Source organism: Phoxinus phoxinus (genome assembly GCF_949152265.1).
Source record: "Phoxinus phoxinus genome assembly, chromosome: 21".
Lineage (NCBI taxonomy): Eukaryota > Metazoa > Chordata > Actinopteri > Cypriniformes > Leuciscidae > Phoxinus > Phoxinus phoxinus.
Window position 1 is genome coordinate 5506960 of NC_136896.1, and position 288358 is coordinate 5795317.

The following is a 288358-nucleotide window of genomic DNA, read 5'->3' on the forward strand; positions in this document are numbered from 1 at the left end:
ACATCCACTTCTGACTCTGAGTGAAGAGCTAATGAATTGTATGTATTTGAAATATTGCCATTTCTGTTATTAAATCCCACCAAATTCTGTCTTTCCATCTATTTTGAGAAAAAAACATGTGAATTCAGAAATTTTATTAAAGCCATTCTATGTGATCTCATTGTCGTATTGAGTTTAAGCAGTGTATACACACACACACACACACACACACACACACACACACACACACACACACACACACACACACACACACACACACACACACACACACACACACACTAACATTTAAGAGCAAAACATCATGGTTGTTACACGCAATGAGAAATGAGCTGATGTTACTGTGCAACCTGGCTTTATGAGATGCATATTTTGTTCTGAGTATTTTGTCACATGCAGATGTCTTGAATACGATTTCTATTATTGGTTCTGCATGAAATCACACCATTTAAAGAAATGATTCACTAAAATGAATCAGACTTACCAAAGGTACTTGAGAAAGAGAGATGACATTGGGTCAGCCTCAATCCGGTTCTGCATGCACAACTCAAAACACTAATCAGTGCCTTTCATCAGTGCTGTACGTTTGAGATGGGACTGTTTTTTGGGTGGGATATACATGCCTGAAAACAGTCATTATTTTGCACGTATCACTGGTGACACTAGGTGGCGCTAATAAATAACACTTTGGGATCTACCATACACCCGACACAATGCGGCACCAGGCACGACGCAAGTGTTTTTTGCTAGTTTCATCCCGACGCAGTTGTCATTTTCACGTCCTGCACTGCGTTATTTAAATAGGAAATGCATTTGTGCTCCCACGGGCATGCTGGTCTGAAAACGATGTGTGTTCAGGCACATTATTGGCGCATTGCTATTTTGAGCCAATTGAAATAGACTGTTAGACTGTGCCATTGACCAACAAATACCTGGTCTAAAGTTAATGGCGCAGTATTTTCTTTGTTATTTAAAGGGCACATTAGTAATATACGCCTATAGGCGGGTGCACAACGCTCGTACACTGTGCTTATTACACACACGCAGCAGCACAAACATGCCAAATATTAAAAATAAAAGGATCACAATGTGAAATATTAATATTATGTACATAAAGATATGGTGGAATCCGGCTTGTCCCATAGATGGTCTGCTTGCGCGTGAACCTCGCGCAAGATAAGATCCGTTTCCTCTCTCCTATAAGTGCACGTGCGGTGTGCGCTTTAGACCATGCGCTTAGATCGTTAAATTAAGGCTCTTTAGCTTTAAGTTAGTAGCGTTCTCAACTTTTAGTCAACACTATACACTAAGAGTTTCCAGAGAATGTAGGGCAGAGTATTTAGGATTCATATTTACAGACTTTTGTGGTTTCTGTGTTTGTGTGACTCTTGTAAAGCAAGGCTGTTTTAATTAGGGCTACAAAGAAAACAGTCCATTTTTTTAATGATGCATCTCTCATAAATACGTATCAAGGCTGTTTACTATTGTGTCCACGCTCTGGAATGAATTCAACACTCTTATAGGAACAGTTTGCCCTCAAAATGAAAATTCTGTCTTGATTTACTCTCCGTAATATTCCAAGTCCACATGACTTTCTTTCTTCCGCAAAACACAAACGATGATATTAGACAGAATGACTCTGCTCTTTACTATACAATGAAAGTACCACAATGTGCCATTAAAACACAATAAAAGCTGTCCATGACTAAACCTGTTATATTCCTAAATGTCCGAATGGCATGAACTTGAGCAATATATACTGGGTAAGTCTGGAGGAACGTATACAACACTAGAAACAAATACATTTGTATTTTAGTTGTCATGGTAGCTTTAGACTATTGGAGAGACTATGTAAACAGTTGTTCTATAGCCTAGTCTCAGTGGATGTGCTACATCTACTATTTATCTATAAATAATTCAATAACCTCTGTAAATATAAACAGGGCCTGTGGTGTTAAGACATTATTTATAAACATGCTATGAACTGTAATATGGAAGAAACCTGTGTATTTAAATGCCAGATCTGAATTGTGAGAAACGTGAAATCATCAGGGCCAAAGATGAACAGACATTGTGGTGCATGGCTATGAATGAATTACATGAAACAAATATTGCAAGACTAATATTGCAACTCTTCTTCTATTGGATCCTCTCTGTTTTGGGTGTGATATGGCTCTGCTGAAGGATCTGAGAGAATTAGAGAGATTCAGACCATCCACTTCAAACGCTGGAGAGGAATGAGTGTTAGAGAGAGAAAGGGAGAGAGAACTGTATCAGCACCTGGTCGAAAGGTCAGACAGCCTGAAAGACGGAAAGTCTGCTGCTCTTTTAGACGAGTCTCTCCTCTCTTCAGGAGCATTCTTCCTAGCTGACTCTATTTTCACAAAACTTTCATACACAAGTGATTAACAAACCTTATATGATGCCCAACAGATCAGTAGCTAGTTCATTTTTTGTCAAAAGCAAAAATTTTGATAACGCCTTTTACATTAACAATAGGATGGATGGAGTTTCTAATATAGATAACAATCACATAGATGTATATAGACTATTGTAAATGTATTTATTATGCCTGTATTCCATTCAAGGTATACATTTATCAGCTCGCATAGCATATCCCCTTCATGGGAAAACGGAAAATGGAGAGCACAAGACAAATGGATGTGTTATTTGAAAACTATTCAGTAACTACACCAAATGTACCTGAACACATAAGAGTAAAGAGCTGCACACTCAAATAGCCTGCTGTCGTCAAACTGGCAGGTGTGTTGATGGGGGGATGTTTGTCTTCCTTCCTCTGAGCTCAAGGGCTACTGATTAAGCTCTCTACCTCTGTTTCGGTTCTGCCTAGTTTAATCCGTCTCTCCCCCCCCCCCCCCCCTCCCCCCCTCGCTCTCCCCCTCGCTCTCCCCCTCGCTCTCTCTCTCTCTCTCTCTCTCTCCCTCGCTCTTTTCTGCAAATGAGAAAAGGGAATATTCAAGTATGTCAAAGAACAAATCATTCTGATCAGTTTTCACTCTCACGGATTAAATTGAGCAGTTTCCAATTCAGAATTGCCAATTGACCTTTATTGAAACATTTTTGTTCTCTCTTTTGACTTAGAATCCATGTATTTATTTTATTTTATTGAGTGGTACACTTTAGTCCACTGACCGAATGCCTCACATCTTCTCAACATTCAAACTTCAGTTTTATGTCTTCAAGAAATGTATTTGTAAACGGCATCGTTCAGTATTCACAACCAACATATTCAGAAAAAAAAAAAAAAAAATTCAAGTTCTATTAACTGGTTGGGAAAATACAGCAATGCTAAATGCAAATATGCAATCATAGCAAAATAGATATCGAAATAAATTTTAACATTCTTTTGTTGTTCAAATGCATCAGACTCTGCAGAAATTATAACTAATAAGGGCATGTTGCATGCTGTTGTCTTCCAATAAATAAAATAATTAACAAAACACTGCAAAGTGAAAGAAAATATGCCACAGACTATACATTAAATACTGGTTCACTTACAAACAAAATATAAACTAGTTTTGAGAGCAGGCCAAGGACCCCTAGATAGAATATATCAGTGACCCATTTTAAATCTGACCCAACAACATGCATATATTCAATATTAATGTGTACATTAATACAAGTTATTTTTGTATATACAAGTTTAATTTTACATAATACATTTTTATATAACAGTTATGTTTAAGTCATTTTATTCAATTGTATTTCATATTTTATCATTTTTTTCACATAATGAACATACTTTTACAAAGAATGAACTTTAGCTTTGGTTGACGTACATTTTATTTTATTGTATATATATATATATATATATATATATATATTTTTTTTTTTTACCACAAACATTTTATTTTTCCCCAAAATAGTTTGAGATCAAATTATACTGCCAAACCCTATAAAGTACCACCAAGAACACATCATGCCCCTTTTTGATGTCCAATAAAAAAAACTGGGTCCTGAAGCAATCACTCCGTTTTGATCCACTGATACTCAAGGAACAAACATATTGCCATTGGACTCATTTCTGTAACAAAATGATGTCATTACATGAAGAGGAACACAGTAGACATTGAGTATGGCTGATCGTCAAGTCTCAAATGATGAGACCAGACCACCATCAAAAGCCTCTTTATATAGAGAGTGATTCTGTGAACCCATCAAAATCACTGTCTTGACTGTCTGTTCTCTGAGATTACAGGCCTTGGCTTTTGATTATATACCACCAAGCCACAAGCCGCCAACACACAGCCCCACAAAAATACTCTCAACAAAATTACAGGTGCAAATTGTGATAAATCCCCGAGGTTTCCTTATAAAAAACAGTAATAATTGAGATGTTCACACCTTTTAGATCAAGTCTAGCAGAAAGGCGAACTTGGGAGGGAGCTTTGTGTTGTATTAGCACATGTCTACACAGTAGATCAAAATCTTTCATTTCAAACGAGAACGGAAAATCCTGTTTTCCCATGATAGGTCTCCTTTCATTTATTAAAAGGCAGCTGACATTTTATGTCCATGCAGTGGTGCAAAAGAAACCTGCTGTTAAAACTGCACTCGTAATGTCAAAACTCTTTCATCCCCTTTCTTTTTTTATGTTTTTGCTATGGCCGATTTTGTTCCCAGCACTTTTTTGAAAGCTCGCAGGATGACTGTATTTAATACAGAGCTAGCATAATTATTCATAATTTTGTTCGTGTGTGTTTTAATGAGTGGCGATACAGGGCTGAAATTTGTTATTTTTAGCGCTGACTGCTTTTTGTTGTTGTTATTATTCGCAGAAAGCAATGGCGACAATATTCTCTCTATCACATTTCCACCGCTGTTCTTAAATCACAAATCAAAATGCAAACAAACGTGTCTCCTATCCTGATATACCAAATACAGTACATTACTGTACAAAAGTTTGAAGTCAGTGAGATATTTTAATCAGCAATGATGAATTATATTGTGAGTTTAAATACATTTATCATGTATAAAAATAAAAATTTCAAATGCATGTTGTTCTTTTGGACTTCCAATTCATCAAAGAATCCCGAAAAGAACAATGTATCACCGTTTCCACAAAAATAATAAGCAGCATAACTGTTTTTAACATTGATGATAACAAGAAATGTAGCCGGGGCAACTTTTCTATATTTATGAATATGATGAGACTAGTGACATATGTAAGCAATTTCCCGAAGAAAAAAAAAACATCCAGCCCAGTCTACAATATGAACTTACCATTGTGAATCAGGGTAAGATAAAAACACGTTTTGGAAGAAGGACTGATGATGTATTGACTTAAAATCCATGTAATTTACCCCTGGCCTACAATATCCTGATATTATTCCTCAATAAGAAAGAGAATGGTAAATCCTCCAATTTTTCAGTAAAACAGTTGTAATTGGTTCATTGAAAGGCTCTATCCAAACAAACCGTTTCACTAAAACGAATCACTCAAGACAGGAGAGTATGCACTCCTGCATATTTTGTGACTTAAAGGTGGGGTATGTAATTCTCTTTTTTGGCCATTTTTTCAAAATCACTTAAAATCCTATTCCTAACCCACTTACAGCCACTGAGTTAGAAGCACTGAAATAAAAATTAAGCAATTTAATCATCTGTGGAATGGGCAGGTTTTGAAAAACTCCAGCCAATCATTTCCAAGACCACCTAGAATCATTGGACAGTAAGTGCGTCAATCAATCGGTCGTAAAATCCCCCCCTCCCCCCATCCATGTCCATGTTCTTTGAATGGATGGAGTCAAAGGAAAGAAGGTAGGACCATTTGAGTTGTGTATTTTCAAAATCTGCCAGCCGTTTTGCAAATCACATACCCCCACCTTTAACAAAATGAATGTGACTGCAAAACAAGTACTGTTCCGAGAACAGCATTAAGAATACTACATAAAGTTAGATATAGAAAAAAGTAGAAAGATCTATGGAAAATCCTAAACTCTAAAGGATCTGTTCACACCTCCATTATTAGCAATCTGGTATTTAGTCTCATCAGTGTACCTGTTGAGATGACTGGCACGTCTTCTGCACTGCTCTGTAAAGAGGCTTTGCTTAATGAATCGCCCTGATTGTGCTGAGTGTTGGCAAGTCTCGTTAGCAAAATGACGGTGGGCCATTTATGGCTCTGTTTCCACGTCTGTTCCCCACAGTGACTCCTGGATAAAGGTCAGCATCTGTTCCTCATTGAGTAGGTGCTGAAAGACATCCCACCTCTTTACCTGCTTTGTGCTCTGCTGTCTGACGCTGGGACTTCACGCTTGTCTGGTTATGATGCTTTGAAAAGGCTTCAGATTTATTTTTTGTTTTCCTTCTGGAAATATAGAAGCTTCCACATTCAATGTTACTGAAACTAAAAACAGTGTCAGGGACAGCAGGGAAAAGCAATGCTAAATGCAAATGATCAAATGCAACTAACCATATAATTGTGCATAATTAGGTTAACAAAATAAATAAGCTTACTGTTTAAAAGACGATGTTTGTCGTATATTTTGTTGGTGACGGTAAAGGTTAGACCCAGGGGCGGATTGAGTGATTTGACAGCCCTAGGCAAAAACAGGCCATTACAATTATTTCAATGTAAGACAAATATCATCTCCATGATAACATTACACTGGCTCATCATTTTCTGGCTCGTTATTGGCCAGCTCCTGCGTCAGCATCACACGCATGCGTCATGGTGGTCACGTGAACGGCGTCGGCCGTGAGGCGGCGTTCTGACGTACAAACTGGAAGCACTTTGATTACTAAGTGAACAGTGTAAGAGAATGTCGTTGAATAAAACATTGTTGTATAAAGTTTTTTTTTTTTTTTTGCATGCAAAAGTATTCTCATCGCTTTATGACATTAAGGTTGAACCACTGTTGCCTTTACTACCTTTCTGGGTCTTGAAAGTTGCAATGACGTTGCTTCCTATGGCTGGTTCAGAAATCTCTCGGATTCCATCAAAAATATATTAATGTTCTGCAGATGAACAAAGGTTTTAAGGGTTTGGAACGACGTGAGGGTGGGTAATTGATGACAGAATTTTTATTTTTGGCTAAACTAACCCTTTAATCCCAAAATATGAATTTGTCCTGACAAATATGTTGCCCCCTTTGAAAATGTTGTTCACTTGTTTTAACGTTAAACCAAATAAATTTGATTCAGCCAAAATTACCTTTTTTTTTGTGTCCAGAATTTGATTTTGTTGTGATTTTTGTTGGTAACATGGTATTTGGAAACGATGAGTGTTTCTATCTGTCTTTCTGTGTATGAGTTTGTGAAACCAATTAACACTTGTACATTTTGAAACCGATGCTCACAGATGGCTGATACCCAAGATAAAGTCCCTTGCTTTTAACCACTGAACCTCCATGACTTCCAAGTCATCTGTGATTACTGGACAAATACTTTATTTTCCTTTTTATAAAGACTGCACTCCCAAAAAAAAAGGCACTGAGCTTTATTTATCCACCTTGTTTTTTAAAAATAACTGTAATCGGATGAGACCGAAAGCCTCAATGCAATCAAGTTACAAAGGCCGCTCTTACGCGGAAAATAAAGTGGGTATTCACAATATAAATCAAATTTCCTTGACTTTTATACTTTTTTTAGACTATCCAAATGACTAATGTGCATGTTTTCCATGTAAAACCGATCATTTCATAACACCAATAAAATTAGGGCCAATTCTGCAGTCAAGCATTCTTCTCACATAATAAAATAACTGTCAGGGAACTTTTCTTGTTAATGACCGACTGACAGCACATTGTGCTTCACTTAGGCTCATTGTTCAAATATGTCACCTATACTGCTGATGTCTAACTGTTACAATGTCTAACACCAGGGGATATCAATGCTTGAAAACACTGCCGCTCCACCACTGCTGGTTTACAGCTGCTGTGCTGAAAATAGCTTCATGCAGTTCAATGCGAATATTCTTTAAACAGAAGTCATGTTCAGATCCTTTTAGATCTTCGATGTTTCATTTGTGATCCCATCAGAACCTTCATGCAACAGTGTCAAAATGTTCAAAGCAACTCAGGTGCATTTTTTACTATCTCTGAGACTAAGAGATTACAGGAAGACACTTCCTAGAAAAGGACACAAACAAACACACACACACACCAAATGTGTTTTCATGTTTTATGGGGACTTTCCACATGCAGACAATGGTTTTTATATTGTACAAACTGTATATTCTATCCCGTTACACTTAAACTGGTTCTACCAGACTCTCGTACATTTCATTTGTACAGAGAGTCTGGCCTCTCTCCATTGACAAGCGTTAACTTCCTTGTAGGCGGGTACTCTGTTGAAATTTTAAACTATTGGATCTACCCAGAGCCTCTCTGGATCTGCCATAACCAATCGCTAACGATTGGTCGTGACGTATGTCATGCGCCTGAACCGGCGGTAAACACGTATCCGAATGATCAGAGGATTGTGTTTAGAATAAGATGTCTGTCAACGAGAGCTGCAGGTTTTGTTCTTCGAATTTAAGAATTCACGGAACAATTACAAATTCTAAATGTATATTTGACACTAAGGACAGTGATAATGTGTTCAGTCATCTGTCGAAGCTGGGTCTAATCATTAACGATACGCCGCTGCGCTCGGTTCGGATCTGCCGCAAATGCTGTGTAGTGATCAGTGATCGCTCGCATCTTTCTCCGCTGCCATTACTGAACTACAACTCAAACTAACGCACGACATCAACGTCATCGTTCTCAGCCACTCCCTCTGTTCGCTGATTGGACCGGTGAAATTTTGATTTCAGAAAACCAAAGAATACACCACAATCCCAAACCTAGTTCTGAAGGAAAATGAAAATTGAGCGGAAGTACGTAGGAGGGCGGAGCCAGGCTACGTTACGCTAACCCTACCCCTAAACCCATCACAGAAAACATATGCATTTTTACATTTTCAAAACATAACTTAGTATGATTTATAAGCTGTTTTCCTCATGGGGACCAAAAAACGTCCCCACGAGGACAAGGATTTTGGATATTGCCACCTTTGTGAGGACATTGTCCCCCTAATGTAGGGTTTACCTGAAACACACACAGCATCATGCCAGCATTACTACAAACTAATTTCAGCACAATCATTTTCATCAATTCATCATTCATTTATCATCATCATCATCATCACCATTATCACTTTACAGTAGCTTCTTCATCATCTTCATCATCTTGTTTCACAGATCCGTTTGCATGGACCCACAGCGCTGACTGTCTCAAGAAGAAAAACGAGCACAAGAAAAAGAGCAAGGTTCAAAAAGTCTTTGTAGGCTTTTCTTTGAAGAAATCAAAGCTCATTAAGGGTGAGCGGCCCAAGGCTAGGCAATTTTCAGCCTGCGCTCAGTGTGTCCATACGAGCATCCATTACAATACCTGTGGGATAGCACGGCCCATTACCAAAATCTCATTAGCTACACTGAGGCATGTTAGCAACACAATAAAAAGATTTTGGCTCCTGGAATATGATTTTAATTATTCACTGTTTACAATAATAAGCCTTATTTCCCAGAGAGAAATGGCTCAGTGAAGTGAGCGGCTGCCTTTCTTGAGAGCGCGCCAAGCAAACAGTGGCACGCTACAAGTTTCCGTCAAGAGCAGGTGAAATAACGACAAGGTTCCCGTCGCCCCTTCGGGATATAAACAAGGGTTAACTCAGATCTCCTCCGCGTCTGTCCCTTGGTATTTGCACACTCAACTAATGATACACGCGCATTATGGTTGAAGCCCTTGGGCGTATTTAAATATCCTTGGTATTCATAAGTTGCAGCTCCCAGAAGCTAGTAACAACAAGAGATACTGAGCGCACTGTCATGGGTTTCAGTTGCATAATTCAGTCTGTTTGATTGGATATCTTCATAACGCCAAAACACTTTTCAGTCAAAGGTGGGTGCGGAGTAAGTGCTCATTTATCAGCATACATTTTTCATTCTTGAACTATAATACTCTTTATAAAAGGGTGAATAGTGCATGATGAAATCCACTGCTTATTTACAAAATACCTGATGTATTTTCTGGAGCATCATAAAAAGTTGGATTGAAATCGAAAATAAAGCGAAGGCTATCAGGGAAAACAATTCGCCCAGCAGGCATGTGCAAGACTATCCAATATATCACACAAGTAAAACATGGATTTGCAGCATTATTATTTCAGAAGACAAAGTGACATTACCACAAACAGCAGTCCACAATTTGTTCAGTTCTAAAACCCACCTCCTTTCCGAGCACATCCACTGTATTTATCAGCGTGCAATAGATGTTAGAGGAACAAACAAAGAGTCCTTAGAGGCAGATTCACTTTGAAAAGCCAAATCGCCGCTTGCTGCTATTCTGAAATGCATTGCTTCTGAGGTAAAAACTCAATTTCCTGTAGATCCACAAACAAGGTCTTTTTTTTTTTTTTACAACGGGAAACTATTTTGTGATTCCTTTTGTGTAAAGCCTATTTCCATATACAGTAAAAGAGATACATGCATAATCACCAACATAAACAAGTAATGGATACATACTGTATATACTATGGAGTGTCCTCCTGCGGCGCGGTGTTTAGCGCGGCGCGGTAGACGCGAGCCTCATTCTACTCCAGTTTGCGCGAATGAGGCGATTTGCTATCACAGATAATGTCTTTTCTATCATTTCACTATAGCTCAGCATCGTGATGTAAAGTTAACGTTATTGCATGATCACAGTTCATATGTGTGGGGAAAGATAAGCTATTAGAGTAAAAATACTGCGTTAGGCAACTTCAGTTGATAAGAAAAAAGATTTTACAATTCCTGCACATGCAGTGATGAAGTTCATGTTCTCATGATTTATTTTTATGAATAACAATGTTTCAAAACACCCCCCTCGACGAAGTGCTATTAGAAGACATCCTGTCAAAGCTTTTTGGTACATATCGCCTACCGTAGATGCAATGCGCATTTGAAAAAGCGAGGCGCTGGAGAGCAAAATTAGTTTGGATGCAAAATACGAATTCACCACTATGGGAGTAATTCCTACTTAGTGTCCCTTTAAGTACAATCAACTTGGATGTTTAAGTAATTTCAACTTAAATTTAATTAAACTGACTTAATTTTTTTTGTAAATTGCTCAACTTATTTTGATGAGTTAAAGCAATGTAAAAACATATATTGTTATAACTTTTTTACAGTGTACAAAATCCCAAAAAATATGTTTGTGTTTGTTTGTTTTGTTAAAGTTAGTCTTAAGTGTTAAAGTATATGTTTTTTTCAGCGACAAAGTGAATATGTCGCTTTTGCTCGTAAGTGATCAAATTAATTTAGTGTCTTACAATAGAGAGCAACAGTGATATCAGGTTTATGTTCTGTTTTCATGGACTTTTAGGGGCCGTTTACTGTTATCACCCCAGTGTAAACTACAAAAACACGAATTTGTGCAAACGGTGACGTTATTCGCATGCGTATTACGTGTTCAGTCTATAGGCGCGCAGTGTTTCTTTACAAAGTGGCATCGCCACCTACTGGCCTGGTGTGAATAATACAGTGTTTTTAACAACGCTTAAAACGCTTTCACATTTTATAGCTTGCACTGAGAATTATGATCATCATTTAAAAAATTGCACATTGAAACCGGTATTCAAAAGTTTGTGTTTTCAGGCCCTCAAAACGCTGTTGTCGTGTAAATAAACAGCCATTTTTATAACGGTGTAAATGGCCCGTTTATTTATGTGTGGTTTCCTTATCTCATGTGTACTTCAAACAGTCTCCAGCCTTCTTGAGTTTATTATTAAAGACTATTTAAAGAGTATTCCCTCTTCATGTGTGTTGCTACCACAACTGTGACAATTGTATACACACATTTTCTCTTTATGGTTTTTAAATAATTCTCTATATTAAAATAATTTATACATAATCAGATGGGGGTTTTTTTTCAACTGAAGTTGAAATCACATACAATCTCTTAAAAAACCCTCAGAGTTCACGTTAGATCTGTCTTGAAGACTTATCATTAAAAGTCATATTCTCTATGGAGAAAAAGAATAGGATTTTTTCTTCTTGAACCCTACTGTTATGCTCCGTTGACCCCTGTCTCCCTTACCTATCACGGATTTCGCAGGCTAGTCTTCATAAGCCTTGGATCTCATGAAGAACCACAATCAGCCTGGTTAATTCTGACAGCTGAGTGCTGATGACTCGGGCTGGGCTTTGTGTTGAAAAGTGGAGGCCCGTTAATGCAAAACACTCATCTGTGCACAATCCTGCCCCAATCAATCTGGGGAAAATCAGCAGTAATGATTAATGCAGGCCTCCTCATGTAGAAAACAGGAATGTCGAAAGCCATCTTTTCCCATCAAGCATCAGTGATTGCCGATGAAACATTACTGCAAGAAAAGAAAAAAAGAATTCAAGGATGGACCCAAGCAATATCTAGATTGCTCAACCACACAAAACACAAACTGCATAGCAACAACCGGATAACCATCCTCATGACACACACCACTCACATTTCCTTCAGAAAATATAGTTTTATTCTACTTGTATTGATAAACTACTAATATTGCTACTGATAGTCAAGGCCACCTAAACCAGAGTGTGAGACCAAGACAAGACAGAGACCAAGGGAGGGCGAAACCGAGTCAAGACCAAGTCCAGACCAGCACACCTCAAATGAATCTGAAAGATCCACAAATACTGCTTGAGTCTTATTATGTAATCAATAAAAACAATTGGAATATTAAGAAAGTATAGAGCTGTTACCACAGAAGTTGCATCTGAATCGGTACAATTACAACTGCATACATATTTTTGAGATTAATGTTTTAAAAATAACATTTTGAATATAGAAATATGGAAAAATACAACCCAGAGTCCTTTTAGTCTGAGACCGAGACAAGACCGAGTACAAATGCTGTCAAGACTGACAAGACCAAGAACTTCAAAAAATAGTCTCAAGACCGTTCTTGAGTTTTACAACACTAGCTACTGAGTTAATAATTATTGTTTGACTGATCTAACACATATGTAGCACACGCATAATAAAAGCAAATAAAATATTAAATAAAAAAATTACTGCATATTCATTTTCAGATGCATTTCTGTACACATAGTGTTATAAATTACACTTCTGATGGTGAAGAATATTATTGTCTTTTCATTTATCCACCACTATTCCCCATGTGTTACATTTGTCTTTTTTAAAACACAATATTTTTTACTTCAGCTGCTTATTTTTCAGCCCTTAATTCATTTTTGCTTTCAGGTTTACTGCAGTGTTGATTATGCATTTATTTTTCAGCTGACAGTTAAATTGCTTTTTTTTTTTTTACATACTGTGATGAAAAAGAAGAGATGAATTATGATTCTCTCCAAATCAAGAATTGGAAATGAGCTATTTTCTCTTACACAGAAGATTCTGTTAAGTATAGCTATGCTTCACTTAACTGTAATGTATCTCAAGTTAATGTGGCATTGCAAGGATTGGCTAAGTACAATGTAGTGCATCTTGAATTGTGTTTTGCTGAATATTTTTTTGTATGCTTGTTTCTCTCACATATATCTGTGGGAGTATGATATTGATGGTTTCATGTCTTCAAAACAACATACAACAATATATATCCCTGCTTGGAAAATGAACTTATTGCTCTTGTCAATTGGCTAACCTGTAATTAATAATGACCTTATTTTCTTTTTTAAATGCATTTTCAGGAGTCACTACTTCAGTCTGTTGAGTCAAGCAGTCTTTCAGAAATCATTCCGGTATGCTGATTTTGTGCTCAATTATTAATTATCAGTGTTGGAAACCCCAGGGTTCTTTGATGAATAGAAAGCTCAATGTGCAACACTTATTTGAAGGATACATCTTTTGTGACATTATACATGTTTTTACTGTCACTTTTGATCAATTTGATTGGTCCTTGCTTAAGAAAATAATTAATTTTAATTCTTATTTACCCCACTAACTTTTGTTTTTAACACTGACAATAATGAGAAATGTTTCTTCAGCATCAAAACAGCATATTAGAATGATTTCTGAAGGATCATGTGACACTGAATCCTGGAGTAATGATCATGAAAATGTAGAAATCATCAAGAAATTTTAAAATGTAATAATATTTCACATTATTATTATAAATGCAGCCTTGGTAAGCAAAAGAGATTATTCCAGACGTTTGACCGATAGTGAATGTGACAATCTGCAGTTGCAAAGCGTTGCAGTGATTCTGAATGCGGAACGAAAGCCTGAAACAAAAACTTATCTTAAACTTAAAACACTATTATTTTGCATGCACTGATATTTCCTCCAGGAAATGAAATATGTTGTAAAACTTTTCTCACAGTAAAACTTCAAACTGATTGTGGAAATCTGCCCCATGCTGCTCCACGCAGTGTGGCGAAATTAAAAAGTCCTCACGCTCTGGTCTGTAATTATTCCTCCAGGGGTTTGTGCCAAACGCGAGCTTTCATGACACATAAGGAGCATGCATTAGACGTAGTTCAGCCCCCGCAGAACCAGCTGAAAAGAGAGCAAGCAAGCATGTGACGGAGGCGAGGGCACAGCAGTGGTGTGGTGGTTGTGGTTGGGAGGGGAGGGGAGGGGAGGGGGGGGGGGGGGGGGGTTTGGGGGTTTATCATTTTATGAGTAATCAAATTCAAAAAAGCTACTGGCTGCCTGCAGTCTCAGATAAATGATCTTAAAAGCAAAAATGCTTGCTCTCAAGACGCAGGAGCTCCTTAGGCTAGAATACCTGGTCAAGTGTTCGTGGTACTGTCGTCCCCCAAATAATTGTAAGCATGGAGAAGATGCAGGAGACCTAATGAGGCAAATGAGATCTAATTCATGCTCACGCACCCGCAAAAACCTTTTACTCTTCCAGTGCAGTCCGTTCATGTAATCTGTGCAGATGGTGAGACGGACATAAATAATGGACTAACCTCAGAGGTTACAGACCGGTGTCCCGCAGGGAGGGTCATGTGACTGCTTTGTGATTCCAGTTTTCCCTGCAGGTATAAGCGAGTTGTTCTGCAGGTATCAGCAAGTTGTTCTGTTTAACCACCGTGAACACCTAGTAGCAACCATATAGTAACACTTTAACTGCCACTTAACTGCCATCTTACAAAACACATAGCAACACACTGGAAACTACCCACAACACGTATGTATGTATGTATACGTAGGGTGGTAAGTGTTTAGATAGATAGATAGATAGATAGATAGATAGATAGATAGATAGATAGATAGATAGATAATTTCTCATTATGAATATATTATGTGTTTACTATAAGATTTTAATAATTGTAATAACTAATACATACAATTTGAATCTTAATGCATCTCTGTCCAAACAGTGTGGCTTTTTAATCAATCTTGCGAACTATTGCACAGTATTCCAGTAAGTATATACAATAAATGAAACATTAATCATAGGAGTAGATTAATTTGGCTAAGCAGGCAGCACATTTGTGATGATATAGCACAGTGGGGAGGGAAGCAGATAATTATGAGTGAATTAGGCTAATTTTTTAATTATGGTGCATTTTCACCAACTTCTGCTCTCTAGAAGCATTAAAACCAGGGCTTCATTGTGCAATCGTTTTTTGCATATGCTATTAAAACTTACAATATTGGGAGACTCATTATAACCCATTGGCACATTTGCAATAGTTTTTATTCCTGCTAAGCACCTTCTAGCATTGCTTAAAAAGCAATGTCTACTCCGGTGGCTTTAGTGCACTCAAACTTAAGCCGAACAAAGAAGACCATAAAAATAGTTTTCAAAACCACATCATCTGAAGCAAACAGAAAAAAATAAATAAATACATGACTCACACAATCTTAAGGTCAGATAAGGTGCACATTTTCACTTTTTACAGTGTGTCTACATCACTGTACTGCGTTCAGTCACAGCTGGGGCAACAAGACACTAAACACAAAGACAGTCCATCAAAGGAAATGACCTTTTAATGGCAGCTAAAGTGTTGGGATTATTCGTCCAGAAGGAGATCAAGCTGAACTTTGATCCTCTGTCTGTTCACTCTGATCTTTGATCAATAAGGAAACCCTGCTGATCTCGTGCAATGCTGTGAACTGTGCTACCCTTCCACATCTCCATAGAAAGGATCAGCTAATTTAATGTGTTAAATACCCTACAGCAAACACATGCGTTTTGATGTTAACCAAGGTGGTCTATAATACCTGTAGAAAGCTACTCATTACCATTCATCTCACTGAAAGCTGCTCAAAAGGAACAAGATGCCACATGAAGGAAATGACACAGTAGTAGCCTACCACATAACAAGCTGACTTAAAAAAAGCAGCAGACATTTTTTAAATTGACATTTTTAAGTGCCCTCCAACGAAAATCTGTCATTGGAGAAACATTCATTTAAAGAAATATTTGCAATGTTAATAAAACAATAAATACTGATTTCTAATGTCCATCAATAAACATATGGTGTAGATGCAACATATACCAGCAGTGGCTAACTAGAGCACGCTAACCAGCAGAACCTTGACCTTTTATGTTTACACAGTATTGACTGGAAATGCAGCAGATTCACAATATATACCATAAATTCATGCTTAAGGTTCCCAGCCAGCCATGCATTTTTATTACGTTCAGCCAACGGTCCGTGTGCGTGACGTCTGAGACTGAGACTAAAGTCTACTTACGTAGTTCATAATGGAGTTGGTATTCACTATTGGTATTCATGCAGCAACACATGCAAATTTTACTCATCAGGACGAGACCTCTGAATAAAGTAAGGAGGAAAGAAGTCCACTGTGGAAAAGAAAGTGCAGATATTTGCATAACGGGCAGCTCGCCATTTAAAAAGCAAACAATATTGGTTTGAATGTTTCAGGTTCAACCCACCGACTGAGGAAAAGGGCAGTTTGCAGAGTGCTAATGAGCCTGCGGTTCCCTGACGCAAACGTCCTTCTCACACCTTTAGACTTAGTCATATAAAACAGTCATTTGAATGTGCATGCAATCCTGTTTTACACATCCTAGTTAAATACACCAACTCACATGTATACTTCATTGGGGTTCTGACTAAAAGCATAATTTCACAAGCCCCCTGGCAACCTGACATTTTACCTGTGAACTAATGGCTTTCTTCACACAGGCAGGAGTCTGTTGTCTCTCCTGATTTAATGGACCAGTGCATGTTCTGGACTCCTGAAGAGCTATTGATTGAATATTTTACTTATACTGCACATCTACCAGAGGTAAATGCAGCAAATGGTTGCCTTGGAGAACTACTTCAGTTTCCATCAATAAAAAAAAAAGTTTTTCTATATTACATTCACAATACATTGAGTCACTGGCACTTTTTATGGGTTTCTATGTGGACTCAATTCTAACAAATTTTTATGTAACATTGGATGACTTGTTTTAGTGTCAGTATTCATTTTCTATTCAGGATAGCTAAAATATGGGGTCAGTAATATTTTTTAAGGGGGTCACGACATAAGAAATCAAATTTGCCTTGATCTATTTTACATATAAAAGGTCTTTGTATCATAAAAACATCCTGCAAGTATCATAACTTAAAACTTCCTCCTCATTATGAACAAAGCATTTATTTAAACAAGCTCCAAAAACGGCTTGTTTTTATATAATGGGATTTGTGACGTCACACGGGTTAATACGGTTAATAAAGGCCTTCTGAAGCAAACCGATGTGTTTGTGTAATATAAACAATATTCATATTTAAAACTTTATAAAGTAAAAATAACTATCTCCCGGCCAAAAAAACCCATTCGGATTCGATTTAAGTCTAAAGCGCAACTTATGCGAGTAATTCCACGTAGTGCTGATATTTGCGCTACGCCATGACGCACTACGCTTCTTCTGATGTCACAAGTTGTGTAAGTTGCGCTATAGCCGCTAGGAGACTGCAAGAATTTGTTTGGCGAGAAGCTAGAATTTTACTTATTAACATGTTAAATATGAATATTTTTCTTAAACAAACATATCGCTTTGCTTCAGAAGGCCTTTATTAACCCCCCGGGGCCGCCTGGAGCACTTTTATGATGGATAGATGCACTTTTATGGACTTCAAAACATAAACAGCCATTCACTGCCATTATAAAGCTTGGACGAGCCAGGACATTTTTTAATATAACTCCGATTGTATTCGTCTGAAAGAAGAATGATGACTTGAGGGTGAGTAAACCTTGGGCTAATTTTATTTTTTGAGTGGACTATCCCTTTAACGGCTGACACTGGATATGATCATCGCGTAAAAAAAGCAAATAGAACCCATTATTATAATCACTGACACTGTCTGGATACAGTATACAGATGCACGTGCACTTTCTGAAGTTCTTCACACACTTGAGTCAATAAGAGGACAAATGGAAGAGCAAATGGAAGCGTAAAGAAACGTTCACATTGACACATCCTTGTAACAGCTCAATTGCTCATTTCTGTAGAGATTTCAGAAGGATACCAGCATCAGGGACAAGTATGGTTTATTTTGAATGGCGTCATGGATCGCATCAGAGGATTATAAGTTTGTTCTGAGAATGTGGCTGCAGATTATTTTGTAAATGAGGCACAGTGTAACGGAGAGTTTGCAAAGAAACTTTTGTTGATGGATAAGGCAGTCAGCTGTATCGGATCACACACACACACACACACACACACACACACACACACACACACACACACACACACACACACACACACACACACACACACACACACACACACACACACACACTTATTAGCATTACAATTGAACCTCAAGGAACCTATACAAATAATATAAAATCCATGTCATCATGACCATAATGTTTTTTAAAGAAGTATATTATTCTTGCAAGGATGCTTCTATTTGATCAAAAACTTATTCTGCTATATATTTCTATGGGAATCTTAATACATTTTGTTCTCTGTGATGCTTAACACCAGGTCAGAATGATGTAAAGGGGAGTAAATGCTGATAAAAGTTACATTTTTGTGTGAATGTTACTGCAAATGTTACTGGAAAAAATCAATTTAGGCTCAATATTTCTTCTATGAATCCATTACAAAGTCTGGAGCAGATTCAAATATACATAAACCACCATAAATTTAGTTAATGACACATTTGGAAGCCAAATGAGAAATGAATGTCATTTATTTGAATCGCCGTTGTCGACTACACATTCTCATGCCAGCACTGGCTTGCGTCACATATGTAATACCAACTCCAGTTTTTTAGTTTTGATTTTAAACAAGCACTCGACTGTGAAGGTGACGGGAAGTTCTTCCCCACGTACAGTAAAAGACTGAGCTAATGTGCTGAGCTAAGGATAAGGAATTAGATTTTTTTTCTCTTAAGCATGTCAAACATTTTATTGTTCAAAGTGACATTCATGGCCATAAGGAAAGTATAATGAGAAAATAAACTAGGTCACTTTTAAGGGTTGTTGTTCAGTTTCATTCAAACTATATCCCTAGAGAGTAACGTTAGTTATAAAAAGCCTTTTTATCCCTCTGTGGACACACACTCATGTGTGTTGATTTAGTTTTTGATGTTGTCAGAAAAAAAGTAAATCAATCAATCAATAAATACATAAACTACATGCCCAACAACTAATATACTTATTTTTAAAAAGTAATTAAAATTAAAAGCTAGTCCATTCCTTAACATATGTAACATATCGAGGATAACTTCTACATGCTTAATCATGAAACAATTCCAGCACTAAATGCTGGCATTCACAGACACACAACAGCCCAACCAAAGCCCATCTGTCTCTCTTAACAAATTCACAAAGTTCCTGGAATTGAGCTGAGGACAAACGTGTCTGATTTTAATAGATCTTTGGTTCACATACCCCACTAGTTACATCAGAAGTATTCGGTCTCTCTAAAGAGAAAAGGTCTCCGAGCAAAAGAAGAACAGTGGGAGAAAACAAAAAAATAAAAAACAACTGGCACATCATTTGGCCATCTTTCTTTATCAGGAGTCAATGTGCATTAGAGCTGTTATCTTTGTGTGAAGCTATTGTCACGGGTTATTATCTCCACACTAATCAGACATTACAGTAGCATCTCATTGCATCTTTATTGAGGAACAACACAATTGCAAAACCAGCAGCTCAAAAAATTAATGCAATTTGCATGAATCAAATGCATTATGTAAACATGTTTGTAATCGTTGGAGTTTGAGACTATGAAGAATTCCAGCACTTTAAAGACAGATAAACAGATGTGAAAAATGTCAATACAAGACTCAACATTTCCATTTATTCATTTAGCAGAAGCTTTTATCCAAAGTGACAAATGAGGAACATCATAAGCAACATGAAATAAACATTCAATACAATATATTCACTACAGTTCAAACAGTTAAGGGTCAGTAAGATTTACATAGAGCATACATGCATAAACTGTGCTCACCAAGGCTGCATTTATTTGATAAAAAATACACAAAAAGCAGTATTATTGTGAAATATTAAAATATAAAATAAATAATTGCTTTCCATTTTAAAATGTATTCCTGTGATGACAGAGCTGAATTTCCAGCATCATTACTCCAGTCTTCAGTCACATGATCATTCAGAAATCATTCTAATATGCTGATTTGTTGATGAAGAAACATTTCTTATTTGTTGTGTTGATTCATATTTTTGTCTTTAGTGAAGAGAAAGTTCAAAAGAACAGCATTTATCTCAAATTGACATTATGAATGTATGTACTGTCGCATTTGATCAGTTTAATGCATCCTTGCAAAATAAACGTGCTCCTTTCTTTCTTTCAGAAAAAAAAGTACTGACGTCAAACTTTTGAAAATGCATGTATGGTTTCTCTGATTGAAAAAAATATATAATTCAAGAAATTTTAGAGTAAATGCAAGAATGTTGAGATATATTGCATTTATGGGCATGCAATCATCAGATGAAAGAAATAAAAAACAAATGAAAAACTACAGCTCAAACAAGTAGTGTAATATCTACTGACTTGAGGAAGAGTGTAGAGAAGGTTCACCTGGGGGACAACACATAATGATATGACTTTGGCTTTCATTATTTAACAGTTCAGAGATAGAACACATCCCACACAGATACTAGATCCTCAACGCTGTTAAAAAACAGCATCATGTTCAACTAATGACAGAAAATCACACAGCGTTCAAACAACATGAAGGTGAGTAAATAATGACAGTTTTCATTTTAACCCCAAAAAGTTCAGGCTTGGGTAAACCATTCAAAATGAGCTATAAAATCACACCACAGTGACATTTTGATGGATACAATCCAGCAGTGTAGCGTTTTTTTTTTTTTTTTTTTCAAATAACCTTTTTTTCCTTTTCTTTGTGTGAACATTTAAAAAAAATCTAAAGAACCATTTTCAACTATAAAGAACCTTTTGTGGACTGAAAATGTTCTATGGATGTTAAAGGTTCTTCGTGGAACCGTCAATGTCAATAAAGAACCTTCATTTTTTAATAGTGTAGGCTGTAAACTCAATAGCTGCCCAAAACAAATGGACAAAACCTGCCACTGTGAGGGCTAAAATAATTCAAACATAGAGTTATAGAGAAGTATGAGGTCGGTATAACCTTCCCAATCTTGAGCCAGGCTATTTACCATCAGAATTAATGAGGAGCAGGGGCGTGGTAGTGGGGGGAAAAGTGGACCTGACTACCCAGGGCCCCGTCTAGGGAGAGGGCCCTTTGAAATCCCATCAAAAAAAAAAAAAAAAAAAAAATCCATTTTTTTTTTTTTTGTAACCTAATTCGAATTAATTGGGCCCTCCAATGGATGTCATTATTCATTTCAAAATATATTGATAACACCAACTGAGAGAATAAACTCAGTGCCAGACCTTTTCCCTGTTTGTATCACTCCGCTTGTTCGTGTTTGCGCAACTTGCATCATTAAGCCAGAAGGCGGCGACAAGTGACTGTCTTTATGAGTGAGCAATTGAACCATTGATTAAATGAACAGATTAGTCCACAAATATTGATTCATTTAGGAAAGAAAAAGTAGATGAAATTGATATTTGATGCGCATACTAATTGCTCATATGCCTCTGGACACAGAATTATTGCATTGGCGTTTGTTTGAAATGTAACATCTATGCAAAATAATCCTTGAATCATTTCTTATTTAAGGCCATTCCCGTTTCGAATATGTGATTGTGTATAGTCAACAATAAGCATAAACATTCTGCATTTCCATTTTATAGTGTGGATAATTCATTGCGACATTTAAACTGATTCTCATGTTTTAGAATTTCTTATCTGATAAAATACTACATACTGCCCACTGACATGCTTTTAAAGCTATTGTCCATTTTTTTTGGCCTTCAAAACACCTTAAAATTCACATGTTGAGCTCAGGTAAATCTAAATTTTCTCGGGGGGGCATGCCCCCCAACCCCCCTAGTAGGAGCAGTTTATTCCGGTTTTTAGCTATAAAAACCTGCGCAAAAAAATAATCATGAAGTTAATTGGAAAGTATTTCTCTTTGTTTGAATAACTACTCAACTCTACCTTACACATTAATACTCGAAAAGTAAAAACACAACACACAAGTCATTTTACAGCGAAAGAACCAGTTATTACTATAATCTGATTTGATTATGGATTTAAACACTATTTATACTTGTTTATATTCAAATAATTAAAAAAAAAATGTATTCAAAATTGAATTTTCATTTTTGCTAACCCGCATCGTACAATGGCATGTGTAGGGGGCCCACTGACATTGTGAGTATACAGGGCCCAGAATTTGGTGCTACGCCCCTGATGAGGAGGATAATGGCCAGACTCACAAACAAGTGTCCAGACAAACAAACAGCCGCTACCTGTCCGTTCTGACCTCCACAGCTCTTGTCCTTACAGGCCACCTTTCAGCACACCTGAAAACAAGGATTAGCATTTCACTAAACTTGTCCCTAAACAAATCATCTACGTGCAGCTGCAATACAAATGTGGGGAAATGCTAAAAGTTCAATCTGGGTGGAAATGTGAACTTCTCAATTTTTGAAAACCTACAGTAATAATGAGACCTTAAAGTGAGCTGTTCTTAAGGCCCCACGGCATCAGATCTGAAATGTGGGAAATAGAAATAGGAAATATGTCAGTACAGGAAAGAAAACTGCCCATGACGGCACTGCATGAGGTCTTAAAGACTTCAGCTGATGTTGCCGCACTTTCGCTCTAGGCGTCCAATGAGATCATGGCGAGCGCTGGGACAGACTCTGAGATGGAATGACATGGCAGATTCTTCAAAGTGTGTATGTTTCCTGCCCTTGAGTGCAGACCAAAATGGAAGTAAAGGAGTCACGCTGTCTCTCCAGAGAGGATGGAAAAGCAGGCTGCATCTGTGGCCCATAGAGTGATGGGAAATGGGGCGGTGAGGCAAGGTCAGCGTGAAGGACTCAAAGGGTGATAGAGGAAAAGAAAGGAAAATGGCAAAACGTAAAGAGAACGAGTTCACAGGGAAACATCCTGTGATGGAGTTCCTGTAGCTCAACCGATAAAGCATGCCGGAAGCAATTCCAGGATCATGAGTTTAGTTCCCAAAGGAACACACCTACAGATAAAATGTACATTAACATTAAAAGTTTGGGGTTGGTAAGATTTTTTTTTTTCAAATAAGGCTGCAGTTATTTGATTAAAAATAAAAATAAATAATATTATTGTAAAATATTATTAAAATTTTATAATACTGGTTTTCTATTTAAAAAAAACTTTAAAATGTAATTTATTTCTGTGATCAAAGCTGAATTTTCAGCATCATTACTCCAGTCTTCAGTGTCACATGATCCTTCAGCAATCCTTTGGATATGCTGATTTGCTGCTCAAGAAACATTTACTATCAATTTTGAAATTAGGATATTAATTCCCCCCCCCCCTCCCCTCCCTCCCTCCCTCCCCTCCCCTCCCCTGACCTTGGACGTATTGAGAATTAACTTTATATACAACCGTTTACAACCCAACCCTGCGGCCACGCTCTGCCATTTAACAGAATTAAGCTGTAGGCTACTCATTTCATCAGCAACTTGACCAATCTTAAGAGTGTAACGGTGGCGACCTTAACTTTAGGAATTTAATTGGAAATTAATTCCTTAAAGTAACTTTTCCAAATTCAGGTGCCAGGCAGAAATAAATCCACCAAAAATAATTTAATAAGTTAATTTAACCCAGAATAACTCAAACCACTAATTACACAAAATTAGATAAAGTAATGAAACCAAATTGTAATTGGTCCCCCCCCCCCCCCAAATAATTGTTTTTATTATTTACAGTAAAGAGCCCGTTAGTAATGTGCGCCTATATTCCGGTCCACAACGCACGTACACTCTTCTTATTAAACACACAGGGACACACAGCAGCACAAACATGCCAAATATTAAAAATAAAAGGATTACAATGTAAAAGATTATGATTGTGTAAATGATAAAGATATGGTGGAATCTGGCTTGTTCCGTAGATGGTCTGGTTGCGGACTTTAACCTTTAACCGAGCAGATCCGTTTGTGCTCTGGAGACACGTTCATCTTTCCACTATCAAATTCCGCCATGTAAATAGCGAATCCGCCAACTGGCATTCAAAGGGAATGGAAGATGAGACTCTGATTGGTTTATTGGACGTTACGCCCAAAACACACCCATTACCATTTTTCCCGTCGTTAAACTAGCAAAAGTGGATTCGGATACTCCTTAAGTGCACTTGCGCCCTGCGCTTTAGACCATGCGCTTAGATCTTTAAAATAGGATCCATGTTTCAATAATCAAAACACAAAAACCCCCCCACAAAAAATCACCAGTTCCAAACCAAAATCAATCCGTTTTTCTCCCCCCAAAAAAGAAAATGAAACAAATAAGCAAAGAAACTTTTAAGGTTAAGTATGTGTGAATATAGTTGTGTGTGTGTGTGTGTGTGTGTGTGTGTGTGTCTGTGTTGTGAAAATGGCTTAATAAAGCTACTAAAGCATCCAGGCAAAAAAAAAAAAAAAAAAAAAGATATATAGTCCCATGCTATACTTTTTTTTTCTTTTTGAAAGTTTACTTCTAAAAAAGTTTACTAAAAAAGTCACAAGGTTTCATGTTGACTTTTATGCGTGCAGCCAAAATAACTGCACATACTGTATAGCACAAAGAGCAAAAACCTTTAAAACTCACAGTTCAAGTTCAGTGGGAATTCATATTGGCAATTGTCACACTTTGCCTTGGATTCAGTGCATGCATGATTTAAGCTAAAACGACCTGGAGTGCAGTGTTAAAAAGCCACACTTATTTTAGCCGTGTGGTACAGTGAGGAGAATCTGCTAAAATCTAATTTTCAACTTTTGATGTAATATTCCATTAATGACATATTGAACTCTCATTTAAGTAAGTCGTACAAGCGTGTCCCCAATTATTACTTCATTGATTACACCTTTTAGACATCAAATCAGATGCAAAGATATCCTAATTTGTCAAGGGGACGTTCACAGATATGCAAATAAATAAAACTCCAAACCTGTGAATACAAAATCCTGCAAATGAGATTATTTAGCTTTTAGCACTGCGTTAAATTCATTTCGATAAAAATTGAAGGTTTGTTTGGTATATTCCATGCAGTGGCACTTCCACTTCATAAGGCAAAATGAAAATGTCCTTGGGCTTGCCCATGGCTGATTGGCTGAACATGTCTCGCCTTCTGTTTGGAGAGGCGTGAAATGAACAACACATGAGCTGGCACGTGTAAATAAATGCCAGGATCTTGTAACTATGTGCTGTCATGCTCTGTCATCCATTAGATGTACCTTTCAGGACAGCTGCGCTTGCACTAGTGATAGGGGTGTGGGGGGACAATGGGGTAAAAGCTACTCCAAAACAAAAGGTGATTTTCAGCATAAAACGATAAAACTAAATTCCATTAGCATTGCAACAAGAAAAAAAATAAAAACATTCTCTGACAGAACTTTGGAACTGCAAACACCCTGTCAAAAAATTGCAAATACTGAAAGATCAAACCTGAAGAAAGTACAGTAATCAGTTCATCTAATCAATGAAGTAATGACTTATTATAAAACTACTGATGAAAAGTAAAAATAATAATATTCTGTGTATAAAAGTCTTTTATAATCACCTCATTCTTATTTTCGTCCTTGCGTCCTCATTTCCTCAGCAGTGCCCTTTAAGATCAGAGCATAATCATTTTGTTTGTTTCAGTCTTGCCCCAAGGATTGTTCCAAGTCTATGAGTTTACAAGGTCTACTGTGCCATTTCAATCTCATGAGCAACTCTACTATTCAAGCACGTTTTACTGTTCGTCAGAAGATTAGTGCATGGGCTGACTATATTGCTATACCGTACAAATCAATAAGGCAAAAACTTTTAAAAGTTTCACACAGCCGTCTTAAAGGAATAGCTGACCCAAAAAAGAAGAAGAATATTTTATCATTATTCGCTCACCTTCATGTCATTTCAACTCCCTAATGGCTTTTCCCTTCCTTGCAATACATAATGAGATGTCCGGCTCAACGTCCAAGTGAAAATGCAATGAAAGTGGGTGTTGATTTATGCTGCTAAGCTCCAAAAATGCCATAAAAGTACCACTGTAGTGTCATAAAAGTAGTTCAACTCTTGGTCCACATTCCAAGTGTGAGAAACTAAAATTTAGGCTGTTATTGTAATGATAATAATAATATATCTTATATATATATATATATATATATATATATATATATATATATATATATATATATATATTAATATATTATATAATATATATACAATCTGCAGCCCTGAGCTGGAGATATCAAATCTATTAAAAATACAATAAATAAATGAGCCTCACCAGGTTTGAACCCAATCACTATTAATTCTTGTGACAGTTCCCCCAGCAGGGGGGGGAACAATACTTTTTGACTGTGAATACAAATTTTAGAAATTTCACACAAAGCTATTGCATGACTTACATTTACATTTATTCATTTTGCAGATGCTTTTATCCAAAGTGACTTACAAATGAGGAATACAGCAAGTGATCCATCGTGAAGAGGCAAACAAACACAAGAAGTGCTCAAAATACAAAGTTTCAGACATTGCTTAGAGTAGCATAATATAGAATAGGGAGGGATTAAAGGAAAGTGAAAGCATAGAATTTGTTTTTTATGACGATGAGGTTAAGTGCTCATGGAAGAGATGCGTTTTAAGCTGTCATTTGAATATTGTCATGGATTCTGCATTCTGGATGAGGCGGCGGGGAGATCATTCCACAGCAAGGAACAGTGAACAAAAATGTTCTGGAGAGTGATTTTGTGGCTCTCTGTGCACGAGCTCTCGCTCATTTACCGATCGCAGGCGCCTGGTCGGGATGTAGACTCGTAAGAGCGAGTGGAAGTAGGATGATTCTGAGCCTGTGATAGATCTGAAAGCAAGCATCAATGCCTTGATCTTGTTGCGAGCAGCAAGTGGTAGCCTGTGCAGAGATATAAAGAGAGATGTGACGTGGGCCCTTTTGAGCTTGTTGAAGACGAGACCTGCTGATGTTGTGTAGTGCAAACCTTCATGACCGAGCGGTCTTTGCAATGTGGCCTTTGAAGGTCAGCTGGTCCTCTAAGTTTACTCCAAGATGTCTAGCTGACCTTGATGGGGTAATTGATGATGAATCTAACTGGATGCTGAAATCGTCCTGTAGAGTCAGATTGGCAGGGAAGACGAGAAGCTCAGATGTCCGCCAGACAGCTTTAGATTTGTGCAGCTAGTTGGGGATCATTGGGTTGAAATGAAAGGTAGAGCTGTGTACTTGGAGAGGTCCAAGTACTGAACTCTGAGGAACCCCAGTGATCAGTTGACGGACTGGAATACGTTTCTTTTACATTTTTGACATTGTTGCAGCACCTCTCTTTCCAGTCTGCCAGTAACGCTATGGGGTGCGTTTCCCAAAAGCTTTGTTAGTTCACTAGTTCTGTTGAACTTGCAACAATATTTCCTTTTGGGAAAAGCACCCCTGTTTTGTTCCTATTTCTATGAAGCCCCTCAGTCCGAAAAATGCTATAAGCTCTGATTGGTCTGCTGGACCAGGGTGTTGTGATTGGTCAACCACTTCTAGCGTGTTTCAGAAATGTTAGTCCACTTACCATAACCGCAAGTTTCAGCTTCTCAGGTGTAAACACTTGGATATGGTCACAAAACACTATACTAACAAAGGCATGTGCATATATTTTATAAATGCATAGCATGCCTTTTTGTTATGTCCTTCAGAAATCTACTACATAGACAACAATGTTGAACTGAGAACAGGTGTGATGCTTCAGTTAGCAACAGACCGTCCCTAGCATACTCCATAATCTACCTCACAGCAAAACTGTTCACTCATTAACTGCTGTTTGGCAAACCCATGATAACCCCTTTGCAGGGCCAAATAAAGTTAATCTTCCAGTCAAAGCAAAGACCATCTGTTTTGTAGAGTGGTAAACATTAATAATTAGGCCTATATATCTAGGATGAACTGATATATTTAGTGCTAATTTCATAAAAGAGAATTGATTAGGATATGAATGTTTACAGATAAACTTTTGTTTATGCTACAATCCAAGAGGTCAAGGTCTGAATGGTCAGCCAAATCCAGTTAGCCCCAGATGGTGGATGCCGTAACTACATCATTATGCGGACAAAAAGCATGTTTCTCCAGTGATGGACACTATTTGTATTTCTGGATCCTTTTTGTATTTCTTTTTTATATCTATAACCACAAATATTTCATTTATTTATGAATTAATTCATTTTTTTTCATTTCTCTTAAATAAAGTATAATTTAATAGTATGGAATACTAAATATTGTATGGATACACTTTTTAAAATAAAGTTTCTAAAGTTTTTGCAGCAATGCCATACACTCCCCCCCCCCCAGTTTGAAGAACATTTTAAAAATCTAAAGAATCCTTTGTCCTTTTGTGGAATGGAAATGTTGGTAACACTATTCTCAATAGTCCACTTTAGACATTCTACTAACTATAAGTAACTTTGCAGCAACATGTCAACTTACTGTTAAGTAACTTGGCAACTATACAACTTATTTTCCTAACCCGAACCCTAACCTAACAGTCTACTGACAGTCTACTAATACTCTAATGAGAGTTAGTTGACATGTAGTTGAAAAGTTACTTATAGTTAGTAGAATGTCTAAAGTGGACTATCTAAAGTGTAACCGAAATGTTCTGTGGATGTTAACAGTTCTTCATGGAACCATCAATGTCAATAAATAACCTTGGTTTGTAAGAGTAATACATAGTATGCAATGGTAAATTTCAGTGCATACAAAGCTCATGTCATTATCAGACTGGGTCTATCCACCATCTGCGACCTCATATGCAGTTCCCATGGCGATTGAGTGCAAACTAATCAAGCGGAAATAGCATGGACTGATGGTTGAAGACTAATCTGAGAGAAAATACATTGGTCTCACTCTTGATGGGGCTCTAATGGATATGTGATTGTTGTATGGCGGAATTGCTGATAATATGCAGTATATGCCAGCATTATTTCTCTCAGATTGTTAAACATTTTAAACATTTAAAGGTGGAGTGTGTCATTTTCATGTTGTGTGTCAATACGAGTGTTCGGGAAACTTGTTGTTCCTCAACTAAAATCATTATTTTGACTTGAATCAGTGTTTTTGAACGAATCGCTCATTTATAAAGACTGCTACTTATCACCTACTGACAGAACAGTTACTGAAATAATAATTACCCCACAACTTTTTACAATTACACTGGTTTTGCACCATTCGTATGTACTGTGTGGAGGATAATATCTCATTGGATTGCTCTTTAGCCCTGTTAGCAACCTTCTTATGTCACAGTAACACACATTATGTGCACTTCCTGTAAGCTAAATACAAACGGAAAGCCATAACAAGACTCAGGCACTTCTAAGCAGCTTGTCCCTCAAAGTATCTGCCAAGAAAATAAATGAATTATGATGAATAACTAGACATCAGTGTTTGTTGGAAAGTGAGCATATTTCTCAATGGTGTGCATTTCCATGAACAATATTATCGGCAGCAGCTGGCTCACGCTGAGCAAATCTGTCAGACTGTATGTGTTAAAGGCAGAAAACATTTATCTAGCTTCAATTATACCCAGACATAATAAATTCAGTTAGATTCATGCAAAAACTGAATTTGCATTGGCAGAGGCCTCATGACGGCATTATTTTAGACGGTCTTTGGTTTCTCTGGGTAGCAGTTGCTGTGGGAGCCACAGGAGAATAGCCTTTTCTGTTCTGTTGCATTCATGCAGTATTTACAATTGTCCCTGCCAGAAATCCCATGCACACCTCTTTAAACAGCGTGTGTGTGAGAGGGAGATTGGGGTCAGGAGGTCATGCCTATAATAATGTTTACCTGTGAGCTGAGAGGGAGATGGGTTAGGTGATTCTGACTACACCCTTGAGAACGGCTAAATGTGATATATTCTGCTGATATAAGGGCATCAGTTCACAAATAACTGCTTATCTGTCTCACACAAAACAATGAATTCAATGACTGCTTTTGCGGCAGAACACAAAAAAAGTATGACCTCTTTAATGTGTGATCAACAGGTGGGGAAATGAAAGCCAGTAAAAAAAAAAAAAAAAAAAAAACACTGAATACATATATTCACAGGAAAGCTGATTCCAAATCAAATTCCAAAACAATATATTGTATGTTGGATATATATATATATATATATATATATATATATATATATATATATATATATATATATATATATATATATATATATATACCACCCACATACATACAGCACTCATGTAAAGCGATATATAATAAATATAATCTCGGCTCTGTGATTGTTTATATTGTCACAAAATTTACAATTTTATGGCATAGCTCTTTATATAATGTTGGATATATAGGTCTATGTATATTATTTAGCAAATCTCAACTGATTGATCATTTGTATTGTCACAAAATGAAACTTATTATTGCACAGCTTTATATATCAAGTTGGATAAATAAGCATATACTTAACTTTATTAATATGCATACAGTATGTTCACAAAGTGATGCTCTACATAGCAAATCTCAACTGATTGATAATTTGTATTGTTGCAAAATGAAAACTATTATCACACAGCTCTATAAAGTTGGATATATAAGCATATCCAACTTTATTTGAATTCATAGAGTATATTCACACACACACACACATATATATATATTTATAACCCCTCCACCCGGGTCCTTTTCACCCCGCTCTGTGCAGGTTTCGAACCCGGGTCTACGGCATGAGTCAGGCGTTCTGACAAGGAGGCTAAAGACTGCAGCCTCTAGTAGTGTATGCCGCTAGAGCGTCTATTGAGATCAGAGGAGTGAGATTTACTCGCACAGCAACTACTAGCTGCCCTCCGTTACACTCACCCTCCTAAACTTCACTCCCATCCGGGTCACGGCACCAATGTAACCCCTCCACCCGGGTCCTTCTCACCCCGCTCTGTGCGGGTCTTGAACCTGAGTCTCCGGCATGAGAGTCAGGCGTTCTAACAAGGAGGCTAAAGACTGCTAAAGATCAGAGGAGTGTGGTTTACTCACACAGCGACTACTAGCTGGCCTCCGTTACATATACTATATAGCAAATCTCAATTGCTTGATTGTTTATATCACCACAATATTTTAATTATATTACAGCACATGCCCCATGTATTGTGTAAAATGTGACTACAAGGCATGAAGATATTATAAAAATTAACCTCATGATTTTAATAATGCTGTATTGAAACAAAGCGCTATACAAATACAATTGTATTATAATTGACCATATTTAACCCGAGCTTAAAACCATATGCAGAGATTTGTTTTTGGATGGACGGATGCATAAACATTTAACAATTAATAAAACACCTGGGTCTCATAAGCAGACACCGCTTCTCTTGTTATTTGATATGCACCAGTGCTCTGCCTCAAAAGCCAAACAAATGACACGATTATATTTTAATATCTGGTGTTGAATGATTCTGTTTGGCACACAGGCCGTTGATTCAAGGGATACTGTGGGGGCGAATGTGTGTGTGTGTGTCAGCATTTGACGCATTTCCATCGATTCCCAAGCTTAATATCAGGCAAAATGATGCATGTTGGGAGCAGACCGGTGACGTTTGACAGGGCGGGTGATACCGCTAACCTCCATTCATTCCACTAGCGTTCCACCCACAACATGCTCAAACACTCAAGGCAGAAACTGTAATGAGCTTTTACAAGACATTACTTACATCAATCCAAACTCTGCACTCGGTATACTTTAGAGGTCTGTCTGCCTATACATTCTCATATTCATATCATATCTTTCCCATGGACGTGTGCGTGTGAGCTAATCTGTGGCTTATTTGTGATTAATTATTTCTACAATAGTTTCTAGTGTTGTTTAAAAGTGATCCTGTATACATTTTTGATGGTCTTACATTAATAATTTGTATGTTTGGGAACTATGGTTATGGTTAATAAAAATCATTAGCAAAACTATAGCATCATTAGCATGGACCAAAGCGCCATTATCACACACTATAGTATCATTAGCATACACTGTGTACATTAATCACCAAGTCCTTTCCTTTAATGATTGTCATAAGTTGATTAAGTGCTAAATCAGGCCATTTATTTAAAAATGCCGTTTAGCAAATGGATGCAAAACAGCATCTGTTGTTTAGTGTGTTGAATCTGGGCCATGGAAATCCTCAGTTGAACCACTGGTGCTGCCAAGACTCTGAAAAAAAAATGCTTTAACCAGTCTAAGGTGGTTTGCAGGTTTTAGCAGGATTAAGTTTGTCTAGCTTTTATCCCAGACCGACCAAGATGGCTTTTAACTGGTTTTAAACGACTTTAAAATTAGCAAAACCAGCCAGCCTAACCAGCTTGGCCCCTACACTGATTTACACTACCATTCACCAAAAATACATTTATAATGTTACAAAAAAAACCTCTCTATTCATCAAAAAAAAAGAAAAAAAAGAAAAATAATCTTTTCCACAAAAATATGAAGCATCCATAAACGTATAAAAGGTGCACAAACCTTTTTTCTTTTTTTTTCTTTTGCAAGGTTTGAAAATCAAATATGGTAAGAGGAAGAAATTTTGCATTTAAACTTGTCCAATATCTCATACATAAGCATAGACAGGAGTTATGTATTGATATTGTTCATGCTCTGAAGTTTGGTCAAAGAGGAACGTTCATGACATTATCAAAGGTGACACCAGACAAAATATTGTTAAGCCTGCTGAGAGAGAAAACTTTTGACTTAGACCAGCATGCCCATTTAAAACCAGTTAAAGGGATAGTTCACCCAAAAAATAAAATTCTGTTATTTACTCTCAAATTGTCCCACACCTGTATGAGTTTCTTTCTTCTGCTGAACACAAAAGAGGATATTTTGAAGAATGTCGGTAACCAACCAGTGGATGGGCCCCATTGACTTCCATAGTATGTTTGGTTTGTTTGGTTACCCCTTGTCTTACAAATTTATTATTTTGTGTTCAGCAGAAGAAATAAATTCATACAGGTTTGCAACTTGGAACAGGTTTTTTTTTAAAAAAATTTATGAGTCAATCCAAGTAGGTTTACCTAATGAGCTAGATTCAAAACTTGAACTCGTACACCTTACTCACTCCTTGTTGTTATTTCACAAGCACAACGTATTCCTCCAACCCATTTCCATCCAACAAGGTCAGGCTCATTGATTCTGGATATGTTGTCATGGCAATGCACTAAGGTCTGTTTTTAGGTCTGCTTGGTAAATTGAAAGTCTGTCATTTTCTAAATGAGCTTGATAATGCATGGATGAGTAGAACCTTAAGCTATTTCCATAAACATACACAACATGCACACACCCCTACCTCCCTTCCTCCATCACAGAATGGATCTGTAATGGTGTGGATGATGAGAGAAAATTACTCTTTTACTTTGCTTTATTTATTTAAAAAAATTTCAGTCAAGTTAGGAATACAAGAATAGGGCCAATGTGGGCCTAAGCCAGTCGAGTAATCACATCACCGTCCGGAGTAGTTTACCAGAGTAAGCGTCAGACCCACGGCCGTCGCTATGGGCGGGCCACCCCCCAAAAATACTTGTGCCCGCCCACTTGAGGCACAGATCTCTTAAAAAAATTACTTTAATTATCATAGTTGCTAATTTTGTGTTGCATTCTTTATCATTAAAACATTAAAAATATATTAAATAGTAGGCTACATTGTATTTAATTTGTCGTTTAATGAGATCGAATGTTGTTAGTGGCAAGAATGTACGTGCTGCGTGAATATAGCACGATTACTGTAGGCTAATAATAAATGTGCTCTACCATGCATTTCACATGCCCCCCTTAAGACTGAGGTCTGGCGACGGGTCTGGTCAGACCTCTCCTCTTCTGCTAGTTTACACAGCAGTGTATATGTTTGTGTGTGTGTTCGGAAAAATGTGAACCAATAAATCTAGGCACAGATAATGAGACCTGTGGGATGAGGTAGTGTCTAAATGTCCTGTGTGCTCATTGACAATCCAAGTTAGCAACCCACATTCAGTACAAACTTCAGTAAGTCTCTGTGTCAAAAATACATAATTAATCCTGGCTTGACTAATACACCAAATAAAAAAGATAATACACCTTTAAACCCCTAATCAAGCGCCCCCCTTTTTACATGAAAATGCACATTCCGAACTTAAATGGTTGTAATTCAAGAATGCTTTGGAATGTAGATGTACACTTGGAGACATTTGGCAGAATTTTGCAAAATTCTCTAAAACTGCAAAAAAACTAAAAACAAAGGTACAAATCTGAACAAGTTGTGTTTCAAATGTTAGGTTGATATCTCAAAAAATAAGCTTTCAGTGATATTTTGTTTGGACGCAGTACCAAACTTTTTCACTAGTTGACATTTACTGCCCATATAAGGGCACCGCCATTTCCATATGTTGTTTTTAATGGTCTGAACCATTATTTTTTTAAATTTTCATACAATTTATGAAGTAGACACCCTACTCATAAGTAGTATTGGAAGTTTGGCAGATTTTGAAATGGATTCAACCTCTAAGAAACATAAAAATAACACGTATGTGCATTATATCTCGCTGCCACGAATGGTGAATCACAAATGGTGAACCTATTATTTTTTTCTTGATATTTAAAACCTTTTCAGACCTTTTTTTTCTAAAACAATTAAATGGATGCTATCTTGTGAACTCATGGCATGAAAACAAACTGAGGTTTCTACCATTCTTTCGTGATTTTTCATGTTCATCACTATTTCAAAATAAAGGTCTGAACATGACTTAGGAGTATTAAAATATTCTTGTTGCAAATTGATACATTACGGCTCCTCTGTAATGTATTTTAAAGAGATTGTAAGCTTTCAAATTATATATAGTTTGTCAAGATTGGTTTAGGTTTAGTATAGGATATTACGGTTTTAAATATATAATGGCTGCGGTGCCAATATAAAGGGTTAAACGTATTTGGACTTCGTAGTCTACCTATGAGAGTAGTTGCAAATTAATAAATTGAAATATAGTTGTTACTTATAGTAAGTAAAATGTCTAAAGTGAATTATCAAAATAAAGTGTAACCAAAGTAAACAAAAAAGTACATATTTTTTATGAAAATAACTTGATATATCCACTATAATTACTTATTAGTTACATGTATATATTAAAAATCAATGTATATATTAATTTACATTTAAACTGTATCCATTAAACATTACCAATCATATAATTACTTCTTAATAGTTGGTAGTTGTTAAGTTCTTAAGGGATAAAAAATATGGTCATGCAGAATATGTGCTTTATATGTACTAAACAGCCAATGTCCTATAATATGCAAGTTAAAAGTGAGAATTGGACCCTAACTAACATAATAAATGTCATAAACCTTATCAGTGGTTATTATGTTGGGAACTTGAGGGAACTGATTCCTGTAAAAATCACCTTGGGACTAGTTAAACCTCACTGCACAAATGTCTCAGAAAAATGAAATTAGTATGAGCAAAGCTTGCACTGAATTTGTTTGCAGACGCCATGGTTTAATATTGTCTTACACAGGTCTGGCCACTTTCCACACGTCTACAGTAATTCAGGTCTGGTCATAATAAGCGGAAACTGTCCGTATGCACCTGCGTTTTTGTATATTGAGTAAGAACTATTCAGTGTGAAATAGACCATCAGCCAATGAGGGGTGACAGAAACCCAGTTTCCCGTTCTCATTTTTTACAGTGTGATACATCAAATCTGTCCTGCTATAAAGAGAAGGCACAATGAAATTACTCCGTGCACTAGTCTCTTCAGTATCCTCATTCAAAAGGACAACTTAATCATCTTTTGTAGCGATGTCACTGCCACAAATGAAGACAAATGATTAAACTTGAAACAATACTGAAGCTGCGGGAAAAAGAGAAGAAGCTCAGCAGAGGATATTGGTGTTTTGACTAAATATACAATGATGTGATGTCAGTTAGCCTTGCATGTTTCTTTACTACTTAATACTGTAGACACATTCATATTTTACTTAATATTATTCTTGGATGTAGATAAAGTTCACCCAAGAATATAAATCTGTAATAATGTAGGGACTATAATGCCTTTCCGAACCCATATATTTGTTTTTCTGCAGAACATGCACAATTTATACACACACACACACACACACACACACAAATATAATGTGAATAATTTTTGACAATGCATTGACACAAAATAAGCACATTAACATTTCATATACTGTAAAATTAAAAGCTTTACTAACAATAATGTATTGTCTTTGAATAATCTTCTTAAAAATCGATTTACAGCCCTATACATATCTCTTTGTCAGGTGTTAGCTAGGGTTGTCACAGTACCAAAATTTCAGTAGTCAGTAACAATACCAGTAAAATTGTGCAGTTCTCTGGAACCAGAGCAAAAACCTTTGAATTAAGAACTTTATAAAATGTGGTCTTGTTTTGTCTCGTCCGTTGTTTATCACCGTCAATCATCGCAGTTTCCAATTCAATCGCACATTTACATCCAGTTGTCAATACAGACACTTTGCAGTGTACTTAGCAGCAGCATGAAAAACTACACGTGCATTCAGATAGTGAATGGGTAATAAACAGAAAGCAAGAAAAGAGCCTCACTTTATAATCAATAGGCAGTCAATCTCTAAAGCACAACCTCACTGAGTTGTCCACTCTCGTGAAAACGCACATTATATAAAAAAAAAATCTTAATCATACAATGAATTTCTTATTTACATTGTGTTTACACTTTGTTGGTTATAATTAAATGATTCCCAAGTGTGCAGCTTGAATTGAACAAAACGAAACCTTGTGCGTTTTCAATGACGTTGAGCAGATTCTGACTAACTTACAAACTAGCACCTCTGATAGGAAAGTGTTCTCGTGATCAATAGATATGATTGTGATTTGCTACAATGGTCAACACTTGACCTTGATCATACACACTGTAAATAGAAACCTTTGACGCTCACAGAGTGCTCGAACCAACACAAACAAGAGTGTTTGAAAGCATTATCTATCAGCAGTAGGGTTGGGTTCCGAAACGCGGTGTCAATAGGGAACCGGTTCCGACGTAAACGGTAGTAAAGAGACCGAATAAGAATGGTGCCTGATTTCGGTCCCTGACTTTTTTACCGCCCCCTGTAAAACTGTAAAAATGTTTTAAAGTTCTAACACTTCTTTATACGAGGCTATACTGTATGTGTTAAATATTTCTGCTCAGTGTCAGATATTTCTCTGCTTAAAGTAAAATTCATAATATAAGAAAACAAAATGTTGATCTTAACTTAAGTGTTTTACATCAGTAGCCTATTTTATATAGCACTTTTTTATTTAATCAGAAAATCTTTAAATATTTAAGTTAATATTGTGTCCAATTTGTCCCTGTAGATAAAAGGGTATTATTTTTTGACAAAGTGTGTGCGGTTTCGTTTTCTTAAGTACTGGTTCAAGAACCGTTTAAGCACCAGAACTGTTTAAAAAAAAATACAGAGTAGGTACTGGTATCGGATAAAACCCAACCCAATGAATTTTACGAGGTGGCTAATTCGTACCAATTCCTACGACCTCACTTGTACAAATTTCTAAGATTTTTGCTAAATCGTACATATTTTACGAGTTGCCAATCGTATGAATTCGTACGAATGACCTACCCCTGACCCCGCCCCTAAACCTACCCATCACGTGGGTTTAGACAAATCGTACGAATTCGTACGAGTGAGGCCGTACAAATTCGTACGAATTAGCCACCTTTCATTCAATCGTACAAATCGAATTGGTCGTGAGATAGCGTTGGAATATACCCTGTGCTCGGTTCTACCGGTACTACAGGAACCATCAACATATTTTTGACAAACCTTGGGTGTAGCAATTGCACACAGACAATGGAAGCCCTTTTAGTTTGTTCAAGAAAGCTAACGACAAAGCATTTTAAACGTTCTCTTAAAACTAACAAACATAAGTTTACCCACTACAATCGACCTCCTGGGTTCAAGTCCGTCTCATCCCAATCTCTCCGTCATGTCCCTGTAGCCAGACCCCACACTGTGGAGCGATTACCTCTCTTCGTGTTATGAATACTCTCCACGCTTTCCCTGGCAAGCAGATAGGAAGGGTGACCGAGAGCTTGAACTGCAAAGCGACCTTCTGTTAAAGCTTTCAAACATCACTGCCATCTGTTTGCTGACCCTTTAATGGATGTTCTCCATGTTTCTAACCTATGACCAAAGGCAAGATCCCCAATACAGCCCGAGGTGGTCTCCTCACTCAATGGGTTAAAAGTGATTGGTCTACTTGACTAAACATTGTGAACAATAATACTAATTAAAAAATAAAATCATTAAAACAGATAGCTTCAGTAAAATATCCATAGAGGCTTCTTGACTTTTTAAAACACAAGGTTTGCCTGTTAATCCACAAAAAAAGATTATTCAGGGGTATATTTAAAACAAATCTTGCTTGAACATTCAATATTACATTCTTGAAGCGTTCAACTTTAATTAAACTATTCAAAGAAGGTGAAATGAAAAGTGGAGATAAAATTCATTATAGCTGGGGAAACCATGTTATTTAATAAAGCAATACGCCTCCTGAGTTTGTGAGTTAAAGTGAATGGACCACATTAGACACAATGTGAAGAAGCATGGTGCCATCACATAATAAAATACATCAGGGATACATTGATTAATACTTATGCACTATGCTTTCACCAAGTAATAATCTGAAGTTATTGGGCTAATTGTCGGCTGTTTACAGTTGCTGAACGACTTGCCACATTAGTATAAAATGTGCAACCACGTGTGTGTTTATCAGCCTTTTACAACAATGTTAAAAGGCTCAGAATTTAAAGTCAGAACTGCCCATTTTAGGATCATTATAAACTCTACAAATGCATCATCTCAGAAGCATGTCCAGCTGAAGGGGTGTTTAAGATGCAATGACCGTGTGCGCCGCTCTTCAGTCGTTAAAGAACTTTGGCAAACAACAGTCTGATTTTCATCTTAAAAACAAAGTGTTTCCAAGGGCAAAGCGTAGAGATTAAGATTCCAATTTTTTAGCACAGCAGTAAAGTGGCTGGTTAGAGACACACCTTTTATTCTTTATTCCGCTCAGAGAGTGATTGTTATTCTGCTCGGCTCGGTACAGTCCGCGGGTTAGTTGCCAACGTGTTTCCCATTTTCATTTCGGCATACTCTAAATATTGAGAAGTTTCCTTTGCGACCTCTGAGAAATGTTGTGTTTCCACCATCTAATGGCTGAGAATAACAGAGCATGATCCAACTGTTTGCCATGCAAATCAATCAGTACAGCAGAAGCTAGAGGAGGGAAAGCACTCGCAAAGTTCCTCATGAGAATCGAAAGCTTTAAAAAAAAATCTATCTTTATGTCTGTTTAGCAACCACACAGAACATATTTTCAACCACTTAGAGACAAGCTAACATGGCTAAGTCATTAACGAACGAACAAAATGAATGAATAAATGATAGATGATATAATGAGATGGATTGAAAGAACGACACAGATATAATGATATAATGACAGATTGAAAGAACGACACAGAAAGAAGAAATGAACAAACAAACTAATGATAGAACAACAGAACATCAGACAGAAATAACGGCCATTAGATAGAAAGAACAACATAAATAGAACGAATGACAGATATATAGAAAGAAAGAAAGAAAACAAATAGAGAGAACGACCGACCGACCGACCGACCGACCGACCGATAGATAGATAGATAGATAGATAGATAGAATGACAGACAGACAGACAGACAGACAGACAGAATGAAGGATAAAACGACAGACCTCGGTGACGTCAGACGTGTCTGTCTAACGGACATCATGTACCTGAAAAATGAACGCCTGTCATTCTTTGGTTTCCTTGGAAATGAAAGCCTTTATATTTCCTCTTTATAATTCAGAAGGAATATGAATTCAATTCGTCAAGCTCTTAAGTCAGACGACAAAGTTTCAGTGTTTGTCCACGGGGTTCAGTATTGCAGACAAATCATATGACAAAATGTAATTTGCGAGCTTGGCCGCTCTAAAGCTTTGCTCTAGGCAACAATAATCCTGGAAATAATATGCTCGCAGGGAACCTACAAGGGAGCCAAATTTGCCTCTTCATTATCATCATCACCATCAAAAACAGCACTGCAAAATACAGTTTTCAAGTTAAATGGCAATAAACAGCTTAATTTGGAAAGGAAAATTAGGGGCTTTTTTAAACTGAAGGGCTGTAGGCACACTATTATTAGTTTCATAAATCTGCTTATGATTAGTCATGAAGAAATAATACATATCCAGCTCTGCAACAGTTGTAATGCACAATGTTAGCAGCAGGAGAGTGTTGTTCTGGAAATGCAAATGCGAGCGAGTCACATTTCATAATTTACTGTAAACTAGAAGTTAAAGTAATAATTGATTGCATATTGATACTTTCCCTGTTCTGGTTCAGATGTGGCATTCCTGAGAGGGGAAATGCTCAAAGAAAAGATACAAATCTCTGTGATTACAGCCGTCCTTCCAATACTATGTATCTTTGAGGTTTAGGTGTGTCATAACCGTAGAGATAGGAAAGAGAAAAAACAACAGAATAAACCCCACTGGGCATAGCAAGAAGTCTAAAATGCTTCTGAAGAGAAAAATAACTTGAGGTGTCAAGACCCAGCAGGTAAAGCTGTGAGCCAGAGCGCTAAACAATTCACTCACAAGCACAAGTATAGGACAAAATGAACAATACTGCAACACAATTGCATGCCTTTGATAAAAGCTCAGACAGAAACACACAGAACATGAAACAACTTGTATTCTGAGCAAACAAACGCTGAAATAAAAAGAACTGTACCATACAAATATTACACAAAGTCGATGAAGACAGCAAAGTGAAACATTAAAGTTAAAGTACCAAAAAATAAAAAAAGCTGTCATTATTTACTCAACTTCCAAGCTTCCAAATAATTACTGTTATGCTATAGGCAACCAAAAAAACTCAATAAAATAAAAAGATAACTGGTGCTCTACAGAAGTAGAAAGTTTCATTAAACAAAATAGGGAGACCACAGTTATTGTGAATGGCACATGTGAATGACTCATATGTTTAACTCTTTCCCTGCCAGCGTTTTTGAATATTTTTTTATCAACACTACTAAAGCTTACACAATTCCTGTATCTCTTCCTGTAGGCTGACATTTCCTTTGGTAACGTTTGGCAGTTTTAATTTATATGCTTTTAAATGTCTCGTAAACAATACTTCCATCTCTTGTTTCTGCTTCTTCTTCGCTTGTGTTTTAAACCGGCAATTCTGTACTCTTTCAGAAGATGTGTAATAGCGCCCACTATCGTATTACAGTGAAAACATGGATTGCCAGAAATTTCGATCAATGGCAGATAATCATTATAAATGATGGGAAATTCCACCAATGTCAAGAAAATAATAAAAAAACACGGACATTTTGACATTGTAATATATATTCCAGTCACATTAATCATTTATTCCACTTAAATCCCATTCCTTTCTTACAATTGATTGCAAGCTTATCAAACATAAAAAAATAGTTATAGAAAATAAACATGAGGAAAATTAAACAGGACAATTAATCACATCTAAAAATTGTTTTGTAGAAACCAAAAATCATGCTTTCAGCGAACCTTAAGTTATGAGATTTTTGATTATGTTTCTAAGATTTTATGGACTGAGCGGTCACGAAACAAGTTTTCGCGTCCTTTTAAGTGCTGAGAAAGAAACTTTACCTCAACTCTCTCATCCGTTATCTGTCTCGTTCTATTTCAAAATGCTTCTTTGTCATTCCTTTTCTCTTGTATGTTGCCATTGGCGTCAGGTTTTCTCAGGGTTATGGTTTGTGTAAGTATGAATAAAATATAGTTTTTTTCAAGAAGCTTCTTGAAAGAGGAAGAACAGAGATGCGCGACTCTTAAAACAAAAAGCCACCAACTAAAACAAGCTTTTTAGCCCCTAAAAAAATTGTCTTTCTTTTATTTGCATTTTAAATGTCTCTCGAGCTCTGAGTGAGCTTTCAATAGAGCGAGACACAGCAAAATGGAAATGAAGATCCAGCAATTACATACTGTGGTTGTAGAACAGACCGGACAGGCATACGTGAAGCCCTTAATCCTGACCGTCAGATACTGTCTGGGCGGCTCGAGAAGGAAAACACATTTATGTCAAAAGCGAGTGGTCTTCTTGCCTTTCACAGAGCTGATCTAGACTGTGAATACAATGCCTCAAGACGTCAGTCAACTCTTCCCTTCAACCGAGGGTCAAACAATCACATCGGCCACATGCCTCCATTCAGCCCCGTGCGCTCCGGTTGGCCGCGGCTCTATAAATACATATTACCGCCTTGTTTTCCTGCCAGACACTCTGGGACTGGCTGACAGGCAGAGACATTTTAAATGTCATATGGCCATGACTGCATAATGACATAACTATTATGTAGTCATACCCTGCCGGAGCCTCAACAAGCTCGAAAGGGATGTAACAGACTTCATAAAATAAAAAAATAAAAAAATAGATCAGCGAGGCTTTTTAGGTCTTTAACCAAGGGACGGCTAAATATTCAAATACACAAGTGCGGTTTCACACCGTCTCATGGGCCTGTCGAATTGATGACTTGTGGTTGCAGCATGTGTTTTTGAGCTGACAGCATCCAAAGGCTCCCATGCCGGTCATTTTGTGGGCAGGTCTGTGGAAAGAAGGTGTCGAATTAATGCGTTAAGTGTTTGAATGTGTTAGTAACTAATAATCACATCCAACATTAATGACGATTTAGATCTAAACTGAGTTTGAGTCCCGGCTCGGGAACCTTTCCCAATCACCCCCTTCTCTCTCCCACTTTCCTTTCTTTCTCCAATGTCCAATCATAATAAAGGCAAAAAAACAGCAAAAATAAATATTGTGACTAAACAAAACAGACTGAAATGTAGCAGGGGCACCGTTTGTTTAATGAGCAACATGTCACCTTTCTAAATGCCCCCTTCAGACGGTTCCACAGAAACTGTGTTTGTACACAGGGTAATGTGTGACTGGAACACCGGACACTTCTACTAATTACACATCTAACAAGCTTGTTAGACCACACTCAAGAGCACCAATCCATTTAGTTCTCGTTAGAGAGATCACAAGCTCAGCCACAAAAGCAGTGATGTAATACCATGTAATTAGCGATTTAAAGGTGCATGTTTCTTGTGACAGATAATATATGTTTTCATGGATACTAAGGCACTAATTATTCTAATCCTCGGAGTGTTTAAGCCCATATGAATGTCTTTCTTCTGTGGAATGCAAAAGGAAATGATAGGCTCTTTTCCGTACATTAAATGTGAGCAGGGGTCAAGCTCCGGAAAAGACAAATACAAAATCAGTGCCATTCTCCATTCATTTCTGTTCTTTGGAAAATTGGTATTTCAGCACAAATTACTTATGAAATTAGCCACTGTCTAACCTTTCAGTGAAATGACGGCTAATACACTTTTACTGCTGCGGTATTTGATTTTCTTTTATTATATTTTCCCTCATGTCTCAACCTTTCAACAGAATTAAATCATGTATCTTATTGCTGCTATCTGCAAGGGCAAATTACACAAAAGGGTTTAAATTAACTTGAGAGTATTTTAGAATAACAGGTACGGACACATTTAACATGAGATACTGTAAGTGTATGTGTGTGTGTATATATATGTATGTATATGTGTGAATGTGTATATCTTCCTGCCTGTGTTCCCTTCTCCATTGTTTTTTCATTGAGTTTGCATGCATTTCTTAGTTATTATCCTCCATGTATTTAAGCCCTGAGTTTCCTTAGTTCATTGTCCAGTACATCAATGTAAAACGGGGTTGTTTCTGTTATATTATCCTGTGTATTTATTATTAAAGACCATTTTGGTTCCTCTACTCCTGCCTCGCACGCTTTATACAGCCACACGGTGACATCGATAGCATAAATAAATAAAGTACTTGCATCATGTGTTTTTCTGTACATGTGTACTGTAGGTGATGTAACTTTAACTAGCGGTTAAAAAACAAAACTCTTCTGTTGTGCTTCAGAACTGCGTGTGAGTGTGCGGATGAATATGACCCTTCACAATAGATAATGCTTTACAGTGAACTGTTAGAGAGCTACAGTACATATGGCAATTTATCTGTTCAATAAAATACCTTAATCAACTATTGAGTAATAAAAACACCATCTCCGTGTCACTTTTACAATATTTCAAATCCCTCAGTTCTTGCCATCTCCAAAAAGCATATTGATTCTGGTTTTATTACAAGCTCTGTCGCATTCTCTTTTTGCCAGCAGACGGTCCTCTGATCTGCGTTTTTTTAAAATGGGTGATTCCCTGGAGATTGAAGATTTAGCGTCTCCATGTCAACCTTTCTCGCTACTTGTGACAACTAACCTATGCCACTCCAACAACATACACACGTCAAAGTAGCTGGAGCAACTCTATTTACAGATATGATGAGACACGCACAGGCGAGTGACGCGGCAATTTCCAGTGAAAACCATCCCGCCAGGTCTAAAATATAAACACTTGTAACGGGCATAAAATGGGGAATCAGAGCAAGACAAAAACACGTTTTGGAGGAAGGATTGATTGTGTATTGACTCTTGTGTTAATTTTGAACACAAAAAAATTACATAGTGTACCTTTATTTGGCATATAGTTTAGACTTCCTAGATACTTTGTGCATTATATATGAATGCATGAAAAGAAACTTCAATAATAATTATATAGACAACCATGCTTCCAAGTGTTTGTTCTGTGCTGCTGGGAAATAAGTGTTTACTTATACAGGAGAACTGGTTACTGTGAGAAATAGTCAGGTTTGTTTTCCTCTTTTCTTGATTGCTTGAATTGGCCACAGTGTGAGTAAAAGATGGAATGATTGAGGACTACACCTAATGAAAGTGAAAGAGAGTCTGCCTCCTCAATTTTCACCCTTTCAGTTTAAGACTGAGTTTCAGTTTAACATTCACACACACGCACACAAGTGTTTTCATGTTTTATGGGGACTTTCCATAGACATAATGATTGTTATACTGTGCAGACTGTATATTATATACCCTTTCACTAACCCTACCCACCACAAAAAACTTTCTGCATTTTCAAAAAAACATTACTCAGTATAATTTATAAGCTGTTTTCCTGATGGGGACCAACACATGTCTTTGATTCTTAGACATATAACCACATATCTACCTTAGAGTATAACAGGTGTCTAAATAAAAACTTAATTTGCTTACATCTACACCTTTACTTTTTTTTTTAAACTGCATGTTCAACTGCATGTTGAAAAAATTGTTCAACCTGATAAAATGACTTTTTTGGAACACACCATCTGAAATCTGAGCCCTAACCTGAACTCAATGTATTCCTCAATTGTGGCTTATCTAAAAATATTTATTTAGTGATTTTTAAAAAATGTAGACGCTTTTAACATGTACAGTTAACTTAATGAACCAAGCAAAAGGAATGATTTTACGTTCTACCGAAAAATACTTAAATTTACAGTTTGATGGCTATTTTTCATCACATTTATTTAACTGGGAAAAACACAATCATTAGCAGGACTAAATTGCCCTGCAGGCAATTTGTTCTCCTAAAAGTAAAAAAAAAGCTCAATATTCCAGTCAAATACACTACTGTTTGTTATTTGAGAGTAAATAACAAACTTACATAATATTAAGATGGGTACTATATGTGCTACTTTTTATTTATTTATTTAGAAACCTCTAGGATTTATGAACCTTTAATGATCAGATCACATAGAATATCACCTGCATATTGAGCTAGAGAGCCTAAGATCAGAGTAATATTACATCTAACTGACTGTGATGGAATGCAAACATCAGTGAAGTCCAAGCTCATTTTTGAGGTGAGTTCCAACAGTCGCTTTCATCTTCTCTCTCTCATACTCGCATCTGATTCATATCTTGTTACATTGATACTTCAGAATCTTCACAGTATGTTCCTGCTCTCTAAGCTGGTATCTGGGCCCAATACCATTCAATAGATTGGAGTAAGTTTTTTTTTTTTTTTTTTTTTTAAGATGAAAAAAAACTTTCATTCAGCAAGGATGCATTAAATTGACAGTACAGACTCTTACATTGTTACAAAAAAAAATGCATTTAAAATAAATAGTTTCTATTTATTAATTTTCTTGAAGAATCCTGAAAAAAATAAGTATTAGTTTCCACAAAAATATGAAGCAGCACAACTGTTTTCAAGTCTGGAGTAGTGATGCTGAAACTTCATCTTTGCCATCACAGAAATAAATTGTAATAATATTCCAATATTTTAATGTGTTTTTAATAATAAATGCAGCCTTGATAGGACTTATTTCCAAAACATTAAAAACTCTCACCAACCACAAACTTTTGAATGACTGTATGCACATACAAAGATATTAAAATCGAGTCAAAATATCACTGAAAAGTTAAAGTAATATATACTCCAATCTTGTTGCAGTTCTGTATATTCAATTTCAAATATTCAGCATCAAGACGTGTCGTAAGACTAATCCTCATGTCTATTAAACCATAACACAGCATAACAGTATAAGTTGAATGACCTGCTATCCTTTAACCTTCAGAAAATGTGTGTGGAGTACAAATTTGGGTTACAGGTTCAATGCCAGAAAAAGTGGAGTAAGGGAAGGAGGCATAACATCGAGGGCAGCAGGGAGTGTGTGTGTGTGTGTGCGTGTATTTGGGTTTTGGTCACGGCTCAGCAGCGTGATCTTCATATCTGCTCTGTCCAGCCTGAGTCTCTGGAGTCACCTTTTTCTCTTCTGTTTCTCCTCTGTTGCTTTCAGCACTTCATTCATAATCATCTATTCATTCCGGTACGAATACCAGAAACGCGAACCGACTGACAATACCGTCGGCCTCACGTTTGCGTGATGTGTGCTGGTACTAATCCTTAATTTCATTCTTCCTTCTGACAAATCAAGTACAAGAACAAAATCAAACACATGAAGGTCATGGAAATCTTCCTAGAAACAGTCAGCTCCCCTCTGCCAGGCGAAGAGCTTTTTTATTTGGTAGTTTGGTATTAAGTTAGGGATAATATCAGAAAATGGTGTTTAGTTGTTGTATGATTGTTGTTTTTGAAATAATCTTTTTTAACTAAACAAATCATTTTCATAAATTTTTAATTCACTGCTGGCCAACGCATTACGTCCAAATCCAATAGTTCACTTCACTGTGTCCTAAGATACCTTCATCTGATCGATTTTTGAAAGGCACCATAGATGTATCCTTCACTGCCTTTGATATCCCACGATTCCATTCCATGACATGGAAAAAATAAAGATGCCATCTGAAAGTTGCAGTTGGTGGTCAGTTTGTATGTGTATTAGGGGTGCACGATATTGACAAAATGTGATATTGCGATATCGATAATTAATATTGCGATATCGATATTCATTTCGATATTTCAATTCCGATCGCTCAAACCACTTCTGGAGGTCTCGGCCGCATTCCAGACGAAACTGTACAAGTGCATCAAAACCACATGTAAATTTTACTCCAAACAAAAATGCTAAAAATGTAATGTGTGAGAGCGTGTTATAGGCTATATGTCATGTTATAGCCAGATATGACAACGCTACTGCAACATGCATTACCGAAGCTGAGCATATATTCATCAAAACAACAAGCAAACTATCGCAAATCAAAGTGAAAGTAAGTTGTAGACGCTTAACACACGATCATCTTCATTAAAAGTAAAGAAATTAAATGATCTTACCAGAGCTGTTGCCGCTCTCTCTTATTGCGGTCTTTGATTTTGAAATTTTAGCTGACGATCAATAAAATGCAGCTCATAACTGTTGCTTTCGGTGACGTGGACTCCATTAAATCTGCTTATAGGAGGGGAATTGAAGATCGGATTTATATCCGTTTTGCAAAAACACTTTTATGTGACCAGGTGTAAATGGAATCGTTTTGATAAATCAGATAGCTGTCCGATCTGAGAAAACACATGAACCGGCCATGTGGCCTGATGTTTATACTTGTGCGCTGGTATGTTCGTCGAGCCGGCAAGTGTGTGTGTGGGGGGGACTGTGTGGTAGAGCGAGGGAGAAGTGAGAAAGTGGCGGCGATTAGCTTTGGAGCGAGTAGCGACTAGAGTCATATTGAGAGAAACAAAGTGTCTTCTTTCTGACCACTGTGGGAAATCTGTAGCATGAAAAGTTAACCCTCTCCTTGTTTGCATGTTGTTTATGGAGAAGGAGAACCAGGACATGATTCGGGGAAATGCAACGCTACCAAGCGACGTGTATTTTTCGAGAGGTGCATGTCGGACGCATAATAAACAAAATATCGCAAAATTATCGCGAGACTTTCGATATAATATCGGGCAACGTATCGCATTAACGATATTGATTCGATATATCTTGCACCCCTGTGTATGTTTCCAGTTTCCACTTTTGAGGTCATTTCTAGAGAGAAATTACTATTGTAGTAATTAAATATTCGCTTAGTTATCACCAAAGCTCTCTCGATATTGCTGTGGATCATAAAACCGTTACGTTGCCTCAGAAGCCTCTCTGAAATCAGTTTTGTGAGGCATCTTCATGAGCAGACACTGCCTGCAAAGTCACTGCCTATTAAGACAGCAAGGCAACAAGTCAGTAGCCTAAGCTTTTGGACGTAGCCAACATGGCTGGTCATGTTAACTACCCAATTCTCGAGCCTACTGTGGCCAGAGAAGAACACTCACTACAAGGCATATTCTTAGGTCAACAGAAGCCTGAGAAGATTTGTAAAACAAAAGCGCCTTAAAACTCCTTTTTTTCCACCTCAAATTTGGAGGGAGTGCATAATTCATGAGATATTGGCTTAGTTAAAGGGGAAACAGCACAGCCAAGCCTTGTTTGGAATAGATACACCATAGGAGCTGAACCTTTATTGAAGTTCAGATAAAAAGTGCCACAAGACCCTTAAGCCAATTTGAAAGCATTGGCAGAATGAACCCCACTAGAAGAGTCTTCCTTGCATGAGTTAGCAACGTTTGACAGCAGAGCACTTCGGATTACCTCTCGGAGAGCTCTGGCCCATGTCTGCAGTCTGAAAGCCCATGCCGTGATCAAAGCACGTGTGCTCAGATCACTATCAAGCAGCGTAAAGGCGTTAAAGCGGCAGAAGATAAAGAAGCGATGCTTTGGTGTGGGAACGGAACATATTCACACCAGTGACATGATGGGAAAAGCGCACTAGTCTGATTAACTGCAACGCAGCGGGTGTCGACAGATTCCTGTAGTAAAACTGAAAAGTGTTGCACTCTTTGAGGTTCACCCTCATTTTCCCTTCAACTCCGCAAGCTGTGACTCAATAGACGACATTTTAACATGCCCCTGTCCGCAATGTCAAGCCGTCATCACCACAAATGAATGCTGCCACTTTCTATAGAATCAAACTATTTCTTCACCCCAAGCACTGCATCTTAATACCAGCTCATACACGCACACTCTTGGCACTGTCAATATGAATATTGGGCTGCCATATCTACAAGACTGGAGGAAGGAAGAAAGGAAGGAAGGAAAAAAGCAAGATAAGCTGAATAACGTGGCACACAAGCAATTACGGAAAAAATAAATGGCAAGATTGTACATTACTGTGCTTAGAATAAATCAAATGAAAGTTTATTATGTAAAGGGTTTTTAAACGGGGCCATAAGGGGTGACAGAGGGTCTACAGAAAATGTGAAAAAACTAAAAAACTAAATGTATCTTAAGAAATAGAATCAAATAAAATGTGTTTCTGAATTTTAAAATGCATAAAAAAAGAGTATACAATAAAGTATGAAAAAATAAAGATTAGTGTCATAACAACATATTAAATAATTAATAGGGGTGTGACGAGACCCTTATCTCACGAGACAAGACGAGACACGAGATTGGGTTCACAAGAACGAGACGAGACGAGATTTTTGCACAATATTTGATAGAAATCCTCAATGACAAAATTCATGACTGGAAAAAGTCTGCAGGTGGATTTTGAAATGTTTTAACTAAATAATGAATGTCATTTCAGTTCTACTTTATGAGTATGAATTATCAAATACATTAAAATCTACACACACAAAGCTACTTCACAAATTGAAAATATAAATAAAAAAGTATAAAACAACAGTTTTTCTTATTAGTGCAAACGATAATTCAGTGCAAGTGCAACCATAATCAAAGTAGGCCAACTCTCTCTGTATTCAAAGTGCAAACAGAGACCAAAACAGAGACCAGAGCCACAACTACAACGTCCAGAGATAGGTTTGATATTAGGAGACGGGCTATTGTATGCAGTCTAATTTGCGCACGTCGTGTTTTACTTTCATTTTCACTCTGTAGTGGCGGTGCTAAACGCGCGTTCTAAGATAAGGGGCCATTCACACAGAATGCGTTTTTGCTTTGTAAAATGCGATACGCTGGCAGTAGAATGGGGGAACTGATTTTAACTTGAGCGCCGCACTTTTAGAATGCTGTGTCATGCACGAGACGCTGCAAAAGATGCAAGACGCGAGTGCAAGGTTACACATCCGTCTAGCGCGTTTACATAGAAAAACAATGGAAAAGTACCGCACTGGAATGGAAAAACACGTTCTGTGTGAACCGCCCTAAGACATCTCAGATCGACTCTATGTTGCGCAACAAATCCTCCGCCATCGTAAAGCGATCAGTGAACTGATTCCTGCTGCACTGTCACACTCTGTGTGCGACTGCAACTCGCGCTGGATGAGCAGAGTAGACGTTTACAATAGCAAAACGACAGTTGAGCCGTCCGGTGCCGCGGTGTACAACATAATGTAATGTGAATGTAGCGGTGGCATATTCTATACTAATCATGGCGATATCGCGAGACAGCTTTTCACTCGACGAGAAATATCGTCACATTTTAGTCTCGCGAGATCTCGTGGCACGAGATCTCGTCACACCCCTAATAATTAATACTTCAATTATTCCTCAATGATGCAATAAATTGATCAAAAGTGACAGTAAAGACTTTAAGATCAGCACAAAAAAAATCTATTTCAAATAAATCCTGTTTTATTTTTTTTATATTTGTATAGTGCTCTTGCGAAAAATGGTTTCAATGTTGATCAAATTATTTTTGAACACAATCAACACGTCGCTTTTTTCTCTTGCTACATTTTAAAGTACATTACACAGAAAACAGTTGCTTTAAATTGTAATTATAGTTTACAATATACTGTTTTTTTTTTACTGTATTTTAATCAAATAAATGCAGCTTTGGTGAGAATAAGTGATTACTTAAAAAAACAAAACATTTAACTATCAATGCACACCTTATCTTACACATCTACTTACCTGTGCATTAAAAAAGTGTGCAAAGGGACATAGTAAATGTAAATGTGTTTCATAGTAAATGTGTGATTTTTACTTCAAAATACGGAGGACATCACACATCTTACAAGTATTTTAGGGAAACACACCTACACTACTTTTACTTAACAAAATACATGCTACTAATATTTATTAAAAAATAAAACATTAGGAGGACCCTAAAGTGAACATCTTGTTTTTGCATGCACATTCACCTCTGTCCTGCTACGCTAAGGACAAAAGACAGAATTGACTTTCTGTGGTGGTGAAGGACAATCAAAGACTCCCTGGCATCTGCACTCCAGAGTTCCTGTTTTCCTTTCAGTGCCAAATGTCAAAGCGAGAAGGAGACCGCAACGATGGAGCAGCATACACTAGAGTGCTAACAACAGGAAGCCAACCACTAAATGTCTTATCCCACCTACTGCTTTCAACCTCCCACGGCATTCTGGGAAACTCAATAAGATAATCTTTGGTGAGGGAAAAAGAAAGAGATAGGGCATGACAGGATGAAGGGTCTGAGAAAAAAAAAAAACATTGAGAGAGAAGGGGTGATAGGGGGCAAAAATAGATTTGAATGATAATGGCAAACACACCTTCAAGCAATCATAGGACCCGAAAGGTCAGCAAAATCCTTCGCCACACAGTCCGAATCATGGGGACAATGCACAGGTATCATGTGGCTAGGAATTAAGGATTCTGGATCCTCTTATCAACTCAAAAATGCAAAATACTTCAAATTTACTGTTAAAACGCTAATGTACTTCCCATCTAGTCGTAATGAAAGTATTCCGTATTCATTGTGGATTGATGGATTTGCATTTACAGTATGTTCATAAAAGACACTTTCTTGCCAAATCAGCCAACAGTGAAGATCATGCATTACCGTAAACTGTGTAGTTCAAACTGAATATATGTTCTGCAGTCTTTATTCTTATTTATCCAGGAGCTTTGATTTTGCTCCTGCAATTTAGACATTTCTAGGCTTCTCCCTGAAACCATCTCCTCTGAATTATTTCCATCTCAATCACTTAAGCTGCTCACCTGCACCCACATCTCTAGCTGGGTTTCCATCCAAATGTGAAGTGAAGCTTTTCAAAGTTGGCAAAAAAAGAAGAAGAAGCTAATTAGAGTGTATTTCCATCAAGTTGTTCGAGCGGATGACGGTGGTATTGCTAACCTAACAGTAAATAAAACACCATCAGAGGAAACAGACGATTAGTCATATAGCTTTTTTTTAATCAATATTATGTGCCGACACTATGTTGCTGTCTGGGAAGTGCCTCATAGGTATTTAACAGGCCTATAACTGAAATTGGATGGTGTTCTTGCATTGATCACATACTGATTTGCTCATGTTTTTTCGTGATTGCATATTTTTTTATGTAACACTAAGGTGCAAATAGTATCTTCAAATAAGTCAAATAGCATTACATGCTAACTGTGCTTACTGTAAATATAATATATCGGTATATTTACTACTATACAAATGTATAGTGTTATATAGTGACAAACAGCATATAAATAAATGTAACACAGGAACATCTGAGCAGGTACTTGGCAAGTCATTTTCCACTGAGTTAATTTACATGAACCATCCAAATAAACAGATTTACTATTAAAGGATGTGTCCTTGCAAGTGCCACATAGAAAGAGCATTTCGGGAGAGCATGCTGGATTATTACCTCAGCGAGCTCGGCTGTAAAGCTGTACACAATACAATGCAAAAGCACAGTGGAAAAAGCAGTTTGTAACAGAAAAAAAAAATGAAATCAGAAAAGCTGTCACACTTCTACATAAAGTTACTCCTTTAATAATGATGTAGATCATGCATGCGTCATTGGCCTGTTTTGTTCTAGTTTCAAGGCATGAGTGTACTTTTATAGAAATTCTATTTTTAACTACTTGTCATTAATAAGTGTTTAACTTGCAGAATGCTTGTCAAGAATGTGTTATAAATGTGTCATTTAGATTCTCCACCCATTTTTTTTTATGAAATAACACATTCAAAAAATAGCACGCTGGAATTTCACACTTATACAGTAGCTTTGATCTTACATTAATAGCACTCACCATATTTTAGCTCCATATGGAACGGCGGTGAGTTAATATGGGTGAACTTTAAACAAATGATGCCGACTAGCTTTGTATGAATGGAAACTCTGGTTAGAAATCCTGAAACAGCTGTCTTTAACATTAAACAGCTTAATACCAATTATCTAATTAAATCAACTCGAAATTAAAAACTGTGCATTTTCACTTGTATGATATTTCTGTTGCTATTTTGCTTATTGTTACACTCTCAGAAAAAAAGGTACAAAAGGTTTAATATTTAAAATCTATGCAATCTGTTTTAAAACAAAAAGAGAAGAAAAGACTAAAAATGACATTCATAAAAACACATTTTACTCTTTAGTCAATTTTACCCCTATTGACTCAGAAACAAGAACAACACATCATTCTCAACTCAATCTTCCAAAGCTGTTAGCTGCAAGTGTGTAACTCAATTCTGCTGTTTTGCTCTTGAAGAGTAGCAAACTGTACCAGCAGTTTTGAGGTGCTTACTTCTATTGATGTTTCACCTGAAAAGGTTTCTCAATTCTTTATTTAATGCATCACTTTGCTCAGAAATATAAACTGTAATACTCTGCAAGTGTCTGCCATTCCCATTTTTAAAATGTTTAATTGAGAAACTGGAACTCCAGTACACTTGTTAAAGTGATAAAGTGAGCTTTTTTGACTAGCAATGAGACTTACTCAAAACACTCCATACATGACTAACATCCTGTCGGTCAAGCCATGCTCTGTTAATAAACACTTGTTTTGCAAATCATGCACTATGGTAAAAAGTGTTTTGAGGTCATAAGCGTGCAAGGAGCCGTGTGAAAACAAGTCTTTATTAATCCATAAACTGCCCCTGTAATCATAATTGTGTGTGAAACCGATTAAAAGTTATTGCTGTTTTACTGCCTCTAGGGTTCATTTCTTTTAGAAACTGCAGTGATATGTACATATTGGTACGTATTTTGCGCTTTACAAAAATGTTGCCACAGGTAACCTACGTTTTTTCGATTTGTTGATCAAACATGATGTTAAAGACATTTCAAATGTTATAAAATATTTATATGTCAAAAAAATATATTATTTATTTTCCTGAAAAAAATAAAAATAATAATATACAGCTTTCGCGATTACAATGATTACGTCTCTAAAGTTGCCCATCTGTATAAAGGTTTACGTTCTAGATTTCGTCAATATGTTAATATTGTACATTTCAGTGTACTTTGTATCCAAGCATTCAGTAATGTATAGAATACTCCTTGCCACCAAATAAGCCTACCTGTCCATATAAATATGAATGAGATGACCCTGCAGTGTCAGAAAAAGTAAGAAACTGCTCACATCTAAGGTTCTGACAATATGGCAACCTTCCCGCAACCTTCCTGACTGTATCAATCAAAATTTACTCTCCTACTATTGATTTACAATAACAAGCTATGGCCACTAAGTCAGTGGGAATTCTCCAATGTCATTTTAAGGGAGAACACTTACATTTATTGATATTATGAAGGTTAAAGAATAGAGTAGGCTCAACATTCAACTAAAAAACTCAAAATCAATATGGCTAGTAACATTGCATGTATGATTTATTATTGTTAGCAGGCAACAAAAACCTCTTTTTTAAAGGTGAAGTGTGTTATTTGTACGGTCACCGTGATTTTGCCAAGTAAGGCATGTTTCTCAACATATTTTGTTGATACTGGAACAATTCAATCTGAAAGTGTAGTCCCTATCACTACTGCTAACCCTAACCCTACCCATGAGTTATCCCTAGGACACTGGTGTAGAAGAACCTAAACCTGGTTGTACGCCTAAACTTGACATAAACTGTAAACTTGTCCCTAAAATCTGATTGGTTGGTTGGAATGATGTTCTAGGATCAACAAAGATCAGATTCACCTATGTGTACAACACCAGCAAACGAAATTCAGAAGGTGAAAAATGTACATCTACAAAATTAATTCATATTAATATCAACTTAAGAATAGTCTATGCCATTCGATCTCTAGTTTAGTCACATAATATTTTACTGTTCAAAGGACGTTGTGCCTGGAAATTAAATGTGGTTGAGTCCCCAATGGTTGCTACAGAGATCAACACATCCAAGTCGTTTCCCTGAGAGATGGCATATTATTAGCCATATTTATACAACAGAGAAAAGTAATGGTGACATGTTGAAGGATAAAAAGAGGTTTATAAAAACAGCTTCAGGGATCTAATCTATTGGAATTATCAGCCGTCTAAACGGTTTAGACAGCTAGCTGCAAACAAGTAAACACCTGTACACACACACACACGCACGCACACACACACACACACACACACACACACACACACACACACACCACACACACACACACACACACACACACACACACACGCACACACACACACACTTCTGTTGTGATTTCTAAAAGTTGAACTATTGCACTTCCACAAAGATTCATTTAAGAAAATTAAACATTTCCCAATGGTCACACAATTATACACAACAACATGGAGGTCAAAGTGTCCTCCAAACACATGCTGACACCTGTGTATTGCATTCACATTTTGCTTACAGACAAGTTATCAAAGGGTTGTAACAGAATAGTCCACACTATGTCAATCTGACAAGCCTTTAAAACACAAATGACCGATTGCCATGGGAACAGCTGCAGAAATCAAGTAGAGGTTACCTAGTGTTGGGTCACCCGACCAAAAAAAAAAAAAGAAAGACTTGGCTTGAAGGTCTGACAAAAAGATGAGACGCTACAGCGCCCTCCATTGGCCATTAGTGGTAACCAAACTACGATGGGATTCGTACTGGCAATGTTCCCTCTAATTTTTGTTCCTGCTGAGCAAAACCCAAATCAATTGGGCGGACCGTTCAGCCACCTGAGCACCTGGGACACTACATTTACCATGGGGTCCAAGTGTTGGAGACACACAGAAAACACTGGATTCAAAATCCAATTTAAACCAGAAAATAGAGAACTGTGCACTGTTTTCAAGACTTTGTCAATGTAATTTCCTGTAGAAAGCGACACAAATAATAGTATTTTACATAAATATAAATATTTATATATTATAAATAGTATTTACAAGTAGTAATAGTATTTTTTTTATCATTATGTTATTATAAATATTTATACTGTATGCTTAAAATGAATTATAATATAAATAATAATGAACTGCCCGTGGGCTGTTATACACACTAATCTAAAAAATAATGTTGGCTCAAAGAAAAAAATCATAATATTTTTACCAGCAAGCTACTTTGAGTTAGTGGTACTTAATAATTTTTAATTTTTAAGTTGATAAAAAAACAACTGAGTTGTAGCCCTGAAAACAATTAATATTATCTAGTTTAAATCAACAGCTAACATTACACATGCTAATATAACTTATTTAGCATGTTTTTTTAATGAACAAGTAAGATATACTTGTAGTGTTTACCTTCATGTTGTCTCTTCAGCACAATAGTAACCAAAATAACTTGTACAGCATTACATAAACTTGTTTAAATGTCAAACAAAACAGCATTAAACACTATCAGGCATTTTCCTTCACTAAAAACAAATAAAATAAAACAATATCAACAGGTATTCTGCTTATCCAGTCCAGAGCCTGCTGGGAACTAGAAATCCACTGCCTAATTTCTAAAGTTATCAAGACAATTTTGTTAAGGTACTACAACTTAATAAAAAAAAAGTCAATTAAAGCAGAAATTTGAGTTTTAGTTGGAGACAATATTAAGTTGATGTAATGATAAACATTATTACATCAACAGAACTCAACTTAAAAGGTTTAATTACAACAATTAGAACTCGCAACCATGCATTTATTTAAGTTGTGGAGGTCCCCTGAATTACTTTTTAGATGTGAAATATCCTGAATCAGTGGACATCTTGGTGGACTCTGTCCATCCATATAACCCTAAATTTTTTTTTTGCATTTTTGCATCTCAAAAAAATATGAATTAATTTAATTTTTGTCTGTCTGCACATGGGCAACATCAGTAGAGCGCAGCAGTGCACACATGCAGCTAACAGGGAGAATTGCTCAGTGAGTATTTAAAAGCTTGACAGATTAGTAAAATTAGTTTGAGAAGACGTCAATTAATTCACTGCTTCCTGTCTTCCGACCCCTGGGTGTCTCAGGGATGAAACAATCCCGTACATTATTAAAACACACAATCAGCAGCAGAGCAGATAGCCTGTAGGTTTATTTTGCCTTAAGTGTTCACTCGTATTCAGAGGGAGTGTTCAGTGTGTGTGCGTGTGTGTGTGTGTGTGTGTTTTTCTCCCTGGCTACCAAATTAGCTGCAGCAATTCGCACAGTCCATCCCACCAGCCCCGGCGCATCCGTTGATCGTTTTGAAAATGTTACAGCCAGTGCTGAGAAGATAATTACTATCATCAAACTGTCAGACCATCATCCTTTTCAATTTACTGCAAGGGCTTCATCAGCTGACAGCCAGTGCGTAAAAAGAGTGAAGGACTGAGGCGTGCGATGGGATCACATGTTGGGACGCGAGGGAATGTTTGTGTGGAGCTGATACAGAGCTGACCTGTAAATCTTCCGACCGTCTGGAGGCTCATAATTAGTGATGCATTCACATGACGCAGCTGTTTGGCAGAAGCAGTGACGCTGAACTATTGCAACCCTGGACAATAGACCTGATTATAAGTGTTCATACAGATCATTTTTTAGTTTTACAGTCATTAGTGAGGTAATTACAGGTGGAAGTGTGGGGAGGACTAAAGGCGACTACACACTAGAGCACAGGTCACCAATTACCGGACCTGCGATACCACCCAGACCGTGAATCATTTATTAGAAATGTATATAATTATACTGTTAGGGGGCAGTCGTGGCCTAGTTGTTAGAGAGGCAGACTGGTAACTTGAAGGTCGGGGGTTTGATTCTCAATACCAGCAGGAAATGACTGAGGTGTCCTTGAGCAATGTACCTAACCCCCAATCGCTCCCCGGGCGCCACAGCAAAAATGGCTGCCCACTGCTCCGGGTGTGTTTGTCCACGGTTTGCAGTGTGTGTTGGATGAATAAGGGGATATGACCTTTGTGTTTCCACATATTTATTCTCCTGTGAAACAAGAAGTCATAGCTAGACAATTTCATGTTCCTAGTCACCCTGGTGTGCTATAAATTGTAACTATTAATGGGAATATACTTCAGAGATTTACTTCACGTTTATTTAATAATGTGCAACACGATCTCATGAAAGTGCGTATCTATACGACGAATGTTATTTCTCGTTCCATTTATACGCCAAAAATGTTTTTTGCGTGCTCTATGCACTGAAAACCTTTGGGTAGAATTAGGGGCGTATTACACGCCATAAAGTGTGTACCATATGCACGCGAAAACTATTATTGGATCAAAAGGGTAAACAATGTACTGTAGATTTATTTTTACAACCATCTTTGATCATATTTACAAGGGGTGCCAATAAGTCTGACCACAACTGTATGTAAAACAAACACTATTTGGGTAATATGTATAAATAACTGGAAGTAGTAAATGATTTTCATCATTCTGAATTCAGAGTTATTTGGGGTTATTTATTCCCAAAAATGTCTTGGGGTTTGTTTACGCTGCTTCCATGTAATGTTTTAGACTTTAATGCATGAAATTGTAATTAATTGTAATAGTAATGCCCCGGTGTGAGTGCATTTGATGGCAGCATAACTTTTAAAAGGTATTAAGGCCTTTCTTAATATTAATTAATTTTCCAAAAGTGAAAATGTACAATAATGCTCATGCAATTGCCAGTACTTTAATTTCACATCCAAATAACACCGAACCCCAAAAAGTGAAAGAGTGAAGACTCTTGGAACATGTTATTGAATTACTCTGCCTGAAGCTTAGAAACATTTAAACATTTAGCATTGCCTAAGAATCCAAATTTTTTTTTATCAATAGTTGAACATAAAAAAACGACATTTCTAAAAAATAACAACAATCTCGACATCAATGACTTTTTTTCACGACATCTGATGTCAAACTTGCACCATCAAGTGTTATATTTATTTTGAACTATATATTGAAATTCTCATAATAATTTGAATAACAAAATTAATATTCAGTTTTGTTTACCACACAGATCCATCATTTAATGGATTTAATGTTTTTTTTCTTCTTTGGGACAGACATGTTGTCATTATTCCACACCCCAGGGGTGAGGGGACTGGAAATTAATTATTTGACGTTGAATAGTTTCAGGAATGTGTCAAGCTTTCAAAATAATCAAAAAGTCTCCTCATGTGGTACCATGTTTTAGCTTGGCTCATGTCTTCAGAGAGGAAGTGATCTAAGCGCTCTCTGTTCTGTCTACTCGAAGTCTAGAAACAGCAGGAACGCAATTATGATCCAAGGAGAGGATGAGATCTTACCTAAAATCACCTGCTACATTAAGTGCCATGTACAAGTATGTTACCTGTCTTTCTGACACATGCTGAGCTTCTCCTTTCCTCTCTACAACATGCTGTGCTGCTGCTTTATTGATCTGCCTGACTAACAATGTAATGATGTTAACTTATAATACTGTTAATGATGTTTTTATTATTTAGATATCATGAACTTTCATGCAAATGCCCTTTTTGCAGGTGAAATGAGAAATAGATGTTCTCCAAAGCGTGGGTTTGCAGTCTCGTCTAATATAGCTTTTAACTTCCCCATACTAACAGCCTCTTAGCAAATCGGCTTGACAGGTTGACTAAACAATCCGAGGCTGAATATGGCGCACAGCCTGTTAAGGACTAAAATAAGGAGGTACCTTGTTAAAAAAAATATGCAAAGTGACAGGAGATATAAACAATAAGAACAGCACATGGTTTGATAGACTTTACAACATTTTACACTCATTTCTCAACGCTAAATAGGTGTCACTGACATGCAAGTGTTTTATTGTATTACAGTAGATGTTTTATCAGTGACTTGTGGGCTCTTAAAAGTGCGACATAGCTCTGATACGTTACATTGTGGCATTTAAACTTATGGCATTAACATCTGTGACCTCTAAGACTCTCACTGTCAATAAAATGGCAAAAATCACAGGAAGGATAAAGAGCCACAACTCTCCCTGTTGTCCAGATCTAATTTTTAACCTGTCCTCTTCAACATCCAAGAAACACATCTCACATGGAAACTCCTACGGCATTCGAGATACTGTTTTAAAATTGATGTGCTGCACCACTGAAACAGCCTGAGAAGTATGGCATAAAAGGAATGATAACGTTTGCCTAATAATAAAGAAACTGTCAGAAAATGCACCTCTTTTCCTTAAGCATGTTAAATCGTGCCATGCTTACTCTGAAGTCTTGAGTGCAAAACGATCAACAGGGAACCATTTATTCATATGCAAGTGCACTTTAGACTGTAAAGCCTCTCCTTGATAAATAGAAAAACGTAGATTCATTTTGTTCCCTTTCGTTTTAACCTGCAGGGTTTTTATTTTTACTTTCAGGATTATGGAATAGTATTGTATTTATTTATATATTTACTTATTTACTGAGAGCATCAGGATTTCTAAGTGTATTCTTGCAGTGTTATGGACAATTGCGGCGGCTGGAAACTATTGTGTTGTTTATTATTTTATAAAGTTATAATGTTAGGTAACACTTTAAATAAGGTTTCACAAACATTAGTTAACTACATTAGTTAACATGACCTTGTAATGAACCACTTCTACAGTTATTAATGTTCATTTTAATTTAAACATTTAATACATTTTTAAAATCAAAAGTTGTATTTGTTAACATTAATGCACTGTGAAGTAACATGAACAAACAATGAACAGCTGTAAATGTATTAACTGTCACAAAGGTATTGCTCACCATGATTAGTTAATGTTAACAAATGAAACCGTAAAGTCTTACCTAATGTTTCTACAGTCACCCGTGCATATGTGTATCAAGTTAATAAACTCGTTTTTTTTTTTTAGATGTAAGTTACACACTTTAAATAAAAACGCCATCATAATGGAGATCAGAGTGTCTATCAACATAAATTAATCTACTATACGCATAAAACAGAATCAGCGTCCTGATCCTAAGCAAGAACATACTAGCAACAAACAGACTAAATAAACAAAATAGTAGCTCAATACGATCATATAATCAAACAGAATCTTTAGGAAGGCATGTTTTGTCCACAAATGAAACATTGCTGCTGATGTTCTAAACACATTTATCAGAAACCACTGGGCCTAAACAAGAATCAAATCACTTTCTTCCGATATATTTTTGCAATGAAAAAAAAAAAACCACTTTCCTATGGTCAAAACTGAACTAATCAATCAACATTATGTCAGTTTCTTGTACCAGGTACTTGACATACCTACATCTCTTAAAAATACATGCCATACGTTAGGCTACATTGTACGTTAATAATATCAAGTGTTTTTTGTATTTGTTTGATGTTTTGGTCGGAAACTGTGTTTACCTTCTGAGTCGTTCACAAGCTATGCAGGTGTTGAACTTCATGAACTCCATCATCATTGCTACGGTACCAAATGATGCAAATTGTGACGTTTGTTTTCAAAGGATTGTAGGTAAATATTCACTATAGGCTACAACAACAGCCCTCTTTTTATAAATCGCTTTTAAATAATTTAGTGTAGGCTATGAGAGAGCTCGAGCTGTCTGAATTGATAGTGTATTCGGTGTATGACATCAATGTACAGCGAGAGCGATTGGTCCATATGCTTTCGAATCGCTCTCACGGATCGGTCAAACACACCTAAATGTGAGTGAACTGCTCGAGTGATTCATGGTAATGAGAGAGCTGCTCGAATGAGTCAGTGAGTGAATGGGCTGTTCGATTCAGTGTGCGAGCTGCGAACACATCAGCGAGTGAGCTGTTCAAATGATTCAGTGTGTGAGTGAGGCGTTCAAATGAATCAGACTGAATCGCGAACCAATTCATTCCGTTTTGCTAAGCCATTTGATAAATTCATGCAAAAGAACCAATTCAACAGAATGGTTCAAGATTTGGTATTAATTTGATTAAAATGTAGACAGAAAATACAGAAACACACACGCCATTATTGATAAAATATTCTAAGATACGTTTCTCAGACCTGTTTACGGTAATCCCCTTCGCCAGACAAAGGATTTGTTATAAATTGTTTAGTGACACTGGTTAGTTAAAAGTTATTGTAAAAATGTCTCAAAAGTGAGTCATTGACTTGGATATTTCCCTTGTGTCACGTAACTTACTCACTCACAAAGCTACACAACGTCAGAGGGACATTTTCAGGCTGGAAGTGTAACTGACGTGTGTTGAATTTACAGTATTAAAAGGGAAATAGGAAAGTCGTGAATAAAATCCTTTGGACAGCTGCTCGGATCATTGTCTATTCTGCAAATATGTGTGATCCTGTAATAAAACTAATATATTTTCCTTGACTGGTCACAGGGCGTCTGTGTTCCCTGAGCAAGAAGCGTGTTATCGAGCTGGGAAGTGACAAGGTTCTGACCTTTTCTGCAGGGTAACACTCTCTGCCACGTATATTAATGGTAATAGATGTGTTACCTGACACTCCAAGATAAAAATTTATGTTTAGACATTGACCTGCTTCTGTCGCAGCCACGCAGTATGAAACACTCTGACATATGACGGTGTTTCACCTTCCATGATCATGACTAAGTATGAGTTGAGAGAGGTAGGATGGGAAGCATGACCAAAATCTATATCATAGTAAAGGTGTATATCACAATTATTTTACAATAGGCTTTCGGAAGGCCCCCGTGATTTCATCCGAGGGGTCCAACCACCCGCACCAGGGCCCCTGATACCTTATCTACAGCCATTTATTATTTTCTCTTTTTATTTGGAGCTGGATGGCCGCACAAAAAGATAAGATTGTTTATAATGATAAAGTTGTTGTGAAGTTCACAGCATATATAAAAAAAGAATCCATGCAAAAGGTAATAGTTGCACTGCTTTTTATGTTCAATTAATTTACTTATTTTAAATAAATGCCTTGATTGAACTTAAATTTGCCATTATTGCAGCACTTCAGCAATTACTTGATTTCATAATCAGCTGAAGAGTTCTGTGCAAAGTGTTTATTTTATTCACATGGTTTTAAATTGTTTATAAAGTATCTCATCTTATGTTTTATTTAAGGGGAGGTTGATTATGATTTCACTTCTCTAACTTTAGTTAGTGTGTAATGTTGCTGTTTGAGCATTTCAACATCTGCAAAGTTACAATGCTCAAAGTTCAAAACAAAGGGAAATATTTGCTTTTAGAGAAATTCCTTTTTAAAGGAGAACTCCGGTCAATTTTAACATTGAGCTCAATTTTTTGTAAATTTGGAGTGCTGTCAATACAGAGAACAACGACAAAAATCGGTGTTGCCTACACCGTGTTATCCTCTTTTTTAAATTTGCACCCTATTGACTTGAATGGGGCAAATTTTAAACCTGCTTTTATTTATCTTATCATCCTTGATGTGTCATTACAAGTGTTGAGTGATTCCTTCAGAGTGAACACGGTGAATCTGACTGCAGTAGATGTGAAAGATTTGAATAAAAATTATGTTAATTCAACAAGCGCACATACCTGTATTTACATCCTGTTTTCGGTCGAAGTCCACAGTAGTCGATTGTCGAGTTCACGCGCATAGGTTTAGTTACCTATGATCACGCGCGTGAACTCGACAATCGACTACTGTGGACTTCGACCGAAAACAGTAACTAAATACAGGTATGTGCGCTTGTTGAATTAACATCATTTTTATTCATATCTTTCACATCTACTGCAGTCAGATCCACTCGTGTTCACTCTGAAGGAATCACTCAACATGGCTGGGCACTTGTGTGACACATCAAGGATGATAAGATAAATAAAAGCAGGTTTAAAATTTGCCCCATTCAAGTCAATAGGGTGCAAATTTAAAAAATAGGATAACACGGTGTAGGCAACACCGATTTTTGTCGTTGTTCTCTGTATTGACAGCACTCCAAATTTACTAAAAATTGAGCTCAATGTTAAAATTGACCGGAGTTCTCCTTTAACCCTTTCACACGTACGTTTAAAATATTCTAACTGACCCCCCAGCGTGAGTTTTTCAAGGCGACCGTTATTTAGAACCTGTCACTTTATCGTTTCCATGGTGACGCGTCATTGCTTGTCACGTGACACAGCGAAAGCACATTTGAATTTAGCAGTTGATCACGTGATGCGCTGACCGTTCTAATCACACCGGTGTGATCGTACGCTCCAGGGACCATCCAAGACTGATCACACCGGTGTGATCGTACGTGCGAAAGGGTTAAGGACTACAACAAACGGCTGGTAGGGACTACATGACATTCCTCCCAGGTTAGTGACATCACCAACCCTATAATTGACATAAACCCCACCCCCGGAACAAGATTTATAGATTATCAAGACAGAATATGCTAATCAATGACTAGAAGATAACTATACATAAGCTACATAAATTTATCAACTTACCATTCAGAAATGTCCTGTTGCTTCTACATGTTGTCACTTCTTGAGTCTCTCAATCTTTCTGACTCTGGTTTGAACATAGAAGACTAAGCGTTTTTAAAAATTTCCAGTGCATGTCGGTGTGAGGGAAAAGGATACAAGCTGTTGTAGCTCCACCCCCTGTGCCGGGAGCAGCAGCTCATTTGCATTTAAAGAAACAGACACAAAACGGTACGTTTTTGCTCACCTTCAAAAAGTGACACTTTTAACATGCTATATACAAATATCTTTGGAGTATTTTGAGCTAAAAACTTCACATACACACTCATCAAAGACTTATCTTACATCTTGTGAAACGGGCATTATACCACTCCTTTAAGAAATGTACATTTCATGGAGAGCTAAGCACAACTAAATAATTTTAAGAAGAACAAATGAACTCATTATGGCGCCAGAAGACAATTTACTAAATGGGACAGAATCAACAATGAATATAATACCAGCTAACAAGAAAATAAAACAATCATACCGCAATGCATGATGGGAAGAAGGCAAATTGGAGTGAATCTCAAAACCATGTTACATTACATTCATCACGTGTTCCTTTGTTAAATTTTCCCGCCACTCATGCGTAACCATGGACATTCATTCATCACATCTTCATTCATTCATCATTTATTCATCACCACCATGTTGAGTTCCTATCTGCACTTTTATGATAAGAGCGTTTTTTGGGGCTTCAGAAATCACCATTCAATGCCATTATAACGCTTGGAAGAACCAGGAAGTTTTTTTTTATATAACTCCGATTGCATTCGTCTGAAAGAACAAAGTTATGTGGCTTGAGGGTGAGCAAATCATGGAGGGATTTTCATTTTTGGGTGAACTATCTCTTTAAAATAAAATTTTATAAAAGCTGCATCATGATGAAATCGTTCATACAAATAGTTTAGAAACTTCATTATTTGTAGATTGTGGCATGTGAATTGAGGCTAAGTAGATTCTGGATATGAAGCATGAAGAACAAGGAAAAGAAAAAGGAGAGAGAGAGAGAGAGAGAGAGAGTGAACGATTGGATAACATGATTAAGTATTTTCAGAGCGTGACTTTAACATCACAAGGACAAGAGATTTGAATGTAATTTACCTCAGATGGGATGAAATTTAAATTTACCTTAACACTCATGCACACATTCACACACTATAACCCCCGTCCCCTGTACAACCCAGATACCAGAGGACTTAAATACCCTCTAGAAAGGGAGTCAGATTGAGTCTGAGTGTCACGCAACAAGACAGGGTGGCATGAAGTGTCTGGCAAAGAGTGCAAACAATAACAAAACAGGACAGAGTTCAGGGGAAGGTCTGTGTGCTGACCTTCACACCACAGCTGTAGAGAATGTCATTCTTCTTCCCTGAAAGAGAGACAATAAATATGCAGACAGCTATAAAGAGAAATTCCTTCTTATAATGTCAGTGTCTGTGCAGCAATCTACGATACTGATGCATTGTATATTGGAGGCCCTGGTTTTACTTTGATATACAGACACATGTGCGCATTCAGCATCTGCTGTTTGCATATGATTAATGAACTTGATTTTGTTAGTTACAATTACTTTGTCATATTCCTGATTGCTAATCCTGGAGGCCAGGGCAACATCTCGAACTCTTCATTGTGTTCCTCAAACCATTCCTGAACAATGTGTGGGCCACTTTCACCTGGGAACGCTATTGTCATGAGGGGGTGTTCCTGGTCTGCAACAATGTTTATGGCCGAACATGGGTTCCCCAGCAGAACATTGCCCAGGCCAGAGCATCAAACTCGGGTCCATTGGTCCTTGTCAAAGTCGCTGAGATCTTTAATCCTCCCCTTTGCATTCTGCATCCAAAATGTTGACAAGAACTGATTGTTTGCTTATCATCTAATCAGACCTTAATATGTGGCCTTGTTTTGTCAGTTCAACTTAGAAAATCTACTTCATGTGGTAACAATAACTGTTTGTTGAAATGAAATCAATGATTTAAGATATCATTGACTGAATTCAACCAACCAACCTGAAAAAACAAGGTTTTACTGAAGCATAACTGTCAGTTGGTGTAACCTCCAGCGAGGTAAAATAGACCAATGGTCTCTACGATGTACTTAGGATTGGGATGCTTTTGGGAAATGCAGGCCTGGGCAGTGGATCTGTAGTTCCCAGCATGCTCTTGTTTGGAAATGGCCTTGTAACCCTTCCCAGATTGATGGGCAGAAACAATTGCTTCTCTGAGATCATTGCTTCCTCCTTGGCATTGTGTTACAGTAACACACACCTGAATGCTCTAGACCAGAAAACAGCCAAAACGTCTGCTTTTATAGAGTTGGTCTCACTAGCTGATGATCAATTAATCAAGGACATTTGATTAGCAGTCCATGACTGCAACTTACCCTCTTAATTCCTATGGAAGAAGTATAGGGCGTACTTAGTTTGTCACACATGGCTTCTCCATTTTGTCCACTGTGTCATGTATTATTATATAACCTGAGGTTGTATTTACCTAATTTTAAGACCTGCCAAGGACCAGATGACCAGATTTTATTATGTCCTGATATGTACAACCATATTCAAAAGGGTGTACTTTCCTTTTCACATGACTGCATATATATATAAATATGTTATCTTCTGTATGATACATGCATCCCTGGTGTTTTTCCTCATTTATAAATCATTTTGAATAAAAAGTGTCTGCTCAATTATTAAATTGTAAATTTGAAAAATCCTGTCTTTCTGTGTGCATACACTTACTGTACGTTATCTGCCCACAACGTCCTAAGTGTTTCCGGCAATTGTGGATTCCTGCTGTTTAATGAGCTCCAGAGCTCTCTGCAAAGATCAGCAGATTTTATCACTGTCCGACTTTCCCGCGGAGAGAGTCATTACGCAAATTAGTAACGACAGGTGCATTTGCATATTCATAGAGTGCCCTAGCCTAGATCATGCCCCAAGACAAACAAAGGAATACAAATGCAACAGGTACAGAGGTTCTCCATTGACATGCCTGCAGGATGATGTTTGGTTTCGGTTTCACAGCAGTCTGAGTTCAAGTCACATGAATAACTGATATAGAACGGTACATTATGAGCAAATTCTAAGCTCTATAGCAAATAAATGAATTTCCCAGTGGACGAATAACCAAAATATCTGTATATCTGTTTACCATGGCATCCATCTCTTGTCTACTATTTCTGTGAAAGACAATTTTTTGTATAGTGATTGATTGCTTGATCATCTGATAAAGTTTCTCTATTATAATGCTTGAAAACTATCTATGGACTCATCATGGTTGTATTGCACGAAGACCGATGTGCTAACATTGATATGGTGTGTGTGTGTGTGTGTGTGTGTGTTTGTGCAGCCTTCTTTCATTGATTGGCAGTGTGTGATTCGAGAAATCTCCTTCCGACTCAGTGGACACCATGATAAGATCAAAGAGTATATTTGATAACCCATCTCATTTTCAGCAGTCTCTCTCGGCTCTGTCTGTGTTGTATCACCATATTTCAAGCACAATCAGACCTATAGTTTGGGATTCAGAAATTCAGGCATTGGGGACAAGATGTTGTCTTTTGGATCTTTGGATTCTACACAAACCCAGAACGTGTTTAAGCAGTTGAATTTTTTTTTTTTTTCAAGTGGTGTTTATTTAATAAAACTGTGTTTATTACAGGACTCAACTGTAATAGCTCATGTTTAGCCCTAAAGTAGTTTTTTTTTTACAACAAGTACAAGTCTATACAAGTTCCTCTTGGGACTACAACGTCCATGTCCTCGTGAGGAGAAAATAATTATGAAAATCCTCGTGTCTTCAAAAAAATAAGAAATTCATATTCGATTTGAAATCATGATAAATAGATAAATACATAACAAAACGTTACAACCCGTCTCAACAGCCTCACAAATAAATAAATAGAATCATAAATAACATTCAACAAACATCTTTGGCCAAACGAGGCCCGTGTAGACAATTCCTCCTCAAAACTCCCTCCAACGAAGCTTGGAATTAGGGTCAGCTTCGGTTAGGGACGCCACTCATCCTTAAGAAGGGTGACAAAACAAAGCTAAACCGTAAAAAGAAGAATAACAAACCAACTCCATTGAGGCACTTTTTAAGGATGTCAGAAAAAATTTGCATCTTCTATGTGTTTTTTTTCTTTCTTTTTTTTCTTCTTTTTTTTTGTGAAAAGCAAAGCTGAATAAATACGACCAAAAAACCTCCAACATTCATTTACAGATAACCCGACGGCTGCATTTTATTCTGGCTTTCTTTATCCTCTCTTGTTTTGAGTGGGAAATCAAGGCAAACTAAAAAGTAAAAAAAAAAAGAAAAGAAAGAAAAAGGTCAAAAAGAACCACTACAAAATAACACAATGAAATCTTGTCAAAAAAATAAAAGTCAGAGTTAAACACACATCTACGTTTGTTTCAAAGCAAAGATAAAAGAAAAGAAAAGCATCAGTGTTTGTTTTCAGTGACGGTGCTGGATGTTACATCTGATTGGCTCTCGGATCGTTCGGATCGTTCTCCGAATATCCCTGCGAGGGTTTTGAAACGAGGCCCCCACTCGTTGAGGTAATCGTAGTCCTCCTCTGTTTCACCCTTTACAGACTCTATAGAGCTTAAACTCTCGGCCACCGAGCCCTCGCCCTCGTAGGCGTATGTGGCCAGCGAGTCGTATGGCGGGGCGGAAGTGTCACCGTCGTGCTCTTGCAGCCGCTGACTGATGAAGTTGCTGATGTCAGCGTTGTTCTGAGAGGCTATTGGCCGCTGTGGACACAAACCCAACTCTGGCTTAACGTCTCGGCGAAACAGATTTTCCTTGATGACTTTGGGGTTGCGGAGGGTGCCCATGTCAAAGGCGTGCGTGTCCTCCTCGCCTCCTCCTTCATCGTCGTAATGGATGACGTTGTCACGGATGTCCTCTTTGGATGTCATGAGAGTCTCTTTCTTCTTCTGCCGCCGAACCCCGACGTAGAGTACCACGATCACTGCAGGAAACACACAAGCAGAATACAAATTAAAATATATCACCAGGATGCTTTCAGAACAAGGTCTCTAAAGCTTCCCTGAAAACAAAACCACGTGGCTTTTAGTCTCTGACTGTCAGGTTTGAGGTAACTGGTAATAGTGCATTAAGTAATCTTTTTTTTTTATCTTATACAGATTTTTTTTACTTAAATAAATATACAAAAATATATATACAGATACAATTTGACTGTCAGGTTTGAGGTCAACTCTCAATCTATAGCCTACCGCATAACATCATCTTTTTTTATCGTAATCTTATACTGGTTTTTATACTTGAATGAATATTAAAAAAATATACAGATACAATTTTATACTTGCATATATATTATTTTATAAATACAAATAAACATAGTTTATAATTACATACAGTTGTATACATTTTAAAAAGTTTTTCCTTCCTGGAATCAAAATAGGAAAGATGTCATCAGGATTTCAGCATCTCCTTCTGGGAGCTATTTTGTATATTTTTTGGGCCTATATTCAACAAGGTGCAGGTCCTATACTGATATGATAGCATCATGCAGTTTCTCCAGATTTGTCTGTCATTCTACTCTGACCTCTGGCATCAACAAGGCATTTTAGCCCTCAGAACTGCATTTTGCTGGATTTTCTCTTCTAACGGCCATTCTCTGTAAACCCAGGAGATGGTTGTGTGTGAAAATCCCAGTAGATCAGCAGTTTCTGAAATACTCAAGACCAGCTACTTGAGACCAGCCAGTCTGGCACAAACAACCATGACACATTCAAATCACCTTTATTCCCCATTCTGATGCTCAGTTTGAACTTCAGCAGATCATCTTGACCATGTCTACATGCCTAAATATAATCTGCCATGTGATTGGCTGATTAAATAGTTGCATTAAGCAGTTAAACAGTGTACCTTATAAAGTGGCCAGTGAGTGTGTATATACTGTATTTATATATATATATATATATATATATATATATATATATATATATATATATATATATATATATATATATATATATATATATATATATATATACATTCACTGTGTAACCCCTGTATTAACCACAGTCCTACTCGCCCTGAAGCGGGACTCTCTATAGTGTCTCCAGCATGGGAGGCAGGCGTGCTAACAAGGACACTAAAGACCGCAGTCTCTAACATCAATCGCTAGTGCGCCTCTTGAGATCAGGGGAGTGAGGTTTACCTGAACTGGCCTCCATTACACTCACCCCCCCCCCCCCCCCCCCCCCTAACCCTCACTCCCACCCAGGCCACGGCACCAATGTAACCCCTCTGATCCTACTCGCCCCGCTCCAATGCGGGATGCAAACCGGCGTTTCCGGCATTGGGAGGAGAGCACGCTAAAAAAGACAGCAGTGTAGCGTCTGTCTAAAATACCTCCCAGAAGGAGTTGCTGTGCTGATTTTATTTAATTTTTTTCTGGATTTGAATGATGAGAATAAAACATATTATTATTTATTGAATAAGCATCTCACAATATATATCACATGACTTAAGGTGCAGTCATATATTAGCAACATTTCTGCAAAATGTTTTGTGGGCAAAAAAGGTACATTGACTATTGTCCATAGTGTATAGTGATCTACAAAGCGCACTCTGCTTTCACTCTGACCTCGCTTTCAAATCAAGCGGCTTTCTGTACTTCAGTGCAGTGAATCCACTTGACCAACATGACCAAGGACCATATCACACACCCGGTGCAATGCGGCGCCAGGCACGACGCAAGTGTTTTATGCTAGTTTCAACCTGATGCAGTTATCATTTTCACCTCCTGCGTCACGTTGTTTAAATGGCAAACGCATTTGTGCCCATTTGTGCGCCCATGGGTGTGCTGGTCTGAAAACAAGGTGCGTTCAGGCGCATTGTTGGCGCGTTGCAATATATTGAGGCAACTGAAATAGAAGTGCAGTATTTTTTTATTTATTTAAAGCTGCAGTCCGTAGTTTTTCCTCTTTGTCGCCATCTCTGTTTGAAATATGCAATTGCAGTTATTCACGGAATTATCAACTTTACGTGGGTTTTGCCTCGGCACGGGACAGCGCGGATGAAGGTGTGGATACTGTAATTCAGAATCACAGATTCTACTTTTTGGAAGTATGACCAACATAAGAATTTTCACTGGAAAATGTAATCTGAACAAGTAACATTCACTTTTGTTCTGACCACCTGAGGGAAAAATTACTGAAGCATTTCAGTAAATCGCGCTGATTAAATCTAACGATCGCTTATCATATCACATCAAACCGTGCAAATTAAACTTTGTACACTCTGCTAATTACACACACACCGCTTCCAAATTCCGCCATGTAAATAGCAATCTGCCATGGCGCGAGCGCAACTGGCTTTAAAAGGGAATGGGGAATTACACTCTGATTGGTTTATTGAACGTTACGCCCAAAACACACCCATTACTCATTAAGAGAACAGGGAGAACCCTTTTAGACCATGCGCCGTGCGCACCGATTTTTCCCGTCGTTAAACTAGCAAAAGTGGACTCAGACACGCCCTAAGTGCACTTGCGCCGTGTGCTTTAGAGACCAAGCGCTAAGATCGTTAAAATAGGGCCTCAAATCTGCAAGTGGGAATCTTTCGACCTAAGGTAAAATTCCCAATCACATTGATTCCTACTTGATTTTGTGTTAAATTGACGAACAGCTGTAAATGTGTCTGCATCTTTAGAAAAATAGGCACAAATCAGTAAATAAAATCTGAAAACAATGATATCATACATTTGAGTTATTTAGCTCATGCATATCTGTTTTCAGGCTAGGTCAAGCCTAAACGTATGTGACAGGGGAAAAAACTAACAGGCGATTAGCTCTTAATAATTAGAAGGCGAGTCTTCTGTTCCTATAGCCACCGTATTGAGTGTTGTGATTTCTCCCATTCATTCAAATCGTTCTCGTTATGCTGTCTGTACAATCAGGGAGTGAGGCAGGCAGAGGCCAGTGGAAACACTTCCTCATTTAATCAAGGCGACAACCCCCTCATTTGTCAGAGTTTTCCATGATTGGCAAACAGCTCCTGACTGCAGTCATCATTTAAAGACGGAATGAAAGCTGCAGCAGTAATGTGTGCCCTCCATCTGATGGACTCTCTCACCTATCATGTGTGACTATTTCAGAACCCAGTCCTCGCACTTTATTATTCATTTTATATTGACTGGCCCCAGACGATCCTCAACTATAGATAGACAGAACACGATAGATAGATAGATAGATAGATAGATAGATAGATAGATAGATAGATAGATAGATAGATAGATAGATAGATAGATAGATAGATAGATAGATAGATAGATAGATAGATAGATAGATAGATAGAACAGAGCCATGATCACGACATACATACTGTGAGTGTCTCACACTGTGCTGTAATGGAGATCTGTATTTCTAATACGTTCAGGAGGTTTCTAAGTACATAAGTTAGCACCTGTACTCTGTTTATTAGTATGCAGCAAATTAGAGGAAATTGCTATAAAACAAATAACAAGGTTGTTTATATATGGTCTAACAGTCTAGATCAGTGTCTGTGAGATGACAGCGCCCCCAAGTGACAGATATTTGCATTGTTATTCTCAACCATTGTCAGTCTTGTAGCCTATTTTCTGAGTCAATGTTTGTGATTTGACTGGCATAGGCAGGAGATAGGTTAGAGATTGATAAGCCCTCGTCCTCGGTACGCTGATCTCTTGCTCTGTCTGCCATGACTGCATCCGTGGAGTGGGAAATGGGTCAGTCTGACAAATGAAGCACCGATAATGGCTTATCTCCAGCTCGACAATGTGTTCTCTTTCTGCGCTGTCTGTGATCCTGGCTGGCACCTTTAGCAAGGACGCAGTGATGCTGAGAGGTGCTTGCCGGTATCTGTGAGACAGGTCAGTCTTTAGAGCCGCAGCAGTCTCTTAAATACAAGCTGTCACGTAATGGCAAAAGATGGATTGACTGTTTCTCTAAGTGGTGTGAAGATTAGCTTAATGAAATAGACAACAGCATTTTAGGACTGAAGGTCATTCTACAACTGAAAGTGGTGTGTGCAGTGGGAACAATTAAAGGGATAGTCGACACAAAAATAAAAATTCTGCCATTAAGTTCTAAACTTGTATGCATTTCTTGTTTCCCTGTGGAACACAAAAGAAGATATTTTGAAAAATGTTGGTAAGCAAATGGATCGGTTCCAATCTGACAATGCATCAATGGGAACCAAAAGTGGATAGGCCTACCAACATTCTTCAAGTACATTTTTTTTTTTTTTTTTTTTTTTTTTTTTTACTATCCCTTTAAATAAATATTTGTGATGTCAGCTGAAAATCAAAGCCATTTGTGGAGCAATTTATTACAAAAACAACCATTTTCTTCTTATTTGGAATACAAGCAGTACGATTTGCATTAAGAAGATTTTGATTTCATGTTGACTTTAATATGGTAAATGTCAAAAATAACTCATCAACTCTACAAAAGGTAAATCATTTTCTTCTAAAATGTCTCCTTCTGTTAATACAATGCATTCCAGTTTCCTTTCAACCATAATGGCTAATGCAGGAAGGCCTAAATTGTATTTGAGGTCTCGTCGGACCCTCTTTGTGATTCAACTTAATTTGCTCTACTGTGAAAAAAAAAAAGTAAGTAAAGCCTTGTGTCCTTTGTAGGTGTATTGTGGAGCGGTAAAGAGAGGAAATGAGTTGAAATTTGATGGAGACAGAGGAGATAAAAGCATGAATGCTAAAATAGCAGAGAGGAGAATGGGAATGAAAATAGCGACATCTAAACAAATCAAAACGTTGGAGCTCATCAACAGGAAGAGCGTGCGCTCGCTGGACCACTGCTTCTCGTGAATACTACCGTGTATTGTGCACATTATTTTTTTGACAGACATCGATGTCTTGATATTTAAATGATGGATCATGTGGTAATGATTATTTTATTTCTTAGCCGGCAAGTATTCAGTGAAGTGATTGATGCCCATAAGTGTGTAATGTCGATGCTTTTGGTTTTAATATTCCAACCAATAGCCAGATTACGTTTTTGACAGACGTGATAACATGCGTAAGTGCACTATGTTTGCTTTCTGGGTAATTATAAAACGCGCTGGAGGCGTTTCAAAATGCTTTTTGTGTTATTCATTACACTTATTTTACGGAATCAAGTTTATTGCGTGGCATAAATAAATTATGTTACTCAGAGACAGAGACATGTTTGACTTACATTTACATTTAGTCATTTAGCAGACGCCTTTATCCAAAGCGACTTACAACTGAGGACTACAGCAAGCGAGTCATCGTGAAGAGGCGAAAAAAGAATTTGACTTGTCAAAAAAATGTTACATTCAGCTTTCGCAAATTCATTACCTTTTGAAAATCAAGTACATTTTTACCAGGAAACAAGTTGCTTTGATGCACAGTTGTTTCTGTTTATCGTGTCTTATAACATTTTTTTTGTTTGTTTTTTTACCCATGGAAATGCAGATACTGTTGTAAATAATGTGAAAAATCACTTTCCAAAACCATTATTAGCAGATTTTGATAGTACTGTTCAAAAGTTTCGGGTAGTACGTTTTTTTTTTAAGCAATTGATACTTTTATTGAACAAAGGGATGCATTTGACTGATCAAATTACAGTAAAGACGGTTATAATTTCACAACATATTTCTATTTCAAATCAATTCTGATCTTTTGGACTATCTATCTACCTATCTATCTATCTATCTATCTATCTATCTATCTATCTATCTATCTATCTATCTATCTATCTATCTATCTATCTATCTATCTATCTATCTATACTTATTTTTTTTTAAGCTCCACTGCATTTTGCACACAGCTGGAAGTCCAATCCTTTCAAAACATACTTCTTTGACCTTGCAGTCTGTGCTGATGACAAAACTTATAGCTTGCAGACTGTCCACGTTCCGGTCCAGCTCGCAGATTGTCTGTGTGTTGTAATTTTCCTGAAGTATAGGCTTAACTGTCAGTCCGGTGGACATACACATCATTTCCGACTGAAAGGCTGCAGTGAGATCTGTGTCTGAGGTTCGTTCGAGGACAGCCGAGTGCTAACCTCATTTTGTTGAGCACGCTCTTACTTAATGACCAGCCAGCCCACACAAATTACCATGGAAACGAGGCCATAAAAGTCTCCACTTCATTCCTCACCCCTCCACCCCAACACCCCGCACATCCCGTATGCAAATGAACTGCGTTTATAACTCCTGAGATTTCCCCGTCTAGACCTCAGGGGTTAAGTTAACATGGAGAGTAATTCAGCCCGCATGCGATCTGATGTTAATGACACTCAGAGATTTAGGGCTTTCACTATGACATTGATGGGCGAAGACGAGGCTCATTTAAAGCCGTGCTTGTTCACTTTATCAAACTATCCTCCTCCTTACCTGTCTAGAATGGCCAATATACAGGCACTTAATTAACACGTGTGTTTTAATTAAACCTCCCCAGAGAGTTTCAGAGCGGCCTATGCATCTTCCATCTAAAAATAGGGAGTCCAAGAAGCGCCTAAAGCCAGCTGAAAGAAGTCTTCATGAAATCAAAATGAATATATACTTTTTAAAGTGCATAAACAACAACAACGTCACATCATAATCACTTTCCTTTTTTCAACTGATGTAACAATTTCTCAAATCTCCCCTCCAACTTCCTCATTCTTGCACTTTTCATGATCCAATCAGTATTTTTCTTTATTAAATGCTTTCACTTTGAGATATTTCATATTACAGAAATAAAATCATTTGTGAATGTGCTTAAAGGGTTAGTTCACTCAAAAATGAAAATAATGTCATTAATGACTCACCCTCATGTCGTTCTAAGCCCGTAAGACCTCCGTTCATCTTCGGAACACAGTTTAAGATATTTTAGATTTAGTCCGAGAGCATTCTGTCCCTCCATTGAAACTGTATATACAGTATACTGGCCATGTCCATAAAGGTAATAAAAAGATCATCAAAGTAGTCCATGTGACATCAGTGGGTTAGTTAGAAGTTTTTGAAGCATCGAAAATACTTTTTGGTCCAAAAATAACACAAAATAAGACTTTATTCAGCATTGTATTCTCTCCCGGGTCTGTTGTCAATCCTTCACAGTTACGCTGATGGCGTAAGACGCTGATGACGTGTTATCTGGTGCGCCCGAGCTTCGTTTACAGTCTGAGGGAAACGCACGCTGTAAAAGTGTCTCATCCGCGACATGCACATTTACGCACCATTAAAAAAATGATATCCACGCAAACAATGTAGAATAGCTTGAATATAGCGTGCGTCTCCCTCAGACTGTAAACGAAGCTCGGGCGCACCAGATAACACGTCATCAGCGTCTTCCGTCAGCAGCGTCACTGCGGAGTCGTGAACGCAGATTCACAACAGACCCGGGAGAGAATACAATGCGGAATAAAGTCTTATTTAGTTTTATTTTTGGACCAAAAAGTATTTTCGATGCTTCAAAAACTTCTAACTAACCCACTGATGTCACATGGACTACTTTGATGATGTTTTTATTACCTTTATGGACATGGCCAGTATACTGTATATACAGTTTCAATGGACGGACAGAAAGCTCTCGGACTAAATCTAAAATATCTTAAACTGTGTTCCGAAGATGAACGGAGGTCTTACGGGCTTAGACAGACATGAGGGTGAGTCATTAATGACATTATTTTCATTTTTGGGTGAACTAACCCTTTAATGTGCTAAGTTCAAGGTAAGTGTGTAATTTTAAATCCACTAGCATCACAAAATGATATTGTAAAAATAATGATGTTTGGAATTCTACATTTCTCAGTATATGTGCACAGTATGCAGATTTTCTGTATGACCTAGAGTACAAAATGATCTTCCATGGGTGACTGATAAACTGGAAGAATATATTTCTGGGCTCATTTTTTTTTATCCTACAGTCAAATATTCTTTGCACCAAATTGGATTTAAATTGCAAAATGATTTACAAAATGATAACTGAATGCCAAGGTCATGTGCCAAACACAGTAAAGTCATGTGAAAGCAATGTGGCATATTACATTAATTATCAATTAATGCATTCTATTCCACCTATTTCTCTCTCTCTCTCTCTCTCTCTCTCTCTCTCTCTCTCTCTCTCTCTCTCTCTCTCTCTCTCTCTCTCTCTCTCTCTCTCTCTCTCTCTCTCTCTCTCTCTCTCTCTCTCTTTCTCTCTTCTCTCTCTCTCTGTCAGACGCTCTGATGGATGGATGTTTGCTTACCCAGCAGTATGACGATGCACACCAGAATAGCGATCAAGGCTCCGGTACTGAGGCCCACAGGAAGGAAATGGCTTCAGCGCTGCATGTTAATAAAGATCCCTCGGTGTCACAGCCACACACGCGGATGGTGAGAGTACTGGTACTGCTCAAAGTCTGGAGGCCACCGTCCTCAATCACCACTGGAAGGTGGTAGATCTCCTGAGACCACCTTTTAAAACCACTACGCAGGGCAACGACTCCAGCAGTGTTATCTAGGAAGAAAAAAAACAAAACTTTTTTTTAAAATATTTATTTAGCATTTGTATCAAAGAAAAATAAAGATTTTTTTTTTGTCATATTAATATGATTATTTTATTATTTATATTTATTTTTAATATATTTAATATATATTTTAATATAATATATTTATTATATATTAATATAATTATATATAATCAAAATATATAAAATTGTTTTAGATATAATTATTTAATAATACATTAATATATATATAATACTTTAAAAATATATATTATTTCTAGTCAGTGTTATTAGGCTCAGGAAGCGACAAGGGGAGCAAAAATTACCAAGATTACTTCACTTACATATTTAACTTTTTATTCAGCTTAATAATAACCCCCCGCAGAAAACCACAAATTGAATTTGCTTATGAACTAGCACACAGCTATTGATTGTTTGGTGATTTTGTTGACAACCCCAGAGCGCCGCAGGAAGTATGCTTGTGTCATTATAAAGGATTGTTATTGATTTACCATAACCACTGCATCCTTCATCTAGATGATTTTGTGCATCACAACGAGCTCTCTTGCATAATTTTTCACAGTGAACAAACAGTGTTTAGTGCACTATGCAGTCTAGTTCAACAGGGATATCACACTACAGCTGGGTGCCGAATCCCCCTCAGGCGTCTAAATAAAATGCTTTATCTCTTTGAGGAGACTGTTTGAGCCTGCACATTCATCTGCAATGATTTCAGGAGGTAGAGAAGCTCTTTCACATTCTGGTGACCTACTGTAACATTGCTGGTCAACTGAGATTTATAACTTCCTGAAGGCAACTCCATCTCTCTGACTCAGTTCCAAACCCTTACAGCAGAATCGGACATGTTCATGCTTCTAATCTGATGTAACAAAAGCACAAATAGTTTGAAATGGTGCTTTTTAAAAGAGATAAGGCTACTTCTAATGCTGAATAAAATATTTATAATCAATATTTCCCTTGACAGCTACCATTTTAAAAGGCATTACATATTTTTACAATTAGTGTTATCATTGACATCATTAAACTTGAATAGGTAAACTTACACTCAATATAGACACAACTAAATCTATATTCGAATTTAACAAAATATTTAATTACATTAAGATATTACGTGAATCTGTGAATATTTTTTTGACATGAACAGTCTGTACAAATTGATTCATTAGGTGAATCAGACTTCTCTGCACTAGTAGATTCATATGGCATCAGATTCAGAAGACAGAGACACATTGATTATACTGTATAGGACAGCATTATTTTGCTGCACACTGTTTTGAACAGACATCCTTGTGATGATAGCGCAGCTTTGAACTCTAAAAATGTGATTATATGTCCCAAAACTACACAGAATTGTGTTTTTCACAAGAGATTTGTCCTTGTAGCAACACCCATGCTCCAGTCATAACGGTTAAATGGCACTAAACAATGCAATGTCTCTGTTTGTGTTTTGTAAAAATCAGTGTGGTTGTTTTAATGTTCAGAGAAATTACATGTTGTCTTCGCCAGCATCATGGCGGCTGTAAGTTGCTGGTTATGAACTCTGGTCAGACCACCTGACCTTGTCTCTGTGACTTTATGCTGACCGCATTTTCTTGACGGGTGGGCATTTTCAAGAAAATCTCGCATGTTACAGACCCTTTTCATCACTTTTTTTTTTCCTAAACTGCCCACAGCGGAAACTGTCACCTTGTCCCAGTAAATCACATCTTAAGTGTGCATTCATGCCTAAAGTGAGCACAGCCATTCCATAAAGCCTAAAATAGTGAACGTAGTGGAAGAATAGCACGTCAGCTGCGTTATAAATAAACAATTACATAAAAACACAGTGTCACGATTTTTCTTGAATTCAATATTTTTTTACCTAAAGATTGCATGCACAAAAAAATTGAATGTCACAAGCTTGTGCTTAAAAGAAAAATCCAAAAATAATGGATAATAACAGATGCTAAAATTAAATAAAAGTACACTTATTCATTTGTTTGGTGATTTAATAATTAATTGATTTTTTTATATTGTATTTACAATTTAATTATGTACTTAATAATTTATTTAAATAATGCAACACTTATTTATTGATATAATATTGAGTAATTTTGCCCTCCATACACTTGTGTATGAAATTATATATACATCTATAATTATTTATATGATTTTTTCTCTCTTTTTTTCTTCTTCTTCCAAACAGATCACTTGACTAGGAAATAACAGACAGACTCACTCCCAAAGTCTCTGATGGTGAAGTTTTTGGTCTTCACTCCCTCTTGAGGGGATTTGAAGGAAAATCTTTGTCCGGCTTGAGGGAGATCCTGGTCGGTTGCACTGATGACCTGAACCACCTGTGACACAACGTTAATCGAAAGATTATTGATCAGGGTTTAAGAATTGATCATAAACAGTCTCTGATTTCACATTTTATCACTGATGGACACAGATTGTGCGAAAATGTAAAAAATAAAGTAACCATTGCATAACTTATCTCTTGTTTAAAGTCACCATGACATCAAAATGTAAAATTATTGTTTTCATTAAATATGTGCACATCATTTATTTTTATTCATGTGCCTTCATAATCTTTAATCAAATTAACCCCTTCCTCTTCCTCTGATGGGGTGAGGGCGGGACAATGTGTCACTCACATGAGATCCACCAATAGCAGCACACCACAATCATCCAACAACCAATCAATTCCCCATGGACACAATCAAGCCCTGCCCTACATTCTTCTGATTCGAGAAACAGTTTCACTCAAATATGTCACAATAGGGAATAAAAGACGAATACAACTTCTGTTTAAATGTTTTATGGTGAATATTACATTTTTCTAATGATTTATGAAGGTTATTAGTGAACAGGCAAATCAACTCTTAGGCAATTATAATAAACTTTATTAAATATACATTATTAAAATTGAAATTAATATCATCAGGTATTTATGGACAAACTATAGTCATAAATAAACATTATCTGAAACCATGGGGGTGTTTTAAAAGACAGAGAGTGTAGAAAACTAATTTTCCATAATTAATGGAGATATATATGCAGCCACATAACATAAGAAAAACAACCCAATTTACAGTGCTTTATGTATATGAAGCAATTAAACTCACAACATTAAATGACGCATAATTAAAAAAACGAGTCGCAAGTGGATGAATGCACGCATCAGCCGGAAACATGTGCTCAATAATAATGTTGAAAACACTGCTCCTGTGGTTTTTCTTCTCCATTCTGCATCTAAAACCAATTAGTCTGCTTTCACATCCAGTGATCATGATACACTGTGCACTAACATCGCAAGCAGATCGATCTTCCGTGGCTAGCAGACATCCGTACCGCCCACCCTCCCGCTGGCATCACCTGTTGTAGAGCTGTCACAGGCACCACAGGTGCATGCTGGGTAGGACGATTAGCACAGCACTAATGCATCACTTACCCACCAGGCTCTTCCTGTCCAATGTATCAATCAACACACTTCTGGCCAGAAGCGTCATACTTATTCAAAATAAGAAAAGGAGATTTTTTTTAATGGAAAAAGTGTTTTTCTTTTTCTTTTCGTTTTTTATACCCCTCCTGGCATCAAGTGAGGCAGGAATGAGAAAATAAAATAAAATATATTGTATAATACAATTACTCATAACTAGGTTTTTAGAAAGATTTTCCCGTTTACTCCGAGGTTCAGTGCATAGAGGGTAAAATACAGTAGATTAGGAAATCACACACACACACACACACACACACACACACACACACACACACACACACACACACACACACACACACACACACACACACACACACACACACACACACACACACACACACACACGCTGTGTCTGGCTAGAACAGGGAATATACTGCACTTTCTGGAATTAATGAGAGTGTCAGAGTCTGGAGTCTGTCATACATCATCTTAAATGGCTCATTAGACCAGAATTGGTTTTCGACATGCAAACATACACACATGCACACACAACCATTTATATGCACTCACCTGCCCGGCTTTGGCGCTCTCACACACGAAGGTCTCGTAAGGCATGGCCAGCTCTGGTGGAAACTCATTAATGTCCAGCACATGAACTGTGACGGCCACTCTACTGGTCAGCACTGGGTTATCTACACAAACAACACACACGTAAGATATGATGACAGACAGCACCCTGTGAACTTTTCTTTACACATACATTACAATGCACACGTTTACAGTCGTTCTTCAGTTTAGGGGAACTTTTCTGTTCCTTGATGATTTTAAAGATGTTTGAAATGCCCAACATAAACATTCCAATATCTACAACATGATACATTTATATTAGCTTTATTTGATAAAATACGCTTTGAATTATGAAAATGTGGGTACGATTCTTTTAAAGCAAAGTAATACTTTAATTCAGCAATGATATGTTAAAATCATCAAAAGTGACAGTAAAGAGATTTATAACATCACAAAAAAATTGTATTTAAAAAAAAAATGCTGTTCTTTTGCACATTTGATTCATCCAATAATCCTATTTCTTAACATTGATAATAATAAGAAATGTTTTTTTGAGCAGCAAATCATAATTTCTGAAGGATCATGTGACACTGAAGACTGATCACAGAAAAAAAAATACATTTTAAAATATATTCAAGAGTTAATTTAAATTGTAGTAATTTTTAACAACATTATTGTTTTGTGTTTTTGATCAAATTAATACAGAAGACTTCTTAGAAAAAAAAAAAAAAAAAAAAAATCAAACCAACCCCTAACTTTTGAATGGTAGTACAGTTTGAAGAAGTTACTTTAAAAAAAAGATTTCAAGTACCCAGACAGAGTGTTTAAAACAGAATCAGCATATACACTTTATAACTGCCGGTATGATGGCTTCAGAACCGCTTTGCATTTGGATTGGATCACATTAATAACTCCACACTTCCTTTAAATCATACATAGACGGCATATCACATGAGCTTTCTATTGAGGAACCAAAAATATTTCAAATATAATTTAAAGGCATAAAAAGAGTGGTACTGTACTAATGATATAAACATGTTTAAACCATACTACTATACTGCCACCATGTGGTTTTACAGCAATCATTTATAGGGTTATCCCCAAACTGTCTATTCTATTCTATTCTATTCTATTCATAAAACTACACAAAAAGTAGTTTCATCATTTTTTAACTGAATAACATGGTTGATAAAATAACACAGAAGAACTTTCTAGCTGACACACAAGGTCATTGGTGTCCTCTCTGGCACAGCTGTTGATGTTCGAACACGTCTTGCTGATATTGTTTGAGCGGGCAGTGTGTGTGGAGGTGAACATCAGTGCGGAATAAACTTTTATAGATCAGATCCGTGAGATGGGCTCAGCATGTCTGAGGAGAAGGTGAGAAGGCTTAGAACGAGGGATCTGAACTCATCCCTCCCCGGGGTCCCGTATAAAGCCAAGACCTGTGGGCGACCTTGATGAAGATGAGCAATCTTCCTGGAGAGAAAGAGAGTGTGTGTGTGTGTTTGTGTGTGTGCGTGTGCGAGCGCAGCTGCTTGTTACTTCAGCTTCAGGGACTCCAGGGCGTCTGATGTCCAGTAACAAAATAAAATAAATAAAAATAATACTGTTGCTACAATTTATCTGAGATCTGACACATCATAATTCAGGCCCTGTGCTTCTGCCCCAAATGTCCTGCAGAAAATGACTTGTTACTTGGCCAATACTGGAGTTTTGAAAGATATAAAACAATAATACAAAAAAAGTTTTGGCTAACTAAATGTTAAATGCAAAATTTTAACCCACGTAGTATTTACTGTAATATGTTCATACATGGCAACACGTTATAATTTCCTAACTTAACTTTTAGACATTTCCATTTGTCATTACGTAAAGCTGAACATATGACTAATCTATGGACAATATCAATAGTATCTTGAAAATAATTTAACAATTCAGGGTGTGAACTTTGACCCATAATTATATGTGTGTGTGTGTGTGTGTGTGTGTGTGTGTGTGTGTGTGTGTGTGTGTTTCACTGATGAAAATGGTGAGAAAATGTACAACTGTATTCTACAGACTTTACTCTGAACGCCACATGAACAAACATGTCATCATCCGCTTGTCGGAAAAAAATATGTTTTGAAGTAGGCTATGAACTAACAAAAAACATTTCGATATCAATCTCAATATGCGATGGACATCGGTTATGCTTATCTTAGGCAGCACTATATTTAATGAAGAACATCCAAAAAAACATAAACCGGAAGCGATATATAGAATAAGGATGTTTGTTTGCTTATAACCCGTATTGAAGTGGACAAATGTAATTGACAAATGCCCTCAAAATTCATAAACTAGCCTATATTATATTCACTAATGATGTTGTTAATGTTACATTTTGCAACAAATTTTCATAGAAAATATAATTTAAGCCTATAAGCTTTAGTGTAGTGGTTAACCATGGCTTCAACAAGGACGGATTTAACCACTAGATGGCGATGTTGTATAAGAGTGAAATCCGAGACTTTTAGAGACCGAATAACACAGTAAATGTGCCTTTATGAGAGTCTTTGTGATGTTTTTGTCTTTTGATTTACAGGTTTGACAGAACATTTGTGTACATTAGCTTGTATATGAGAAAAACACTTTCCTTTTCATTAACTTGATTGTTGCCCTGTTTTCAACTGATGTAAACAGGGCAAGAAACACATTTTTTTTTTCTAACTGTAGAGTAAAAAAGCTGTTTTCTTCAGCTAGCTGACTATTCATAGAAGGGATTATGTAAATCAAGGGTATCTGTGTGTTCTAATGGAAACTAAGGGCAGAAGTTTTCATGTGCAACAAGCGTGAAATGTTTGAAAACTGCGTGCTGACTCGTGCTTTCCTCAGCATTTTCATATTTAGTACAATATGATTCAGAGACTCCAGAACATCTGGAATTCCACCTGGCGTGGCATTAACACTGCTAAAAAGCTCAGGAGAGAGGCAGAAAAACAAGAATCTGCGATGTATGCCAGACTAGCTTGTGATGGTGTTAAACAGGTGTTCTGCGCATCTCGTAATCACTGGTTCTGAGAGATATAAAAGCAGTCACGCATGTTTTACAAGACTCTGTATAATGCTAGTGAGGGTTTTGCACACCACACGCTGGTGAAATTAGCATTTATAAGACGTAAGACTGCAAAAAATGTCTGGTTAAATACTTTTTGTGTTCATTTTACAGCTCCAAATTACCGCTCCAAGGCTACCCCAAAGTGGGTGAAAAAGTTTTAGGGACATGCTAAATGGTAAGTTTGGTAAGAGATGGCTTAGTTGATCAATAATTGAATATATATATATATTTTTCTAATATTTAGAAAGGCATGAGTTATGAATGAAAGACAATGTGCTCTGTGATTTCTCTTAATCTGAATGATTCCATCCAAAGGAACAGGATGTAAAATTGTCTTCAATACACTGATAGTGAAGACAGAAAATGGATAAAAACGGAGCTTCTAACACATGGTGGACAATTCCCACTGCAGTAGAGGAGTGAAGTAACTGCTCTGACTTCTGCTAAGTCTCCCAAATTAGCTTTAGAAATCACAATTAGCATATCAGCAGTGCAACCTTGAGAGACAGTGAGTAATAACCGTTACCATGGTGATACAGGCTCAACTTTTAATGACCTCTCATCCCCATTCCGTCTTAATGAATGTGAGTCGCCGCGTTTGTAATTTTGATTGAGCACCACATAGCCTCCAAGATAATGGCTTTGGTGACTTCTCGGCGGATTTGACGACTTGATGACGATGGATTTGCTTATTTACGCGGTGATTCAATCCACAGATCTTTTCCGACACAAACACAATTACAGCAATGACAAGTTTGACGTTGGTGCGTGATCGCCTTTCAAATGGCTTCCTAAAATAGTCAATGTGAAATGTAGTTTGCAACCCCTTTTACTTCCATAATCTGAAGGCCTTTCCAAATGAAATAGCATATTCAACCAGAAAGATACAAATTGTCGGCCGGGACTTTGAGAATTGATCGGCTTATGAAAAGTGGGTGTTATTTAGCACAACTGAGGTGGCTGGAGGAGAGGGCTGACATTGTAAAATGTGTACTTAGTTACCCAAGAAAGTACTGGTATTATAAGGTTACTACATGGGTTAAGATTATGTTTAGGGGTAGGTTCAGGGTTAGTACCTTTACCCAGTTATTGCAATTGTTATAATAAGTACATTGTATGTACACTGTAAAATAAAGTGCTACAGTAAAAGGAGTTTGTGATGTCATCCAAAAAGGGGTGTAGAATGTTAAATAAAATAAATAAATAAACAAACAAACAAACAAACAAATAAATAAATAAATAAATAAATAAATAAATTAATTAATTAATTAATTAATTAACTAATTAATTAATTAATTAATAAAAAAAAATAAAAAAATACTGTTAAAGATCAGGGTCAGTAAGTTATTTTTATTTTTTTTCAAAAATATATTTTTGTTCATCAAGCACTGATTAAATTGATCAAAAGTGTTCTTGAGTTGTTATACAATAATTTTGTTATAAAATATTTCAAATAAATGCTGTTCTTATGAAGTTTCTATTCATTGAGAATCCTGAAAAAGTATCACTCTTTTCACACAAATTTATTTTAAATAAAATGGGTTGCAGTATTTTAAACATTGATAATAATCAGATTTTTTCTCTTGAACCGCAAATCATCATATTATAATGATTTTTGAAGGATCATGTGACACTGACTGGAGTAATGATGCTGAAAATTCAGCTTTGCATCACAGGAATAAATTACATTTTAAAATATATTTAAATAGAAACCTGTTATTTTAAATTGTAAAAAAATATTTAACAATATTGCAGTTTTTACTATATTTTTGATCAAATAAATGCACCCTTGGTGAGCATAAAATAAATCATTTATTTTTTTGTTGCAGATGCTGCAGGTACAACATGCACCAATGCATTGTGAACAGTAAGACCAGTAACATGAAAATATAAACTGTCAATTTTGGTTTCAAACTGACTTTTGAAACACCTTATCATTAATGTTTAATCATTGTTGTTCATGAAGACATAACGTGAGACCAAGTCTTCTATAAATGACCACACTGATGGCAGGGAACAATTAATTCACCAGCAGTTTAAGAACTTTGGGAATACATCAATTGTTAAATCCAGGAGGTCAAGGAGAAAAGAAAGACACTGTAGTAATGATACATATTCCAGGAGAGTCGTCATATTTTATGAATGCTCGTAAAAAGCAGACTTAATGGAATTCGCTGCTGACTGCGCAGTGATGGGCCACCGTAAATCCGTAAGATAAAAATCCCTGCATTTAAGACAATTAGACTTTTATGAATCACTTCTGAGGTTCACAGCCATACTTACTAACTTTAGTGGCCACGGCTGAAATGTTGTGCTGCGCTATACTCTCCCTGTCCAGAAGCTCATTGGTCGAGATGGTTCCCCTGATGGGATCGATGTCGAAGAAACTGTCCAAGTCGCTCTTCCAGTCAATTGAATACCTGAAGAACAAAGAACAGATTTAGTTCAGTACATTTGAGGGGCATATCCACCCTAACTAGGCTAGGCACTACTGTAGGCGATGTTCAAGAGTATACATTACCATTTTTGTCCTTCTTTTCTCATCCTCACAGTTTTGCACAGTGCTCATTACGTTTGATTTAGTCATGCGGCAAGCAGGCATGGAGATATTGTGCACTCTAGCGAACTGCTATGTGTGGGTCCAGTTTTGAACAGCTGTGATGTCGGTGTAATAGCCTAGCAACCTTGTTAACACACCCCGTGAGCATTCACAGGGGTGTGTTTTACACGTGTCTCGGTGAGGCTTTGCACCCCAGTATATGCATGAGAAAGTTCGGTTTGCGATGACCTCGCTCACATACTTGACGGTTTGGATTCTCTCACAAACACTTTTTTCAAACCTGAACTCCTGGTCGTATTAATGTAGGCTGGTGTTTTCAACACTGCTTGTTTATTTATTTGTGGCTTGACCTAGAATTGAGCAAAGGGAAATTAAGTTGGAGAGCTGGGTGAGGTGGGATGCTACGGGGTTTATAGTTTCCACATTTCAGCTGCTGCCTTGTTAAATTTACTCAAAAGGTGGTCAACAAAAAGAAAACAGAAAAACATCTGAGGATTTGTGTGCATTTGCATTGGGTTCTCAACAGAAGCCTTTGATGTTCTGATTCACAACTGTTAGGAGGCCTGATTCTCCATAATAATCATCACACATACCATACAGAGACTGCAGCGGTGGGAATGTAATGCATATAAATGACTCATTCTGAATCTGTGTGTAACGATCACCGGTGAGAGTGCGTGGGATTACTATCAGAGTGCCAACCCGGACAATCACCACACACCCACAGACTCCGTTCCCCACAATCCTTTGCCCAGACTAATCAGCCATGATCACATCCACCTGTATGTAATTAGCTTGTTTAGCTCACCCCATATAGTCCTGGTTTTCACATTCATTCCCTGCGAAGTCTTGTTTAGTGTTTTTCTGAGCATTCTCGCTGTTGATCCCGTGTTTGATCTTTGCCTGTTTCTTGGGCCACATTTACACATAGCCGGGTATTTAGAGAAACGAATATTTCTTCCCCTCCGTTTTCAATAATAACATCGTGCACACAACCCGCATAAATACGCCGTTGAGCGCCTTTATAACTATGCTAAACCTATGGGCGGCAGTGTAGGGAGAAGGATAAAGCCATGCAAGCCAATCAGAATCCTCAGAATCGACAAGAGAGAACCTAAAACCCCGTTTCTCCCAGTTGACACGACAACATATAACCGGCGTTTTCAGAAATCTCCACTTTGCCCGGAGTTTTTAGAAATGATCGTTTTCTGGGATAAAAACAGCGTTTTCGTGTAAATGACAGGCCAAAACGCAGAGAAATATCTGCGTTTTCCCATCGTGTAAACGGGGCCTTGGATTCACCTTTTTGCCTGTGTCCCATGTCTTTTTGTTGTGTTTGTTTGTATGGACTGCCTTTCTGTGTTAGACCTTACCTGTGCTTTGCATTACATCTTTGGATTACCCTTTCAAAATAAACTGCATTTGGATCCTCAACCTTCGTGTCTCGGAGCAGTATGTGACACTGTGTTAATACAGCACATTTCAAAACAGGAAATATTTGGGGAAAGAAAAGATTGCTCGAAACCCTCAGGCCATGTTTACACCTGGTTTTAAGATGCGTTTTGGTCGATCGGATTACAAAGGAGACATTCCCGTTTACATCTGGTGATTTAATCCGTCTCATTTGTCCACCTCTTTCCTGATTTCTTCGAGGGGAGGGTCGATGGGTAATTTTTTTTTTTTTTTCAGATCTTTAGATCTAATGGACAAAATAAGCTTGAGTAGTTTACGTATGAACACAAGGGGAGCATCGGCTTTCGTTTCTGCGTTTACAGACGCAAGACCACGCTGAACGCAGTGAACATGTTAGAAATGGTGAGAGAACATTGTGCTTGGTACGTTTTTCATCTTCAAACCAAACTTGGGTCTTCAGCCGACGGTTTAAATCCCGTCTGGATAGCGCGCGTCTCATAATGTTTACACCTTAGGTCATTGGGTGGAGAGTTGGCGGTCTTTTGTGGCTTTCTGAACACATTTGACCACATGAGCGTTTACACTACGAAAGCAATTCAGTCGAATGCTTTTTTGGAATATCTCTGGAAGTGGTCGAAAGTGGACAAGCTCAAAACGTTTCAGACCCCGTTTACACCTGTATTTAGCCTAGGCCAAAGCACATATTAATGCCAGGTGTAAACAGGACCTCAGATTAATGGCATCATGTGTGAGAGAAAAGAAAGACTGATATGTTCTGGTATTGGTCCTCATAAGCTGTGTTTGAAAGACATATTTAATATGAAGATCAAACAAGATTAAGAGGCAGCGCATGCAACGTTTTTTAATAAAAAAAAAAAAAAAAATCATTATGGAAACGGTTTTATTTAATGTTCTATCAGGCCATTATGGTTTCATTTATGTGTACATTTTTTTTTTCCTGAGCGCTACACAAGTTTTGGTTCATTTCTAATTAGCTGATCATTAACCTAATGAATCTGAGAAAAGCCTTTTTTAATTGAAAATTTTAAACAGCAAATGCTGCTGCAACACAAAAAAAGAAAAAAAAAAGCTTCAAACAGAATTTCAATATGCTGCTTCATTAATCTTTACACGACTACGAGATTACAAAACAAACAGACTGATGAACAAATTATTCATTGTAGAAAGTAGTTAAGAGACCGGCTCGACAGACCCTTGGCTGTGCGGAGAGATGAAGCTGAACATCAAATTTGTCCTATTTTAACAACTTGCAGAAGTCTTGTTCTATTCCTGTTGCATGATGTGAGAGTCAGTTAAACAAAAGTCTATCTCCTGAAATTTATCAGAGGTCATGCAGTCAGGATAGTTTGAGCATATTCCTATGTTGACTAAAAGCTAAAACATTCATAAGTGTTTGGAAAAAGAAAGCAAGCAATGTGGGTCGATTCAGCCGAAATAGCAGCTTTGCTGGGCCTGAGATCCAAATGTGTAATGAGATAAATATCCCAGAGGAAATATGTTGAGTATGTTAAAAAACAAACATTCATAAATACAGATGCATCTGAGGACAAATTGATCTAAAATCAACATGAAAGGCTGTTCAAAACCCATTTTACTTCCATATTAAGATTAAGTTACAAGCACAACGGGATATTATTAAAGCAACACCAAGGAACTTTTCCTCTGCGGTCGCCCTACAGGTTGGAAGCGGAATTGTCCATTACCGCTGTCGTAAATAATTTAGCCTACTGTCGCACGCACGCTCGCTGTTTATCCAGGACAGCTTTGGAATGAACGATGTCCACAGACAAGATAGAGTATGTTGCATGATTTCATGAAAGTATGATGTATTGTGACATCAGAAAGGAAGAAAAACAAAATAATGACTATTGTAACGCTTGACGTAAAGCAAGTCAAATTTGTAGTTTTCTTATGTCTCATTAGAACTACAGAAACGCGACCTGATCTGGCAATCTCACATAGTGTGGTTATAGATAAAGGAACGCAAAGCAGAGGCAGAAGTGCCTTTCACCCTGTTACGACTTGATGAACTGAAACGATTTTGGAAACATTATTTTAAGGTAAAAAATCTTCCTTAGTGTTGCTTTAAAGAAAAAAACATTTTGATAAAAGATTGCAAATATATATAACTTTTTTTTTTCTTTTTTTTTTACAAAAACCTGTTGGTGTGTGGCAAGATAATGAAAGAATAGCTAAAGAAAATAGTGATAATAGTATTATTATAGAAGAGAATAGTGAGAATAGTATATGCATGCACATTTATCACTATTCTCTTTCATTATTTCTCACTATTACCTTGGTTCTAGTCTGATCAATCCTGAAACTGCAGCGTTTCCAATGTCATTGGGATGACTTTCTTATGTTTTATTTCCTCAATTGTCAGTCACTTTGGGTAAATGCATCTTCTAAATGTAGAAATGTAAATCTGTATAAAACTTTATTCCTCCAATATTTTGCCCACTGTGGGCCTGGGAACTGTTCTTTGAGTGGTTTACCTCAAGAAATGTTTCAGTTTGTGAACTGAAGCTGAAGTGAACTACACAGCTTCTGATGACTTTACTTCTTTCATAAGTCCATCCATTTCTGATCTCTCTGAACCTCTTTTCTTGACTCCTGTAGCTTGGGAAAAAAAACGTAAAAAGCTTTGGAGGAAGTCGTTGAAACTTTCGATGCCAAAAAGCACTTTAGCTATTTTGTTTCCTGCACGCGGTGGACACGCGCTGTGTATAGAACTGTTTTAAAAGCTTTGTTCTTTTCGCACAGAAGCTCATTGGGGACTTCTGTTTTCTGATGAGAAAGTGCCCATCCCCATTGAGCAATGTTACGATGTTTCTGAATAATTAACCAAGAAAGTCCCAAACAAAAGTAAAACAAAGCCCTTTCAAAAATACAAATCCTTTCTTTGTCCATTTTGCTTTGTTATACTGAATGAAATATTTATAGAGAGACAAACTGATTCATGATGCGTCAGGTAGTGTTGGGACCCAGCGGCAATGGTGCATCAATTGTTTGTCTTCTTGTAAAACTTTAAAAAGCAATCTTAAGAAGTGCAACTCTAAACCATAATGGATTATAAAATGAGGTACATCTTTCAGCATGTTGCTGTTCTGACCTGAGTGTTGTTCACAAAGCTATCGAGATGTGTCGGATGGACTGTAAGCATTCATGTGTGTCCAATTATAATCTTTCTTTCTTTCAAAGGTTCAATGGGGACGGCAAGGACTGACCAGCCCCGAGTCTTATACTTTTGTATATGCTGTGTTTGCATACCTGACTGGACTGTTCCCTGCGTCGAGATCTTGTGCCGTCACGGCTCCTATAATGGTGCCTTGCGGCGTGTCCTCGTAAACATCCATCGTGTAGGAGGGTTTGCTGAAGACGGGAGGCTCATCCACATCCAGAACGTTTATCTTTACTGTTGCGGTGTCTTTAAACGGGCCGAAACTGTGGAACCGTGGATCCAGGTGTGCGTTTGAGGCCTCCACTTTAAATGTGTACGCCTTTTTGGTCTCATAGTCCAGCGGCTGAGAGAAAGAGAAACAGAGAAGAAAAAAAGAAGAGTTCAGCTAAAGTGCCTGTTGAATTAGGCAAAACCAGGGCGGCAACGTTCGGCTGTTTAATATATAAATCCAATATATGTTCTGTTTACATTCTTTTTTAATATTTTTGAATTAAACACCACTTTTCAACATTTTGGGGGGTGGTAAGATTTGTTGTTTTTAAAATAACTATCTTATGCGCACCATGTATGGCTTCATTTATATGATGCAAAGTACAGTAAAAACTGTAATATTGAAAAATATTATTACAATTTCAAATAACAGGATGTATATAATAATGAATTTTCCACATCATTACTCCAGTCTTTTTTTATGGAAAGATAAAAATATATTTTAATATATAGCTCAAAAGAACAACATTTATTTGAAATAGATTTTTTTGGTAATATTATGCATTTCTTCAGTGTAATTTTTGATCAATTTAATTCATGTTTGCTGAATATTTAAGTATTATGTTATTTTTTTATATATAAATAAATACATTTCAGTTAGTCCCTGTTGGTAGATGTTGCAAAAAGTGCTCATGAAGCTCATGAATAGTATCCAGGTATTATAAAACTTCTCCATGTTAGCCATTCATTGAGGTCTTACATTAAGACTTAATTCATTTATTTGCGTTTTATCTTTTTTTTTTTTTTTTTTGCTAGAATTACTCACTTTGATCATAATGAATGCAGGCCCTTTCTCAGATCTCGAGTGTGTCGATGTCTGGGGAAGTTTGTCACAATTGCTTTCAGGCATGTCAAACAAACAACACACACTCCAAAAAACGGTTCTCTAGTGCTCCTTTGTGCATTTTCTCCTGATTTTTCGAGGCCCTTTTCTGCTGATATCTATCTTTAAATTCTCACTTCAGTTCTTCTGAATCAAAGATTGTCTGTCATCAGTACGACAGCCATAAAATGTGCTAGTGTGGATGATTGTGGTCTTGCGCCACTAAATCAAAGCAGCCCATCTATAGAGATGAAAATCATACAATGCTATTGTACAATCACAGCTTTCTGTCTCTGTCAATCTGTCTCGCTGGGGGATAGCGAAAGGGCGAAGAAGACAAAGATCATATATCTGACCTGTATACGGTTTCCATCATGAGCAATTTAGTGCGGTATCATCTTTAGATGAAAACAAACACCACAGGTATAAATGAATGGCACCCGCAGACCCGTAAATACACAGCATATGCACTCTATATGGCAGTAACATGTATTTTGCACCTGAAACTTCCAAAGCAAACAGTTTTTAAGCAGAGAGAGGAAAAAAAATGTCAGCTTGAGGTGAAATCTTTTGGGATTTGTGTGTCAGATGCACTTGCTGAAGTTTCCACACCGACTAAATCAAATGTTGCTAATTAGAATCCCAATCAGGTTAAAGCGAACCTCCAAAAACTGCAGTCGCTAATTAGCTAATGTTCTTGTTGACATGAAAACAGAAGCATTGGTATTACTGAAGTCTACTTAAATACAGGGACAGTAAGCTTACATTGCCCACAAGTAATTAGGACCCAAGTCATTGTATACAAAAATATATTTTTCTCATTATTCAAACTAGCCTATGGCCTTCTGCGTCCACAGAGACGACACTGTTTGGCCTTTAGAGGCCAAGGCATGCATTGATATTAAGGTCGCAAGCTATGGAAATATGACAGAAAGGCAGTCTACAAGCTTGGTTTTCAGAAAAAAAGGACACATGGAGGACTTCTGTCTTCTTTAATATGCATAACGCTAGAAAAACTGTATTTCCATCCGGATGACATTATGCCACGTCCCTCATTTCAATCAGAACCCACAGCCTTTGTAACTCTAATTTGAAACAAAAGCTATAAATCGCTCTCTGACTGCCATTTCATGTGGTTATTTTCCATTTAGGTCCCCTCAAAGGAATCTTTAGTGATGCTCATATTGAATTATGGCTTGATCTTCACAGTCGCATCGCCCGAGAAATCCCTGCGCCGCCTTATGATATTTCCCTCCATGACACAATATTTTCATTTATACTCGCCCAGAGAGTTTTCAAGGTCATTTAAACTATTTGACCACATAACACATTTGCTTCGGTATAAATTATAATACTTAGCAACATGCAAAAACAAGAGGAGACATGAAACAGCATCCGCCTCAGCTCGGCACCAATGCTGACTTCATGAAAATGGGTCATTTGATGCAGGCAGACAAATTTCCAACCATCTGGAAGATGATCAGTTCCCATATTATATATGGATACAATATCTGATAGACTTACAGATTGGAAAGAAACAACATATGAACTGTGCACAGCCTTGGACTTCAAGCGCATGAGCCAGCAGTGTGTACAAATAATGAGAAGTCAAATGTGTTAGTCGCCTTTTCCTCATTTGTGTGGACCGAATGTAACTGGAGTGATCATACTTTACCGATCAAAAGTTTGGAATATATTTAGTTTTTTTAAAGAAGTATCTTAGGCTCACTAGAAGGCTGCATTTATTTGATCAAATATGCAGAAAAATTTAGCAATATTGTAAAATATTATTACAATTTACAGGAACTAATTTCTATTTTAATATATTTTAAAATGTAATTTAGTCATGTGATGGTACACATTAAATTGATCAAAAGCGGCAGAACAGACAATGCAATGCTATTTCTATTTTAACTTTTTAATAATCAAAGAATGTATCACAGTTTCCAAAAACAAATATTGGCAAAAACTGTTTTCTAAACTGATAATAATAGGAACATTATTAATATTTGAGCACCAATAATCATTTATAATAATTGAGCATCAAATCGTAATATAAGGGTGATTTCTGAAGGATCATGATACACTGAAGACATGGTTGCAAAATATTCAGCTTTATAAATTACATTTTAAAATATATCAAAATAGAAAACCGTTCTTTTAAATTGTAATAATATTTCACAATGTTACCATTTTTACCAATAACCCCAAGAGACTTTTAGAAAAAAACATTTAAAAGCCTTTTTTATTCAAAAATTTTGATCGGTGTATGTTCCTTAAGCATGACGAATGGGAAATAATCACTCCATTATGCCATATGCACATTTCCAAGCCAACACCTGCTCTTATTACCATGTGCATCAGATTCCCATTTGAGTTTTCACGACAGGTGAGGTGAAAAGGCTGAACCAGACGTGGCGTCTCTCCGAGCCCGTGTCCGGTATTGATGGTGGACGGACGTGAATGGTGATTAAATGTCAGAGGAAGCTGCAGGATTATTGGAGGTGAGGAGGTTTAGCCTAGAAGAATGTCAAGAGCATCATTGCCCTTTTAGTGTGTGTGAGTGGCCACATCACCCCGGCGGCCCTAGTTAATGACTTTACGCCGAGACAAGAGAAGAGACAGAGGGGAAAAGAGAGAGAAAGAGAGAAAAGACGCCGGAAGGGTAATGACAGTGACTCAAAACTAATGAAAGGCTCTTCAAGTGTGTCACTAGTTGTTGATGAAACTGAATCCCAATGTGAAAACTATACTTTACAACATCTTTTACTTGTCCTGGATGCTTTACGTTGTCCCGTCAACACTAAAACCTTGATCCTGAAAAGTATAGCTGTTGTTTAAGCACATATTTGTATTTATAGACACCCACTGATTATATATGAGGACTGAACATATATATTTATCAATTATCTTCTTCACATAAGATGTCACCTCTTGAATTGGTACAGTTTCCTTGTCTGTCACTGCATATGGGTTAGATATAAAAATAATGTGTCAAATATGAATTATAAACACTGAAATATCTGGCAGTGAATTAATAAATTGAGACTACACGCCGGATTCAAACTCATTTTCAGCACCATCTATTGATTTTTCATTACAATCAGACAGAAAATCTGACAAAATAACCGTATTTTGCACATCCCAAATCCATCTATCAACATAAAACAGAAGAGTTACACACTCCACCATTATTTAACTTAATGGCTGATGCCAGCTAGTGAGTATTTGTCATTACAAAACATTGATCTTCAATTAAAGGTCACAGTATCAGGACACGACAGGGAGGACAAAAGCTCAGGGGACACAGAAAACCTTAGGTGTTCAAATGAAACATTTACACAAAAGAAACAATGCTACTGAGAGAAAGTCATTTAAAACATTTAATTGAAAAAAAAAAATGTTGCTCAAGGAACATGCGGAAATTACATTAGCGCCACAAAGTACAATTACACAGCACAGCAGTGTGTAATACTATAAATACTAATTTCTTATTTCTGTTTTAACTGGTCTTTTAACATTGTAATTATGTGAATTTGAACACACATTTCATGGGGACTGAATCGTATGGATTTTCCGGTGTTGCTAACAGATCAGAAGATGTCCGAAAACACTTTTTTATTCAGTAAGACTGCATACAATTAATTAAGACATTTATAATGTTACAAAATATTTATATTTTAAAATAATGCTGTTCTTAATGAAACTTCTATTCATCAAATAATCTGAAAAAAAAAGTATCATGGTTTCCGCAAAACTATAGGCAGCACAACTATTTTCAACATTGATGTAATGGTTCTGTTCTATGTGTGGATTCTTATGTTGTTTTTCCTTTAGTTCCCATATTTCCTTCCTGTGTTTAAGGTGTATTCAGGCCAGCTCATAATTATTGTAATTACAAGATTCCAATTTGAAAAAGGTCCTCATAGAACTCGAAACTACAGCTTGCAAACTGGAAATTTAAAAGAGAGCTCCTACTTGTACCACATGACCACTGTATTACCTGACCGTTGCAGGTTCATTTGGGCGTTGATAGAGTTGCCATAGAAACGCAAAATTCCTGTGACATGCCGTGAACTCAGCATTAGTTACTGTTCCCTTTGCAAGTTAGATTATACGATTACTTATTGGTTCATTGATTATGTTCACCTGAGTCTTGTTTGGTTCCCCATTTAACCATGCATGTACACCCTCAGTTTGGTTCTTCTCATTGTCCTGTATTGTCTTTACATGAGTGAAGCTGTTTTTACCTTCTGGATAGCCTTTTTTGGCTTCATTTTTTTTGTAAATAAACAAAAACTGCTGCAATTTAGATCCTCTGCTCATCTTTCTTTGCCTGCACCATGACAATTGATAATAATAATAAAAAAAAAAATATTGAGCAGATATCAGCATATTAGAATGATTTCTGAAGGATCATGTGACACTGAATACTGGAGTAATGATGCTGAAAATTCAGGTTTACCATCACAAGAATAAATTACATTTATTTATATATAATTACATTTTATGTTTACTTGTTAACATATACATGTTTATGAATATGGATTTTCAAATTTTGCAAAATATATACTATTGTGTTTATTTTAGTGTTAGATTTAATAATACTAATATTACGTTTAATTTATATAGCGTTTTTCCCAAGCTCAAAGCCCTCTACATTCAATATACATAGCGGTAAATACATCAAAATCAGGACAAATAGAAGAAACAATAAAAGTATACACATCAATAACCACTCACGATTATGGAATCTGAGTGAAATGCATAATCCAGAGTGAAAAATTTGACCCACAGTCCAAACAGAATGAGCAGTAGGGTAAAAATGAAGTAGACAGTCCCGCATGGAGTGGGTACATCAAGCAACCCACTTCAAACTGCATCTCGAATGCCACAGAGCCTAAATGAGTGCAAACGCCAGGACCCCAAATGGCAAATGGGACCACTCGGTGATGACGGCCACTATGCCACACAATCCTCATCTCAAAGCCAGCATTGCCAGGCCCGCAGTTTTTCCCTACACCAAACATTATTTGTAACGCCCCCCATACAATAATCACAAAGAGCTTTGTGCCAAGAAACAAAGACTCAGCTTTCAAATTCTGTCATGAAATTCAAACAATAAATGCTGTTTTGACGCACTTAATTGTGGCGTGACATGTTGCTGTACACCTCAGTTCAAGCAGCGGTGTGGAGCTTGAGTCTTTTCTTCCACTATAATACAGGTTATATCTCAAACATGCAAAAATATCAGGAGTTGGATAATGCACAGTACAACTTACTGACATGAATCATGTCTCATGTAATCACTCAGTGTTTCAACCACGACAAACAGTCACTTAACGTTGCATTTACCTCAGGAAGGTTGTCCAGTGTTAACAAAAAACACTAGAGAGGAGCTTATATACTGTTAATTATATATGGACGCTTGAATAAATTGGTCAGACAAGTGTTTATGTGCAACTGATTTGCATACAAACATTTCCGTTTTTATTTGAGTGTAATTATATCTTATTATTATAAATAGCAGTTGAATATAATAGCTCTGTTGTTAATTTGAACCTCTAATATTATAGTAATGTACCAAATGAGAGTGTTCCCAGGATAGTTGCACCATTGTTTGGGAGAGATTTTTTTGTCCTCAAGATAATCTAATTATCGGTATCGGCAGATATGATTCTCAAGCTATCGTATCGTCAGATAAATGTAGCATCATGATAACAGATACATTCGGTCTGAGAAGCTAAGAGCTTTGAAGAACATTAATCAACACTACGTAGATCAAAGGCCTCGGGAAAGGTGTTAGTAGTTCAGGCAGTACGTGTATATGTGTACGTGAAGGAAATACTCATTTCCGTATCTGCGTGTACTGACACTTAAACGTTACCAGAACAAAAGACACTTTAAATTCAACACTTCATGCCACTGAACTCTTTGATATGGTAATGTGCTCCCTCCTTGCACTGGTGTGAGTTGCCAGCAGAGAAATCCAGATGATCGCAGCCCGAGCCGTCAATGCCAGTTGTGGGAATTGAATAATTGCGCACCTGATCCTGAAACAAACAACATCCATTGTGTAGGTGCAGATGCTCTGAGCCGTTCAGTGCAATGTAAATATGTCTGCCATTAGCATTCTCTTCATGATTATTTCTAAAACACTAAGGGGCTTTTAGAACGCAGCGTCACTGTCCTCTGGAGAATTTCTGCAGCAACTCAGGTTGTAGATGTGAGAGCGCTTTGATGTAAAGTTCGTTTTTTATTTCCATTAGCGTTCTGGATCTGTGCTTATTCTTTGTAGCCAATAGGAGCTCTAGCAGACGTTTTGCCCACACAGCCAAATACTGCATTATCCTATTCTTACTTAAGAAGATCTTTGTGAAATCAATAGCTATTATTAAAGTCAGCCCTTTAATCCTCAGGGCTTCTCCGCACGATATCAATACACTCTCCTATTAGTATGCAGAACCCGCTCCCAGATTTTCGTATAGTGTAATGCAGTTTGCCTTCATCTAAACAAGATTACAATGTGAAGCACCCGGAAAAAGTGCTCTTCTTGTTGTTGTTACAGTGCGCCTGTTAGCCTTGGCCTGTGAAATAGCTCCACGTTTTCATGAAAAGGCTTCTTTTTTTTCTTCTTTTTTTTCGCATGAGCCCATCAGACGCTTGTTGGCTCACTTGTACACTTTCCTCTTTAGGATGAGGATGCAGGATGATGCATTTAATAAGAGCTGGATTTGTTTGTGTTGGGAACAGTATTGCTCTAACACAACTTTTTTCATTCCCTTTTCAAGATGGGCATAAATTGGACACATGGAACGTAGATACTCTTATTGTAGCTCTGCCTGGCACCTGTAATTCCTACTATGCAGTACGTGTCCATATTATGTCTACAAATACTGTAACAATATTATCACAATATCACATTTAAGTGAACATATTTAAATGTAAATCTTTGGCATGAGGGGATATTGCTATTTTTACCATGTCCCTGGGTGCTGCACTAACTTATAACATTGACAAAGTGAAAAAAAAAAAGTATATATCGCTGGTGTTTTTGTTCTTTTTCAAAAAAATGTTTTCTTGTGAGTATTGTTTTAATAAGTAATCAATCAATATCATCTAACAAACAAAATCCAGGTTTTTATAACATTATAATCTAGGAATTTATGTCATTTTTAGAGTTTTAGAGACACATTATTTTCCATATACGACTGTGTATAAACACTACCATTCAAAAGTTTGGGGTCGATAATATTTTTGTCTCTTATGCTCAGCAAGGCAGCATTCATTTGACAAAAAAAAATTCTGTAAAAACAGAAAGACCGCTTTCTATTTTAAAATATCTGGCCTACTTATATTTGCACCTTGTGCATATATAATGATGACACACTTTCAGCGCCAGAGAAAACAACAGCAGTGCATCTTAATGCAGCGGTGCGAGATTCTTTTTGGACACCTGGAAAGCAAGAGGCTTTAATGAAACCAAAGGACCCAATTATATATATTCTATTTTGTCAGAATGTGCTTAATTACTGGCAACGCAAGCCTCGGCCGGGATGTCTTTCTGAGGTAAAGAACCTGTCTGCATCTCCTGCGGATCTGGGTGGATAAGAGCTCATTTAATCAGCATGAATGAGTGCATTACAGGATCATCACGCAAGTTAGCTTGTTGTATTTTATTAGCGAAACTGCACAGTGGATAATTTGTATTGACACAAAGACACAGCTTCCAAAATAAGTCCACTCGGCTAGTGCACGACTTTAGAGAGTACTGGAAACTGCAGTTGTGCAGTTCTAAAATTATACTGTTATGAACCTTTTTGCTGACTTAATTTGCTTTATATTCTGTAATACTCTGGCAAACAGCAAACAAATGTGCGTCAGCGAGGTACAATATGGAAAGGCAACGTCCTTCTGAAAGAAATAGATGGAAATTATTTGAAAACAGAGACAAATATAGTACAGTAAATTACTTGTAACCTATTTTCCATATACAGACAAAAAAACAAAAACAGAATGCATACATATTTAATAACACATCCAGAATGGAAGCCTATAGCTTTTAAACAATTCATTTTAGAAGTAAACACATCTCTTAAACAGTGGCTTGCACCATTATAAGTGAATTGCTGTAAAACATGACTCTCGTGCATTATTAAAAACTGAGGGACAAATAAAAATGATTGTATTTGCGACGTCTAGACATTAAACCTCAATATTGCTGTAAGCCTCTTAGCTGGAAGTACAAAGATTGCAGGTTGGAAGATAAAAGTAATTGGAGAGTATCAGCATGGTGCCTTTGAGGAGATGTTTAGCCATCAGTTCCAGTGGGTTTTAAAGGGTTAGTTCAACCAAAAATGACATTTCTATCATTCATTACTCACAATCACACAATTCCAAACCCGTAAGACCTTCGTTCATCTTCGGAACACAAGTTAAGATATTTTTGATGAAATCCGAGAGCTTTCTCGGATAATTATTAATAAATAATTAAAAGAAGTAAAAAGTTGTAATTATGAGAAAAAGACAATAATGACAAAATTATACTTTTTGTCATACTTTTGACTTTGTCATTTATAAATTAGTATCTCATAGTTTTGTCTTTTTATCTTATATGATTATGACTCGGTATTTCATAGTTTTGACTTTCTCATAATTATTTCATAACTTTTTTTTTTTGTCAGAAATTACATCATAATTATGATTAAAAAAAAAAAAAAATCCTAAGTTTTGTCCCTGTGTCCCATTTTCGGTTCATGGCCCACTAATTGAGAACCTTAAAGGGAACTGCACTTGAAATTGCTGAATATTTTGCCATATTGCGTTTCACAGAATCAGTAGCAGAATCTCTTAAACTAGCATGCAACCAAACAACCAAATTCATAAACTGTATCTCACAACACTGTTCCACAAGTATTGGCCAATACATCAAACTTGACATTGTTTTAAAACGGAATGATCACTGGAGGTAAACACAGCAGAGTGTGCTCTGCATTGAGCAGAAGTGTCTGGAAAGAGACGGTAAGGCGTACTCCACAGCAGGGTTTGGAGGTGCACACAGCCCTCTATATGGAACCAGCAAAGCATGCAGAGCCCTCTACTGCTAAATGAGTTTTCTGTGTCGATAATTCATGTTGTAACTGGGATGTTTGATGTATTCGTTGACATGCCGTCATCTCACCATAGTAAAAAGGATAAAGTGATCTTTGGGATTTTTGAAATAGTAAACTCAGACATACACAAAACTAGGGCACAACAAATGTATATTGCACACCAGGTTTGAATTGATGCATATATCCGCAGGCACACTAGTAGTGTCATAACACACCTTTGGTTTCTAGATTCTTGACATTTGGTGGTATAAAAAAAATATCTCATCTAATAACCTCAGTTCACAGCACTGACACAAACACACCGCTAACATCGTGTCACCTTCAGACTGCTGCTCTCAGCTAAAGATTGTTTTATATCCCCTTTCCTTACCACATGCTGTGCATTCTGACATTCCTACTTGTACGTACACACACACGCACACATACTGTATGTGGAGCTTTTGATATGTATTATCGGATATAATCAAGAATACATCATCACATCTTTGTCACTTGTCTGTCATGTCATTACATTTCACATTCACACTTTTGCATGAAGGTAAACAAGCTGTTTCTGTTTCCGAATACGATATTTTTCCTCCTGACTGTTTGAAATAGCATAATAGCATACTATTTCTGCAGAATATACAATGTAAACTGTGCACAGTATGCAAATTTTCCACATGAATGACCTACTTTCCACTTGCACGGAATACTATATATCCCACAACACAATGCACTTGACTTGACATTCCAGCTGCATCCGAAATCGCACACTATTATATAGTAGGTGAGAAAAACAAAATAAGTATGTCTGAATTCACAGTACTAATAAAAGAGAAGGAAAAACTACCCAGATGACCTACTACTTCAGGCGAGATTCTGAAGTGTGCATATGATGGACACGTTACTATCCCATGATGCCACAGGAGAGGATTTGTGAATGGCAGAGAAGTGATGTAGTAGATCACATGATAATGACAACATGGCAAATGTAGTATGTCCATATTACATTCATACCACACACATTTATATATAGAACACTCATTCTGTACAATTTTCTAATGGAGAAACAAGATATTTACCAAAGCTAACCAGACAAATTGAATGTGACAAGGTCATGTGACAACAACGTTACAAACTACTGTTTGAAATCGTTTCACGCACTATTTAATAATTAATAACCATATGGTCGATGTGTAGTGTTTAGTAAGAAGTAAGCTATTTCCTTTTGAACAGTGTCTTTTTTTATTTATGTTACCAGTATATTAATCAGGAGTCACCCATAGGTGGCACTGCGTACTCCTGTTGGAAACCTACAGTTCCTGTTCCCAAACAAAACACATGTAGAAAAACACATGTGGAGTAAACATGGATAAACAAGGCCATTCAATGTGGTGTTTGCGTGACAGACTTTCCTCGTTCCCAAACGATCTCAAATGCAGGTGAATATGTCATTACTTTTTTATCACGGAAGTGGTGACTCATTAAAATCCCAGTGACAGTGGCAGTTTGAGCACTCTCAGCTGATTTATAGATCAAACAGCACATTAATGACACAGTTAATGAGGGATGAGAAACTCTGACAGAGTAGGACACTGCAGGAATGAGTCATTAGACTGAAGGCATGTAAGCCTGTGCCTGACTTTCAGAAGTCATGTTTCCATGTGGCAATTGATTATTGTGTTGACGTTCTGCCATGGATGTCCATTTGCCTCACACTTTTTTTCTTGTCACGTTTTGTTAGCCTCTCTGCAGCTCAGATTGTCTTCAGTGTTTTGCCATTGTTTCTTTGTTTAAGTGAACTATGTGATAATTAGTAGGCCTGTATTCTGTGTTGTGTTGCCAACTCTGAGGGAGTGGGAGACGGTGAGATCCTGTGGGATCAGACTTCTCTCACAACTTAAAAGAATAATTGCTTTTGTTTACTAATGGGAGAAACGAGCATCATTTGTTTTTGATGACTAATCACGAGCTGACCCACTTTCTGGGAATTCGGGGCTGTTGTTGCTTCACACCGCCGCACAGAATGCTGACTGGTGTGAAATGTAAATCTCACAACGTGGTTATACCTGACCGTTTGGTTATGCATATATGTAGGGTTATGTGTCTATTTGTGTGTAGCCTACATAAATGTTCAAAAGATTGGGGTCGGTAAGATTTTTGGAAAGAACTCTCTTGCTCACCAAGGCTGCATTTATTTGATCAAAAATACAATAAAAACAGCCTTATTGTGTAATGGTATTACAATTATTACAACTGTTTTCTGTTTTATTATGTTTCTGTGATGGCAAAAGCTCTGAATACTCCAGTTCCAGTCGTCATTGTTACACAATCCTTCAGAAATAGTTAAAATGAGCTGCTTAATATTATTGAAAATCTGAATAAAAAGTTTAAAAGATCAGCATTAATGTGAATTATAAACCTTTTTTTAACATTTGATATGTTTGTACTGTCAGTTTTGATCAACTTTCTGAATAAAATTATGATTTTTTATTTATTATTAAAAATAAACAAAAATAAACAAACTTTTGAGTGATATAGCGTATCGATTTGATTGATAGCAGATTTTCATTGTGACAAATAAACCTTTCCTGATACATTTTCACTAAAAAAACTGGGACAACTGGCCCTGAGCTCCCCTAAATGTAAAATGTGTGGGGTCTGTGGCATAAAAGCCTCTTCTCTATATGTATTATTTCAATTACTGCTTTCACAAAACACTAATTTCATGCACATTTGCTATCCGACACACAAACACACAATACATCACAAAGCCTTTTAATCTGACAAGAGCATCCTTTGAGTAGAACCGAAGATAAGGGATTCGGAATATGTGACTCGCTGCATGTGTGTGTCTGTGTACACACATAAGCATGTGTATGCACGTTATTGTGCCGCCGAGTGTTTATTTGAGGAATTGTAAATAGGGATGTTTCGCACGATTGTAGTGGGACCGGCGGGGCCTATTGTTTGCTTTAATCGCTACTTTAGCCTAGAGGTTGTCTAAACATTTTCATGATCTCCTGTGCTGCCCATGTTCAAGCTGACAGTAGAGCAGGTAATCACTCAGAATCCTTAAGCCTTGATGATCCTCTCAACACACAGACACACACACACAAATACATCTCATTCAGTCGGCCGGCACAGAGACAGAGCACCATTCAGCCAAAGCCCCGCTATAGAAGTCTTCAGCTTACGTTTGCTTTTTACAAGCAAAATCGCACCTTTATCTGAATAGATGTAGTTGCTGAATTTGGAACCACATACAAGCTTACTACTACAGTATTTCTGCCATAGAACGATATATTAAAAATAATAAGAGTAGTATAAGGTTCTGGATTCAGCCTGTCTGTTTCAGTGAGTTGACTCAATACCGATTCAATAATTCATTAGCACCATCCAAAGTGATCACGAACGTCTCTACTGCATTTTTCCTATTATTATTGCTGCCAATATCAAGTGGTATAAGCTCCAAAAGTATCTAAGTATCCAGCTTCTCCTGGTTGTCATGAGTGAAGTTTGACCAAGTCCAGCTCTATCTCTGTGGACCTAGCGGGTGTAGCTTGACCTCATTAGGTTTAGGGATAGGGTTAGGGTGTGTCTAGACCTTCAAGCTCCACCCATTATGTCCAGAGAGGGGGAGCTGGATGTCAAGCTCCACCCATTATGTCCAGAGAGGGGGAGCTGGATGTCAAGCTCCACCCATTGGCTTTGCAGTTAGCAGCATCTTTAAATTATTGGGAAAACATGCCTTGGTTATTTAAGATGGCATTTGTATTTCTTGAATTGATTAAACAAAATTGTATCTACTTGGTAACAGTGGCAGTTTGGTCGAAAATATGGAACAGAATGAAACTTTTTCCAAGCAAATTTTATATATTGTGCAATATTGAGTAAAACACTTTTTAGTGTAATTATAATGGTGTATTCATGTATAATGAATACATGCTGGTGTGTTATTCGAATTCAAATTGGCTATACTGGCAATACCACTGGTTGGACGCTAAATAGGGATATGCAATAATTGTCCTTATAATATAAGAAATAAGAACTGTTTCCTATCCTAAAACAGCTGGAAGCCTACTTCTGTCACATAAGAAAAAAAAAAAAAAACTTCATTATGATATAAAAGGTCATTGTTGACGTAAGTCAATATTTTTTGTCATAAGTATGACTTATTATTCAATACAGTTGACTTTTAATGTTATAATTAGGATCTACCAAAGCATTATTTGGTACAAAGCATTGTGGGCGGCAGTGGCTCAGTGGTTCATGTAGGTTGTCTACAAACCAGAAGGTTGGTGGTCCAATCCCCGGTTCCACTTGACCAAGTGTCGAGGTGTTCATGAGCAAAACACCTAACCCCTGCTGCTTCCGACAAGCTGGATAGTGCCTTTTATGGCTGACACCGCCGTCGGTGTGTGAATGGGTGAATGTGAGGCAAAATGTAAAGCGCTTTGGTGGCCATTGGGTCTATGAAAGCGCTATATAAATGCAGTCCATTTACCATTATTGTTTTTTTCATATGTGGTGGAAATGGGCTTCCATTCTGTACTTTCCAACTTTTACCAAATATAAATTTTCGCACCAGTACCGCTGGTATTTAATTGTACAAATTATAATCCGCATCACCATAAACCATGGCAAGCCAAAATTAAATTACAAAATAAAAATAAACATTTAGCAATGTTGGCAAGACTTACTGCACACTGCATTAAAATATCATCTTAAACTATATGCGATTAGCAATGACAAACATGTTAAACAGTAGCATGCTACAGTATTTACCTTGACTGGTGTTGCATGTTTAATTCAGCATTATATTACATGGTGGAATACAGTGTCATACTCTAATAGTACTGCATATTTTAGCAAATGTAGGATGAAATTTGCTTATTTCAAAATAAATTTGCACACCGTGCACAGCATCTCGTACACAGCACACACACCGCTTATTTTTATATTCTTATTCTTTCAAAACAGTAGGTAGAATAGCATCCGGAACATTCCCATTGTGTGTTTGTGTTAGTCTGTTCATGTACTGTTGTTAAACTGCAGTAAACGCTTATTCCTGTTCTGCCCACTGTTCCAAATCACAGAGGGGTCACCATGCCTCATTGCTATCGAGCGCATAAACAGCACACATGTGCACAAAAGCACTTCTCAGACACAAAGGGGAAAAAAACAAACCAAAAACAGAAACCTCTTCACCTCACATGGGCACATGCTTCAATTCTTTCGCTGTGGAGAAAGAGACAGCATCTCCACACTGGCAGGATTGCTGCCTGGACCTCCTATTGAGGAGAATGCATCATTCTGTCTCGGTGTTGGCACGACACACAGTCATACTGCGGGGTAAACAGAGACAATACATGCCCACAATAACTCTCCCAATCTCTCTCAGCTGTACAGAGAGAAACGAACTGCACTAATTTCTGTTTTCCACACCTGTAATTGGTGTCTTGAACCCCCAAGAATATAGACAAAGCGCTGGAAACTGTTAGTGGACTGTCAGATAAGTGTAGAGAACAAAATCATAATGCTATCTCTTTACGCCTCAAAGGGGGGAAAAAAGGTTGTGCACTGGAAAAGAAAAGGAGAAGAACAAAAAGCATGCTGATATAGTATAGATTTAGCCTTTAGTGCTGTGAGGCCGCTGCTCAATAATCTATATTTCTATGGTAACTGAGATGCTGATGTTTTGATGTGGAAACGGTTGCCGTGGAAAGTGCACACACAAGACCTAAAGTAATTTACCATTCAACTTGTGTTTTTTAAAGTATGTTTACAGCATTCCATTTCCAGTATTATATATATATATATATATATATTTTTTTTTTTAATATATATATACAAAATTTTAAAAGCCCATCATTTGTTTGTTTACTTGTTTATTATTTATTTCATGGACAACTATTTTTTTCAGTTTGGGCCAGCAAATGCACATTTTAGAGTAAACAAACAAGTGATGGGCTTTTTAAATTGTAATGCAGGACCTTCATTTGTACAGCTGCCGTTGAGCTTTATGATGTAAAGGTTATAGTCGCTAAATCTCTTTCTCTAGACAATTTCACCATTGTACACTATAAACAGTCATATTACCTGTAATGTAAGGACATATATTATTGCAGTCTTCATTCTGATTCATCAAGCGAGCAAAGTTCCCTTTGTCTTTGAATCAGTGACTATGACGTATCCTGTGTGCAACTCAGGGAGACGTTGGCGGGCAAAAGCGGGCGATTGATCATGATAGACCTGACACTCATGTTCCAGCTGTTTTGATTGCATCACTTGATGCTTGCCTGTTGTTTTATGACACACTTTCTTAGCTCTGCCTCCATATCCCATGTGATTCTTTATGCCACGTGTTGACAAAGAAAATTTCAAATCACAACGAAACCATTTATAGCTTCAACGGTTTTATAAGTGAAGTGTTTGCAACTCTGAGTGCGAATGTGTCAGATTTTATGAGGACCCTTGGGAATGGTGCAATGCTCTATTCCTGGAGGTAACTTAGTCATCTCTGTTTTCTGGAAAAGATGGCAGGCATGCAGGTAAAATGAAATCATGATGCTGTTTAATAAGACTGTGGTGTTTTATTCCTTGATGCAATATTGCACCAAAACCGATGGGTCAATGAGATATTTTACTATTTCAATCTGAAAACCTTCAAACTTCAAGCTTTTAAAACTACTTCAAACTTTCTGGCTATGTCGTTTTCAAGCCAACTTAAAGTTTGTCTACAAACTTATTATTATTTTTTTATTTTTTATTATTCAGTTTTTTATACTATACTGTTCAACATTTTCATGTCAAGAATTTTTATTCATATTCAAAAGGACCCATTCATTTGATTGATTGAAGGGAACAAAAAAATTTGATGTTACAAGAAGTATTTGAAATAAATCCTGTTCTATTGAATATTAAATCAATCAAAGAATCCTGAATAAAAGTAACATGGTTTCCACAAGAATATTAATCAGCAGAACCATTTTCAACATTGATATTAATAATACATATTTTGTGAGCAGCAAATCAGCACATTAGAATGATTTCTGAAAGATCATGTGACTGAAGACTGGAGTATTGATGCTGAAAATTCAGCTTTGCATCACATAAATGAATTAAATTTTGAAACTTTAAAAAAGAAAACAGTTATTTAAAAATGTCCCTATAGACAAATGGTTCTTGTTCACAGCTTCAAAACCAGGTAAAACATTGCACTTAGACAACCACTGTTTCAATCCGGCACATAAACACTCCTGTCACTTCTAAAGCAGTGTGTACGTGATAGATGGTGTCTAGAAAGTATTGTGTGGAGTGTGTGGGGATTGCTGGCTGTGTTATTTTCATGCATGCTGTGTGCATTTAGAGGGAGGCATATGGACACAGTTAGTGCTCCCCACCCTCATATATCTCCACTAACACTTAAAGAGATCAACGCAGTGCAGTTTCAGTAATATTACACCAGCTGTTTTTATTGACGAGGCTGTTCTCATTCCACTAGGCGGAGACAATAGAGGTAGTATAAAGAGATGTGTGCCGCAATAATAAGTCCTGTCACGCTGCCAGTATTTAAGTACTCAGCTCAATTCAAATCAAAGAAAGTCACCTTGCGCACTCTCCAGCCGCGCTGAATGTTCGAGTTTACCTTTGGGGGAGTCCTTAATGTCAGACACAATTACCTCAAAGTGCTCTTAACAGTGATGTTTGAGTGATGTTTTGATAATGCGGTTGCGGTTGTATGAATGATGGGCTCTCTGTCATTTTCAGCGTGGTTGAGTCACGACACAGCGTTGAAGGACTATGGCAACTCTGATGGACTCTTGCCTGGAGGGAGGACATTTTACATGTACTGCATATTAATGTTTCTGTATTTAAAAGTCAAGCTTTTGTGCGTTTCTGTTCTATTGTGTGACTTCATGGCAGCATGTAGAACCTTAGGGTTGAAAATTGGCATAATAAATGTTTTGCACATATTTTTTGCACAATTCGACAAAATTACAGCTTAATTGGAAATTTCACAAGAGCCTTGATTTTTCAGTTTTCTTCACACAAAATACGCCTCATATTTCATCTCATCCCTCCTGGTAACCAAGTGCACTAACTTTTGATAAAACTGAGGGACAATTCTAATTAGTGTATGGCAAGTGTAAAGCATGACAAAATGTGACCTCCATAATACAAATCAACCGCTGAGCTTTAAACCTGTGTATGTATTGGTTGTTCGAATAGATTGTCCAGTAAATAAGGCTTTACCTTTTTGAGCATGATGATTCCCTCCTGATTGTGCTCGTTGGTGGTGATGTCAAACATGGCTCCTCCATCTCCAGGGACGATGTTGTATTCCACCTCCGCGTTTTTCCCTATGTCCAGATCATGAGCTTTAATTCGGCCAACCGCTGACCCGACTGCCGACGACTCCGGTACACGCAGATGGAAGATGCCTGTAGAATCAAAATCAGTTTTTTTCAGCACATGTTGGGGAAGCTGCTTTGAAAACTAGTTTTGAATTTCTTGTTTGGAATAAAATGTACCAATGAATAAAAATGTGACATGAAACACAACGCCTAGAAATCCCAAAAAATGTGTCCGTGTGAATGCGATAACTTGTAACTTGATAACTTGTTTCGACAAACACAACGGATATATTCACCTCAGAGAAGAAAGTACATGGATTGTATTTCATGTCGCGTTTTTCTCAGTCTTGAAATTTCGTTATAGCCATAGAATTTTCGAATACTCTTTGAATACATCAAATTTATTTTTTTAACAAAACCCTATCATATAGGCCTACCCCCAAAACATATATGACACGTTGCATGGGATCATTCTGTGATAGGCTACTTTTGCATCTTTATTTTTAAAGCCTGATGCTGGTCGCTATTCACTTCCGAGCGCGAGCAGGACACAACCGACCCATACTGCCACAGTATTTCACCTCCTTTGCCAAATTTCGCAAGTTGGCAACCCTAGAGAGAACATTATTGTTGGAAAGAGCGTTTGATAACTGTCTCAATGCACCTGGGAGGAAAAGTGACATAGGTAGGGTGCTTTTTGTTGGAAAAATGCTTGTTTTTGGCTAAGCTACTCTGTGAAAATAGCTGAGCTAATGTCACGCTACTAAAACTGTAGTTAAGTTTGTAGAACGGCTACTTTGAGTTAGTTACCCCAATGCTAGTGAAGACACATGCACGGAAGGCACAAACAGATCATGCTGATTAGTAAAAACGAATGTGTTGGGTGGCCATGCCCGCAAAATAAACACCTCAGCTAATTAAGAAGTCATTAGATGCATTAGTGCAGTGCACCAAAAAACAAACAGAGAGAGAGAGAGAGAGAGAGACGGCCCAGAATGCAGCAGTCATCATAGTGCCATCCTCTGAGACATGCAGATGGAAATCTACTTCTCTCCCAGGGTATTACCAATATTTACACAGCGAGAAAACCAGTGCTCATCACTGAAACTCAACATGATTTCTATTTCACGATTTCTGAGCGCAAATGGAGCCTGTTCACATTCACCTGTTTAAAGGCTTGGGTTTATTTCAGTGGGAAAAAAATAAACAAAGGAAGTTCTACAAGTATGTAAATGCATAAAATATGAGGCTGTTGAAGAAGCTGAAGACTGCTTTCTCATTTTTATGATTGATTGCTAAAAATCTCATTAATGTATTCTAATTTAGCATGTTGATACACTCAAAAACCAATGATATTTGTGTGCAGTTTTTTTGTCTCTATTTCTACTACTTCTCTGGGGATGCTATTAAAATGCTGCATTTACTGTTTTTTCCAAACAATATTTATAGATTCAAGATTATTTATTTATTTTTCAAGAAATGCTGGCATAAATTTTCTCTATGAATGAATTCAGTTTTTAAGCTTTCCTATGTGCATTTAAAAAGAAAATGCTACAAATTTACATTACCAGTGAAAGGTTTAGACACACTTGCCTGAGTTTATGGTTCTCATTATCTTAAAAAATCTTATGATCTAAAGGTTTATGCATAAATGCTTTAAAATTGTTTTGTGGACAGAATAAATCGTGCCTACTAAAATTTTATATTTTAAAAAGAGCAGATGGCAAACTTCTGAACTCTTCTCATAATGTTAAAAAAAGCTTCCCAGGATGTTTAAGCAAGCTTAAATAATACAGATTTTTATTTGTTTAACATTTTTAGCCACTAAATAATTTGAAACAGGAGTTGCATGGCGATGTTCCCGAGCGGTGTCTGAGAAATATAATAATAAATGCATCTCTACCACAGTGAAGCGTGGAGGAAGAGTGCCATTGTGCTTTTTTAGCTGCTGCTATTGGTGAGATGCTTCACTATGAAAAGTAATGTAATGCTTTGGAGTTCAGCAGAATATTGCAGAATGGCTTGCTTCCCACAAATGAAAAGTTGTTATCTAAAGAGGAATTATCAGATGTTATTGGTAAAGACAATTATCCTGCACAACTTGCAAAGACAACCGAGAGGTGACTTGAGAACAAATCCATCAGGCTCATGTTTAGGCCTGGATAGAGTCCAGATTTGAACCCTAGTTAATATTTGGTCTCACGTTAAGCTCAATCGACCTGGGAGACATTTTAAACTACTCATGAACTATTTGAAGACATCAACATTAAATGGAACAACACTGACTCTTCATCCTGTAAAAAGTTGTCTGCAAGTTGAATGCAGAGTAACTTTAACTACAGTATTTGTGCATGTCTTGCTAACTTCTTGACCAGTAATTTTGTGATTAAAAAAGTCAAGACCATTAGAAGGCAAGGCTTTATTATGAATCTAAAACAGGGGTGTCCAAAGTCTGTCCTGAAGGGCCACTGTCCTGCAGAATTTATCTCCAACTTGCCTCACACACCTGCTCAGAAGTTTTTTTAGTATGCCTAGTGAGACCTTGGTCAGCTGGTTCAGGTGTGTTTAATTGGGGTTGGAGCTCAACTTTGCAGGACACGGGCCCAACAGGAGCAGGATTGGACACCCCTGATCTAAAATGTTGAAAATAAAAGAATGAGCAGGTGTGTCCAAACTTTTGACTGATTTGAGTTTACATGAGATGGTAGTTTATCAATCATCCATTGTCTTACTTTTGGAGAACCTAGGTGGGTTGTCATTGACGTCACTCAGGGTGATGTTGATGGTGGTGGTCCCTGCCAGACCCCCTAACTGGCCACCCATGTCTTTGGCCTGGATGAGAACCTGATACAGCTCCTTCACCTCCCGGTCCATGTTGGGTAGAGCTGTCCTGATCACACCTGCGCACAGATGGAAAGACTGTGTTAATGGAAAGAAGAGACCAGAGAAAAGGATGATAAAGGGATCGGGAGGTAGACAGAGAGCGTAGATGAAGAGGCTGTGAATAGAGGCAGGTATCAGCGTGTGGAGAGAATCGGATTACAGAAAAGAGGGTAAGGTGAGGAGAAGAATAGGGTTTAGACCTGAGAATGAGGCCAGCTGAGAAAGGGATGTGAGTGGTAATCTAAAATAACAGACACAATTGAGATTGAGAGCGGTAAAAAAAAAAGCAAATGGATGGAAGTCTGTAGCATTGTGGAAAAGGAAACCGAAGCAAATTGAACTTAAAGGTGCAGTGTCATTTCTATGCTATTATTGGTGTTCTGAAAATCGATTAACCTCTCAGGATGACTTACCCACATTACATTTGTGTTGTTTTAGGGTTCAATTTAGTGTTTGGGGATTATAAATTAATCCTGCTTAGGTACACATCCTGATAGATATGTCCTGGCTGATGTTTCCTACATTTTTGTTCCTAAACCAACATGTTTTAATCCATAGAACATGGTGTCTCAGTGGAGTGGAATCCAAACAATGGGTCAAGGATTTTTGATAATTAGCATGACCCTGTTAGCCCCTGATTCCATAACTAAACATTAAATATTAAAAATAACTCGGTCTATATTAATGGCTGATTTTGCTGTACTTGACCATTCTCAACCTTTTCACTGACTTTTAGAACTAGAGGAATATTCAGGGTTCAACACATGTGAAGTGATATACACTGTAATGTTAATAAACACAAAGATAATAATTTAAATAATAAGTGAAAAAGTTTATGGTGAGGCACTTAATATGAAAGAAATTGTGGCCAATTTTGGGAGGATTTAAAAGCATAAATCTGAAGCTTATTATTTTACAGAATAAAAGTTACACAGATTGTTTTTATGTATAGCTTTAATACTTCTGTATGACTTTTGTTTTGATTGGCTTCTTTGCATGGAAAGATCATATAAGTTCATATTGTCATTCATATTGCAAGTTGCTGAACATTGAATATGTCTTTGTGTAAATTTGTGCATCCATATGTTAAAGTGCTTATGGTTTTTACCACTACGATGATGATTTCTGAAATAACTATTTTTGCCATTTAGTGTCCATAAATGCTTTCGTTAGACCATTAGAGTATGTCTACATAGTACATCAAAGATCAAACACTGGGAAAAATATATGACTATGTGGCTCTTTGCAATGTATATTCTTTTGATACTATATTATACCCCCTTCAGAATACATTATTGCTTCTAGCAATCAGCTGAAAATAAAGGGTAAAGCTCTCTTGGGTTCTTTAAAGTTCCAGCACACAGATGGTTTCTAAAGTACCATAGAAATGAAAAGTGTTCTCCTTGGGCATCAAACTGTTAAAACCTTCCCGGAACCTGTGATATACACTTTTACCTTCAAGTGTTTTTCTCTGGGTAAAAGATTGGGGTCAGTCCTAAAGCTTCTGATACTTAACAGTCTTAACAAGCCGACAAAGCCAATGTAGCAACACCTTTCCTCACTTTTCTTCCATAAAGCACAACTAATGCATTTCCCAACGTCACCAGAAGCTTTCCCAGATCAAGAGAGCACTTCATAGGATGAATTAGATATGGTGGTGAGCAGTTAAAAAGGGCACAGACCTTCATACAAAACCAGTTTCAAATGAAATGTAAAAAGGTGTGTCACATGGGATTCTCTAGACCTGTTACATAAGGATTTGTTTTTTTGACTTAAGTTTCGCATGGACAGATCTCTTTTTGAGGTTTGTGTCAGTAATTAAAGTATTAGTTCACCTAAAAATAATGTACTGCATCATCATGCATTTTTCTGGCATTGAAAGCAGAAACACTACCTGAGATCTTCTTTTGTATTACAAAATACAATAACACTGGATTGGAACTACATGGGGGTGATTACATGGTAGCACACTTTCATTTTGGGTTGAACTATTCCTTTAAGGTGTGTGTTTCTTGAGTCTTTTTCTCTCACGACTCGGTTGATTCTGTTATGCATTTTACCCCCTGACTTTTACACCCGCCCTCGTCTCACAGCTTTTGTTTACTGTCGGTTTTATTATGGCCTGCATGGGACAAAACCAGATTTTTCTTCCTTTACTAGTCATTTGATTTGTTCACCCTTTGAGCCCAGCGGGTTCGCTGATATCAGGATATTATATTTGTATTCATGTATTCCTGTTTGCTTCATACTTGTACAACAGGGCCGTAAACATACTGACACACATACAAGTGTGAAATTCTCGCACACGCTCTGCGCATCAACTTTTCCTTGCAGGTTTGGGCTTTGGATATTGGATATTACAGCTCACTGAATGCAGAGGACGCCCATTAGTAGGTTCACATTCATTGTAGTAAATGCTCCTGAATATTGCATAACAAAATATTCACTGGCAGAAAATAAAAGGCAGTTTGTTTGCTGCATCATTTGATGATGCTACAGTTCTTCTAGCCATATAAACAACAGAAAAATCCATTTGCACTTACCAAGCTGACTTTATTTTCAACTTGGAGGCTATCGGGGTCTGTAAAGTAGCACTTGATTGTATAACCATATATCTTTTCAGGCCTGTTTAGCTGACAGTATGTCCCTTTCTGTTCCGCTATTCAAAATGAATTGCAGTTTATTTTGAGTTACAAATCCATTTTCTTGGCTGGCCACATTATCAAATCAAACTGCCGAGCTTATTTGTCTAATAGGGTCAATGAATGTAATTATGTTGGAACCTGTGAACTGTGAAATTAATGAGCCTAGCCTGTTGTTATTACTCAAACAAAGCAGCAGAACTTGTTTGTTATAATAATAATTTCATTTTTAATGTAGCAAACATTTTTCCATATGTTTTCTCTCAAATATTCCGGAGTGCTTTACCAGTTTTGGGGTCGACGGAGAAGTACGGCTGGCCGTGCAGTATGCTGTACACCACCCGGGCACTGTTGCCGTATGTTGGGTCGTCTGCATCCGTCGCCGTCACCTTCATCACGTACGTACCTGCAAACAGACAGAGGATATTCATTTGTGTTAAACTGCATGAATAGATGTGCTTTGTTCGAGGTTATAACTGTATGGATCGGCCCTTGGTAAATTGGATAGGGGCTTGACCGTGACTCGAAAACAGGCCTATATCATTATGCGTTTGTTCTGATGGGCTGACATAAAACCGAGTACTGTGTACTGATTTTCCCCTGTATTTCGATATGTCTGCAATAGCAGTTTTTACATTACAAAGGGCAGCACTTTTAAATTGCCCAATAAATGACAAACCATCTGTATTGTAGAATGAACTGATGGTCACGGTCCGCTGAATCACCGTGTTTTACTGAAATGCAGCAGAATTCTGCACTCTGACCATCTCGCAATTTAGCAGCAATTGTGTGTTCTTCTAGAATAGTTCCCTGATTATATCCATATCATACTACTGCTTGTGCTTATATATTTAGGAAATATATACAGTAGTTTGTGTATATATCTACAGGGATATTTCATAAGAAGTATAAGGTCAATTGTGATTTTACATAATCTTTCATGAAAACACTCAAACCACAACGTAGAATGAATTATCACACTGTACTGTTTGAGATGAGGAAAGAAACGTGAAGGCCTTGGAAGAGAAAGAAACAAAAGAAACCAAGAAGTAATTGTACAGATTGTAAATCAAGGCCATTCCCCAATGGAAGTCCTTTTCAACCAGCTGATGCAATTACCTTTTTTTTCTTTCTTTTTTTCTTTTTTAGTTCTTTCAGCACACATCGACATGCTTTCAGATTGTTCTGGCCTCCACATAAAGAGGTGAAAAGCATTAAAAACCTACACAGTTCCCCTCCTTTAAGTGACCTCCAAAATAAAATGACTTTCTGTCAGAGCAAAATCCTGTAACCCGATGAAAAATACATCTGAAGTCAAGAAATATGGACACATTGACAAGACAGAATTGCAGGAATCCTCCTCTCTTGTTTGTGTGTAACAGCAAGACTCAGTTATGCTTTTGTGGTGGCGGAAGCCACAATAGAAATCACACAGACGCCTGCAAAATAGGCCTAGCTTCAATGTTGGACTATATGGTGCACTTATAAATCGGTCTATTCACATTTCGCTATCTGAGATCATGAGTAGCTTTGATTCAGCTGGGAAGGGGAGGGTTTCATTTCATTCCGTTGCCATTCAGATCAAGGAAAAGGCAATCTCAAAGTGAATTACCCTGATCTGTCATCCTCAGGGGAAGCAACATGAAAAGGGCTTTGGTGTTGGATAGGGCATGTAGTTTATTAAGCTCGACACCAAATTGTATGTCAGACTTTTACTCTTGGTGTTTTACCTCTTGCCATGCAAAGCTTTTCTTATTTCTTTTGTTTATCTGAATATATATTTGACTTTCCCATGATGAAAATCTCTTTAAACTATCAAGCTCAAAACAAATTAGAAACAAAACTGTTTGCTTTGTGCTTTACAGATGAAAGGCGATTTAACCCCTTTCGTGGCAAAGATCACAGACGGCCCCAGATTATCGTTATTCAACATTCATTACTCGTTAAAACATCAGAGGTATTATGTCCGGTATGTTGTAACAAGTGATTTATCTCCTGTAATTTTCAGTTTTACAGTATCAGCTTTCATAAGATGCAATTTAACGTTCCATGCACTCTGTATTTCCAGTTTTTTTATCCTTACGCTCATCAAGAATGATATATCACGTGATTTCTTCATGTGTAAATTATACAAAAAATATAGGATATCAAGACAAAAGCATAATTGTAATATTTGAAGATAACCTTGTGATGTTTTTAGAGGACTTGTTTTCTTGCATATCATTATTTCACAATGCTAAAGCACAACAGACCTCTTCTCAAATGTTTACAGATTCATGAACAGTTCCACCAAGTCTTGCTTTTCCTAAAATAGTCAGTGAATGCTTTCGTTCAGGGCCATTTTTAAGACTGATCTCTCTCGGGGCCCATGACTACAAAAGATTATGAGTCCCAGAGAAATGCAGCTTCTGTTTACTGCGCTGTACTATTGCAGGCAATTCCTGAAGTTTGTAAAGCAACTTTGTCAAAATTACCATTCATTAAAAGTGCTATGCAAATAACTCTGAATGGAATTCCTGAATAAAGTGAAATAAATGAAAATACGATTTTCAGACTCTTTGTTCGGAAATCGTTGGTGCTGAATTGTGAATTGTTAGAGGCATACAATATTAGTAATTGTAATGATTTGAGGTATTCATTTGTCATAAACACATTTTATTCTTATAAATATAAGACTGCTTGAAACACATGGAATGTTGCAACTTTGAATTTATCGGCTTCATGTTTTACCTGTCAAAATAGCTGTGAAATTGTTGGCAAGTTGACAGGCTCTGTTTTGCCTAGTTGTGTGTTTGTGTCCCACATTGGTAACACTTTATTTCCACAGTCCACTTTAGACATTCTACTAACTAAAAGTAACTTTGCACACTCTTATCAACTCTCATTCAAGTATTAGTAGTCTGTTAGGTTAAGGTTAGTAGTATAATACGTTGACATGCTGCAAAGTTACTTACGGTCCCTACACACCGGACGCGAATAGCGCGTCAGGCGAGAGTGATTTCAATGTTAAGTCAATGCAAAGACGCGTTACACGATGCTTCTCTGTATCATTTCTGCAATAAATCTGTGATCAAATATCATTGAAGTCTAATCACAAATAGTTTTGAGATTAAATGTTTCAATAGCATCCAGCGAGTCCAAACAACAACGGTGGGCCCTTGATGTTTCCATCTAAACTGGTTAACAAACAAGCTTTCGTCTCTTCTTTAGACTATAAATCAGTGAAGTACCCAGTTAAATGTTCTATAACACAAAGGAACCAGCATTTCATCGACCATCATGTTTGCAGCGAGTGTGGCGTCATATTACATAGCTCCCCAGCGTGGCCTCAGGGATTGATGCATCGTCTGCAATCATATTTGACATCATGATTAAGAATATTTGTCCAAATAATGGAGGCCATTATGACTTTAACAAGCTCTGCAATGTGTTCCATGAATGCAAGAGGATAGCGCTACATTGATCTGCTAGTAGTTACGGCGATTGGATTAGGCTGTGTGGAAATCAATACAACTTCTGGCCGGCTTAAGAGACGAGCCTTTTTAGAGAAGCAGAGACAGTAACAAAATAAGGTCCTGCTGCCATCATCACCCAGAGCAGATGCCTTGGTGAAATAATCAGTAATACAATCAAGGTCTCTGTGAGATGAGAAATCCTACTAGGGCTGTGTAATCCAGTTTGGTGGGGATTTGGAGCCCATGCACTTCTCATTATCTGACGGCACACAGTAATGTCTGGATTAGATCCCCTCTGCCACACCAATGAATATTTGGCAAACTCATAACAAGAGTAATATATGACCTCTAGCATCCCTCGCTGTAATACTGTGGCGATCATCCGTGTAGCCTTTAGGATTCATTGTTTGGATTACATGTTACATTACATTCATTCCTTATAACCTTTAGGCGTCGTTTATTTGACATCCATTGATTAAAATTGCATTTAAAAAACCCATATTTAATTTAATTTAATTTTCAATTTAGTTGTTTAGTTTTACTCCAGCATTTTTTTATACGACGCCACGACACGCGATACAAGATATGAGTTTTTGTCCTAACCCGCCGCGAAGGCAATACGTGACGATTCTATTTTAGAAACGGTTTATTTCTGCGAGTATGAAAATGATAATTATGACAAATATGACACTCTCAGTTACTGATTATGTGCTGTATTTAATTAAAAGAAAATGTAATGTGAGTTTAAATATCATTTTGCGTGACCTTTACTGAAAATGAAATTTTTTAATTTAGCCTACCTCAGATCTTGAAAATAAATTAAAGAAGGAAACAAGTACGTTTAAATTGTGAACTTAATGTGAAAAAAACAAGTGCAATCTATGATAAAGATTGTTTCAGTTACTCAGTATGTATTTTTATCAGTTACTCAGTATACTTATCCATTTCGTTGTGAGTGCCGTGTGCTTGCAGATAGACTCCGCCCATACGCTGTTCGTATTGGCTCTGGTTTTTTGATTGATTTTGTCAATAACCATGTGGACCATGGTGTACTAGACAAACAAATTGCTTGTCGCTGGAATCTTATCGCATCGCTTTTGGTTTGAGACATGGTTTAAGCTTCAATAAGGCAATTTTCCAACACTCACTATCATCATTTTAATCGTATGCTTCATTGACTGGCTTTAAAAAAAATATTTGATTGTATTTATTTAATTTTTATTACATTTTTGCTCCAACATTTGTTTGCATTGTTCCCTATTTTGTAAAAAAATTATGGGAACTATTACCATTTTCACAACCATTAGTTCACATTAATGTAGCATGAACAAACATTAATTATATGTAATATTTATAAACATAAATCATATTAATGAATGAATGAATGAATTTAAAAATGATAAAATGTGATACTATTTTTTCTTTATAAATTAACATTATCCTAGAATAAAAATGCTGTAAAAATATTGCTAATTGTTTGTTCATAACGCATTAACTTATTGATGAATTGAAGCTTGATAGTTTAACTTATTGATGAATTGAAGCTTTATAGTTTAACTTATTGATAATTTGAAGCTTGATAGTTTAAACATAAATAAAGGTAAAATCTGGGCTTTCCTGACTCTATTCCAACCCCTAGCACCCAACACCAGCCGTGTTTCAGCAGAAGAAACCATTTTAACGGGCTTCTTACCCACAGGTGACATCTCAGGTACACTAGCCGTGTAGGGGGCTTCCAGGAACTTTGGCTCATTGTCGTTGATGTCCTGCACCTTGATGACAAACTCCGACTCTGGTTCCAGTGGACGGTTGCTGTCGATGTCCACCGCTTGCGCTCGTAGCGTGTAGTAAGGCTTCTCCTCCCGATCCAGACTGCGTAAAGCGTGTATGTCCCCGGTGGTCTGGTCGATGGTGAAGATGGTTCCAGCCCCATCGCCTGAGAGAGTGTATTTCACTCCGCTATCCCCTTTATCCATGTCAGTGTGCAACTAAGGGAGACAGAAAGAGTGGCAAAAATCTGTCAAACAAAGATGTACAGTATAATATGGATCTCTGGAATACAAAGAGTGTGTTAATGACCTTGGTGGTGTATTTGGCTATATTGATTATATTGCATAATATGGTTAATTAAGAAGTTAAGGGGAGGAGCATTGCCTTATTTTCTCCAATATAGAACAGTTTATGTTTTTCAGTTAGTGGAAGAAAGCACAATGTTATCTGCAACTGAAGATTGAGTGACAAAGAATGATAGCCTGTGTGCTATATAAACTTTTGCATACATATCTGGAAGTTTATAATGTAATTATTCCTGACAGAAAACTTTGCAGTTTCGTCATTGACTTCACATTTCAGCACGCTTAAAAGATTTCCTTTGATTTGAACTCTGAGGATGTGATTTGCTCTGTTAGCCTGCAGGTAGATGAACCTGACCTAATTCTTTCTGCACAGTAGTCTCTCTGTCAGTTTTTCGCTTTGCTTAAATCCTATTTTTATTTTTTCATTTTATTTTTTATCATATTTTTTTGCTGATCTCCTACCCTCAAGCTTTAATGTTAGAACAGACTACTCATATTGTCTGGGTTGCTGTGGCAATCTTGGAGAAAATGTGTCTCTAAAGTTGAAAGTCTGATTTTATGATAATATTTATTCTATGATAATCTATGACTGTCCACAATTTTATAAATGGGCTCATTTTTTATTGTTTCCACATAACACAGAGGATTTTGATTTTGAATTTGAATGTCATTTAGAATGACGATAAAATTTATTACATATAATTTATTATAATAAAGTTATATACATTTATTTATGCACATACTATATATATTTTTACTGCTGTTATATGAATTTAATTCTTTTTTTAATTCAAATATGCAAATTAATCTCATACATTCCAATTTGAATGAAGGTATTTTCTATTCCGCTCTGCACAGTGCTCAACCCTGGTTGTATCTAAAGTTAAATGCATTTGAATGCAGTCAAAGCAGTAAAATTGTTCACAAATTATATCATACCAATACGTGTAATTAATCATATGCATGTCTCTCATCTGGGGGAGCATCAATCAAAGATTGTGCAGAAGTTGTTGAAACTTTAAAAAGCTTTTGTTTTTCCCAATCTGCATAATATCTAGAGCGCACCGTAAATCAGAAAGAGAGCTTAATTATCAGAACGCTTCATTGTCGCATGTCAGCACATTCAGAAGTGAATGAAAGGAAAGAGAATAGAGGAAGAAAAAAGAAAAGATAGATTTTCAAAAGAGCTAAATTTCAACAATCACTCCAGTGATAACTTGAAGTGGGAAAGTTAGGTGATACTAATTAAAAAATATAATTAGCATAACAATAGCAATCAATTACACAAAAAGGATTCATGTGAAGATGGGTCCTCAATACGTCTTAGAAGAAACCTCACGGATATTCACGCAGAATTAGTGAGAACATATTTCTCTCTCTCTCTCTCTGCCCCCCCCCCCCTCTCTCTCTCTCTCTCTCTCTCTCTCCCTCCCCCCTCCTCTCTCTCTCTGATAATAAGTTCAGGAAAAATAAAACACAAATCAGGCTAACCGGTCTTCCCAGACACTCATTAGGTTCTGAGAAGAAACACTTGCTCTTATTTTTCACAGTCATGAGAAGTTGAAGTCGTTCAGCATAAACTGTCAAACACAAAAAAGTGATAAGAGTGGGAAATGCGTATTTACATGCAAATGCTTGCCAAATCAGAAAACGCAGCAGGGGAGAAATAGAAAGCAGAGGTTCAGTGCATACTAAGATGTCTGTTACCTGTTAGATGTGTATTCACACACATGCACGCACGCATGGACACGGACACACAAACAGACACTATTTACTATCAAAACCAAAAGGTCATTTTATTAGACTTTTTCATTTTGCCCATGCTATATGTAGTGAATATTCACTTTACTGTAATATTAATGTACCTTATTAATGTACCAATTCCTTGCATATTATGTGCACTTATATATGTGTTATTTAAAGTAGTGGTAAAATGCCATTTTCACAAGATGTAAAATACATCTCTGATGTCCCCAGATTCTGTGTGTGTGAAGTTTGACCACAACATACCCCACAGATATTTTTATATATCATGTTAAAGTTGTCATTTTTTGAGGGTTTGCAAAAACGCACCGTTTTGTGCCTGGCCCTTTAAATGCAAATGAGCTGCTGCAGAGGGCGGGGTTTCAAGAGCTCCTGTGTGTTAGCAGCTGCGATTACCTCACGCAGACACACTAACATGACAGAAACTGATCTGCCTTTAATGTTAAAACGGAGTCAGACAAAGATGGAGAGACTCAAGAAGAAGTGACAACAGGTAGAATGCAACAGGACGTCTCTGAATGGTTAGTTGATGAATTTATGTTGCTGATGTGGAGTTAACTATCTTCAATTAGCATATTCTGTCATGGTAATCTATAAATCACTGGTATATGAACTGTTGTGAGATGCACACAGAGTGACTTTATATTGCATGTGAAAAGATGGATGCTAAAGTTTGAGCTGACTCACAAATGTACTCTTATACAACAACTTTTCCTCATCTCAACATGGACCGCGTGTTCCTGGGGGCGGGGCTTATGTCAATTTTAGGGTTGCTGATGTCACTAACCCGGGAGGAATGTCGTAGTCCCTACCAGCCGTTTGTTGTAGTCCTTTTCTTTAAAAGAAAATATCTTCCTTTGCGTTGAACTTTGCTGATGTTGTTTTTGTTCAAACAACAACATTACACACTAACTAAAGTTAGAAAAGTGAAATCATACTTTACCACCCCTTTAAAAATCTGGTGTGATTTACCTCAAAAAGATGCTGATTTTTGAAGCTTCTTTTTTTATTTCATCAACTGACAAGTGCAGCATTTCTTAGCATCTTCTTTGGAAATTTATTTATGTCATTCAGAAAGGCTAGACCTCCATTATGCTGTTTTCTTAATATCTACAGTAAAGATAAGCACTGGATTTAATGTGTTACTGTCACAGTTAACTGGTGCTGAGAGAGCAAGTCGAATACTTGCCTTCTCTCACACTAAGGACAACTAGAGGACTGTTCTACCGCCTGCGGATTCAATAGGGTTCTAATATACTGGAGGAATAAATAAAGGGTCTATTATCATTCAGATCCCCTAAGCGAAGGATCAAACTGTCAAAATTCCTTCTTCAGCAGCCTTTTTAGTGGTTACAAAACTAGTAATTATTAAAGCTGTAATTCTGCAGAGAGGATAAAGATAAGCTGTGTTTGCAGGATATTTATAGTGTTTTCAAAGCCCTGACCAGATCTCATTGATCGGTTAGTGTGTTTTTCGTAATAATATGTGTGCTTGATAAGCTCAGCTCCCACATTATGTGTGTTTCTGTGTTTAAGTGTGGGCATGAACATACGGTTCACTACATGGCGTCTGACCAGTAATTAAATGCATGTTTGGTTTGCAAAGGAAGCGTCAGCTCGATGACTGGATATTTTCTTACACACCGGGATACTGAAACCCCTTGAGGACCAGCGTTCCTGCACACTCACAGCATGCTAATACAGTCAGACCGGGGCCTAAACACTCAGCCAATTCACTTAAATAAATACATTCCCCAGCGTGTTACGACTGCAAGGAGTCTGAGGAGACGAGCGCTAGGATCCTTTATTCCAAACCGTGTGTGTACAGTAGTGTTTATGGATGTGAAAAATCTGTGCTAGAGGATGAATATATTGTGTGTGTGGTTATAGGTCCATTATGTGTGACCAAAATCTTATGTGGATTTTTTTTGGTATGTGTAATCAAAAATGCTGTTAAAAAACAGTAATATTGTGTAGTATTATGAAAATTAGATTTAAAATTTTTTTTTTTAATATAATATTTAAAATTCCTGGCATTTATTCCTGTGATGGCAACAGCAGCCATAGTGTTGCTGAATAATTAACGATGTTTAAAAAAAATATATAATTATGAATGTTAAATGGCTAATGTTTCTTGAGCAGCAAATCAGCACATTAGATTGATTTCTGAAGGATCATGTGACTGGAGTACTGATGCTGAAAAAGTTATCACAGGAATAAATTACATTTTAAAATATATTCAAACGGAATACATTTACTGTATTTTTGGATCAAAGAATTCAGCTTTGGTAAGCTTAAGAGATATCAGTCACACTTTAATTTAGGGTCCAAGTCTCACTATTAACTATGACTTTTACCTCAATAAACTCATAATTACTGCTTTATTAATAGTTATTAAGGGATTTTTAAGTTTAGGTATTGGGTAGGATTAAAGGATGCAGAATATGGTCAAGCAGAATAAGGCATTAATACTAGGGGTGTGACGAGACCCTTATCTCACGAGACAAGACGAGACACGAGATTGGGTTCACAAGAACGAGACGAGACGAGATTTTTGCACAATATTTGATAGAAATCCTCAATGACAAAATTCATGACTGGAAAAAGTCTGCAGGTGGATTTTGAAATGTTTTAACTAAATAATGAATGTCATTTTAGTTCTACTTTATGACTATGAATTAATAAAATACATTGAAATACAACAATATAGAAGCAATGTAAAGGTTTTACCACAAACTCAACTGACTGGCTTCTCTCAAGTATGATTTCACACGGGTCTCTTCAGACCTTACTGTAAATTATGAGCTTCCAGAACTTCTGATTGAGGCTGTGTGTGACTTCCAAATGAAGCTACTTCACAAATTGAAAATAGAAATAAAAAAGTATAAAACAACAGTTTTTCTTATTAGTGCAAACGATAATTAAGTGCAAGTGCAACCATAATCAAAGTAGGCCAACTCTCTCTGTATTCAAAGTGCAAACAGAGACCAAAACAGAGACCAGAGCCACAACTATAACGTCCAGAGATAGGTTTGATATTAGGAGACGGGCTATTGTATGCAGTCTAATTTGCGCGCATCGTGTTTTACTTTCATTATCACTCCGTAGTGGCGGTGCTGAACGCACGTTCTAAGATATGGGGCCATTCACACAGAATGCGTTTTTGCTTTGTAAAATGCGATACGCTGGCAGTAGAATGGGGGAACTGATTTTAACTTGAGCGCCGCACTTTTAGAATGCTGTGTCATGCGCGAGACGCTGCAAAAGATGCAAGACGTGAGCGCAAGGTTACACATCCGTCTAGCGCGTTTACATAGAAAAACAATGGAAAAGTACCGCACTGGAATGGAAAAACACGTTCTGTGTGAACCGCCCTAAGACATCTCAGATCGACTCTCTGTTGCGCAACAAATCCTCCGCCATCGTAAAGCGATCAGTGAACTGATTCCTGCTGCACTGTCACACTCTGTGTGCGACTGCAACTCGCGCTGGATGAGCAGAGTAGACGTTTACAATAGCAAAACGACAGTTGAGGCGGCCGGTGCCGCGGTGTACAACATAATGTAATGTGAATGTAGCGGTGGCATATTCTATACTAATCATGGCGATATCGCGAGACAGCTTTTCACTCGACGAGAAATATCGTCACATTTTAGTCTCGCGAGATCTCGTGGCACGAGATCTCGTCACACCCCTAATTAATACTGTATGTGCTTTATAAGTACTAATAAACAGCCATGCATGCTAGTAATAAGTAACTTAATACTGAGAATTGGACCCTAAACTATACCGAGATGGTTAAACAATTTTTTTTTTAAATTGTACTGTAAATATCATCAGGCACTTTGGGAATGCCTGTATTGGCTTAGGAATGTGCATATATGGTCGTGTTGAGATCAGGGTGTGCGTTTTACATTTGTCAAGTCTGTAGAGTTGATAAAAGTAAGAGAACGGAAGAGTGCCTGTGTTTGTTTTCATTTCTGGTGCTCTTGGGTGCAGACTCACTGTAAACTGTGAAATCGGCCACACACTCCTGTAGTTTCGCTGTTTGATTGTGTGAGAGAGAAAGCACATTTTTTGTAAGCTTTTTTTTTTGTCATAAGTTGGAATACTGACGTGTGTGTGTGTGTGTGTGTGTGTGTGTGTGTGTGTGTGTGTGTGTGTGTGTGTGTGTGTGTGTGTGTGTGAAACAAACACACCAGCCTCAGCAGATGGAGACAGTCTCAGGTGGATAAACAGCTGATCTAATCACAAGCAATTAAGGAATACTACATTGTACCGCAGCAACACAGTCACATAACAACTGGAACAAAAGAAAAGTGGAAAAGCAGCGTATAAACAAACAATCAAAGTCCATCAGGCTCAAAGGACAAATGATATCTGACAGCTTTTCAAACTTCTCGGTGTTGAGAGGACAAAAGTTGTTTTGTTCTGTTCTGTTTTCAGAATATTATTATACACAGTGTTGGGGAAAGTTAAAGGTAGCCTAATGCGTTACAATATTGCGTTACTCCCCCAAAAAGTAACTAATTGCGTTAGTTACTTTTTTATGGAAAGTAATGCGTTACATTACTTTCACATTATTTTCTCACCTGGGCTGGGCTTGCTTATTTTATTATAACAAAAAAAGTTCTATGTTTGGCAAATATAAAGGCCCCTTCACGCCACAAGTGAAATGAATAAGCCTCAGGCTGATGGAAATAAAAAAATGTCCTCCTGTACAGTAGAGGGCGCCGCTCTAACAAAAATTTCAGCTGTGCTGCCATTCTGGTTTGCAGGGAAAATATGACACGGAAGAAAGCCTGTGTCCGAAATCACCCCCTATACCCTTAAATAGGGCACTCTTTGAGGGAACAGCCATTAGTGGTGTCCGAAACCATAGATGTTATCGAGTATACTAATATAGTCCCCCAATGCACCGCAATAACGAGTGTACAACCTATGCTCAACGTCTAGAGAATACCCATAATGGACTGTGAGAGTCGCGCACCGAATGAAATCCTGCATCTGACCAGAAGATGGCGCTCACAGCTGAATCATCCATCCATCCATTTCCCAAACCGTTGGTCCAATGTGGGTACAGCGTAATATCATACAGGTATAAATCCCCTTTTAATTGATTAATACATTGTTTAAAGGTGCTCTAAGCGATCTCGCGCGTTTTTTAGGCCAAAACATTTTTTTTCACATACCGCAAACATCTCCTCACTATCCGCTAGCTGCCTGTCCCCTGAACACACTGTAAAAAAACGCGGTCTCTGCAGAGAGCCCAAGCTCCAAAAACAGCAGCAAAAACAAACTGAGCAATAAACAGAGCGACCCGTACCACGAAACATAACAAACTGTTCCAGCCAATAACCGACAAGAATGATGTGGGGTGGGGTTTGGGGGGTTATTGCGTGTATGAGGAGGAGGGAGGGTCTAGCTAGCCTCCGTTTTGTTTGATAATAATTCAAACATCAACAAGAGGTTACGCCAACCGAGATCGCTTAGAGCACCTTTAATTACTAATTATACATACAGTAGTTTCTGTGACAGTTATCAAGATAAATATTTCCTCTTACTATTACACTCTAAAAAAAAAAAATTTGGGTAAAATATGGACAAAGCCAAACGTTGGGTTAAAAATGTAATTGAAAAATTTAACCCAATGGCTGGGTTTGTCCATATTTTACCCAAAATTGGGTTGAAACAACCCAGCATTTTTTAGAGTGTGGATCAGGCAGTTTGATAAGTTTCAAATGATTGTTAAACAGCCAGCACAAACTATATGCAAAAGCAGGATCCCTTCTGGAGCAAGTGGACTGTATTAGTGGAGTAATAGGGAATAGTGAATGAGGGTATAGGGGCGATTTCGGACACAGACAAAATTCAAGCCTATTATTTTCTGAAAAATCATGAGACGCAAAAAAACAGAGTAATTAATGCTGAAAATTCAGCAGGAATACATTTAATTAAAAAATGTATTCAAATAGAAAACAGTTCATTTAAATTGTAATAATATTGCACAATATTTATTTATTTATTGTTATATTTTTATAGTGTTATATATTGTTATATTTACATTATATATAATTGTTAAACTGATGATTGTGATTTGTTGCATTTTAATCATGTGCAATGTATAAAAAGTAATACCAGCTTTCAATTAATGAACTGATGCAAGATTGCCTAGCTTTAATGCTTCTATACATGACAGATGAACACATCTTTTTTTCCTCGGCTATCGCTGAATTAGGCCTCTAATGGGGATCATAGTTCAAAAAAAAATTAATAAGCTATATGAATAAGTTGAAGGAAAAGTGTTAAAAAGCAATTTCAACTTTTAAGTCAGTAATGTCGGCTCACTCTGAATTCATCTGGCCTCAATGCAAGGAGCGAGAGATACTGCTAGGAACATTAGAGGGTTTTGATCTACGTGTGCAGTGCAATTCAAGCAGAAATCTCATTATTATAAAAGTTGGATTAGAAGAATGCGTGTATTATATTGGCAGTGCAGATAAATGACATCATTATTCCACTATTCCTTTAACCTATCCGTGCCAGCGCATTCGTCATCTGTGGCACTCAGGATGGGCTGCTGCATTGGGTTTCACTTGCATAATTTGGGGCAGAGTTATCCGTACAAATGACTTCACATCTGCAGAATTAGTTTGGCATCAGGTTTTTGTGAGCTAAACGGCGTGAGCTTTGGGAGAGGTGAGATTACTGCAGCGTGATTGTTTTTGAGGTGTTGGGTTATTGCGCTGCTCGGGTTCCTGCATGGCCATTTTGGATCATGGCTCTTCAAATGTAATCAAGAGTTTGGATTCACTGTAATACTGAATGCACAGTGTTTATGAAGGATCTCACCGTGCACAATGCTGCACACAGACATGGAGAGGCTGTCTTGTTCACAGCGATTAAATAACATGTTTTATATCAAATTGTACAATTGTATTTGAAACAACAAGACGACATTTTGTCCAGTGGCTTGACAATATTGGAAAAAGGCACTGAAGTTTGAAGGTTATTTTTTCTCTCGTATATTTTGAGGACTATACTGTATCGATGAGTGAATAGAAGTTTTCAAAGGAAGAATATAGGTAATTTAGAAGACTATTGGATTGTCCACTGCAAGAGAACCATACGTCTGACCAGAAATATATACAAAGTCCATGTCAGAACAGTCTTGTTTAAAAAAAAATGTTTTATATATATATATATATATATATATATGCAGCTCGAAGACTGTTGAAGGTGGTACAATCAGAACATTTTATTGGAAATTTATGTTGTTTTACAATAATATTTTTTTATGCGCAAATATTTGTATTTTGTTTTATTTATGTAATACTTTGATCACAAAACACTGCAAAATTGTTTAGTTAGAAGAGATATACTAAGTCAGGGCAGTTTGTGCCGAGTTTGGTGGATGTTTCTTTAAAGTTCTTACAGAAGTTACATTTTAAAAAGTTTGTCTCTTTAGAAACCCTTACCTGTCTGTAAGTTCGGTTTTGTGAAACCAATTTAATCAATAAAACAATAACTTCAAATCCACTGTTCTTGGAATGTTTAACGGCGTTATTAAATAACGTGTTTGAACGACAAAGGTACGACAATACGGTTTCTGGAAACACTTGTGACTAGCTAGTTGATATCTTCAACGATGTAAAAAGTTTCACTAACGAAATAAAGTGAATTAAATACATAAAGTATATGTGTATTATTTAACACATGTAATTATTGCAGGTTTGCATAATATTCTGAGTTTGCATTTTTTTTCTATTCACTTTAACTGCTGATAAACGATTTCTTTTTTAATACAATGACATGGATTCGGGAGAGATAATTCCAGAATGCTTACACTGGTACCCAAAATGCAACAGCACACTTGAGCACTAAAGTAATACTTGACCTTGCTGGGATCAGAAGTGCTTCTTCTGCACCAAATGTGCTCCAAGCCAGATTGAGCCTCTTCTGAATTCCTCATCTAGGGTTGACCTTGCAGGCTGACAGCAACTAGTAGCAGATAATAATGGATTGTGCTGGAGAGCTTATCTTAAAAAGGCCAATCTTTACCTGTGTGTGTCTTACGACATAGCTTGGTTAAAAGAGAGGTCAGCTTTACTGTGTGCATTTAATGAGACTCAAGTATGATTGGAAATGTGCACCTGATAAGACTGTTTACAGACCCATAGGGCGCTATCATACACCCGGCGCAATGCCAGCACCAGGCGCGACACAAGTGTGTTTTGCTAGTTTCAGCGTGACGCAGTTATCATGTTTACATCCTGCGTCACGTTGTTTAAATAGCAAATGCATTTTTGCCAATTTGTGCGCCCATGGGTGTGCTGGTCTGAAAACGAGGTGTGTTCAGGCGCATTGTTGGCGCGTTGCTATTTTGAGGCAACTGAAATAGACTGCGCCATTGACCAACAAATACCTGGTCTAAAGTCAATGGTGCACTATTTTTTTTCTTATTTAAAGGGCTCATTAGTAATATGTGCCTATAGACGGATGCACAGCGTGCGTACACTCTGCTTATTACACACACAGGGACGCACAGCAGCACACAAACTAGCCAAATATTAAAAATAAAAGGATTACAATGTAAAATATTATTATTGTGTACATAAAGATATGATGGAATCCAGCTTGTTCCGTAGATGGTGTGCTCGCATGCTTTAACCTCGTGCACGAGCAGATCCATTTCGCTCTGGAGAAGCGTTCAGTCTTTCCACTTGCAAATTCCGTCATGTAAATAGCGAATCCGCCATTGCGCGAGGGAATGGGAATGAGAAATGAGAAATGACACTCTGTTTTTTTTGCACGTTACGCCCAAAACACACCCATTACTCATCAAGAGAATAGCCATGCGCTCTCTCTTTGTAATAATGTGCCTCTTTGACCATGCGCTGGGCGTGCCGACCATTTTTCCCGTCGGTAAACTTGCCAAAGTGGATTTCGACACATCCTAAGTGCACTTGCGCCCTGTGCTTTAGACCAGAGGTCTTCAACCCTGCTCCTGGAGGCCCACTGCCCTGCAGAGTTTATATCAAACCTGCTTCAGTCTGTGATTTTCAAGCGATCCTGAAGAGCTTGACTAGCTGGTTCAGGTGTGTTTGATTAGGGTTGGAGTAAAACTCTGCAGGACAGTGGGCCTCCAGGAGCAGGGTTGAAGACCTGTGCTTTAGACCATGCGCTTAGATCGGTAAAATAGGGCCCATAGTGTGATAAACGCTAAAGCCGTGGAGATGCAACACTAAACATCCTGCTTGGGCTCAAACGTGTCCGGCAATGCGGCATGGCGTATAATGATGTCATGCAGGTGGTGGAGTAATAACTTATTTTAATTCATCTGTTTGAGATCAAATTCATGCCAGATTGTTTTGCTATAAATCACAGCATCTACTAGCCTGGTTCTACCAGACTCTCGTATATTTCATTTGCATAGAGAGTCTGGCCTCTCTCCATTGGCAAGCGTTAACTTCCTTGAAGGCGGGTACTCTGTTGAAGTTTAAAACTATTGGATCTGCCCAGAGCCACTCTGGATCTGCCACAAACAATCACTAATGTTTGGTCGTGACGTATGACGACTCAAACTAGTGCACGACCTCAACGCCATCGTTCTCAGCCACTCCCTCTGTTTGCTGATTGGACCGGTAAAAAATTGACCGGGAATACACCACAATCCCAGACGTAGTTCTGAAGGAAAATGAAAATTGAGCGGAAGTACGTAGGAGGGCGGAGCCAGGCTAAGCATCTACGGCATCGAGGACTAATTCTCAGTTAGTGCTATATATGCATATATATTTAATATATACATGCAACACTGTAGTACACACATCCATAGATAGTGCATGGTGTGCTTAACCATAAATAAACTAAGTTAAGTGATCCATGGCAATGGCACTCAAAACCTCGGTTAATGCTTTAGACATGCTTGGTGAAGAGAGCGAATAGATAATTGCAGTGTGTCTTGCTGGGTCTATGTACATGGTAACCTTGATTAGTGTACAGGTCACTGGAGAGATTCTGTCTGGTCATTTGACGCTGATTACTGGAGAGAGCAGCCTGTGATTGCATTATGGAGCTCAGTGTTCTCGCTCCAGATACTGTGTATTTATGTGTGTGTTAGACATTTAAAGGGTCGGTTTAACCATTTAACGTATGAACAATTTTAAATTGAAGGGATGGATGATCTTGGATATCATTGTAAATTGTGCATATGAAGCTTATTCTCTATAATTTCGAAGTCAACATGAAACAACGTTCCTAACCCATTTTACTTCTCTAATGTGACATTTCTGAGCAAAATTAAATATTCAATGAGAAAAAAAAAGTAGGCCAGTGCTAGATTTTATCCAGTGGGAATTGATTGGATTGTGAAAAGTGTTTCATACTATATTGAGTCTGAAACAGTACAGACACTCAATTTTGGATGAGGTTTTTAGACCGTGTCATGGAGGCTAAAGGTCAAGTTCACCAAGAACATCATCCTATTCCAATTTCTGGTATTTTGATAAAGTTAGTCTTCACTATATATATATATTTTTTCCTTTGTAATAATGTGCACTGATTAATTTATGCAAAACAAGACCTTAAGTGTGTATTAAGAAAGTGCATAGGCTCAATTTGGGATTTCATATTGATGTTGAAGTAAAGATTCATCCATGCTTAACTGTAAAAAAAAAAAAATATATATATATATATATATATATATATATATATATATATATATATATATATATATATATATATATATATATATATTTGTTTTTTATGCATACTAAATTGGTAAATAGCCCTCTTGACTACCATGCACAGATCCATGTCTTCATAAGTTATGTTGACAAGATCTGAGAGCTAATGATAGGTTGTCTCAGACAGATAAGATTGCAGTCATTTCTGGGAATTAATCTGAGAAGGTGATGGGGAGAGATGAGGTAGACGTGGGTGTCAATAACACGATGGAAGTGAGTAAGTGTCAACCTGTTAGCCAGAAAGAGCTCACGTAAACAAGCTGTAAAATTGATGGTCTTTCTACAAAATGCATTATAGTAAATGAGAGACCTTTCTGAGGAAAGTATTTTTCTGAAGTTTTTCTAAAAACGTAATATGCTGACAACCTCAATTTCAGCCTGTTCATCATACAAGGCTGTTGCATGTCTTTAGGAGACTTGCAATATTGCAGACAAATTGAACTAACTACTGTATTTTCCATAGCTATTTTAAGGTTGCATGACAAAGAAAGGACACCCTTTTGAAATAAATAGTTTTACGTATCAAGAGGCTAATTAAAAATATATATTCTGGTCATTAGCAGGTCTTAAAGATGAACAACACATTACATAATACACAGTGTCATTGTTTATTTAACAAAAACTAGGCCAAAATGGAGAAGCCATGGGTGACAAACTAAGTACACCCTGATTCAGTTGCCTGTAGAGACACATTTTTTAGCCATTCTATTGTAGAATGGTCTGGTCTGCTTGTGATCATTGTCCTGTTACATGACCCAGTTTTCAGCCAAGCTTTAGCTGTTGAACAAATGGCCTCAAATTTGACTCTAGAATACTTTGGTATAGAGTGGAGTTCATGGTCGACCCGACTGCAAGGTGTCCAGGTCCTGTGGCTGCAAACCAAGCCCAAATCACCCCCCCACCCCCTCCGCCACCGTGCTTGACAGTTGGTATGAGGTGTTTGTGCTGTACTTGGTTTTCACCAATTGTGGTGCTGTTCATTAAGGCCAAACATCTCCATTTTGGTGTCGTCTGTCCAAAGGACATTGTTCCAAACCTAAGCTGTGATGCCATGTTCTTTTCAAAGAGAAGAAGCTTTCCCATGGCAGCCCTTCCAAAGAAGCCGTAAGTTTGCAGTCTTTTTTGCCATGAACTTTAATATTTAACATGTTTAGAGGCCTGTAGAGTCTGAGGTGTATTTATTGTTTTTTTTTGGAATTTATCTGAGCCAATGCTTAGACCTTGTGGTGAATTTGCTGGGATGTCCACTCCTGGGTGGATTGGCAGCTGTCTTGAATGTTTTCCACTTGTGAATAATCTTCCTCACTGTAAATTATGGATTTCAAATTGTTTGGAAATGGCAGTAAAACAATGGCAGCAACAATAGCTTCTCCAAGGTCATTGTGTATTTCCTTAGTGTTCAACACGATGTTATTATATTTTATTTTGTGTGTCATTTTTTATTTTACAAAAAGAGCACACGATTAAGGCAGAGGCAACAAAGGAGAAGCTAAATGGTTTGTTGAAAAGGTTGTTTGATAGCAGTTGATGAACAGATTGTGTTGAGAAAGGCTGAAGATGAGTGAAAGATGATGTCAGTGCAGTTAAAACTCATAGAATGAGAAGATTTCAAAAGATCATGAGCATCCCGCCCAGCTGCCATTTTTGGATTGTGTTTGTAAACACCCATCTCAAATTTTCCCAGACAACGTGGCGTACATCTCCTTTAGACAGAGAGATTCTTTCTTTTATCAGACTCTTTGTTAAGGGCACGGATCCTCTTCTGTGTTCCCTGCGCATGAGTTTCCTGTGCCTTTCTCGCCAAAGCTTGCCGCGGGATGGACACGCACACACAGGAAAAGCCCAGTCGGTTGCGCCTTTGTAAACACAGTATAAACCCTTGATCCGCTTGGGTCTCCTGATGATTCGTTTGTGCTCATCTGGGATTGAAATCCTCAGATATGAGGTGAACGTGATCCAGCTTAACTTTCTGAGAAGCTCCCTCTGCATATAGTCAATCTGAAATGCCTTTTGCAGCCGTTTTGCATCCGCAAACTGTGAGTAAAACTAAATTTACAGGGGTGTATATGTGTAATAAATATCTGTATACGTGTATTGCCATGTAAATTTATGTGTATAGGTGATTACTTTACAAAGTTCGTTAATTAAAGTTAATTTAATTGGAAAATCTCCCCCCCCCCCCAAAAAAAAATAGCTTGAGTGATTGTACTTTTTTTATGGTACTTATATATTTGATGTATGCAAACACTGTAGTGTTATTTGAGGGATTATGTACTTTTGATTAAGCAATATTTAGGGCTGTAAACGATTAATCGTGCATAACCATAGAAAAATAGAACTATTTTATATATAAATAACATATTGTTCTTAAATATATACATGCATGTGTGTGTATTTATACAGTATATACAAAATAATTATACACAGTACACACACATATATTATGTAAACACAAACTTTTATTTTGGATTAGGTTAATCACGATTAATCGTTTACAGCCCTACTAAATACATAGTCTTACCTTTCCAATGCAATTATGGAACTTTCTTATTAATTTCCATTTCATTTAGACTATTTTTGCAGGTCATCTTGACTTATATATTGTTGACACCGAGGAAATTAGGATTTAAATGACTGTTTTGTGCAGTGAGTCAGTTTGTGCATCAAAGTTAATTTAATGAGAACATTATCTTCTCTCTCTCTCTCTCTCTCTCTCTCTCTCTCTCTCTCTCTCTCTCTCTCTCTCTCTCTCTCTCTCTCTCTCTCTCTCTCTCTCTCTCTCTCTCTCTCTCTCTCTCTCTCTCTCTCTCTCTCTCTCTCTCTCTCTCTCTCTCTCTCTCTCTCTCTCGCCGTCAATTTCAAAAGCTATAAGAAAAGTATAACGTTTTTACTTTTAAATGTGTAGGTACAATTAAATCCACATATTTGAACCTATGTTTATGTCTACTCAAGAATGTTTTAAGCTACATTTACATTTTCATTCTGATTTAGTTTATGTACGAGTGTGTTTTATAAAAATAAATAAAAATAGTATTCAAGATAGAGTTGAAAATTTAGAGGTATTCATGATAGCTGAAAAGTTGTTTTGGAGGTGGATAAAGTTAATACATTTTGATGCAACATTACACAAACATTTTTCTTTCCTTTGGCATGATGTGTCTCGATGAATCATGCACAATAAGAACAGGAACGTGCTTTATGAAAGTAAATGGGGTCAATTTTGATTTCATGTTGAATTGAAACATCATAAAATGACACACAGATACACATCATATCAAATTACTTTTGTATATTGGTTCATTTGCCTTTTAAAATTACTGCTATCAGATATGAAAGGTTGGAAAATGAGGTTGACTGATTGCACTTTGGCTAATGATGTCATAAATAATGTTACATCATAAAGTTGCTTAAACCTGCCGACCTGTGTCTTTGAGATTATGTATAGTCTTTATTACGTTATTAGCTCAGATGATTGAAGAAAGAGGTGAATTGTGGGTGGTCATAAGTGACAGAGAGAGGAGGGTGTAATGGTGATTGAAAGGCTGAAGCAAGGCATGGAGAGGAGGAGGAAGAGAACCTGATTTATAGTGAGCAGAATGATTGTCGTTCTTCCTGCGAACAGACATTGCTCAACACCCGGGACGGTAGTGCATTATTTAATTGCGGAATTGAGGCTTTGTTGTTGTATTCCCAAAGGCTCAATGAGGCTTTTATTCATTTGTAATAAACTATAAAATGCTGATGTGTTGTAGAGTTTCTCCTGTATCTGGAGGCTGTGATGTTCAAATGCTCACAGCTTTTGCATAAATGCACCCCCCCCCCCCCCCCCCCCCCAAAAAAAAATAAAAAAACATCTGCCTGCTGTTGCATATGTGTCAATCCATCAACTCTTCTGCATGGAATTAATATTTGATGCTTGCAAAAATGTTATCTCATAAAATAAGATATCTATTAGGTCTCCTCTGCCAACATTCCATGTCTAACGCTAAAACAACGGGGTTTGTTTTAACTGAAAGCAACTTGCAATGACATATCTTGAATTTTGTCAATGTGCCATTGTTTTGTCTCATGATGCATATCAGTAATGTTTTTTTTTTTTATAAGGCACATTTGTAAAAGCTACTTAAATGCTCTAATTGAACAAAGGCCGAAACATGGCTTAACCGAAGCCCTTTTTGTGAAACCGTAAAAGTAATAAAGTGTCTGTTCTTAACCAGAGCTTATTTCTTAAGTCTTGTATACACTTTTATAGAATTACTTCCTTAAATTATACAACACAAGCATACAGATTGTTTAAAGTTGACATATCTCAAAGTACTGCTTAGCATAAAACCCACTAAAATAATAAGATAAGACATTTAAAAGAAGAAAATATTAATTCTACCATTTTTTTTTAATAATACAAAAATCACAATTGGCTCTGGTCTGAGGGGGCAGATACCAGGGATTTCTGCAAATATAGTGATGTCTATCCTGCTTAAACACAGTTGTTTGGAACTGTTGAGAGCTCCATGAACCACGTGATCATGTGGCAGCAAGATCAAAGCATGTCACAACTCTGTTTTTCAACGACTCTGATTGGACTGTAGTGCGTTGCTATGCGGTTGCTGAAGTGTTCTTATTGGTTTGTAGTTCGTTTCTATGTGGTTGCTGAGGTGTTCTGATACGGATTGTTTAAACGGTTAAATAAAAGTAACCGAAATAAAAACAAATGTATTCATAAGGTAAATGTATGTGTTGTCTCTTCATAAACAAATGTAACCGGTTATGACAGGACTCACTCATGGTTCATCAGAAATACCAACCCATGCACAAACAAAAAGCAGTTTGCATGCCAATAGATAAAGCTAATGGACATGGCAGAGAAACAAAACAAAGTCCCAAGTGCAATTTATCCCTGACTAAGAAGCCAAAAGAAACACAAGCATTGTTCTTTCCGCTCCTTTTTCATTTTGTTCATTCCTTAGACACCATAGCACACAACCCTCTTTCTGTCACACAGCAGTAAACAAATGTTAGGAGAGTCGTGCATTTATTAATTCAAAATAGACAAAAGCCAGTCCCTGGTTCAAGGTAAAAACAAAACAAGCCAACAGAGAAGCTTCCTTGCATTTCCTCTTACCTCTAAACCCCAGCCATGATCAGTTACGGTCTTGGAACTCATTGAATATGCGTTGTGACATTACCGTGTTTATTTATTTATTTTTTATTATGCTAATCAGTTTTGCTGGTATTTTGGCTCATTGTCCTGATTAAGACGTCTTACGCAAACCGGTCTGAAGAGTATGCAAAGCAGACCCCGCTAAAGGTGGCCAAGTATTCATCTGTGCCGCAAGTCATGTTTGCTGATGTGTTGTGGCCTTGAGCTTTCTATTGTCACTTTTTTTCTTTGTTTCTCCTAGTTCTCTTGGTAAATTCACATTTACCTGCCAGATAATGAAACCGCTATTGCAGAAAGAGAATGAATTCCTGTGCTAGGAAACCCGACCGTAGTTTGACATAAAACAGTTAAGCAAATGCTAAATATAATGTAATTTCCTTCCGCTTCGAGTGAGATATAGGATGTATCAGGTGATTTGTTCCATTAAACTGGGTAAAGAGTGGAGGGCATTAGTTCATACTTCCTTAGAGGGAAAATCCTCTTTAAATGTTAAATAAAGTGAGGTGTTCAAATCATGCTCCACATGGCAGGGGACGAAGCCATCTGTTTTAAGATGAATTTGGCACAAAATGAAGCCTTAATCACTACTTAGAAGGAACTTCACTTTGGGAGATTTGTTTAGTCTCTTCCTCTCCACATATCTGCATGTACAGTATTTGGAAAAAAGGCGATGACAGTGACACAGTGGCAAAGCCCATCAGCGATGAGTCTCGCTAATGTGAAATAATATTCATACTGAAATGTCTCATTTTACTTGATAAGTGTGTGGAAAGATCAGGTCGGGTTATAATCTGCTAAAGGCGATGTTCTGTGGAAGACTAAGGCACTTTTCGGCATGAAAATTAGATTTCAGCGTCAAGTTGTGTTGTTGTGACGGCGTACTCGGAAATGCACCAATGAATATGAATGGTTTGTGATTAAAGATCACTGTCAGTGTGCACATGTCTTCCACCAAAATGTGTGCATCATGCTAAAAACCAATTTTTACCTGATGACAGATTCATGTTCATGCAATACAACAGAAAAATTACATTATGTGACCTGTCAGCTGCATTATTATTAGAATTAATGGCAAAGTCTCAGTGTCTGGATTGTCTTGTGGCTGGATTTCATCGCTTCCAATATGCGCTGCTGTATTTTCCTTAAACACATGAAGATGTTTGTATTTTGTCATGAAACTATTTATATACTGAGTGCTTTTTTGGAGTAACTGACAAAACCAGAAACTAGTGTTAAATACATTTGCTTGACAGTTCTAAGAAAACACTCTCGTTCACTAATATTTGCATGCAAGTGTTTTTGCAGGCCACGAGGATGCAAAAAAAATAAAATTGCATGTACACATGGTTAGTGAAAGTTGATTTAAAAAAAGACCCAATTTGTTGATTATGTTTGACTGTTCTTATTTAAGAGGATTTGTATTAGATTTCAAATCAGTGAGTTTTTAGTATTACAATGGGTAAGCTGTCACTACTTATGTTTTCTTGCTTAACTATCTTGGTGAGTCGTGGTAAGAAAACACAGACTGAAACATTAATTCTGTCAGGACCACTATTGTTAAATACGATTGACAATTAGCATACAGTTTGGATTGGCGGTATGGTTCCGTTCTTGGCGAGAACTCCCTGCGCATCCATGCAGATATTATTAATTCAAGAGTTTAAAGTACAACATAATTCAATAATTTATTCGGATTCAAGGGGAATCAGAATGCCAAATCCTGACTGGGCGAGAGGAGGAGCTGGGGAGGGAGGAGGGTAATTATCTCCTGAGAAACGCTGATAATACTGAAGGAGCTTATATATGTATACAGTGACAGGCGTCGTATTCCTATAGGTAGACGTGGATCAGCTGACAATCAGCTGATGCGAGCTCAACTAACGTGACCTGCCAGAACTGACGCTACGCTTGATAGAAATGGAAATATTATGGCAGATGCCTGTGCTTTTAGCTTATCTCAAGCAATGTTAAGACATTGAGTCTCTGAGTTCCTTTATTATGGGACAGAATATGTTAATTAATTTAGGCAAACGAATATGAGCTGTGGGTTTGGATTAAACAAACTGATGGAGAGGCAGATAGATCCCATGGCAGAGGGGACTGGCTTTGGCTCAGTATGACTTCTGAAAGCTGTTACGGTTATTAAGTTGCAGTCGAAATGCAATCATACTTCTTATCCTTGATCAAAGCACGTTATACCTTTCCAACGTACTGTGGGTCCGAGCCCATGTACTCCTCAAGCACAAAGAACTGGTTCCACACCCAGCCCCTCTTGACCCTCTGGAATCCTCTGGAACCTCCATTCGTTCCTGCCGCCGATGGCCCCGTCTGGCTGTGGGGCCACTCTTGTCCTGGCCTGCTTTGGAAGGGAGCGCAGGAGCTCTGCTCAAAGAAGAAGCACAGGAACAGCAGCAGGCAGTTCCTCCTCAGCATTGGGCGGACTGTTATGGCGCTGTTCCCAGGTCAAGGTCCAGAGGAAAAAGGTGAGAGACAAGAGATCCAGGGCTCCGAGGCTCACAAGCTGGAGCGTGAATCCAGTAGAGAGGAGGTCAGGGGTCCGGTGCTCTACCACTCCCCTCGCTGGAAAATTGACTCGAGTCACCCAGGTAATAAATTCATCACCTGCAACTGAAAAAAGAGAAATCAGTTTTGTAGCTATGCAGACGTTTTCTTTTTTTAATGCGAAATAGCTATAATATACATTGTGTGTAATATGTAGTCATCTAGAGATATCAGTGACCCTGTTTTGACCCCTGTTTGGCATCTGAAAAGATGAAAGCACAGTGAAAGCACAGTGAAAGCACGGGAACATAAATGCTTAATGCATCCTCTAAAATGCTCTTTTGCTGCTGTGGAATGCTGTCTTTCTATTAATACTGCCGTACATTCACAGCATGTCCATTCTTAGAGAGATCTGGTATTGCATAGCTGTCATAATGGATTTGCCGGCCACTTTTTTTTGTGCCTTGAGAAACTTTTTTTTGTGCCTTGTTTTTTCCTTGGATTTAAAATCAGTGCTCGAATTGAGGTACACTCAGTATTGGGGGTTTGGGGTGCAATATCAATATTTAGGGCTAATGAGAAATGACTGAGGTGCCCTTGAGCAAGGCATCTAACCCTCTAATCGTTCCCCAGGCACCACATCATAATGGCTGCCCACTGTTCCGGGTGTGTGTGTGTGTGTTCACTAATCGGTTACTATACCTGACCTTCACATATCACTTTCATTTTCAATATTGTTAAATACATAACAAAATAAATGTGTTGATGATTCAATACTAATACATCTTTTATTAAATGTGTTTTTGCTTACCAAGGCTAAAAGTTTTGATTTCTACTTTAAAGGTTGTATCAGCGATTTCAGGCCCAAACATAAATTATCACATTCATCTAATCTTTCCTAACGATCCGCTAGCTGCCCGCCCCATAAGCTGTCAAAAAAACGCGTCTTTGTAGGCAGCCTAGGCTCTGAGATTTGCACACAAAAACAATTGGTTTCACCAACCACTCAAAACCAAAATAAACAGTGTTCCAACCAATCACCAACAGAGGCTGAGTGTGGTGAGGTTTTGCGCTCGTGCACGGTGACGGCTACACGCGAAGTCGGAGCTTAAGAAGCCAGCGTCTATCAACAAGAGAAATTGAACATGGCAATCCCCAAGAGGAGGAGGATTGGGGCGAGGGAATACCATCGTGTTTATTCCAAGACATGTATAGTTGTCAGGAAGGCTTTTGAACAGTGGAAAGAAATTAAAGTAAAAAACAAAACAATATATATATATTTTTTAAATCGGACGCCGAGGTTGCACTGTTTCTTCTGGACAGGTGAGTAGCTGCTAGTGCTGACTTGTTTGGATGTGAACTGTGTGTGAAAATATCCTTCTTGAAATAATATGTGCGAAGCTCGACTAAACTTGGGTAGCTCTAGCTAAGAAATGCGCGTGCATGATCCTTTTTTTTCATGATGCACGAAACGGGAGGGAGGGGCGAGCTAACTTGGTTTGTTTGGGATCTCGCTTCAAACACAAACAGAAGTGACGTCACCCACAATCGCTGATACAACCTTTAATATATTTGAAAATGTATTCCCGTAATGGCATAGCTGTATTTTCAGCATCTGATTTGCTGCTCAAGAAACATTTCTTATTATTATAAATGTTGGAAACAGTTTTTACACCATTCAAAAGTTTGAGGAAAGGCTTGAGCACCAAAGAAGCATATTAGAATGATTTCTGAAGGATCATGTGACACTGAAGACTGGAGCAATGATGCTGAAACTTCAGGTTTACCATCACCAACATAAATAACATTTTAAAATACATTAAAATAGAAAACAGTTAACTGTATGAACTCAAATAGAAAAAGATTATAACATGCTCCAGTTAAAATTACACTGTCATAGCATTTAGTTGATTAATGTAGTGTTGTAGTAATGGATTTGAAAGGATTTGTAAGATAAATACCTTTGGCCCATTACTTGTTATTCCTATATGGCTTAGAGATATATTTGTTTTATTAGTAATAGTATTAGCTCTGCTGATACGATCATATAGATAGAGCAATATTTGTTGTCATAATATTGTGCTTTAGATCCTTTTATCAATATTTTTATTTTGTGCATCCATATCATGTCCAACAGATCGATTGAAGAAGCAAGTCGCCCACATAAGCACAGAGATTCACTCTGTTATGGACACACTGGGTGTGTTTAATTCTGTTTCAGTCACAATACAATTTATGATGTTGTGATGCATTGCAGTGCATTGAATCGTGACATATTTATACTGATATTATATTTTAAGGTAGTTGTTGATAACCCAGTCCTAAAAAGTGTTATTATTAGTTGAAAATGTTTTAATTGTGACTTATTTTGGGTAAATTAGAACTTGAATGTGACTTTTTATTCTTTATAACTTATAGCATTCTCTGACAATAACTATACCGTTTTTCTGCCACTTTCACACCCGCACACACCTATCACTCACTATACGCACAGTTCAATGGGAAAGTGTAGCGAACATTTATCTGTGAATCATTATCATATCATGTTAAGAATAACCTTTGTCACTTTGTTAGCAAAAAGCAATTCCATTAGCAATTTTGCACAGAAGTTGTCACCAGGAGCAGCTTGCAATTATTGCTCAGATCCATCAAGAATTGTAACGAGCTGGTGGTTATCTGAGCATCTCTGCCTAGGAACGCGTTCAACAAGATGTGTCAGGTTCCTAAATTACCATGATTAGATGGTAATTTAATCAAACAGTTAGTTTCTCTGAGAAAGGGACAAAACATATTCCCCTTGTTCAAAAACAAAAACAGCAAATAAACCTTTCAGCGTAGATTTGGATGACATTAAACCATATTTGAGATGCAATGGACCACGGTAACATCCAAGAGCAGAGACAAAGCATGTAACCATAATGACTGGGGACTGTCATATCTTCAGATATTGATGCCATAGGCAATTTAGCACTGTTTGAGATCAGTTCAGACAATTCTGTGAGGAAGGGAAAGCCTTCCAGTTGGACACTCTCACTGCTAATAAAATTACAGCAGAACAGGTAATATATATTTACACTACCAGTTTGGTGTCTGTGAGATTGTGTAGTATCCAATGCGTTTTTTTTTATCATTCAAAATACAATAAAACACTAATATTATGAAATAGTATTAGTTTAAAATAGCTGTTGTTTATTACTATGACAAAGCAGAAATTTCAGCATTATTACTCCAGTCTGCACATGATCCTTCAGAAATCAATCTAATATGTTGATTTGGTGTCCAATAAACATTTTCTTTATTATTATACATTTTGGAAACAGTGCTGCTAAAATATTTATTAAAAATACAAATATGCTGTAATATAAAACAAATATTTACTCTGTAACTTTTGATCAGTTTATGGCATTATTAAAACTTAACTGACCTTAAACTGTATGTATATTTAGTATACACATTTTATTTACCATTGTTAATAATCATTTTATCCCTTAAAACTCCTATTTTTTCACCAAAATGACACATAAAAGTGTTGTTTCCTTGAAAAAAAAAATGTCATGCCTTAAAATAGCTTGAATGTAACTCTACACCCTTGGCTTATTTAGTATACTCGGTCCTATGAATGTGCATATTATCCCCGCCTCCACTCACTCACAGCAGCTCAGAGATCCACTCGTTGATGATCACACAATGACGTGATCGGTTATGCGCTAAAACCAGCGATTTGAGACTGTCTTTGGTCCACTGCAGTTTTAAGGAGAAAATACTCAGCAATGGTGTTGACTTATGAATTTGCACATGGTTTGTATGAAAGCATACACCACATAGACCTATAAACAATATTACAATTTTGATTTTCACCACAGGGGGACTTTAAGATTTTATATTATGAAATATTTTTGTTGGGCCTTTGATCTTTGGTAATGTCAAGGGGCTGAAAGAGACATATACGAGACCGCTGCACTCATACAAATTAGGCACTTGGATGATGTATTTGTCTAGTGCATGGCCAGACATGAAAGTATATGAAATCTGCATCTCCTGATGCGATGCTGTAACTGTACTGTACATCACTGCGAGACTGTGCTCATCAACACCTCATCGATCTAGTAAATCCAGTTCACCCATAAGATTTTAAAAATGTTCAGTTTCGCTAGCTCTCACACCATCTAATTCGTTCTAATGCCAACCCAATAATTCTCCGATATGCCTGAGTGCATCTCGCCTTTCTCCTGTGTGCTTCATTGGCTGCGGAATTGATCGCTTGCTTTTTGTGCCCAGGTCAATGTGCTTATCAGTTTGCCAGCGCTGAACCCCACCTGCTACCACCCAGTGCTAGTTTGGCAGCATTCAAGTGCATCAAGTGTAAACAGTAAGCCAGGCCTGCCAGGTTTCTCAGTTAGCTCACAATAGATCTGGAGGTGCTGGCACACCAAGAGTGGTCTGAGGAGGCCAGAGAAAGGAGTAGCTCTTAGACCTGCCAGACTTGATACTCCTGCAGGGGAGGTGTTGATGGAAAGCAGTTGACTTCTTATCCCTGGGTGCTCTCAGACGAAACAGCCCTTTTCAAAGCCAAAAAAAAATCAAAGAGACACTTCAGACTGGTTCATATAGAGCGAGACACGGCTGGTGAAATTTAACCTGCCTGTTCTAATCAAGAAGCAAACGCGAAAATGATTCAGAGTCATAAATTTAAGGGACGGTTATAAAATCTCTGCAGTAACTTCAGGCTCTTAACATGCAGGTTCCATCTGAGTTGTCCCCAATGAAATGTGCCTCGCTAAATCAGATTAGATTACATATTTACTATCTAATGTACTATGCAATGTATGCTTAGTATTTGCTATGCAGTGAGTGAATGAAGAAAGCAAACAGAGGAATGTGCGCTCTGCACATCTGAATGCCTATTTCAAGTGGCATTTTAAACACAAAGTCTTCCACTAAAAGAAAAGAGCTTCACGTCATTGTACACTCTAAAACATTCTGGGTTGCTTTAACCCAAATGTGGGTCAAATATGGACAAACCCAGCCGTTGGGTTACATTTTTTAATTAAAAATGTTAACCCAACGGTTGGGTTCGTCCATATTTGACCCAAATTTGGGTTAAAACAACCCAGCCTTTTTTAGAGTGTAGATTTGGGTATAAGAGACTTCAGAATAATCCATATCAATATTTACAATGATCACATACTGTGACTGACTGCACAAGTCAGATAACCCAGTCCAAATTAAACTGACTTAAAAAAATAATTATTTTGTATAACTTAAAAAATAAAGTGGCTTAACTTACTGTATTTTGATGAGTTGAAGTAATGTAAAAACATGTTGTCATGACTTATCGATTATGCCATTTTTTTACAGTACATGTTTGTCTGTGTCTATAGGACAGTATGGGGAAAAACAGGAAACAATGACACAGGAGAGATATAAATGTGTATCACCCGAAGTGTTGTTGAATCTTTTTTCAAACTTCTTCAAGACAAGAACATCTGTTCAACTGTAACAGGCAATTTCACTGTGTAGGCGAAAGAGTGGTGCATCTATATAGTTTGATTGATTTTAAAATGTCCCTATACAATGTTAAAGACAAGCCTACGCCCTTGATTCCACCGCAAGCAGAAGGCTTATATCAACACTTTAGAAACCTCCGTCGCTTCAGCATAGATTGAGGTGACCTGAAGTCAAACTCATCCCAGTCATTCGACGCCTGTGAAACACATATCTCTCTTCAACTAGAGACTTTGCAGGAGACTGCTCTGAATTTCACTCAATTACAGAATCACTTCAGCAGTTCTAGCCTAGTCATTCGGTCAAAATGCGGCTGATTTAAACAGAGGTCTGTGCCAGTTGCGTCATACCACTTTTGGAAGCGGTAGGCCTAATGTAAAATTATTTAGCAGAGCAAAATAGCATCCGTTTACTGACTGATCTCACAGCACGGAGAGATAGTGGACCGGCAGGGAGAGGGTAGCATTCACGCTGCATTTCAAGGAGACGACTGACTGCAGTAGATGAATTCCCAGACAGCCCCAGACTGCCAGCCTCCATTACATTCTTCCAATCTCCATAACCTGAATGACTTAAACGCATCTGGACATTTAGGCTAATTAAGGTTCCATGATTGATCCTGTTAAGCAATTAAAGGATTGGATTAAACAAAGTTCAAGAAAAAACCAACCCATCAGCAGGAGTTCATTTGATGATTTGCATTTAATTAGCGTTGGTGGGTCTGGGCAAATTACCTAGCCTAAATTTGCCAGTTTGAGAAGGCGTGATCCAGACTAAAAATATCGATCCTATGCGAGTTTGTTGTTGTCCTTGGAGATATTCTGAGATGCGCTCAATATTTATCTCAAAATTAAGGAATTTTCTGAAATATTGACTCTAAATTCCAGCAGAAGATCTCTAGAAATAGAGCAGTGGAGCTTCAAAGATTTCAAGTTGTAATTCCAGTACATGTAAGATTGTATTTACATAATTTAAATATTAATTAAATTGGTTATCTTTTTCTTTATTATACATTTTGGTAACACTCTACAGTAAGGTCTCATTTACAAACATTAGTAAATGAAGTAGTTAACATGAACTTGAACTATCTTTTGATTTAAAAAAAATATAAAGCTCAGTAAATATTGAAGAAATAGTGTTCATTGTTAGTTCATGTTAACTACTGTACTTAACTAATTTTATTAATAAAAAAACCTTTCTGTAAGTGTTACTGACAATTTAAAAGGTTGTCTTTTCCCCCAAGCAATTTTAATTCAGACCAACTTTGCAAACTGATTAAATAATTAATTAACATGATACATCTAATTCTAAAGTTTAATTCAGGAATTAAACATTGTTTCTTTACCCATAAAAAAAGAGTTAGATACGAACCACTTTTGTGAAAGTTTTATTGTGATTTTGCATCCTTTTTGAAGCTTGAAGGTTTTAGCAATTGCAAATAGCAAAGCTGTTTATTCATTGTGATTGCATGGAGAAGAATGAATAGTACGATTGTTTAATTTCTTCTTGTGTGTTCCTCTAAACAAATAAAGGTCTTTTGGGTTTGAAACAACAAGAGGATGGTTAAATGATTGACAATTTTCTTTTCTTTTAAGTTTAAGCATCAGTATCCGTCAAACTATAATGTTATGAAAACCACTGCTTCAGAAAATGTCTGTTATATGTCTTTCAAAGTTCCATTCTAAATTGATTATAATTTGCATAATTCTATAAGTCTTAGCCAGATTAATTCAATTAGAACTGGTCTTGCTGACACCCATTGTCTTCGACTAATTCCATAGACCTGAAACGACGCTGGCACAGTAGAGAAGACTTTATCAAGGTTATGCAGCATTTCCCTTTTCACTTACACCCGCAAGATGCTGCTTTAAAGTCCAAACTCATCAGCCCGGTTCCTTCTCCTCCTCCACCTGTGCTCGCGATCAAGACAAGCTGTCACGACGTGGGTCGTCCGAGTGACGGTGAGGGTCAGTGCTTATTCTGTGCTGACATAATGGGATATGACTGCTCCCGCAGTTCCGGGAGAGTCCAGAACGCTCCGCCGGTCGTTTTCGACGGGCCGCGTTGAGCCGCATGCTTGATGAGAGCGCGCTTCATTAGCATGTGTCAAGCCTTGCGTTTGGAGCCCTGACCTGCATGTTGGCCCTCGATAACACGGAGCCTGGGCCTGACAGCATTCCCTGAGTGTTGCCCGACGTTCCCCATTCTCATCACCTTCAATAATCAGCGAGCATATGGCTCGCCGAGCTGCCGCCACCGATTAGGAGGCGGGAGACGAAACTCCCTGGGAAAGTTATTAGTTGTCAGGCCTGTCGTAAACATGATTAACTGATAAGCAGCTGCAACTGTGGCAAACTGGAGAAAGAAAGATGGAGCTCATCTGGATGAAGACCTTAATCTAAAATCTGTTTATCACTCAACGGTAAATGCGGTGTTTTAATTGTGTCTATGGCACAGGTGTGTGCCTGTGTGTGTGTGGTGACTGTATGGTGAGTAATATTGTATTAGGCATTGAAGTCAAAGCTGTTTTAATTAAGGTAAATGGATCCTTGGGATTCTTTGGGGAATTTCAGAATGATAGCATAGCAATTCTTGTTTCTCTCGTCTACTATGTACTCGGCAGCATAAATATTGGGGGACTGCAAACCATGAGTCAGGACTTTGGCTACAAATTGATATATATATATTTGTCCTTATGAGTGTTTGTAGTAGTTTGTATTTGCACATGTGCATTTTCAAACATTTTCAAAATTGCGAGAAAAAAGTCTGAGAGTTTAAATGTCATTATAACTCGCAATTGTGTGTTTATATCACAATTCTGATACAAATTTCAGAATTGTGAGATTTTAACTCACAATTACCTCTTTTATTTCCTACATTGTGGCGGAAACAAGCTAACATATATTAACGATGGATGGATGGATGGATGGATAGATAGTCCATCATTTTCCAAGTGGGATTTGCTTTGGGAAAGGACACTTTGTCATAGACATTTATGCATAATTCACCATGCAAACTGCCAAACATATTACTCACCATTAGAAAAGGTTCAGCAGAGATTTATCTGTCAATAAAATGACCTTAAAAACATGTCACCAGTAACATTTGAGAGATGTAATTTGCAATGCAAACAGGCGGTAAAAAAACAGAATGGTACTTGAGTTTTAAAAGATGCAGAGAATGCAAGATGCTCTCCGAAGGGATTTATTTATATACAAGCAGCTTGGAGAAATATATTATCCTATAAATGACCAGGAGCGTGCAAATTATACGTCATCAATATACTGTAGCGGTTTACCTTTGTGAGTTAGGATCGATTACTTTCACATGAACTGTACCCCTGACCACCTTTTGTAAGACCTTGTAAAAACACAGTTGTTGTGTATCACTGGTTTGAAGCCAAAACTGCAGGGAGGAGATAGACAGGACAAAGACTTGAAGAGAAACGAGAAAGAGAAAGGGCTGTTTATATAAAGACAGGCTGAGCAAACAAAGATGGAAAGAGCTAATAAAGTGTGTACCAGACTCAACCAGGCTAATAAATAATCAAGAAAGGGCTCATGAATTTAACAAAGGACACTCAGAAGCTGAACCCGGTTGCAGAACTTTAGACTCCAATTTCCAGAACTCCATATATAGGATGAGTGCAGGGTCATCAGTCTTTAGGTCCATTTCCTTGTAAATGGATGACCATTTGAAATGTGTATATCTGCTAAAAGATAGACTATTTGTCAAAGTTTAGCAGCACCAGCATATAGATGATCTCAAATCTAATAGACAAGATCTCCAACTTCAACAAAAAAATCTTAAGCCTGCAAAGCCACACTAGGTTTCAGTGCCAAGCTCAGGAGCAAAGGCCATCACACCCGAGCACATCTGAATCACAGCCAAGCTGTTCTTATAGTTTTCATTTAGTCTGTGATGCTGAGTCATCTGTTTGTTTTGACTCAAGTCCTCAAGCTTTTCCCTTGTTTCACTCATCTACTTCCCCTTGTTCCACATTGTGCTGCTGTCAGTCTGAGCGACACATGTGAGAATTAAGCTTTATATTAGGGAGCAGTGATCAATGCCTGCAAATGGATATTTGGTTCGGTGTTTTTGTTCAAGCTTTGACTCAAAGGGTTATTAAACAATTCACTGGTTATATTTTGGCGCAGGGCAATCATTGTAAAGCAGCTCTACATGATTATGCGGTCGATACTCAGAAAGCAACAAAGACTAAAGGTATATAAGAAAATACAGAAGATCAAATACGTTCTTAACTCTGCAATCTCACAAGTTTACAGAAGCATGCTATTGAGAACATTGCAATGTCAGAAATCAATCAGGGATTAGGGCAAAATACCACATATCAGCAGAAAAAAAGCCCTTATAGTGAGTTTATATATATTTTATTGTTTTATTTTTATGGGTTTGGTACTTCTGCGTCTAACAGTTTCAGAAAGGGGTGTTGTTGGATATTGGATAATGGATTCTAAGTGTTAAGCGCTACCATTTCAAAGTTTGTCATTATAATTTTTTATTCATATTCATGTATTTATTTAACAAAATATTATAATGAATTGATCAAAAGTGGCAGTAAAGACAATGTTTAAAAAAATATAATGAATGCGGTTGTTTTGAGCTTTCTATTCATCAAAGAATCCTGAGTAAAATGCATCACATTAATAACTGTTTTCAACATTGATAATGATAAGAAATGTTTATCAAGAAGCAAATCAGCATATTATAATAATTGTTGAAGGATCATGTGACACTGAAGACTGGAGAATAATGATGCTAAAAATTCAGCTTTGCATCACAGGAATAAATTACATTTTAAAATATAAAAATATACATTTAAAAGAGAAATACTATTTCAGAATATTATTGTTTTTACTGTACTTTAGATTTTAAAAATGCAGCCTTTGTTAAGCATAAGAGTTTTTTTTATAATACATTTCTAGAGAAAAAACAACAACAACTATCGACCCCAAACGTTTAAAAGTTAATGAAATGTGTGTGTGTGTGTGTTTGTGTGTGTTAAAGGGATAGTTCACTTTAAAATTAAAATTCTGTCATCATTTACTCACCCTCAAGTTGTTTCAAACCTGTATTAATTTATTTTTTCTGCTGAACACAAAGAAAGATATTTTGAAGAATGTCAGTAACCAAACAGTAGTCTGTACCCATTGACTTCCATAGTATTTTTTTTTCCTACTATGGAAGTCAATGGGTACAGACTACTGTTTGGTTACTGACATTCTTCAAAATATCTTTCTTTGTGTTCAGCAGAAAAAATAAATTAATACAGGTTTGAAACAACTTGAGGGTGAGTAAATGATGACAGAATTTTAATTTTAAAGTGAACTATCCCTTTAAGACATATTTAAGGGTTCTTTCAATTTTATAGGGATCTGAGTCAATATTTCTCATTTTCAATCTAAAAAATATTGTGAAATTCCCCAAAAAATCAGTTCTAGTGGGCTGATATTGACCCTTATACATTGACCCTTAAAAATAAAGTTCTGAGACTGTTCTGGTGACTGACCTTTCTTCTGTTCAGGACTTCCAGTGACTTCCATTCAGCTGGAAAAGGTGCACTGATTGTCTGTAGATTCTATCTAAATCAATGGCACTTTTGGCTACTAGAGGAAGCGATGTTTATCAGCAGAAGGAATAGTGTAGCAGTACAGTCTGTGCTTCTGATAGACCGTCTTAAGTAAGAGCCCTCTGGATCTAAAAGCAAAGTGACATGTTTGCCAGGGTTTAGACACATTGTTTATCCTCCCGTTCATTTGCTGTATGTTCCAGTCAATACGACATTGCTGTGTAAACACCATGGGATCAGGAGCTTTTCAGTGTCCAAAGTTTGTCGAAGACATACCCACCAGAGAAACGGTCATTTGAGTGACTCAAACCCCAAGCTAAGCTTCCTATTAACCAGCCAGCCATCTGGAACAACTGCCTGCAGCTTTGTGCTGGTGGCCTGAGCTCCCATCCCATGCATGTCCTCCATCACAGCCTGGCCCTGGGCGGGAGGCAGGAGGAAGGAGGGAAGCTAACCCGCACGGATGGAGCTTAAGCCCCAGAGAGACCTCGGGCAGACTGGATTAAATGCCAATCGTGTCTCTCACTTAAATCTCACAACAGTGCTGAGAACTCCATCCCACTGTAGGGCTGTAGCAACACATTTATTTCTTCTTATCTTCTCTCCGAACAGATTGTAGACCAAAATAAGAACTGTTTTTAAAGGGGCAGTCCACCAAAATGTGTAAATAAGATGGCATACACTACTCACTCCCATGTCATTTTTCATTTGCATGCTGGTATTTTTCCAAAGAACACAAAAGTAGAATATCCAGGCAGCTCATAATTGAAAACAGTTTCAGAGTAACAAAAAAAAAGAAGAAGATAATTGTGACTTAATACTCAACCTTAAAAGTATTTAGACACTTAAGTTACACTTAATAATATCTGAATGTCATTACATTAGAACCAAGTGGCAACAGCAAACAAATTATGAGCTTCTTTAGCTCAAAACTTTAACTTCTTAGATTTTTTGTTAACCAACATGTGGAGACATTAAGTCAGTTTTCCTTTTGCTTAAAGGTACATTATGTAGGAATTTCTCCCATCTAGCGGTAAAATTGTATTTTGCATTCAAACGAATAGTGCTCTCTAGCGCCTCGTTTTTTCAAAAGCGTGTTGCAACTACGGTAGCCGTTATGTACCAAGAAGCTATGACAATAATAGCCCTTCGTCGAGTTTAACTATACATGTTCTACAGTTATGCTGCCTATATAATGAATTACACAACCAAGCAATGAAAAAAAAAGCTTGTAATTTAGACCGTAACATTGACTTACCTGTCGAGAAGAAACTTAGTAACTTCAGCGACCCTTTCAAAGTCTTTCTCCTTCATTAGCTCTTTCCACCTGGGTAAATCTATCTCGTTATTTACCCTCGGTTTTTGAATTCGCCGGTCACGTTTCCTTTTAAATTCAATTTGGGCATTTCTCTTGTGGCTCGGCATAAGTATGATCCTGAATTACACGCAGTGACACGCATTACGCCTCTCTCCTTGTCCGTTTTAGCTGGTGTCAGTCACGTTACGCTTGCTCTGAACGAAAACGCATAGTGGAAACGCATTGAGGTAGCCTAGTGATTTTTGTCCTTCTCTGCTATTATAGTTTTTCAAGATGGTGGAACGACATGGAAGCCTCCGTGGAGTTACCTGTAAATAAAGATAAGAAATGCTTTGCGTACGAGGATAAGTCAGATCATTGGGAGAGGTAATTGTACACCATTGAGGACATATTTATGAATAAAGACATTGATTTTCGCTAATAAAATACTTAAAAAATGACACAGTCTACCTTTAAGTATTAGATTAGATGTGAACAAAGTTTTACAAGCAGACTTTTAACAGTATGTATGGCTTCATATTATGTAACCAAACCTTACCTTTTGATTGAAATAGCCTACATTTTTTTATACATTTTTAGTTTCCAAACAGTTCACTGTGTATCTCATAATTGCTTTCCACAAAATGTACTATTTTTATGGCATGCAATTTGACTGTTTCTCAGTTTCTTTTTCTTTTTTTAGACCTTTACATCACAATTACCTTTATATTTTTTTTTACTCTTCCTAACTTCTATCAAATGCCAAAAACACCAAAGCATAAAATTAATATTTTGTTCAGCGAGTATGTTTTAAATTGATCCAACATGGCAGTAAAGACATCTATAATGTCATAGACGATTTTGACTTTATCGAAGATAATCAAATCAGTATTTCCAAAATATTAAGCAGCAGAATTGTTTTCAACATTGATAATAAAAAATGTCTTGAGTACTAATCAGCATAAAAAACACACCATAAAGCATAAAAGTAGGCTATATGAATATATTCCAATTTGTGTGTTTTTTTCCTCAGAAAGTTATTGTATGACTTTAGAAGACTTACACGAAAATGATGTACTAAAAACAGAAACGTTTTTCATTTGAATGTTCTGCATACAGGCGTCAGCATAAAAAAAAAACCCCATAAAGCATAATAGTAGGCTATATTAATATATTCCAATTTGTGTTTTTTTTTTCCTCATAGAAAGTTATTGTATGACTTTAGAAGACTTACACGAAAATGATATACTAAAAACAGAAACGTTTTTCACTTGCATTTTCCGCATACAGGCGTCAACGTTGTGAAAATGATCCCTGTTTACATGGATCTGCGAAACCACAAAACGTGCTGTATTCTGCTGTCAGGCCAGTAGTTGGCGATGGCACTTCGTAAAGAAACACTACGCACCTATAGACTGAACACGTGACACGCATGCGTTTGACATCACCGTTTTCACAAATTAGCGTTTTTGTAGTTAACTGAGAAGATAACTGCTTTTTTTTCAAGCATTTTCAGGCCCCCAAAATGCAATGTTGTGTAAAATAACTTTTAAAACGCATAAAAAGTGTTCCATTTCTTAGTTGAAAACGGTGTCATGTAATCAGCCCCTTAGACTATAGACAAATTGCATGGATGATGACTTTAATTTTTAATATTTTTTACAAAGCTTGTCGGAGCTTAAAAACAGTTGGTAAATGAAGAATTGATCAATTCTGTATAATGATGATTACGAATTCCTGATTTCGTGTTCCTGCATTAAACATTTTTGGGCTGAGCTATTCCTTTGATAAAAAAAAAAAAAAAATGGAATTATTTAAATGGTTCGCATTCCTAATTTGAATCTCATGATTTAGTCTGCATGTTCCACATCTTTTTACACTCTCCTTGATCTACTTCTGCCTGACCTGCGCAGCTGCCATAACATCACAGAAATGAACTCTCCTTTACCCCCTGAAGACACAGCGAGTGTGAACACACAGACAGAGATAGCCGCGGGCAAGGAACAGCAGAGATACGCGAGGCGCTGAGTCAGCAGAGCCCTATGGGAGCACATCAGGCCTCGCTGCCAAGAATCAGGGCCTATGATGCAACCAGCAAACGGATGCAAGGAAAAGGAGAGGGAAACATAATTTGACAGTTTAGAGATGGCTCCAAGCATCTGGACTTTATATGTTCCAGCTACCTGTCACATGTCAGAGTTGCAGAGACCAGGCCTTTTTAAAAAATACACCCCAAATGAAAACGAGCAGGGCAGTTGTCAAATCTGGAGCTTTGTGACTTTAAACACCCTGGAAGCAAGTAAGAAGCACACATCAAGTTCAAAACCCCTGGTGTTAGACATTCTGATCTAAAAGTCCAAGCCGTGGTTGGAAATCAGAAAAGGGATCTCAGAGCAAGACGTAAGATGTGTTCGACGGAGAGAAAGGGAGTAAGATCAGTAAGGAAACAGTGTCAGTGCAAGCAGAGGAATCTAAAAACCCTGCAGCCTCAACAACACTAGCGGCAATGACACATCATTTATGGGTCTGAAACCCGCTTTGTCCTGAGCATAAGCTTTCAGTCCTTTGATATCAGTTCAAGAGCTGAATCTACAAAGCGTTGCAGAGCAATGGAGCCTGTTTCTGGAGCAATGCTTCCTCTTAGTCTTTACCAATGAGCATCAGCACAGACAGGAAGAGCGATGGGACTGTTTCAGCTGCTATACTACAGTATAGTTTCTGTCCTATACTACAGTCCAGTCGTATGCTACAATACTACAGTATAGTTCCTATACTTCCTGTCTTCCTTTCTGGCTCTTCCCTTCCCGGACTGATGTGTTTGCAGGCTATCCACAGATTACAAAGACTGAGCTTGCGGTTTACTGCCTACAGTTTATGGAAGCATGCTAAATGAAATGGGGCTTCAAAAGCAGAAACTGACCAATAATCGTTTTGACCAATTTTGTTTTAGCAGTATGCACACTTATCTACCCCCCCCCCCCCCCCCCATTTTTCTATTTATTCTCAAGTGTCTTTTCATGTATCTCAAACCAAAGTTAATGAACAATGTGATGAAAATAAATGTATTATTATTATTCAGCTTAACTACGGTTATTAGAATCAATATGATTTCAATATGATGAATAAGTATGCACAGATACTGGGTTATATTTATCATTTGATCTATTTTAATCAGTGTTTTTTGCTATTGACAGTAATACTGTATATACTCAACTATAAGAAAATAACTATAAAATGTACACTATTCAAAAGTGTGGCGCCTGTGAGATTTGTTTGAATTAAAAATTAATATTTTCATTGAATAAGGATGCATTTAATTGATCAAAATTGAAAATAACAATATTTATTATGTTACAAAAGATTTCCATTTTTTAATAAATGCTGTTCTTTTAAACTTTATTTAAAGATCCCTGAAAAAACATTTATTATGGTTTCCAATGTTTTTAACATTGATAAAATGTGGCATATTATAATGATTTGTGAACGATCACATGACACTGAAGACTGGAGTAATGATGCTTAAAATTCAGCTTTGCATCACATGAATAAATTCTATTTTAAAATCTCTTCAAATAGAAAACAGTTTAATAATTTTAACTGTATCACAACGTTTTTGAACAGCTTATTCCGCATTCCCTCTGTGTATAAGCAGCTCACTATGTTTTGGATCATAGTTTTAGACTGTACATCAGAAAATAACTCTTTCTTCTATGTCACTTTTAGAATGAAAGCATCTGCTAACAAGCTGACTCAAATATGACACTTTTCTCAGTTTCTTTATACTTTGTAACACCTGAACTTTTAAATGAGCTGGTTAGAACTGCACCATATGTTCACTGGGCAATCGAGAGATGACTTGGAATAGTCATATTAATTCACAAGGTATGGCTTTATCTGCACTCAGATTCTAGACTCATCTTTATTCATGAGTACATTGTGTCAGTGAGAGAACACTGTAGTTTACAAATGAATATTAATGGCATTCAGCTTATGTTGTTTTGATTGACACATCATTCTTTATCAAGCCTCCAAATGTACAAACACTTTTTTTTTTGTCCATCAAAAAACAGTTTTTAGCTAAAATATCGTTAATACAGAACTTCCAGAGATTCAAGGCCAATAATAATAATAAAAATAGTAAAAAACAGGAGGTCACTCTTGTGCTCTTTTCTGTGATTGTCTGTCTAATGTCCCAGATGGAATGATTTATGTGTGTGTGTTGCTGTAATACATTTTGTTCAGTGTGTGCAGAAAAGTGAGCCAGCATCGGGTAAACTTATGAGTGATGGAGGTTGTAAAAGCACGTTTTTTTTACTTTGTAAGTGTCCCTTGTTGAAAAACTTTTATTAGAGAGAAGGAAATGAAATCTTCCAAGGCAATAAATCCCTCGCATGCCTAATACTCCATCTTGCTACATTTGATTCCTGTTAAACGAGAAGCTTCATTAGTCTGACTGTAAAGCACTGTTCCACTCCTGCTCTCCCATAAGAGCACTTCCCAAGCAAATGATAATTGTGTTAATTTGCAACGCTTTACTTAATGGAAACACTCATTCTGAATTATTGTTTTTTTCCCATTTGGTCCCATTGGATCAGAGTCCTTGGCAGGCACATATGGACTTCAAACTGAGGTCTTCAGTTGTTGTTGTTGTTGTTGTTGTTGCATTTGCGGAACGACTGGGTTCTGTAATTGTGCAAAAGTAATTCACCAACTGCAGGTAAAACTGTCAAAATATTGATTAACCTCACTTCTCTGAGCTTTTGACTGAGTACTTCCAGCAAATAATCTCTTGGCAGTAACTAAAATGAGTCATCCTCCACAGCAACAAATCTTTTCATCTGGAAAATGAAGTCAATGATATATGTGAATCCCTTTTAGTGAATGCCAAATGAAAGAACATTCTTTTTAATTGATGGAAAAAAGCTTAATTTTGTGAATTTGACAGATTGCCTGCAGCAGTTTTATTCATTGCTTCAGTCTGTTATCAACTGGTCTTCTTACTGGTCATTAGATGCATCTTTTTATTGTGTCAGTGTTCTTGATATATATATATATATATATATATATATATATATATATATATATATATTTTAAACATGGTGAATTAAATGTGTAATAAACCCTAAATGTTAAAAAAGTTTCATTAAAATAAAACAATTAAAAATGTTATATATGAATGTTGTGATTATTAGCAAGGTACTTTTTTAGTGTTTGTCAATAATTCGCAAAATCATTCGTCCTGGCTCTGACACACCTCTTTATTCTCTTTCTATGAAGGTGACACCGCACTTCTGCAAGCAATCACAAAATTTATAGGGTTATAAAATATAGAAGTCTGGCTTCTGTCAGCTGTTCTGATTTTAGAAACAACCACTTTGCAATCCTAGTCTGATATTTCATAATAGTTCACCAAGCTCAAATGGTTATATTGGTGGCAACCAATTATATCTCAATTACTGTAGGTGTACATCTAATGCACTTTACTTTGAGAATCTAATGGTCTCGTGGTAAATGGATACTCGTTTTGCATGTCCTTTTTTATGTTCAGATCCTGATAAATGATTGCAAGCGATATTTGTATTTATAAAAGCGCATAATGAAAGGAAAAAGGACTTATCACTGGATTTGACAACATTTTCCAGGTTGCTTGCATCAGTGCTTTGCTTGAGGCAAGATTAGTTTGTTAGAAGCAAGTGTATTTGATTTCAACAGACATATGTTTATATATTTTAAAAGGCTATAAATGTAAGATTTATGTTGTTGAATTGCATATAAAATGTCCATCAATTAAACATGCATTGACTAATAAACTCATTGTGATGCATATCTGTCAGTAATACACTCACCAACTTTATAAGGTACACTGTTCAACGGCTTGTGAATGCAAATATCTAATCAGCCAATCAAATGGCAACAACAATGCATTTAGGCATGTAGACATGGTCAAGACGATCTGCTGAAGTTCAAACTGAGCATCAGAATAGGAAAGAAAGGAGATGTAAGAGACTTTGAATGTGGCATGGTTGTTAGTGCCAGACGGTCTGGTCTGAGTATTTCAGAAACTGCTGATCTACTGGGATTTTCATGCACAACCGTCTCTAGGGATTACAGAGAATGGCCCGAAAAAGATAAAATATTGAGCAGCAGTTCTGTGGGTGAAATGCCCTGACCGCCTTGAGAATGACTAGACTGGTTTGAGCTCTGAACGCACAACACATCGAACCTTGAAGCAGAGGAGCTGTAGCAGAAGACACACCGGTGCCAGTCATGTCTGCCAAGAACAGGGAACTGAGACTACGATTCACAAAGGCTTTTTTTGAAATGTGTGTTGCAGCCATCGTAAAAATTGGATTTACAAAATACAATTAAGTTGTTCAGTGAAAATATTGGAAATATTTTCTTTGTACTTTTGTCAGTTAAATAAAGCTGAAAGAGAATGAACAAATCATAGATTCTTGATTTTGTTGTAATTCACAAAAAAAGTTCAAATTTTTAGTACATTGTTAATAAGTTCCGGACATCGTACCTGTATTATAGTACCTGTTTCATGTATGTATGGCTGACATATGCATAACATTACGTTTTGTACTTGGTTTTTCTATGTTATCAAAATGCAATTATCACTTTCACATTGTGTGCTATTTTTTACAGTTTTTTTCTGCAGTCACAGGTTCTTCTTAGAGTCTACTTCTCATTCCAATAATTCCAAGCTATGCAGAGCTGAGCGGTTTTGGGGGAAGAATTATGAGTATAAACCGGTGGTATTTGAGATTCTAACGTGACTATTTATTGATGCGCAATGAGAAATCCAAGTGCATGGGGCAAACTCATGAATAGTGAGGTAATAATGATAGCCTGTTTATTGTATGACTTAAGGTCACAATCTAAATAAAATGCTTATGAAAACAGCCCCAGATGCCCTTCCTCGGGGGCCACGGGGAGACCCCATGATACTCTTTAGCATTCGCTCAGCCCTGATCTGATTTGCATGATTATGAAGAATGAGGGGAAAAGAAAACAGCAAATCTCTATTCCCTCCTGCGGCAGCAACAAGCACTTTTTCTGGGGCACTTACAAAGAAGCCGATTGAATTTGTATTTCGGAGGTGCGTGAGTAAATAAAGGTGCCGAGGCATCAGATTGAGAGCAGTTAGCAGTGGCTCTTAAATAGAGCCCGTTGGAGTGTCACGTCTCTGAGGGGCTCTGGGGGAAGAAGAGGAGGATTGAGTCTTCATCACCCCTACACTGAGACTGATGTCTGCTGACAGTCAGATGATTGCCATTATGGCTGGGAGAATAGCAACAGGTCCGCACACACGTCTGGAGATGAAAATGAGAGTGTCTGTCTCTGTAAGAAATACTTGCTATTTTCAGTAGGGCTTATCTGTAAGTGAATAAGGGAATGGTGATTGGACTGAGTCACAGATGGAGGAAGCCAGAGAATTAAGCTCATTGTTTCTGTGTGTGGCATTTGCGTAATAGCTGCATTGTTTAATTTTACGAGATCATTCAATCGTGTGTCCATGTGTCCTAAAAGTCGGGCCGTTTAATTAACTACCTTTGTTACTTTCGGGTCTCGGATGATTTGAATGGCAGGATCGGGCTGAGGGTTGGGCTCTATGAAAACAAATGAGCTTTTCTTGTGGCAGAGTGAATGAGAAAACCTCTGCAGATATAAATATTAAAACATGTCGTCTTTATCTAATTGACTTCTGGGTCTAATATAGCCTGTGTCGATTAACATTCTAGGGCTTTTGGAATAGTTTATATTGAAAAAAACTTATTTCGGATGCAATGGCAGTTCATAATGACCATGACTGTCAAACTCAAAAAGGACCGAAAAAAAAACACCATATAAATGTATTTTATTTTAGTTTACTAAAAATGTATATTATATTATATATTAAATTGATGACATTTATACATATTTAAATATTTATTTATATTTGTACATTTAAAAAAAAATTTGTGCATATATTGCATTTGAGGTATACATTTTATCAGTTCATGCATTTCCCTGAGAATCATACCAATTTTTTTTTAGCAATGAATAATGACTTACTTTTTAAAATAATTTATGTTTCTGTGTTCCAAACAGGATTTTGAATGAGATGAGGGTGAGTAAAATGTCAAAAGTTTTATTTTTGGTTGAACTACTCCTCTTTAAATGTTGCTAAGCTTATCGTATAGTAAAGAGCAGTTTATTTTGACTTTATCTACATGAAATGCAATTTATTTGTCTCGTTTGTGTACATTTACCACGCAGCCATTATCAGTTAAATACTGCAATATCTGGTAATTACAGTTCCTCATAAAACCAAGTCATATACATATTTTCCACTCAGTGTGAGGCTGTATGTTTTTATTTGGCAAACAAGAAAATTAGTCCTTGTTTTACCTCAGCAAGATTCATCACCTCATTTTTTCCCATTACAACTGTAATCTAAATGCAAATTTTGATTGGCTCTCTTCTCCAAAGCGCTTGGATGCAACTCCTAGACACAAGCTTTTGTTTTTTTCCCTCTCCAAATGGGAACATCATTTTTATGGTGGGTTTCGATAAAAGGTGATGACGGTCTACTGGGTTAACGTGCCACCGAGGGTCTCAATGAAGCATCTCAATTCGAGAGCAGGGATTTGTGTTAAATGAGCAAAAGCACTCACGACAAGAGTGCCAATCCATCATATCATCCTTTGGGACATGATAAACTCACATTTTCTCTTCCTATCGCTCTTTCTCAGTCGACTGTGTGCGTTTGTGTGCGCTCATGTGTTTCTTAATACCCTTTAACAAGCTTAAAATACATTTGTATCGATGCGGAGACTCGACGGAAGACGCTCTATTGTTAGGACACAATTCAGGTGGGCACAGTGGTGTCAGAACATTGATCCAAGAGAACTGCTTCTCGCTGCACCGTAAACACGTGTTCGTCCCCAGCCGTACAATTCAGACTCCCAAATTAACACCGTGTTTCTCATCCTTCATTGCTCTGTGTCATCTGACAGGCTGAAAAATAGCAGAAATGCGTCAAGCTTGTGTTCCTGTCTGTGCCGACGGCCGGCTCTCAAGGGCTATAGCGAGGGAACAAAACCTTGCAGAGCCCCGTAGATTTACTGCATCTGGGCCTGTGGAAGAACAGATACAGAACAGTGGCGGTAAAATGCTTCATTTTATCCACTTCCAGCCACCCTGGCCATCAATCTTTTGCTCTGGCCAGCTGTTAGAATGAGTGACATGACATTCACTTAGCTCTAGCTGTCAAGCATTCCCTTGGCAGACACACATTTGCACATACACACACACTTGTAAATACATTTACAATGCCACATGCAGCTATTGGAGAGAGGTGATTGTGCTAGAGAATACACGAGAAACAGAACCTATTCCAAAGTAGAGTCACCAACAGCTTTTGTGACGCTTATTCTGTTAAAAGTCCTTGAGGATCTGCATGCTTTGGATTATGCGAATAAAATGCGGTGCTATGACATTGCTTGCATAAGTAGCCTATATTATGGCACTTCTATGAAAAGTATGAGTTGTGAACTTGCAGCCTGCAATGAATGTAATGAGAAATACAAACACTCTAGAGTCCAGGCAATAAATAGACAATGCATTGCTGTATTTTGTTGTCCTCGTCGGTTGCTTGCAGCAAACGTTGTGTAATCAGATCAGTGCAGTCTGTCTTGCAAATAATTGACTCTTATGAACTAAATCTATCATGAGATTTAGAACAGTTTTCGGTGTATATGTGAGGCTTACAGTGTGTCTGGTTGTGTTTATAGAGTTTTCATGTAAAAATAAGTGTTTCACTTAATATCAAAGTCCCTTTAAGGCAAGTCAGTCATTTTACTCACAGGTAGCTATTTCAGTCATGCATGTGTAGCTCCTATCTCGTTGAATGGGGAAAAATCTAATTCTCCAAAGCTGTTCATCAAGCTTACAATTACATTTAGAAATCACCAAAAAAATGTGACAACACCTGTCTCAGAAGTTATATATATATATATTAAGTTTTAATATAATAATACTACTACTACTACTAATAATAATAATATATAATTTATTAAGTTTTGAACCTTTTTTTAAAGACTTACCAAATATTTTGAACCAAAATTTAATTTATGATTCAGGCCTTTGTCCCAGGCGTGCCTCAGGGCTCTGTTTTCGGTCCTCTTCTGTTTATTATTTATCTATTGCCTTTAGGACACATTTTCCATTTTACCCCTCCTTCCATTCAGGTTAAGAGTCTGGGAGGGTGTCATCCTTGACAGCACTTTGTCTTTTGAGGCACAGGTAGATAACATTACACGGTCAGCTTATTATCATCTGAGAAATATTAATCGTCTTCGACCATCTCTTTCTGCTTGTAGAACTGCTGTCCTTGCCCATGCATTAGTTACATGTCGTATTGACTATTGTAATTCTCTTCTCAGTGGCATTTCACATAAACTTCTTTATAGACTTCAAGTGGTACAGAATTTAGCAATCCAGATCATTACACGAACACAGTTATTTAAGAACATTTCTCCAGTTTTTAAGGCAACTCATTGGCTTCCAGTTGATTTACGATTTTAGGCTCTCCATAGCACCTTCATATTTGCGTGAACTTCTCCATGTGTGTTCACCCAACCGATCTCTGTTGCTTCTAAAGTATTTTTTTTTTTCAGGCAACAGTCATCTGAAATTGCTCATGAGGCAGAATCTCCCGCAGTCAGCATAAAGCACACTCATCTCTGAACTCGGTCAAACACCGCATTTAGCTGCTTACCAATAGTCATACAGTATTGTTCAACAGTGATTCATAGCTGATCTGATTCAGCCAATTTATAGTCCATTTTCTGTGTATGGGTTGGTGTAGAGAAGCCAATTAGCATGTTGTGCTCGCAGGCAGAGCTGTAGCATGACTGACACCCGTAGAAAGCTGAACTTTTTTTAATGAACCGTTTGCTCGGCTTTGCATAATGTTGCTCATTGTTGGGGCACGTGTAGCCCTAAGGATATGATGTAGGCTTGCAGAGATGCTGACTTCACTTGGGGAGTCTGGGAAATATTTCCTCAATGGAGCATGATGGTTTGCCTGTGGATTTTAATGGGAACATTTGCTGTATTCATATAACACCTTTCTGGAGATGTTTACCTGTTCCAATGTTAAAAACTGTGCTATGTTTTTAAAAGTTAAATATTAATATCAATATTAACAGTTTAAATCTTAACAATGGCAAAAAATACAATTATTTCTAAGTTATGTAAACAATGGTTCAAGATTTGTATAATTGAATATTCAAGTTGTTTTCCTAGACAGAGAGTGCCAAGGTACCAAACTGACTACTAACAATCATTTTGATTTATTTTATTTTATTTTATAATTTTATCATTTCATTTTGTTATTTTATTTTATGTTTATCATTTATTTATTTGTGGCAACCTAGTACAACAGCACTGGTACTTTTACCTAAAATGAAGGATATACACTCTGGGTTGTTTCAACCCAATTTTGGGTAAAATATGGACAAACCCAAACATTGGGTTAAAAATGTAATTGAAAAATTTAACCCAATTGCTGGGTTTGTCCATATTTTACCCAAAATTGGGTTGAAACAACCCAGCATTTTTTAAAGTGTAGGAATATATGAACATTAAGAAAAAAAGAAAAGAAAAAAAAAAACGCTGTAAAATGCTATCAGGACTTCCCAATGTTTTTTTTTTATCACCTAATAACCATTCAATACATATTAATTTCACATTGCTATATGTTGTTAATTTCAAATGGTTAAATAATTTTTCTTGTTTTATGACAAGATCACACCCCACCTGCAGTTCCCTTGCAAACCTGTAGGGAGCCTCTGGTTTGGAAACCACAGTGTAAAGGCCCATTCACACCAAGAACGATAAAGCGCTTGCTTAGCTCCAGCTTTGTCGTCTGCCGCTTTAAATTCTCAAGCTCTTTAAAGCAGGATGGATTCTTATTGGCTGTCAATGTTTTTATCATTCATCAGCTGGGGAAAAAAAATGGTTCAAAATGTGATTCTAACAATATTGTTTCTCTGTGCCGTTATCATTATAGTTGTGGTGCGGATTGCTACTCTTTTATATTTACAATTATTTTAGTTTTATGAGCAATAAATTAGAAAATTTGAAAGAGGTTCCTCATTATTAGATTATTCTTATTACTTACAAACACACGTAATGGTATATTTAATGCATTTAGCTATATTTTACTTCAGCTTAAACCTGGTTTAAGTATTGCTAGAGAAGGGGCTTTTGAGAGAACCAAGTGATATTGTAACAAGAGGCCAAGGTCAAGACACAGGCAGGCAATTTCAATGGCAGCAATGAACACAATAGATTGAATAGCTTTTCAGTCCCCTGGATTTGTCGAAAAAGGGATTCTCTGATATTGGTTCTTTTACAGGTGATGTGAAATATTTTAGAGTTGTTCTTTGTCCTTTTCAGTTTCTTGTTCTTTCTTCCATTTTTTTTTTTCCACAAAGGAAGAGTTTACAAAAAGGAGTTTTCCTTTAGTCTACACTTAATGGTGTGCAAACTAGCGTGAAGTTATGAAAGGGTATTGAGCTGCATTGCAATGTGTTTCTAACTGAGGTACCATTACAGTGTGTGGAGGTATACGATCAGGCACCATAGACAGAATGAAAAATCTTGTTGCATCTTACGTTTATAAAATATTAGCTTGTATTCGGCGTTGTTCATGAAATTGCTTGCTTTTGGGCTGGTAGGGCTATAATCCATAGAAAGTAAACACGTTAAGGTACTCCACAAGTAATTACAGAGTGCAGCAAATGTGCTATGGTCCAATAAGCATTCTGCATAAATAATGAAGGATTGGTAACTCGGAGAAAGATCTGATTAATTATTTAAAGCTCTGAATGGATTTACCATTTTACCCCCGAATGAATTATGGCTCAACATTACTGAGAGACAGATAACAGGGAGACTAAGGAAACTCAAGAACAACGAGACGCTAACATACAGCGGGGTTAAAATGTCCAAAAACTATTTTAAAAGTCTGGGATTGATAATTAAAACATATTTAAATTGCTTTAGAATCCTAATATTTTTTATATACTTCATATTTTGTACAGATATAAATATATATATGCATCTCAGAAAAATATTATAAAGTATTTTGAAACAAGTACATTTGTAACATTATAAATGTCTTTCTTTACCATCAATTTTAATCATTTTAATGCATCCTTTCTTTAAAAAATTACATTTTACAAAATACTGACCCTAAACTTTTAAAAGGTAGTGCTTAACAAATATTTGATTGTTTTATGGGTCATTAAAAGTGTCAGCAACGTTATGACCATTCAACTCCATACAATACAATTGCAAAATAATAGCATTTTCATTAGCAGACTCATGCTTTTGGATCCCACTGTATATTTGAATTGTTTGATTGACAACAGTCTGTTTTTGAGACAAAAAAAATAAAACGAGATTTCAAGAAATCAGCTCAATAAATATATTATCAGTCTATAGATGGTTTCATCATGTTGGCCGGTGCTCATTATTAAGAGAATAAATAACCTTAAGCAATTCATAATTTCTTTAGCATGATGGACAGCGAGAATAAGAAATCAGTTATATATTAATCATATCCTCAATATATGCATGAATTCTCCCCGTTTTACAACACGCACACATTGGTACGAAAAACACATGAGCAGCTACATTCAAAAAGACTAGAATTGAATTTCTCTGCTATGAAAACAGGTCCACATTATGGATAATACATTACCAAGAGACATAGCGTAGTTGTTCCATTACTTACTCAAAATAATGAGCTCAAACAATCGCATAAAAACAATAAAAGAGCCAATGCTTAGAGGAAATAAAGTGTCTTTTAATACAGTTTGCAGAAATAAATATGTAGGTGTTATTCCAGATACGTATAATAAGTCACTATACAAATAGTCGGACATAAATGCATATAAAAAATGCTGAGGGGGAAGAAATGCTTCCACAGTAATGTGCTCAGGATGAACTTGAGCGCAGACACTAAAGATGTAGCTAGACTCTTTTTTTCTGAGACAGAACCAGAGGCCTGGTCGACCTCCAGGGAGACGTGCCATTAATATATCATTTTCTTCAAGGATGAACTTGAACAGATGAACAAAACATGCTGGCCAGAGGTGTCAGCTCATGATAAGGATACTCTCTCCACCTGGACGTGGCGATATGTCACCAACGATTTGTCACCAACACTGCATGACAGGCAAGGGGAGTTCAGAATGGATGCCGTACATTATCCCACTCTCTACACTCTCTACGCCAATATCGACCGGCCCCAACTTTCCCGGGCTATTTGATGTGCTTTTCTTGGTGTTTAGCTTGGTTGTTGAGGTCATTCTAGGCTTAAAAGTGAGCGTACAGTGCAAAGTGAGAACAAAGTTGACAGTGTGACCGGTGAGTGCAGAGGTTACTGTCACTTTAAGAAGGCCGAAAGACTGAACGCTTCTCCAGAGAGCGAAGGTTAAAGCGCGCGAGCAGACCATCTACGGGACAAGCCGGAATCCACCATATATTTATGTACACAATAATAATGTTTTACATTGTAATCCTTTTATTTTTAATATTTGGCTAGTTTGTGTATCCCTGTGTGTGTAATATGCAGAGTGTACGGTCGTTGTGCACTCGGCTATAGGCACATTACTAATGCGCCGGTTAAATAAAAACATAAAAAAACTTTACCAGGTTTCAGTTGGTCAATGGCGAAGTCTATTTCAGTGGCCTCAAAATAACAACGCGCCAACAATGCGCCTGTACACACCTGGTTTTCAGACCAGATGGGCGCTAAAACAACGTGGCACACGATGTGAAAATGATAAGTGCGTCAGACTCAAACTAGGAAAAAACATACATTGCGCAGGATGTACGATAGGGCCCTTAAGCTTTAACATATCTTTGTCTATTGTTCTATCTGTCCGTCTGTCTAGACATTTGTCTGTCTGGACGTCGGTACATAAGGTCTATGAACCATCATTTTTAAAGACCCATTCTAGTTAAATTATAATTCAGGGAATTTAAAATACATGTTCTAATCACACAACCCTGTTGGACATCGGTTTCATTACATTTGCATGCTGCTAGTGTAAGTGATATTGCAAGATTTACTCTCGGCCTGGGTCATTATTTAATGCTGTGTTGGTTTAAAGTCTTGAGTTAAAGAACATTCTAAGTGACAAAGACAAATGAAGTGTCTTTAGGCAGTGTGTTATCTGCTTTAATTAATACACGACTTGATTACATATGAATGTCCTTTGCCCCCTTACTATGTGTACTAATTAGTTAGGACTGAAATTAATGGCCACCTGTCCGGGGTATGTATCTAGTCTGAACTTGCCTTATCTTGTCCTCAAGAAATATCTTCCCTGCAAGTTTGATGAAACCTATATGCTTTGTGCATATGAATCTCAGGAGTGTTTCCCCTTCAAAGGGAGTCATTATTCAACCACTGTGCATCAGATATTGTGGCAGTACCTGTGTGTGTGTGTTGTACGGTATCGGTGGCTTTGTGTATAATTTTGTGGCACTCAAACACTTCTGGCCTTCATACAGGATAAGTTATTGCATTAAACAGCTAGACATTGTCAGGTATTTTTCAAGTATATTAAGGTATTTATCTGACAAAATGATTTAGAACAAAGGCAAACTACAGCTACAGGTTTTATTTGACTAAGCAAAACAAAACATAGAAAAACAAAAAGCTCACAGGAACAAGCATGCATTGATTACAACATAATTAATTATTAATATTTTGTTGGTTCTCTCTTGATTCTACACAGTGTTCATAAGACAGCTTGGGCAAAATGGAAGCACAATTTGGCATGTTTCATTGCGTTATTATTAAAGCAATAGATTCCAAGCACAACTACGCAATATGCTTACAAAATCTACACTTTAACGTCTTGATATATTTTAATGAAAGGTGAAGATGTACATTTTCATAGTCCACCAGGGGGCCCAGAACCCCTAGTGGAACTCCATCCAGTCATAAGTGAACTTTTTATGAAAATTCCTAATTAGTTTGAGATGATTAAATTGTATGATGTTGTACATATTGGATTGTAAAAACAAAATGTATATGTGCATTACTATGAAACATTTACACTTAAAAAAGTGTATGCTTCTAAGGCTGTCATGCCAACATTGAAAGTTTGTTTTTGACAAACGTGCTTTTTTTTTTCTTTAAAAAAATAAACTTATTGGAAAATCAAGTAATTTTAATTGTACTTCCTTAAATTTGAATTTAAGAGTAATTTTTTGCTATTCAAATTCATTATGAATTCAGGAATATAATTGGAATATATATTGGAAATTGACTTTATGATTAGGGTTAGATTTTCATGTACATTTTTTTACAACCCAACTCTTGCAATTCCTTCTTTAAAAAATGATGACTTCTCACGTGACATTATTTTCCGGTGATTTCCAGTGATTGTAGCATACCAGTGAAATCCTAAAATAAAATGCAACCACATCCACCACCATTTCTGATGTAGGCCTACATATACTGACAAACAGATGCAATAAAAAAAAGAAAAAAAAAGGGTCAAATGCTTCACTGTGTGTCAAATCTATTATTTCATGGAACAGTGTCCATCTGTTGCCCATTGACAAATAATAGAAAAAGAATGCAAGAGTAGAAAAAATACTCATGCTCGCACTCTTGCTCACATGCTGTAGATATAATGAGAACGCTGCTTCCTCTACAGCATGTGAAACAGGATACACCCTTGCCCAAGTCCGCCCTTGAATTCTTGTTCACCCTGGAGAGACACCACCTATTCTGATTGCATTAAACAGTAGATTTTGCCAACTCAGTGAGCCTAAAACGATGCCGCTGACCTTGTAGCTCACTGGATGTTGAGTGCTGGGGTGATTCAGCTGTTTCCCACCAGGATCTGCACACGCAGGTCTGAATTTCTCTCTTATTGTCTCTCTGTTTCTCTCTGTCAGGCCTCTGGCTGTTCATCAGGACGGATTATTCTCTAGTGACTTCTTGTTGTTGTTTTGTATCATCTTTCTCACCTCATTCTCACTATTTGACTTTCTCTCACCAGCCTTTATGCTTTCACAGTAATCTACACTTTTTTTTTAAATGCTCTTTATAGTTTTGAACTCGAAACTTGCCATGAAACGGCAAATATTTCTCTGGTGCTTTAAGGGTCGTTAGTCGCATTGAGACTCATTAGCGCTTTGAGACTGAAAGGCGCTGTGAATGTGTGCAAGTGTACGAAATTGCGAGAGATGAAAGATTGCCAATTGGTTGCACACTCTTGATCTCAATATATCAAAAAAACATGAGGAATTTCTCTGTGATGACATCACGGCACGGGTCATTTATAGCAAAACGCTAAAGGGGCATTCATGCTGGCAGCAACTTGCTGCGACAAAGTGACTGGAAGTCATTCATTTTCGATGAGAGTTGGCGAATTGAGGCGGCATGAGCAACACCAACCATTGGCGATGCAACAGTTGAGTAAGATGAAGGAAAAGTTCCCAAAAATGTTATTTCAAACCCAACGTACTTTTTTTTCCCATATTGAATATATGTTCAAATAACTACACGTTTTGTAAAATCGGGTCTCTCATGGCACTTTTTCATTACCAGTACCAGCTCGACTCGACTCGTCTCGGCTCGCTTTTCGCTCCGTTTTCCATTGCCGATAGTACCTCCACAATAGTACCTGGTCGTCATAGCGACGCGACACACACCCGCTACCCTCACACACAGGACAATGGAGGAAATCGAGTGTATGCTGTTTTAGATAATATTAGTAATGGGTATATCACGCAATCTCTGGCCAAACTATTTTAAAATGTCGGGGTTATTCAGGATACTCCGTCTGGCGCGTGCAATGATGACGCAGTGAATAGTGACGATTCTCTCTGACCAATCAGCAGTCTGCCGTGTTTCACGTCACATTTTAGTATCGCCTCAGCTCGCTCAGAACCTCGCCGAAGGTGATACGAAAAAAAGTATCTGGAAGCAGGTACATGTACAACTTTTACACAGTGGAAAACCAAACAAAGGCGAGTCGAGGCGAGCTGGTACTGTGTAGTGGAAAAGCGCCATTAGACTATTATCTGTCCTGTGACAGACACATTTGGCTGAGCTACTCTCAGGCCCTGTTTAAACCTGGTATTCAGATGCGTTTTGGTCGATCGGATCACAAGTAGACGACACATTCCCATTTACACCTGTTTTAATCTGTCTCTTGTCTACCTTCAACCACTTCTGTCCTGATGTATTAAAGGGAAAGAAATACACTACGAAAGCAAACCGGTCGAATGTGGAAGTGGTCGAAAGTGGACAAGCTCAAAACGTTTTAGACCCCGTTTACAACTTTATTTAGTGTCGTCCACTTGTGATTCGATCGATCAAAACGCATATTAATACCAGGTGTAAACAGGGCCTCAGATTCAGAGAAAATGGACTGAAGATTTGGCTATAATCCATTTCAATGATTCAAAAGCATTTCATTTCAGTGTTGTCCTTTTGTCAGTGTCTGTGTCTGTGTTGGTGCATGTTCTCTTAACAACTTTTGTGTTGCTAATGGTTCCAGTTATCTCATTTCTAACTAATTGAACAGCACTACAATAGCACTTATTTAAAATTCATGGGAACCAAGCCATAATCGAATTAGCATGCGTCGTCTATGAGATGATCGTGAGATGTTCTATTTATTAATGCGCACACAGGCCATTAAAAGCTGACTTTTCTGTCCAATTTCCGTAAATAGGTCTATCAAGTTTGATTACAGTGCATTATCCATTTGTCAGAGCTCTACATATCACAGCATGTTGAGGCTTCTGGCTCTGGTGAAGGATGTTAACCAGCACGGGCTCCTCATATCGTGAATATTTATGGCTGATCTACCCGGGCTTAATTTGACTAGGCGTAATTCCATTGCACTGTCATGCACTTGTGAATACCGAAAACAATCTCATGCAAAGGTGACAGGAAGAATTAGGCCTTTATGGGGTGATGAAGTTCTCGGTACATTCAGCCCATTAAAATATTGTCTTGGAGCGCTCGGCCTCCACCTAACCCTCCCCGTGCCTGGTGTAAATTGAATAAAGGTTCAGTAAATATATGTTGCTTCAGCTTGCGTCGGTCTTTCCATTTATTTCACTTTTAAGTACATCTTATAAGAACCTGTGGTCGCTCTCTGTGTACTCGGCAGTCAATTTGATTGAAAAAAAGAAAACATAACTCTTTGCATTCACCAATAATCGCAGACCGGGCATTGGTCATGGATATTTTAAGCCATTTGTTCTTGGTGGCAGAAGCTGTGGCAGCAATCAGGCCATTTGCTGAGTAGCTAATAAAAAGCTCTTGAGGACAAGTTACTGCTCAAGTGGGCTGCCTTTTTGTTTGGCTTACACAGCTATTTCACATGCTGTGTATTACACAAAAGTTTGGCGAGTCAGACCTTAATGTGATATGATATATTCAGACATATACAGTATATGCATGGTATTCAAAAGGAAATGTGTGTGCATTTTGATTTTATTATATTAGATATTCACTACCGTTCAAATGTTGTTGTATTTTAAGAAATTAATTATTTTATTCAGCAAGGAAGCATTAAATTGATCAAAAGTGTCAGTAAATACATTCAGAATTATATGTAAGATTTGTATTTCAAATAAATTATGATCAAATAAATGATTTCTGAAGGATCATGACACAGAAGACTGAAGCAATGACTGCTGAAAATTCAGGTCTGCCATAACATCACATTTTAAAATTTGATAAAATATGAAACGTATTTTATCGTTTTATTTAAATTGTAATAATATTTTACAATATTGCTGTTTTATTGCATTTTTTGATAACACATTGCATTATTGCTATGCATTTAAGACTTTTTTTCAAAAACATTAAAATATATTTTTAACAGAAGTATCTGCAAGGTTTTTTTTTTCTTCTCTCAAGTGCTGGTTTAAAATGCTCATCATATTTTAGGGTCCATTAATTATTCTAAGATTTGATATTGAACAGACTCCTTGAATCATAAGGAAAATATTCTCCAATATGCAATTCACATACGCTAATGTATTTTCATTTAATAGCTGAGCCAGATGAATAAAATGTGAGAGACACCAGGCCGGCTTGGTCTCATTAGACCTCTAAATGCAGTAATCAAGTAGCAGGAAGAGACACATTAGCCCCGGGCCATGTCACAGTAATCCCACTGCCAGGTATTAAAGCATGGCTATTTCAGGCAATGAGGTGATACAACTCACTTAATCAAAGACTTATCATGCTGTGAAGACACACAGAGGCATGCAAATTCCCAAATAAGTATGAAATACCTCCATCAATGAATTAGACGCATGCTTTGCCATTTGAAGTATAGGCGGTTTGACAGTGAAAAACAGATCGCTCAGGGATGTCAAAAGTACTGGCACTTCCAGTAGGTCTTACAATAAAAACAGTCAAGGATAGCAGTCTTTCTACTTAATTTTATGCCCAAAGGCTGTGTGACTGACATGCAACTGCTTTGAAATGCATATGTGTGCACATACTCCATGTTAACTTGAGTAATTACTTGCAAAACTTGAAGCAATATTTACAGAGTTGAGACATACTTATTGTTACATTTAATTTAGTATTATTTACTTGATTTAAAAAAAAAATTGTTTGTTCAATATATATAGACAGATGGATGGATGGATGGATGGATGAGTCATGCATTAATTGGACATCTATAATTTAAATTTTGGTGTACTGTAGGGTACACTGACTGACATTTACAAGAAGTAGAAAATAATATGGCTCATTGAAATCACGTTGAGATAATCATTCTGAAAAAGTTTTCAATGGAGTATTTAATAGAGAAAAACTGTTGTTGGCAAGTTGCCGACGTTCTTCCGTCTGTTATCATCTGCCTTTTCCCTTTTTGCACTCAGATTTATCTTTTTTTGGAAGGTAGATCAGCCGCTCCCAGGTTCTCAGAGGATGACAATATTTCCCTGTGCTTTTGACTGCAGGCAATCCTATTGAAATATTGAATAGCTCAATTATAACACTCACAAAAGCTTTGAAACCGCTTCAAGTGATTCTATTTCTGAGCCTGAGTGCTATTAAAACATCCTGGTGTTCCAGGTATAAGAAGTTCTAAAAACCTAGGAAGTGAAAATGGATCTGAACTTCCAAGAAGGCGTTTGCAGTCTCAAGTGTCAATAATTAAAGCGGCCGAAAAGGTTGTAAATGTAACCAGCTAAACTTATTTTGAGAGTTCTGCATGTGTACGCACAATTATAGCGCACAGACAGTGTCTGTAAAATGGAGCCTTAGGGAAGACCCCTTTTTTCAAGTTCATCTATTTTGATCTAGGCTGTGGATGTATGCGTTTCTGCATACATAAACCCCTGGATGTCAAATCTAGGCTGTGTGTAAAGTCATTTGCACACACCTATCATTGAGACTAATCAATAGCCTTTCTTGGCTCTCTCGGGGCAGCCAGTGAACAAATGATAATCTATCATGTAAAACTCATTTAGGGTGTCCACATGCTCCAGTGCTTTGCTACAGTAGGTGTGGATGGTCATGTGTGCAAAGCCAGAAATGGTAGAGAGGTAGATTAAAAACAGGTATTGATGGAGAATAGAGGCAAAGCGAACACAATAAAAGTATGAGACCTTCCCAAACGTGCAGACACAGAAAACTCACTATTGATTTCCCCAGGGAAATTAGTCTTATGGTGATGCACAACCAAGGTAGGGCTTGCAGCGCAATGTAATTTACTTTTAATATATTACTACCTCCCCAATATGACTCATCATACATTTAGTATATACTAGTGTGTTTTTGTACCGTTTGTTTCTTCCGAACACATTCTGTTCCTCTGCAGTAACCGTGAAGAGCAGGTTGTGAATATAAAAGCTAATCTGGTTTCTCATACGCAGCCAAGCTAGGTTTGCTATGAGCTTTATCCTATTGCCGCCCACTCTTCCATATATATGTACCGCGGTGTGACATGCAGAATTGCTGCAGTGACAATGGGGAAAGCCGTGTTGCTTAAAATCTCTCCATCCTTGATTTGACCCACGGAGGGAATCGGAAATTGGTAAGCCTTGGGCATATTTGTGCAAGATTTAATTACAGGCACCGTTGGACTTAAAGGAATTTACGACAAGAGCTTGTAATTTAAATGAGTGAATACAAGCGTAAAACATTCAGTGAAAGACTTGACTCTTTGTGGAGTACAGGAAATCCTCAACTATCTCTCGAGAACGGTCTTGATGGCTCCCCGCAGTGCTCTATAAAAAATAAATAAAAAAAAAACACACACACACACACACACACACACACACAAATACAGTATGTGCTGTAGCAGACTGCAGGCACTTCACTGGAGGAAAAGTAGGACAGAGTTTGATTGACCTTTTTCGGAGCAGAGAACATTGAAGATGGCTGATTTCAAGACCTGCTGGAATGGATTGCCTTATTTGTCTGGAATGTGTGGTTTGTTCTGCTTTGGCTTTTGGTTGATTCATAATTTCCTTTGAACGTTTTGCTAAAAAGAATCTAATGACGTTTAACTTTTAGTCATCATATATGCAGAGTCGGTCATGAATAGTTTCACTCTTCTATTGACTCCCAAATACCACTATTTTTGTAACTAAATTAATTTAAGCATAATGGCATAACTTTTAGTGGAGTCGTAATACGCTTTGCTTTTACCAGTGTCAAACATGTATGTTAAATACATATAAATAGTTGTGCTCAAAAGTTTACATACATTTCTCACAACTTGTGTGTGCTTTTTCTGGGCAAGACAGGAGTGAAGTGCACAGAAGACCAATGGATAAGGTCAGGATTTTCGCTAAATAATACATTACATTTCGGTTTGTTTTTCAGCAAGTACTATTGTACACCACCAGAACACTTGTAATATAGTACACATGTTGCATGGGACTGTCCGGTCATACTTCTGCATCTTTTTTAAAGCTTGATGCTGGTCGCTATAACTGGCATTATATGAGCGGGACATCTTTTAAGAAAAAAAAAAATTTTTTTGTTGTCCAAAAAACGAAAGAAGGGCTTGCAATTTGTTTTCAAACCATGCTCTCTGTAAGAAAAGTAAGCCAAGAACTAACCAACCTCGGTAGGGGCGCTACAATCTCTCTGGATCACTGAGGATAAGAAAGATCAACCCTCCTGGTCCCAGTGCACTTAAACTATAAGCTAGCTCAGATGCTGTGTTCTGCCGAAAGGAACACAGAGCAGTGACGTACTGTAGACAGAGATGACGTTTCAAATAGAGCTGTTTACAAAAAAAATCAATCACATACGTGGTGTTACGCCTGCAAGGCTCCCAAAGGCATTGCCGTATCTATATGCAAAGTCTACAGAGCATTCCTGATTATCTCTCTGCAGGCAAAAATGGGCAAAATTATTCTTTTTTTAACTGTACCTTTTGGCAGATGATATTGGATGATGACATTTCTTCTGCTCTGGGACGATACCATTTCTCATTCAGTTTCACCCCGTTACTTTTTGTTAAAGCTATTTCAGCAGCAGTTTTTTTTCTAAAGCACAAGACAAAGTTTTGATAATAAAATTGAAAATGTTGTCTAAAATCATTTAGAAAGACAGTTGACCATTTAATTTAGTTGATACAAAAAAAAAAAAAAAAACTAATATTATTTATTTAACAGTATTTTTGAAGGTAAATAAAGTTACTATAGTTATGCGGCCAAGAGCTGTGCATGAGTTTCGCTTGTTCTTGTCAATATTGTTTGATTAATAGCAGCAACCTAACAATCAGCTGCATTTACGGCAAGATCTGATTTTTGTCCTGTTTGTATTCACGTAAGATGTAACTGACATCGATACCATACCAAATAGTGCTTCGGATGGTTTTGTGCACAGCCGCATCATCACCGAAGTGCAGCCTTTGTTTTTGTAACTGGCTTGTGCGTTAGCAAAACCTGTCAGTAGTTTTAGTGCATCATCCATCTCCCGGGTTTAGAAGTTCGCATGAGAATGTGAATTCATTTATGTGTTTCTACATTTCCAGTTGGTAATGTATTTCTTCACCCTGTAGGTCATGTTTGATGGAGAGGGAATCTGTGAGTATGGATGAGGTGGGAAATAACTATTGCCTCCCTTTCACCTGCAGAGTATCAGGTTCAACCCCACCGCCGTCCGTATGCAACACCCGCGAGCACCGACTCCACAGGAAATGCGTTTCTTACAGGTTTGGCTGCAAACACCTCACCACATCCATTTTTCCTCTCCTCATGTTATTTTTTTATGTCTAGCTCTGGAGTCAGCGCAAGGAAGAATTACTTATAGGGGCATTTGGTATTTCAGAGGTGGCAGATATGTGTCTCTTTTTACTTTATAAAATGAGTGCTTGTGTTGTGTTATGTATCAGTCTCTGTATCTAAATGTCTCTATTTGTACAAATTGCTGCACATGTGTTTAATATGTAATAAAGCAATAACACAAGTTGAAAGACATTTGGTTGTGGATAGTAAAACGTATCTGCAACATTTATCAAGTTTGTGGCTGATTATACATGCATTTGTTCATCATTATGATACTAATTTCACCCCATACTAACCTTACAGTCTACTACAGTCTTCTAATACTCTAATGAGAGTGAGTTGACAGTTAGGAGAATGTCTAAAGTGGACTATCAAAATAAAAGTGTAACCTTTTAGGATTATTACTAATACTTCTACTACTACTACAACTACTAATAGTAGTAGTTGTAGTAGTGAACATTATTTTTTATTGTTTTTATTGTTATTTCCTAGCTTGGTAGAAAGGGAAAAATAACGTATAAAATTAAGCAAAACAATGTAAATCATAGATTGAGAGAAATATTATCTCATGGTAGCTTGGTTTGCATTTTTTTAAAATAGTATTGAAACTGGTTGCCAGTGGGTGTACATTAGGCACCTGATCTTCAATATGGTACTATTGTCATCCCTTCCTGATTGTTGGCTTCTAGCAGGTGAAGAATCCTTTTTATGACCAGACCGTTTATTCTATATCAATGTTGCAGACAGATACTGTAGAACTGAAAGTGAAATGGTGGCGTGAAGTCAAGCACAGAAAGCTGCTCGAAGAAAGTTATGCACTAGGACACAATTCATTTTCAGCGAGATGTGCAAGCGGAATGGAGAGCAGCCACATGTTTCATGAGACTGCCTGAATAAGGACGGAGCGCTAAATGCAGAAAACTGTCTCATGCAGTGATCTACCAATCTTTAAAGAACATTGTTTGAAGATTGATTCTTTTTATAATCAAGTCACATATTGTGGTTGGTAAAGACGGCATGAAACGGAAGTTGCGACAGTCCATTCGAACAAGAAAAAAATGCAGGGCATGATTTGATTTTAACCGTAGGGACTTGATTGGATGGTTGAATTGTTGTGGTTGGCTATTGTTGGATTTCATGTGAGTGACAGGTTGCACTTATCTTGCCTTATCTTGCACCCAGTGCAAATTACTTTGTACACCGATGCATGTATCATTCCTATTTTGCAAACACAGTGGACTTTTCCCTCCACAGACGCACGTCAGTAAATTAGGGAATGAACTTGCGCTCCCGGGGGCGGATCAGCGAAAAGAGGAGGCGTGTTCCGGCGCAAACGTTCCCTGGTGCTATTTTGCTTTTTGAGAAAACAATGCCGCCACAGACCAGGAAAAACCTAGTCTAAAGTCAGTGGCGCGTTATTCAGATGCTATTTTAAGGGTGCATGCTTGGCCATAATGTAGCGTGTACACAACGCGCATACACTTTGCATCTCTCTCATCTACACAGACGCAGCAGTTCATATTTTTGCAAACCATACATAATTACATGGAAAAAATATTACTACACGTGGGAGATCATTGTGGTGTCCATGAAGATGTCAAAAAATAGGCAAAGGATATCTGACAAAGTGGGTTGTCCGTCAAGAACCAGGAAACAACTTTTTGAAGACTGCAAAATCACCGTGACCTTTACCATTATTGCGTGCGCTTGGCAAATCCGCCGTTATAATAGCAATCAGCCATGGAACAAGCGCGCCTGCTCTTAAAGGAAATGTGAGAGGACGCTTATTGGTTTATTGCACGTTACGCTCAAACCACACCTATGAATAATGAAGCTACTTCAGACCAACCCATTTTAGATTTGCATCGAGATCCGCCCACAAAGTTACTTGCATTTTGCGTTTGATACTTGCATTTCAGATCGTTAAAATAGGGCCCAAGCTGTTGTTGCAAGTGGGAAGGGAAGTTATTTAGATTAAAGATTACAAGGCCACATTACTGTTTTTTTTTTTTTTTTTTTTTTTATAAGATGCACATTTAAATCATTAATAATAAATTCTGCAATATTCCATCAGTTCTGATTTCATGGTGACTTTAAAAAGAGAACACGAGAACTATATCATAGGTTGGTCAGACCATTGTGCCTCCCAGGCGGAATGTCATATTGGACCAACCTATGATATAGTTCTCGTGTTCTCTTTTTAAAGTCACCATGAAATCAGAACTGATGGAATATTGCAGAATGTATTATTAATGATTTAAATGTGCATCTTATAAAAAAACTATAACCCAACCCGAAGTTGGGTTTGCCATATATCATAGTATAATGCTGACTCATGCTGAGATATATGGCAAAACCAACTTCGGCATTGAGGTTCTTGCGATAGCATCAGGAAAAAAAAAATGTCCTCAGGATCCTGTCATCATGCTGCATCTGCTGTCTACCAGATTTGTTATGCAGGATTAATCATGTTTTTTCTGAATTGCATTTTGATAAAGAGATTCAATGATATCCTAAATCTCTATCTGCCTATTTGACATCCTTGTCCGTCTCTTTCTGTCCATCACAGTGTATCGGGCTCTCACCTTAAACCTTTCACCTTTCCCAGACTAAACTGAATGCGTTAACCCATGCTCTTATCAAAACCGACTCTGTCTTTGTTTCCAGGGAAGGCTCTGAAAAACAGTGACCTTCAGCCTCCCTTCATTCTCTGTGCAACTCGCCGGGCCCTCAAGACGCTTGGCTCTGTCATGATGATTTCTTATTCCATTTTGGTAGTTGAAGAGCAATGCTTTATCTCTACCCCGGGTTCATGGTTTATACGAGGCAGCAGTGTCGGAGCGGAGGGGGGCCGAGCCCTAATCCAAACAGTAAGCTGTTTAGTCAAAGTATGGTGATGAAACAACGTTCTTCCCAGTCGTTGTAATTTAAAGGGGGGCTTTGGGAACATGGGCAATTTTGTTGTAAATCCGTAGCCGTCTGAGTCTTTGAAGGATTGACAGATACTGTTTTAACTTTTCTATCTCTTCAGAGACTCCTTCATACATAAATACTTGTTTGTTTTTTGGACATTGTAAGGAATAAGGTTTGCATCGTATTGGTCAAGGGCTTGTGGGTATTTGCTCTGGGGTCCTGGAAGGTTAATCTGCATTGGCTCAGATGGGTCAGAATTGACGAGGCGTGGACAGCATGTTGGTTTCGTACTGTTACGCACATCAATCATGAAGTTGTTACTTCAGCAATAGCATTTGAATTTGTCTGAAGGCTGCTCAAGGGAAACGCTTTTCCTTTTGGAGTTGCCAAATGTGGCCTGATTGACTCATTTAATCCTGTCCCTTTTCTGCACTCAAAAAAAACTCTTATTTTTCTTCCTTAATGTGATGTAACAAAGTAGGATATGTTCCTGGATCAACATCCTTTGCTTGTTCTATAAAAGTATTTCAATCAACCAATCCATTCCCTGGATTTTACAGGTTTTCTGCCTCCATGTAAACATCTAGGGCAAGGGTTTTCAAAATGGGGTCTGAAAATTGAGTTTTAGTGGGTTTGTGGAAAAGTATAGCAGAGAAGTATAGTGTACACGTAAATAAATACATAAATACACTTTGATATTTATGTTTAACACACACACAGAAAAAAAAAAATGCAGGCTAGAAAACTCAAGGGTCTCTGCGTGTGTGAATAGTTTAATGGTTGCTTATGTTTAATGCTAAGACTAATCGCTGACCATCCTGAGATCAGGCAAATGTCACTGGTATTTACTCTGTAAAAAGGAATCATGAGAGCGGCTAGGACCGTGACCCTGCAGGAAGGGAACATGAGAAGGAGAGAAAGCAGAAGCTGGAGGAAGAGAAATCTCTGTGATTGATGAACAAACACTGAGACTGTTTGCTCCTTCCATCCAGCTCAAGGGAAACAGAGAGGCAAGCCAGAATCTGAGCCAAGATCCCTCACTTGAGTGAGGTTTGAGCCACTGCACACTGCAGCAGGAGCGCACAGACTGCGGTTTTTATTTAATTATGAATCGCAGGATACCACAATTTGGGCAAAAATTGAATATTGTATCTGTTTGTTTTCCTCCCTTGTGCAAACCCAGAGCTTGCCATGAATGAGGTTAATTAGGGTAACTGATGTGTAGCATCAATAAAATACTATATCAGTCTTTCTATTTTAAAATGTCAATTTTACTTACCAATTCTTTAAAATTATTTGTGAAATTTACAAGTGATTTCTGAGTGAAAGTGGTTTCAACACTATTTCCCCCCCGAGTGTATGTTAGCATTAACTTGTTAAACTGTTTGGTTTCACTTTATTTTGTTGAATATAAGTACCGTTGCACCTACATGTCTACTAACTCGCATTAGAGTATCAAATACGCATAATAACTGCTAAAAAGGATGTCGTATCTTTGTTGTTGTAAGAGGAAGATAATCCTGTTGTACTGGCTTGTGAAACGAGGTCAAATTGAGTAAGCAGGTATATTTATATTCTTATGAAATTCAGCTTTGTCGTAGATCAGACAGATGACACATCACCAGATGACACGCTTCAAGTGAACAGTTGATTTTCTGATGAAATCCAGCACACAACTGAAATACTTCCTGCGTAAATGTTACATTTATAATATCACATCATATACGTAAGGAAATTCCATTACCTTCTGAAACATGTATTGTATATACACATCATATATTTCATTTTCATAGAAATCCCTGACCCATTGGACTGGGAAATTACTTAATCAGGGGAAATGCTTTTTCCTCTTAATGAAATGAAGATAGGATTTGGCATGCATGGATATAACCTCAAATTTTCTGTGACACTCAGCAGTGGATAAAATATTAATTTCAAAGAGGTAGGAAAGGGCTCTGGTGATGTATTGAAAGTAATACGTATTCGTACTGACAACCTGTGTTTAAAATGAGTCAAAGGCTTCACTTAGGCATTAGTCATGTTTAAATAATGTGGTCAGTATTAGTAATATGTGCCCAATCCTGTGTGAGATTTCTTCCTGCAAAGTTTAGCTCCAACCCTGATTAAACACAACTGAACCAGCTAATGGAGGAGCATTAGCAGTCAGGTTTGGGGGATCAGGGTTTGATCTGAACTCTGCAGGTATAGGTAGATCTCCAGGAACAGGATTGGGAATCCCTGATCTAGCAGTTTAAATATTTTTTGATAAAACAGATATTTTCTCTATCTTCCATTGCCAGAAAATTACACGATTTCCATGGATTAATGCAATTCTAAATAGTCGTATTAAGTCAAATCATGGCATTACTGTTATTTCAGCGTCTCGAATGCATTCACAAAATTGTCATGCTTAAAAAAAACTGTTTTTTTTTTCTTCAGCAGTCATTCAAACTCAAATTTGACATCAGTCTCATGATATCAGACACAATTTCTGACGGCTCTGCTAGCTAGAGGGCTCTTTGTGATGGACAAGTGTAAGACAATTTGTGGGGCGGCACTGAGTGCTATCAGTCAAACTATCAGCTTCCTACTTTCGAATGCAGCTTCAAACAGTCAACTGTCTTCCATGAGCATGTAGCTCAGCTGGTAAAGCATTGCTCTAGGGACTAGTGTCCTTTTCGCATAGTTTTCGTTTCAGTCATAGTTATTGTGTTTTGATGTAAACTTAGTCAATATTTTTTGTAACACTTTATTTTAAGGTGACAGTTACACGTTACTATATGTACTTACTATAGTAATAACAGTAAACTATGCGTAGTTAATTAATGTTACTTATTTCAGGAAGTAAAATGTAACTACGTCACCATGTCATATTACTGTAATTTATGTTCACGTCATATTCATTTATTTTTGTCAAAATCGGCACTTAAGTTTAGAGATGGAAATTTTATTTGGCAAGAAAGTGCGAAATTAAACGTGACTTAAACGTATTGACTGGCATGCACTGTAACTTAAAGTTCACTTGTACATTGATTTTGTGCAGATGTAAATTGTAATATATTTATGTTGTGCATACTGTATTTAATTAATTTCATATGTGTAAGATGCATCTGGGTGAGCAAGTTTTCATACACTGCTGTTCAAAACATGTTTAGTAGTTTTGAAATGCCTCTTTAAATTTTAATATAGCGGGGTTTATATATATATATATATATATATATATATATATATATATATATATATATATATATATATTTATATTACCATGTTTTAAAATGTAATTTATGCTCCTGAATTTTCAGCATCATTACTCTAGTCTTTATTGTCACATGATCCTTCAGAAATCATTATAATATGCTGATTTGCTGTTCAAGAAAAAATGATGGTTAATATTTCAATAATTTTGTGAAAACCATATTTTTTATTATTACTTTTTTAAATATTTTTTTTCTTTTTTCTTTTCTTATCTCTTATTTGAAACAATTAAACTATTTTTTTTGTTTATAAAAAAAAATCATATATTTTATTTAAAAATATATATATATTTTTTTGTTGTCTGACTGTAGAAAATAAAAAACAAAACCCTTTTGTTACCGAACATTTTGTTATTTTTTTATTAATACCTGGTCATAGGTTTGTTTCCCAGGGAACCTCCACATAATAGCTAATTCATGTAAATATCTTCAAATAAATAGTATGAATGCTATGCCAGGGTCCAGAGGGATTGAAGGTAATTGTTTGAGCTCACATAGGCCAGAGATCAGTTTATGTATCAGTCTTTTCTCTGACAGAAAATCTATTCATAGAGAACCTCTCAGCATGGCTTGACAACATTCAGTTATGGATGAGAGAGGATATGTATTGATGATATTGATGTGACTCTTTGGGCCCTTTCGTCTGAAAGGAGCATCTCTGATGCTTTGAAGTTGCTTCATTGATTTTGTTTAGTGGCTTGTGGCCGAGACTCTCTCCTTGTCACCCCTTCTTTCCTCTTTGCTTCCTCTTATTTTTATTGTTTTCTCACAACAACCGCTTCAAGTTTTTGATAATCCAGCAGTCAGCCTTTTTAGCTCTTTTCATTGCTATCTCCTCTGCCATTCAGAAAGGGTGAAAACAGAAAGAAGGGGAAGATAAGAGTCCCCAAGAGAGCGGGACACTGTAATATGTCTAGGGGAGAATAGTCAGAGCCCATCTCTGAGGGCCATTAGATTCTTCCCCACTTCCCCCACAGTCCTGCAGTCTCCGTAAACTAATAGTCATTCACCTGGTTGACAGGAAATCTTTCCCCTGGTGCCAATGCGCGATGGCTGGGTTATATTTAAGGTTACAAAGCCTCGGAGGAGACCATCGGTTCTGTGTGCCTACTCTAGCATTCCCCTGAGCCTGGGGGCTTCACAGGCGACCCTAGACTGATGAATGCAGTCAAAGTGGTAAGAGAGATGTGTTGTACAAATGTCTGTCAGTCTGAAAGGATATATTGCGGCTGGAAAGGAGAGTTGATGAGAGTTTATCTGGAGAACGATTACTGGCATCGGCCTCACACAGCTCAACCACAGACCACAGACAAAGAAGAAAAAGTGTCAAAGCATAGATCTATCTATCTATCTATCTATCTATCTATCTATCTATCTATCTATCTATCTATCTATCTATCTATCTATCTATCTATCTATCTGTAAAAAAAGATCCGTTGACTCAACTTAACTAAGTCAAGTCATCTTGTTGCTTTGACTGAGTTAATTTGAGTCAATTTATAGTGTCAAGTTTATTACACTTCAAAACATGAATTGATGCATAAACGTGACACTATAAGTTGACTCAAATTAACTCAGTCAAAGCAACAAGATGACTTGACTTAGTTAAGTTGAGTTAACTAATCTTTTTTTACATCTATCTATCTATCTATCTATCTATCTATCTATCTATCTATCTATCTATCTATCTATCTATCTATCTATCTATCTATCTACCATCTGCATATCTGTCTGTCTGTCCATCCGTCAATCTGTCCTCCTGTCTATGTAGACTTACACATACACACTTATGGATAGAGTGCAACGTATGTTTGGCAATGTCATGCTGAGATTAATACAAATGCAGCATATATGTGGCAGTACATGCAGACACACAGAAACTTTCTTTCTATTTTACACACGAGTGCTCACACATTTGCTGTCCCCTGCTGTAGCAGTGGCATTTTCTGCACGGTTCTGGTACTTCAGCCAGTTTGTTTCTGTCTGGATGTTGTTTCACTGTGTGGGTTTCACTCCGTCCCAGGAAAACCCATGAATATATTTAAAACTTCCTCTACAGCCTGAACACATCAGCTATCCAAATGGCATGGTCCTGTGACAGACATGTATATATATAATAATAATAATTCATAACAATTACAGTTTGTAGGACCTGAATATAAATCATGTAAAACACTGAAAGGGATCAAAACCATGCAGAGATATTCATTAACAGTATGAGGACAGAACAAGTGGATAATGTCACTGCACACACAGCATCCACAGAAAGAAAAGAGGAAGGTTTAGAGATATCATGGCACGGCGTGTGACCGCAGCACAGAGCCACATGACAGAGAACAGAAATGAACCGTGGAGAGTGAATAATGCAAACACATCATGAAATGGTGAGCCCAATTATTTAATTTCCATAATGTGACATTTACAACTAAAACAGAATATTTAGTGATAAATACTTAAGGGTGAGACTTTATTTTATCAGTCTGGGTTTGAATGAATTGAGAGAATTGGTGAATAACTAAAAATACTACTAATTTAGCTGACAGGAAAGTTTAGATTTTTTTGTTTAAATGCTAGAATATTAGAACACTATATATATTTTGCAGTTTTTTACAATGATAAGAGACATGTTATATTATAACACGTTAGATTATGAGATGATATCACTCTGCGAGCAGCCTTGGTTACATCAGAAAAGCTGAGATTTGATGCTTTCTTAAGGACCAGGGATGTTTATAAAAAAAAAAAACTAAATTGGGTCAATTTTGATGTTATGTTGTCTTTTCACATTGCAGAATACATTTCTTATGTGTCTTTTATACTGCCTCGTTGTTTTTTTTTAATATTATAATTTGTTGTTGTCTTTATTCTTCTTCCAAGCCACCTCTGCATTGGCAAAGGATTTCTCTTCTTCCTACTTTCCCTTTGCTGTTCTTTCTCTCAATGGAAATGCAATAACGTGCGTTCTTCATTGTCTGTAAATCCTTGGAAAAAATGCAGAGTGTGAGAACAAGAGAAAGATTTAAAAATAGGGTGGGGAGATTATTTGTAATATTTGTGGAACATGTTTGACGCTCAGTTGAAGTGTTTATCTCTGGACTGGGTTTACACTAAAGACATCAAAAGTCAAATTATAGCTAGTATGCAGATGTGTCGAAGCACGATTGTTCATGCTTCTGCCATGTAGTAGTGTGTGTACGAGTAGCTGCTGGAAACGCGCAGGGAGGATTGAGGCAAATCAATATAAACGATGGGGAGAAGTGGCTATCATTCAGGGGGGAAACAGGTGCAATATCTCTCTCAGATAGGAGCCCATCCATCACAGCCAGACTTTAATTTGAGTTGTTTAGGCCCCCTTCTGCTGATTGTCTCACAGCAAGTGTGTGTGTGTGTGTGTGTGTGTGTGTGTGTGTGTGTGTGTGTGTGTGTGTGTGTGTGTGTGTGTGTGTGTGTGTGTGTGTGTGTGTGTGTGTGTGTGTGTGTGTGTGTGACTGACAGTGAGGGGTTAATATAAAACAAAAAAAGCTTGAGAACGGTTGGAGTTCTGACATGGAAGGATAAAAAGACTCACGTGAAAGTGATGGAAATGAGAGAAAACACAGTGGCTCTGTTCCAATTCCTATAGTGCACTGCCTTGGGAGCATATACAAACTGTAAAGGACTGATTTAAAAAATGCTGTACATACACAGCAGTTCTTCTCACAAAGTGCACAGCTGTGAACATGTAAGTACTAAGCAATACCCTAAGATTTACATGTACACTATTGTTCTCAAGTCTGTTGTCTCTTGTGTCATGCTCACCAAAACTGCACTTACTTGATCAAAAATACAGTACAAATAGAAATATTGTGAAATATGATTACAATATGTGTGTGTGTGTATAAATGTAATTTATTTCCTGTGATGCAAAGCTGAATTTTCTATATCATTCATACAGCATCTCCAGTCGCACGATCCTTCAGAAATCGTTCTAATATACTGATTTTGAGCTCAAAATACATTTATGATTATATTTTTTTTGTGTGGAAACTCTGATACACTTTTTGAGGATTCTTGAATGAACAAAGACTTTAAAAGAACAGCATTTATTTTAAATATATACTGTATGTTTTCCCACTATAAAAAAAGAAGCTATTTTTGTTATATTTTTTGGCATTAAGTTTATATGTAATATTTATTTTACTCCATCTGCCATCTATTTTCGTAGCTTGTTGCAAAGAATGATAAGATTACCTTCTTTGTGAAGCACATGCAATGCTGCCTTTGAATTTGGCTAAAAGAAAGAATGTATAATGCCAGCTATGTAGGAAGCTCTTTTAAAACCTAGGTGTTGTTGCTTTAACCTTGAAACGCCTCAAAATGATTTGTATTCCGTTTTCTTTATTTAGTTATTTCAGGCTGCTACATGTTGAATAGATTGTGCATTGGAGTTGGTGCATTATACATGTCAAAACTTTCAGAATAGCAGTAACAATGTCATGGCAGCCACGAATGTATCTGTAACCGTACCAAGGTGACATCTCAATTGAGCGCGAGTAGACGCACGTACACGAGCGCACACACTCAAGCAGCTCTGCCTGTGATAAAACAGTGTAGAAATGAGTCCCTTTATTGAAGCTTTAAACTACATATAGCCCAAGGTGAAGGGAGTCCAAATAATCTCAATTATTGATCGGCGTTGGGCAGAGGGCTCTCCGCAGGAGTGTTTGCGGCAGTGAGTGTTGATGCCAGGCATATCCGGATGAGTGATCTGGTCGGATCTCTCGCTCTGGATGAAAATGATAATGGATACTCAGATACACACACACACACCCAAGTTCAATACCAGGAGCTATCATCACTGCGGACATGAAGGAGGGTATGAGCAGCTGCTCTGTCTTCCCATTAAAATTACATGGGAGAAAAGAAAAGAGCAGAGACAGCAAAGCAAGAAGTAGGATCTTAGAAAGCGAGAAAGAGATTAAAATAACCACAGCAAAGAAAGAAAGAACTAAAAAGGCGTAGTTCACCTAAAACTGAAAATTCTGTCACCTTAATGTTGTTCCCTGTATGCCCCCCCCCCCCCCCCCCCCCCCCCAGCTACAATAAATGGTGACTGGAGCTTTCAAGCATCAAAAAAAGCACTATGAAATATCATCAAATATTTTCATATGTATATTTTAAGTCTTATGGAGTCAAATATAATTGAAATATGTAGAATTTTGTGATTAAAAAGACCAAAGGTCACAATTAACTGACAGTCTTCCTCTCCAGTGGCCTGCTATCCATTGCAACAAGACTATTAAATTAATTAATGAATCATTCAGACTTGATTCAGATTCTCATTCTGGACCTAATCTACTGATTATTTGAATCATTAAAATGTATGATCGCTAACTTGTGACATGTAACTTCGAACTTTTATTTACCCCTAAGCGAAGAAGGAAAAAGAATTTCGCTGTGAGCCATTGACCAGCCGTTAAAATTTTCAGTGAATACAAAACAGTAAAACAGTTATTTCCTATACTAAACCTAAACTAATATTGACAAACTATATATCATTTGAAAGCTTACAATCTCTAGTTTACATATTTGGTGACTGATTTTCATTTTTTTTTTTTGAATATTTTCATACTCCTAAGGCATGTTCAGACCTTTATTTTGAAATAGTGATGGACATGAAAAATCATGAAAGAATGGTAGAAACCTCAGTTTGTTTTCATGCCAAGAGTTCAAAAGATAGCATCCATTCAATTATTTTAGAAAAAAAGGTCTGAAAATGTTTTGAATATAAAGAAAAAAAAAGAAAAAAATTCACCATGTGTGATGTGGCAGCGAGCTATAATGCACATACGTGTTCTTTTTGTGTTTCTTAGAGGTTTAATTCATTTCAAAATCTGCCAAACTTTCAATACTACTTCTGAATAGGATGTATACTTTATAAATTGTATGAACATTGTAAAAGTAATGGTTCAGATCACTCAAACAACATATGGTTATGGAGGCGCCCTTATTTGGGCAGTAATGTCAACTAGTGAAAAAGTTTGGTACTGCACCCAAATAAAATCTTACTGAAAGCTTTATATCTTATAAAGCTTAAAGCTTAGATATCAACCTAAAATTTGAAACACAATTTTGTTCAGATGTTTGGCTTTGATTTTTTTTGTGTGCATTTTTAGAGTCCACCAGGTTTTGAAAATAGCCTATATATTTTATATAAAATATGAATAATTAATTTTTTAACATTGCACATTTTCATAAACTCAAACTTCTATAACTTTTTTTCTGTTTAACTTTCTTGATTTAAAAATGTAATTATATATTCCAAAGCATTCTTGAATTACAACCATTTAAATTCGGAATGTGCATTTTCATGTCTATTAAAAAAAAGGGGGTGTTAAGAGGTTAAATTTCAGTCTCTTTTCCAGTCACCTATTGTGTGGAATCTGAAAACAGCACACAAGTAATGGAACGCTTTTATGATGCCTTTAAATGTGCACTGAAGCTTTCAAGCTTAAACAATGGTATTCAATGGAAAGGAGGATAGAAAACCTTCAAATTTTCTCTTTTGTGTTCTGCAGAAGAAAGTCATACGCGTTTGGAACAACATTAGGCTGAGTAAATGATGACAGAGCTGTCATTTTTGGATGAACTATTCCTTGAACTTTCTAAGGCCTTGTTGACTTTGGCATTAGAAGGGTTCAGCTGGCCTGTCGCATCACCTCTCTGCCACCCATTCAGTCTCCAGGATATCTGAAGGCCCTCGTCAATCACACAATAAGTACACGGGATTACCATGGATCTTTCCTGCAGCCTACGGCTCTGTGCACCACACCAGAGAGGATATCCTCCTCTGTACAGCACTGCCCAGTCATTCACTCCCTCAATGCTCTTTCACTGCATCAGCGATGGCTTTCTTTAAAGAGAGAGCTTATTCAGCTGCATTATGCATTGAGATCACTTTAAGAGAGAACTCGAGATAAGCGGCTCAGGTTTGTGTGAATGAAAAGAGCCATTGGGCTGGTTGAAATGAGGAACTTGATGCTTTGGAGTGTCAAGGGAGTGTAAAGTGTGTTAAGGACGTGTTGTGAAGTATATCTCTGGGCCATATCATACACTTTGGCAGTATTTTATTTTCTCTGAAGTCCACTTATAATGTTAAAGGTTTCTTGCCGCAGAAACAGTTGTAATTTAGCTCTTCGTGAGAATGTGTCTCCTACTTTCTGACCTTTGGAGTTAATGGCATGCGTTTTAGCTATTTTTCACAGGAAAAGATTTTTAAAGTCTGATCAGATTTTCAAAATGTGAGAGACCACAAACATGACAATAAAAAAAATCATAGATTTAACAGTTTTGTTTCTATAGTGTATGTAGTGACCAAGAGTAAACCAACATGGCGGACGACTGGCACGAAGAAATGACAATAATAGTGTTTGGAATGCTTTTAACAGATTTTTTTTGGGGGGAAAAGAAAAAGGTTTGGATGATGTCTTGTTATGCTTCCGTCTTCCATCAGCTCGCGTTTGATTGGGTATCGCTTCGTTCCACGTGACAATCCACAGCCGTTCACGTTTGTCCGCTGAGTTCTAAATATTTAAGATTTGAGATTGGTGCGGCTTAGACATCCTTCCAGGCAGATTCAATCACTCTTAATACACCACAAGAAAATCTGATAAAATAATCTGTAGAACTATCAAGATAATGGGGACTTTACCCAGGATTGAATGGGGAGAATTGGGCCCAAAATCGGCCCGGTTATCTTGTAGTGTGTGTGTGTAATCAAAAGGTGATTAGCTCAATTTTGATTGTTAATGTAGACATAAGTGTTTATATCCAAATTATAAGATTTTATCTCAGTATTGCTGTGATCATTTGGATAGGGTTAGCGATAGCGAGAACACAGATTTGAATGTTTCTGTATGATTTTGTCAAAAGGTTTAATAGAAACAGGCGAATCATTGTCATTTAGGAATAAGATCGCATGGGTGTTTAAATCGAGATAGCAATCTTTTACCGATTAATCGTGCAGCTCTGCTCTTTTTATGTGCTTTTTGAATGACCCCTTTTGCAGTGTTTTTTTCATAATTGTCTGGTTGGACTGGGAACAGAGCATGCCTACATAGTGCATTGAATTCATTCATTTAATTTAAAAGAGGAAGTAAAACCCTTTGGTCCATGCTATGGTGTTTAATTTGGTCATTTTATGGAGATGGATAGGCTGGGGGGTTTATGGGAATGGTATAGGGGCACGTTCAAGGTTAATCTGAATGTTTAGGTCTATAGTACGCACACACACACTCAAACATATCAGTGTTTCCAGCTGTTATTGACCCTTGTGTTCATGTCCCTGGACCAGTGCCACTTTATGTCATCATTTTCTCTCAATTCCAATTGAATTCTGATGAGAGGGACATAGGGACATGTCAAATCTTGCACTCCCGATCCCCTCCGTCTCAGGGTTCCCATCTGCTTTGAGCTGATTAGACCTCATTTAGCTCACCCTCAAAGCCGTCTCTCCCTCAGAGCTGTCTCTCTCTCCATCAGTGCTGATTGTCTCTCTCTCTGTGAGCTGTCTGTCTCTGGTGTTTCCAACTGGTCAAAAGAGGATTCCTCATTAAACCCAATGCTAGTGCATCTGCTATATCGCTCTGGGGAATTGGACTCTTGTTGGGACACGGCTTTGTTTTCACCAGAAGCTCAGATCACTAGGAGCTCTGCTTCTTCTACTGTCTGCTCTGATCTATGTCACAAAAGCAAACCCAAGACCTGCCAGCTCTGAGTTTCTAAAGTACGTTCAGGAGGGATCTTTGGATTGTCCCTGCCTACTGATTTCAGACACTGATTGAAGCCTGGTGTTTCCTGTCTTTGTAAAGGCTGGCTTGATCCAGGGAAAAGATAGGATGTGTTTCGGGCTTCATCTGTGAGTTAAATTCTGTCCACTGACTGTTGTGCATTCATCTTTTATTTCTTTTTTGTCCTAGAGCGTCCCACAAATCCGTGCAACCTTTAACAGATGGACGGGATCAGATTTTTTTAACGCTGGACTGCAAATGAAAATAGGTGGATAATACAGTTAGAGATGGGCCGATATTGTGTCGTATTCCTGGCACATCACATCCTCTGATTTATGACAGCTAGAGGCACAGTCTGGATGAATTTAAGTGGATGTCACAGCTCACCTCCTATTATTTTTAACATTGTTTTCTACTTTGTGGTTTATTCTAGGAATGCTGATTCTGAATTTTACTATCCAGAAGGGATTATGCCACACCTCCCCCAACACACACACACACACACATAACAGCTGCCACCATATTGTACAAACAACCACTGAGCATTATATAAATGTTTTCTCTTACTAAAAAAACTTACCACCAGAGTGCGATTCTTCTACAGTATATATACATGCCATGAGTAACTATTTAAAAAAAGATTTCCGACATGAATTGTGGGTTTGATCTTTATATTAAACCCGCAGATGATGTTCTTTTTTTTGCATTTTAATGCAATGTACAATGCAAGAAATCAAATTTTTAAGTGTCTGTTTCATACAAGCAAACATGTTAGTCTGAGACCACTTGTTAAAATGGCTGTTTTGCAACCTTTTTCCTTATAAATTATATTATCATTATAACAATTTGTTTCGAATTACAACATTTTATAAATATCTGAATGAACTCAACAAGAGAGAACCCTAATGATCATGTCCTCCAGCATGATTTGAAATGATCCAAATACCATTTTGTGCTTCAGTGGAAGCAAGAACATCTGGTCTTTTGTATGAATTAATTCACTTGGCTAATTTCACAAATTTTCAAAAACATTTTTTTTGTTTAATTATCAAACCCCAAGACTTTACTTATATCTAGTTTTAAATGGTAAACATGTACATTGAGATATGTACAGCCCTAAATCAAATAATAATAATAAATGTTTATTAATATTATTATTCCTCTTTTCTTGCCAGCCTATATAAGCCTTATAAAAGTCAAGTTGTGCATTTTCAGCTATCACATAAGTCTTGCATTTGTTTATCCAAATCAGCATGCCACATCTACCTTCTTAAAAACAAAGAAATACAGTATGGAGTGCATGTTTTTTTTGTATGTGATTCATATACCTCAGCAACACAGAAACCGCTTGAGTTCTAATCCCTCTCGCATGTCACAAAGTCCATAATCTCTGTGAGATTAAATTAATATGTACATAAACACCGCGTTGTACATGACTGGCTCTATTAATAGTATGACAATTATGTGTGAGAAACAAAGATTTAGCAAGTGCACTATGTGAATTAAGTATCATACTCATAATTCACAACACGCTGAAACTGTTCATTGCACTGCTGTTTCATCTGGGAACAAACTGTCAGTAGAGCCACTTGAGATATCCAGCGCTGCAAGTAATTTGTCTGTCTTTTCTAGTCCCTCAAAAGCACTTGAAGCGGGACCTTGATGTTGCCCAAATGTCTCTTGGCAGACCTCTTTTTTGAGCCAGTGTTTCACTACTTTGTGGCAGTAAGAAACGAAGCACACATCTGCTTTTATATGTAAATGTTGCCTCACTCATAATTGAAGCTCACACACACTCCAGGCAGGTACGAGTGTTTGCACTGGTGGGTTGCAATCAGTATTTCCACTCCAATCTCTGCAAGTATCAAGCCAGTTTTCACCTGACTGAAGAGTCAGCAAAACAACCTTCCCCCAGCCTCCACAGTCAAACTATAATGCCTTTCCAAAAACGAGGGCAAAACTGTGCAGGGATTAACCATGGGCATGTTTTCTTCTGGACTCTTAGCACTGAAAGTATTGCAGCTTACATGGCTGTACGATTGAGGATAAACGCTCATAACTGAGGATGCTGACAGGTCAGTGATTTAGCAGGGGCTTGAGAGGAACCCAACACTTACACCAAGAGTTATGAGCTCTCCGCGCTCCCTAACTGTTCATTACTGACCTGTTAAGAAAGTCCACATCAGCAAAACACACTCACAGATTCAGGAGGTTTGAGCTCAGAAAATGTCCTACCTTAATTAAGTCCTTTTCCACCGGGCAAAATGATAGATTGAGGCTGGAAACCAGTAAAATCCAAAACGCTTCACAAACTCTCTTCCTTCATCTGTCCTCAGCCTCTTTTCAATCCTCGTTTCACCTTGCCTTCCTTGTTTTAGTTCCTTGTTTTCTCATTTACTATCTCTCTCTCAGGAGTCTATCGTTCTTTTTCATCCTGTAGGCTACAGTACAGAAGCGGAGACGGATGCGCGTGCCGCCAGTGAGGAAAGAAATAAGGTTGAGCGAGCGCACGCGCGCGAGAGAGAGTGCTGAAGTGTACGTCCCTGCGGTTTTAGAATGAACAGAGCGCGCGCGAGTGTGTGTGTGTGTGTGTGTGTGTGTGTGAGAGAGAGAGAGAGAGTGACAGTGAGTGAGATGGTCGGAGAGGAAAAGACCGAGCGGAATGAGAGAGCGCTTTGCTGACTGGCTCGCTGGCTCGCTGGCTCGCGGCTCTGCGGTCCGTGGCGCGCGTGATTGGAGAGAGTGCGACCCCTGTCAGGTCTCCGGAGTGAGGGATCTTCATCAACTACATTAGAGAGATGGAGCCTCCCCTCTATCCCTCCCTTCACTCCTCCTCCCTCCCTTCCGTCAGTCCCGCAGAGAATCAACGATCTGTGTGGTCATCGCAGTATGCTAATCCCGGTCTCGGCGTCTCACGGGAACGGTGTGTGTTTTTTTTTTTTTTTTTTACCAAACGAATACACTTGCAGATGTCCTGTGTTAGTCTGGTTTCACTAAATCTCTCTCTCTAACATTTCGGAATAAAGTTGTTTTTAAACACGGTGCAAGTAAGAATAATGATTGATTTTAATTACTGTATGGAAGATCTTGTCACTTGAAGGTATCTGGTGGTGCAATGAGGCTTTGTGTTCTGTATTTGAAGATGTTTTTTGGGTGTAATTTAAGTGTACTGTGAGTTGTAATAAAGGTTTGTTAATATTCAAAACTCTCTCTCTCTCTCTCTCTCTCTCTCTCTCTCTCTCTCTCTCTCTCTCTCTCTCTCTCTCTCTCTCTCTATATATATATATATATATATATAAGTAGGCATAAATAGTCTAATCAATAATTATGTTTAATTGTGACAATTGTGTTTTGCAATTGTATGAATTGATTGCATACAATCAATTGCATCCTCTCCTCCCCCCACACAACCCACACACACACACACACTAATAATTTTGTTTGTGTTGTTATTCATTTATTTATATGCATCTCTGTGAAATATGTAAACCTCCATTACTCCTCAGAAGTGGCAGGTCTTCGTTAATGCTGACCTATTTTTGAGGGATTCCTGCTGCGGCAGAGTCATAACATTGATGCATCTGGGGAGCATGCACACACAAAAATGTTGTACAGTTGGGGGGTGAGACAACTAGGGAAAATTGTTCTTTTTTTCAGTTTATTTTTCTATAATTTAATCCTTTCTTTCATTACAGAATATATTATAAGCATAATATTATGGCTGAAAAGTTTGGTTGAAATTTGGTGCAATGCTGCTAACCAGGAACTTTTTGCATGGGTAGTTGGTTTGATGGCTGAATGATTGAATCCAGGCTGGACTCTTTTACACTCTGCTTCAACTCCTACCCTCATAAAGTGACAGGCAAATATAGATGGTGATATGTAACCTTTAAGGATAGGGGTTTGTCATGAAGAGGAGCTGTGTGCCTTGACGGCCATCACTCATGGGAAAGGTTAACTTTTCCGTTCACATTTCTCCTGCATCTCAAATAACTAGACCCACACTTCATGAATGCAACGTGGAATAATGGTTCTCTTAAGGTGTACCTACAAGACTCTTTTATGAGCTAAAATAATGTATGTAAAAAAAAAATAAAAAAAAATCTTCATGGTCAGTCAGAAAATAAGTGAGGTTTTGACTTTTTGAACTTCTCTTTCAATTTAAGATGCATGCTTTTTCAGCAAGTATAATACGATGTCTTATTCCTCCTCTTCTAACCTTGTTCAGTTTTTGTCCAGTATTTTCAGAAAAAAAGAGATGACATCATATACGCCTGAAGTTTTCAATGTGGTGTCCTTCAGAATGAGATAGAGGGAAGATAGTACAAGGTATATTGCCCATCCACCATATCCAACTCTCTTGACCATTATCTATATATATATAATTAGCTTTTTGATCTTACAAAACTAATGCAGCTTACAGTATACTTAGTACACATTATAATATCAAACTTGTTTTTGGTTGTTGTTGCCTTGTCAGAGGCATAATGTAGCACTCTGTTTTGCCTTATTTTCCCCTAAAAAACAATTTTACTTGAGAAATTTCTCTGCTCGAGATATTACAGTAAGACAATACATCTTCAATAACTGTGTTTTTTTCTTATTCGACTGACAAATAAAACATATATATTTAAAAAGTCAAATATTGTATGCATTGTTTCTTATACTGTATGTGATGCGTTCGTGTAAGAAAAATATCATATTTATAACTTTATCGACTAAAATAACTAGCTTCCGGCAGACGGCCCTACGCATCGATTTACGGCGAAAGAGTAGCCTTTGACATGACGCACTGACGAACGTGGAAGCGCAGAGGATAGAGCAAAACAAAACACCAGTCACAAATTTTTTGAGAGAAATGTCGGAGGAGCTTGAGCTTATTGCCCAGCGCTGTTTGTTTCGTCAAAGCTTACACTACTCCTGCATCCAACGTCATACATCGGCAAGAGTTTCTCTTTTGGCGTAAGTCGACTTGCGTTGGCCGTCTGCCGGAAACTAGTTATTTTAGTCGATAAAGTTTTAAATATGGATATTCTTGCACAAACACATCGCTTTGCATCAGAAGGCCTTTATTAGAGCAATCCCTGAGCCAACCGTGCGAGTCTCCGCTGATAATCAGTGCGATGGATAGCATTAAGGAAGCAGTTGTTCGTAGTGATTCATTTGGACAGCTCCCCCTCTACTGGAACTGGGAGTGATCAGAGATTAATTAAGCAGGTGTACAGCTGTGACAGAGCAGCGTCCAAACATATGGACATGAATAGAGCAAGAATGAGACAGGCACGCGAGGACAGCCGGGCTAAATGATCCTGTATAGTGCCTTCCCATCTCCCTGAATGGTTAAATCCATTGACTGCTTAGTTCAAATGCAGGGGGAGCTGTATTCGGTATGCTTCCATGGAATTGTAACATTACTGGACTGGAGTATTGGATTAGACCAGACACACACACACACACACACCATCAACGTCGTAACGGCTCCAGACGTGGCCCCTCCCCACTCGGGGTCACCTCCCATCCAGATGGTGTGTAACCCTCAGCGGGGCATGAAGATAATCCTCTTAGAAAACACACACACACATACACAAATATAAAACACATGCTGAGGAAAGGGATAAGATAAAGATGAACGGTCAACCCCTTTGCTTAAGTGTACTTGTGCTTTTGGTTATAGACTCTTAAAATGCAAGGTTATCCTGCTGACTGGAGAGATGTATCCGTATCTGCTCTTTTATCTCGGTTTGTGTAGCTGAATTAAACTCTTCATATACAGTAGTCTTTCGTTTGCTCTACGAGAGGTTGTACATGTAAACTTGTCTTTCAGCCAGTCCGTCTCACTCTGCACTTTCTGTATTTCTGGACCTGTTGAGTTCTGTGAGTTCTTTTCCCTTAAATATCTGATGCTGTCTGACAGAAAATTGCACAAGGGTATCATGCCCGCCGCTGAAATCGCTCTGTGCATATGAAATTGTCTGCAAATTGCTGTTCGTGGAGAACAAGCAAAGCAAGGCATTGCAATTCTTAGACAATGGGGGGTTAAATCAAGTGGTTTAAGGCGAATTCACACAGTGCACACTAATTAATTACCAGGCGCGACGCAAGTGTTTTTTGCTAGTTTCAGTCTGACACAATTATACTTTTCACGTCCTGCGCCACGTTGTTTAAATAGCAAATGCATTTGCGCCCATCTGTGCGCCCATGGGTGTGCTGGTCTGAAAACGAGTTGTGTTCAGGCGCATTGTTGGCGCGTTTCTATTTTGAGGCAACTGAAATAGACTGCGCCTTTGACCAACTGAAACCTGGTCTAAAGTCAATGGCGCACTATTATTTTTGTTATTTTAAGGGTGCATTATTAATATTATGCACCTATAGGTGGGTGCACAATGCACATACACTCTGCTTATTACACACACAGTTTGTGCAAGAGCACAAACATGCCAAATATTACAAATGAAAGGGTTACTATGTAAAATATTCTTATTGTGTACATAAAGATATGGTGGAATCCGGCTTGTCTCATAGATGGTGTGCTCGCGCACTTTAACCTCACGCAAGAGAAGATCCGTTTACGATTGGAGAAGCGGTCAGTCTTTCCGCTTGCAAAATCCGCAATGTAAATAGCGAATCCGCCATGGCGCGAGCACAACTGGCTTTTAAAGGGAATGGGAGATGAGACTCTGATTGGTTTATTACACGTTACGCCCAAAACACACTCATTACTCAGAGAACAGTGACAATCCTTTTAGACCATGTTTCCCGTCGTTAAACTAGCAAAAGTGGATTCAGACATGCCCTAAATGCACTTGCGCCCTGAGCTTTAGACCATGCGCTTAGATCTTTCAAATTAGGCCCATTGTCTTTGCGCATTGCATATGGACTTGTCTGAACTTGTCTTTCAACCAAAATGTCTTTGTGTCTGTCTCACTCAACAGTTTCTAGATTTCTTGAGTTTAGAGTGTCCCGTGAGTTCTTTTCCCTTGAATATCTGATGCTGTCTGAAGGAAAACTGCACAAGGGTATCATGCCCGCCGCTGGCTATATGCATATGAAATTGTCTGAAGAAATGACTGTTCCCAGAGAGTGAGCAGAGCAAGGCGTTCTGTTTCCTAGTCAGGGTAGAGAATCAAGTGGTCAGAGGATGATTCAATTAGAAATTAACAAAGGTAATTAATTAATCTGTAAAACACTGAATGTCACTCAGGAATGAATGTAAAAAATTGAAAAATTCACAAGATGCAAAGTAATTCAGCTCAGTCTACTTTCTATGCATTAAAATATATCATCTGCGCACTTTGGTTTTGATCATGGCAGCAGCAATTTATCAGACGATGGTTATCAAGCATACATGTAGACTCGAGGTGTAATCAAACACACTCGGATGCCTGGATCACAGTGATGTCGTGAAACTGTTAAGTACCAGTAAAATATTCCAGAACTTAGCAAGACGTGATGTGGAAGATGTGATTTACAATACAATACAATTTACAATACAATACTGCATTTACAATAAAATTTTTGGGCATAAATTGGGTGCTAAAACATTGCATGCAAATAACTGCAATGGCACTTTCACACCAGCTAATTGTGATATGCAATAGGTTCTTTCATCAAAGAATCCTACACATTTATTATTATGGTGTCTACAGAAATATTAAGCAGCACAACCGTTTTCAACATGTTTCTTGAGCAGCAAGTCAGCATATTTGAATGATTCCTGAAGGATCAGCTAACACTAAAGACTGAACTGCTTTGCATCACAAGGGGAAAAAAGTACATTTTAAAATATATTAAATAGAAAACTGTTATTTTAAATTGTGACAATATTACAAAATATAACTGTCTATAATCTCAGGAGAAATATAAAAGGTACAAATGCTGTCACTAAAGTATATTGGTACCTAAAGGAAAACAAAAGTGTACCTTTTGAAAAGGTATCGCCCCATGACAGATTTTTTAAAAATTATCTGAGAGTGTACTGTATTTTAATCATCAATTAAATAGCTTGGTGAGCATAAAGATACTTCTTTCAAAAATGTTTAAAACATCTTACCAACACCAAACTTTTGAAAATAATGTCGTTCAGTCACCCAGAAATGTTGTCATCGTTTACTTACCATTATAAATCTTTTCTAGATGTTTTTTTTTTTGTCTTGGAGCAAGGCTAATATCAGTCCAGAGCAGAGCGAATACCATAAAAGTAGCATTGAATACTATATATCAAGCCTTCTGAAGCCATAACTGTTTGTGGGAAAAGCGTGAGTTGTTGTTATTTGCTGAAACTTTCCTGCCACGTCTCTCAAACCTCATTTAAACTCAGCATGTTGTAATCAGTCACAATACATGCTAGAGCTAATTGCATTTGACAGTTGATGTCAAACCTCGTGCACTGAATGTTTTGGCAGCAAGTTTATAATGGTAAGTTAAAAATATGTGCAGAAGTGGAGGGGGCGATTACATTCCAGTCTCCTCTTCACACAAGTCAAATAGCTTCTGCCTTCAAATATAATGCACACGCCATGGGAGTGGTTTCATGGTACTTATGTGGATCTGTCATTTTTAGCGCTCCAGCTTGGGGAAAAAAAAGGAATCTAACTCAATTTGTTTTTCACAGAAGACAGAAATACAGGTTTGGAAATGAGAATGAGTAAATTATGATATCATTTCAATTTAAATTTAACTCTAAAGGTTTAGCCTTGGGTAAAGTAAAAGTCTAAACATCCTTGGAAATCCCTTGCAACCTGAATGGAGCATAAAGTGACATTTTGTTGGTGTAGTATACAAGTCTAGAGTTTCTTTTTGAGAGTGTGTTGATCATATATCACAACTTTACCAACACTCACATACCATGGTGGATATAAAGAATAATAAGTGGTAGTTTGTCTGTAGTCAGTACTCATCTAGCTATCTCTTTCAACAGAGTTTAGATGGTAGAACATGGAGGTTTAGTGATCGGTTGCTGTTTTCCCTTTCGGGAAGGAAAAACAAAGGATGAGTCATGCTGAGAGGAGTTGTCCCGACTGCTGTGCCATTGTATGCACAGAAACAATTATTCTGACTGAAGAGCGTTTTAAAAGACTGCTATCAGCAAGCTCAATTCCCTTTCACTCAGATTGACAAATCGACCTTGAGAATGAGTGACCACTAAGTGACTCCATTAGGCACAGATGCTCACTATTGGATAGAGGAAACACACCTCTTGTGTGTCTTTCTTCGAAAGTCACAATCTCTCCCTGATTATGTTTCTCTTTTTATGCACAGACAAAATGGCAAGCGAAATTGAGCTTCATTTTCACTGAACCAATTGACAACTCTTTATGCATGCAGTATTATGGGGAGGTACACAAAAACTCTCCTACAACAAGGAATACATGCATGTTTGTGAGTGACCACTGCAGAGCCACAACTTACAGTAGTTGTTAGTTCTATGTCAGAACGTCGCCTCACTATTCTGCCCTACAAAGGCAAAACGCCGTAACATCATGTTTGGTCAAAAATGAGTTAGTGTCATTTTTGTGGTATTTGAGACCTCCTTTATCATGTGAATAAATATTGTGAGTCAATTTGATCGTTTTAACGAGAAAATAAAGGTCTATGACAACCGTAACTTCCAAAACCATACGAGAAACCACAGCAGAACGCCGTAACAGTTGTTACGGCTCTTTGCCTTTGTTCCAGCACGCTGAAGTTGAGTTAAGGTGTTCTGACTTAGTTTAGCCTGGCATCAAGAGAGATGTTACGGTGCCGCTGTGATGTTACTGTACTCTGGTTTTGTCATACTGTCAAAGTGTGCCGCTCTTTAACGTAATTATCACCAAACCACGTAACATACACACGACACATCTTTGAAATAAAGTGTAGACTGACATTGAAACAACATCGTTTTGCTCATCGAATTAACGTTGAATCAACGTCAGACACGCCATTCAACCGCATTTCAATGTTGAATCAATGTTTTATTTTCGGTGTAATAACGTTCTGAAGTTGATTCAACGTTGAAATTTGATTGATGATTGATACTAACCTTTACAACTAAAAATCAACGTTGAATCGACATCGGTCTGCTATCTGGGATAACATTATATTATTACTCTGTGACAGCGTAATGGACCATTACTCTCGTGAAAAAATGTTGCTATCACCCAGAAAGGTGGTTCAAACGTAGTTAGAATAGTCCACGTGACTAGTAGTTCAACCTTAATGTTATGAAGCGATGAGAATACTTTTTGTGCGCAAAACCCCTCCTAAAATAACGACTTTATTCAACAATCTCTTCTCTTATGTTTCTCTCTTTATGCACAGACAAAATGGCAAGCGAAATTGAGCTTCATTTTCACTGAACCAATTGACAACTCTTTATGCATGCAGTATTATGGGGAGGTACACAAAAACTCTCCTACAACAAGGAATACATGCATGTTTGTGAGTGACCACTGCAGAGCCACAACTTACAGTAGTTGTTAGTTCTACGTCAGAACGTCGCCTCACTATTGGCCAGCATCACACACATGACCAGCGTCGGCCAATAGTGAGCCGACGTTCTGACGTAGGACCCAGAAGCGCTGCACTGTTTACGTCAACAGCATATGAGATTGCCATGGAAGAGAAGAGATTGTTGAATAAAGTCGTTATTTTAGGGGGGGTTTTGCGCACAAAAAGTATTCTCATCGCTTCATAACATTAAGGTTGAACTACTAGTCACGTGGACTATTCTAACTACGTTTGTACCACCTTTCTGGGTCGTGAAAGTTGCAATGGCATTGCTGTCAATGGAGGGACAGAAAGCTCTCAGATTTCATCAAAAATATCTTCACTTGTGTTTCTGAGTGAAGGTCTTACGGTTTTAGAACGACATGAGGGTGAGTAATTAATGACTTTTTCGTTTTTGGATGAACTAACCCTTTAAGCACATTCCTAACATTCTTTCAACTTAAATTCAAAATAACTCACAATTGCATGCATAACACTTTGAATTCAGCTCAACATATTTTACATTGAATGTGTCTTTGCCGACCTCTTGTGGAAAAAATATATAACACAATATTTCATGGCTCTTGCCACTAGATGGCTTTATAGCTCTATTTGGAGCAAATGAGCTGTTCCGCTGGGTCCTGAAGTAATTTCTCTTCAGTATGCATTCAGATACACATGCATGTAGGCATCATCAAATCTTTTTTTTTGTAAAGTTTTAGCATTTTTAGTTTTTAGGATTTTCTGTGTGTACGGAAGTATTCCTCGCATTCCATTAATTCGTAAGGGGGTCAAATTGACCCGAGAGGAAAGAATTTGTTACTTTTCGAAATTTCAACCACAAAACTCCTTGAATCCATACATTTTTTTTTGTGTGTGTGTATTCATGGTTCAAGTGCGACATAAGTCCTTGGGTCTTGGACCCCTCTGATAAAAAAAATGACCCGAGGGAAGGATGGTCAAAAACACTTACATTTTCTCATAATATACATTGCAAATCATCTCATTTATCAAAGAGTCTTAAAACGGTTAGTTCAGACTCTCTAATCCTCTTGTTTTTGTGAGCCTCCGCTGCTCTGATTGGTCAGATGGTCCATGTATGGTCTACCGCTTACAGAGCGCGTCAGAAAACGAAACGCATATTACCATATCTGAATTTCAGCTCTGGATCTTCCTCAGCACTTGATACACAGTGCTATGAACAAAAGCGTTTGCTTTACCGTATATCAGTTTTAACATGTCGACAACACAAACCGAACTCTTCCAGGCCTCCGCCACAACAGTGTTTGAGGGGCGGGTCAAAGTAGAAGTTGTTCGTGGGCAGCCAATGGTTGGCATTATGCAAATGTGTTACATTTTACGTAGGTATGTAACAGGAAGTGTGATTGGAATTGCTGAACGAGTCGTTTCAGCCGTTCAGAATCGATCCTTTCTTTCAGGAGATGATAACTTTATTTGACGTGCATTTTGATCTTTACAATTGTTTTAGACCTTTTACAATCACAAACAGCAAAAAATTTAAATAATTATAATAAAAAATATAAACATTATAGGGGCACTTTAAAGAATTATGCTTGAAACCTTGAGGGTTCAAATCAAATAAGAGGTCTTCAGAATTTCTGTGAAAGATAGTAAAATGGTGTGTTCAAGGACATCCTTTCTAATTGCTGTCCCTTAAACAAAACTCTTTATACTATTCATTGCAGAAAACCTTGACACTCTATTTAAGTGTTTACGCATTGTTTTGTAAATGACCTTTATTTATTGAATTTTTAGTAATCATTTTTTTTTTGTGCATCAGACTTCTTGTGAATGGAGATACGGATGGATGGTCCCAGTAAAAAAAAAAAGAAAATGCATTGTAAGACACTTCTGTAAAATGTTCAAAACAGGAAAAAAGCGTATTCTTGCACAGAGAAGGTTTTGCTTTGCCCTCATGAACATCTTGACGTGCCGTCACTTCTCAGAATTGTTGCACAGATAGCTGGCCTTGTTATCTTGCCACAACACTGTGTTAAAAACCACAGTTATTGGTTTTTCAATGAATTTGTTCAATGAGTTTCCTTCACTGATTTCGAATATCCATTGAATGACAAGTGAGACTCATTGGGGAGCACTGACTGCAACTCAGACGCTGAGTTACAATACATTTGCAATGCAGGGAGTCTGCTTAACAAGCCCTACAAAATATGCTCTCTGAGAGATTATTAGGGCTGAGCGATATGATGGTATAAATACATAAACATGTATGCATTTATCAATACTTGACCTGCCTAATTTAAATACAAAACAGCACCAAAATTGAACATTGCCTGATGGGATTTCTTTGTCATTGTATATCAGGATATACTTTTTTTCAGATAATTTTATTTTGTGTTTATATTGATATTTATTATTGGAATATTAAACAAAAATAATAGCTATAATATTAGCGATAATATTTTATTTAATTTGTCTTATTTTTTTTGCTTGAAATTACCAAATTAACTGATAGGCAAATAACACAGATAGAAGCACATAACCCTGGTTTAAAAAACAAATTTAACTATAAACGTGTCCCTCAAATCTGATTGGTTGATTGGAATGTTGGTGATCAACATCTTTGTTGATCCAGGAACATGTTGCACTTCACTGTAAAAAAAGATTAGTTGACTCAACTTAACTAAGTCAAGTCATCTTGTTGCTTTGACTGAGTTAATTTGAGTCAACTTATAGTGTCAAGTTTATTACACTTCAAAACACGAATTGATGCATAAACTTGACACTATAAGTTGACTCAAATTAACTCAGTCAAAGCAACAAGATGACTTGACTTAGTTAAGTTGAGTAAACTAATTTTTTTTTACAGTGTTGGTGAAAACAGGTTCTGCCTATTTGCTATCTCTTTTTAAGACCCCATGTACTATTTCTCAGTATCTGCCTCATCTTTGTAGCCCTTCTTATTTTCTGTCCCTTCACGTGTGCGCTGAAATGGGACAGATTATGAGTGTCTGTATTGGTTTGACAGTGTCCGTGAGTGTGCCCTGTGTGTGTGTTTGTCTCTAGGGGGAAAGGATATTGAGGACTCAGGTGTGTTAGTGTCATTAGTGAGCAAGCTAATCGAAGGGCCCTGCTGTCTGCGGACCACAGCCCTCTTATAACTAGACCGTTTGCTCTCTCTGGACCAGCTGCGTGTCTGTCTGTGTCTGTCCGCTCATGAGTCTCAACAGTCTGGGCTTTCTTTGTTCCTGGCTCATTATGTACCACAGTCTGAACCCACAATTCCCATCTATTCATTTAAGTTATCTCATCCACACTTTCTTTAAAGATGATAATGTGACATTGTGTTCCCTTTTCAAGCTTGATGAAAGACTTTTCGAATCAGGTGCAAAATACACGTTTCTCAAATAAGCGTCTAATCATCTTGATGTATTTATAGCATGCATAATTAAAATGACAAAAGACAAGGCATACTTTTGTCTTTTTATATGCACTTTACAAGATCGTTTTATTTTGTTCACTGCCTTTATATACGTTTGTGGTAAATCAAGACTATAAGCAACAGAAAGGTTTAATTATCTTCCAAATGCTTTCCAGCAAGATAAATCATTTTTACATTTTTGTTTAAAAGAGATTTAGTTTGAGATCAACAAGGTTTCCTATACAGATTCGTAGTCATTAAACACCCAAACTGAGAGATTTAGTGGTATATGCTATTTTGGTTAATGAGACTGTCCAGGATTTGATACTTGAACACCAATATGTCACAGACACAGACATTTTAATGGTATGTGTTTTTTAGTTTTTTTTTTTAGTTTAAGGGTTACCTGAATGCTTAATAATGTATTTGAAGAAAAAAATAATAGTAAAATACAATAAAAGGAGTGAGGAATAAACAATAAAACTCGACCAGTGCCACATAGAGAGACTGTTCTGATTCCTGTTAGTCTGACAGTTGCACTTCCATATTGATATACTCTGGTATACAAGGTAAAAAAAGATTCCACTCTTCCTGTTCTCTCTCTCACTAGAAAAAAAACAAACACACATTTTTGAAACCCAGTCTGCATTTTTGCATTTTCTAAAGATAATGTGGGTTGTGCAAAACCTGTGCTAAACTCACAGCCCCAGGTGTTGTGGGTGTTTAAGACTGGATTCGTGTCGCTAGGGTGTTCTGAATGGTTGCTAGATGGTAACTCAGTCTAAAGAGCCCACCCACAAATACATATGATAATCACATTTACATTTGCATTTACATTTAATCATTTAGCAAATGCTTTTATTCAAAGTGACTTACAAATGAGGAGAGCAATAGAAGCAGTTAAACTAACAATAGGACAACAATATGTAAATGCTGCAACCCTTCTCAGTGTGGTCTAATTCAATTCATTCAATTCAATTCAACTTTATTCCAGACTTTTGGTCCAATATATATACAAGACCAACACACCAAATAAGAAGAAACAACAATTAAATAGACATTTTCAAAGGACAGCTGTACCAGTGTCTCCACAGCTTGGACTGGTAGCAGATTGCACTAAATCTAATATTTGTTAGTGAAATAATTATTTCATTCTCAGACGTATTTAACCTACAGATAAAGATACATTAACTTTCGCAAAGGTGCTTGTAAAGTGTTAATTCGAGCTGTGACAAACATTTCACTCGCACTAGTCCATCTTGGTCGGCTTAAAAGCACACGACACGCATCATTGTAGGCCACCTGCAGCCTTTGCAAACTGACTTTTTTATAGTGTGTGAAGATAGAAGATATGCCCAAAATACTTGATTTTCCTTGTAACCTCAAGAACAAGATTTGATGGAAAGAAGTCTGGAAATTTCATAAACTAGTCTTCATTAGTCCTACAGATCATGGCCACACTCTTAGCATTATACTGTATGTCATGTTCTATACCATAGACTGAACAAATGTTGAGTAACTGCTGTAGACTAGCAGTGCTTGGACTAAACACTACGAGATCATCTGGATACATCAGGTGATTCAGAACAAAATCCCCACCCACACAACCAGTATTACACACTCAGAGCCATGTTGACAGTTCGTCCAAATACAAGTTAAAAAGAACTGTGGCCAAGATTCTCCCCCCATTAGCCTACTAACTTTGAATGGAGTAGACACACTGTTCCCCCATTTGATCTGCATTGTTTGCTGTGCATACCAGTAGGTTAAAATACGTACATATTTGGGTACACCTTTTTGGATTCATTTAATAAATACTTTTGTGTGGTTTACTCTATCGAATGCTTTAGATGCATCTAAGAAACTCATAAAATGGCGGAGCTCTGGTTTTTATATTTAGCAATTGTATCTCTTTGAGAGCATATACACATGTCTGTGCCCAGCATAGCCTTAAAACCAAACTGGTTATGTGTAGATTTAACACATTCTGAAATACTGTCCAGCAGGATTGTTTCCATAATTTTTGACATTGGTCAATGCTATTGGTCTGTAATTGTCAGAACTGCCGACATTCCCAGTTTTGTCTTTGACCACGGGAACTAACAAGACAGTTCAAATTGAGTCACATAAAAAAACAAGTACAAGAAAAGCAGTAAAACAGATAGAAAGCAGTGGAGCCAACCTCGCACCTGCAAACTTTAAATGCTCAGGAGCAACACCATCCAACCCACTTGCTTTATTATTAGAACATTTGCAAATTGCTTTAAAACTTATTGTGACATATTTTATCTGTGCTGTCAACTTTACTCACAGTATAGGACTCGCTCTTAACACAATTAAACTAACTACTGTAGTGTTGTCGCCAAAGTTCTAAGATATTATCAGTACCTGACATGATGCCATCAACCACACATGGTAGTGACATTTTACTGGCAGGCATGCCTTTCACTTCCTTCAGAAGTCATACGTGTTGTTACAAAAAAAGTTTCCTGGCCATTGAATCAGTGCTCATAGCGCTCTCTTTTTTACTAATAAAACATACAGCGTACTTATATCAGGCATTGGTGCCATTTTTTTGCTCAAAAACAGGCCCATTTTTTCTACCTGCAAGAATCCATTCTTGACATAAGAGTCAGTTGCATAAGTATTCCAGCCTGGTTTAACTTTCTTTTTGTTTTTTAATCTTTGTGAGAGATCACTTGAATCAACCAGTGCTTTAACTATATCATTATACATAGAACACATTTCTGAACTCTTGTCTCGAGTTTTTACAGTTCTCTACAGAAGGCAGCCTCCGGCAGGTAGATATATTTTAGCAAGTTATCCATTTTCATAGAATAATATATCTTCTCTTGAAAGAGTGCTCCAATCCAAGTAAGAAATATTACTTTCATTTTCAAAACTTTGTCAAAGGTAAAAATTCATCGTTTTTTTTCCGCATCTGGAATTTGATCAGCTGTTGATCAGAATTTTCATGTCTATTAATGAGACGTGTGTATCCACTGTACAATGATCCAGCCACGAGGTTGTATGCCATGCCTCGCTTATATGTGTAAAACTATCTGTGAGCAAAAGCGGTTTCGTTGACAGAATTAGCCCATTGTCTTCACAAAACTGGTTCAAGTGATTAGCAAAAATGTATTTACTGTCAGTTATATCTGAATTCATATCACCAACAACAAACACATTAGTGTTTAAATATCCTGTATAAACTAATTTATTAAAGCAAGTCTATTAAGATGTTTAGTTTCATTAAGTTGACACTCATGCGTGGTGAACACATTCAAGATAACATATCTTGCCATTTTGTTTTGAGTCTATAGCTATACACCAGTACACTTCAAGTCTAATTATGTAAATGCAAGAGTCAAGTCTCTTATCCCAAAGAATTGCCACTCCGCCTGGAATGCGCCCTCAAATTATTCCATCACTAATATCCACACTGGACTCCCCAGCCCAATAGAAGTGATAATTTATTGTGCTTAATCCGTTTAGATCATGTTTTGTCAGAAATGTATCTTGTAAACACAGCACATCACACTGATCCAGGAGCTGGTCTATAACAACACGGCGTGCTCGGTCTTCTGCACACAGGCCTACGCACAGTCCACGACAGTTGTACGATACTACTTTTTATTCGTTTATTCAATGTTTGTCAGGCAAAAATGTCCCAACAAGAAACTCAGTTTGAAGTGTCATTCATATCTGTAACATAAAAAATAAAAAAAATAGGTTTCATTTATTTATTTTTCATTTACTTTTTTTTCCATTAAAACAATTAAATACTGGATAGGTTACACACATTTTGTTTAAATTTTAATAATTCGGTTTAGGGACTTGTTTTTATTGACATACTCTGGTAAACATGGTAAAACAAGCTGTAAACTCTCTCTCTCTATTTCTCTCTAAGCGAACCTTCTGAATGGAGGTGGGAGGAGATCAGAAGAAAAATACATTAATCGAGATAGAAACGGAAAACAGTGCGTCCTCAGACACACATCAGGAAAGCCATTGACTGTAATCATCTTCACAGACGAGCTGAATTGCACTGCTAATCAGACCTGAATAAACCCTAATTCTGAACTAATACGAGGCAGAATTTGGCTCATTTAGACATGATTCTTATGAACAATGAGCGGAGCTTCAGTTTCTAAATAACACAGCCACATGTGTAATGACTGCTCAAACTAGAAAATGTCCATTGTCAGTATTTTCAAACCTTGCGAGGGATTTCCACTGCAGTGTTGGAAAGAAAATGGCCTCAGGGACACAGATGTAGGTTTTTGTGTGTGAGCAGAAGATAGAGAGGAACCACAATGCAGTGATAGTCTGGCCTGCGGGCCAAATCCAGCCCACCAAGTGGGTATCCATGGCCCTCCACAATCCAGAGTTTTTTTAATTTCTGCCTCTGTGTCTACACTGCAAATGTGTAATCAAGCAAGATAGCTATTACTTTAACAAAATTTCTAGTAAGCTGGTTTATTTTATTTATTTATTTGTATCTAATGATTTTTAAATCATAGTCTTTCAGTGAAGCAGACCTGAATGAACCCTAATGTTGAACTGATATGAGGCAGAATTGGCTTATTTAGACATTATTCTTATAAACAATCAGATGATCTTCAGTTTCTAAATTACAAAGCCACATATACACTCTTAAAAATAAAGGTTCTACAGTATATTGGCATCTATGGGTCCATGGAGAACCACCTTTCCGAACCTTTATACAGTTCAACGGCAATCAAGTCATGTGGTATTGCCCGATTTACGAAAGAATCACCTAGAGTCAGTTCTTTTAAATGAATCATATACAGGGGTTAGCAAACTCTCTGGGGAGCTGTTTCCAACAACGTAACTCACTGCTTAACTAGTAATATGCACCGTTGAAGAAATCAATTAGCTATCACGATTATTTCCCGAAACCATATTGTCGCAAATTTGTCGTTTAACCACGTTAGTTAATGATATCATGAAAGTGCTGGAGTAAAAAAATATTTAAAGTAATCAGTCTGAGATCAAATTCATGCTAGATTGTTTTGCTATACATTACAGATATGGAATGAGGACTAATTCTCATTTTTATCAGTTATTTTACTATATTTCTGGATTAAATCTTAAGGCTTTTTCTTACGCACATCAAGATAAGGATTTACTAACTCCACATGTCATGAAAACAAGAAACTACACTTCTAACCACAGGCCAAGAGCTGTCGTTCCAACCACACAACTTTGCTATGGTTTCGGGAAACACTGACTCATTGAACTATGCTGATATTGACAGATCTTACAATCATAGATGTCTAATGATGCTTTCTGGAAAAGCACACCTGAATCGGTTCAATATTCAGTCTGAATAATTAAATAATTCGCTGACTCACTGAATCGTTTGTTGCGGTTTCTCACTCGGTAGTGATACTTCAGAACGCCGAGCTCTAGATAAAGTGGATTTTTACCTACAACCCATTGAAACAAAACCCGAGAATGTGTTTGCCAGTAATGGATGAGGTCTTTATTAATTTCAGTACATTCACGTGAAGCTTTTGAAATACATACAAAACAGAAACAATATTGTACAAAAACACTTAAAGTACCACACTTTTTTATTTATTTTTATGTACTATGGTAGCATCATGGTATTGTGAAAATGTATAACGTAAATGGTACATCATCATGAGAGAGAGAGAGAGAGAGAGAGAGAGAGAGAGAGAGAGAGAGAGAGAGAGAGAGAGAGAGAGAGAGAGAGAGAGAGAGAGAGAGAGAGAGAGAGAGAGAGAGAGAGAGAGAGAGAGAGAGAGAGAGAGAGAGAGAGAGAGAGAGAGAGAGAGAGAGAGAGAGAGAGAGAGAGAGAGAGAGAGAGAGAGAGATATGATTGTGTTGAGTGACAGTACACACAATATCTGACAATGGAAAACACACAGACAGACTTGCCGAGTCTAACGCTGCCACCACAACCAGAACTGTCCTTTACTTCACTGGAAGATTAGTGCATGGCTTATGGTGGTGTGTGTATTTGTGTGGTAACCGTCATGGTCAATGTTCCCTCATAGGTAATGTTAGTCCAGCACAGACAATTAAAAAAGTCTGAACAGAAGGCAGGCTCAAATGTGTGAAAAAGCTAGTGAGTCAGAGCTAAATGAATGGGCATCAATTCAACTGGAGTCCATCCACGTGTCCATTGATTTTCAGTATGGAACAGAAACTGGGAAATCTTGTGCGTGCAAGTGTGCAGCGATGATTAATTCACAAAATAAGCTCTGCATCCTAAAATAGTACTGGGATTTCAAGTTCATAACATCACTGTTTTGCAAGAGATACAGTGCTGTTGTGAACATGAAATTATCCGCGCACACACACACACACGCGCGCGAAAACAATGCATGGTTACTTTTTTACAAAGGCCATATATTTATTTATTTTATTTAATAAAGCCAATTACAAACGTGAGAGCAGATACTGTATTGCAAGTGTATATTTATATAATATAAAACCATGATGTGTATTTTTATATTATTTATTTTTATATATGTACCATTTATATTTTTTAATATAATATAAAAACGATTTCCCCTTTCTCTTTGTTTCTCCACCCACTAGCTTACTCAGATGTGGTGCATTCATTGTCGTATTGGCATCCGTTGATGGATGTCTGAGTGATGTTCGTGTTTATTTTTAAAAATAGAACCTCTGTCATGTTCTTCCTGCCTGTTCTGTATTTCCCCATGCCTATGTTAGGCACATTTGACTGAAGATAATCAGATTATCATTGCTGTAATTATTTATTATTCTTCAGTTATAAAAATAATTGATTGACCAATATTTTATGATTCTGGCTTTTTGATTGGTTATAATGCATTTAATGATTTGCGTGTCACTGGAGAGATTCACAGAGCTGTTTTATCGATGATGTGAAGGTTTGTGCGAGACGTGTTGAGGATGCATACAGAAACACAGGCGGTTCTGTGCCAGTTAACCATATAAAATGCTGATTTAATTATTATTGATTATCCTTTATAATGAAGTGTGTGTTGGCTGTTTGAAAAGTGCGTTTGTACTGGAGGAAATTATTAGCATTAGTTTAAAAGTCAACATGAAATGGGATTCCCAGCTCATTTTACTTCCATTATCGGACGTATTTCGTATGTTATATTTGGGGATCGATTGGATTGTAAAAAAAAAGGCTGTTATGTATACCAGATTGGAGGGAAGAGGTTAAAAGGTAAAAGGGATACAAGTTCTAGTTGCCGATAATGTGCATTTAAAGGGTAAACAGGGTGAAATTTGATTTTATATAAACTCCAATAGAGTGCTGCAGAGATTATGTTTTTTTGTAGGCCAAAAAAACTAAAATCAAGTTGCCATTTTTAGCACTTCCGGTTCCATTATCTTAAAGTCAACGGGTTTTTTGAAGGGTTTTTTTTTTTGTGGTTAAATGCCTGAAATTAGGTCTGTGGTTAGCCGAAGCTCAAGACATAAAAAAACCATCACCAATACCCTTGTGCTTAGCTTGTAAAAGGTGATTGCAAGTAGCTAGTTTTTTGGTGACATTGAAGAGGTAAACTCGTCTAATACAAACTTTCAGGGAAAATTATTTTTTAAATAAAACTGAAAGAGTCGCATTTACATTAAATAGTTCAAGTGACCCAATTCCAAATTTGTTTTTTTCGTCCCATGTGGCACAGATCGCATATGACCCATGACCGTGTAAGCAGGAAAAAAAAATCACATTTATTACGATATTCTCAGATCGGATTCAGGCCTCATTCATATGAGGAAATGAATCGGATACGTGCATTTGAGTCTGCATTGTAAGTGGATAGATCAACCCGATCTCACAGCAATCCGTTCATATTTTACGAGGTGGCTAATTTGCACGAATTCATACGATTTTTGCTCAATCGAACGTTTGTTACGAGTTGCCCAATTCGTATGAGTTCGTATGAATGGCCTACCCCTGGCCCCGCCCCTAAACCTACCCATCACTACGGTTCAGACAAATCATACAAATTTGTACAAGTGACGTAGTACGAATTTGTACGAATTAGCCGCCTCGTAAAATACGACAGATCATATATTTGCTTCTCAATTCGAGTCGTACATCATTGAAAAAGTGATGGTGGCAAATGCCGTCAACTCAGTGGACATTAACCGCGTTCACATGACTCTTTTCAGTGGCGCAATAGAGGACGAAGGCTCAACCCAACGTTTTGCAGACCTTTAAAGAAAAAAGCAAAAGCTTGTGTTATCAGTTGATCTGCGTCCATTGCAAATCACACGGTTTTTACTTCCTTTTCCGCCAAAGCTTTTCCGGGACAGTACGTACGTCTACCTCGGGTTATTTCAATTTCATTGTAACTGCAGATATTGGATATGGGTCACTTTTAAAAGAAGATGTAAGCTGGTCTTCAAAATATTGGATATAGTCAACAAATCGAAACTGGGCATCAATACTTGAATTGTAAATGCGAGCTTAGTAATGGTTACATTGAAGTGTAGTTTGTTTTATAGCATACGTTTAGCTTTTTATTTCTGACGATTGTTGTTCATTTGTGAAGATTATCATCATGCACAAAACATGAAAGAATCATAAACTTTTGTTAGTCTCAAAGCTATAGGCTAATCTAAAAGCCAATGGAAAAATCCCATTTGTTTTTTTGTTTTTTGTTTTGTCAAGGGAACCAGGGTGATCCGAACTTCTGGGTTGGCCTACAAAAATGCATCAGCCCTGCATCACTCTATTTGTGTATCAGTGTTGGATTCTCTTGAATTCTCAGGGGCCAGAGCTGGAGGTTTGTGCAGAGAAAGGGATTCTGGGTGATCATACAGCGCAGCTCTGTGTCCAACATGAGTCTTTCTCGTTTGCGCCCTGAGCTTTCATTCACAGGCTGGACACTTGTGGGATATAGTCACGTGGTGAGCTCAACAGACGACTCTCTATCCTCTCTCTCTGCTCGACTCTCTTCTCGCTGATGGTATTCATACAGAGGTCACATTGATTCCAACTGTCTGGATACTGTAATCCTGTTTTATATGCTCTGGGCAAGCCGGGCCAGGGAACTGTTCTTGCAGAGACATTTGTCATTGTTAATACGTTTACTTATGTGATTCATTTGTGTTTAATGGTGTTGCATGTTTATTATTTTGAGTGGGATTTCTGGTCCAAGTTAGCGGTAATTTGTTTAATACATTTTATATAGATTGGACATAAACTAATTTGCATTATTTTTAAGGGAACAGTAGCATAAATGATTAAAATGATAATGATGGATAGATAAATCCATGCAGTTAGATACATAGACACGTTTTTTAATTTTATAAACGTGATAGTTTGCTATTTTAGTATTTTAATGATGTCATCTAATGATGTAATCTCATCTTTCATGGACTGAATATTCAGGCTCAGGCTAGTTGTGATCCTTTTCGGTCAGTTATATTTGACCTAATGAATCGCATGACTTATGACCGGACTTTTAATCTCTCCAGAACATGAGGTAGCTTATTTTGAACAGTTATGATCCCGAAAGTCATTTAGGCGACGGAATAAGCGGATTTCGGCCTTCATGTCCCCTGAAAATTGGGTCAGTAAATTGATGTGGCCTTTGCCAAGCAATTCATTTTTACAGTGCTTCGCTGTCAATACAGCTGGAAGCATCATCATGTCATAGTGCAGATGAATGCTTGTTTTGGCAGATGTGCCCAGAATTAATATTAATTTTGTTTGTGTAAAGTATACTGCGGACCAAACGTGCATTTAATAGAAAAGTAAACTTTTAAAATAAGTTTATGATGCTTGCGTGAGGGAGCTGTAACGCCATGTATATATTTATATTTTCCCGCTTATTGGCAGGTTCATGACACAGATTTGTTTTGGTTATGCTTATTATGGCCCAGGTATACTTCATTTTCTGCTACGTCTCGTGCACAGTCTGGTCCGTACAGCTTTCAAAGTATATATTAATACTATTGACACGTTCGACAGTACAATTCCTTTTTTACACTCTACCAGATGTCAGAGGACAGCACTATGAGTCTTGTCATTTACATGATATTCGCTCAGAATGATAAGAACTAAAGTAGTGGATCCGCCATTGCATACAATATTTAGAACAAGAACCAAAACAATAGAGATGGATATGCTGCTTTGTTTACTGTTTTGTATCGCTCTTTACGCACTTTTCTTCGACTACTGCACAGTACATCACTGTGCGTATTGCCACCTAGTGGACTCTTCTGTCTCAACATTCACCTTGCGCATGCGCTGTTGTACGCGCACCGTTCACGTGCAACACAATTGACCGCGGGAATCGCAGACACCCATTAACAAAAGTTACGGCCAAAGTATACTTTGCAGCTTTACGGGATTCAAATTTTTCTGATAAAATGTAAAACATAATAACAATAATAAAAATAAAAATATATAATAAAAAAATTATTTGTGGAAATAAAAAATATATATTTTGAAATATCTTATTTTGTGTTTCATGTAAATACTTTTTTTCTTTTCTTTTCTTTTGTTGGTGAACCATACTTTTAATATATATTAATACAATATTAATATTTTAAGGATTAATATGATTAAATTGAAGCATAAGGAAACCTTTGCTGAATGCTTCTTGATTTCAGATGTTTCTGTTAAGAAATGTCTACATTTTAGATGTTTCTCCCTTGAAGTTTCAGCAAAGATGGCTTAAAATGTTTAATTTTTCATTCATGTCATGTCATTTAATTTCATTATTTCATTTAATTTATGTGCTTAGGTTGGCATGATTCCATTGCCTGCCATCAAAAGTCAGATATTTCAATATGAACTCAATTATTGTTCATCAAATTCTTCCAAAACCAAATGCTGGACTATCCAGTTGTCTAATTGTATATCTCTATACTGTTTTCTATTTTTTTCTACAAGTCCAAGTCTCGTGAGCAACTGAGAAATGTAATGTTCCTCTAGGGTCAAGAGAATGGCTTTAATTGTGTTTCAAGAAAATACATGTTATCCTTTTTAATTACCCAGTATCCTCTATAGCGTTTCTAAATCTGAGCAGCCTGGCTCATATTTAACCAGCCTGACATCTAGCCGATGCTAAATCACAAGTCAATGGTGGATCAAAGCTACATCCGCTTTGTTTATACGGTAACAGCGGTGTCTTGGTGTGCTTTCTCTGTGCCTAATGTTGTTATAATTGTTATAGCAATGATAAGTCGCTGTGACACTGGAGGAGAGCGCCGCTTTACCACAGAACACAAAGCTGGATTATCTCCAAATATATGCAGAGTTCACAGACACATCCACCCGGATATTTTCCATTAGTTTTGTGTCTTTCAGTTTTTCTTCCTATACTCTTTGAGCACCAAGGGAAATCAAATCCTCAGATTTATGGACTCGTGCGTGTGTGTGTGTGTGTGTGTGTGGGTGTGAAAATATAGGGATGGCTGTTCATACAAACACTCATTGCTCCGGCAGCAGCGGACTGCTGTCATTATCAGCTTTTGATGAGACAGCCACCCTCTCTGGGAATGAAAGCAAAACATCTAACGTGTTTTTTATATGGTTTATGTAAGGGGAAAGGTGTAAGCGACATGTAATATGTACAAAAGGAGTTTTTTTTAAAAATATACTGTAATACAATCTTCTTTTGAAGGAAGACATGTCATAATTCCATATGGATTTAAAGGAATTGTGTAACCCAAAAAATGAAAATTCAAACATTATTTACATCAAGGATGTAACGTTATATTCAAGGATGCATTCATATGTTCATTCCCAACCTGTCTCCTTTTCTCCCCTCTGTGGAACACAAGGGGAGTCTTTGTTTCTTAAGGATCATGTGACACTGAAAACTGGAGTAATGATGCTGAAAGTGAATAAATGTAATTAATTTTTAATTTAAAAATATATATTTTTGGTCGTAACAATATTTTGTTACGGGGGAGCCATTAACAACTTAAATTTTAGTCACAGTAAGCTATTAAATGACTCTAGAAGAGACATGTGAATATACAGCGCTATAAACAGTATTTGTACAGAAATACATTTTTTGAAACGATGCGTAAATAATGCCGAAAATGTTAATATTTTTGGTGAACTGTCACTTTAATCTCTGCTTGTAATCCTAATAAATTAGACCTTGTCTTTGGTTAAATCAGCCATTAACAAAATAATTTGAGCACTGGGTAAAGCAGTTTCTGTTAGTTTGGAATAATCTACTAAGATCTCTGGGTGTGTTTAGGTGAGAGTGTGGGCAGACACAGCATTAAGATGTTTCCAGCAGCGTGACGTTCCTCGGTGTGGGAGAAATGGAAGGTGATAGACCAATTCAGGAGGGTCTCAGAAGGCAATGCGGCGGAGCTCTCTCAGCAGGGGTGCTTTGCTACTGCTGCTCCTTTCAAATCAAGTCTTGATGATGTATTCCTTAAACTTATTTAGCTGGGTTGAGGGATTGATAAAGAGAAAATACACTTTTGAAACCATTTAGGTAAAGCTATTTATGTAATTTTGCCTTTTTTCCATACCCAGTTCAATATTTAGACAACTGAAAGTAAGCAAACGGTATGTTTATCCTTGTGGTCATTTCTTTGGTTGGACACCAAAATCACAAAAATAAAAACTGTCAAATGATATGCCTTCAATTTGTAATACATTTAAATAAAAAAAGGTATTATGGTTTTAATATTCTTCATAGTATTTTGATCATGATACAATACATACTGTCCAATAATGTGGTCATGCCATCCTTATGCGTCACGTTCCCCTGATATCTCCTCATATTCTTCTTCACCCATCTAATGAAAAAAAAAAAAGATTGTTAAATGCTGTTAAATGATTCATACATTTTCTCTGCAGAGCTTTGAATTAATACTAATAATATTAATACTAATAACGCTAATAATATCAATGAAAACAGTGAATACAGTTCTAAAAATGAATGTTTTTTTTAATCTGAAGTGTGACAGGTCATTGGATCAATGAAGTGTTTATTTATCTTGATTCCTCTTTCTGTGCATGTAGCCTTTTGGGTCGCCATGGTTCACAGGAAGAGCAGGAACTGTGGCATTCTGGGAGATTTACTCCCTGCATGAGTGCCTCTGCCAAAACTATCAGATAGGGTGCTTTCCTCTTTTTCACTTTCTTTCAAGTATTTTATTTTTCCTTCATTGAACAGCAAGCAGAACAAAAGCTGAGACATAACCATTTTGTGATTTGAAAAGCAATTATTTCCCATGGTGTTATTAGAATGACAAATGAAGGAAAAGATCTAATAAGATATTAAAGAACAAATGAACTTTTTTAAATTCAAAAGAAGGTTGAAATTAGTGTAATTATCTGTAAGCAAATTGCTTGATTGATCATAAATTCACCTCTTACAGCAAAATATATATATAAGGATATAAAACTAGCACTAGGTTTTGCAACAATGGTTCTTAACTTAGTGATAAAGTCTAAATGTATACAAATATACATTCATGTGTACATTCATGTGTTCGGAATACATACATGTATTACCTCTCACACATATAATTAAATTGTTGTTTTCTGACCTTAAATGAATTCACATTCTCACTGAAAATATGATGGAAATTTTTTTCAGTTCTTTACTTTCTCTTGTGCCATTAAATCCTATTACGTGTGTCGTTTCTCATGCTGAAATACTTCCACCTTTATATGGTGGAAATGGGAATTGACTCTCTTTTAACATCAAGAAGAGCAACACGGCAGAAATGAGGAAAGGGGAACAGCTGCAAATTACTCGTTGGTTCTGGAGTGGCAGCTTCTATTGAGAGGAAGTTAGAAGAAGGAAAACTGATCCCTTTACCCAGGAAATGATGATTAAATAATGGACACCCATGTCCTTGGTGAATTCATGAGCTGTCAGCAGTTTTCCCTCTGTTGGTATGGGATTCATGATCAATAGCTGGCCAGCTGCCAAGCCACCTACAGCGCCAAACTTCAGTATTTACACCAGTCCTGACAAACTGCGGGGGTAATTGAATTAGTCGTTGTGATTGAACAAAGTTACAATTCTGTTTATTGTGATTTAAAGGTTACAGTTTGAATTTTACCTTTTGAAAATGTATATGTTTGTACTTGAATGGCAACATAGCAGTGTTGGCTAGTAAACAATGAACACCACTTACCTAACTACATGTAGGTAGTGTGACAGTAGTTTAACTCTTTTCAGAATTACTTACATTGTCATTTTTACTTTTTTTCATGTAACAAGTTACTTTTTCAACATAACTTGCAGTGTAGCATAACAAAATGCTACTGTCACAATCACGTTAGATGGACTGGTTGTGTTTCGTCATCTGTTGTCACGGACACTAATTGTGTTCAGCTGTGCACTCAATCATCATCATTATCACCTGTATATACAGTATGTTCTGTTTCAGTTCAGTGTTGTCTATTTTGGATGTATTGTATGTTGCTCTATTGGTGTTGAAAAACATGTTGTATTTATTGAATATTGCCTATTTGCCTTCATCATCATCATCATCATCATCATCATCATCATCATCATCATCATCATCATCATCATCTTTGTGTGTGTATATACAACCACCCCTGTGACCGCAACATAATGTTTCAGCATTTTAGAAACACTTTTCTTGATCTATCTATCTATCTATCTATCTATCTATCTATCTATCTATCTATCTATCTATCTATCTATCTATCTATCTATCTATCTATCTATCTATCTATCTATCTATCTATCTATCTATCTATCTATCGCCCCTTTCCCACAAAGCGTTGATCCCGGGAAATTTCCAGAGTGCCTTCTGTATGAACGCAAATATGTCCCGGGATCGATCCAGGGTTGGGGACCCAGTAACATTGCCAGGATCAGTCCCGGAACCTGTGTGAACAAAAGCCAGGATCAATGTCGTAAGCCGGGGTGTGTCGTAGAGATGACGCATGTGCCATCGCGTGACTGTTGCTCTTAGAAGAAAGTTTGTGTTCGTCATCGACAAAGAAATAACGAAAAAATGGAACGAAGCAAAGACCAGGAGCTCCTTACTATCCGCGCTGAAGCTGAGATCGTTCGCCTGCTTTGTGGAACGGTACGCGATGCGTTAGTGTACATGTTTTCGTAACACAGTCTCACCCCAAAACGTCACATACTGACGGGTCTTGACCATACGTCAACATACGACGAAAAGGGTACCCCTATAACGTCCATGTGTGACGATTCGGGTATGGTTGGGTTTAGGTATGCGTTAGGGTACCGCTAGGAGGCGCTGCTGGTGCGCTTATGTCTGCGTCTCATATTGACATTAAAGGGTACCCTTTTCGTCGTATGTTGACGTATGGTCAAGACCCGTCAGTATATGACGTTTTGGGGTGAGACCGGGTTGGTTTTCGACGCGTATGTTACACGTCTCATCCAGACGTCACCTGTCTTTACGGGATCTTACCAGGATGTGTGTGAACGCACTCACAGATCCCGGAAAATCACTGGCAGTGTGAATGAACCAAAATCAAACGATCCCAAAACCAAACGATATATGTCTGTCTGTCTGTCTGTCTGTCTGTCTGTCTGCTGTCTATCTGTCTGTCTGTCTGCTGTCTATCTGTCTGTCTGTCTGTAACAGCAGGTACAAATGACTCCATATGGAACTGCAGTCAGATGTTTCATCTTTAGTCATACGAATAGACGCTGAGTCCCTGTTCAATGATTGTTGTTCTCTGCTGCTGTTCCTTTTTAGCTGAAGCCCCACTGATAGATCCTTTAGATTCTAGGTTCACTTGTCTCTTTCTCACAGGGAGACTTAGAAACCTCCGAGAAGGATCTTTCAGCTGAGCCATGCCTTCATTAGATACTTTAAAAGAATGTGCTCTGACTAATCCTTACATTGCAAACAGGGATTTTCACCAGTGATTTCTTACCCTAAATTGCATCCCCAAACAGTGGAAACACCTCTTTCATTTAACGAGTTATTGTGTTTTAATGGGCTCGGCTTTGAAGCGTTTAAAGCTTGTGATTCTGCTGAGTCAGGCTGAGAGGAGGGGAGGCAGCTAGGCATTGAAATCAATGGTGTTTGAATCAGGAAACAGGGTTTAACCTTTTGAGGGTTCAGCAAAACAGACTCTTGACACTGGAGAAAATAATGACTGCAAGGAAAAAAGGCTGTGTCCCACTAGCTGACTCGAAACAACGATTTTGTTCGGCGTCTCTCACCTACCGGCTGCGCTTGCTGAAATCTCGCGCCGTTCTGTCAGAGGTCTGTCAGAGTCACCAATTAAGCAAGGAAGAAGGGCGACGTATTAAACTACTGCCTCTTGACATTTTTATACGATTTGCTGTCACATGAAGCTCACTGAAATAAAAAAGGAATCCCAACGTGGCCAACCAATTCTATAGATTTGAATGTTTGTATTCATTGCACACAGGCATTATTTATTTGTGAGTAATATTTTCCCTTTAACTTTTAATAAAGGAAGTTAGCCCTGCAAATATAAAAGATTGTGTTCTGAAGATGGTGTTTGGTGTCAGCAAATATATTGATTATTTAGGGGTGTTAATCTTTGGGGTGCAAATTTGTTCAAATTTAAAAAAATATATATCTATTTGCTCCCCAAAGTAATGAACCCCTAAATAATCAATATATTTGCTGATGTTTAATATCAAATCTGACACCAAACACCATCTTCAGAACACAATAATTAATTTTTTTTTTTAATTATATTTGATCAATTTGATTCATATTCAAATATGTTTGTAATTTCAGAACAACTCAGTTTTATTTATTTATTTGCAATGCTTTAGTGTGTGTCACAGTTACCTGGACTCATTCATCTTTAGTTTCACTTTCATGGACTTGTTTTCATAAGTCACGTGTGTTCCTTTGAGTTTTCAAAAAGTTAGGAAGTGCTATACAAAGTTATGGGAAGGGAAAGTTTTCTCAGCTTCTCGGGTCATAGTATAATGGAGTGATCTGAAAGGTTACGGTTTTACCTAATCGGAGCTAAAAATACATGGCAGTTTTCTTTGAACTCTGGCAAAAAAAAAAGAAGGTGAATTTGAGGAAGAAGGCGCCTTAAGATCACAAAGGAACAGCCGATGTGAGACCGTGTATCATCATCAAAGACAATAACTTTGAAGCCAGCTTTCACTGGGTAATAATTAGACTCAGTTGAGCATAACATTTTTCAAAAAGCTCGCTAATGACTTTATGTACAGCAAATTTAATTAAATGCCTAACCATTCACATCAGTCGCGAAAGGAATATGGAAAGTGTTCTCTCTAATGAGTTGAAATCTTGAAGAGAAAGTAAAAGTGTGGCCTTTCCCCTTCAGAGAACGACTTCGATAATAGCAACATTTAAGGAATGGAGATCATAATTGATGAATAATTTGAAGGCCCTTGGTGTGCATATTAAGGGATTATATTTATGTATGCTAATGGAGATGGGGATGTCTCCTCTCAAACTGGACATCAAAGTCTGGTGCGGAGAGAATGTTAACCGGTAATTTGCACGCTAGCATAATCTGTAGTTGGGTCGGCTGAAACATTTTTCAGAACGGTTCATGTTATTGCATCAGCCAGTACACACATTCAAAAGTTCTGTTCACTGTGAATTGAAGTTCAGTCTCTGGTATTTGGCTTTTAAAAGGAGACAGGAATTATGTTGTCTACTGAGAAAATCTTTTAGCTTGCTCGTTGCTTCACAGCCATTGCTTTCCCCCCCCCCCCCTCCATAAATGTCATGTGACTGATTGCTAGACCAGAAGGTAAACAACATTCTGATTGACAACACTGATTGGCTGATAGAATCGTGAGAATGTGCACAGTCCCAAGTCCTTGACTAGTATATTAGAACTCCTTGCTCCAGGCTAGTGCATGAGCTGTGATGTCAACAACAGAACACAAAAATGCAAGTCATGCTTCTAAAAGCCCTTCAAAAAAATGTCATTGGCTAAATATATGTTGCTTGCCAAAAACAGTGTAAATGTATTACACTATTGTAAGTTTGGGGCTAGTTTTATATAATGCTTTTGAAATAAGTTTATGTTCACCAAGACTGAATTTATTTGTAAAAAAAAATCTGTAAAAATAGAAATATTGTGAAATGTTATTTAAAATTAAAATAACTTTTTTTCTGTTTTATTATATTTTAATACGTGATTGCAACGGTGAATTTTCCTCAGCCAGTCTTCAGTCTTTCAGAAAACATTAATATGCTGATTTGCTACTCAAGAAACATGCCAAAAAAATAATGTTGTAAACAGTTTCTTAATATTTTTGTGGAGACTGTGACATTTTTGTTCAGGATTCCAAGATATAGAACGTGCAAAATAAAATAAAAAATATTTGAAATAGTTTTGAATTTAAAAAAGTATGAATTTCTTTCCAAACATAAAATCGTATTTTTTGGGTTGATCCAAAATATTGGAATTGAAGTATATGTTTGTCTAAATTTTTATGTATTTGTTTAAACATTTTGGAGTGGACTATATAGTTAGCTATATCTGTGTATTCAAGCTATGCTTTTCACCATGGAAAAATTCAGATTGCAAAAAAACCCAACAACAACTCTGGTTTCCCCTTCCTTTAGCAGCAATAACCTAAACGGCACCAAACTTTCCCCGTAATTGTGGATCAAACACGGCCCATACACAGTATTTCTGTGAAATAAGAACTGAGTTCTCGCTCACAGTTCATGCCGTAGCAGAACACCACGAGGGAGTGTTTCCTCAGCAGTGCAGGACTGGAGTTCATGTGCATCTCTCACTAATCCTCTCAGCCTGCTTTCACATGCACACTCTGTCCTCACAGAAATATGCTAATATTAAGCCGAACAGGTGTAGGGGAGAAAGGGCAGCCTATTTAGACACATTTACCAAGAAAAACAGACTTTTTCACACTCCTCAAGGTTATGCAGATGGAGGACACTTGCTGTGATTGGGACTGTTACCTGTAATCATAGTGGACCCGAGCCTGGCATGGGTTACACCTTGTAATGAGGAAAGTCTTTTAACGTTTTTGTGTGCACTTTTTAGGGGTGAATTCACTATTTCATCAGATTAGTTTTATTAGTTTTATACAGGATGTTTTGAATTCTGAAAAGTTACATTGCATATAAAAGTATGCATTAACGTTTATGCATTAAATGCTTTTATGTCTTATGAGTTAATGCATTTATCAATTAATGGAGGCGACGATCCATGACCTTGAGGTTGATAGCAACACTACTTGCATATAGTATTTAATGTTCACATTAAATACTATATGCAAATTTGTGTACAAATTCTATCATACAGCAATATATATATATGTGTGTATATATGTGTGTGATAATGATGATATTTATGACAGCGGCAGACATGACAGTTGAGCACAGACAGATAAATGGAACTGCTTCCCTGCATGTAGCATGCAGTGTATGTCACAATTGAATGTTTATGCTGTGGAAACCAGAGCAAGAAGCTGCACAGCGGTACATCTGTCAGACTGCATTCCCTTGAGGGATTTTTAAAGTCCATAATATTGAATGTTTGGCATTAAGAAAGCCTTATCCTTTTAAATGAAAGTGTTGAAATGTGCATTAAAATACAAAAAAAGGTCAGGTTAAGAGTATTTTTTTCTGTTAAACTGCCGTCACAGACACTAGGGTTTAAATACTATTCACATAAGCATGGGGAAATCACGGGGCAAGTGAATCACTTAGCTAATATCGTGCATAACAGAATCAGCTTGTGGCAGTGTGGTGAACAGACTTTGGCAATCTTATTTATAAAAAAAAAATATATATATTCCTGAGAAACACTTGTTTCGCATCATTAGAAATTGGATTAAGAATTCCCTTTGTGCCACATTTCCCTGTGAAGCATAATCTTTGAAAACATTTTTTATTTCTTTTGACTGTCTTTTTTTTTGAAGGTGGCGGTGTCTAATCTGTTAGGCATTTTGATATGAGGCGCTACAGCAAACCAGAAGCGACAAAGATTTGAACTACAAAAGCAAATCCCGTTGAGCCTTCATGCAAAGCCAAACCTGATGTGGAGAAGATGAGGATAAATGTCTTTAGTGAGGCAGATCGGACAGGTAAAGGGAGTGATCATCAGGTGTGTTTACAGCCAGAACATGAAAGCGGTCTAGATATTATAAGCCTGGCTAGCTGTTGGCGTCTCACATAGATTATTTATCGGGATGCGTTCACATGGATGTGTTAACAAACGAGCACGGCAACGGCCAATGAGGCTTTGCTTTACCTGTAGTGAACAGGTAATATATATCCCCTTAAATGTATTTTAAGAAGCCAGTGGTTGATGAAAATAAAACAAAAAAACATTGGAAATTTTGGAAAATGGGCAAGGTTTTTAAGATTCAAAATGTCACCTGTTATAATTCCTGCAAACATACACACACATGGGCTATTCACCAGGGAACGCATGTACTATAAGTCACTGTGGATATAAGTTTCTGTCAAATACATATATATTTCGCAGATGGCTTCATTTGATCCAAACTTAGCAATGGTGTCGGTATGCATTGACCTGAGGGATTTAAACTGTTAATGTTTTCATATTAAATGTGATGCTATACAGTACATTTGACAGTCTGAGCTTGTTTTGTTGAAAAATAGGCATTATTTAATCTGATTAATATTTATGAATTAGTGTAGCTTTTAGCGGTGCCTTTCTGAGGTTTAAAGGGGTGACAATTTACATTTTATTGCATTCATCAAGGTTTGGCAAATATTTGTCAAAATTTTGTTTCAAAATGTCGATTAATCACTCTTTCTCTGATCTTTAAATGAATATTTTTTTAGGATTTGGTAGCCATCAGGACAGGGTGAATACTCAAATACTTTTTGATATGTAAATATGCCAATATGCTTATGGTCATCCGCATACTAGTGATTTCTGAATGACCCGTTTTTGCTGCAGTGAAGCGTTGTGATTCGTGAACATTGAGTATGTCCCCTTTAAAGCAGATCTGTAAAATGAGCAGGTACTGTGCAGTTATTTTTGTTATGAGTCCTAACTATAGCAGGTTGGCACTGGCTTTTTCAAAAATAAACCACTGAAACTTTCTTTTGTGCGCGGAACTGATAATGAATCATGGTGATTTCCACCTGCAGACACATCTTACGGTTTCTACCCATTCTCTGTAACAAAGACTCATTATCTTCCGGGAAACTCTCTTGGGTCATTGTTATTTCACAGCAAGATACCAAATGAAATTGATCTGGCCTTAGCGTTTCAATATGAATATAACACTAATGTGCTGTTGGTATTATTAAAGTTTGGAAAGCTGAAAAGTAGTAAAATGAGGCGAAACCGATAGGATATTTATTCAAATATGTCCATTTATTTTCACTTCTCCGTTGTCTGAAATATCTGGCATACACCAAGATTGACCTTTTGACATGACTCAGGCCAGATTCGAACCCACGTCAATGTAGCAGCCCTTCGTGTTTTGCAAATTTTTCGAACATTTACTCATTAAAGAAACATGCTTTTAACCGGAGGCTATCACCCAATTTGAAGAAAATTAAATGGCTTCAAATGCATTGAATTCTTCATTAGGATAATGCACTTGGGTATAGAAACGATTCCGATTTTTTCTTTTTCCCCCGGAAAGAAGCGCCTAATACATGCAAATGCATGCATCAGCCTTCAGGTGGCTTTAAAATTAAAATGTCCCTAAACAGGCGTGTACAAGCACGTCTTGTTCTCTTCCTCTCTAACTATTCTGAGGTCATAAGTTTATAACACCACACTATCATTATCAGACAAGTCAAGCAGCGAGAGTTTCAAGGGTACAGTTGAGTTGAAGGGAATCCTTGCGTTAGGCCAAACATTCCGACTAACGAGATCTTTTGGGTGCCTTGTGGCAAGGTTTGCCATTTAGTGTCAGGATCCGCAGCGACGGGTTCAAGGAGAACTGCTCTCACTGAAGGATGCGTCTATATCCTCGGCTGCTCGGCTATACGTCCGCATCCTTGGCCTGTTTTTCACCTAGGGAGAGTGCATTATGTGTGAAGAGTGGCGTTCACAGGGAGGTGAGGCCTTTCGGGTCAACAGAGGTGATTTCGAACACAAAAGCTCTTCGGGCTGTCTGGGGGAAGTCATGCGGTAAGTCCTGCATCCACTGTGAATCACAAACGCTCTCCATTCCAGCCAAATCGTCACCCTCACAGGCTGATTTGTCAAACAGAAGGGTTTCTTTCACCTGCTCTCTCTCTTTCCTCACTGTCACTAGAGTCTCCAAGCAGCCTATTTGACAGTATTGATCTGTTTTTTTCGCCTCAGGACTGTCTACATGCTTGTAGCTTGATAGACTAGGCTCCGGGTTCGTTTTTAGTTAGAGAGTGTGGGAGATAAGCCTTTAAGACAGCATTCGAATAATCAAACTTTCATGTCAGACAGGATGAGGCAAGAGACAATTTGAAGCAACCCATGCAGATGCAGTGCATCTTGAATCTGGAGATATCCAGCAGGGCTTGACGGTAACGTTTTTTGCTCACTGTTCCTATAGCCATTTTCACTGGCCACAATTTTGACATTGATACCATGAGGAAAAACTAGACCTAGCTATTTTTAATATCATCGCATAATTTGGAAGCAGGTATATTAGGCTGCTGTCACTTTAAGACCTGATGCATGGATCCATTATACTGTTACACATGCATTTTCTTTCTTAACCGTTTACATTCACTTAACATAACTGACTGAATAACTGAATACTTGCCTAGACAGGCATTTTTTACATTATTTGATCATTTTATTTGACTGTTTAAGCGCAATAAGCATTAAATCTAGTACTGAGAGGTGGCTTTATGTGTGCACACTCTGGGTGCAAGCACAAAATCTGCGGAAATTAGTAAAATTATGCGCAATACGTGCAATCCCGTGCTGAAATTCAAGTCATCAACAACATCAACATCCAGAGCAAATGAAATGAGTGGCGGGAGACGGGGAGATAAAGTGCAGCTGGTATAGTGTATCTATTTTGCGGGAAATTAGTATTGGAAGCGTTTCGGATGTTTCAGTTTCAATATATATTGTCAAGATATTCAGCTATGCTCCTATCAGGATTAGAGGCAAGTCATGTCTCTGAATATTAAAAAAATAATCTTAAAATGCTTAATTGTTTTCATCTAATTTTGCACATTACACTTTAGGAACCAATTTACTAAATACATCATACATACCAATTTTATTTTTTAAGGCAGTTTTCCATATTCTCAGAATGTAGAGTATTGGTAGAGTATCTTATTTATTATTATTTTTATTTTGGTATTAAAATATTTAGCTATTGTTTTTCAAATATTTTGATATTTTTGCTGTTTTTCTGTAGTTTGTCATTTTTGCATAATCTTCCATAAGACTTATACAACCCTGCGTTGCATAAACCACTTTTATTAATCACTTATATTACCTATATTATTTATTGTATTTATTTAACCACTTCTTTTTTTTGTTTTTTTTTTTGTTCCTCCAGACATCATTAAGATGTATTTCAGTACTTTTCCTCACAAACTTTTTTTTTATATTTTATCATTTGTTGATGCTTCAGTCATGATTGAATTAAATAGCAAATACATTCTATCAAGCCTCAACTGTTTTTCACGACACATTATGTGAAGAACTGCATAAATACCTGAATATATAATAGCCTAAATTATCTCAACGATGTGACTCACTGAAATGAGTTATACGAATGTTGGAATGTCTTAGAGAGTTTCATAAATGTGATCTATAATCATCATGTTTCCCATTCTTTTCACATTATCCTACTTTTTTTTTCTGCAAGTCTCAGTTCCTGTACAGTAATAAGGAGTGATTTAGTGAGTTGGACTCATGTTGTGTTATTTGATTTCCTGTCATCTGCATGCCAAAACCTCTGATTACTGAGACACAGTGAGACAGAGGAAATCAAACTAGAAAGTGTATAAAAGTGCTTCCTGTCCTGATGAATTATGCATTTGTCTCTTATACGTTTCCTTTTTTTTTTTTTTAAGTAAGTCATATACTGTACCTGCATGATAGCACTTGTTGCAGGAAATAAAAAAATAAATAATAAAAAGGTTAAGCACAGATTTGTAGAACTGTCTCCTGCTGCTTTACAGTCCACAATAACAAAGTATTCGCCTTGCAGTTTATTTTAATATTCGTTTTAATGTGTGAATTTTTACCTTGTAAAAACACGTTTTGTCTTTCACGGCCATCATAACAACCACTATTACAGTAAGCATGTATCAATTAAGGTAACACATTAAATATTATTATAATATCTATAATTATTATCAATAATACTTTTACGTATTTTATTACATTGTAAATATGCCATTTAAAATATATAAATGTAATATACATTTTATTTCATATATTAAAGTTTGGGGTCTACATTCTTTTTTTTGTTTTGTTTTTTACAAATTCATTTGATAGAGTAAAAACAGTGATGTTATGACATATTATTATATTTTATTTATATTTTTATTTGAATATATCTTAAAATTATATTTATGTTATGCAAAGCTGCATTTTCAGCTTCATTACTCCAGTCTTCAGTGTCACACGATTCTCAGAAATCATTCTAATATTCTGATTTAGTGCTCAGTACATTTCAGTTTTGAAAAAAGTTGAGAACATGTGACTTTTTTTATTCAATTATAAATAGGAAGTTCAAAATAAAAGCATTTTAAATAGTTTTTCTTGAAACAATGTAAAAATATGTAATTACATACAAATAAAATCTTACGGATAACAAACGTAGTACAGTAGGCCTACTGTATACTGTTCATTGGAATTACTGCATTTTCACATGAACATTGTAATGAAAAGTGTGACAAATTATCAAATGATTTTGCAGCCGTCTGTAACTGAGATCGTGATATTTTCATAATTCACTGAGAATACAATAAATGCTGATTAGTTTGTTGTATATGGCCAGAGGGTCTGTAACACAAGCTATCGATTAAACTTCTCGCCCCTTTTGGCTGCCCGTTCGGCAGCTATATAGTGAAAAGTGTGTGTGCTTCCTTCATTTTCCTCCCCTCCACTTACAGGCAGGAAATGTATTACTGCAACCCTGTGCAAGATATCCAGCATCCATAATTGAGGAGCATTTGATAAATAGCTGGGACTTTCCATTTGCCAGCTGTGGATGGGTAAAGACTGTTTTGCAGGAGGGAGCTCACCCTGGTTGCATCCTTGTGCGGAGAACATTTTCATCCTGATCATTTAGCTTGCAAAACATGTAAGGAAAAATGTGACTTATTTATTTGCCATAAAGTGGTGTCTGTGCTCAGAATTTAGAGACGTTTTCTACCCGTTGCTGAAATATATGGTCTGTATGTTAATATAAACTCTGTCTGAGCTGGTCTTTTATATTCATAACCTCGGTGTATGACTGAATTTGTTCTTCTGATGGAAATGTGTTTTTTTTTTTTTTTTGCTAACAAGGTGGTGTGCATGACTGCAGTATTGTTTTAGCATTATGACAGGATGTATGAATGAAACTGTTCTGTATTCACAGTAATTGATATAAAGATTAGGTTAATTGTTGTGGTGGTCTTATTGAATTAGTTAGTTTATATGGACTTGACCTTAAGAGACGAAGAATTGACCTGAAATGTTGTTTTATAACATGGAGTTGCCAAATGCTCATCTAAAGTCGTTCAGCCCAGTTATGTCAGTATACGTTCCCTTTAATATCTCTGCAAAACCTGCAAACATGTAACCTTGATCATTTTGCATGTCAATCAACTTCTCTGTATTGCCTCAATGTTTCTCCTGAAGGTACATTAAGTTTGAATGGTCTAAATACAGATTGTGTGTGTGTGTGTGTGTGTGTGTGTGTGTGTGTGTGTGTGTGTGTGTGTGTGTGTGTGTGTGTGTGTGTGTGTGTGTGTGTGTGTGTGTGTGTGTGTGTGTGTGTGTGTGTGTGTGTGTGTGTGTGCGTGCGTGCGTGCGTGCGTGTGTGTGTGTGCGTGCGCACCGATGAGCCAAAACATTATGAATATTGTTGATCATCTGCTAACAAGGCCAAATATTAAGGTCTGGGCAGATTAGATGATAAGCAAGCAATCAGTTCTCGTAATCAACATGTTGGATGCAGGAGAAATGTGTATGGTTTTCATTTATCTGGTTTACATTTATCATCCTTGACATAATACAAGCTCTGTTAACACAATGTTTCCTGTACAGAGAAGTCAGATATATCTTTAGTGAACCCTAGCTGTTGACTTTCCATGTTCCATATAAGTGAAACTAGCAGACATCTTTGTAAGGATTTACATCGTGGAATGACATTGTCATTTGTTTGTTAATACGAGATTTATGGGGTGCATAAACCTCCTATTTCATAACAAGTGACCATTTCATTCCATTGTCTATTAAGGGCATACAAGTTGAACCCTTGTGATCGGTCTTGTCATAATAAGGATAGGTAGCATTTATAATTATATTGAGCGATCCTCCCAAGGACACACACACACACACACTGTCTTTTTTTATCTCTCTCGCACTTTCATTCTCTCATCCACTTCCTGGCATGATCGTTTATTAGAAGAGTGCTCTCGCTTGATTAAAAAATGATTTAGTTGAACGTCTCGATTCCAGAGACACTTTGACTGCTTTATTTATTTATTTTATTTATTTTTATGGCTTCCCTGCAAGAGCTATCACAGGTAAAGCATGTAATGGTTCTCTTAAAGCGATAGTTAACCCAAAAATGTGAACTCTGTCATCATCATCTGTATACTCCAAACCCGACATTCTTTCTTTCATGGAATTTTTAACATTTACAATGTTTGCCTTTTTTTCGCATACATAGCTATTGTGACTTCAGAAGATATGCAATATAGTGTGCAAGTCATCTGGACCACTTTATGGTGCTTTTTTGTCCTTTTTGAAGCTTGAAATATATAATACACATTCCAGGATTTGGTAAGAAACCCCGGTGGAGCTGCATTGACTTGACCCTGACCACCATAAGAGCACGCATCACTCAAAGCATATTGTGAGTTAGCAATGCTGGCCTATGAAAGAGATGACAAGCATGAACTAAATAGGATATTACCTCAGCTGAAGGAGATTGAGGTCTGCTATAAGACATTAGCTTAAACTGTCAGGACACAGACTGATCAATATACTGAACACATTACCCCACCCCGCACACATCTTCACGGCTTAATGCACTTCATGCACTGTAAGAGAATGGCAGGCTCTGGAAAGTGGCAGGGGCGTAATTCTTTCCACAAATTTAAAATATAAGTTTGCTGTGGCGAATGGGAATCACTTAAGGCCAGTTCACACTGCACCGGCAGACAGCAACAGACACTTCGCCGGATAAGTGTGTTACCCCAGTCGGCACTTGTCTGGTCGTGGAATGTCTGAGAAGTGACACACTGTAATCTAGTGATTATCCGCGTTAGTTGCCGTCTGTCGGTGCAGTGTGAATTGGCCTTTAGAGGTAATTTTCCATGAATGCTGTTTTGTATATTGATTACCATTTAATGTTTGCAAAGTATTATAGGTGCAAATCCCAAGCTTTTTTTTTTGTTTTGTTTGAGATCTCTTAGATAAGTTAGATACACTGTTGTCTAACATACCATGAGAAGCTAGCATTAAACACTTCAGATACCTAAATTTTTTTTTATCTGTGCCATGTTTTACCTACATTTGAATTCAAATTTAAAAACGTCTGGCACAAAATGTACTCAATTATGTTGTTAAGGGTATAATCATTCTGTTTGAATAATTCCAGATGAAGATATTGAGTGAATCCATCACAATGCGAATAAGCAATTGTGGCAGCACACTTCCCAGCATGCACTGTGGCATGAATAATCAGAATAGCTGCATTGCATAATTGCTTTGTTTACACTGTTGTCGTTGATTTTGTGTTGTGATGTCAGGAAGTTTGTTTGTCCACTTGAACTGATCTGTTAGTTCTTAATCTTGTTGTTTCGTGCACAAATTGTTGATATCTGTGTTTAGTTTGAATGTTACTCATGTGATGAGTAATCGTGTGATATTTAAAAAAAGGTCTTCACTGCATTACACTTCTTGTGATGAGAGAAACATGAGATGTCTCATCTAATACAATCAATATTTTTTAGGGAGTATGGTTCTTTTTTATACTCTATTTCCTTCTTCATGGAAAGTGCCTCATGCCATAGTCGGTTTAGTTTTGCCTTGTAAGTGAATGATATACGATGCGAGCATGTATGTTGATGTGATGTTCCTGTTTGTAAATGTTTTCAAGTGTGTCCGCTGCTCACGTTCCAAAGCTATGGAAACGACATGGTCAAGTTGAGAATAACGTAAAAACGTATTCTTTAGACCAAAGTTGGAAATTTCATCACCGTTTCCTATAGGTACTGAAAGACATTTCAAGGGTATGAATGAATGTCAGAGAAAAGCTTTCCAAGCTTACAACAGCAACACATATCAGAGAACTGGCCATGAACTGGCTTCAAAGACTATCCCTCAAAGAGATGTTGTGTTTGACAACCCCATGTCTGTTTTTTTTTTCCAAATCCATCTTTTTGATTGACATTCGAAGTGTCATCGCTTTGAAACACAAGTAAGTCATAACTGGAACATGTCAGCTCACCCAGCATGTATACATTTATACGAACACATTATTTGTCCTTGTATCTTCCTCATGAGCCATTTTCTTCTCGTGAATCTTGGGTATTGTGATGGAGCCAGAATAGAAGGATTACTTTGAATAGGTAGCATGGATAAATAGGCTTTGGTCAACCCATTCCAATGATTGTGACCTATTCCACACTTGCAAAATAAACCAAGGTGCCAAGGAATGAAATATCTTTATATTATGGATTAGATTACCGGTAATTAAATAAATACATAGATAACAGAGAATATTTTTGTGCATGAGGTCGTTTTGTGCAGTCAACATCCAAAGGGAGTCCCAAGTGGAATTCGGTAACACTTAATTTCTATAGTCCACTTTCTAATAACTATAAGTAACTTTGAAACTACATTTCAACTAGCAGCAACTAGAGTATCAGTAGACGTCTGCTAAATTTCCAACAAGATCTCACGGCAATTCGTATGAATTTTACGAGGTGGCTAATTCATACCTCACTCATACGAATTTGTACGATTTTTGCTAGATCATACATATTTCACGAGTTGCCCTATTCGTATGAATTCGCACGAATGACCTACCCTTGACCCCGCCCCCAAACCTACCCATCACGTGGGTTTAGACAAATCGTACAAATTTGAACGAGTGAGGTCGTACAAATTCATACGAATCAGTCACATTTTACTCACTCGTACGAATTTGTACGAATTGGTCGTGAGATAGTGTTGAAATATCTGCTAACGGTTTATTTTGATGGTCTGCCAACAGACATTATACTGACTATAAATTACTTTGCAAGTACATATCAATTTATTCTAACCCTAACCTAACAGTCTTCTAATACTAATGAGAGTTGGCTGGCATGTAGTTTCAAATGAATGAGAGTTAGTTTACACATAGTTGCACAGTAGTTATATGTATAAAGTGGACTATCGAAATAGTGTGACCAGGAATTCTTTATACTTTTTATATTTTACAAACTGTTTAAGATATAAAGTGAAGATTATGTTCTGTAAAAGCATAATGACATTCATATATAATAAAACCCTGTTTTTACATCTTAAATGACAATTTCTAAATTGTCCATGCATATGAAATCTCTCAGTGTAATGAAAGCACTATGCAAATAATATAGCATTAACTCTGTTAAATGTATTATTATTTCTAATTAAATTGTATTGTGTATTCTCATCTTTATATTTGTTGGGGATTCAAAAAGGCACTTGTTCAAATCAAGTCCTAAAATCACAGTCTCTTGATATTTTCCACAATCCCCTTAACAAAAGCTTTAATTTGAAATGTCTCTTGAATGAACAATATCAGCTAATTTTGTGATGACAGCGTCAACCCCTTATCTATATCTTATAGCCACTCATCCACCTCTTTTCATCAGCTCGAATAGGCACAATTTGTTTTTCTGTTGATTTATTTGTTTAATTTAGCTTATGAACTGCTGCATTATGTGTCCCTGCTCAGATCCAAACATTCTGCACTGCAAGTATCCCAGGATCTGGGATGGCATTTACATTAATTCCTTAACGAAGTTGGGGGAAATTCCCAACTTTAAATAAATAAGAATTTTATGTTTAGGACGTTTGTGTTGTAACTTGCGTTCACACCGGACGCGAATAGCGTGTCAAATTCGCGCCTGCCGCGTCTAGTTATACGCTTGACCACTTTGTGTCCATTCGCGCGTCAAGAGCGAAATTGACACGCGTCAAGTTTCGAAACCCATTGGCGGCCATCTTTTTACAAGATGTGTTAAGTAGATAAATTATCTACATAATAATGTATTATCTACATTATTATGTAGATAATTTATCCAGAGAGTCACCGCTCTGTATTTGCTCTGGAGAGCAGAACGGTGGCGTAGGGATCATCGTCGCCGTATTTGGGTCCACCAGACCCTTCGGAGGCGAACCCAGATTGGCGTGTTTTTCACCATTTGCTCCAGGAGCTGCGCCTGGATGACGGTCGCTTTCAGCGGTACTTCCGCCTGTCCCGCGCCCAGTTTGATGACCTGCTGTCCCGCATCGGAGCGATCATAATCCTATGTCACTTTATGCCACTTGAAGCAAGCAGGCTCCTGATTGGTTAAAGTGACGCGAATTGAAGCAGAAGTTCAGATTTTTCAACTAGGGTGGCAGACGCGAATTCGCGTCAAACGCGTGAATACACAAAAAGCACTATAAAATCATTCCCTTCTACCGCGCCGCAGGATTTTTTTACGCGCGTAACGCGTCTTTGCATTGACTTAACATTGAAATCACTCGCGCCTGACACGCTATTCGCGTCCAGTGTGAACGCACCATAAGAATGTACAGGAGACTTCAGATATAAAAATACAAAAATACTGACTCTTTAGGTAATGTTTTCTGATTAAATTCAATTTTATTTCCTATTAATTCAATAGAATGTGAGGGAATATGGCGACACGGTTGCTTAACTTTTTATGATGAGCAATCCAGTTCTCTATTTATATGAATGGTACATGTATTTTTACAAAAAAAATTCGGTATGGGTCTTTTGGTTCGGTATGCATGTGTACCAAATGAATACAGTGTTGTTTTACTCATGTGCTGAACGTCATTTCAAATTCCGAGTTTCCCCCTTAGGATGGGTTAATAGCATTAATATCGATATACTTTTAAGTTGCAAACACATCTGAAAAATAACAAAGGACAATGAGAAGTGATCTGCTGCTGGATAAGTGCACCAATGTGTCTTAAACATGAGACGTGCTTTATATTAAGTGCTTCAAACTAAATCATAAACCTACATTGCTTGGCCTACTGTCAGATGTGTGTGTTGTGTAATGCCTTTGAGATGGGTTTTCCTCAGTACACTTACATCTTACGGTAAATGTTTCAAATGAATGCAAATATTTCCATTTCGCATTAAGCATTTTCCTGACAGTTAAACTAATTTAACACAGACTTCAATGAACGAGTGCCGCTGCGCATGTGTGTCAAATAGACAGGGGATTAGAATGGGACTGCAATAATTCTAACCATATTGTAAAACGATTTGCTAATATATTTTGCATCCAAAAGTGTAAGCACTTAAAATCTCTTCCCCCAACTAGAACAGTACCATATGATGCAGTGTGTGTTGCTGCCAGTTGCAGCAATATTGACAGACTAAACATACCAAACCTTGACTTTTGTTTACGGTTACGTATCTTTGACTGACATTATTGACATTCACCACACAGAGGTTGCCCAGGTAACTCTATGTTTTAAGCATTCATTCCTAACATTTCATGGGGGAATATAATATGTATTGCTTTGTCTTTTGATTGTGCAATGACAGCTACACAATACCATTCCCAGAGTCCACTGTATATTTATAGGCCTGTTCTGCCTTCCATGATCAGGTTATTGTAAGTCACATGTAAAGTCAAAGGGTTCAGAAACTATAGAGTTTTGAGTACTCAACACCCAATCATCCGGGCCGTATCTCAGCAAAGCTGACACTAATGCACCATCGGATGAGGAAAGTGACACACGATAGACCGATATCAGCATGCCCCCAGGCTAAGATTGTAGGGGCTCAAGCGCAGACAGGTCTGAAACGGGCCAAACATCCCATAATTAGATCTGCAGGTTGAGAAGGAAATGGCCTCATCGTCTGATCGGATAACTGGAGAGCATGGCCGAGAGATTAGAGCCGTGTAATGGTGCAGCCATCTCGCTTAACACAAGCAGCCGAGCTGTGATAGACTTGCCAGTCCGATCAGATAGCATCTCATAAACGGTGCCACAGATGGCAGCGCTAGAGGTGAGGATTGCAAACTGATCAGAGACATGCACAGTCATGTTGGGCCTGTTTCATTAAGAAATCTGCCACGGCGGGACGATACACTGCCTAATCTCATTCGCTGAGAGTGCTTGAAAGGTTTATGAACAGTGATTGCTTGGCTTCTTTGAACTGCCTTGCTAAATGGCTTGAGCTACTATTTTTTTTTTTTTAAGTATATACAGGTGATACTCGAAAAATTTGAATATCGTGCAAAAGTTCATTTATTTCAGTAATTCAACTTAAAAGGTGAAACTAATATATTATATTGACTCATTACATGCAAAGTGAGATATGTCAAGCCTTTAATTGTTATAATTTTGAGGATTATGGCTTACAGCTTTGAAAACCTTTTCACAATATTCTAATTTTGAATTTGGGGTTTTCCTAAGCTGTAAGCCATACTCATCAAAATTATAACAAATAAAGAACTTTTGCACGATTTTTCGAGTTTCACCTGTATATATATGCTCACACTTTAGTTTAGAGTCCTATTCTCACTATTAACTAACTACGACTTCCCTTAATAAACTCCTAATTACTGCTTATTAATAGTAAGGTAGTAAAGTTTAGGAATTGGGTAGGATTAAAGGGATGTAGAATATGGCCGTGCAGAATAAGGCATTAATATGTGCTTTATAAGTGCTAATAAACAGCCAATATTCGAGTAATATGCATGCTAATAAGCAACTAGTTAATTGTGATAATTGGACCCTAAACTAAAGAGTTACAATATACACTATATTACAGTGATGCTAAGCAAGGTTCAGGGAGTGCGTGCATGCAACCTGTTAAAAAAAAAAAAATAGCTTGATATCTACGATACTCAAATCTGTTCCTCATAATGAGGCCTTACGTTCAGTATATGAGATGCTCGTTAAGTGAATGTTTGGGCCTTGAGCGATTTCAACTTTCAGAAGAAACAGAAACAGAGAAAGTCAAAGGACAAAGGTGATGGTTTCGAGGGCAGAGCTGGTTATTCCTTATTCCAAAACCAGCTAATGAGATCTAAAGCTAAAATGGAAATTAAATGCTTGTACTTATCACAAATACAATTATTGTTGAATATAAACATATATTATAAGAAGGTCTTGCAGAGGCTAATTTTAAAATCAATTGAATGCATTCTGAGTTTGACAGTGTTTACTTTGAGCTTAATAAGTAAAACCATGGTGTATGGGTGATGTTCTGTGTCAGTGAGTTCATGATGATTGCTTAATACTTTTGAATCGCTATTGCTGTTTACATTCACCCAAATCATCTTTTTGTAATCAGATGGCTCAAATAGATGGAAAAGTATTCAAACACCTCAATTGTGCTTTCCTTTTAGGTTTTCATCAAGGCAAAAATGACAGTTCTACACACAATAGCTCCGGTGACATTATACAAGCAGCTTTCTCCAGTTTTGAACGCGGATTGTAAAGTTTAGGGTTCATATAAACTTCCAGAAATCAGCATATTAGAATTATTTCTGAATGAATATGTGCCACTGAAGACTGGAGTAATGATTATGAATTCAGACTTGCCATCACAGGAATAAATTACATTATATATAATTATTTTAGATTGTATTTTTATTCAAATACATGCTTTTTTGTTGAGCATAATCGACATCATTCAAAAAAACGTGAAATAATCTTATATAATTTTTTGTAGAATGTAGAACTAAATTATATTATTATTTACTCACCCTCATGTTATTCCAAACCTGTACTGTAGCTTACAACTTTCTTCTGTGAAATGCAAAATAAATCTTTTTTTTTTTTTTTTTTTTTTTTTTTTTTAAGAACGTTGGAGTCCAAACAACATCGAACTGCATTGACTTTCATTGTATAAACCGAATAGAACACAGAAGAAGGGTTGGGAATCACACAAAGTGAGTAAATGATGATGATATTTGAGTGAACTGTATCTGTTAAAGTATCATTCATTGTTAGTTAAACAAATGTTTAATGCTTATTATGAAATGCACAGTGAATCAATGCCGTGTCAGGCTGGTCGAGATGTTCAACCAAACTGAGAAATGTGTTGAGAGGACAACAGTATTTACACTTTCTGGAAAACCAGCCGGTAAAACGGCTTACTCATAGTTAGCCATTAAGCTGAGAAAGAAGAAACTCTTTCAACAGATAACAATTACATGCATCACTTTTTAATTCAATGAGAACTGTTGCTGCAGCTCAGCTTCAGCGGTGCCTGGAGTGCACTCGTCCTGACGTCAGTTAGATGTGAAAGATATGATAACATAATTAGTTTCCACTCTCCAATTAAGTATTTTTACAATCCCCTCCCTTCTGTTGATGTGGTTGGGGGGAAAAAAACGGAGAAGTGGTTTGTTAATTGAGCGTGAGCTAGGAGAAACAGTGATGTCATACATATTTAACCGTCTCCTCCTCCTCTCTTGCTCCTCTTATCATCTCTTTCTCCCGTTTCACTCGCAGCTAATGAGCCGGCAGCGGAAGTGATTGTCTTATCGGTCTCATTAACACCGGGCCCCTTTCTTCTGAGTGCTTTAACTCACTGATTCTGCGGCACCAGGAGAGCTGCTCATGCGATTTGACTCCAAGTTTGACGTCGAACGTTGAGCGGGTCTGAGGTGTGGACCGGAGGCTCGGTGAAGCTAATGAGAGAGGATATAAATGATCTGGTGACACTGTAATTATACACCATGCCCTCCCTCTCAGCCAGCGTCTCACTCATCTTCTTTCCTGCTCCATAAAACTTTTCTCTATTGCTGTGCATCACAACTTAGTGAGGTGTCTGCTTAAGGCAACATGTCTGTCCTTGTTTGTCCTTCTTTTCTATACCTTGCTTTCTTTCATTTTCCTAGACATCTTGGGTCTCTCATCTCTCTTCATCAGTGAGTCAGCAGGAGTTTGGCTTCCATTCTTGTCGGATTTGTTGCATCTGTTCATGGTAGACAAACATTTTTAGTAAGCATAATGTCACTTTTATCTTTTATTTTGACATCTTTCAATAATTTGCATTTATATTTTGGTCTAATTTAGTACTTCCATTAAAAACACTTTTTTCTTTTTTTTACAAAGTTGCAAAGTTCCATAGCACAAAGTCAATCCAAAGGGAGTTAGTCTTAGTGCGCACTGTATCTGAACTCTCTGAAACACCTCGATTGCAATCTTGAGTTTTCTTTAGGGAGGTACACATACAGTAACAATATTCCTCATTTTAATAATTCCTGCACAGGCATGCAAAAAAAAAAAAAAGAACGGGTGGGTGGGTTACGCATGGGTGTGACATTTTCGAAACACGTTCGAAGCGGTTGACCAATAACAACACAATGGTCCAGCTGACCAATCAGAGCACATTGTGCTTTTTGGAAAGAGGGGCTTCAGAGACATGAACTAAACAGAGGGTTACTGACAGACTGGGAAGAGAGGAGCTGTAACAATGTAAATTATGTGAATAACAATGTGTTTTTTGAATATTCAAGCATGAAAACCTATTCTATAGACCCCCAAAACACAATCAAAATTGTGTAAAGGGGCACAACTTAGTAATGGACCAAATATTAAATTGTTTTGTTCAATTCAATTAATCCGGTACTTTTCTTTTTTTTTAGTTCAATAAAGTTTTTTATTTAATATTTTGTATTTTTAGGGGATTTTATGGTACTAGATTATATTTACGCTGTATTTCAAAATAATTTATTCACTTTTTGAGGATAGACCAAAACATTTAATTTCCAACTTATACTGTCGTAAATCTTGAATGCTTTAGAGCACAGAGTTAGATCTCTTTTCAAAGACAACACTTGGCAGATTATTGAAGTAAAACAAGTTGTAAAAAGTGAACTTGAAAAAAGTTACAGAATTCTACGTTTATTGATATGAAAAATGTGCAAAAAAAACTATTTTACATTTTTTCATATGAAATGTATATATTTTCAAAAACCTAAGAAAAAATCCAAGCCACAAATCTAAACAAGTTGTGTTCAAAATTTGAGCCTGATATCCACACACACACACACAAAAAATGCTTTCTGTAAGATTTTGTTTGGCTGCAGTACCAAAAGTTTCCACTAGATGAAATTTGTCTCCCATTCATTTCCACTGCGGTCTTTTTTCTTTTCTTTTTTCTTTTTTTCACATAGCAAGTGCAAAAACCTTTAACAAGATTTTTTTGGTAAAAAATGATCGAAGAGTACCAGAGAGTTAAAGCTTGTGTGGCATATGTGCATGATTTTTTTTTTTTTTACAGTATATACATCTGTGTGTATAACTTTTAGTGAGTAAATTGTTTAAAACAACACAGCAGTTAATTTCATTTCCTTTTTTGAGAAAGCTCAGTCTCTCTTTCCTCCTATTATGGACCACCACCAATCAGAAACTATGCCTTGTGAGAAATTGTATGCCTTGTAGCTCAGTTTCATTAGGAGAGGACTGCGGAAGAAGTTTTGAGATAACAGTACATTGAACGCTTTTATGTTAGAAGATCAAGGAAAGCTTGATTCCCCAAGATATGACCCTCAACAAGTACACAAACACCTGAACACCAGTAAGACATTGTGTTTCTGTAAGGAATGTTGTATCTGAAAGCAATTTCCTTTCACTCATTTTCCCTCTGATATTCCACATTCTCTTCGTTGTTCTACACACACTCTCTCTCTCTCTGGTTTTTACTGAATGTTCTTTCACCTAGTCTCTCTGCTCTGTTGTCTCTTTATTCTGTCACTCTGTTTCCCTCAATGCCCGCAATAAGTGCCAATTTGCTCTCTCGCTCTCGCCGTCTCTTCCTATGTTTCTCTCTTCCCTCCATAACCCTAATGAACAGCGATGGAGGGAGTCGTGTTATGGCTGGTGCCGTGTCAGCGAGCGCATCGTCTCCGTTCTGACAGATCGCCCCAATTAACCTTATTTACCACTATTTCCCTTCGTCCTTTAACAAGTTCCTCTGGGCTTCTCCCCCTCTAATGACCAGGTGACTGAGACGAGGGCTCGCCGCGGTTATGGCACCCTCACGGCCCGACTACCCATTATTCAGGTGCTCAGGGTGCAGATCACATGCTCATATGAGCACATTTGTGTTTTTCCATAAATGTTCACACCAGAGGCAGAATCGCGTGTCAGGGGGAATTATGTTGACGTTAGCTCAACTTGCTGTCTGAACTAATGCTTCATTTTTAAAGTAAGGATTATAGTACAGACACGGATTTCTGGTCTGTAATGATTTCAGATGTGGGTGTGAGACTTCTCAAGCTCGTAATGAACGGGAACAGGGGAGGTGGGGACAGAAAAAACAAGACGTGGGTGTTGTTAGCTTTGGCATCACATCAGCAAAACTCAATAGAAGAGCGAAACATCCATTGTGTCCCTGTATCGCTAAGCAACAACAGTCTAATATTTCTGTGACCTCTAATGAATACCGTGGGACTTTGTGCAAGGTAAACACACCTAGTGCATGACTCTGTACCACCTTCTCATTAACAAGCACTAAAAAGTATTGACGTTTTTCTGCCTAATTGGTTCAGGAAACAATTACCTTAGTTTCCTTTTTTTGTGTGTGTGTGTGTGTGTGTGCAGAGCCATGGCATGGGGCTCTGAGTAAATGAAGTGAATATCTTTATAACCTTTTGTACATATGTAGCATTGTGCTGTTGCTGATAAATCAGATGTGCTCTCATGCTGAGATGTGGGCTAAATTCAATCTTACTTGCTGAAAGGGAACCTGCACCTCTGCAGCTGTGAATCCCGCAGAGAAGAACGTCTTCGGTATGTGGGCATTAATTACGGCTCAAGTATCTTCATAAGGTACAACCATTTTCACACTCGAAAACACACTCCCAGTTGTCCCTAGGAGGCATTTTGTTAGTTCGAGAAAACATGTATTTTATCCATTTAATTTAATTTAATTTAATTTAAATATTTGAAAATTGCTTTGGCTTTTCAAAAACATTATTTTTTATTTTTTTTACATTTTACAATAATGTAATAACACATTTTCAAACTAAGACATGGACAGGACATTATCTTCCTGTTATTCTCTTCTGCCCACTCTTGGCACTTACAATGCTGTATAACCAAATCGTAGATTCTCTTTTATGTGCCCAACAATATAAATGAGGATGAATGATAAATTAAATTATACTAAAAATACTTATTTTATAAACATTAAAGAAAAAACTTACCCTCCCCAATCCTATAATATATTCAGTATAATTCATTAAATATGCACAGCATTAATCCAATCATGATCTCAGTGCATATGAAACGTTAAGGATGTTTCTCTGCTCTCATGTTAAGAGGTTTCAATTTCACTTTTTATTTATGGTGCAGTAGTGAAACTGGAGTTTTGACTTTCCTGACTGCTTTTGTGTGTGTGTTTGTGTGAGCTTTAGGCCGTGTGTCCACCAAAACGTTTTTTTTTTAGCCAGTGTTCTTCTGAAAACCCCTATACTGTGGACACTTGAGAGCGCTTTGGAATTAACGCCACAGTGGTTTTGTTGTTGTTGTTGTTGTTGTTGTTGTTGTTGTTTTTTCCAGTTGAGACACTATATGTAGCCTACTAATACCTGATTACCTGGTTTCTGAATATAAACATGTTAACACCGTGTAATGCAGGCTACTTGCTCTGGCACTAGTTTTGAATGAAGAGACATTGCTGGTGTAACAAGCAGGATGTGGCATTTGGTCGCCGTGGTATTTGTCCCGCCCCTCCTCCACTGTGATTGGACGGCTGAGTAAAAAGTGACAGTGATGAGCGCTGTGTTTTACAGAGCTGCGTTGAACATTTTTCAACTCTCAGCATCTGGCAAAAACAAGCGCTCAGTGTGGAATAGAGCAGTCACACTGTTGGTGTTTTAAAAAACGCAGCGCTCCCATTAAAAACAATTGGAAAAAAAATATGCTAGCCTCAGGATAAAACGCTTTGGTGGACACTCGGCCTTACTCAGTAGATTTTTGCCAATTCTGGTCAGGTTTGTGTTGAATCACAAACACTATTTCTCTCCCCTGGAAGTCCTGTGTGTAAAATGAATTGGTAGGAACTGAGGGAAGTGTCTCTATCTACGAATACTTACATCCTGTGGAGATGGCAGGGCAACCCGGAGTTGGTTTCTCTGTCAGAGTTCAATTTGCAGACTAATTGGATTCGCTTTTTCAATGATCATACCTGACATATACAAATTACTGAGAGAGAAAAGGGCTCGGACTCAAATCGGTTCTGCTGTTACTGCCTGGAAATGGCTAAAATTGTCTCAAAGGATTAAGCCTGTAGAGTGTATGTAAAGTATCCTATGGCATACCGTTTAAAATTGATAATGATGGCTGTCCTCTTTTCCACACATTTACTTGACACACATCTCCATTTTAATGGCTCAACGTCAGTGTAAAATACTGTTCGAGTTTCACAATCTGCTGTATTTCTAAGTATTCAACTATAATAACTTAGATGGTTGAACAACATGAGAGTGAGTAAATTATTATAATGATTTGATTTAGTGAAATGATTTAGATTTTGAATTTATTCTTGACTTTTGAATGGTTGGTGTTATTTTTGGAATTGTGTAATCAATCCAGCAAACATAAATGTGGCACTAATTTGAGGAGAAAGCTTCTAACATTACTACGTTAGAAAGGGTGCTGTGGCGTCATTGGTCTGGTTTCACTCACTGATCTGTATAATAAGCAGAGAATCTGGACGGAAGTTTTCCAGTTCAGGAAGTCCGTTTTAGGAAGCGCTGCGGCGGCGACCGCACACCACAACGGGGATGAGCTCGAAACCCAAGCTGCTCAGGGACGCTGACATTTTTGAGACAAAACAACATTGTACTTGGCTGTGTCTCCCTCCGTAAGATTGTTTTGTTATTAAACTCGGTAACACTTTATTTGAAGGTGACATAGTTACAGAAGGTACATGCACTTACTATAGTAATAACAGTAAATTATGCATAATTACAAGCAACTAACCTGACCAAACATCAACCCTAACCTTAACCCCATAATGAGTACATGCAATTAATTATTATTACTCAGTAATTATTTTTGTAATTGCACTGTAACAATGTCACATTGAAATAAAGCGTAACCTTTTGGTGTGTGTGTGTGTGTGTGTGTGTGTGTGTGTGTTTTCTGCATTGATCATTATTTGGTGAAAAAAAACTTTTTTTTTCTTTACCAAACATAAGCATAATTGAGTATTTCAGTGTCTGAGTGTCAGTGTCAGTGTTCTGTACTAAATCTCTGGAATGTAGTTTGTTCTGTGTTTTATGAACCCTAACATTGGCGTTTTATTTAATTTAATTTTTTTATTTATAGAAATTTTGATTTATAATCACTCCACTTTTAGTCATTTTCTTTTGTGTTTAATTGGTGCACATTTTTAACCGGATTTGTTGATATGCTGATTAAAAACAATACAATTACAGAGCCTGTTCATCTTCAAATATATATTTATCGTCATTCTTATAATTATATGTGTAATGATAAATGACACATTATTATGACACGAATTTTCAGATGCAGATGCAATAAAGTTGAATGTCAGTAAACTAAAATGAAAGTGAATGCATATTAAATGTTCTCCCATAAATTCTCCCTTAAAAATAAACGTGTCCCTTATTTTCCTCCGCTGATGTGAAAAAACAGGCAGCAGACATTTCGTTTTTTCTCTTACATTAGTAATATCAATATCTGTCACAACACACAGCAATGACATGAGGGTTTAATCTCCCCGTTTCCTTATCTTACCCTTCTTGTTTTCTTTTTATTTTTTGGTCTTTTATTTCCCGCTTGAGTTGTATTAGATTTGTGTTTTTTGTACTGTGTACTGAGGTTGAGCTAGTCGGTCTATATCTATCCAGTTAAACGTGATCACTCAGATAAACATTTCAATCTTTAAAGTATAAAAATATCTCTGCATTCATTTTTCACAACATGAATTATACAAAAACATAATTTAGATTGCTGGTGCTGCTTCTGCTTGACGTCTGCAAAGACACCAGTGGATTCGCAAGTTAGGTCAATTGACTTTTGCTGAAATCACAGAGGCCATCTTGCCCTTTATATCATCTAAACAGCATGTAGTGAAAAAGGTGCTTACTGGTTCATTCACTGAGAGAGGTTATCAAATATCTCCCTGGTATTTAAAATTTTGCACTTTTGGAGGGTTGAAAACAGCTAGTTCAACAAAACTGTATGACCTTCAAAGGTCCAAATATATCAAAAGCAGCAAAAAAGCAGCACTTGCAGTGCTGTGTAAAGTATTACACAAATGTACAAACTTTTCCAGTTTGAAGTTTGTTTGTAGAGTATCCAACCTGCTCTTTTCCATGCAGTGAAAGCCGATGCACTAAAATGCTTTAATTTCATTGGCTCTCATGTGTCATGTGACATATTGTTACGCGCCCTCTTTCAATTATATTGAGATTTGAGTGCTGCAGTAGAACGAATTTATTTATTTATTTTCCTGAAAATTTTCCCTCTGCGTTCTTCATTTTAAGCCACTTTTGTGTATCATTCATGATAATATTCCCTGTGTAGCGGGACCTTAGCCCTTCACACCTGGGGCAAATATAGAAACATTGCCTCTAGCATCACCTGACTACGCCACCCTATTTAATAGGGAAATATAGATATTTACTACTAAGAATTGATAAAGGATACACAGGAACGTAATTAGCAAGAAGGGCTAGAGACGTGGATACCAATAATACAAAAGTTTTTATTTAAATACAATCATCTGTTAAAATGTATAAAAGCTGAGAAACATCAATAGACATATGCAGGAGACCATAATCAAAAGGAGGCTGAGGCTTGATGGCAGACACACGCCCAAGGCTTCAGGATCACTCGCAACACCCCGTGTACAGGTCACAGCACACACACTGCAATAAAGTCACAAAATAATCACACAGCACTCTGTGATGAGCTCTCTACCCCCCCGTACGGGCCTACTAGTGGTCTGCCCCAAAGCCTTAGCTCCTGTAACAAGAGTGTAAAATTAGTATGGTCTCAATATACTCAATCTACAACACCCTCACTCAAACATGCCCCAATAATAGACATTTAGGTCAACAAACAAGAATATACTACAAAAGAAATGAAAATCAAAGTGGGTGCTGACATTGGGTATTATGCACTGACCTTCTACCAGCACCTCTTAAAATAAATACAACACTGCAAAACACTCACAATAAACCAATCAAATCACTTAATACACACAAACAATTATAAATGAAAATACTGCAAAGTTTGAAGGTATAGTGTGGAAGACACTCAATGTTTGGAGTGGTTAATACTGGAGAACGGGCGTCACGTTAGGCTGCACAGTGCGCACACACACGCATACACGCACACGTGTGTGGAAGGAGAGTTGATAAGGATCGTGGGCTAACTTATATAATAAGCAGCAGCGTCAAGTCAGCGTTGCCCACCAGGCATCACAGAACATCTACTCGTCCTAAGAATAAAAACATCAGCAACTTACAACATATAAAATAATGAGCGCTGTACAAAGTGGGCGTTTCGCATACCTTTCATTCACAAACTCGGCGTATAGAGGACACGGGACACAACATCATCCGAAGCACGGAAAGCACCAGCGAGGCAGGCGAAGAAGAGCAGCCGCCGCTTAAGGCTCACACAGCGAACAATCCCCGCAGCTCAAAGTATCATGAGACACGGGACTGCAATAGAGGCATGTAACAGGAGCCGCCAACGGCCGCGAACGATCCTGAAGTAGTAAATAAAACGGTTTACACACAATCCCACATCAGTGTTACCCCCTAGTTCAAACAGTGCCTACCTGAAAGCGGAAACGCTAGGAGAAAGAGGGGCGTTCCCCCAGGCAATGACGCGACACCAAACCGGCAAACACACACACAAGAGTGGCTACAGGTTCTCTCTTTTATACGGTACCACCAAGTTTGTGATTGGAACCGCACTACCCCACGCACATTCATTTAATTAACGTGGCTATATACGTCCCACTACAATCTGCCCCCCCCAATTGGATCGTCGCCCCGACGATCCTCACATCGCAGCTACTTAATCCCACGGTCTAAAAAGGCCAGTTATACCTTGTATTTGCTGAAGAGAGGCGCCACCTCTCTCACTCACTGCCCGGGGAAGGTGATATCGGTTTGGGTGCAGCCCTGCAGTTGTACGTCTCGTTCTACGCACCCCACCCTCAGCCGCCTCGGGAAGGCCCCCAAGCTGGGGTCCAGGGGAAATGGCCCTACCTCCCACTGGACCCAGCTGTCCCGGCCCGATAGCAGGACCCGGTTCCAGAGTATGCATCCACTCCTGTGGACCAGGTTCCATCTCTGGCGCCCGCACTGTTGGTTCTGAGTCAGCAGCAGAACGGTCCCGCTCCTGTATCACAGCCACCAAATCCACCTCGTCCTCATCTTCAACTAATGAGGGTGTGTCCACAACTAGGTCATGTAAGGGGCCACCAGAGTCTACCTCCACAGGGCCCTTACCAACTCGACTCTTTATCAGTGAACGGTGCACGTTCCTGGTCTTGGAAAGGTCATCTACAGGCGCAATCGTGTATACCACACCACCCTCTTTGGGTGCCCTTGTCACTTGATAAACCACCGGGCTCCACAGGTCCTGGATTTTATGACGGCCCCTTACCCCATAATCACGGAGGTACACCAGCTGACCCTCCACCAGTGGTTCATCTCGGACCTGCTGATCGTGGTGGGCCTTGCGCCTGTCGGCCATTACCTGCAACCGTTCCCGTGCACCGGCGAAGGCTACCTGTAGCTTGGTTTGATGCTCCACGACCCAGTCATGCACACTACCCTCTCTTGGCTGGGGGTCCCTACCCAACAGGAAATCTATGGGTAATCGCGGCTCTTGACCGAACATCAAGAAATGTGGCGATTCTCCAGTAGCCTGATGGGGAGTGCTATTATAGCTAAACACAACCTGGGGGAGACAAGCCACCCAATCCCGTTTCCTGGAGACTGGCAGTGTGCGCAACAGATTGTGTAAAGTGCGATTAAAACGTTCACACTGGCCATTTCCAGCCGGGTGATACGGGGTCGTGCGAGACTTCTCCACACCATATAAGTCACACAACTGGCGGATCAGTGAGGATTCAAAATTTCGACCCTGGTCAGAATGGAGACGGCCCGGAACACCGAACCGATAAAACCATTCTGTCACCAGGACTTGGGCCACCGTCTCAGCTCTCTGATCCTTGGTCGAAACAGCTAAGGTATACTTACTAAAAACGTCGGTCATAACCAAGACGTTTTCAATACCAGAGCGTGTAGGCTCCAAAACAGTGAAATCCACCGCAAGAATGTCATTTGGCCTAGATGACAGTAGCCGCCCCATAAACCCCTGAGCCAGTGGCCGGGTGTCCTTGGCTGCCTGGCACCGATCACATTCTTGACACCAACTTGCCACATCAGCGGATAAACCCGGCCAATAGCACCTCTGTCTCACCAACTCAAGGGTGCGCTCTCTGCCCTGATGTCCGTGTTGCTGATGTAACTGTCTTAGCACCTCGGGTTTCAGGGCCGCGGGCAATACTAATTGCAACATCTCTTCCTTACCCTCAGGGCAGTGAACCCGGCGATGAAGTATACCATCTTGCTCAACCAGACGGTCCCATTGCTTGAGCAATGTTAGGGCTGCCCTGGAAAGTCGACGCCGTTCATCAGACCGTGGGCGCGCACCTCGCCTCCAGAATGGCAACACCTCCTGGATAACAGAATCAACTGCTTGCAACGAACCCAACTCACCAACAGAGTACCCAGGAAGCGTAGACACAACACATTGGGTCACTACTTGAGCTGGATCTGACCTGACAAATGACCGCAGTGACTCAGGGATTTCCGAGCCTGGAGCCAACCCATCCAACACACCAGGGTCCAAAGGGTCCCGCCGGGATAGTGCATCTGCGTTTCTATTACTCTTACCCGAACGGTACTTAATGTCAAAATCAAAGGCCGCCAGTTGAGAGGCCCAACGCTGCTCGGTTGCACCAAGCTTTGCGGAGGCCAGGTGGCTAAGGGGGTTATTATCTGTGAATACCACACACCTACTACCCAACAAGTACTCGCGGAATTTCTCGGTCATGGCCCACTTGAGCGCAACAAACTCCAGCTTCATAGAGCTATAGTTGGACATGTTGCGCTCAGTGGGCCGTAGACTGCGGCTGGCATATGCCACCGGTCTCACCTTACCTTCATATTCCTGGGAGAGGACCGCCCCCAGACCTTGGTAGCTGGCGTCCACCTCCAAGATGAAGGGCTTGGAAAAATCCGCGTATGCAAGGACTGGAGTGGTAGTAAGCTTCTCTTTTAACCCCTCAAAGCTCACCTGACACCCTTCACTCCAGGCGTTCTCAAAGTTCCTTGCTGTCTGCTTACCCTTTAAACCGGCAAACTCCCCGACCAGCTTATGCAGAGGGGCCGCCAATTTGGCAAACCCCTCTACAAACCGCCGGTAATAACTGGAGAACCCCAGAAAAGACCGCAACTCTGTTACACTAGAGGGACGGGGCCACCGGGCTACAGCCTCTATCTTACCTGGGTCAGTTGCTACTCCCCTAGAGGAAATAACATGACCCAAATAGTTCACCTCCTGCTTGAGAAAAGCACACTTCCCCAGCTTAGCCTTTAAGCCTTCTCGCTCCAGCCGGTCTAAAACTACCTCCAACCTCTCTAAATGTTGAGCAATAGAGGTGGAGAACACCACAATATCGTCCAGATATAAAAGTAACGACTGGCACTGCTGGTCTCCGAATATCCTCTCCATAAGTCGCTGGAAGGTAGAGGGGGCATTGCACAAACCAAATGGCATACGGTTCCATTCGAACAAGCCAAATGGTGTGCAAAAAGCGGTCTTAGGCTTGTCTCCCTCTGTGACCGGGACCTGGTTGTACCCACTAGCCAGATCCATAGTAGAGAACCAACAGGCCCCGGTCAACGCATCCAGCGACTCCTCAATACGGGGTAAGGGGAATGCGTCTCGTCTAGTCTTGGCATTTAACTGACGATAGTCCACGCACAGGCGAAGACTACCGTCCTTCTTTTTAACCAACACAATTGGAGAGGCATACGGGCTACAACTCTCCCTGATTACCTGAGACTCCAACAGCTGATTGATGTGGGATCTAACCACCTCATACTCTGAGGGAGGTACACGGCGATGACGCTGCCGTACGGGGATGTCATCTAACAGTGGGATGTCGTGCGCGATAAGACTGGTACAACCCAAATCGCCATCGTGTTCAGAAAACACTGTCTGATACTTATTAAGCAAGGTCCTAACCTTGTCCTGTTCTGACTCTGGCAATGCGGACAAGTTCAATGCTGCAATCTGCTCCGGAACAGTGGAACGGGCCACTTGAGTCCCTTGGGAATAGGCACTACTTGTACTGGGTCTAACTTCCGTTATACCCGTAGGTAAACTGACAACATGTATTCTAACCAGGGTACCCAGTACTCGGCGGCGGAAAAGCAGGACATCAGAAGTGCCTATATTGATCACCGGCACATAAACTGAGCCTCCAACCACTCGCACTAAGGCGGGGGAAGCCAACAGCCCCTCAGGCAACCCCGATTCAGCGGGCTCAAACAGCACTGTACTACCTGCTAGCTGTTCCGCACAAGTTGCCGCAACAAACTTAATGGTACCGCCGGTGACGCGACATGCCCGGGGACCCCGCACCCTTACCCTAGTCATATCGACGAATGCCGGGTCGCTACCTTGGTGGCAGTGTTGTAAGGCTTGAAGAACTGAAAGTGGTGCACTAGAAACAGGGGGGAAATTAAACAAAGCAGGGCCATGGTGTCCAAAGAGCTCCTGGTAGCATCGCCCGAGTACGTTCATTCCCAACACACCAGGGACTCGAGAGCGCAAGCCACCAGGAGGATCCCTAACCACCAGCACCCCACATCGTGTCACCATCCTCCCACAGAGCTCGACGTCCAACTCCATATAACCAATATACGGGATGGAAAGACCGTTGGCGGCTCTCAGCTGCAACCATGAACATAACCTCAATTGCTCTTGACCCCGTGACTCAAAATACTTAACAAAACAACTTTCAGTAATAGTTGATACCATCGAACCCGTATCAATTAGGCAAGGGACTAACACACCCCCAATTGAAACATCCAAATGTGGACAGGGGGACATTAAATTTGGACTAGAATCAAACGTCTTACCGTCGGAGCCAGACTTTCCCCCAACCGAGCTGTGACTCTTCAGCACGGTGGGAATTAGTTTTCCGACGCATTAAATCGTGGTTGCCTACCCTCCGCAACGGCCGGATCAGCGCGAGAACGCAACGGCGATCGGGACGTGACGCGTTCCCCCTCACATTCCCGCGCAAAATGTCCTGGCTTTTGACACCGCCTACAGATAACGGGCCCACCTCGGAAAGGCTGGGTGCGAGAATTGTGGCCCTGAAACCGGGCAAAACTCTGGGTGAGCTGATTTAACTGCTCCTGTTGTAACTTTAACATTTCTCTCAGCTCTCTCGTTTCGGAGTTTTTAGGCGAGCTATCACCTCCCTCTATTTCGTACTGAAACCCGTGTGCCACAGGGACGGAAAGACTTCGACCCCTTGCCCCCCCCGGCATTCCCTCCCGCTCCCATCGAATTGCTTCACCTCGCACTTCTAAGAGCGTGGAGTGGGGCTGGCGGCGAACTAACTGTTTCAGTTCACGGCGAAGGGAAACGTCGCACACATATTCTACAAATTGATCTCTCAATAGAATTTCCGCATTTGACATGACCGTAGGGGACTTCTGCTTGACCTTCTCCAGGAGACCCATCAGGGCCAGGGAAAATTCCAGCAAAGTTTCCCCGTCCTGCTGTCTCCTAGAGAAAAAGGCCTCCTGTAGGGCAACGTAAGACTGGGAGCAACCGTACAGCTCTTGCAAAATTAAATAAATTTTCTCGGGATCTCCCCGCTCAGCTACAGGGCGATGTCGAATCTCGTCACGCGCCTCTCCTGCTAAATGATCAAACAAAAAGAATGCTTGATCAGCCACAGACAGATGACGTGTTCTTATACAGGCCTTCGCTTCCTCTATCCAATCATTTATGCCGATACCCGGCCTACCATCAAATATTGGACATTTCCGATCCCTTGGGATAAACACAAGCCGCTCAGTTAATGTGGCGCTACCACCTACTGGTTGATCAGCAGAGGGCACTGAAGATTCCCTAGAAGGGCCAGCTATTGGACTCGAAGGGGCAGCTCGGCTCTGATCTTGACGCAATTTCTCGTTATCTGCCCTAAGCTGAGCAACTAGATCCCTTAATTCCCGCATTTCCTCTTCCATTTTTATAAGTTTTTTTTTTTTTTTTTATATTATTTTTTATTTTATTTTATTTTTATGAGACTTACCAGAGCAACCTCTGTAAGTAAATGGCACAGAGGCGGAAAATAGCTGTTGAACCGCTCCGAATCCCCTGAAATGACGCTGCTGCTTTGTCTTCACACTAGACTTAACCAGAAAGAAAGAAAAGAAAGAAACAACAAAGAACACTAATACACAATCACACAATATACACGTTCACACAATTACAATAAGCATCCACGTCTTCAGCCCAAAAGAGAACTAAACCCTGCCGACTACGCCAGAATGTAGCGGGACCTTAGCCCTTCACACCTGGGGCAAATATAGAAACATTGCCTCTAGCATCACCTGACTACGCCACCCTATTTAATAGGGAAATATAGATATTTACTACTAAGAATTGATAAAGGATACACAGGAACGTAATTAGCAAGAAGGGCTAGAGACGTGGATACCAATAATACAAAAGTTTTTATTTAAATACAATCATCTGTTAAAATGTATAAAAGCTGAGAAACATCAATAGACATATGCAGGAGACCATAATCAAAAGGAGGCTGAGGCTTGATGGCAGACACACGCCCAAGGCTTCAGGATCACTCGCAACACCCCGTGTACAGGTCACAGCACACACACTGCAATAAAGTCACAAAATAATCACACAGCACTCTGTGATGAGCTCTCTACCCCCCCGTACGGGCCTACTAGTGGTCTGCCCCAAAGCCTTAGCTCCTGTAACAAGAGTGTAAAATTAGTATGGTCTCAATATACTCAATCTACAACACCCTCACTCAAACATGCCCCAATAATAGACATTTAGGTCAACAAACAAGAATATACTACAAAAGAAATGAAAATCAAAGTGGGTGCTGACATTGGGTATTATGCACTGACCTTCTACCAGCACCTCTTAAAATAAATACAACACTGCAAAACACTCACAATAAACCAATCAAATCACTTAATACACACAAACAATTATAAATGAAAATACTGCAAAGTTTGAAGGTATAGTGTGGAAGACACTCAATGTTTGGAGTGGTTAATACTGGAGAACGGGCGTCACGTTAGGCTGCACAGTGCGCACACACACGCATACACGCACACGTGTGTGGAAGGAGAGTTGATAAGGATCGTGGGCTAACTTATATAATAAGCAGCAGCGTCAAGTCAGCGTTGCCCACCAGGCATCACAGAACATCTACTCGTCCTAAGAATAAAAACATCAGCAACTTACAACATATAAAATAATGAGCGCTGTACAAAGTGGGCGTTTCGCATACCTTTCATTCACAAACTCGGCGTATAGAGGACACGGGACACAACATCATCCGAAGCACGGAAAGCACCAGCGAGGCAGGCGAAGAAGAGCAGCCGCCGCTTAAGGCTCACACAGCGAACAATCCCCGCAGCTCAAAGTATCATGAGACACGGGACTGCAATAGAGGCATGTAACAGGAGCCGCCAACGGCCGCGAACGATCCTGAAGTAGTAAATAAAACGGTTTACACACAATCCCACATCAGTGTTACCCCCTAGTTCAAACAGTGCCTACCTGAAAGCGGAAACGCTAGGAGAAAGAGGGGCGTTCCCCCAGGCAATGACGCGACACCAAACCGGCAAACACACACACAAGAGTGGCTACAGGTTCTCTCTTTTATACGGTACCACCAAGTTTGTGATTGGAACCGCACTACCCCACGCACATTCATTTAATTAACGTGGCTATATACGTCCCACTACACCTGCATTATTTAAACACAACACAATAATATCAAGCCAAGGATTGATGCAATCCTCCAAACTGAATCTCATATCTCCTTTATGAGACTGTACTGACAGCGGAGATATAAATGTAGGTAATAATATGACCATCATGTAAAGCAATACTTGTTTGAGGTTCCAGATCTCCTGTGTAAACCCACCCACGCATCAAAACATCTGAACAGGTTTAAGCCAGTTTATCAAAAATAAGAACAGGTTTTGCCCTATTTCCTGTGGACGCGACTGCAGTCGTCATTCCCTTTTTTGAGATGAAAAATTTCACATTCTCCCTTAGGTCTCTCACCACTTCCTCTGCAAATCGTGATGCAAGTTGTAAGCAAGCATGTAGAGCAAACAGATGTTGTGCGCAAGGTGACATTTTCTGTATGTGGCTAAGAATATATGTGAACCATGCATTCATTCATTTATATGCATGCTTGCATATTGTAAATACATTTAAATACATGCATATATTTAGACAGGAGGAAACACACAAACATTTTACAGCCGTATATTTTTCCTGAAGCACTACTCCACTTTATGTCAGAGGAGGTGATTCATTTCAAGATTTTTAGGAAAATCTTTGAAATTGGTCTTTGAACTAAAGAGCTAAAAGCAATGAAAGGTAAATGAATCAATTATTGTTGTAAGACGGGGTACAGAATGCCTGGACACAGTGTTTGAGCTTGTGGCAGCCTGCTGTTCTTTTCAAGTCTCTTTGGTTGACGTGGTTTATTGAAAGGGGCATCTGAATGGAGCGGTGGGCGGCACAGACAACCTGTAATCAGGGCGTTTGGTCAGTCAGTGTAGGTGGAACCAAGCACCACCTGATTGTTCTCTGATAGTCTGAAATGGGTCCTGTTACATTCCTGGGTAATTGTCACATGGAGGACTGCAATTAAGGTGAGTAGAAATTCAGTTGATTTAAGATGTATATGTAAAGGAGCTTTTTGTATATGTTTTTTTATGAAATAAATGGGGGGAAGTAGCATTTGAACTTTGGATTTTCAACTTGACAGATGATTGACAAAGGGATAGCTCATCCAAAAATGGAAATTCTGTAATGAATTAGCCTACTCACCCTCATGTCGTTCCAAACCCATGACACTGTCTTTGACGCTTCAAAAAGTTCATACAGAGATCCATATGAATATAGAGTGGTTTAGTCCAAATTTTCTGAAGAGACTCGATCACTTTGAATGAACTTCTTCGATGAACAGAATGAATTTAGGATTTTATTCTCATATGTTTTCTGATCAATGTGACTACAAGCCGAAATTAATTCTGTTTATCATATAAAGCGATCGAGTCTCCTCAGAAAATTTGGATTAAACCGCTCAAATCATATGGATTATTTGTATGATCTCTTTATTAACTTTTTGAAGCATCAAAGTAGTCAATGGAGGGACAGAAATCGCTCAGATTTGATCAAATAGATCTTCATTTGTGTTCCCGAAGGGTTTGGGACGACATGAGGGTGAGTAATTAATCACAGAACTTTCATTTTTGGATTGAAGATGTATTGTTTACTGTTTAATGTTCACTAATTAATAGCTATTTTAGATAAAACATTTTTTTTATATATTGTGGTTAAAGGGATAGTTCACCTAAAAAGGAAAATTCTCTCATCATTTATTCACCCTCAATTTGTTCCAAACCTATATGTTAACCTATATTCAAAATGTTGACTGGTATATTCTTTAATAAAATATATTACAGATTTGACAGTAAAACATTAAATGAAGACAACCAAATTTCAAATGTATTTACAGGTCAGTAAACATTATTAGTGCTGTTGAAACCTCCAGGATTTATCCCTCAATCAGATTTTCTCTCTATTCTTTTCCGTCTGAGTCTGTGTTAGCATATCATCTATTCTATAGAGTTTCAGTTTCAGTGACAGAACCAAGGGAGATCCACAGAAGCCCACAAGTGAAGAAAGACAGCGGTGACTCTTTGTGTTACAGTAACATCAGCTATCGCTCAGAGTGCAGTTGCATGTAAGCAGATTGGCAGATGTGATGAAAGGAGTGAGAGCCTGTGAAGTGGTGTGTTGTGGACAGCATGTGGTGTTGCTCTCTCAGATGGTTTGCTTGAGTGAACTCGAACATGATTTCGGCCGTGTGTCAGAGTCTGTGTGTGCCCGCCCGTTTAGTCCATCCAGTTACAACTTGTGTCCATGTGTGTCTGCCTAATCTGAGTTGATGTTGACTTAGTTTTCTCAACTTGGTGTGCACGTTATGTTTGTGCGTCTCGGGTGAGAAATGTGTGTGTTTGTTGCACCTTGGCTCATTTTGAATGGCTGTTGACATGTTTGTGTGGGTTGGTTGGTGTGTATGAGTCAAGCAGCCAGTCTTGTCACTCAGCCTGGAAGTAGAGATGACAGGCGTAGTGTGTGTGCAAAAGAGAGTTCACGGTGTCAGGAAATTAATGTCGTGGTGATGTTGGTGTGCATGTAGGCCCTATGAAATCTGTTTTATTTTTTTACCGAATTCTGTCCTATTTGATTTTTTTCCTTTTGTTTTAATGGCTAAAAGAAATGTTAGTGTCAAAAACATGTCTAAATAATTTAAATCATAAAACTACAATTTAACAATTTATTAACAGTTTAATAATATAAATTTTTTAGGGTCCGATGAAATTAGCTTTTTTTTATACAAAGTTTTATTTTTTCACAAATTCCATGTTTTCTGTAAAAAAAAAATCTGTATTTATGACTTACTGTTAAAAGCAAAACATGAAAAAAGTGATTCATTCCTTGAAAAATAGTTATTGTTCTTCGTTGTTTTTATATTACAGGTTGTTGTGACAACCTTTGAGTTTATGTGTGTATATAATATGATAAGTTTTTATCGAACTAAATGATGAAATGCTGATGAAGAAGATGAAGTTCATGTGGAGTGTTCATATAGTGAGATGGCAGATGCTGAAAACACCACAAACATCATACGTGCATTAGTAGGTTTAGTTGACAAAACCACTTATTCACACAGAGATTGTAGCCTATTGTTTCCGTGTGCAAGAATTCAAAGAGTAAACGTTTAGCGGAAGCAAGTCGCGTTGTAGACAGTGGCTAACAGCTGCAAAGAAAATGCAGCAAATGCCACGCTTTAGGCCAAGCGAAGAGGAAAGTTCCGCCCAAAGCAAAACACTGTCATGTACAGGTCAGAAAGCTGTTGTCATAATATTTCATTTTTACCATAATCCTGTTTAAAGAGGGCACATAGTACAATATACTTTCAGGGATAAACTTACCCTTAATAACCCTCTGTTGATCCAACCCAATATCAAGGCAATTCATACGAATTTCACAAAGTGGCTATTCGTGCGAATTCATACAACCTCACTCCTACGAAATTGTGAATTTAGGATTTTTTTTAAATCGTACATATTTTACGAGTTGCTCAATTCGTACGAATGACCTTCCCCTGACCCCGCCCCTAAACCTAACCGTCACTGGGGTTTAGACAAATCGTACACAGCCACCTTTTACTCACCTGTACAAATTCGTACGAATTGGTCGTGAGATAGCGTTGGTTGATCCCGACTGTCTGTGGACGGGGATGCAAAAATGTGGAAGTATAATTTGTAGTTTTCACGAAAGCCCTGGAGGTGTCAAAAGACTTGTCGCTGACAAATAAGCGCGAACTGCTTTGGACCAGGTAACATGGAGAACGAGTAAACATTGTTCATTTTCATATACTACCAACACTGTAACAATACAAAGCGGGTTAAAAATCGGCAAAGTTACACTTTAAGCCCTGCTGTTAATTTATTCAAATAAAATTTGCCAAATTCCATCTCATTTCGTTTTATACTGTAAATTCCATTTTTTATGACTGGATTCCATGATTTTATCTGCATTTTCCACATTGTTGAAATCATAGGGTTCTACGCATGTCTGTCTTAGAAAACCAACACGATGCATGTGTGAGCCTGTGAATCCATCTATGTGTGTCTAACACGTCTGAGTAAATGCTGTGCTGCTCTGATTGCGTTCACCCTTGCGTGCCGTGTGCCCTTTGTGTTCGGTCCCTGATGGGGGCCCATGTGCGTGACAGATTTGGTGTTCAGGTGCAGTCCGCCCAGTGCTCCCCCCCCCCCCTACAGAGAGGTTAAGTACTTCAGCACGTTACTTTAGGGACCTGCTACTGACAGACAGCCTGGTGCCCATTTGGGCTCCAAAAGACGCCACGGTTGACTAGATAGAGGCAAAGACCCTATTTTGAACAGATGCCATTCACTGCATAATAATTTATTTTATAAACAAAGATGGCCATTGGCTTCCTCCATTTATTTGGCGTACTCAATGATAAAAAAACAACTTGAAATCACAATGATTCACGTTCTTGGTTTAAAAAAAACACGCATGTTTCCAACTCCTCCCTGGGATTACAAATGTATTCAGAGAAAAATAATGAATCACGGCTGTCTCTTCAGTTTTAATTTAATTTAATTTAAATTTCTAATTAAGAGTGTTTGTTTTTTTATTTGTGCCAGACGCTTCTAGTTAATCAAAACAGTCCAATCACATATTGGCAGAAGGATATTGTGCCTTTCCAAATCATTATATTTGAGGGCCGCCTGTTCTTCAGGGCTCTAAACGTAAAGCTTGCCTCTATTTGTAAAGCTTATGGAATGGCATAGCAGAGCATAAGTTTTAAGCATGATCAGATCTGTCGTTCATTCTATCTATCATTCTATCATTCATTCTATCTATTGTTTTATTGTTCATGTATTATATATATATATATACCATATATTCAGTTTATCCGTCGTTCTATTGTTTGCTCTGTCCGTCTGTCTGTCTGTCTGTCTGTCTGTCTATCTATCTTGTGCGTTATTATTACTATTAAGCATCATCATCACAAATTAATATTATTATTTTCAGTTTATTCATTGTTTTGAATTGTATTATTCTTTCAAATGGTAAAAGTAAATTGTAATGCCATGTCATTTAACTAAAACTAAAAGCATTCAAAATATATTACCCAAAAGCTTTACATTTAAAAACCTGCAATTAAAAAAAAAAAAAAAACATATCTTAAAGGAGTAACTTTCAATTGACTGAAGCTCCTGCTTTTCCCTATGGGTGACATTTGAGCAATACATATAGGATAGTACAATCAGGGGCCCTATTGTATACTAAGCCCATGGTCTAAAGCGCAGGGCCCAAGTGCACTCAGAATCCACTTTTGCTAGTTTAGCGACGGGAAAAATGGTCGGCGCGCATGGTCTAAAAGGGATTGTCACTATTCTCTGAATGAGTAATAGGTGTATTTTGGGCTTTACATGCAATAAACCAATCAGAGTCTCACCTCCCATTTTCTTTAAAAGCCAGTTGTACTCACGCCATGGTGGATTAGCTATTTACACGGCGGATATTGATAGTGGAAAGACCGAACGCATCTCCAGAGCGCAAACGGATCTGCTCGTGCGCGAGGTAGACCATGTACGGGACCATGTTCCACCATAGCATTATGTACAAAATAATAATCTTTTACATTATAATCCTTTTTACTTTATTTTAATTTGGCAGGTTTTTGTGCTGCTGCGTGGCCCTGTGTGTGTAATAAGCAGAGTGCACGCGCGTCGTGGACACTTGCGTCGCGCCTGGCGCTGCATTGCACCGGGTGTGTGATAGGGCCCCAGGTCTCTGTAACATACATGACGTGAAACCTAAATCTCAGTCAGAGTTCATATTCTAATATCCAAAAGCCAGATTTAAATGTATTATTTAAGTTTAAGCCATAAACAAAAAAAGTTTAAAAAGCATAACACTTTTTTAAAGAAAATTATGACAACTGTCTTGCTCTGTAGCTGTTGACCACAGTTACATCAATAATTTAAGAGTGTTTAAGAATGGCCCAGTAAGATAACATCGCTGAAGAAAAATGGACACTTCTTTGCTCTCAAGTTTTTTTTTCTTCCTTCTTTATTTATTCTTTCTTTTCTCTTTTCATTTTTTTTTTAAAGAAAAACAGTGACTAGTGGGAGGCTATGGGGTGTGTTGATGTCCCGCTGTGGTGAAGTTGTCTTCGTGCTTGTTTGGTATTCCTATCACAAAACTCTCTCCTTGTTGTGTGAAGCCAAGGTTAATGCTTCTATACCATTATGGATGTTCCGCTGTATGTGGCCAATGCCTCGTACACCTGTAAATATGCAGTCTGCACACTTTTATTTTTAACCTTAAACAGCACTGGAAACACAATACAAGACTGCCATTAATTATTCATGAGACTTATAAATGAATAATGCAGCTCCATTGGAAGAAAAATAACTGATTGATGCAGTTGGGAGAAAGAAGTGATGAAATTGATAATATTTTCTATTTTTCTTTCTTTCTTAAGGTTTTGTGCAGATTATAACTTGTTTAATTATTTAATAATAAAAAAAATCCAGAGCTCCATATTGACCCCAAAATCTAAATAATTGACATCACTGGGCCAGTGTTTTTTATTCATTTATTTTTTTCATAATAATAACATTCACATTAAAAACACCCTCTTTTGCTCTTGAAAATCTGTTTGTGCCGTGCGCTTTCTCTTTTATTGGTCTCTGGATTGTGTGCGGGGAAATGACGTATCTTTGTTTCTCAGTGAGGGAGATAAGGAGTGCTCTTGAGAGTTTCCCTACCGTTCATTTACATGAATCCCAAATTTTCTGCTCCTCACATGCTGTTTGAAGAGGAAGTTGCAAAATTGTCTCCCAAATGACCTTGTTAGAGAGAAGAAGTGATAGTGAAGGTTTGCAGAAAGTATAGAAGTGACAAACACAGAGAGAGAGAGAGAGAGAGAGAGGGGTTTTGGCAAAGAGAGTAACGAGGCCTGAGTTTCCTAGTAATGTTGCAAATCACGCTATTAAGATCATCTTAAATAACAGCGTGCAATATTTTATGATGGAGTAACATCTTTTTCCCAAACCAGCATGTAGACTGTTTATTATTTAGTAGAACTTAAGTTCATCATTACAAGCTTTTAGGTGCAAAGATGCTGAAATATGTCTTTAAATTTTGCAGTATATAAATTATACAATATACACTACTGTTCCAAAGTTTTGGGTAGTACAAGTTTTTTTTTTTTTTTTATCAGCAAGAATGTGTTAAATTGAGCAAAGGTAATCAGTAAATTAGATGTATAATGTTATAAAATATTTGTATTTGAATATGCTGTTTTTTTTAAATATATTTAAAAAAGGGTTTCCAAAAAAAAAAGAAAAAAAAAGAGCACCACAAATGTTTTCAACATTGCTAATAAGTAAAAAGAGCATGTGGATAAGTACATGATGAAGTTCATAAATATTACACAATTTTAACATACTTAGGGATTGAAACAATCTTTGTTATAGAATACACTTGTTTGTTCACACTGAGTTCACAGTATGAACATTCCAACACTATCTCACGACCAATTCGTACAAATTCGTACGAGTGATTAAAAGGTGGCTAATTCGTACAAATTCGTTCCGACCTCACTCGTACGATTTGTCTGAACCCACGTGATGGGTAGGTTTAGGGGCGGGGTCATGGGTAGGTATAGGGGCGGGGTCATGGGTAGGTATAGGGGCGGGGTCAGGGGTAGGTATAGGGGCGGGGTGATGGGTATATTTAGGGGCGGGGTCAGGGGTAGGTTTAGGGGCAGGGTCAGGGGTAGGTTTAGGGGCAGGGTCAGGGGTAGGTTTAGGGGCGGGGTCAGGGGTAGGTTTAGGGGCAGGGTCAGGGGTAGGTTTAGGGGGGGGACAGGGGCAGGGTGATGGGTAGGTTTATGGGCGGTGTCAGGGGTAGGTGTAGGGGCAGGGTCAGGGGTAGGTTTAGGGGCAGGGTCAGGGGTAGGTTTAGGGGGGGGGGACAGGGGCAGGGTGATGGGTAGGTTTAGGGGCGGTGTCAGGGGTAGGTTTAGGGGCGGGGGTAGGGTTAGGGTGATGTGTAGGTTTAGGGAGGGGTCAGGCAATACAAATACAAATTCATACGAATTTGACAACTCGTAAAATATGTACAAATTATAGCAAAGATCTTATGAATTAGCCACCTCGTAAAATTCATACGAAATGTCGGGCTGAACATTTTTGTATTCTTAAATATATGTTCAAGATCTGAGTTGAATTATCCATTGTGGCTTTCAGCATGGCTATAAATGTCACATCTCTTTAAATCAAATCATTCCAAATCTCATTAAATTATTTTAATTTTAAATCATTACCTGAGATTATCAGTGTCATTTATGTGTTGCTGTCCCAGCCACGACGTTGCAGAAAGAGAAACTGTTTCTAAAATGAATTCTAAAAATCCCTCGTCGTGTATTGCGTCCCAGGTGGTTAGGACCAAACTCTGATTAACATGGAGAAGATACCTTTTATCGCGTATGGTGTCATGTTGCATTGTTAGAACATTGTGACTTCTTCCAAAAACGTTTAACAAAAGGTTGCCGCCATTACTTTTCGACCGTATGTTATCCTGTCAGATCAAAGTCAAGTACACAGGCAAAATGCATAGGCTCTCCTTTTAATAAGCTTAACCGTACGCGTACGGAAAAGTCCCCGGCCACCCATTAGAATTCCGACAAGAGCCATAACATATAGGCTGACATACTCTGTCGATTTGATTTCCATCAAGGACACGTGGGCTTTTAGAGAAAGCGACTGCATTTACTCTGGGTTGTGGGCGTGCGTCTGGGGAGAGAGACGAGACGTATGAAAATAGAGGGAAGCGTTTAATGGCTTTAAGGATGCTGGTGAGGAAACATTACGAGAACAGTTTTTGGACTAACTTGTGTGTGTGTTTGATGTGCTGCTGTATGGGCGAGTGTGTTGCTTCTTTCGATTCAATGATTATCTTAAGAGACGGTTTCCTTTCTCCGGAGTAAAAGGGTACCATTCCGCCTTTTTCTGTGTCTCTTGGGATTTCACTGCTCTGACAGTCAATATAATGCAATTTGCTAAGTAGATGTGTGCATTTAATTTTCCTCACCCTTTATAAGGCTATTTAGCCATCTCCCCCCTTTTAAAACATCTTTTATTTATATCTACAATATCTACACTGTAAAAAAAATTGCTGCGATTATTTAGCACAACTTAAAATCCAACATTGATTCAACTTTAAAAAGTATGTGTTCAAGCTTGACTTAAAATATGAAGTTTAGTTAACTTAAGTTTAGTTTGGTTAAGTTGGATATTTAAGTTATCTCAACAAATTTTAACTAATCGCAGCCACATTTTTTACAGTGTAAATGGCTCCTCTGAGAGTCTGGTCGTACCCCAGACCCTCAAGAAACACACATAAACTCTCTCAAACACACAGCCACAGATACAGTCCCATAAATCCAGGATACATATCGGGCTGGTTGGGGTCCAGAGTCATAGAGGATCCATTTAGATATTGCAGATATAAATAAAATATGTTTTAAAAGGTTTTTTTGTTTTGTTTTATTCAACGGGTTATAGTTGTTCTCAGTAAATTCATCAGATGATGTATGTCCTAAGAGTTTATTACTGCAAATATATCTCAATTTTGTGTGTAACACAATGATACAGTAAACCATAAGAGGATTGTCTATGGATTTGGAAACTTCACATTTGAAGTGCACAGTTCAACATGGGGTGTAAAAGAAAAGTTGTGATATCAAATAAAGAAGTGTTATCTACTAAAAGTGCCCATACTATGCTTTTTCAGATATTATTTTTCATGTAGTGTGTATAGCTGTGTGTGAATGTAAAAGGTCTGCAAATTTTCAAAGATCAACGTGCAATGTGTTATTGTTTCCCAAAAGAAGGAACCGATTCTGAATCATCAAACAAGTTGTCAGTAATTCCATTCTTACTTCCTGCATGAACCTACATATTAGGTTTGTAACAAATCTGCATAATGCCTTCTTCATTGTCTTCTTGCAAACAATGTCTACTTTGACCCTACTCTCAAACACTGTAGTAGTAGCCGAGGCCTGGAATATGCATACATTGTGCATACACTTCCAAAGGATGTGGACTCAGGCTCACATTGATGAGGTAAAAACAATGCCATAGTTACTGTCCGTATCACTGTGTAAACAAGTGCTTAGGAAGATCCAGAGCTGAAATTCATATGGTAATGGGAGTTTGGTTTCCAACACAATCTGTAAGCGGTAGACCAATCACATCAGACTGGGCCATCTGACCAATCGAAACAGAGTATAACTCTCAGAAAGGCGGGGTTAATCAAGACCTAATCCTTCATCAAACTGTTTCAGACACTGTGAGAAAAGAGGTGATGCTGCATTAACTAAAAATAAATTAAAACATGTATAAAAAACATATAGAATTTTTTTTGTGTGTATATAAAAAAATGACAAAGACAACTAAAGTACAAAAAAAAAATCTAAAACTAAACTGAAAACTGAAAATATAAAAGTAACTGATTCAAAATATTAATAAAATCTATACCAGCATCTCAATGATAATAAAACAACACTGGTTCCAAGGCTTCTCAAATTTAATATATCTCAAATCCACAAGAAGATTTTATACCGCCTGAATATGTCTTCTTCAGAAAAAGACTTTTTTCCCTCTTGCTCTTCACTTAACGACAACAAACAGAGCACCAACATGCTTTTTCCCCGATGATGATGATGATGATGATGTTAATGTAAGCTTACAGGGAGAACATTAGTTTGCTTCCATTAGCCTCGCAGGGTTACCTCAATTATCTTGCAACACTCTGGGCACCTGCTGTGGAGAAACCCGAGGACGGGGACCGGGTTTGTGTCGGGGACAACATTTCTTATGGGAGCAGTGGCTTACAGGCAGCTGGTGGCCCACCCTGCAGACCCCTCGCTGCTTCTGCCCATGACCCCTCCGGCCCTGTCTGACCGACCAACAGTAGAGCAGGAGCATAATGACAATGAATGATGCATACATATTCAAAGATGGTGTAAAAGTGAGGGAGATCAAGAGAAACTGAGGGAGAGAGACAGAGTAGCCCATTAAAAATGAATGCATTCATTTCTGGTCTGATGTGTTCTTATATCAGTAAAGCACTATTTAAGATGTGTCTCCAGTCAAGGCAGACAGGGCCCATTTGGCCTGTGGATTGTCCATTAAGTTAGTATGTCATTAAAAATTAATGACTTTATCATTTCAGCTTTTCTCTTTTTGTCAAGGCTGATATAGACCTGAGTTCCACTTCAGTTCAGCTGTGAAAGTCTACGTATTATTTTAATAAGTTAGCTTTGCTTTGATATAGAAGACGGTTAGCGATCTGATTTTCCCAGATTTGTTAAATTTTGGCAATAAACAGTGACGATATACTTCAAGCAAAAATTAAACTGATGTGACGTCATTTTGAACAAAATCAGGCAAATAAATACTTTTGTCAGTGTATATATTGAAAATAATTAATTGGCTTACAATATCACTGAATAAAAATGTGAAAAAATAGATCCCCAACGCAATCATATGGATGAAAGTTTTACTTTTGTGATCAGTTAATGATTACATATATATTATTTAAGTGTAGCAATGTTTAAAATGGTTATCCTTTAAATGAGCTTTATTTTTTTTTGCTAAACCAATGCATTGACCGTATATTAATCTGATAAATATTTTTTTCTATTTAGAAAGTCTTAAAGCTATTGTGGACACTGTTGTCTTCTCACTGAGTTGTGAGTAAATAGAGCAAAGCCTGGCTAAACTAATGCATCCCCAATACATGATGCCAAAGGAATGACACTTTGAAAAATCACATCATATTTAAGAATAGCCTTGCCTTAGCTTGACTCCCTTCCCTCAGGCTTGAGTTGGGGAGAAAACTGCATATCTACTGTCAGCTCTCATATCCTCTCAAAATGCGTCTTTCTTTCGCTCTTTTTCACTCTCTCAGCGAGTATCCAGCACCAGCTGTCATTCTACTGTCAGCTCTGTGAAAAATGTGTCCAATTCTTGTAGTTAATCAAATAAAATAAAAATGTAAAATGCTGATGTAACAGTTTGACGAAATGAAATGTCAACAGCTAACACAAAGATGGGCTGATATGGCCGTCAGATGAATGTCGAATGCAAAACCTTCAATGTACACACATATATGTGTAAGTGAGGAGTTGTATGAGTTGTACTCATGATGATGATGATGATGATGCTAATGTAAGTTTACAGGGAGAACATTAGTTTGCTTCCATTAGCCTTGCTGGGTTACCTCAATTAAAGACACCATATACTGTATGTGTAACTGAGGAGTTGTAGTTATATATATTTGTATATAGCTATATATATAGTGTGCAGTTTCATTTAACTTGACATTTTACTTTTAATTGCAGCCTTTACTGACTAAACCAGCTGACCATTTTTATTGTAGGACAGTTTGGAATGAGGTTTACAATAAAAGTAAAAAAATATATATTATTTAATAAAATATAATATGTGATGCAGTCATAGTCTCTGCAAACAGCCTAATGGAAAACATGTAGGCCTATTACAGTAATCTGTACAGACTTTGTGATTTGATTTTATGGACTACTGTTTTTCACAGACACATTTTTGTATATGTTCATGTCATGGGTGGGCTTCTCACTTTGGGTGCTTCAAACAGAACATTGGAGTATATTTCCATGTTTTAATGAGACTTAACTGGCAAACTTTGGCAAATTCACTGATTAGTTCTTTCTCAGAAGAACTATCTCATCGTATCAACCCGTTACCTCGTTTACACGATATAAATACCTGTGTGGTCTCAGTCACGCAAGCTATATAAAGCCTGTCGTGTTGGAACTGCTGATTTAAGCAAGTGCTTGCTCTTTATGCAGTACACATCAGACGGTCAGTGAAGAGAATGAGGGTGGTCAGTTGTTCACTACTATATTGTGTAATTCAGTTCTGCCTCATTTAGCAGCTCTCGAGGCTGCTTTTCATATCTTTCTTCTACTAAACTCATATATACTTTTTTTCTTCAAATATGTGGAGCAATATTCTTCAGACTCTTTATAAAAAGAAATGTGTACTTGGACTTCCATGGGAGCAGAATCCAGTTTGTGATAATCTAAGGATGTATGTATGTGAATGAGGTTCATTATATTCAAAACTCTGAACTATTCAATTAGAATATGAAGATATATTTGATGATTTGTGCAACACTTTGCCATATTAATTAAAAGTCACAAAAAAATGAAATGGCTTGCACCGCTTATGCCTTGTTTCTCCCAAGACTTTTTTTCTCCATTTTGTCACCTGATGGAGTTTTGGGTTTCTTGCCACTGTTGCCTATTGCTTGCTTAGTTACGGACACTTAATATTCAACATTATTGATCTGCCTGCATTGACACCATTGTAAGAGAACTGAACTAAGCTGGATGATGACATCACTGTTTTGTCCAGAGCGCCTGTACAGATAAAATAAGTTTTTTTACAACAGAAATGAATCAACACTGAACTTCCTTAAGCTGGGCAATGACACTATCTTCTAGATCTGCTGTATAGCCGTAGCAAACTTTGCATTATTTTCCTGTTATCTCTGTAAAGCTTTGAAACTTGACTTATTCCAAATCATGCACATATATATATGGGAAAACACCATAAAGCCCCTTAAAAATGCTGTAGTTCATATCACTATATTTTGAGTCTTCTGTATATCTACAGTATGATGAATGGACCAAAATACATGTTGTTTTTCATTGTAAATCTTTCCATAGAGCTCTCAATTCTCTTTTAACATATTCAAACCACACACTGTGTTGAATTATTTGGCATCAATGACATCAAACCAGATGTGGTTAGTTGTGTTAGTTACAGTCCTATATTCAAAATAAAGGTTCTTTATTGGGATCTACGGTTCCATGAAGAAACTTACCAATGCACTTAAGGTTCTTCATAATGAAAAAAAAAAAATGTTTTTTAGATTATTAGAATATTAAAAAAATAAATTTTTGGGTGAACTATTCCTATCGAACATACAGGATAAATATGATATGTATCGCCATCTACTTTAAAAATACAAAGCACAATCTGAATTCTTCACACATTTTCACACCTGGAGAAAATTGTTCACTCTTATCAGAAGGGACATTACATCAGCTATGATACAGTATGCTAGTCTGGAACTAGATTAGAGGGAGAAAAAGATCAGCCTCTGTAGATGACTGTGTGTAACTAAGCTAAGAAAATGGAGGTTGGGACTGAAAACTTTTTTCACTGACCAGAGGGCGAAGGCTAAGAAATACCATTATGTCCATAAACTCTGTTGCAGATTGGAAGACGTCTCTCTAACACAATGTCAACAGAGAGAGCAGGAATTCATCAACCCCGGCTGACTCTCACTCCCCTCACGTTTTTTTTATTTTTGGTGGTCAGTGTTTTTTTTTTCTTCTTCTTTTCTTCTCTTCTTTTCTATTTATTTTTGTTCTTTCATCTTTGTACAGGGTGATAGCTCATTTACTGATGGTAGAAGGTTTCCATTGATAACAACAGCGGTAGTAAAATAATCTCTGGATACAACCGGGCTAAAGATACTCTTTAGAAAAAAATATTATTTTTCTGGTCCTAATTTGTCATAATTATTTTTTTAAATATTTTTTATTGATGTATTGGAGGAAAAATTTGTGAAATGTAAAGGTCTGTTTTTGATCATGCAAATATTTAAAAGTCATAGGAGCAGTAGTGATACAATTTGTATATAGCAAGATAAGAAAAAACGTATTCAAAACTATGGCTTTAGCAAAGAGCCAGTTAGCTATTTGTTTAATCACTTGAGGCATTTCTCAACCTCTTGAATAGGCTACTTGTATATAATAATAACTCTTGTTAGATTTTACTTAGAGCTACAGTGTTTGTCATGGAAAACAATCAGTTGGTCTACATGTATTTTGCAATGCTATTTCCCATTTTCCATTTTGTTTCTGGTGGTATTTTTGACCAAAATTGGGCTTTTACCCCAAAATGTGTCCTTTCACTTATTTGATGGTTATTTAAACATTAATAACTGAATTATTTGGTCCCCAAAGTGTATTAGACTCTCTGACATACTTGATTTTGGTTAATTGTGGCAAATATTTTTGCATAATGACAATAAGCTGTTCAATTGAGTAACACATTTTTACTCTGGTCAAATGTCATGTTTCTTGTATTATTCTGCATTATTTTTTCTACTCACAAAATAAAATATACTAAACTATGTATCAATGTAATTTGTTAGTAGCCATGCAAAAGGCTGGGGTCTTTCAAAATCAACCATATGTCTTTGCATGTGACGACTTCTTGGTTTAGTTTAGTTTTTTTAAGAAAATTGATTGGTTGGTTGATTGATTGATTGATTGATGGATGGATTTATTGATTAATTGCTAGTGTTTTAGTGTTGGTGTTAAAAAATCAGAAGGATATTTTAGCGGCCTTTAGACTTGTTGTCCTGTACTATTGAAATGTGTGCTGTTAAGATGAATAATAATAATAAAAAATTAAAAGTCAAACACAATAACTTAAATTAGGGTGTTTCAGGATATTTGTTTCAATATAACATGTAGGTCTGTAGTTAAACCTGCCAAAACATAAGTAAAAGCTTTTTTTAATGCATTGCTACGGTCATCATGGATTGTGGTCATAAACTGAGTGCTTTCATCTCTAAATGATTGTCTATTTGTCCTCAAATTGTTTTATTGTAACAGGCTATTATTTCCCACAGGCATCGAGTCTGATATTCTCCCATCCAATTGTCAATTCACCTCTTCATTATAGTTAGCATGAAATCGTACCTTCATAGTCGGCCATTATCACCTTCTTTATGGGGCATTGTAATAATACATTTTCTGGTGAGGTTGAAAACAAATGGGGAATTTATGAAGAGACTGTTTCTGTAAACACCTCGTGCTGCTAAATGCAATTTATTCTCCTGAATTGGTTGAGCCGTTTAATTGCGTTCAAGGCAAGGAACATATTATCTTGCACTGCACCCAACAAGTAAACACACACAATTAATTGCTCTTAAAGAAATGCATGTGTCAAATGCAAAAGTGGGGAAGATAGAACACATGTCATCGATAGAGAATGCCCTGGAAACCTGTCAACAAGAAACGGGTGAAAACTTTAGTGCCAGGCATCATTTAGAATGCAATTTCAGTCAGCTGAAATGAAATGTCATACGCAGAGGGATTTTTGGGTAATAAGGTTAATGGAATGCAAATGCTTACAGGCATGACTGTGCAAAACAAGCACATTCTGGGCTTTTACAATCTGTCTTTTGGATGAGTCAGAACTAGAGTAGGGGAAACAAGCAATTGTGTAATAAGTAAAAAACACCAAAACGCAAGGAGGAAAATGAATCTTGCTTTTTCAGAATGATGTGTGATTTTGAGCATGTTTTGATGTTAGTCAACATCAATGAATCAAATGAAGATAATTACACCCAGATTCCATCTTTTTGGCTCTGTTTTCAAAATATGATGTGTGATATGTAAATGAGGAGATCCTGCGGACCATCTGTCAGACTAACTGTAAGACACAGCAGGTGAACTCCCTCTGACTAACTTGGTTTGCCATAGTATTTTAAGATTCACACAGATATGAACCAGTGGCTCAGATGAAGATATAAATGAACAAGCTCAAACCTCACGAGGGCTTTTCACACTCTGCTTATCCCCGGGTTAACCTCATTCTAAACTCAGTTTTTAACCCTGGATAAAGGAAATGTTTTACACTTGTGATTTAGATGCGGTACCAAACAAGTACAGTGTGAAACAATGCGGTGAATGTTACGGTTAGATGCTTAGCAGCCAATCATGTGCTTTGAACAGTCATGGAAACACTGTACACTGTTTGAGGGGAAATATTTCAAATGATGACAGAAAACGTTCAACTGGAGTGAAGAAGAGACGGTTTCATTCTTACCTTTTATAGTTTGAAAAGTCTGTTATATAAGTCAGTATAAACTTGATAGTACAGTCTACAATACAGTATATAATACGAGGATGTGCAATGCTAGAGCTTTTATGTGAAAAGGTCGCGTACTGTGTTTGTCGGATCAATGACACTGACACTGCAAATATGCAAATAAGAACGTTAACCCAGGGTTTAGGAATGTAAAGGGTAAAATGTCAATTTTTGAATACCCAGGATTAATTGTTAACCCCAGGTAAATTATAAGTGTAAACAAAACTTTATTTTGATTGTCCCCTTTGATTGTCCCCAACAGTTTGTTGACTATAATTAACTTGGCAACTACATGTCAACTAACTCTGTCTGCTTAATATCTGCTAACTCTTTATTGTGATGATCCTCCAACAGACATTCTACTGTCTATAAGTAGCTTTGCAAAAACATATCCACTTATTTGAACCCTAACCCTACCGTTCTACTACTACTCTACAAATACTCTAATGAGAGTTAGTAGACATATTGGTGTAACGTTTCTTATAGTCAACAGAATGTGTTAAAGGGACCATCAAAATAAAGTGAATCCATTATAAGCAATGTGAAATGTAAAGCAAGATAACCCATGATTCCGTTTACCCATGGTTTAGAATGACCCAGGGTTAACTTCCAGTGTGAAAAGCTCTATAGAGTTACATTCCTTAGAGAGCTATGTTTTTTATCTGCATATTCATTGTCTGCTTTGCATATCTACAGTGGTGGCTTCAGAGAACACAGGTCTCACCCGCAAAGGAAGCCCGTGAACTTTGCAGTCAGCCGATACTTGGTCCATGTTCGACATAGCGACACACTCAGTCAGTCAAGCATCTTTTATTGTGTTGCACCAACTCTTGTGCTGTATTCAGCTCTTTATTCAAGACTACTTTTAGTGTAAATACTCAAATGACGTCATCATTTAATCAGCCTCATGTTGTTTAAAACTTTAGTGAATATCTTTTTTTTTTTTTTTTTTTTTTTCTAGAATGTCCAATCTACTTTTTTTTGGACAAAGGCACTGTTGAAAAAAAAAAATATATATTTGATGTTTTGGGGGGTACAAATGTTTCCCTTATGACACTGTCTCTAGAGCTCCATTAAATCTGCACACTGTCCAGTTTTTGATTCGTGACATATCCACACAAATTCCATTGTTTTCTTTGTCAGACATAACTAACCTATATTGTCAAACTGACACAACATTAATCATACACCACTAGTACAGTTTAGTTTAGGTTAAACTCTGTGATTTAAAGATTGTTTGCAGATTATATTATAAATAAAAAGAAGGTTATTGTTCTGTTTCTGCTCTCTGGGTGAGTGAATGATGGATTTTTTTAATGATTTATTTATTTGGTTTTTGTTTTTCTGATATACGTAGGACTCACTTGCTGAGATCCCACACATCCATGTCTTGTCGGACAAGTTAGCACTGGCACAGTGCGTTGATTTAATTCTCAAAATAAACTATTGTGTTTGGCTGTTTTTCTCTCTTTTTCCCAACTCACCCCCCGCCAAGATAAGTCATTTTCTTCAAACATGAATGTGAATCAAATATTCAGCAAAGAAGGGCAGCATTCCTGCTGTCATAATGCTTATGCATGCTTTTACTGGTGATTCACTCAAGATTAATTTAATTGTCATTATTTATTCACCCTGCTGTCACTCCTAACGTGCATACTGTTGTTATGTTTTTTACAGAACACAAAGAGGGAAAAAAATATTTCAGTTCTTTTCTATTCAAGGACAGTCCATGTGACCGTACAGATTTGGAATTGCATCAGTGTGAGTAAACAATGACTGAAATCTCTAATATCATACTAATATATAATTCATTCAAAAATGCTTTTATTCGAATCTTAACAAACATATTTCATCTTAAAGATTGTAATTGGGCTGCTAAGAAGACATGTTAGAGTGTGTGTGGAAAGGGAATTTGAGAATTCATATGTTTGCAAAGTGATATTTGGACTGTGATCATCATTAGTGGCCCAGTATGCAAATTATGTTTCAAAGAATGTTGTGCTTTTAGTGCTGACAACATTTTTAACTGCAAGTTTAATGCTTTAGAATCAAATTTAGGAAACTGCCTTAGAATCTTAATCTGTTGAACTATTGCAAAATTTGCCCCATGTATTTTCAGACATTAGAAACATGATTGCCACCATCAATACACAACCCCAGAATACATAATGTGATATGTATAGCTATCCTTATCTTTTGTGTGGCGTCATTGAATGTTATCACAGAACTTATTTGGCAATTTAGTTTCAGCAATGATCATTTTAAGATTCAAACTCTATGATAAAGACATTTATGAAGCATTTAAATTGCATGTAGAATTAAACTGAGGTTTGCAATGAATGAAAAAGCATCAAAGACCTTCATTGTGATTACCTTGAACAAATGTTTTGAAGCGTCATTAATTTACAGCCTAATTCATTCACATAATCCTCCTTTTAACCTGATTTTTCTTTCTGGAATTCCTTTCACCTCACAATCCCACATAATGAGTATGATAAACATAAACGGATGTCTGACAGGCAGTATATCTGCTCTAATTGGAGGGCTTTTGAAGGCACAGCTCCGTTTATCTCAGAACAATAATTACACGCATGCGGTTTTGTAATCCCGGGGCTTTTGCAATATTGCTTTAAGAGGTTAAGAAGATGAATGCCTATTGCTGTTAATCTGCATGGATGTCCTGATTGATGACGACTGCCATGTTATGTCCTCGCGTCTCCAAACGCACAATAGGCCTGGGTCACACATGCAATCGTGCATGCATCAATCTCCTGGTGAATTATGGGATGGAGCCTTGTGTCAATGGCCACACCAAATCATGTCACTTTCACGGGGTCTCCTTTATGTTCTAGTTGACACTGTCTTTTAGTGGGAAGACATCAAGGATATGCCCGGGTAAAGTGGTAATGCATGTGGGCTGAACATGGCTCTAATTGGACTATGAGATGGGCGGCCATTGAGCCTGGATGCAGGAAATGGTTCATGTAATGTGGTTCTCTTACCGGTCATGGATACTGGAATGATTTAGTAGATCGTGTATGGGTTATGGCGTAAGTCATTTCATGACATGGCGCTCTCTAGAAAATACTGCTTAAGGGATCTAGTTAGTATAAGGCTGTGATAGATGGTACTGCAGTGTCATTATATATATCAAGACCCATAAGGAGCCTTGAGAGCTTTGTCCTAGTGCTTGGTCAAAGTCAGATTACAGCCGCAAAACAGGTGATTCATTATATTGAAAATAAGTTGCATTCCAACCTGGCAGAAGGCTTAAGAAATGTTATTGTCATTCAACCACGTGTGTACTTGAAGAAATAACAATGTTTGATGCTAATATACTTATGACTATTAAGTTTTAAGATAGTGATTTTATATTATCTGACATTGCACACATACAACCGTGATGTCACATTCATCTTTATCAGTATTGCATGCATATTGCAATTTTTTTTCTCTCTTATTAAAAATGTGAAAATCTCCTAGATTCAGTGACTTTGTAAGTGATTGAATCATGCAACCGATTTGCTCAAAAACACTGATACATTCAAGAACACAAAATGTACTGTCTTTATACGGCAAGTCAAGTCAGGTCACCTTTATTTAAATAGCACTTTATACAATACAGATTGTTTTAAACCAGCTTTAATAACAGGAAAATTATGCATTTCGACTGTTGTTCAGTTCCGTTGTAAAGATCAATTATTGAATGAGTTCATTTAATCGATAAAGCAGTTCTGCAAAAAAAAAATTGCATCGTCCAGCTCAGTTCAGTTCTTATACAACAGCGTCAGTACAGTCAGATCAATATTAGCATTGAAAATGAAGTGTCCCGAAATAAGAAAGCAAGTGAGAAACTAAGTGAGTCACTGAATCATTCAGTCACTGATTTGTTCAAAAACACTAACTCATTCAGGAACAAAACAAGTGACTGTTTTATTAACTCAGTCATTGAATCAAACAGTCAACTAATTATTTCAAAAACACTCAATCTTTCAGGAATCAGCTAACTTTTAACTGATTCATTCAAAACTTGATTTTTATTTGTATTGCAAGGTACACAATATTGCAACCAATTCATTCAAAAACACCTATTAATTCAGGAACGAAACAAGTAACTCACTTAATGAATGAGTCATTCAATCATTCAGTCAGACAATTTGTAAAACATTTGTAAATGTTAGAGAATTACACTCTTAGAGAATTACAGACCTGTCTCTCTCCTACCATTCATTGCGAAAACACTTGAACGAGTTGCCTTCAACCAAGTAACATCCTTCCTCTCTCTGACCAACCAACTAGACGTAAACCAACCAACTAGACGTAAACCAATCTGGCTTCAAGAAAGGGCATTCAACCGAGACTGCATTGCTGTCAGTCACAGAAGCCCTACGGATCGCAAAAGCTGCCTCCAAATCATCAGTTCTCATTCTCCTGGATCTGTCTGCTGCCTTCGACACCGTGAATCATCAGATCCTCCTGTCCACCCTCTCATCACTGGGCATCACAGGAACTCCTCTCCACTGGTTTGAGTCCTATCTCACAGGTAGGTCCTTCAGGGTCGCATGGAGTGGCGAGGTATCCAAAGCACATCAACTGACTACAGGGGTTCCTCAGGGTTCAGTTCTTGGACCGCTCCTCTTCTCCATTTACACCACATCACTGGGACCCATCATACAGGCACATGGCTTCTCTTACCATTGCTATGCTGATGACACCCAGCTCTACCTCTCATTTCAACCTGATGATCCCACAGTAGCTGCACGTATCTCAAGCTGCCTGGCGGACATCTCGGCATGGATGAAGGAACATCACCTGCAGCTCAACCTGGCAAAGACTGAGCTTCTCGTCCTCCCTGCCAATCCGTCTCTACAGCACGACTTCACTATCCAGCTAGATTCAACTTTAATCACCCCATCAAGGTCGGTCAGAAACCTTGGAGTAACATTTGATGAGCATCTGACCTTCACAGACCACATCACAAAGACAGCTCGATCATGCAGGTTTGCACTGCACAACATCAGGAAGATCAGGCCCTTCCTGACTGAGCATGCAACACAACTTCTCGCCCAGGCCTTGGTTATCTCTAGGCTTGATTACTGCAATGCTCTTCTGGCTGGTCTTCCATCATGTGCAATTAAACCTCTACAAATGATCCAGAATGCTGCAGCCCGTCTTGTCTTCAACTAGCCCAAAAGGGCCCACGTCACTCCTCTGTTCATCTCTCTGCACTGGCTACCACTCGCTGCTCGCATCAAGTTCAAGGCATTGACGCTCGCTTACAGATCGACCACAGGCTCAGCTCCCTCCTACTTTCACTCGCTCCTACAAGTCTACATCCCTACCAGAAGCCTGGGATCGGTCAATGAGCGACGGCTCGTAGTACCATCACAGAGAGCCACAAAATCACTCTCCAGAACATTCTCATTCACGGTTCCTTGCTGGTGGAATGATCTCCCTACCCTCATCCGGAATGCAGAATCCCTGACCACATTCAAAAGACAACTGAAAACTCATTTCTTCCATGAGCACTTGACATAAAAAAATAAAAAATAAAAAATAAATAAAAAAAAACCCTCTCCTTTACCCTCCCTTGTTTTGGCTTATGCTACTCTGAGCAAAGCCAGAACTTTGTATTTTGAGCACTTCTTGCGTTATTTTTTGCCTCTTCGCGATGACTCGCTTGCTGTAGTCCTCAGTTGTAAGTCGCTTTGGATAAAGGCGTCTGCTAAATGACTAAATGTAAATGTAAATGTAAATGTAAAAAAAATAATAGATTAATTCTGAAAAAGAAAAAATATATTTTTTTTTTATTGAACTGCTTAAAAGCAACATTACACTCCAAATCGTACTGTGGTCTTAATGTGTGTTCGGAACACATATTAATAATATTGTTAATGCTGTAACAATATTGTACATTGTTTGTTCATGATGTGTTCATGACCCCATGCTTTAACTAATGTCAATGAATTGAACCTTATTGTAAAGTGTTACACAGTCTAATTTTCTCTATGTCTTTCACCTTTTTTCTCACCACAGGCCCTTCCTCCATATTGTTTGTTAACGTTTCAGGGCTCTCAGGTTTCTGTGGATGAGAAAAACTTCAGGATTGTAACAGCAGTTGGGGGAAACAATGATCTTGCAGTTTAAAGTGCAACACGACAGAAAACAAGGAACGGTTTTGAAACAGTGTGCACAAGGAAGACCACCTTTAGTTTGGCAGTGTTCTCGCCATTAGGGCCACCAAATAGGTTGTTCAGGTTCCCAGCAGAATCATTTTTCATGCTTGTTTTTGTTGTTGTTTTCCCCCTCACGTCTTAAAAATAAAACTCAGGTCTTGAGGATGTCAAGGTTGTAGAAAATCTTCCAGCTCCTTGTTCCCGCTCCTAAAACACACACACATTCAACTACACACACTGCATGTGACGTGGATCACAAGCATTTCATTTTGGTGAGTTCGCTAAGGGCCGTCTGCCACTATGCAGGGTGCAGATGATAAATGAAGCTACTGTATGTTTGTCCCGAGGACAGGGATGACTGTCCCGTGTCACAGTATGACGTTTGCCATGTCCCACATATGTCTGTACGCTGGCTGAGAAAACTCAAAAACGCTCCGTCCTCCTTCCCATTAGACTTCCAGCTCACACCGGAGTTCTGACATATTATTGGCTTTTGGACTAACTACAAGGACAATGCCAAATTAGACCGCCTAATCCTCAAAAGCTTTTTATCTGTCTTGGCCGTAATACCTGAGTGAGGCGCGCTGCTCGATGTCCCCAAAGACTTTGAGGACTTTTGAAGTCTTCACTTCAGACAACTTGAGGTTTTATGACGATTAGCATGTTGACGTTTTGCCCGCGTAAGTGTTTTGGCCGTCGATACGGGTTGATGTATTAAACTAAAATGAATTATGTGACCCGTTGCCTATTTGGCATAGTTATAGCATATAGTCATGTTGGGTGGCCAACGACCATGAAACAACGTCCATAAAATTTAACAGGCAATGTGAGAAGGCCACAGAGAAAGATTCAAGCTGGCAGATGTGATGACATGATTTGCCTTTCCATTTTTCACCCTCTTCCTCAACGATCCTTGGCTCTTATTAATGCGTTCTGTCCTCTCATAATTGAATTGAGTGTATCGAGGGAGCGTGGTCTTTTTCTGAACGATGGATTTGTTGTTCAAGATATATTAATTCATATCTTGGCAGGCCTTTTTTTCCCTTGACATTTGGTTTTAGATGCCAGAAAACTTTCAAGGTCAAAATCACAAGGATGGGTGGAAGAGTGCCTCAATACATGCAGACTGTGAGAGATTTGTCAGACGGCCTTATCTCTCATTCCAGGTCCACTCATTGATCATCTACCGATTGAGTATTGCTGTGTTTTTGGGGGTGGTGGTGGTGGTGGGATACAATGTTATGTCAGCTTGTAGTCAGGCACTTGGATCTGACAAGCATTATTCATGTTCGACTGTTCGGACCAACAGAGCAGCGACTGTGCAATTACATTTCCTGATGGCGTCTCATGTAGTCTGATAACTAATAATCTCATACAAAGGTCTGAGGTAGATCTAATCAAATGTTTAATCTCAGATAGTTAGAACAAAATTGCTTAAAGGGACAGTTGACCTAAAAATGAAAAATGTCAAAATTTGCTCAACCTCTATCCAAACCTGCATGACTTTCTTTCTTTTGTGTAACACGTGTCACGTGAACAAGGTTTTTATTTTATTTACATTTTTTTAGCTTATACAATAAAAGTTGATGATTTTTGAACCCAAACTAATTATTCTGTAAAGATCACATAACCAAACCAGCTGATGAATCATACAATTTGAACATATTATGTTATATTATATTATAGTACATTATATTAGCCTAAATTAAATTACGTTATGTTATATTTATTATAGTATATGGAGCTATATATTGAATTAAAAATAAATATTGAACACCAAAACAGCATATTACAAAAATATCTGGAACTTTAAAAAAAATACATTAAAGTAGAAAATGGTTAATGTGCTGCACAAGAGGTTAACATCATGAAAGGGCTCATATAGTTTGAGAAAACCTGATATGAGGCACGAGTATCTATAATTTAATAACAGATCGTATTGATTACCGCTAGTTATGTCTCTTATATACATTAAATTATGCCTGAACTTCCCAAAGGAGCTCCCTATAATATAAAAGCATATTGTTGCACAGTGGGGATTACCTACAATTATAGTCAGAAGCAACAGGTTTACAAATTCACAAATATATATTTCTCGTTACACAAGACAAACTTTCCTTAGTTGATATGGTGAAAGTCTAAGACGTTGCATACTACAGTATAAGAGCATAAATGACATTATATAATCAGCTTTGTGTTGATAAATGTCAAAGCCGTTACCATGGATACATTGTTGTAATTGCTTGCTAATTGCTGCAGAACTAGTGAGCACTTACTAAAGTGATAGACAGCACTTTAAACAAGGTGTTAAAATGAGTCTTGATTCTTGGCCAATGAACCACCAACAGTCAGATTGTTTTAAAGAGAAAACGTTTTAAAGAAAGTTTTATCACAAAATTTTATTCAAGCACTGTTTAGCTCTATAACATTGCTCTAATGTCTCCATGATATTTCTTTTTTTTTTTCGAATCCAAATATAGACCCAAAAAATGGTTTTCATATTGTCCCATCAGCTTCGTCATTATTCACTATAATCATTCGATTATTTTATAATGTGATCCCTCACCCAATGGGAGCCTGCCTTTTTTCCTCCTCATTCTTATTTTTACCACCATCATCTGTCATTTCTGTCAGCCTCAAAGAAATATTATTGCATTCTTTTTTTTTAACTATCATAAATGCTTATGTTCTTAGGAAGCACCAAATTCTTACAAGGTGTCATGGTTACAAAACCGTGTGTGTGTGTGTGCGTGTGTGCGTGCGTGTGTGTGTGTAGTACTGTACAGACTCGATGATGGTGAGATCAGATCTCCGTGTGGATCATACCGGCTATTATCAGACTCCTTGTGCATACAAAAAATCTGACTGGATTATTACAATCAATGGCAAAAGGAATGTTTGGAAATGTAAACTGAAACTTCCTACTGAATCACTACAGCAAAATATATAAATAACTGGGTTAAAACACTTTTTTTTCTGGTGAAAATACTAACGTGCCTAAGACTTTTGCACAGTACTGTAAATGGATGGATGCCAATGGGGTCCTTTAGTTTCAAACAGTAGTTATTTACTTTACATTTTGAACCTATTTCACCTATGTGATAATGTCAAGTCTGTAGGTGTACAACAGACGAAGACGAGGAAGAGAGAGGGAAAGGCCGAGAAACATCTCGGTGAGATCCGTGGGATGGTTTCTGCTTTTGTTATTGATGTCCGGCTCAGTTCATGCCTCTTGGGGAAAGAAGGTTTTTCTCCATGTGTTTTTGTGCTTCTCAACTCACTGCTCCTTTTCATGCTCTTTTCAATCTCCTGTGCATTTAGACCTAAATCCATCCCATTGTTCATTGGAGTGGTAAAAAAGAGGGATTACTGTGGAATTACAAGGTGGTAAACTACGTGGGTACCTTAAGAGTCTGTTATCTTAAAATGAATGACAGTGGATGAGACTATAGAAGAAGATAAATGTTTGAGAGCTGATTTCAAAACAACAAGCTAACACTTCAGGTTGTGGTTTTTGAGAAGTTCTGAAAGACCTCGAAGCTATTTTCATGTCAAAAAAATCCCCCCAAAGGAGGCATTGCTCCACATTCTGATGGGTTTTGAGTGGATGCTCATACCCTGGAGAGACGGAAGTCTTTTGAGACCCCAGACATCCAGTTTAAATGGCTGATAATCTAATATAAAAGAAAGTGTCAGGAATGCAATTTGGCTCTGAGAAGCTCCGTGGGGCATCTCCATTGTACTGTAGCCAAATCGACTTAGTTTCCTCGTTGTTTCTTTCCTCTCTCTGTTCTTCATCTCAATATTGCATTGATAGGAGCGAAGCACATCCCAATATTTTCATTTTTCTGTTATTCATTTAAATAATGATTTAGCTCTGCAGCATGTGTCCTTAATGTTTAAGACATGCATGTCCTAAGTTTATAAAACTGGTTCACGTCAACTGACATTAAACGAAAATCGAGAGGAAAATGAAAATAAAACAAAAAGGGATTTTAAGTTGAAGTTATAAAAAAAAAAAAAAAAAAAAAACACATTTTATTTCTTAAAGTGTTTTGCTTGAAAAGTTTTTGAAAATGAAATTCCACATGATTTAAGTAAGACATTTACATGTTTTTAAGTAAATGGTCAGTTAAATGGCTAAAAATGTATGCATTTGACCCTGTATTTGTATGTAAACACATTATATATTTAATAATTATCATTCATTACTGTAAAGGCTTCCCGTAAGAACATAGCCTACACTGGGAATACTTGAAAGAATACATGCATATGTATTATTGTTTATGCATCTGACAATGTAGATAAAAATACACTTGATCTTTGTCTCGCAGGTCTTTATCACATTTGGCAAGTCTTCGCACCCGAGCTTTTCTTTTAGGTTTTCATCCATGGCATTTTGACATCAGATAGTCGTAAACAAGGATCATTAGCATGGCGCTAATTAGCTTGCTGCCATGGCTCTGTAATTAGTACACAAGCAGTGTCTCTCAGATCTCTGGAGTTACATCAAAAGGAAATCTCTCTCAATTAGAAGCTCTGCTCCTGTGTAATTTCTCCTTTGTTTACCTTTGCTGGTGCTTTTTTAAGCCTTTTTATCTTCACCCAAAGGTTCAAACGGAGCTGGCGGCTAGTATCGGGGCTAATTGTTACTTTATCATCACCTTTGATGGTATGGTGTCGTGAAAGCTGTCAACCCATTAGTGTTTCCTTTTTCAGTTGTTAAAAAAAATGCACTCGTACAGCAGTGTCAGAAGGTTTCGATGCATCTAATGTTATTGACTAGAATTATGTAATATGGTATTTTGGTATCTGTACAAGTGTGCTTATTTTGTTTTTGAGCCTTTGACCTTATAGAAAACGGACAGGAAATAAATCCAATGCAATACCGCATTCAAAACAAATGTTCATTAATGATTTAACCCTTTTAATATTTGGTTGATATGCTATGTTGGAGAAAAAGCAAGATCTGAAACTTCTTAACAGGCTTAGTCTGGTCTGGCCTGACATATTTCTATCAATGGTAGGACAAGAAGAAATGGTCTTCATTTTGGTGAAGAAATATGTTTTTGCTTTTTTTTCCTACCGTGAAATGCCAGTTCCAGAACTCTTAAGGCACTTAAAAAAGCACTTAAAGGAATAGTTCAACCTATTCAAATTATGTCAGTATTTCTTCACTTTCACTTTCGTTTCAAACCTGCATGTTATTTATTTTCGTGGAGCACAAAATTATTATTTTTTTGACTGACAGTTCATAGCAGCCATGACTGATAAGTTTCATAAACACAATAAAAACATTATAAAAATAGCATATTTGACTTGTACACTACATTATAAATTGTCTGAAGCAGTTCAATAGATTTATGTGAAGACCAGACTGATATTTAGGTTGTTTTTCTCTCCTTCTGTTTTGATTGTCTTTTCCATTTGCCCCCCTCACAGTAATAGTGACAGTTGCTGTTGTTGTCGTGGGAACTGCCACTGCACATCATCAAATACACAGCATGGATGGATCGTCCATGACGACAGGCCGCAGGAAGGTAAACACCTGCTAGTCGCTCCAAACATAACTGTGAAGCATTTCTCTGGGGTCAACATCCTGTCTGAATCAAAGTGACCAAATGATGACCTCTCACTGCCGTGACATCTTGCACATCTCTCTGGTGTTTTCCGCCTCCGGACCAACAGCGGATTTGTGAGTGGCTTTTGGACTTGCTGACTGTCGGAGATCTCAAGGTACTCACTTTTTTTTGGATGAACTGCTGAGAGAACAAAATAAATATAGCAAAAGTTTGCAAAAGGAACTACCCAAAACAGTTTGAATGGGGAAAAGTGTTTGTCTCCTGCTCTTGGCATGTATGAAGTAAATATACTCTGTCTCATCTTCTTCTTCTTCTTCTTCTTCTTCTTCTTCTTCTTCTTTTCACATTGAATATACTGTTTTCTCAAAAATATGGTAGATTAGCTACTTCTTTAAAAGTTCAGATTAAGAACTGAAATTGTACGGGTTTCTTTGAACCTTGAAACTTTACACCACAGATCCCAAACAGTAAAGTATGTACATTTTTTTCTATGTTAAAATATACATTTTCTTAACCCATTGACTGATTCATTGGTTTATCTCAAAGTTTAAACGTTGAGTCCCCTGACACCATCACAACATTGACAGCTATCCACTCAGACCTGTCAATCTCTTTCCAGCTCAACCAATAGCGAGAGTTATGGGCGTGGCTACTGTAATAGGCGGAGCCAGAGGGTGTTTAGCCAATGTGGGACCATGGCTGACGCATTACATTGAAAAAGACATTCAACTTTGGTTACAGAAGTGCAAGCCAAACTCAATGCATTTAGACCTTCAAAGAGTAAACAGGTCATGAACACATCACAGTGAACTGGGAATTGTAACACACTATGTGCTACAATGGTTGTTTCAATGCCATACAGCAGTGATTTTCAACGTGTTTTG

The 288358-nt window shown here is 37.6% G+C and overlaps 2 protein-coding genes across 2 annotated transcripts in view; both read right to left on the reverse strand.

Moving 5' to 3' along the window:
- LOC306990083 (cadherin-18) overlaps positions 1-42676 on the reverse strand; it is a 267205-nt gene extending 224529 nt beyond the window's left edge. Inside the window, exon 1 of the mRNA XM_079596387.1 lies at positions 42549-42676. The gene's annotated coding sequence lies outside the window, so the exon portion shown is untranslated. The remainder of the gene's footprint in view (positions 1-42548) is intronic.
- A 26332-nt stretch (positions 42677-69008) lies between these two features.
- cdh12b (cadherin 12b) lies at positions 69009-197319 on the reverse strand. The gene is given in 13 exon segments (XM_079595684.1): positions 69009-70358; positions 78613-78678; positions 78681-78863; positions 81092-81209; positions 82865-82986; positions 88242-88378; positions 93223-93476; positions 111581-111768; positions 114414-114581; positions 117493-117612; positions 122355-122649; positions 142606-143034; positions 196786-197319. Coding segments are annotated over 12 exon segments (2418 nt in total). The 5' UTR covers positions 142840-143034; positions 196786-197319; the 3' UTR covers positions 69009-69825.
- Positions 197320-288358: the final 91039 nt, after the last annotated feature.